This window comes from Sminthopsis crassicaudata, chromosome 1, assembly GCF_048593235.1.
Source record: "Sminthopsis crassicaudata isolate SCR6 chromosome 1, ASM4859323v1, whole genome shotgun sequence".
Taxonomy (NCBI): domain Eukaryota; kingdom Metazoa; phylum Chordata; class Mammalia; order Dasyuromorphia; family Dasyuridae; genus Sminthopsis; species Sminthopsis crassicaudata.
The window spans coordinates 196,492,093-196,780,450 of record NC_133617.1 but is presented as its reverse complement, the minus strand read 5'-3'; the positions used below and the strand labels follow the sequence as shown (position 1 = coordinate 196,780,450).

At 33.7% G+C, this 288,358-nt stretch overlaps 1 protein-coding gene across 7 annotated transcripts; it reads right to left on the bottom strand.

Moving 5' to 3' along the window:
* Positions 1-97,741: 97,741 nt before the first annotated feature.
* ZNF516 (zinc finger protein 516) lies at positions 97,742-239,285 on the bottom strand. 7 transcript variants are annotated; one of them, XM_074273668.1, is made up of 6 exons: positions 239,134-239,285; positions 225,413-225,545; positions 182,093-184,130; positions 115,702-117,192; positions 107,971-108,038; positions 97,742-100,693 (listed from the first exon to the last, which is right to left on the bottom strand). In XM_074273668.1, the coding sequence occupies exons 3-6, from the start codon at positions 183,993-183,995 to the stop codon at positions 100,634-100,636; spliced, it is 3,522 nt and encodes a 1,173-aa protein (XP_074129769.1). In that variant the 5' UTR covers positions 183,996-184,130; positions 225,413-225,545; positions 239,134-239,285; the 3' UTR covers positions 97,742-100,633. The 7 variants fall into 7 exon arrangements, with proteins under 7 accessions (XP_074129769.1, XP_074129787.1, XP_074129780.1 ...); XM_074273686.1 differs by lacking the exon at positions 239,134-239,285 and adding an exon at positions 238,658-238,772; XM_074273679.1 differs by lacking the exon at positions 239,134-239,285 and adding an exon at positions 234,777-234,959.
* Between the last annotated feature and the right edge of the window lie 49,073 nt (positions 239,286-288,358).

Genomic DNA, 288,358 nt, shown 5'->3' with positions numbered 1-288,358 from the left:
TTTGAGGGGCAGCTAGGTGGCGCAGTTAGATAGAGCACCAGCCCTGAATTCAGGAGGACCAGAGTTCAAATCTGGTCTCAGACACTTAATACTTCCTAGCTGTGTGACCCTGGGCAAGTCACTTAATCCCAGCCTCAAAAAAAAAAAAAAAAAAAAAAAGTGTGTATATATATATATATATATATATATATATATATATATGGAGTTGAAGAGATGGACAGTAAAGAAAGTCAAATAACAGGAAGCAGTCAGACTCTTTTCCCCTCTGGCCTCAAGGAAGAGTATAATACCAATTAGAGTAATACATTATGATGAGAACCTAATGGGTCCTTTCCTGATTCCCCTACCTACTACTGCCTTCCTCCTTATCCCACCCTTTTCCTTAGATGTAATTACTTTGGATTTATTTTATATATTTTAGGTTACATATATTTGTACATGTATAACAGAAACTGCTTGAGATCAGGGATGATTTCATTTTATCTCTGTATTCTAAGCACCTGGCACAGTGTCTGACATCTAATTGCTTAATATATATAATCAATAATTGATAAATGTTGCATTGGAAAGAATGCAAGATCTGGAGTCCAACAAGTTTGGTAAGAAAATCAAATCTTCCACCTAATACCTTTGTGACTTTGAACAAATTACTTAGCTTCTATGAGTATCAATTCCCACTTCTGCAAAATGAAAGAGTTGTGTTCAATGACTTCCATTGTCTATAAATTTGAGGTCCTTTGTTAGTATCTTAGAGCAAGGTCCTGTGAGTCCTGTGCTGTTTATGTCTCTAAACTACATCATGATCACAAACACCCAAAATCCTCCATCATAAACATATTCAGTCTTCACATTTCTATTTATGCATCATTGATAATCAGTATAGGGAATAAATGAAACAATTTATTTTATACAGCATATGCCAAAAATCAGTCTTTCAATTTAATTTGTAGTACACTCTACTAAGTAAACTGATGTTTTTAATATTATATAAGTCAAATCAAGTCATATTCAGCCCCAAAAGAAATTCCAATAAATTTAGCAAAGGTTGAACTAAAAGCCTAAAGTGACAGTCTCTCTTCAGAACAGATTCAGCAGCCCTGAAGGTGGTACAATATATAAAAGCACATGGTTTTGATGTACAATGATCTGTAATTCATTAAGGGCAAAATCAGTAGCTTAGCAGCTTCAAATCTATTTGCTTTAGCATTTAGTTGAGAGTCTATACTCTGCAATATAAATCTGCTAATGAAATGCAGTGAATTTTGTGAACCTTTCTGGATAGGAATCTAAAAAAAATAATTAAATTTTGTGAAAGACTTTCCCTAAACAATTTTTGCTTAATTTTTTAAAACTTTGAATAAAGACCATAGTGCTGCACAGTGTAACATTTTCCCCACGTATCATTAGTATAGATTGTACAATTAAAAATCAGATGACTAGCCAAAAATTATCAAAAGAAAGTCTATCAAGAAAAGTGTAGCAATCATGGATTATTTATCCACATTTTGGAAAAGCACATCTTATTTCACTATGTTAAACAGGAAAAGCAGCTTGGTAACAGCAAAAGAACCCTGGTCTTAGAGGCAGAGATTTATATTTGAGTCATAAGTCTGCCAATTACTATCTGTATAACCATAGCAATTATCTTAACTTCCTCATATTTCTGTTTCTTTATCTATAAAATGGGACTACTCACTTTTGTCCTGTGTCACAGGATTATTGCATAGAAAACACTTTATAAACTGCAAGTAAATTCTAGGCTATCCAAGAGGGATATCAGATTGTCATTCCTGCCAACACAATCATTTTTTGATTCATCCAGTCCTTCAGTTTATTTAGATTGTATCAGTAGTATTTATTAAGCACTTTCCATGAAAAAGGGTGTTGTAATAGTCATTAGACCAATGATATAAATAGAGCAAAGCTGAGCTGATCTCTGCTTTCAATATGCTTACAATCCAATAAGAAATGATACAGAGATGAATATTTTAACTACTAGTTTAATACATCATGAGAAGTGAACATATAATAATATATAAATATAACAATAAGGGAAAAGAAAGAATTGTTCAAAACAAAGTGCTTCCCAGTATGTTCCATTTCCAAAGGTTAATTCCTACCATCTCAGGACTTTTTCAAATCAGCAAATACCTTAAAGCTTCTGTCTCTTTTTTGTTTTGAAAATAGCCAGGTTTTTTGCAGGTATAAATATAGATAGAGGAGGAAGGGAAAAATGGAACAAGGAAAGAACACATGCTGGGGGTAGCTGATGGAGGAGGGAGACAGAAATTAACAAACCTTCCAACCTCCTTACTTGTATTTTTAAATTTATTTGCTTCCTTCAATTCAAAGAAAATATGAAGTTAGTAACTTGTACAGCTGTAATCTGACCTTCCTCAACTCATCACCTTTATGTAGCTTCATTGCAGAAAGCATAGCTAAGTGAATGATAGATGGTGAAGTCAGTTGGGCAGTAGCCAGTAGCTATCTCCTTCTGTTCTGAGACCTGCATCCAAATTTGAGCCTGTGAAATGGCTTGGGTGATCTTAATTTGACAGTTGTCAACATTTCAGAATCACTGCCAAGTTCAACCAAATGGAAGTCTTTGTCAGGGTATGCCTGGGCAAATGTGTGTTGTGTATATGAGCACACCCACTCACACATAAACACAACATTCTCTCTTTTCTCATTAATATAATAATGGCTCACATTTATATAGCATATTAAAGTTTGCAAAGCACTTTATTTCAATGGAAACTGGTGCTTTCATTATCCCCATTTTACAGATGAGGAAACTGAGATCAGATAGACAAAATAACTGTCCTAGGATCACAGACATGATAAGTAGTCTGAAATAGAATTCAAATCCATATATCCTTAATACTAAATCCAAAACTCTAGTCATTATGTCAATATGTTTATAGAAAATATTTAATTCATGATAAACATGCTTCTAAAATCCTGTTTGATTAGCATCCATCTCCATGACGAATTCTACTGGAAGATGAAAGTAGTTTGGGATTTTGAGTGATAGGTTGAAGTAGAATTCATAGAAATATCAAATTTTGTATAATAGAAAATAGAAATCTGTGATTTGACTAGGATAAGAACCTCCCAGGACAAGAAAGTCCCTCTACTATTGTTTACCAGCATCTCTTCTGCAACTTACATGTATTCTTAGAGAATTACCTAGAGCACTGATAGAATAAATGGATACATCATATTTTTTAAAAGTTAGGAAAAACTATTGAACATAATACAAACTCACACAAAAGAAATGATGACCTCCTCAAGTCTTTTCATTGAACAAGTATACTCATAATTTATCTAAAAAACATATTTGATAACTCATCACATCAATTTAAATTTAAATTGACCTCACAAAACCAAATGGCTCTTTTCCAACAGGAAGTTAGTCACAATCAAATTGAAACTTTTTAGTTAGAAGGCAATATAAAGAATACCTAATCAATCAATTAACTAGCATTCACCAATTTCCTACTATATGCCAGGCACTGATTTAGTGTAAAGTATGAAAAAAAAAAAAAGAACCAAACCCTAGGAACTTACTTCCATTAGAGAAAACAACATACATATATACATATCACACACACACACACACACACACACACACACACACACACACACACAATGTATACAAAATAAAGAAGGTATACTTTTTAGGGGGAGATACCAGAAGCTGTAGGGTTCAGAAAAGTCTTCTTGACTTGAACTGAGCCTTGGGAAAAATTAGGGATTCTGGGAGTGAAAGCTGAAGAGAGAATGCAATCTAAGCATGAGGAACAGCAAAAACTCAGAGAGAACAAATAGAATTTCATGTTTGAGAATCAGTAGAGAACATTTAGTTGTATTGTAGAATATGTGAAGTGAAGAAATGGACAGTAATATTGGAATGGTAGGTTGGAGACAAGTTGTGAAAGGCTTTAAGTACCATTCAGAGGAGCCCACAATTGACCTTAGTCTAATAATGAGCCACTGACATTAGCTGAGTAGAAGATTAACATGATCAAGTCTGTTCTTTAGAAAAATCACTTTGGTAGTCAATTAGAGGTTAGTTTGAAGAGGAAAGGATTTATAGCAGGAAGATTAATTAGACTATTGTTGAAATAATTCAGGCAAGAGGTAATGAGATCCTAAACTATGACAGTAGATATATAAGAAAAAAGAAGAGAATGGGTACAACATTGCAGGAGTCGAATCAACAACTAATGGGATATGTGAGACAAGGAAGAATGAAAAGTTAAAGATGACTCCACAGTAGCAAATCTGGAAGTCAGAGAAGATGGTAGTATTCTTAAGATAAATAAGGGAGTTTGAAAGAGGTAAAGTCCAAGGTTAAATAAATAAATGTGGAGGTCATCAGCATAGAGATTAAAAACAAACTGAATTAAGTTCTCTGTGGAGGAGAGATGGAGAAAGGAAGGAAGGAAGGAAGGAGCCATACAAGTAAGTAGCAATTAAGAAGAAGCAATATTATGGAAATCCAAAGAGGAAAAAAAAAAAAGAAAGGAAAAAGTGGTCAAGGTCAAATGCTGTTAGGTCAAGAAAATGAGGGTTAAGAAAAAAGTATCAGATTTGATAACTAAGAAATTATTGGTAGCATTGGAGAGGACAATTTCTGTTTGAGAGATGAGATCACAACCCAAATAGATAAGTAATGAGTAAGAAAAAATGTACATAAAGACACATTTACCTCTTTTCTTTGGATTATTGGGAATTGTGGGAATGACTCAACCCATTCTTTTCTTTGATTCTCTGAGACCAAGTAGAATAAATCTAATCCCTCTTTTCCATAATGGCCCTTTAGATACCTGAAGACAGCTATCATCCTTTCCTTATCTTTTCTTCTAGAGGCTGAATACTTCTGGTTCCTTTAATTTATCGTAACCTGACATGAACTCAAGGGTCTTCACTATCCAGGTTGTCTTCCTCTGGATATCTTTCAGTTTCTCAATTTCATTCCCAAAGTGTATTATGAAGCTATGCTTGTCTTAATAAGATTATGTATTTCTTTTTAGTTTTGGATTTTTAACTGCTATTGTCATTATTAACTCCCTGTTGAGTTTTTAATATATTAAACCCAATGTTCAAATTTATAAGTATCTTTTGAGTTCCTTATTTTACCAAACACTATCAACTATTCCATCATAGCTTTTTTAAGCGATTCAAATTCTTTAAACTACTTATGTGGAGAATAATATATTGTTTCCTCCATTAAAAAAGATAAACAGAAATATACGGCAGTTTGATTCAGGGAAGTCACACAGGAAGAAACACTGGAGCCATGGCTAATATCACACCCACCTTCACATTTCCTACTTAGATTATATGGTAAGCCCTTCAGGTGAAAATAATAACAATATTTCATTTTTATAGAGCTTTAAGGCTAAGAAAGCACATTCTTCTTAAAAACCCTATGAAATACTAAAGATATTAAGGATGGGAATTGGACCTATGATTTCCTTGGTATAGAGAACTCTTTGATTAAAGAAACTCTCTACCAAGACAAATCAGCACCTTTTGCACAGCTTATTTTCACAGAGAGCTACAAGGAGAACTGGGTAATTAAATGACTTTCCTAGAGTCACTAGAGGCAGGACTTGAATACAGGTCTTCCACATTCTAAGGCCATCCATTATGCTATTCTACATCTTCACAAGTATTACAAATACCTTTTTATATATATATATGTATGTATATATATCTATATCTATATCTATATATCTATATATATCTATATCCATATCTACATCTATATCCCATTTTTACCAATTTAAAAACTGAGGCTGAAAAAAATTAAATGGTTTTCCCATCTCTTTATACTATAGACATCAAAACTGGGATGTAAATGTAGGGCTCCAGAACCCAAGTCCAGTAAACTTTCCACTATAGCTTTCTTTGTTTCCAAAACAAAACAAAACCCTAAATATTGACCCCCATAAAAACATTCTGAAGGACCTTTTAAAATCTAAAATTTGTGCTAAGTATGTCTGAGTCTACCCTCCTGTCACATCAAAATATAGTATTTAAATTGAAGGAAATTTTCTTTTATTTTAAATTATATGACTGATAGTAGTTAAGAAGCTTAACCAACACAAACCTCCTTCAGGGTTAACCAATCCTCAAACATTGTAATAACCCTAATTCTTCACTTTGTAATTTTAAAGGAAATCCAAACGAAGACAAGTACTCTTTTTAGGCAATGCAAAGAAGGGTACAAAAGACAATAAGAAAAAAGCTTACACTACTTATATTAGACATACCAGGATTTATTTAGTGTAGTTTATTTGAAGATTTTATGATGTAGGGAAAAGCACAAAAATCCACAGGGAGGTTTATGGCAATCCCCTCTTCTGTAATGTTGCCATTGCCACCACTACCCCCAACTGTGACCTCACCTGGTTGATACAAATTAATCCAAATTCTGTATATATAGCTTTTTTACTGTTGACAATGCTCTTTCTCATTTGATGAAATGTTTGAAAATGATAGGACCAACACAAAAATCTGAACTTATAAAACAACAATGAAAAAACAAAATCAGAAAGATTCTAAATGCTAGCAATATGCAATAAAAATCAAAGTTGAGTGCTCTTTTTTCATTAATTGGCATAATGAATGAGCACAAGTGTAGATAACATACCAATCAGGAAGAAATATGAAGAAAACAAGAGGGCAAAAGGGATATTCTTGAAGCAGTTTTTGTCTTCCATATTTTATGAAGCTTGTGTTGAAATTGTTTTTTAAAATAATAAAACCACTTTTGATAACTTCTAGAATAATTGGAGTAGATCTCCAAAGCTCAAAACCCACTAGTAATGAATAGTGAACTAATAGTCCCAATAGATGCAAATCAATTCCATTCCATTCAACCCATTTTAACAAAGAGAGCAAGCAAGGCATTTTTTTTGAGGAGCTAGGGCATCACTTATAGGAAATGCTTTGATATCAGCATTCCTAAAACTATTACTAGGTAAATTACATTGAGTTCATAAGTCATTGAGAGATTGCAAATTGAGTCTTACTTCGTTTAATCAACTCTCTGGAACAATAACTAAGCAAAAGTACATAAAAAGCCTCTCAAATTCTTGATTTAGGCATCTAGTCACATAATCACAATTAGTGCCTCTAAGCAACTCCATCTTCCTAATTACCTGTCTATCTATTCTTTGCTATGGTAGGCTTTTTCACCATAGATATAGTACCTGACATATTAGGGGAGATTAGCTGAAATGAAAGGAAAATTCTGGCTTCTGCCTTTATTCAGTAATATCACAGATGCGATTGTAGAATATGAGAGGTTGAAGATTCATTCAAAGATGGTTTCACATCATTTCCTTGTGCATTCTATTGTTAGATTAAGGCAAATCTCTTGGGGGGGTAAAGAATTCCAAACAATCCCAATTATCTTTGCAGGACAATACAGACTCCTGCTTGATTATAGCTTCAGAGTTTAGACTATTCACGTATGTTGAACTTCTCATTATAATATTGCTTATAATTGTAATTCTTAATGAGGCAACATCCCATAAGAGAGCCTTTATTTTAAATCTAGACACTGCCAACAGGAGAATATTGTCCCCAGATTACAAAAATACTTTGTAATTTCAAAATATCCACATTTTCTTGAAATCTCCATCTAGTCACTAGGTTATAGGCAATATCTGGAAAACAACTGAGAATGTGCTTTTCTTTTTTAGCTCATATGAGTACATATGAGGCTCATACCAACCACTGAAAAGTCTCATATATTAAAAGACAATAATAAGTAATTGCCTGTCTACCACATCTACTTCTTGTCCAATTGGAATCCTCCCTGCTAAAAGTGGAATCACACAATTTAAAAGCAGAAAGGATCTAAGAATTCCAAAAAGCAGAGAGAAAGAAAAAGAGGAGAAAGGGAAGAAAGACAGACACAGACAGATCCAGAGACAGAGACACAGAGACAGAGGCAGAGAGAAATAGAGACAAAGACAGAGAGGTACAGTACTGTAATCGATAATAATCATAAATTTCAATTATTTATGGCTTTAAAGTTAACTACTTCTTTCCTCATTTGATCCTCATAACAATCTGGCATCACATCTAATACCAAGAACAATGTTTTAGTAGGATAAGAACATAATGTCTACTTAATCCAATTGAACTGACTGGTTGATTTTGAGGAGTTCAGGACTCCTTTGCAATATTCTGGATTTTGTTCTAACCAGATACTTTAAAGAGTTCTAATAATCAACAGGAAGGGAAGTTGAAATGGCATACCTAGAAAAGTCAATGATAGACAAAGCTAACTGGTATAATTCTTGAGTAGTCATTTCCCCTCTTCCTCTTTTTCTAGTAGAATTGTTTTAGAAGAATATCACACAAATAAGAATTTAAAATATTTTTAAAGTCCAAAGACAAAGATATTTTGTAATTGCTTCTTGATAGTTCATAGTAGGCACTTAAATGTTGGAGGTTTGTTTGTTGTTTTTTTGTTTTTCACTCACCAGCTCATTCATTCATTCATTAATAGGTCTCAGTCTTCCAGAATGGTGCTTCACCTATTTCCCTATCCATTTGCTTTCCTGAGGGATCTTAGAGAGCTTTTAATCCAACCTGGACCTGAAGTGGAGCTTCCTTTAAAAATTTCTATCAAATATCTGCTTAAGAATTTCCAGTATGTCTAAGAATTAAAATTGAACCCATTCCCAATTGGGAAATGAACTAAACAAGTTATAATATATGATTGTGATGAAATACTATTGTGATAAAGGAAATGACAAGCAAGATGATTTCAGAAAATCTTGGAAATACTTTTATGAACTGATGCAAAGTGAAATGAAGAGAATCAAAATAACATTGTATATACACTAATAAAAGTATTGTAGAATGATGAATTGTGAATGATTTGGCTATTCTCATAAATATAATGACCTAATATGATTCCAAAGGAGAATAATGAAGCATACTATCAACTGCCAGAGAAAGAATTGATATTGTCTGAATACAGACTGAAGCATACTATTTTTCATTTTCTTTCTTTCGTTTTTAGTCATCTTCTCGTACAAAATGACTATTATGTAAATATTTTACTTGATTGTCCATGTATAACCTATATCTTATTGCTTACCATCTTGAGGGGAAAGGGGGAAAAAAGAAGGGTCAGAATTTGGAATTTAAAACTTTAAAAAACCAAAATTTTAATAAATTGTTTTAATGTGTAATTGAGGGAAAATAAAATATATTAAAAGTGCCACAAAAAAGAATTTATACTAATAGGAAGCTCACTATTTTACATGGCAGCTCCTGTCACTTTGGGATAATTTTTTTCCATCAAGTCTAAATCTTCCCCTTTGCAACTTCTACCTATGTTTTCCTAGTTCCCTCAGATTTCTTTATCTCAATGGAATAACACTTTATATGAACTGATGCATATTGAAAGGGATAGAACCAGGAGAGAATTTTTTTTCAATAATAACATTATAAAATAGAAAAACTTTGAAAAATTTAAGAATTTTCACCAATGTGATAACCACCTACAATTCCAAAAGATATACAAGAATGTCACCTACCACCTGACAGGAAAGCAATGGAGTTAGGGTCTAGAGCCATATTTTGGACATGATCATTATCAAAAATTGTTTTACTTTACTAAGTATACTTGTTATCAGTGTTTTGGTCCTTTCCCCCACCTTCTCAAAATGAAGTATAGCGGAGGGAGGAAGAGAGCGAATGGATGAAAGGGGGAAAAAATGCTTGTTAATCAAAAAAAAAATAAAGAAAACCAAATTGTTAGGTTCATCATAATAGTTTTGTTATTATTCAATCATTTCAGTCACGTCCAACTCTTCAGGACCCCATTTGGAGTTTTCTTATCAAAGATACTGCAATAGTTTGACATCTTCATCTCTAGCTCATTTTACAGATGAGGAAACAGAGGCAAAAAAGGGTTAAATGACTCGCCCAGGTCATAAAGCTAATAAGTGTCTCAAGTTAGATTTGAACTCTGGTCTTTTGTCCCCTACAATACCTAATTGCCCCATTATAAAGTTTTCCCAGGACAATTTGCAACATAAATAACCCATCACAGCTTCATATAACTTTCAATTTGAGAGAGACTTATTTAGACGACTAATTCAATTCTCTTCTAAATAGTCTTTTAAAAATCCAACTTTACATTGCATATTTTGGATTGGGCATCAGTTTATGTCCTTATTTTCAATATGGCGAATTAAGAAATTGTTGTCTTCTTAAGTTTGATTATCAATGAAGATGGGGTTTTAATCCATATGCTATCTGGGAACACCTGTTCTTAAAATTCCAAAACTTTAGACATAAACAATTACATATTTGAAAAAAAGGGTCATTTATTCTCCAGCACCTTGATAAAAAGAGGAAAAAGAATTCACCTTTATTGATGAACTACTTAGATAAATTTCCAGAGAACATCACTCAGATGAATTCAATATAATCCATGAAGATATTTGGAAAAAAGAAAAGGCAAATACATATATATATATATATGCATATATATATACACACATACATACATACATAGATACATATAACTTATTTGTGACAATGCTCTTAGCGCAGGAGTGGGGAACCTTTTTTTCTGCCAATGGCCATTCGCAGGTCATACAAAATTATCAACTTATAGAAATCAACCAGTGGGAGGTTGTTGTACCTAGCTTTCAGCTCATCTTCACTGGGCTGCCTTAACAAACAATTTCAAAAGTCTTATACTTCCTGTGGACTGGATATTTCCCCACTCCTGCCTTAGAAAACATCCGAGGAAAGACCTCAAAATGCAAGGTTACAACATACCTTTGTGTGTAAATACTAGCATGAATACATGTTTATATTTATATAAATAAAAGAAAACTTAAGGGGGAAAATGATAGTTCCCTCAAGTATCTGAAGAGCATCAAATGGAAGAAGCTTTTAATTTGTCCTGTTTGACTCCAAAGGTACAACAAAGTTAGATAAGAGATAAAAGTTGCAAAGAACACATTGAAACTTGCTTTAAAGAATATACTGACAATTAGAGCTATCCAAAGCATGGGTGCTTCAGTAGGTCCTAGATCCTTGAAGTGGAGGTCAAAGATTGAATAACTTTTTTCATGGTATAGATTTTTAGAATCCCTACCCTATCAGCAAGATAGTTGAGGCAGTATTGGGCAGAATGTCACAAAAAGTCCATTGATCGTTTAAAAAGACATTCAACAACACTTTTGAATGAAGCAAAATTATATACCCAGACATCCTTTCCATTGGTGGTTAAATGCCATTCTTCCTTCTCCAAAGCCTCCAAAGTCATCTCCCATTCAGATTCTGCCATTTTTCATGGGACATAAATATATGTTACAAAAACATATAAATGCAATATAGTCAATGAAAGAAAAGTTATTGAGCACTTACTATAACAAAAAGAGTCCTGTGTTAAGTGCTATCAACAATAACGTTTAGATTATACATTCTTTCTGTTGCTACAAGGTTATGATCTAGTAAAGGATAAAAAAGTTATAAGTAACTACAAAACACAATATTCCATGATAAATCTAGTAGGGAGAAGCAAAATGGAATGCTCTAACCTCCGAGGGGACAGTTGTTAAGATAAGGATTAGGTTTTTTAAACTTCATGCAGACCTGGCATTTGAGTTAGGTGTAAAGGAAGAATATAAAGGGAGAACCACAAAGCCAGGTATTGAAGTACATTGGTAATAAGCTGTAGAAGACTAAATCAATATAGTGAGACAAAAACTGAAATAGCACAGGTTATGCCAATTTATATAGGTAGTAAATCAATTATGCTCCCACATTCTTTCAAAGAATCAAGAAAATTAGAGGTATATTACATACAACCAGACTGTAAGATAAATTCTGAAAAATAATGTCGAGCTATTTTCTCTTCTTTCTCTCTTTTTAAAAAATTATTATTCAGTAGAAAGGCTTAGAAAACTATAGCATTCCAATTTGGTTTCAAATATGATGATTTCTTTCATCACTGAATATATCCTTACAAAGTAACCAAATGCTACAAAATGCTAATAGTTTAAGCCATGTGACTCTTCAGTGAAGGTGGAACCTAAATCAGAGAGGATTTCATTGAATCTCTGCCATAGTACAATTTTTAGTGGGCAAAGAGCAAATGAGATACAAAATATGGCTTTTGTTGGCAGGGATGGATGAGGCAGTATGGAGAGAATGCCACTAAAAAGTCCATTAGCCATTTAAAAAGCTATTAAACAACATTTTTTTAATGAACCAAAATTATTTACCCAGTCATCCTCCCCACTAGTGGTTAAATCGGTAGCAAAATGAAAAATCGGAAGTCTTTTCTACTCACTAGTTCTAAATTGTTAAATTGTTACCCAATAGAGTAAGTAAGAAAAATAAAATAAAGGACTATTTATGTGATGGCATTAGAATTTCAACAAACAGCATGGTATAGTGGGGGGGTGAAGAGACAGAGAAAGAGAGAGAGAGAGAGAGAGAGAGAGAGAGAGAGAGAGAGAGAGAGAGAGAGAGAGAGAGAGAGAGAGAGAGAGAGAGAGAGAGAGAACCTCAAAATGAAGAAGACAGAAGTTCAAGGTCAGCCTCTGACACTTATTAGATATATAACCCAAAGCAAGTCACTTAGCCTCTGAGTGTTCCGGGAAACTTTCTAAGCCTATAAGTTATAGATTGAATTGCTGATTAGCATTAATAGTTCTCTATATCAGTGAAATCAGAGGTCTGATTAAAAAAATCTCCATTAACAGCTTCTGAGGAAGTTGAAGTAAAGAAGGATTAGAGCTTTAAGGGAAAGAGTATGAATGGAAGAACAAATGTCCCTCCACCTTTTGAAGGGGGTGCTGGCTGCCTAAGCTCGGGCTTCCATCTACTCCATGCCCCCCAGGCTTCCACACATCCCTAACCCCATTCCATGGAGATGGATCATCAATACCAGCCTGCTATGACTAATAGGGACATACAGTGGGGCAAAAGGGATTGTAACAATCCAAATAGGAATTTCCTCTCTGATTTGAGCACAATTGGTATGTCCTCAGAGGGCTAGAATGACCATGCTCCCTTCAGTTTCTCTAATATAAACCTCACAGACCCTAATAGTCATAAGTCATACAGAACCAGGGTATTATCTAAAGCTAATTCCCTGGATGTAGATATGTATGTGGGTCAACATTTTTCCAAATCTGGTAAAAATAAGGATGCAGTGGCAGTGAGGCAAGCAGGTACATCTTATGTGAGTAATGTTCCACTAGTTGGTTACATTCTATTAGTAAATATTATAATTAGATCAGCCAAATATGAGATTTTGTTTCTGTTTCTTACTTAACTAGCATAGACTCACATCTAATTTGTAAACAACAGAACTCAGATTCTAAAGTACTGCATAGAAATTGCATTGGTATTTTTGGTTTTTTTAAGTACAAAATGTAATAAATAAGAACAAGCAAAATGTTTGAATTTAGGTTCACTAGCCCATTAGATCATAGAGTTTAGATTGGAAAGGGCCATGGGAATCATCATTTTACAGATGAGAAATACATTTTTAAAAACCAGCAAAATCAAGATTTAAAATTGAGTTCTCTAATTAGTCTTCTTTCCACTCTACCATATTCACCAATTAATAATCAAAACCCACAAAATTAGTAGGCACTACTTTGAAAAGCTCTTCCTACATTTAAATCAGCTTGAAGTCACACAGATTTCCCATAGAGGCTTTGACCGGAATTTCCCTTTGTGTACAATTAAGACAGCCTTTGAAATTGGAAACGGGTGGGCTTTTCTAACACTTTTTCATTGGCTGCCAAATACAAAATAGTCTGGTAGTTTATACATACAGTGATTACTCAATTCCCAAAGTCCTAATCATTAAATAATCAATTGATTAGTAATGAGAATAGTCACAGGGGAAGCTAATAAGTTAATATTCAAAATGGAGTTAAGAATCCTTAAAACAGAATGAGGGATTAAAAATAAATGAAGGCCACCAGTGAAGATGGAAGTGAGAAAAAATTTCCCCCACTTCATACTCAAGTAAAACTTCTTGAACTTTTCTTGGAATGAGCCACCTGAACAAACAAAGTCCCACCTGCAGAGACCTGCAGAGAGAAATTCTGGGAGGCAACTTGTGATTTTGAAAACCTCCTCCCAAATAGGAATAAGGACTCCACTGTCTTGCCAATCCTTGGCATGTTTTCTCCCTTAAAATCCAGGGCAAAGTGAAGGGATCCACATATTTATTATTAATTTGTTTAAGTGTGAAAACTGCCACTAATGTGAGATAAACTAGAATGATTTGAAAAAGAGAGGAAGGAAGACCAGAATTCACTGCATTCCAAAATAAGCCGCTGAGGTACAGGTCAGAAAGTCCTTTTGCTACCTGGTTCCAAGAAAAACTGAATTCTGGGAGTGATGAATGTGGATAAATACATCCCACTTGGACCTGAGATCAGCAGGATAAAATGAAAGTACTTCGCAATGAGTTTCCTATGAGGGATGTTTGTCAGCACAAAAGCCATCTTACCACATCAAAGATACTTTATTTAAGGTTCACCTCTCAGTGGTAGGAAATTCAACTTTGATTTGGGAATCTGGACTGGTAATTGTTAATTCACATATAAACAGTGTTGTGTGGCCCCCTGTATTCTACTTGTCTTTACTTTTATGTGGAAGTGAGTGAACCTTCAGTCTGGGAGCAGGAATTTGAATACTTCTGCTAGACTGAGGCAACTAACTGGCCCTGGGTGAGACTGAAACTGGAGTTAAGAAGATCTGAATTAGAATCCTTCCTTAGACAAATATTAACTGGATGACTTAATCCCTTTATCTCTGAACCTGCTTCCTCCATGTGAAATGGAAACTATAATAGCATCTACCTCATAGGTAAGGATCAAAAGAGATAAGATATACAGTGCTTTGCAAACTTTAACACACTAAATAAGTGCTCATTATTATGATTACTTTGTTATTGTTTAGTCATTTTTCAGTCACAGACAACTCTTCCTAAAAACTTTCAGAATTTTCTTGATAAAGATACTAGTTTGTCATTTCCTTCTCCAACTCATTTAATAGATAAGGAAACTGAGACAAATAGGGTTAAGTGACTTGCTTGAGAAGATACATCTAGTAAGTGTCTGAGAGCAGATTTTAACTCAGGAAGATGACTGAACATTGTCCTAGATTTTATATCAAAACAAACCAGCAAACATCATTCTGGGGCTATTTTTTTGCTCAACAAATATAAATCTCTCAAAAATGACAAGTCAGTGAGAATATACATGTGTTTATGTATGTTCTTAATGTCTAATTTTATATATGTATGTACATGTATATGTATTTATGTGTATATTCTATGAAAATATATGTATGTATATATGTATTTATATATGGATGTCTATGTATGTTATATATATATATATATACACATATATATATATATTAAATCATCTAAAGAGGCAGACACATACATATTCCTTTAAAAGAGAATGGCAAAGAACCAGAAAGATGCCTAAAATTGCCATTATCATCATCATCATCATCATTCTCATAACAGCAATAGTATTTATGTAGCTTTTTACATACATTATTTCATTTGATTCTCATGACAAGACTGTAAAGTAATGGCTATTTTTTATTAAAACTTTTTATTTTTAAAACATCCATCGATAATTTTCAACATTCACCCTTGCAGAACCTTGAGTTCGAAAAAATTTTTCCCTTCCTTCCCCACATTCTCTCCCCTAGATGGCAAGTAATCCAATAGATGTTAAAGTGCAATTCTTCTATACGTATTTCCACAATTATCATATAGCACAAAAAAAATCAGATCAAAAATGAAAAAATGATAAAGAAAACAAAATGTAAACAAACAACAACAAAAAGAGTGAAAATACTATGTTGTGATCCATACTCAGTCCCCATAGCCCCCTCTCTGGGTGCAGATGGCTCTCTGGATCATAAGACCATTGGAACCAGACTGAATCATCTCACTGTTGAAAAGAGACATGTCATCAGAATTGATCATCCTATAATCTTGCTGTTGGCTTGTACAATGAACTCCTGGTTCTGCTCACTTCACTTAGCATCAGTTCATGTAAATTTCTCCAGGCCTCTCTGAAATCATCCTGCTGATCATATATAGAATAATAATATTCCATAACATTCATATGCCAAAATTTATTCAACCATAATGGCTTTTTTTAATCCTCACTTTATAGATGAAGAAACTGAGGCACATAGAGTTTGAGAGACTTGGGCAATACAGGTAATAAGCATCTGAAATTAAATGATAACTAAGTTCAACATTCTATCCACTGAGTCATCTATCAGTCTTATACTCTTCTCATTATTTCTTGTATCATTCTGTAAAGTCCTGTCCTGCTGCTCCATAAAGGAATGTTGGTATCCTTAATTTATGCCAGCAATGCCCAAATTTTGATGAGTTTGATAAAGCTGGAAAGTCTTCAAATAGAGATCTAGTTAATAAGCTATCTGTCTGTTCTAGGAAGACCAACCTACGTAAATTTGAGAGGCTCAGCATCAGCCCATTGGCTATCAAGCAATCCTTATTCTCACATGAAGAATACAAGAAGACAGGGTGAGCTGGGGATTGGGCTCTACTTTGGTGCAAAAAGTGGCCCTTTCTACAGAATCAGAACTTTCCAAACTATTTCTGATCAAGTCAATTCACACATACAAGAAGTGAAGGAAAAATTTGGAACCAGGAGGAGCAAAGAGTAAGTAAGAAATTAAGTAAGTAAGTAAAGTAAGAAATTAAGTAAGTAAGTAAAGTAAGAAATTAAAATTAATGTGAGCCCCAGATAATACAAGAATAAAACTGATCAATCATAAAAAGAAATTTTAAATGCCCACACTTAAAAAGAATTTACCAACCCAGGTATATACATATATTTTATTTATAGCTCTCAATTATCCATGGGCTTAATACCAGGATAAGTTGAAAACCACAAAAATTTAGATTCTGACTATGTTATGTTGTTTTCACAGAAAATTAACTTTTAAAAGTGTTTTTAATGAGTTAACATTCCCTGAACACACACAATAGAAACATGGTAAGTGGCTAGATAACAGCTTAGAAACAAGCATTTAATAATGATAGCTCACAAGTATATTGTTCTTTAAGTTCTATAAAGCACTTTACTTATAACTCACAACAACCCTATGAGGGAGGTGAAAATATTATGACAATAGTAGAAATGAAGAAATTGAGTCTTAGAGAAATTGGGACAAACCCAAGCTAACACACTCATATACATCTGAGTTGGAATTCAAACATAGGCTTCCTAAGTCTAAGGCTAATGTTTGACCTACAAGAGGCCAGAGTGCTTCTCATTTCACATTGATTAGTCGATTTGATCTTTGGGGTTTTTTTCAAAGTAGAGAACTTCAGATTGAAACACTTTATTTTCATAAATATATAGACTTTAAATATTACTTACTTTGTTGTTTCTCCAAAAAATGTAGATGGATAAAAAGACTAAGTGTGAATCAGTGTATAAATTCTTCCTTAAGACTATTTATGTGAAAGAATCTTTTCTAAAATCACAAGAGGAATCAGGAAGCTGTGGCCAGCTAGGTTATAAGTTTCTTGAGAACAAGCAACTTATTTTTATACTCATCCCAGAGTACCTGGTAAAATGCCAGGCATACTATGGGTACTCAATAAATGTTCATTGAATTGTAAATACAGCCTGAGACAGGGTGTCCTAAACATACATATTGAGCTAAATAGTTTCTTGAGCCTGTAGGCACAACTTATGAATGATTAAAGCAGATTGGCTGTCAAATGCCCTTCCAGATTTCTAACAGAGAAATATGAAGACTGAAATCATGAAGCAATAACCTAGTGAATATGCTCTGAGACAAGGCATGTCTGTATCATACGGATGAATACAAGTACCAGATAAGTGCTCAGACTTATCTAAAGGCCTCAAAATAAATTTTGCTATTTTGTCTTTCAATTCTAAAGGTTGTATTTTCAAAGTAAAATTTAAATTTATTTATTTTAATTCATTTTAGTTATGTGTACATACTTATGTATTAATGCCAATGATTTTTTTTAAGTTTTTGTGAATAAAAATAATGTCCTTTTTGATTGTTCAGTCATGTCCAACTTTTTGTCAACTCCATTTGGGGTTTTCTTGGCAAAGACACTGCAGTGGTCTTTCCTTTTCAAGCTTATTTTATAGATAAGAAAACTAAGGCAAACAGGGTTAAGCGACTTCCAGGGTCTCATAGATAAAAAGTGTCTAAGGCCAGTTTTGAACTTATGAACTTGACTCCGCCCCCTTCAATTTATGCAGTGCTCTACCTCATTGTCCTTTTTGATTAAGCATTCAATAAATGTTTACTAGAAAAGAAAAGAAAAGAAAAGAAAAGAAAAGAAAAGAAAAGAAAAGAAAAGAAAAGAAAAGAAAAGAAAAGAAAAGAAAAGAAAAAAAAGAAAAGAAAAGAAAAGAAAAGAAAAGAAAAAAGAAAAGAAAAAGAAAAGAAAAGAAAAGAAAAGAAAAGAAAAGAAAAGAAAAGAAAAAGAAAAGAAAAGAAAAGAAAAGAAAAGAAAAGAAAAGAAAAGAAAAAAAAGAAAAGAAAAGAAAAGAAAAGAAAAGAAAAAAGAAAAGAAAAAGAAAAGAAAAGAAAAGAAAAGAAAGAAAAGAAAAGAAAAGAAAGAAATGAGTTTTCCTCAGTATACAATCTAATCAGCTTCTCCCAATGCTAGTGGACTGCATGCTTGCTTTCCTTTCATCTGATTAAGACATTTCTTTCTTTTGATTTCTTTCATCTCAGTCTTCTCCTTCTCCTCTTTGCTTTTTTTTTTTTTAAATCAAGAGGTCAAAAAGGGTAAAATCTAAGCTCTTGGGATTTTAAGAGCTGATTTTAGCCAAAGATACTAAATATCTCTACTCTATATAAAAGACAAAAGGACATTGCCAGCAAATTTTTTAAGTTCTTTTTGAGGTTTCCTTGCTGCCATAGAGTTGGGGAATGTTTCAGAAATCCCAAAAATAAGACAGTAAAACCAAAACATACCCCAAAAACCACAGCTAGGTTTTAGATTATATATTTAGAATTATCATTTCAGTGTTAACCAATGCTTGAGAAAGTAGCTAAAAAGAATAGCAGTGCCAAAGAAACTCAGATTATCACAATACTAATATCCTTCCATCCCCCCATTGGCAACTTATTTAACCTGTCTGAGCCTCATTTTAATTATCCATAAAATAGGGTCAATAGAACCAGACCTGCTCATCTCATAGGGTTTGGCAAAAGAATTAATGGGATGATATAAAAATATATTACAAAACTATAAAATGTTAGACAAATAGAAGCTATAACTACTTACCCATCTATTTATATGAAAATTATTTTTCTCATAGACTTGGATACCTAAGAATCTATCTAATGCAGATGCAGTCGGATATTTATGGATATTATATAACTATCATTCCAGAGATAGAAGGGACACATCTTGCTTGGAGATTGTCTAGTCTAGCACCATTATTTTACATATGGGGAAAACTAAGGAACAGACAAATTACTCAAGATAACACAAAAAAGAAGAGGCGGATCCAGTTGAGATTTGAATCAAAATTACTAAATTCAGTACTTTCTACTATACTACATTTAGCCTGGCATTCTGGCGAGGAAGAAATGTCCAGAAGAAGTATGCAATCAGGATAGTGAATATCAATGTAGGGATAGTAGGCAGAATAAAATTCCTAAGGGCTAGTAATTATTAAAAGCTGTTTGCCGAATTATGGAGTATGATAAGAGTGCAATCTAGAGGTAAATATTCAGAGGCTTCATCACATATCCCTATAAGTCTTCTCTTTGTATATGTTCCAGCCACTGTCTAGAAGCCTTACTGGAAATCTCTTCCAGAGTCCCTGAGGCTGAAAGGACTGCCCTCCTCCTCACTATCCCCTAGGATGAGAGTCATATGAATTGAAAGCACTTCTTTAAATCCAAAAGGCTTCATCTATATAGCATTGCCCATAAGCACAAACCACCTCCCTCCTTACTGCCACTTCTGATATATTCACAAATCACATGACTGGAAGAAAGGTTTAAGGCAGGAAAACTATCCCTGTTATTTTGTGTTTTTTTTTTATTTTACAAATATGTAAAACAAGAAGGCCATTTCATTCCTAACTGTAACATTTTAACAAGTACAAGGTCAGCTCAAAAAAAAAAAGGACAAGCAGCTTGTAAGTGAAAATCGTACTGATGAACCTCAACGTCAGAAAGAGGTCAACAACGAAGTGAATTCAGAGGAATATAGCAAATAGGATCTGAGGGCCGAGGGACTGAGCTATGGGGCAAACATGAAAACCCATGGACAACGAAGTGAGGCTTATAATAATCAGCTAAAGTATCTGAGGAGCGGATGAGGGAGATGAGGCAGACCCAGCGAGACCTAAATAGAAATAGCAGGATTACAATGTTCAAAGGGGAAAAGAAAGGCGAAACATTCCAAGATATTTCCCTGAAATCCTCTAAAACTGCAGAATGGCCTCCCAAAGGAAAAGAAGGAGCCTCAGGGACTTGAAATCTTTTAAAGTCAAATCTGACAAAACCCCAACAAAAATGCTTCCAGGGCACAAATAGGAGGAAGGTCTGGACTGCATTGTAATAAAATCGTCCCTATCCCTAATTCCTGTGATCTTGAAAAGATGAAAGCAAAAGTATATTTTGTGGGTGGCAAAGGTGCCTGTATATTGAGAGTGAGGAGGGGAGAACTACCATTGTTTTTAGAGCAGATCTGCTTTCTCTGACCCAGCTGAAATCAAGGAGAAACAGCCGTGATTTCTGGGCTTGGGAAAGCAGCTGAAAGGAAAATATCATCTATTGGCAAGGATTTTATGCTACTAAAAACATCCTCAGCCCACTGAAGAGACACAACTCTGACCAGCTAAAGGTCATGGACCAGCTAAAAACATGAAAGGTTTTATCAGCATTCCAAGAGATTTAACATCCAGTCTGTAACTAAAGGAGTCCTTTAGAAAAAAAGAAATGTTAGTTTTAATAACTTTGCATGTGTTTTTATTTCATCCCTTTTATTTGCTGCTCTCAGGGAAGTCCTGGAATGAAAAGATTTCCTTGCAAAGAGAGTCCAAGATCTCCCCCTCCCCTTACTTTCTTCCGTATGTGAAATGGAGTCAGCACACAGGCAAGACTCCATTTTTTGCCATGTTTAGGTGTAAATAACACTTGATGTGTATGAAGCTCCCCCTTCCACATTCATTACTGTCAGGGATTTGAAAAGAAAAAAGCAGAGGTCATTTATTAGAGGTTATTTTTCATGCAAAACACCCTGTGGTAGCTGTCATTCAAAATGACTTAGTCTACGCCCTCAGTCATCTATTAACAGGGCTTCAGGTCATAACCTTTTGTGGCATTTGGAATTCCAGAACCTCTGATTAGTGCAATATTTACATATCCTTCAGTAAAAATGTTCCTCCATAGAAATGCATGAAGTGTTGTAAATTTGTTTGGCCTTTTGTCTGGAATACATATGAACTCTGAATTCAAAGCAGGGTGCATTAAGTCATATTTGTTTATCATGTTATAGCTTTTCTATTAATGTGGCACCAGTTAACCTATTTAAGATGGACTGCCCCCTCAAAACTGACTAATAATTACAGCCCAAATGGAGGGGTGTTTTTTCAATACAACTCATGGATCAACTATCTTTGTTCCTGTGCTCTTTTTTCTGTTTCTCTATCAGAGAAGTATCCCTGTCGATATCAGCTTTGATTTAGTGACTTCAGCAGAATTTCAAATGATAAAAATTTACAGAAAGTTGTAGGAACATTATTAAATTATAGCATCGTCCTATTACAGAAAGGTAGCACCAATCATGTACACTGTGATCTCCAATAAGATGGGAATATCATTCCTTTGCATCATAATTAATGCATGTTATTCTCTTTTTTTGATTAGGAAATTAAACAAAATCTTTATAGCTCCCCTTGTTGAGACTGCTGCCACTGGGTTGTCTTCACCTGCCTGGTGGCTGATTTATTCCTTTGGTAGATCTTAGAGGTAGGTTGACCTCAATATTGACATAACTCTGCCCAAAGGATCAAGCAATTCATTGTTTCTTTTTTTAGTGAGCCCAAGCATTGAAGTTTAAAACCAGAAAAAGAGTCCCTGAAGATATAGAAGAAATTACACAGAACACAGGCAGCTGGTTTCAGAGTGGAATTCTTTCCCTTCTAAAACTGAAGAACACACTGTACTTTTTCAGGAATGGAGCTCACAAACATCCCCTAAATCTCATGCTTTGGCCACATTGTGGTTTTTGAAAAGACAGGCATGTTATTGTTATCTCCTAAAACCTCCTGGGAGGTTGCACTCAGAGATGCTTCAAACAGCAGTTCACTTATACAAAGAATTTCAGAGGGTTACATTGCTCTCCAGTGTAACAGATCCCACCTGAAAAGCGAAAAGAACCCTTTAAAGAAAGTGCAATCGAGGACTGAAACACTGATCCAAGTGGGCAAGTCACTTTCAGGATGAGAATGAAAGCCCCTGTTGATATTAATTGTTTCATTTAAATTCTGCTGTTTCACTTACTCTGGATACAATCTGGAACTGAAGTATTGCTTATGAATATGATTACTATTTAACAGTGACTCACAGGTGTGTTCTAGGGACTTGTCCATGTGTGTCTACATATGGGTATGTTTACATGATGCTCTCCATATACAAAGGAAATATTCCTGACCAATACTTAGAACATCAGCAAAACATTTGTTGTTTTTTTGTTTGGGTTTTTTTTTTCCAAATGAGATAAATGTATTCCTTACTCTTGTGACCAATGGGCAATGAATAAATGCCTTTTTACCATCCCTCAACCCATTCCAATAACTTTCATTTTGGGGATAGCTATAAAAACAGATTTTTCACAAAAAATAAAAGAGAGCTGAATTTAAATTTTGCAAGGTCTTGTTTTCTTCTAGTAGTGTTTTTCATGTTTTCTCTCAAACATATTAAGATATTATAATGCTCCTGCACTTGGTCCCTTCTTTTCAAATGAGACATAATAAATGAAAAGCATGACCTATAAAGCAGTATATATGCCATCATCCAATAATAAATCCAAATAATAAATATTTATTGTGTATATGCTATGTTACTGTATGTGCATTATATATTTACAATTTGGTTAAGCACTCACTACATGCTAAATATGACATTTATTAAGCAGTTAATACATGCAAAGGGTTGTCTTTCAATAGTTTATACTCTAGGTGGAAGGAAACATCATATATACTCAATGATGTATAAGTTCTGGATTCTATATGAAAAAAATATAAAGATATAGCAAATGTAATAACCATGAACCCTGACTAAAAGAAATGTGTCATAAAAACACATAATTATGAATCTTTACATTCTGTGAACACATATACATTCCTGGTTCTCTTATTAGGGATCTTCAAACATTCTGCTTTCTTCAAAAAAAAACTTCCCTTGGTTGTCCTCTGATAATCAAATCTTCTTTTGAGGTGCTCATTAATAAAAGTATCAAATTTATCAAAATTTGATATTAACTTATCAAAAATATCAAATTTAAGCTTTACTGATCTAAAGCTACAGTAAAACTTTTTTTGCACAGTGTTTATAATTAGTTTACTCCTCTTTGGGAGAGACTTAATTTTCTATTTTTGAAAGATTTTCCTTTTAAGGAAAAGGTGTTATAAGTATAGCCACCAAGTGGTGCTAGCTGACAAGGTTGAGAGGGTTAGGTGAGGAAGTACTAGACTTTTGTTTTGTTTTCTTTTTGCTCTAGAGTACAACCACTTTCCACCCAATCCCCCCACTACACTTTATTCCTCTCACCAGGAGACATGCCATTCTTTGATCTCCACATTTATTCTGCCTCACTCCAAAGGTCAGAATATTCACTAAAATACCTGCTGTTCTAAGGCACCTGAATCTTGTCTATTCGTGACTCCATAGCCTGGGATAACAAAGTCTGAGACATTGCTTTATCTATTATTTCTGCTATTTAGAAGCTTATAATTAATAAAATCAAAACCATAATATTTTTCTCTTTCATCTCAGCTTGATTGGTACAGCATGGTGAAACCTCAAAGAGAAAGAAAATTTTTTCTTTTCTGCTAGCTCTAACAGTCAGAAAAGTTTCAGGCTCAATTTATTTACTAGAAATATTTCAGAGGCTTCCTCCATTGCACTTCCTACAGTAGACTATTAATATACAGGCATGCATCACAGAGAAGTTATGGTCTCATAGTTTATATTAAACAAATCAGGGATTAGAAACCACTTAAAGAAATGGAGAAACTTTATAGAAAATGTCCACTGGCTAAAGGAAGAGAAGAAAAGAGAGAAGTTAAAATTTCACCACTCTCTTAATCATTTCAGAGAGTCAACTAACAGCTTTCAACCAATCCCATTAGAATTTTTTTTTTCTAAAGGGTGATAAAGCCAAATTTACATACACAATATCTCTCTCTCTCTCTCTCTCTCTCTCTCTCTCTCTCTCTCTCTCTCTCTCTCTCTCTCCCTCCCTCCCTCCCTCCCTCCCTCCCTCCCTCCCTCCCTCCCTCCCTCCCTCCCTCCCTCCCTCCCTCTCTCTCTCTCTCTCTCTCTCTCTCTCTCTCTCTCTCTCTCTCTCTCTCTCTCTCTCTCTCTCTCTCTCCCTCCCCCCCCACTTCGGTCCCTCTTTTCCATAACCATCCTTCCCTGCCTCACACCTCCATGCACAAACTTCCTCAAAGATCTCATGCCCAATTCAGGGAGAAAACAGTCTGTCCTGGACTACAATCCTCATTATTCAAGCAATTAGATTTCAGAACCTGTAGGAAAAGATTTCTAAGCCTGCAGTTATGTTTCTGTACGTTCAAGGAAGGCCTGTATACCCAGTAACATGAGACTGAGAGTCAAATTTAATTATATATGCTTATAACACTTCAACTATATTCACATTCCCTGCAAAGAGATACCAAATGAAGAAGAAATAAGGAAGAGGAAGAGGAGGAGGAAGAGGAAGAAGAGAAAGAGAAAGAAGAGGAAGAGGAAGAGGAGGAGGAAGAGGAAGAGGAGAAGGAGCTAAAAGGATGAAGAGGAGGAGGAAAAAGAGGAAGAGGAGGAGGAAGAAAAATGGTGATGATGATGATGATGATGATGATGGTGGTGGTGGTGGTGGTGGTGGTGCTGGTAATGGTGATTTGTTTCCTTTGAAGGCAAAAGAACTTTGTGGACTTCAGGAGTGCTCCCTTGGCATCTTTATATGTCAGCAGAAAAGCAAGAAGGTTTTCAGCACTATAGGTGGTTCCCTTTTAGTGTATTTATGGGAGGGCAGTAGACTGAATAGATGATATACCTCCTTGAAGAGAAATCCACACTGATGAGATCACAGATTTCATTTTAATATATGAGTATTTGAGACACACTTAAAGCTATGCCTTTTGATTTCTCCCCCACTTTTTCAACTGAACTTTTTTCACAAAGTCCAAGTTACCAGAAATAATCATAATATATATAATATATATATAAATTTTCCTCAATAAAAACTTGCATTTTTCACTCTTTAATTTCTGCTATGAAAACTTGCAAAGGCACACTATCTTACGCTGTTTATGCTCAATTATAATTAACTGTTCATTCAGAATTATCTGTTCTAGAAATCTATAAAGTTAAATTGTATTTCAGCCTTTAAAAAATACAACTGGTATCATCTTTGCATTTAACTGCCTTTAGTTTTACATGTTCGCAGGCATGTGTGTGTGTGTGTGTGTGTGTGTGTGTGTGTGTGTGTGTAACCTTTGAAGTAAGCCAATCCTCAGGTTACAGATGAAGAGTAGAAAATCAGAGAGAGATATGTGTGTGTGTGTATATATATATACACATATATGTGTGTCTTTTTTTTCTTCCAACTAAAAGTAAATGTGTACATATATGTGTATGTGTGCATGTGTATCTCCAGTCCAAATAGCTAAATTAAAGAAGCAGTTCTGGTCAAAATAGTAAAGATATATATGCAGTTGTGCTGTTGACCTTCAATTAACCCTGAATAGTTTTATTTGTAATTTGTAGTTTGTTCCTTGCAAATGATTGAATTTTTTCAATCAGGACTTAGGGGCTACAGCATGATTGAAGCGAGAAAAAGTAGAAGTTTGAAAATTGTTCTTTCCTTTCCTCCTACTAGAATTTGCTACTTGAGAGTTAGTAATCAGGAATGCCTCCCCCTTCCCCCTTTAAATCAAAACACTTTCTGAATTATCCTCTTTTTGCTCTCCAAAACAAAAAACAAAAACATAATCTAGGAGAAAATATGAATAGAACACTAAAAACCAAGTTTATCCAACACTTGAAGAAGCCAAGGCAGATTTTGACTTCATTCTCAGAATAGTATAAAGGAAAGATTCCAAGATTTGACAATTACATGGATATAGAATTGGAAGGAGTCTCTGAAGTGATCCAGTTCTCATTTTATAGTTGATAAACAGAGGCCCAAAGAGGTAGTGACAAATCCAAGGTCATATTGATAATAAATGACAGTGATAAGATTCCAACCTTAGTCTTCTGCTCTTTCTCTTGTACCATGTTGCCTCTCAAATGCAAGTACCTTTTCACTCTGTTCTGATTTAGATTTTAATTGAGAGAACTGTGGCAGAGGGCTAATTGCTATACCATCATTTCTCAGGTCTTAAATGCCTTCTCAAATCAGGAAAGGCTTTGTTTCAAGTTTGGATTCTGATTTCTAACTGTATTAAAAAACATTTTCAGTCTAAATTTCCTAATTTTAAAAATAAGGATAATATTTGTACTACCTACATCACAAAGATCTTATAAAGGAACTCAGAGGTCTCAGGCCAAACCTGTGAATACCTAAATCTTTCTTATAGCAGAGTTATCATACATGCACTCTATACAGGCCAGCTATGATCCACAATACTCCTTGAGTACATTCCAAACCAAAATAAAATGTGATTGGGAAATATTTGACAAAAAAAAAAAAAAGAAATACAATAAAATATAGAAAATAATACATTTTTAAAACTAAGTCAATATACAGTCCATGGTGACCATACTTCTATTTGAATTTTGATACCAACATCTTATTTCATCACCATCAAGCCTTCCTTCTACCGCTGCTTGAACATTTCTAGAGTTCAGAGACTCTTAAGGCAGATTAGATTTTTTTGGAACTCTAAAAGTTTTGAGCAAATTTTCTGAGTATGATTTCATTAATTGGTCTGAGATATTGTCAGACAAATTAATTATCTATATATACATGTATACATAAATATGTAATAAAAGATACATACACATGTGTATTGTAAACTTGTTTATACATAGTTATTTGCACGTTGTCTCCCCAATTAGATTGTGAGTTCTTTGAAGTCAGGGATTGTCTTACACTCTTTTCTGTATCCCCAGTATTTAGTACAGTTTTTGATACATAGCAGGAATTAATAAATGCTTATTAACTGAAAAATATAGTTAAATTAATAATTTTATAATACTCTACAAATTAAATTAACATATACTTTGATGCTTAGCAACTTCAAAGCTGTTTGAATAGATTTCAAGGATATTCATATGTATATGTATGTATAATATAGATATACACGCGTGTATGAGTATGTATAATATATATATATATATCATTCCATAGCTTTAAAAAATTAGTTTGAATAAAACTTGAAAAATGAGATTCAATGTAATTGTTTAATAAGTGATTCTAAACACATTTAAGAATATAAATGAAGACAACTAATAGGGAAAACTGAAAAAGAAATCTTCAAAGATTAATATAACAGTGTTTTTTCACAAGCAATGACATAGATTTTTTACATTTGAATTCTAACATCTCAGTTTTAGATTTGCTTATAGAAAAGATACACCCCCCCAAAAAAATAGCTAAAGTATCTATAGAGAAGATCCTTGCTTACAGTCATACAAGCATGAGACATTAAAAGATGTATTCACAAGGTATGTGAAAGAGGGGAAAATAACAAAGCTGATTTCCTGTAGAGACATTATTAACTTGCTATGTCTATGAAGGAAATCCACCATAGTTCAAGAGTGGATAGAGCCCCAGGCTTCGAGTAGGAAAGATTCATCTTCCTGAGTTCAAATCTGGCCTCACACATATATTAGCTAAGAAAATCACTTAAACCTGTTTGCCTCAGTTTCCTCATCTATAAAATAAGCTGGAAAAGGAAATGGCAAACCTCTCCAAGAAAACCTCAAAAAGTGTCCCAAAGAGTCAGATATGACTGAAAACAACTGAAGAATAACAGAGTATAGTTTAAGGTATGTATATACACATATATATCATTTTTACGTAAATGGCTCATATTCAATAAGAGATAAATAGTACAAGCATTCTACTGGTATCTCTCTCATGTCAGAAAAAAAAGGTCATCAATGTGTTAGATACATGCTCTGAGATAAATTTATGAGAAGACACAAAGAAAAGTCACATAAATTGGTAGTCATGAAAAAATGTAATTTGCATCATATCAAGATTCAAATAGTTGAGATCATAGATCTATTTAAATATCTTAATTATACAAAAAAAAATATCCTCATTATTTGGAGGCTATCCATTGTTTTGTATTATTTATACCATGGCCCTATTCTGTGGGAGGAAATGGATTCTAACTTTCCCCAGTTATAGTCCTATTATATTTCTTTGAAATTTTTCATCATTCCTTCCTCTCCCAAGAAATTCATTTTATTTTCGGCAAGATTACTCACATATCATCAGTATCTTTTCCCTCTGATTAGTTCTCTGGATGGGGGAAAAGACATGATCTCCATAATCACTATCCAAGAATAGTACTCTGCACATTCTTTGTTCCATTTCCTACCAGCTACACTGCTTTTGAACTTCCCCATCTTATAATATTTTCCTCTCACTCCCTACCTTTTTCAGCTTCCTTTTGTAGGTTTTCTTCCTTCATCGGATCGTAAGCTCCTTGAGGTCAGGAATCATTTCTCTTTTTTTAAGAAAAAAAAAGTGTACTTGTTTAAAAAAATGAAAAGTGTGTTTGTATCCCCAACACCTAACAAATTTGTATAGCACAAAGTAGATGTTTGATGAATGTTTATTGACTGAATGATTATTACTGCAGTTAATCTTATTGAATTTTTAATTTGATAAAGCAAAACAGAATAATACCATCTGGAATGATAGAAGTAATACTTAATGAAATAAACAAAATTCACTGAATCAAATAATATCTGAATCAAAAGGAAACCCCAACAAATTATCTAGTCAAACCTATATCTGAAAAAAAGAATTCTTCTTTACAGGAATGGACAAGAAGTCGTCCATCCAGTTTCTTCTTGGTGATAAAAAATAAATGGAATCCTTTCAGAGTAGTCTCTTCTACTTTTTGATAGCTCTGTTGAAAAGCTCCCCAACTTTCTCTTCTGAAATCAATCTTAAATTGCCTCTTTACATCTACTTAGTTTTCTGGTCTCTGCTCTCTAGAGTCAAACAGAATAAGTCTAATTCCTCTTATACAGAACAGCTCTTGACACTACTAAAAATAATCATGCCCCTCCACTAAATCTTTTCTTCCTTAGGCTAAAGATCCTCAGTTCCATAAACCACTGGTACACATATGACATGATAAGATGATTGAGAGGTGGGTAAAAAAAAGAATATTATTGTCTTCACTTACTAGCTATGAATATTTTTCTTTTGTTTTTCAGTTTTTCCCACAAATGCTAACCTCTAAAACAAGAAGGCAGCTAGAGTGGGCAACTAGATGGCACAGTGAACAAAATAGCAGCCCTGAAGTCAAGAGGACCTGACTCCAAATCAGGTTCAGATCCAGCCACAGACACTTAACATTTACTATATGTATAATCCTAGACAAGCTACTTAACCACAATTGTCTCGCACACCCCTCCAAAAAAAAGTACCAAAAAAGCAGAATATTCTGCCTGGAAAAGGAACACCCCCAGAAATACTGAGATCATGCTATTATCTCTACTTAAATAGGTAAATGAGATGAACTTTGCTAGCTCTGTAACTCATTAGAGCTCTGTGCAAGTGTCTAAACATGACATCAGAAGTCACAGGCTAAAATTTTCACATCAATTTCAAACCCCCCACCGCTGACTGTATATGAGCAAATGCACATAGTTGGGTTGTTTTGTTTCATTATCCAGAAAAGTGAAATGCTCACCCTTTGTCTAAGAGAAAGCAAGCCTTTATTATAATTTCTAGAGAACTCTTTTACCTCTCGATCATACCAGTTAAAATCCACATGATTTGGAGGAGGGGGAGACAAGGGGAAGAGGAGAAAAGATGCAGATGTTTTCAAATTAGCAAGCCAGGCTCCATGGAAGGTGTTTGACATGTGGGAGGGAGGACATTCATGGATGGAGTACAGTAATTATTTATACCAACAGAAATTTGAAGTGGAACATAGAGATTCAAGGCATTTATACACACTTTATAGGCAGCCCCCGTTCTGGCTTCTCAACAATCAGTTCTAGTTGATGTGGGCCATTTCCCTTCCTCCTTTAAGAGTGAAGGGGGAAGGTGTGGACCTGGAAACCATTCAAATAGTTTCCTTTGACCTGTAAATATAGTTCTTTCTAGTCTTGCTTTCAAATAAAAAGGGTCTCATTCTGTGTAACATATGGATTTGATAAAGGTGACTAGGCAATAGTGCAAAAGAATGGGGTAGAGAGAGTTATTTATTTGATACATTATTTGGGATTCTTTCAATGGGTAACTAAAAAGTTAAATTCAGTAAAATAGCATTGTCTTGAATGCTGTCTTTTCACCATGGAAGGAAATAACCCAATGTGAATTATATAGACATATACTTTTTCCCTTTTCACTGAAATATTTGCTTGACTGATTCCTGATAGTTTCAGAGACAAATACGAATGGATTTCCTTAAAAAAATAAAACCACACACAATACTTAACTCATTAAGATGATTTAGCAATAGCTCAGTATTTCTTTTGGCTGAGTGCTCTGGATGCAATCCCATGTATACAGTCTTACATTTTATACAAATACTTTTTCTCCCGGTTATAAAGTAATCCCTGTCAGAGACTGTGCTCTAAGTTCTATAAAGAGCTTGCCTATACAGGGAATGTTCCTGTCAAGGAGACATGTGCAAAGGAGATTTTGAAAATTAAATGCAAATAAATATGATTTTATGTATGTTATTGCAAAAAATTAAGCAGAACAGTAAAATAAAAAAAAAAAAACAAAAAACCAACCCCCATCTCCTTTCAGATGAACTCAGGCATTTGCTAGACCAGGGTAACCATAGGAATAACAATTACAACACTGTTGTACCCACATGTGTCTATATTCCCATCATTTTTCTCTCCCTCCCCCAAATCATAACTATGCCTAAAAGATAATTTATCGTAAAGCATGATTTCAAACATCTTATGTAAATACACTATTTCTGTGAATATTTTTCTTTTCCAGACTTTCATTGATTCCTTGTGTATAGAAGATCCTAAATGGCTCTTTGTGAACCCACCTAAAAACACTACTTTCCATAAATGTGGCTCAAAGCAGACACATTGAGAATCATTCTTATTATAACTTCTTCTCTCCAAATGAAACCATGTCTAAGTCTCACCCATCAAAGAATTGGACACTGATAGCCATTTTACTTATTTTTTTTAATTTTTGTTTTGTTTTGTTTAGAGAACAGTATTCATAGGGTGAAGAACAATTGCTCCATCCTCGTGTGAGAATGTTAGCTTTGCTTTGTTCTGTGGACATAGACTTCTCTCCTAATATAAACTATTTTTTATTGTTTTTTGAGTTGAAGAATGGAAAGACATCTCAAAAGCTCTCTGATCAAGTTCCCTCCCTATATCAGATTCTTAATAGCTCTATGACCATAAGCAAATCATATCATCTATCTGAGCTTGAGTTTCTTTATCTGCACTACCTGGTGCACACAGTTATTTTGAGTATCAAATGAGATTTGATAGAATGTATGTAAAATGCTTTCCAAGTCTTAAAGTACTATATAAATGTCAACTATTATTATTCTCACAAATGGATGCCATTAGTCAAGAGAGTGTCTGCACAATGTGTCCTATAGGACATTCTGTTCTGTTCAAAACTGAATAAAGATTGATGACCTGGAGTGTGTACACAGGAGGGCAACTAGGACTGTGAGAGAACTACCAAGCCATATGAGGATCAGTTGGAAGAATTAAGAATGTTTAGTCTAAAGAAGAGAAAAGATGGAGATGGGGGATGAGGGTACATGATAGTCATCTTCAAGTATTTAAAGGGATGTCATATGGAAGATAAATTAGACTTGCTCTGTTTGATCCCAAAGAAAAGAACTAGGAACAATGGGTGAAAGGTGCAGAAAAGCAGATTTTGGCTCAGTTTAAGGAAAAACTCCCTAACAGTTAGAATAGCCAAAATTAGAATGACCTGCTTCATCAGGTAGTTATTTCTCCAAAACTGGAGGACCTTGAACAGAGAATGCAAGACAATTTATTGGGGATATTATAGAAAAGCCTTGTTCAAGTTTAGTTTGGACTTCCACTATCCCATTGAGCTCTAAATGTCTATGACTTGACTTGTTTTCATCTCTCAGTAGTATTACCATAAACATAGTCACTCATGCTTCAAAACTACATAATATTTCTATACTCTAACTTCTCCCTTCGGTTTCCAGAAAATTATAGGGAGCATTACCCCAATTTGGTCTACCTACAACAGCCACCTGTCTGCCTCAGAAAGTCACTCTTTAACTCTTCTGTTCCATTTGACTACTGGATGAATTCCCTTCTCCTTTTCACTGTGAAATTTAGTGGAAGTTTTTGGAAAGTGGCAATATCTTCTCATTCATTCTTCAATGCTGGAAATGAGAGACTTTTAATCCCACCATCCTACTAAAACTGCCATCTCAAAGGTCACCTCTTAATTGCAAATCCATTGGCTTTTTTTAGGCTTCATATTCCTTGATATTTCACAGCAGCTGGTACCATTCAGCACCTGCTCTAACTGCTACATTCTTCCCCATGAGTTTCAGAGACAATGCCCTTTCACAGTCCTCCTTTATTGGCTCTTCATCTTCTTTCTGATTGCCTAAGACTGATATTCCTCAAAGATATGGCCTTGATCATATTCTCTCTCTCTCTTTCTCTTTCTCTCTCAATCTCTCTCTTTCTCTCTCTCTCTTTCTTTTTGTCTCTGTCTCTCTTTTTCTGTTTCTGTCTCTCACTGTCTCTGTCTCTGTGTGTGTCTATCTCCTCTCTGTGTATATGTCTGTCTCTGTCTATGTGTGTCTCTGTCTCTCTGACACTCTGTCTCTCTCTCTCTTTCTCTATGTGTCTGTCTCTGTCTCTGTTTCTGTGTGTGTCTATCTTTGTTTCCCTCTCTCTGTCTCTGTCAGTGTGTGTGTCTGTGTGTCTCTGTGTGTCTGTTTCTAGATCTCTCCTCACACACACACACACACAAACACACACATACACTGGACAATCACTCATTACCATAGCAACCATCATTGCTATATAACTCCCAAATCTATTTTTCCAGTTCTGACTTTTCTTCTTAGCTCTTCTCTTCTTCTCTTATGAATGCCATCATTTTAAACTGACTATAAAACATCTCTATCTAGGTGGTCTATTAATAAAACAAACTCAACAATGAAGTAGTTATCAACATCATATGTAAAACCATAGATCTATAACCATAAGGGACTTTAAATTCTACCTTGAGCAAATCTCTCATCTTATTGATTAATGGATTGAGACCCAGATAGATTAAATAGAATTACTGAAGTCCACAAAAATAGCTAAGTGATAAAAGTAGAATTTCTAACTTAGATTCTCTAAATCGAAAGCCACTGTTTTTCCACTAAAATATGCTTTCTGTCATGGGTATGTATCTAAAAGGAGATGAACAACCTTCCAAGACATTTAAAGGAAAATAACTACTACCTACTTCATATGATTCATGTAACAGGAATGATATATCCAGAATTAATGTAAAAGCACTGCTAAGAGTTATGAAAAAATCCCTCCTTAATGGGAAGGATTCTAAGAAGATGGCAGGTGTCCCCCACAAATAGAACAAATTTGTACCGCAGGGCAAACATAGACTGGTGAAAAATTAAGAAGATATATATATATACATATATATATATATTTATGTTATATTATATTATACACACACATATACACACATGCATATATATGAGATTCACATCAACAATAGGGTAGCTCAAAAGAAAGACTGGCAGAGTTAAGGTAAAAGATAATAATCAAGTTACACAAATTAGATGAAGAGGAGGAACAGACACAGAGGCATTAGAGGGGGAAGGAGAGCTCCTAGTTCTGTAAACCTACTCACATTGGGAACAGGTTTAATAGGTAATAATATATATACATATATATATATATATATATATATATATATACATATACACCATGAAGGGTATAGCATCCTCCAAAATCCATAATGAAGTATGGGGGCAGGAATGGGAAGATGGTGAAGCAAAAGGAAAAGACAAAGGATGTAGATACTTGAGTGGGGAGAAGCTAAGTAATAGCAAGGCAAGTTATGGAGCAGAGTTTAATTAAAGAAGCAGCAAGGATATTAAAGACGTGTGCGGATATGGGGTGGGTGTGGGCATGAGTGTGTATGTATCTATATATCCATATATGTATACATAAATATATCTTTTCTTAAATGTAGCTTGCTTGGGAGTGGCAGGTAGAATGAAAGGGGGAATAAAGAATAAAGTAAATAAGGTGAGCAGCAGAGAACCAAAGAACAATTTACAAGGGAGTAAAGAAAAATGGTCATTCACTAATATAATTTCTTCTACTAATATATATATATACTTTCTTGATCTGGTAATTTGTTGTTATATATTTTGAATCTTCCCTGATGTTCTGCTGCACATGACAATGTTCTCTATTTATTTCTTGCTTTGTTTTGTTTTTCTTTTTTGTTTTCTTTCTTTTCTTAATCTTTTTTTAAATAAAGTAAAAGAAAAAATCTTAAGGGAATAGACTGATTTTAATTAAGAAATTTAAAGCAAAGTCAGCAAGGAAGTGCCCAGTAAGTTCCTCATCATCTCATATCTGGAATTATCACAATAGCCTTTTGTTTTATCTCCCTACCTCAAGCTTCGCCCCATTATTCACAATGTTCCATTCAAACTGATATTCCTAAAATACAAGTCTGTGCCACCCTCTATTAAATATACTACAAATTCTCTCTTGCCTAAGAGATCAAATATAAAATCAGTTTCTTAGCTTTTAGAGACCTTTATAAGCCCTGTGTTAACTTTCTAGCCTTCTTATAACGTTTACTTCACACACACACACACACACACACACACACACACACACACACACACACATACACAAAGAGAGAGAGAATGAGACAAAGAGAAGGAGAGAGATAGACAGAGGGGGGAGGGGGAGGGTATTCAGTGACATTGGTCTTCTTGCTATTCCTCCTACAAAACACTATGTCCCAATTAGACATTTTCACTGTTGGCTCTGCCTAAAGTTCTTTTCCTCCTCATCTACACCTTTTAGCTTCTTTCAAGTAACAGTTAAAATCTTACTTTATGTAAGAAGGCTTTTCAAACCCACCTTAATGCTAGTACCTTCTCCCTGAGATTATCTCTAATGTATATAAATAGATGGAAAATATTTATATCTAGATCTACAGATAGGTCTGCTCCATTCTGTCTTTTTTCCCTTTTAGGGCCATTTCTGTTTTCTATCTTTGTAAATCTAGGCATTTATCTATATAAATCTATCTTGTTGTTTTTCAGATGTTTCAGTCCTGTCCCACTCTTTGTGACTCCATTTGGGGTTTTCTTGGCAAAAATATTGGAGTGGTTTACTATTTCTTTCTCTAGCTCATTTTACAAATGAAGAAACTGGAGCAAAAAAATAGTTATTACTATTTCAGGGTCCAGGGTCACACGTCTAATAAGTATCTGAAGTTGGACTTGAATTCAAGAAGATGAATATTCCTGACTTTAGGTTGACACTCTATCCATTTTGCCATTTGGTTATCCCTGGAGAGCTATCAAGATTTATTTGTTTACTAGATCTATATACATACTGATACACACACACACACACACACACACACACACACACACACACACACACACATATATATATTATTTATTAGGTCTAGATTTATCAGACTCTAGAGCTAGATAAATACATGCCTATCTATATAGATCTAAATATTTATCTCTCTCTAGATTTATCTATCTAGATCTACATATTTATTTATATATAGATAGTTCTATATATTTATCTATCTAAATCTATTTCTATTAAAATGTTTATCTTATACTTACATAAAGATGTACTTATAGGCACATGAGTGTCTATTTGTATACATAAGTATCTTTATAGATCTATATAAATTCATAAGTATCCATATATATCTAGATATCTATTTCTCCATTGCTAGATCTATTTACATAGATTTAGATTTGTGTGTCTGTATAGAACTAGATATTTATCTATCTACATAAATCTATCTACATCTAGATTCTAGTTGTATATAGTTATTTGCATGCTCTCTCCCCTCTCACAGTGAAGTCATTGAAAGTATTTTTGTTTCTTTGTTTTGTCTTTTTTCATATATTTATTAGTTATCACAATGCTAAGCATATAGGAGAAGCTTAATAAATGCTTACTGACTTGGGACAGAAGTTGTTGATGATACAAAACCTTGATGTAACATTAATGAGTATGCCTTGAATGAAGATCCAGAAAAGGAGATGAAAAATGAACAGTCAGTAAGGAAAGAACCAAGAAAGTAGTATCAGCTAAACCTAGAGATGAGGGAGTACTCAGCAGAAAATGGTAATACAATCACAAAGACTACACAGGTTTTAAAAAAAGTTGAGGATTGAGAAGTCATTAGATTGGGAAATTAAGATATTTGTCTCAGTGCCTTGTACATCTATAGTGCTTTTCTAACATGTATGAAATAATAGATTATTATTATTATTATTATTATTATTATTATAGATTGTTAATAATACACATAAGGTTCTAAACAAAAGGCATTCTTCATGTGTTTGGTTTTTTGCATTTGGTTAGTTAGCTTAAACTTTTCAGTAATTACAAATCTTATTTGGCAAGTTCTATATTATTCCTGGACCTGAAGTAACCAATGACACCCAAAAATATAAGTATTTGGAGAACTTGACCATCTTTAGGGAAACCTTTTTAATTTAGAATTCTTCCTAGATCTCCTCCAAAACCAAGGCAAACATCTTTGGCAAGCATATGTCTATTTTATGGCTACTCTAGAGGTCATTGAACAAAGTTAATTCTGACATTAGATCTTTCTAAGATGCTTATATGATTTTTTGACATCCATAGTTGATATTTTGTTGGAAAGCTTTTAAGGTGACTTTATTTTAACTGAATCAAATGAGTTTTTATGGTCAATAAACAATAAGTACAATGGAATGTGATATTTTTATAGCATGCAATGAATTGTGCACTTATAAAGATGTGTCCTCATATAAAAGTTTCTGTAGAAATCTTTCTCAAACTTTCAATCAAAATATGTTCAAGTTGTGTCCTGAACTGGAAAAGTAGTCAATAATAATTGCTGATATTTTCTTAGTTGACTTTTTTGGTGATGTAATAGTAAGATCTATCATTTTTTCTCAAACAGTTGATATTTACCTTTCTTTGAGATATCTTCAGACGTGGTCTTTTAAAGACCTCAAATTGGGATTGCCTGTTTTATGGGCCACCTTTGTGTAAATTTTGGTCTGCTCCATCCTGGCTTTTTTTTTTTCTGTAGTGTCATTTCTACTTCTTCATGTGGTATTTGAGGACTATGGTACTAGCTAATAAATGTGGTTGCACCAGCAATACTGGTGAAAAAGAAACAATATAGAAATCTTACTAGACCCTTTCTATTTTTTCTACTTGTTTTTCTTCCTTTGGAATTTCCTTCTCCAGATATGATTTTACTTAGTTGAGTTTCTCATTAAGCTATTTCTATGAGATTATTTTTCCATACATTTCTTCCTTTTTTATTAACTACTTTTCATATTTTTCATCTTATTCCTCCATAATATTTTACAAAGCAGTTAATATCCTAAAATAGCACTGTACTTGGAGAGCACATATTTCTGCTTGGCAAGTAATTAATCTACTGCTGGATGAGGTGGTTTCTAGATTCTTTTAGTCACATAATAAGTAACGTACAATTTATGTTTTTAAGTAACACTAGTCCATATCAATATCTCTTATTTTGTCCATTTCTGAATTTCAACATCAACAGCTTATTCAAATCAGTCAGATTGGAAATGGCACAACCATGTGCCATATCTTCTCAATTTTACTCTTTCTTTTTAATTTGGTATTGATTTTTATCCTTCTCTAACAAGTTGATAGACTGAACAGAACCAATTGATTCAGAAATGATTGCTACCTATAACATTTGTATAGTCTGCTAACATAAAGGTTTTTTTAGTGATAAAAGGTTTTTTTCATCATCCAGACCCTCATCTCTTTTAAAAAATTTATTTTATTCTAAAAGAATTAAAACAACCATTTCTATAACATAGTAGGACAGAAAAATGATTACTAATGAAACTGCATGTACAATTTGCTATTCATTTTAAATATATACTAAAGTTATCATGTAACTTTTTTTCTTTTTTCTCTTCCCTCCCTTCCATATTTTAGATATGGGATCTAATTTTATCATTAGATACAAATATATGTGTGCGTAAAATCATTCTATCCATGCTTTTATTTACCAGTTCTTTCTCTGGATGTAGATAGAATCTTCTTTCATAGACCCTTTGTGGTTAATTTAGATATTTAAAATAATCAAAGTTGTTCTTAAAGCAATAGTGTTGTTACTGTAAATAATGTTCTCTTTGTTATCTTATTTCATTCTTCATTATTTAGTACAAGCCCATCTGTATTTTTCTAAGATCATTGGGTTCATCATTTCTAATAGCACACTAATATTTCATCATGACCATACATCATATCTTGATCAGCCATTCTCCAAATGATGGGCAATCCTGAAATCTCCAGTTTTTTGACACCAAAAAGCTGCTATAGTTACTTTAGATTAGATTGATTCTTTCTCTTTTCCCTAACCATCTTGGAAACAGACCTAGTAGTTGTGTTGCTGGATCAAAGGATATAGGCAGCTTAAAAACTTTTTGAGCCTAATTCCTGATTGCTTTCCAAAAAGGTTAGAAGAGTTCATAGTTCACCAATAGTGACTGTGCCCATTTTTTCCCGCATTCCCTCCAACACTTGATTATTTTTCTCTTCAGTTGTTTTAACTAATCTAATAGGTATAAAATGATATTTTAAGGTTATTTTAATCTGTATTTCTTTAATCAATAATGATTTAGAGCATTTTTATCAGTATAAATTGCTTTGACTTCATCAAAAAACTTCATCAAAAAATCAGAGCCATGTGAAATGGCTCATACTCTTATAGATTTGACAAAAGTTCTTTATATTTTTTGAGATATGGGACCTTTATCTAAGAAACCACTTATAAATTTTTTTCAATCTACTTTCCCTTTGATTTTGGCTTCATTTTTATTTGTACAAAACATTTTTAATTTAATGTAATGAAAATTATTTATTTTGCCCTCTCATACTGCTATCTTTTATTTATTCATAGATTGTTTGCCTATCTATAAGTCTGATAGGTAATATGTTCCATGTTCTTCAAATTTTTCTGTAATATCGCCTTTTACATCTGGATCATGTATCCATTGTGACCTAATCTTCACAAATGGTATAAGATACTGGTCTCTGCCCAATTCTGCCAAACTGTTTTACAGTTTTCCCATTAATAAATAATAAATTTGTATTCCCCCAAATTTAAATATTTACACTTGTCAAACACAAGGTTACTATAGTCATTTGCTGCTGTAAATTATATGTCTACTCTATTCCAATGATTTACCTTTCTACTTCTTAGCCAGTATCACATACTTTTTTCTTAATTATTGCCTTGTAATATAGTTTAAGAACTAGAGTTTAAAATCCTTTCCTTTTTCATGAGCTTATTTGATATTTTTAATTTTTTTCTTCCAAATTAATTTTTGTTATTATTTTTTCTAATTTTAAAAATAGTTTTGGTAATTTAATTGGGATGCTTTCAATAGGTGCATTAATTTATGAAAAACTGTCATTGTCATTAAATTAGCCTCAAATCCTTTTTTTTAATCTTTTTTTTTTTTTATGAGGCAATTGGGGTTAAGTGACTTTACCAGAATCACTTAATTAGAAAGTGTTACATATCTAAGACTGGATTTAAACTCAGGTCCTCCTTACTCCAGGGCCAGTACCCTATCTATTGCACTATCTAGTTGCCTCCCCCAATCCCTTTTTTTTAAGTTTTCTTGATATAGAGATAATAAGCTTCTATACATTTAATCCGTCTATTTTTGTTTGTCGATCATTTTGTTGGACTCCATGTGGAATTTTCTTGGCAAAAATACTAGAGTGGTTTGCATTTCCTTCTCCAGGTCATTTTATGGATGAGGAAACTGAGGCAAACAGAGCTAAGGGTCACATAGCTAATGAGTGCCTGAAGACAGATTTGAATAAATCTGCTTGACCCACTGCTCTATCCACTGTACCATCTAGCTACCCTCAAAGATATCCATAGGTTGTCTCATTTCTTATTTCTGAACCACATTTTCTCATCTTTTTTTCATCTTTCCCTATTCCAAAATTTTTATTGAAATCTCACTATTAGGCTATATGTTGATTTAATTCATAGAATTTATCTAGTTCTGCAACCAATAATAATGCATAAATTGCAACTAGCTTCTCAGCAGTCTTTTTACATATGTTCTTCATGAGTGTCTAATTACAGGTGGCCAAATAACCCATGAGATAATGTTTTTCATTGCTTTTGGAAAAATAATAAAACAAATTGCTTTATTTTCCTCTCCAAGAAAAAGGAAAGCCTATAAGACATCTTTTTATTTAACTGTAACTTTCTTTTGGCTCATATATAGCAATTATATGAAGATTGATATGATCCTACTCTTCCAGTAGTATATTTACTCATTGGTCCTAAGACAGACATTTCACATTCAAAGTACCAACAGCTAAGTTAATAGATAGCTTAAATCTATGTGATTCTTAACTCCCTCTACCATTCTATTATCATCACTGCAGAAGTATAAAGGGGCCACACAGGAATGAGCTTCTGCCCTAGTTTCCTTGGGACTGGCAGATTTTCACAAAGAAACTGACAGGCCAGTAGTGTATAAAGTAATGGGCCATTACTACAGCTCATTTAACTTGCATGAGGGGAGGCTTAAAGCCTAAATGAAACCAGCATGGGGGAAGAGTGCCAAAGAGTGAAAAGGGATTTAGGGCAAAATAAAACACTGGGCCTCATCTCTGAAAAAGATTGAACACAACCAGATCTGAATCATCAGAGATACTGCTAGAGACCATGTCTGGAGAGTTTTTAGGTCATAGCAGGAGAATAACTGGGGCCTGTGATGCTCCCTTGAAGAGGCCATATAGCTTTGTCAAACTTTTGTTCTTAATCAATGTATGAAATTTCTGTGTTCTCCATAATCTATTTCTCATTTTTCTATAGTGAGCATTGTTTTTGGTTTGTTTGGGTTTTTTTGTTTGTCTTTTTTTGTTGTTGTTGTTGTTGTTTTTTAAGAAAAATAGGAAGTCTACCCTAGTTTCTCCCTCACATAAGTAAGAGAACTAGCCAAAGTCCAGTAATTGGCTCCTACTTCTGACTTCATGAGAACATATTTCCAATAGATTAAAGTAAATCACTAATTAATGTGAATTTCAAAAGAAATCCCTCTATATTAATTCACTTGGTAATCTCATCAAAAATCCCATGGATTTAAATACTTTTTTTATGTTGATAATTCCCAGATCTACTTTTTCTACTTCAATCTCTGCTAATTCCCAATCTTCCATTCCCAGCTGACTTTCAGACATTCTGAGCTGGATTCCAGTACACATCTTAAACTCAGTAACATCCAAAACACGTAATTCTCTTTTGCCCTAACCCCTGCCCTCTCCAAATCTAACACACACCTTTTTTATTGCATTCTAGAGAAAATTCAAGGTTTTCAAAAAAGTGGCAAAGGGATTGCTGGAGTGGAAACAAGATGGCAAAGTAGAGGAAGAAGCCAAACTTTCCCAATATTTCGCTCTAAACAAATTTAAAATTATGCTTCAAGTTGAATTCTGGAGCAACAGAACCCCAAAAGAGTCAGGGTGAGACATTTTTCTAGTCCAAGGAATGTTAAAAGGTTGAAAGTTCTATGACATTAGGATTAAGGCAGTAGCAACAGTTGCAGTGGGTCTTGGAGGTGAAGACAGCAGCAATAGAAGCTTCAGGAACTATCAAACCAGATGTAGTAAGTAGATCTGGCAAACTTGTCATAATGATACTATAAAGACTTCGGTGTTACAACTGTGTGGCAATACCTTTTCCTCTATAGTCTTCCTGGATAGTCTTCCAGGTATAGAGTAATAGTTGCTATCCCAAGGGAGCAGGGGTCCTGAAGTGCAGTATTAATTTCAGTCTGGGAATGGAGGGGACTTAGTCACAAGGAACCATGACCACATCTCTCCCTGGATTATATCTTAGAAGAACTGAAAACTTAAAAACTCCCAGAACTAACTCTGAATATAGCAATGTGAAAAAGGTGGGACAGCACCCTTTCCTGCTGGAACCTAAGAACAGAAATTAAGAAATAGGGCTATGAGAAAAAATTTAAAAAACATGAAAAGCTACTATGGTTACTGGGAAAATCAGCATACAAATTCAGAAGATGTTAAAAGACCAACAAGCACAGCCTTTTAAAAAAAAAGTTAATTGACAAAAATCCAACAAAAATTTCTGGAACAACTAAAATAATTACTTTGAACATCAAATTGGAGTGTTAGAAAAAATAGGGAAAGAAATGAAAGTAATGCAAGAAATTTGTGAAAAGGCAGCTTGGTAAAAGAGAACAAAAATACTGAATGAAGAAAATAATACCTTAAAAATAGATACAAAACAACAATGATGAAAAATAACTCCTTTAAACGAAGAATTAGTCAAATGGGGGAAAAAAGATATAAAAGTTCACTAAGAAAATAAAAGGAAAATTGAAAATTAGAAATTGGCCAAATAAAAAGTTATAAATATGTGGAAAAATCAAGAAACAATAAAACAAAGTCAAAAGAATGAAAAAATAGAAGAAAATGTGACATCAAACATGAGGGAAAACAATTTATCTGGAAAATAGATCAAGGAGAAATAATTTAAGAATTATTGGACTATCTAAAGTCACGATCAAAGAAAGAACCTAGACATCATATTTAAAAAAAAAAACTGGAGAATACTATTCTGATATCCTAAAACAATAAAGTAAAGTAGAAATATAAGAAATCCACTGATCAATTCCTGAAAGAGATCCCAAAACTAAAACACGCAGTAATGTTATTGCTAAATTCCAGACCCAAGACAAAGAGAAAATACTTCAATCAGTAAGAAAGAAATCATTCAAATACTTTGAAGCCACAATCAAGATCACACAAGATTTTTCAGCTATCATGTTAAGAGGAAGGGTCCTGAAATATGATATTCTGGAAGGCCAAGAAGCTGGGATTACAACCAAGAATAATCTACCCAGCAAAATTGAATATGATCTTCAGGAGCTCATAAAGAATTATAGGAGAATTTCAAGCATTTCTGATGAAAAGACCAGAGCTGGATAAAGAACTTGAAAAGTAAAGACAAGATTCAAGAGAAGCATAAAAAAGGTAAATATAAAAGAGAAATCATTGGGAATTCAAAAAGGTTAAACTCTTTATATTCCTATATAGAAAGATGATATATCAAAGGAGAGATGAATAAAATAAAAAGTTCAAAAAATTTAACTAATTTTTAAACAATAAATACACTGAACTAATAAACAAATTAGAAACTAGTTTTATATATAAAAAGCAATAAAATAATTAGATTAACCCTTCATTAATTTGATTGTTAAAAAATTTTAAAAAGAACCAAATTGTCAATATCACAAAATGAAAAGGATAAATGCACTACCAATGTAGGTGAAATGAAAAATTATTAGGAAATATTTTGTCCAGTTATATGCCAATAAAACTGACAATCTGCATGAAATGAATGAATATTTATAAAAATATAAATTGCCCAGATTAAGAAAAGAGGAAATATTTTAGAAAAATAAAGTATAAATGAGCTAAGAAAAAATTCCCAGAATCCCAGAGGTAAATCCCCATATGAATTTAAAAGTGAATTCTTATTTGTTTTTACACACATATATTGTATCTAGGATATACAGTAACACATTTAACATGTATGGGATTGCCTGTCATTTAGGGGAGGGAGAAGAGGGAGGGAGGGAGGGGAAAATTTGGAAACGAAGTGAATACAAGGGATAATGTTGTCAAAAAAAATTACCCATGCATATGTACTGTCAAAAAATTATAATTATAAAATTAATTTTAAAAATTTTTAAAAAGTGAATTCTACCAAACACTTAAGGAACAATTAATTCCAGTAGTATATAAATTATTTTTAAAATAGTTAAAGAAAGAGATCAACCAATTTTCTTTTATAACATAAATAAATTTGATAATTAAACCAGAGAGAACAAAATAGAGAAAAACTTTAGGCCAATCTCCCTAATCAATATTGATGCAAAAACTTTAAATGAAATACTAGCAAGGAAATTATAATGATATATTCATAAGGATCACATACTATGACCAGGGAGGATTTAAAACAAAAATGCAAAGCTGGTTTAGTATTAGGAAAACTATAAGCATAATTGATCACATCAATAACAAAAAGAACAAAAATCACATATGATTATACCAGTAGATGAAAAAAGCTCTTGACAAAATACACCACCAATTCCTATTAAAAAAAAAAAAATTAGAAAGCACTGGAATAAATGTTTTCTTAAAATGATAAGTAGACTCTATTTAACACCAAGAATAAGCAATATTTGAAATGGGGATAAGCTAGAAGCCTTCCCAATAAGAACAAGGGTAAAGCAAGGATGCCCATTATCATCACTATTATTCAACATTATACTAGAAATGCTAGTTATACAAGTTAAGCTAAGAAAAGCAAATTGAAGGAATAAAAATATATAGAGCAAACAAAACCATTCCTCTTAATAGAGAATATGATGATATACTTAAAGAACCCTAGAAAAATTGAAACAATTAACTTCAGCAATAAGATATAAACCAACATAAATCAAGAGTATTTCCATATGCTACCAACAAAACCCAGCAGAAAGAAAGAGTAAGTAAAATTCCATTTAAAATAACTGTAGACATTATAAAATATTGGGGACTCTACCTGCCAAGACAAACTCAGAGTAAGTAAAATTCCATTTAAAATAACTGTAGACATTATAAAATATTGGGGACTCTACCTGCCAAGACAAACTCACAGCCTAGATGAAGACAATTACAAAACAGTTTTCACACAAATAAAGATAAATTTAAAGAATTAGAGAAATATTAATGTAACTGAGGATGCTAAGCCAATATATTAAAAATTACAATTCTACTTATTAGTTTACTTATTCTGTGCCATACTAATCAAATTACCAAAGAATTATTTAGTAGTCTTGGAAAAAATCATCTGGAAGAGCAAAAGGTCATGAATATCAAAGAAATCAATAAAACATGTGAAATATGGTTTCTCAGTACCAAATTTCAAACTATATTACAAAATAATAACCATCAAAGTAATCTGGTACTAGAAAAGAAATAGAGTAGTGCATTAGTGGGATAGATTGAATAGCCAAAACATAGTAATAAAAGATCATAAAAATATGTTTGATAAACCTGAACATCTAAAATTTGGGGGCAAGAACTCACCATTTTACAAAAATTGGTAAGAAAACTGTAGAGCAATTTGGAAGAAATCAAATATAGACCAGCATCCATATCATATACCAAAATCAGATCAAAATGGTTACACGATTTAGACATAAAGGGTGATTTCATAGATAAATTAGGGGATAATGGAACTGTTATCTTTCATATTTAAGGATAAGAGACAAGAGAATAGAGAAGATAATGGGAGGCAAAAATGGATAATTCTGATTACATGATATTAAAAGAGTTTTGCAAAACAAAACCAATGCATCCAAGATTAGAAGGAAACTAAGGAAAAATTTACATACAGCAAGTTTCTCTGATTTCAGTTCTCAAATATATAAGAAATCATGTGGAATTTATAAAAATAAGAGATATTTCACAATAAATAAATAGCTAAAGACTATGAACAGTCAGTTTTCAGAAGAAGAAATAAAAGTTATCAATAGTCATATAAGAATGCTGTAAATCATGATTGCTGTCAATCACATCCCCTAATATCTTTTCTAAGAGCTTGCCCCTTTGATCATTCTCTTGCTCTCATCTTCAATTTTTCTTCATCTACTTGTTCCTGCCATGAAGAGTATTAACATATTTAAGTCTCTCCCATAGTTAAAAACCTTTACTTTCCATAGCCTCAAGTTTTCATCCTTTATATTTTTATTTCACAGGAAAAGTCATCAATGCTTATTACCTCCCTGTCCTCACACCCTACTGACTTTTCAGTCTTTAGTACTTTGGCTTCTACCTCCACTATAATTGTTCTCTTCAAGAATATCACGTAATAACTCTAAAGTCAGGAAGATTTGAATTCAAATCTGATCTCAGACACTTAATACTTCCTAGCTGTGTGATCTTGGGCAAGTCACTTAACCCCAATTGCCTCAGATATATATATATATTGCAATTATCTTTTCTCAGTCTTCATTTCATTTTTTTAAATTGTTGACCATCTTCTAATGATTCTCACTTACCTTGCTTTCTATGACACTGTTTCCTTCTAGTTTTCTTCCTAGAGATAAGATAATACACCACAATTTCCTCCCATTCCTCTTATCTCTTCCCAAGATTCTAAACTTAATTCAAGTCCACAACAGTTACAAAAGAACTGTAACAAAAGTGTTTTTTTTTTAATTTGCTTTCCCATCCTCTAGTTTCTTCCCTCTGATGTAATAGCCACACTGCTGTTAAAGATTTTTTTCCTAAAAGATGTGTCTGCCTATATCATTGTCCTGCTAAAAAGAAAATCACCAATAATTCCCTACTGAATATATGATAAAAAATGATAAATTCCTCCATTCAGAATCAAGGGCTCTCCATAATTTCTCTCTATTTTTCCAGCCTGATTTCACATTATTTTTTTCTTTCAAAGTTAAATTCCTAGTAAGATTGCCAACAGTCATTTTCTCCATTTCTGTACCTCTTCCTCATTTTTCAATCTCTTGCAATTTGACTTCAGAACTTACCACTACTTGTCTGAAACTTTTCTTTTTAAGTTATCAATGATTTTCTAAATCAGAGATCTTTAACCTGGAGCTATCTTTTTTTTAAAATATATTTTGATAGCTATATTTCAATTGACTTCTTTGTTATCCTACATTTTATGCACTTAGAAGTATTACTCTGAAATGAAAGTCTATAGACTTTACCAGAATGCCAAAGGGGTCCAAAAAGATTAGAATTCTATTCTTTATATTTTATTTTTAATTTATGGAATAAAAACAAGCATTTCTATAACAGTATAAAAAAGATGATTGTATATGAAACTTTCTATCAATCTACTATGAACAACTTTCTATTCCTTTCAAATATACAACAAAATTATTATGTAAATTTATGCATTTTTTATTTTTTCTCCCCCCTTTAGATATGGCTAACGTTAGACACAAATATATATAAAGATATAAAATTATTCTATACATACTTCTTCTTCTACATCCTTTCCAACAGCAGTTTCTTTCCCCTTCTATCATTTTAGTCAAACGAGAAGGTAGATATCTCGAAGTTGTATATAAACCTCTATCCTAAATCCACCCTTCTTTTCCTAAATCTCATTTTGACTTCTCTTTAGCTTTTTACAGTGTAGACATACCTCCCTCCTGAATATTCTCTCCTAAATCAGTTTTCATAATACTTTCCCTTTGCTTATACTCTTATACATCTAACCATTCCTGAGTCTCCTTTGCTAAATTCTCCTCCTCTTCCTCCGACCACTGAATATAAGAATCATCCAAGGTTCTGATCTGGGCCTTTTTGTATTCTCTATATGTACTCTCACTCTTGGTGATATTATGAGCACTCAGGGAATCTTACTAGTGGTTTCCAAATCTATATATTCACTCCAAATCCTTCTCTGGCTCTCCAGTCTTACTTTATAAATCACTTGCTCTTCATTTCTATCTGGATGTCTCATTGTTATACAGTCATTTCAGTTGTGTCCAACACTTTGTAACCTCATTTGGGATTTTCTTGGCAAAAGTACTAGAGTGGTTTGTCATTTCCTTCTCTAGCTCATAAGAAAACTGAAGCAAAAAGGATTAAGTGACTTACCTAAAATCACACAGCTAGTAAGTATCTGAGATCACATTTGAACTCAGCTCTTCCTGATTCCAGGATTACTATTCTATTTACTGTGCTACCTACCTGCTCCAGATGCCCAATAGGCACATCAATTTAACTACTCCAACTTCCCTGAGCATTCCTATTTCTTCTGATCATAGCATCTAAGTTTGAGATTTTGGACTATTTCTCAACTCCTCATACTCCCTCAACAACTATATCTAATTAGTTAACTAAGTTTTATCACTCCTATCTCCATAAGCTCTCTTGTATTCATCCCCATTACTCCATTCACAGAGCCTTTATTTCAAGCCTTCAGGTAATAATCTGTACTTTAATAACATGCTTCTTATTCATCTCATTGCTCTCAGTCTTTTACCTCTCTCATCCATTCTCCATATTGTGAAATCGTTAGTCCTAAAATGCAGCTCTTATCATGGCATCATTACACCCCAAAATCTTCAATGGCTCCCTATGGCCACTACAATAAAATAGAAATTTCTCAGTCTGACATTAAAGCCCTCAACACTCTGAATATGAGCTAGTTTTTCATTATTAATTCCCCTTTCTATGCTTTCTTTTTTTAGTTAAACTGGTTTGCTACTTATCTCCTATACATGATGTTCTATTTTCTTTTTCCATGGCTTTGAACAAATGATCTTCCATATCTAGAAGGTATTCTGTTATTGCATCTGCTTAAAGAATTCTCAATTTCCTACAAAATATAGTTATTCTTTGGATGAAGTCTTTTTTGATCCCCTCCCTTTGAAAATAATATCTCATATTTTGCACACATTTATTATTATATTCTTGTCCTATATGTGTGCTCAATCCTACCTGTAGTTCTTGTGAGCAGAGATAACTTCATTTTTGTTTTTGTGGCATTGGGGTGAGAGGCAGCTGCTATGCATGCATACTGCATTTAGCACGTGCAATCTCTAACATAGAAGCCTGCTTCTGGAAAGGCTTCCTGAGAAATATCCAGGTTCCTGGTTTGAAGCATGCATAGGCATTCAGAAACTAGTCCCAGTATAGTAACCAAGTGATAAAGAGATTTTTTTATCTGCTACATAGCCAGAACTTGGGCATAGTTTCCTTAAAGGACCAAATGAATAGTCCAAATGAAACTGGTCTTCAATAATGTTTTGGTGTATTCCAGTGAAGAAACAAGACCTGCAGAGAGCCTTTAGTGAGAAGACAGGTTTCAGTTCTTTAATTCCTCATTGGAATTGTCACATACAGTGAATGCATGGCCTTGCTGTTGCTTTTTTTGTCTCAATTGTGTCTATTTCTTATTTCAGGTGACGTTTTGTTTTTTTTTTCTTTTCTCCTTTTTTTTAAATAATGGAAGAGAAATAATGAGGCAACATAACAATTTAGTCCATATTTCTGTTTCCTCACCATAAAAATTCTTTTAAAAAATGCAAAACACCAATGAAGATTTCAAAGATGAATCTGAGAATATGGCTGTGCAGTCAAGATATGCTGATATATTCAAGACTTTTAGGAGAGGAAGGATAGGAAAAGCCCCCGAAAGGAGGAAAATAACTCACTATATAAAATACGATACATATAACTTTATTATTAAGCAGACCAGGTATTCATTTCACCCACTGAATAAACTAGGAGCCACACCAGGCCCCTGAGGATAGCAAGTACAATAAATCTATCCATTTCTTCAGGGAAACTGATTTCTTGAGAAGCAAAAATTATGTGGTGTAAATGATGCTAAGGCTGATGTGCTGAATTTCAAAAACTGGTTGAGAAGTTTGACAAAGTGAATTAGATTATGTTATAGAAAGCATTCCTAAGTAACTGTTATGTACATTATGTGAAAGAGAAAGCCCAGCTAACTCAACTTTAACTTTTGTTTTTCTCTATTTTGTAACAGCCATCAATTCATTCCCTTATTTCGAAAAGAAATTTAACCAAATTTTTTTAAAAAGATAAATTTTTTATATTTTTTAAGAAGTGGATCAATGAGCAAGTATTTGGGAATATTTTAAAGCATTTAAACAAATATTTTTGCCATTTTAAATTTTTGTAGGTTTCTAATAGGGGGTTAGAAAACCAGTCTAACAATAATTCCAGTGATGACATGTTTCTCTGTCTTTCCAGGCAGTTGGTGGCATAATGATTATAGAAGGCTGGGTCTGGAGTCAGGAAGACCAGAATTCAAAACTAACCTCAGACACTTAGTAGGTAAATCACTTGACCTCTGTTAGCCCTTACTTTCCTCAAGTGAAATGGAGGTTATAATAGCACCAACCTTCTAAAGTTGTTGTAAGAGATCAACTGAGCATGCTTAGTGTATTGTAAGTGCTTCATAAATGCTTATTCCCTTCTCTTCTCCACTTAAAGAAATGACAAAAACAATAATAGCTATCATTTATATCATGCTTTAAGATTTGCAATGCTATCTCATTCAATCCTTAACAATAACCTTATGAAGTAGCTATCATTATCGCTGTTTTCCAAATGAGGAAAGTCTGGGAAGAAAGGTTTAAATGACTTGTCCAAGTTCACACAGCTTGTGTCTAATGCAGTGGTCCTCAAACTTTTTAAACAGGGGGCCAGTTCACTGTCCCACAGACTGTGGGAGGGTCGGACTATAGTAAAAACAAAACCTCACACTCTGTCTCTGCCCCTCAGCCCATTTGCCATAACCTGACGGCCGCATAAACGTCCTCAGTGGGCCACATCTGGCCCTCGGGCCGTAGTTTTAGAACCCCTAATCTAATGTATGATAGAATTCACATTTTCCAAATTCATCTCCAGTGCTTTATTCAATGTACCACCCTCTGTTTTCAGACAAAGCATGGTACCGGGGGGAAAACACTGGCTCTTGAATCAAAAGTTCTGATTTCAGAACCTGCCTTTGACACATTGCCTAAGTGACCTTGGGCAAATTGCTTTCCTTCTCATGTCTGAGCTTCCTCATCTATTAAAAAATTGAGGGGGGGTTTGAGCAAGATCGTCTCCAATACCCCTTCTAACTCAAAACTTATATTATGATTCTTTTTTCTCCTATACTATTCTTCTTTCTTTGATAAAAAGCCACTGCAAGAAAACTAAGTCCTTCAAAAAGGAATATCTTTAGTTTACCAAATAGAATGAAATTTACTTCAAGCCTTTTTGTAATGATCTTCATTTATCCTGAATGGAATAAAACCATACCCCTAGTAATTACTGCTGAGCCTGCACTGATCCAGCACTGATTGCAGTGCAAGGTCTTAAATCTCAGTAATCTTTTGGAAATGTTATTAAATATTAGATTTTCATGTGATTTGTTTTCTTATCACTTGACAAGGCAACTTGACTGGCATTTGCTGCCAAGAGATCTTGAACATGAGCCTGCTGCTTTCATCTCAATTTGTTACACTAAAAATGCAAAATTAAAGAAAAATGAGGAAAGTTTAATATTACCAGAGAATGTGATTGATAGCATCATGTCAGATTGGGGAGTTTTAATATTATAAACTGAGTTTTATGTTCTTCTCCTTTAATAGTGACATATTTAACATGTTAAGACTGGATGGAATAATTTTATGGGGCAAAATGAGTATTATTAGAAGATTAGGCTGTAGTACTTTGTCAAATCCTTGTATATTAAATACAAAGAACTACAATAAAATAATACAGAGATTCTGACTTCAGCCAAGCGAATCAATTCTTGATTCCCGCACTGTATTTTAGAAAATGCAGAAGTCTCCATGAAATACAGAAAGTCAGGAAATTCAAAGTATATTGATTCTCAGTGATATCTAGATACAAGGAGTCAGAGGAGAAAGTAAATATAAAGCTAGAATTTTATTTATTCTTCACAATAAGTAAATATCTATTATTTATAGAGTGCCAAATCTTTTTAGGCACTATCCAAAAGATCTCATTGGTCCTTTGCTTGTATTACATTCTCAGAGAACTGTGATTCAGATTGATTCAGACTTTCTGTCATCAGCTTCTGTTTAGCTGCTGTAGATTACCTGTGAGCAGAACATATAAAGAGAAAGGAATACGGAAAATTCAATGAAAAATTTTAATCAGTGTGACATAGACATGGAAATTGTAGCAACAACCAAAGCATCTGTTAAGGTCCCAGCCAGAGATGGAGCAAGGCTTTATTTTTATTCAATCACCCCACACCATTTATGAGATGGAATGGTGAGTATCCAAAAGGTAAACAGATTGCAATAAAAATGAATTGACTATGAATTGATGCATAATCAGAATTTCTGATTCAAGAGCCAGTGCTTTTCCTCTGGTATCATACTTTATCTAGAAACAGAAGCATTTAACACATGCTTCTGCACAAAGAGAGAGAGTATCTTCTGCAGCAATACCGTTCCAATATGTAGAATAACATAATTAACCTATCAGTTTCAGGAATAAGGTTTCTGAGATGCCAGTGCTATCTCTATGTTACTTTAAGAAAGTCATCTCACTATCCTGTATCTATTTACTCATCTGTAGAACTAGGAAATTTGACTAGCTAACTAGAAGTTTATTTTGACCCCTGGCACTAAGATCACTTGATGAAAGGATATTCTTTCCACATTATTCCCTTGCTCAATACTGCCTCAGTGATTTCCTGTTATCTGTAGAATAAACCGCACCCTTTTTTCTGTATTTTAAAGCCCTTTATAATCAGACTTTTTCCAGGATGCTTATAGCTTGTTCTACTTCACACTCTCTAGATTTTAGCCATGCTGGTCTGTTTGCTGTTCGGGATTTGGATTCTCTTCAGAAGGTCCAATTTCATAGAATTGAACTCATTGAGGTTGTAATATGCTCTCCAAAAATATTCTTTACTTTGGAATTTTGGCTTCCTGTTCACTGTTGTTTTTTCCTTGCAATCTAAAGGTTTTTCTGGGGGTAAAGAAAATAAAATTAAAATCTATCTCTTATCTCAGGAGCTATCTCATCTGCCAATGCCTTCATCTCCAAAATCTTCTGACTGATGAATTCATTTCTGGATTTTTCTTATCATTTGAGAAAGTCCTCTTGTCTACTCATTCCCAATGCAATTCAGCCTATGACATTTGATCTGTGCAGAGTGGTGACTTCTCCCATTTGTTTTTCAATTCTCTTTTATATATTTTCTTCTCTTATTAGAGTGTAAGTTCCTTGAAAAAATCTGAGATACAAGGTTTCACAAAGGTCAATGTTGAAAACTATCTTTGCATAGATTTGAGGGAAAATAGCATTAAAATGTGAAAATGTCTAAAATAAAAATCAGAAGCATATAATGGAATATGTTTTTTAAAAGAATGTAAGTTCTTTGAAGACAGGGATTTTTATTTTATGTTTATAATTCTAAATTCCAGTGTTTAGCACAGTACCTTACACAGCACTTAATAAATGTTTTTTTAAAATCTTCTTCCACCACAGCTTCCTTCTCACTCTGCTACACTGATTATAGAAAAGCTGTCAAGCCAAGATTTTGGATAGAACCAACAAATTACTCTGAGAAGAAAAAGAAATTAGTTGAGTAGGTTTTTCTCTTTATTTTTCTTTTTTTAAGAAGGCTGCTGTTTGTCTTATAGATAAAACAAAGGTGAGCTGCTTTTTAAAAAACAAAGAAAAATGCTTTAATCTTTGAACTAAAAGAGTGTGGCAGAGTCCACTTTCCTCAATAAGATGAAAGAATACTAACCAAGAACTTCTGATGAAGCCAGTCAGCTACAAACAGTCTCCATAGCTATGTGCTCATGCTTTGCCTAAGGAAGCTACAGAGTTCATACATTGTCCATGTACTATTTATATGTCCCATTTTCTCAATCCATTAAGAAGCAAACATAGAAAGAGATCGTAAGGTTCTACAATATAAGTTGGAAGGGATCTTGAGGCGTCATAGAGATCAGCAGACTCATTTTACACATGAGAATATGGAGACCCAGAAAGGTAAAATAACTTGCTGAAAGTAAATCAGATGATAAGTATCACAGCTTGAATTCAAACCAAAGTCCTACAACTCCAAATCCTGTAGTCTTTCTACCATAATGTACTATTTCCCTAACCGTGAAAATTTAGTTTCAATTCCAAAGAGACTGAAGAACAATCTTATTCATCCATTCCTAAATACACTATAATTTTAAAAGTCTTCATTTAGTTTAGATAAGATCCATTTGTGACTCAGTAGGGGATCTTCAAAAGTTGCTGAGGTCAAAAAATTCATCAACCTCTGACCAGTCTAGGGAAGGGGCAGTTAGGTGATACAGTGAATAGACCACTGGGCTTATAATCAAAAAGAATTATCTTCCTAAGTTCAAACCCAGACTCAGACACTTATTGTGCGACCATAGGCAAGTCCTATTTGCCTCAGTTTCCTCATCTGGAAAATGAGCTAGAAAGGGAAATGGCAAACACTCAAGTATCTTTACCAAGAGTATTCCCAAATGGGATCAACAAAGCCTCAGATACTATTTAAATGACTCAACAAGAAGTCTGGTTAAGGGTCTTTAAAGATAGTTCTGGTTTCTAGACTATATTGCATAATTCTTTCTCTTGTTTGTTTCTCCATTTCTTGTGTTCCTCAGAAGGAAAAGCCCTATCGTCAGACTCATCAGAGTTTGATGACTTTTTTGACCTTAGTAACTCTTGAAGGTTCCTACTGAGTTACAAATGGATCCTATATACATTGATAGAGACCTTTAAAATTATAGTACACTTAATGTATGGATGAATAAGATTGTTCTTCCATCTTCAATCACATTTTATTAAATAACCAATTATATTAAATAATATATATTATATAACAATATAAATAAATAATAATCATGGGCTCCTAAATCCAGAGGAGACCTCAAAAGTCATCTGGACCAACCACTTCATGTTGTTTTTGTTGCTGTTGTTTGTCCTTTAGTATAGAGGAGGACTAATGACATCAGGAGGGTGATGTCTTAGCTTGTAAGTGAATTAGATTTAAGTGGGGCAGAGCTATGCAAAGTCATCATCTTCACCTTTTCCTCCAGGATCATCAGAGTCCAATGGCAAGAATTAAGTCAAGATGACTGGTGATGGCCCAGGATGCAATGGATAACCCTTTCATTTTGCAAATGAGGAAACCAAAACCAAGAGAGATTGACTGCAAAAATCAAAGAAACAAATGATAGAGTTTGGATTTGAATCCCAGATCCTCTGATTCCAGAGTCAGAATACTCCCTTTCTCCTATATCATGCTGCCTCCCTCTAATAACAGGCTATAGTTTATTTGTTTTTAACACATTGTATTATCCATGGTCCTTTTAATGGGCATTGTTACAAGTTGTTGTGGAAGCTTACTACAAGTGATCCTTGGGCATCCAATATAAAGGTTGTGTTACTTAGAACATAATCATCCATATTTTACATTCTGTTCAATCTTGGTAATTTTTCTTGCCTGTATGAGAGCTCAATCTTGTCTTCACTATGTACCACCATCATCATGATGCCCAAATTGCATGTAATACAGGGAGATGTGCTCATGTTTTCTCTTTATTCTGATTGTAATTCATAACATAGAAATGCAGCACAAGGTCAATTTATGTGGAAAAAATCTATATTAGCAGAAGCACATACTGATTCTCCTTTCAAGAACAAATGATGGGATTTCTAATGGAATTTACAATTCCAAAAAAATTAAGTGCTCTGATTAAAAAGGTGTTGTAGAGCAAAATGTTACCCCATTTCCCACCCCACAAAAATGGTGTAGATACTTTTGATATTTAGTTATTTTAGTCATACCTATTTCTTTGTGACTCCTTTGGGATTTTCTTGTCAAAGCTATCTAAGTGGTTTGACATTTCCTTCTCCAGAAATGAAGATTAAGTAATACCCAGTCACACAGCTAGTGTCTGGGGCAAAATTTGAACTCACATCTTCCTGACTTTATATCCAGCATCTTATGCTACCTAAGTAAATAGAATTATGTAATTCTTATTTTGATTTTGTTTCTAACAAGAAAGGCATCTTCAGATGTTCACAACATAAAAGAAATTATACTCTCTAGTGTCAAGAGAAAAAACTTAATGAAAATCAGGTATTTGTGTCAAAGTAAAAAGGGGCAGCTAAGTGATAGAGCACTGAGATAGGAGTCAGGAAGACCAGTCTCAAATACTTACTAGTTATGACCCTGGGCAAGTCACTTAACCTTCATTGCCTCAGTTTTCTCATCTTTAAAATGAACTGAAGGAGGAAATGACAATCACTCTAGTAGGTTTACAAGAAGTCACGACTGAACAATACTCTTTGGTGAATCCCAAATTAATTTAACTATGTTATGTTATTTTATATATGTGTGTGTATGTATATATATATATAACATATGTTATATGTGTATTTATTACATATATGTATATCTTATACATACAGGACTATATATAATACTAAACACAATAGCATGTTATAATACTATAATCTAGGACATATCTTTACATCTCAGCCACAATAACAACATGAAACTTTGTCAAATACTTTGCTAAAATCTGGTTAAATTATATCCCTGGCAGACCCTTAATCTTGGGTTTGGGGCTTCTCTGATTCATGGAAAACTACAGAAGCCCAATGAGCTCCATACTCTTTAGCTGAGGGTTCTTAATCTTTTTATGTGCCATAGGTCCCTCTAGTAAATTTGTCAAGATTATAGACTCTTCATAATAATGCTTTTTAATTGCATAAAATAAAAATTAGGTTTCAAATAGAATAAATTCTATTGAATAAATCATAATTATCATTTTTTTAAAAAGAAGTTTACAGAGCCTAGGTTAAGAACTGTGGCTTTAAACTTTTACAAAAAGGGAGGGTGGGGAAAAGGGAAGAAAAGAGTATTCAAAAATTCACTGAAAGCTGATTTGAGTCATTCACATGTCATTGTACTTTTTAATTTTATTGATATCTTTTTATCATCACCTTGATTTTCCAACATATTCCTTATACTTCTTCCTCAGTAAAAAATAAAAAAATAAAGTAGAATAAGAGAGCAGTTCAACAAAATTAATAATGTATTAATTAAGTCTGACAGTAACTGCATTTCCATACCCATAGTTCCCCACTTTTTACATTTTCCCTCTTTTTCTTTGAAGATAATTTGGTTGTTACAATCCTACAGAACTGTTTCCACTTTTTTGTTCTTTTCATTTACATTATTTTATTATTTCATTAAGCTTATTTTATGGATTGAATAAATATCATGCAGAAAGCAATGGAAAGGCCCATAGCACATGTCAGCAAACTGTAACATATGACCTGTGAGGATCTTTGAAGAACACAAGTAAAATAGATCACCAAGAAAATGTAGGAGAGAAGGAGAAGATGGGTTGATCGTATCAGATAAACATCAAAATGCTTATTTTGGCATCTTCTCTTTATAAGAATGAGAGGAGGGAAAGCCTCTAGTACTTTGGATGGTCACGTCCATGATGAGCTTAGCAGAAAACATACTCATGAGGCACTTGGTAGCAGCAGAAATGGATATCTTGTGATATGTACTGTTGGAGGGAACTGTGAAATCAATGTGCAAAGTACAATCAATGAGTATTGAGTCAGTACATATATTTTTCCTATGATTCTACTTACTCTGCCATGCATCCTATGCTGTTCTTAATTCTTCATGTTCACCATTTCTTGTGGCATAATAATATTATATTAAATAAATGACTAGAAGTTGGATATCTGGGTCAAAAAGTATAATGTTTTAGTCACATTTTAAGAATGATTTTAATTGCTTCCCAGAATGGTTGAATCAATTCATAATTCTAGCAACGTATATAAGTGTGCCTGTCTTCTCTCCACACCCTGCAATATGGATTTTCCCATCTTCCATCATCATTACCAATTTGCTAATTACAAGGTAAATGCTCAAAGTTATTTTGATTTGCATTCTTCTTATGATTTGTGATTTGGAGAAATCTTTCACATGGATCTTATTAGTTTGTGATCCTTTGGGGGGAATTGTTCTTTGTCCACTAAGCCTTTGAGAAATGGCTCTTGATCAGATCTATGTATTAATTTCTCATTTATCTTGAATATTGGAGACGTATCAGAGATTTTTAGAGTTTTTCTCTGATTGAGTTATATTGAGTTACATTACATTATCCTAAATTTTAAAAAATAACTATCTAACAAGAGAAATATTTTGAGTGCTTCAACATGAATATAAAGAAACCTGTGCATACTGTGCTCAAAATCAAAATCCCATAACGAATACAAAATAGAAGAATTATGTAATGAAAACATTTAAATACATTTTTTATATTTTTTATATTTAAAGAACTCAAACTTATGCTGGGACCAGGATTACCATACTGAAAGTCAGAGATAAAAATGAGCAAGGAGAGCAGAGAAGAAAAAGTCAGCTTTTAACATGGTGAGAAAAAACTCAGAAAGCATTCTGTGATTTGGCAGCACTGTTATTAGTTATTATTTGTAAAGCAATGTAAGATAATAAAATATTTTTGCAAAACACAGACAATGTCACGTTCTCTGTTTATAGTGAACAATGCTAAGGAAATAGAACGAGTCACCTAAATACCCTGACAAAGTCAGATATTCCTGAGTTGTTTTTCAAGTAAAGGAAGTAAATCATATTATTACTATAATTATTGCTCTGTGCTCATTGTAGATTATGGTTACAAAGCTTTGTAATATTAGTTGTGTACTATACTTTCTTCATCATATTTACCTTGTGAAATTGATTAGTTAAACTGAGAAGAGTAATTATGGAATGAAATTATGGAAGGGAACGTTTATTAAGTGCCTAACTATATACCAAGTACTGTGTTAAGTATTGAGGATACAAACAGAAAAACAAGATAGTTGCTAATATCTGGAAGCCATATTCTAATTACAATGAACAATACATGGAGGAATGTTCAGCTCCAGGCCAAAGGGAAATTTCAGTGACCCTTTGGTTCTAACAGGATGGATCATAAAGACCCGGGGTCTTTAGAGTGCAGTAGTATATCACATAGCAATACTCACTGAGAATTGGGGCTTATTTTTTGTCTTTCTTTGTATTCCCCTCATTGGTTAGCTAAACAATTAGTAGTTATTAATAAATATTTATTGGCTGATATAGGAAGTAGCCTTAGGAAGTAGACCTTAAGGTGTAATGCCAAAGCTGATTGAACAGCCCAGAGGGCTACCAGCTGACTAGAAGTCATTTAGCTGGAAGAATCCCTTCTAACCAAGGCAATCTGAGCTGCTATATCCCAATCAGCAACTATTGAGAAAATCAAGGCTTTTTATCTTTCACTTTTGTTTTCTGCCTCAGAGGGGGAAAGTGGTGAGAAGCCAGGAAGGGAGGAGAATGAAATATTAATTTAAAAAACAATGCACTTTATTTACCTTTTCCATTTACTCTGATCAGAAATATCAATTAATATGCAAAATAATTTGTTTTTTTATAACAAATCATTCAAAATATTAGCAAATAAATAATTTTGGTCAAAGTGCTGGACTAAGGAGAAAATAATATGGGAGAAAAAAAACTATAGGAGCAGCATTTCAGAGGTTTGCTACATTTTCATGCAAGCAGTCATATTGGGGTACTTGTCCTGACCCATGAAATAGGGTTGAGGGTGGTTGGATATAATATTGCCTAGGAGGGCTGGAGATACTGCCCCTCAATTCCACTGGCTTTTTAGTAAAATGGCACCAGAGCACTTATTATACCTCAGCTCTGGGGCTTTCTTTTCAAAATCAGAAATCCATTTATGTACATTGAAACTTGCCCCTAACAAATCCTAATATATATATATATGTGTGTGTGTGTGTGTGTGTGTGTGTGTGTATAATATGCATATGTATAATATGTATGTGTATTATATGTACATATATATGTATGTGTCCATACATATATGAGAATATTTTGTCAAAGTCCTTTCATTTAGCTTCAAAGTGTCAAAAATTATAAAACAGATATTTTTAAAATCATAGTATAACCAACACATACTGCTAGCTAATTGAAAGGGCTATTTTATATTATGACATGTACATGGCATAATACAGTGGTAGCACTTGGGCTTGTCAAAACAAATAAATCTCCTTCACCCCCAAACTCTTTTAAAAAATGAAATCTGCTGTACAAAGGAACTAAACAAATTACTAAACAGAGGCAAATGCCTACCACACTATCAATATTCAGTACCTGAAGAGAACAGTAGAAACTTTCAGGGACTGAAAGCAGGCCTGGCTGAGAGAACTAATTGAGCACAAATGAAAGGATCTATTCCGGATGGAAGGGTAAGTCAGAGCATGAGCAGGACAATATGCTCATTTATGATTTCAGATAGCCATGGTTTGTGCAGTACAATTTTAAATGCAATTTACAGCCTTGATGACAAAATGGCCCTGTGCAGGAACTCGGAAGAAATGCATAGGCTATGAGGGTTTCTGACGAAGGGGAGGAAAAGGGAGATAATTCACACGCTACTGAGGCAGATTCTTCATGGTCACTGAAACACAGTGATTCTGTTAACAAACCAAACCGATATTCTTTCCCTCTTAAAAAATGAAATAAGATAATCTGTGGTCTAAACCAAGTGACATAGTCTTAAAAAAAATAAAAAATAAAATAAAATAAAATAAAAAAAAAGCTTCCAAAATAAGAAAGACCGGACGTAGAAAAGATGGCTGCCCTTCGCTCAGTCCCAAAGGTGCTACAAGTAAAATAGAGCTCTTATTGCTTTTACAGAGTGATCTTGTAAAATGTGCCTTCTTTAAAAAGGAGGAAAGGGAAGAAGTCTCTAAGGAAAAAAACATTTATTTCTTCCATTACCATAAAAGAGGTTTGTGATATTATATTAAAAAAACACCATCTCTGGAGTTGGAGGAATCCAGTTCAAATCCCAGATTTACTAATTACTATCTGTGGGGGTCCAAGTCTCCTTACCTTTTTGATCTAATTTTTCTCTTCAGGAAAAAATAAAGAAATTAGACAAGATAGCCTCAAAAGTTCCTTCTATTTCAAAATATATGTGCTTCAAATTTTCATAGACAAAATTTTCTCTATGAATTTCTTACACACATTCTCTGATTCAAAATATATGAACATACATACATACTTAATCATACAAGAACACTGACTGGTTAGTGGTAGTTGGTCCTTTATCACACGAATAGAGTTTAATAGTTTGTCATTAGCTGGTTATACAACATAAATAATAAATACTATATTATTTGATTTTCTCCTGTGCCAACCCCCCCAATACACATACCCCACCTAAGTAATTTTAAAAGATAGTGTTCTTAAATCTAAAATGGGATTAAACTACATGGATAACAATAATTCTTTAGTCAGGAGAGCATTCACTCCTATGAGTCTTAAAAATAAACATGGGTATGAGAAAAGAAAATGGCCACACACAGCTATATAATTAGACCTGCCTTTGGCAGGATTAGCTCATTGTTTTGTTAAGAAATGCCCAATGCTTTGTTACAAAATTCTTGGTAATTGGAAAGCGCTCAGAAATAGTTGTTCCTTTCCAAAGTGAAATGGTATGCCTGAGCTGAATAAGAAAAATTAAATAATGAAGCAATCAGGTCTGGCCCAGTAAAAGCAGCTCCATTTTGGAGACCTCAAGAGTAGTTTAAGGATCTTCTCATCACTTTTGCACCTTATCAATATTAAGGCTATTTCAATGACATTCCTCCATGTGAAAGGTATTTTTTTCCAATAATTTCATCTCTAGAATGAAGCCAAGTTAATTAAAAGCAGGCTAAGTGTAATATTACTTTCTGCAAACCAAATTTCTAGATCGTTTTTTACCTTTTTGTCTCTACTCCTTATTTAAGTTTTGTTTGACTTAGTTTCCAAGACAGACTTGCAAAAGCATCAAAAAAGAAGAGGTATAGGAAAAATGTAGTACCTGGCACATAGTAGTTACTTAATAAGTATTAGGTGAATTGAATTGAAATGAATACAATAAAATATTCCTGTTTGTTCAAATAAGAGAAATGGTCTCGTAGAGAGCAAGTGAAATGTCATCTATAACTTTGTTAACTTTTTCAGAAGCCTGGAATATCATTACAGACAATGAAATAGTCATTTACATAATCACAACCATATGTCATATTTGTTCTTTTTATCAAGAAGCACAGAGTTTAAATTGGAAAGAGCTTTGAACATCATTAGTCTAATCCCATCTGTTTTGCAGAAAAGGAAACTGAGATCTGGAGATCACATGCTAATTTTTGAGTCATACAGCTTCTTAGTTGTTAGCATGGCTTAGTTTTTAGGCTAAAACCTAGGTCTCAAAAGTTACAACATAATGATCTTTTCACTTGATTTTCCTAAAGGGCAGGTCAGCCCATATTACTCTCCTACTTATAAAATTCCAGTGGGTTCCTATTATCTGTGAGACCAAATATAAACTCCTCTGTTTACCTTTTCAAAGTGCTTCATAACCTGGCCTATTTTTCCAAGATGATTATATATTATTATATTATATATTACTCTCACTTCTCCACTTTAAAGTCCAGTCAAATTGGGTTTTTCTCTGTTCTTCAGAGATTTCATTTCAATATCAGTGCCATACCACCACTGAATAGTACTCCTTTCTCACCGCCACCTCACATTATTTTCTATTTCTTCCCAGCATCACTTAAGCACCACCTTCTACAGAGGCCCTTGCTAATCCATTCAAATTATCTCCTATTCAACTTCTTTGTATTAATTCTCCTTATATTTATTGTGTAATATGTGTAACATATGCATACTTGTCTTCCCCATTAAAAAGTAAGGACATTACAGTAGGAATTTTTTTTATTCATTGTATTTATACTACAGTGTCTGCTATGTACTTAGTGCCTGTCACATAGAAAGTACTTAATACATGAGTGTTGATTCACTTGATTTGCTCTGCCCACCATCCATGACTGGCATGCACTCTCTTTTCACATCTATTTGAGAGTCCCTTACAAAGTTTTGCAAGCTTTAATTTTTAAAAAAAATCCTGCTTTCCTTGAGATCTCTGTGACTGTAGACTCTACTCAAGCACATCTTTTTACACAATGTTTTCCTGCTAATGCCTTCCCTCTATAAATAATAAAAAATCATTTAAACTTGATTGTGTTTATTTTGTTGTATAATATTTATCTTATATAGTTATATAGTTACATGTGATCTTATGGAACATAAGTTCTTTGTGGACAGGTCAATTTGGTCTTTGAATCTCTAGTATCCATCTCAATGCCTAGAATCTATTAGGTATTTAATTAACTAAGAATAAGTAATTTCCAAAGAGTAGAAGGACTGCAACAATTATGTCTTCCCTATAGGAAATTTCTCTCTTCAAGTGTTTTAAATTACATGAATTCTTGTTCAGGTGACTTTTTCATACTTGTTCAAAACAAGAGCTTTTATTACTTGCCTATCTTTCCTGTCAAAGTCCTGAACTTTTCCAAGTTTAACAACCTTAAAGTCAGCTCTCCCCTCTCCTCAACTTCATAATTCAGCCTATGGACTTACCAGATGAAATTTTCCCTAAATTTCCCTTAACTTTCACAAACTGCCAGTGTCTCCTTCTGAAAATTACTTCCTATCTCCTTTTAATTTTCTGGTATAATATAAACTATTTGAGCAAATAAAGTTTGAATTTTTATCCCTGGAATTTAGCACAGTTCCTAACATGTAGCAGACCTTAATAAATCCTGGTTGGTTAATTGTTTAATTGATTTGGATAAACTTGAGAAGGTTCATATTGGCTATGATGACAGGAAAAGATAATGATGAATTTTGGTGGAGTTGTGAACTGATCAAACCATTCTGGAGAGCAATTTAGAACTATGTCTAAAGAGCTATTAAACTGTGCATACCCTTTGATCCAAAATTGTCTCTACTAAACCTCTCAAAGAGATCATAAAGGAGGAAAAAAGGACCCACATCTGCAAAACTGCTTGTGGCAGGCCTTTTTGTAGTTGCAAGAAACTGGAAACTGAGAGGATGCCCATTAAGTTGGAGAATGGCTGAAAAAACTGTGGTATATGAATGTTATGAAATATTATTGTTCCATAAGAAACGATCAGCAGGATGATTTCAGAGACTCCTGGAGAGACTTATATGAAATTATGCTAAGTGAACAATATACATAACAACAGGAAGATTATATGATCAATTCTGATGGATGTGAGTTTTCAATATTGAGGTTTTCAATATAAAGGTCAGTTCCAATAATCTTATGATAAAGAGAGCCATCTGCATCCAGAGAGAAGACTATGTAGTACTGAATGTATATCACAACATATTATTTTCACATTTTTATTGTTGTTTGCTTGCATGTTGTTTTCTTTCTCATTTTTTTCCTTTTTGATGGGATTTTTCTTGTGCAGCACGATAATTGTGGAAATATGCATACAATAATTGCACATGTTTAACATATATTGGATTACTTGCTGTCTACAGAAAGGGATGGGGAGAAGGGAGGAAAAAAATTTTGGAAAACAAAGTCCTGCAAAGGTCAATTATCTATGCATATGTTTGGAAAAGAAAAAAAGAAAAAAAATAAACTTGAGACGGTTGTCTATAATAGGTGCCTCTACTTCCGTTCCTCTCACTCTCTTAACTTTTTTAGTATGGCTTCTGACCTCAAAATTCAACCATAACTATTCTCTCCAAAGTCTCTTAATAACCAAATCAAATATTCTCTTCTCAGTGCTTATCATTTTTAGCCTATACCTCTGCAGACACTGACACTATCAATTACCCTCTTCTCTTTGATATTATCTTTTCTCTAGGTTTTCATGCCATTTCTATCTATATTTCCTTCTATTTATATGACTATACTTTCTGTCCCTGACTCCTATCTATCTTCTGTCTAGTTTCCTACATCTTCATTTATTATGCCTGGAATTTTTCCTTCTTTCTTTCCTTTCTTCCATCTTTCTTCTTTTTCTCTCTTCTCTCTTTTCCCTCTCCCTCTCCACTCCTCTTCCTCCTTCCCCCCTCCCTCATTCTCTCTCCTCCCCTCTCCTTTCTCCTGTCTCTGTCCCTTCCATGAATTCAATTATCATCTCTAGGTGGATGACTCTACTTGTCCACACGTCCCCAGTCTCCACTTGCAACTCAAAGTGTCTTTTAGATGTCTCAAACCCATTGTCCTATAAACAATGAAGGCCAGCTATCTGAATGATCTTCTTAAAATGCAGTTCTGACCATTCCAACCTCATATTCTATAACTTCCACTTACTCCCTATTACCACTAACATCAAATATAAAATCATATGATTTTCATAACCTAGCTCTTTCCTATCTTTTTAATCTTCTCATATCTTAATTCCTTTCAAATAGTCTGTTATCTAGTGATACTACATCTTTTGTATACATCACACAAGGCATTACATCTCCCAGATGGTGACTTTTTTTTCTGGATATACTTCATACCTGGAATGGTCTTCTCTTCTCTATCTCCAGCCTTCCTTCCAGCCATAGCTAAAGTCATGTTTTTTTTAACAAGAATCATTTTCCAGTCTTCTATAATCTTAGTGCCTTCTCTTTCAGATTACATCCAATTTAATCTATATATGCCATGTTTTTATACAAAGATTTTTGGATGTTGTTTGCCCCATTAGATTATGAGCTCCTTGAAGGCAGAGATCTTTGCTTATTTTTGCCTTTCTTTGTGTCCCCACTGCTCAGTATGCTTCCTGGAGCTTAATAAATAAATACTAGTTGACTAACTGAAGTGATAGGTTCTATAATACAATAAAAGCATTTTATGCTCTTATTGATAACAACACAAGGAAAAAATATTGAATCAGGCATTACATTGCTGAAATGTAAGCCACTGCCGTTTATTGAACAGGGAAGACATGATTGGACCTACACTTTAGGAAAACCACTTTAGTAGATAAATGGAAGATTGATTAGAATAGAGAGAGACTTGATGCAGGCATTTTCCTATTGGCAGGCTATCACAATAATCTAGCTGTGAGGTGAGAAAGACCTGATCTAGCATGGTGGCAGTGTCAGAGGAGAGAAGAGGGCATTCAAAAGATGTTGCAAAAGTGAAAAAGGCAAGTCTTGCTAACAGATTGGAGGGGGTTGAGAAGGAAGAGGTTATTAAGAGTAAGGAATCCAGGATGACTTCTAGGTTGTAGACTTGAGGATCTGGGATAATTTGTGTTGCCCTATATTGTAATAGAGAAGATTGGATTTTTTTGTTTTTTTTGTTTTTTTCTTGAGGGAGAATTTAGAGGGAAAGATAATGACTACTCGACATCCAGTGTGAGATAGCTGAAAGACAATTAAAGATATAAAATTGTGGGTCAATGAAGAGATTGGGATAAGATAAGTAGATCTGAGAATCAGCATAGATGTATTAATTAAATTCATGAGAGCTGATGAAATCAGCAAGTGAAGTTGTGAAGAAAGAGCAGAAAAGAAGAATCAGGATAGAGTCCTAAGGAATACATTTGACTAGAGGACACGATTTGGAAGAGGATCCAACAAAGGAGACAGAGGCAGGGTGGTCAGATAAGTAGAGAGGAAAGGAGAGAGCAGGGTCCCAAAAAGGTAGAATACAGGAAAGAGAGTGATTGAAAGTGTCAAAGAATGCAGAGAGGTCAAGAGAATGAGATTGAGAAAAGGCTTTTGGCAATTAAAAGATAATTAGAAACTTTAGAAAGACAGAATAATCCTGGACTCCTTCCCTTTAATCCCCCTTCATATTCTGTCCTCCAACAGTTGAATGTTTTCTTATGATTTTTATTTTACTTTTATTGCCCTCCTTCTTAGTCACATTTCTTTTTTTTTCTCCTTTTCCCTGTCCTATCCCTTTTTGAATTTAATATGTTTCTTATACCAAAGCTCTATGTGTGTGTTTATGCATATTTGTATAATTGTATTCAGTCATCCTTTATTCAGTTCAAATGAAAGTAAGATTCATGGGATTCTTGTTCCCTCCAACCATTTCTTCCACAATTATATATTCCTCTTATATACCTTTATTATATGATGGAAATTTTCATCCCTCTTCCTCTTACTTTCTTCTTCCATTATAGTCCCTCCCATTTTTGCTTTCTCCTAAGAGAATCATCCATAGTCTTTCTATCACTTGTATCTTTCTCTATGATCTTTAAGGGCAGCTAGGTATGCTGGATAGAGTGCTGAGCCTGGAGTCAGGAAGACCTGAATTCAATCTAGTCTGAGACACATAATAATTTGCCCAGTGACCCTGGGTAAGTCACTTCAATCTGTTTAATTCAATTTCTATAAAATAAGCTAGAGAAGGACATGACACATCACTCCAGCGTCTTTACCATGAAAATCCCAAAAAAGGGTCAGGAAGATTTGGACACAACTGAAAGCAGCTACACAATAACTATAATCCTTCAAGATATAAAGGTCCTAAGAAAGCATTTGCTTCATAAACGCCATTAGCATTTATGCAATTCATCCTCACATAGATGGTTCTAATTTATCTGTGTGCCTTTCTATGTTTTTTGTTGTTTGCATTTCTATTTCAAATGGCTACTTGCTTCTGGCCTTTTCATCATTAATATTTTGAAATTCTTTATTCCAATAATGTCAAACTTAATAAGCAACAAAGGTCACTATACTCTCCATAAGGATTGCTCAAAGTTGCCTGTTGACTTTCAAATATAATATTATCTATAGGGGGGAGGGGTGTTTATTTTGTGTGCTTTTTTATTTGTATTTTACTTATCAAATATTTCCCAGTTACATTTTAATCTGATTTGGGCCATACTCAAGAGGGTTGTGGCCCAAATGCAGCCCACAGGTTGTATGTTTGACATCTCTTTTCTATTCTACCCAAGATTCACTTTTTCTCCCTGGAAATTATACTTAGTTTTTTTTTTCAGATAAGTTATTCTTGATTGTAAGATTTTATCTTTAGCCTCTTGAAATAATGTATTTCAAGCTTTCCCCTCTATTTTAGTAGTAGATGGTATGTCTTTTATGATGCTCATTGCAGCTCTTTGGTACTTGAACTCTTCCATTTTGGTTGTATATAATATTTTTTATTTTACCTGGAAGTTCTGGATTGGGGGAATTTTTGTTTGGAGGTGACTTGAACATTCTTTCTATTTTCATTTTGTTTTCATTTATTAGTCCTTGAAATAGAATTGTTTGATAATCATTTTTAACATAACCCAATAATTCTTAAATTATCTTTTCTTAACTTCTATTCCATGTCAGTTGCTTTTGATATCATATTTCTTGCATTTTCATCACTTTAAAAAAGTGGTTTTTTATTATTATTTATTGTTTTATTGTCATATTTTCTACTTGGCCATTCTAATTCTCAGAGTATTCAGTTCTCACATAAGAATTCCCACCATTAGTTATAAAGTATCAATTTTCATTTCCATTCTTTTCTTCTTGACTATTGCATTTTGTATCTCTTGTTTCATTATTCTACCTAATCTTGTAACCTTTGTAACTGGGCAAATATTTTCCTTCAAGATTCTATTGGATTCTATTACAATGTCACTCTCTTCCTCAAAGTTTACCCTAGAGGGTTCTCTCATCCCAAAGAATTTCTTCATAATAGTGTCTTGATTTTTTTAGATTTGAGTTGTTGTTGTTTTTTTTAATCTCAGCATCTTCAGTATCTAGATTAGGGCTGGAAGGTAGAGATGAGGGAAGGAAAGTTGTGTTTAAATCAAGATTACCCCCTGTAATCTGGAACTGCACAGGCAGATCCTGTTTGGTCCTGAGTGTGTTTGCCAAGATTAGGCTACTCATTTTATAGGAATCATTTGCTCTTCTCTACTGATATGGTTCAGCCCGAAGCTTCATGAATATTAATTTGGGCTGGAATTGACTTGTTATTTCTCAAGAGTCTCTCTTTCATGACCAAGACTCATGTCTGTCCTGATGTTGAGACTTTTCTCCCCTGCTATTAAGACTCTGGGGTCAACCTCTCACTAATCATACGTGGGCATCCTCACCAATTATCACAGAATTGCTTTGCACTGAAGCTTTTAGATCCTCTGACTTTTCTACTTCAGAGTTTCTACAAGATTTCAGGGCTCCTTTTGTACAGTTTTGTGCTTGATGAAGGAGTCTATAAATGATTTTCTTAATTTTGCTCTAAATTGATGCATTCTTTTTTTTTCCCCTGAGGCTGGGGTTAAGTGACTTGCCCACGGTCACACAGCTAGGAAGTGTTAAGTGTCTGAGACCGGATTTGAACTCGGGTCCTCCTGAATTCAAGGCTGGTGCTCTATCACTGCGCCACCTAACTGCCCCTAAATTGATGCATTCTTAAGTTTTACTGGGATGTTTTTTAATTATTTGAGCTCACATAAGTCCTAACACGCCATCCCATATCCCTAAAACACCTAGTTTTAAAATCACTGGGAGAAGATGGCAGAGAAGATACATGCGATCCTGTGAGCTCCTTTCTTCCCTCACTACCAATTAAATAAATCAGCCTCAGAAATAGTGCTGGACTGATAGAATCCACAAGGACTGGAAGCACGACTTACCAGCTGAAGAGAATCTGGAGTTCCAACAGGAAAGGTCAGCTCTCAGGGGAGGAAGAAGAAAGGCCAGCACAGACGGCTGGGTGCTGACACGCTGCGCTGATTGCGCTGGGGAGGGCTCTGGGATCAGAGAAGCCACTGAGATAGAGGAATCTGGCACAGGCTGTTAGCTCTTCTCTGATTATAAAACAGCAGCTCAGAAGAGAAATCAAGCCACTTTAAAATATAAGCTAGATACTAGAACCACCCCAACCTGGAGGTGACTCAGCAGATCTCGGCACTGCGGGTGTGGCCGACTTAGGCTGTCTGGGGCCTCACCTGGGGGTAGTTAAGAGATTGAAAAGTGGGCGGTAACTCATAGTGCCTGGCTCGGCTGGAGGCTGTGCAACTCAGCCCCGGAAGTCCCAGAGAAGCAGAACCTTTGAACTAGGGACCGCGGTTTCAGGGCAGACACTTCCAATTTGAGCGCAGGGGCTTTTCATGTCACCTGCTGCTGACATCCATGCCCCACCGGGACGCATAGGCTGGGCTTTGTGTTGCCTTTACTGTTCAGTCTTAAACCTCAGGGAAGTCGCTAAGACATACAGCACCCTCACAGTGCAGTCCTGCTAATCACCTCCTAGGCACTTCCAGGGAGGGGGTGGAGAACTCTCTCCCAGAGCTCTCTCTTAGCTCAGGCGCAAGGAGCCGCTGAATCCACCCGGTCTGGGAGGAATCTGGTAAAGAAATAAATAAATAATTTCCTACCCCAGGGACAGACCCCAAAAGATTTTTAAAATATGAGTAAAAAGCCAAGAAAAACTATCGATTCCTTCTACACAGAGAAAGAGCGGGTATCCAATCCCGAGGAAGTTAACAGCAGAGAGTCAGCAGATAACAACCTAAAAGGGAACGATACCTGCCCCCCATCACATAACTCTCTCCTAGAAGAGACTATTAAGTTAAGAGAGTTTGAAGAAAAATGGGGAAAGGAAAGAGAAGCTATGAGATTGGAGTTGGAAAAAATAAAGAATTCACAGGAGATGCAGGGAAACAAAATTTGTGAATTAGAAAAGGTTAAAAAATCACAGGAAAGTAGGATTTCTGAATTGGAAAAGATAAAAAAAGTCTCAAGAAAATAGGATTTCTGAATTGGAAAAAGAAAATAATTCTCAAAAAAAATTAGGGAAATGGAAAAAATTCAATAGAGCAAAATAATTCATTAAAAAATGAAATTGGGCATTTACAAAAAGAACTAAAAACTGTGAATAAGAAAATAACTCCTTAAAATTCAGGATGGAACAAAGAGAAATGAATGATTCATTGAGAACCCAAGAACCAGTCAAACAAAACCAAAAAAAAAAAAAAAAAAAAAAAAGAAAAAAGAAAAGCTGGAGAATAACGTCAAATACTTACTGGGAAAATCTATAGACCTGGAAAATAGATCTAGGAGAGATAATCTGAGGATCATTGGACTTCCTGAAAACTACGACCAAAAAAAGAGCCTAGATTCTATTTTACAGGAAATTATCAAAGAGAACTGTCCAGAGATAATAGAAACAGAAAGGAAAGTAGATGTCGAAAGAATTCATCGAACTCCTTCTGAAATAGACCCTAAAAAAAGAACACCACGCAATATTGTGGCTAAGCTGCAGAATTACCACACAAAGGAGAAAATCTTGCAAGCAGCTAGAAAAAAACAATTTAAATACCAAGGTGCCACAATAAGGTTCACACAAGATCTGGCTGCCTCCACATTAAAAGATAGAAGGGCCTGGAACCTGATATTCCGTAAGACAAAAGATCAAGGATTGCAACCAAGAATAAACTACCCAGCTAAGTTTACCATCTTTTTCCATGGAAGAAGATGGTCATTCAATGAAATAGAGGAATTCCATATGTTTCTAAGAAAAAAAACTAGACTTAAATAAAATCACTGGGAAACTTATTTTAGGATATTCTGCCAAATCTTTGTCCAGTGACCATGTGTGCCTTGTACTAGAGGAATTAATAAAAACAAATTGAGATATAAAAAAAAAAACAAATGAAGAGACATTTATATTCTTCTTTGTTCCCTCATCTGTTGTTGTTGACCCATTCTCCATGAGAAGCATATTTATTTTACTTGATGATTTTTTTCAATACATAAAGAAGCACTTTTCAATGGAAATTAACATTTGCCTGCCTCCATTCATTTAGACATTTAGTTCTCCACTATGATTAAATAATAGTGTTGTACTTGTATGTTCATCTTCTAAGCTTGATTTTGTCTTGTCTACATTATCATCTTTTTAAAAAATATACTGTAATTTTTTATCTTTTGTCTTTACAGATCTACAGTTCCCCCCATATGACTTCTCTTTTCTTCTCCCAGAGAACCATCTCTTATAGTAGAAAATATACATATCTCAAAATCTGTGTTGATGAATTCCTCATATCTCTATTCTTTAGAAATCTCTATTTATTCTCACTCAAATTACTTACTTTCAACCTGAGAAGTTTATTCCCTTTTGGTATGGCTCCCCTTATAGAATTTTAGACCATGAAATGTTATCTATCACTTATCTGAACTCTTTAACATCAACTCTCTCAATATTTTGTATACTAATCATACTATGACTGTTATTGCTTACTTCTCTCTCATCAGTACCAAAATGGGAACTCATCCCATTATCTTCACTTCAGAAACTGTACTTGTTTGACAGAATCATATCCAGAACAGTAGTTTTCCTTTTATCACTCCATCCATTTGTGGAATAATTAAACTATCATTATAGAAACTCAAGAATTAATTAGTTACTCTACTTTTGCCAAAGAAAGAGGACTCAAGTAGATCTTCAGGTAAATTAAGTACCCTATCACTACTATATCAGGACTCTTTTCCAGATTTGTAATCTTTTCCCCAACTCTTCATCTCTTTCTTCTTTCTATGCTGGTGATCTGTCCCATAATAATATCATTTCTCTTTGTAATTCTGTTTATCTTCACCCAAATGCGTTCCCCAGTTCTTGCTCCTGGCAATTATCTGCTTAACATATGATACAATTCCTTTCCCTTCTTTTTATATATTTTGGTCCATTTGAATAAAATAGGCTATTAACAATTATCAAATCCAAGTAAAATTTAGCTCTTTGCATCAGAATCTCTATTTCATCTTGCACTTAAATTGGAATATTTGTGTAGAGACATTTGAGACTGGATGGTTTAATGCTGGTCCTTGCTTGGTTTTATCTCCCATGTACTGCTAGATAAATATTTATTGACTGACTGACTACATGGAATCTGAATTGCTATTTTTCACATATTGCATTTACTTCTATCTCTGTATCTACCATTGTAGATACATATAGGCAATTTTCTTCTTTTCTCGCCCTTTTAAATTTAAAGCACTCTTTAAAACCAAATTTAAAGAATTTTCCTTCAAGGAATTTTAAAAATTTTATCTTAATATTCTCACATTTCCCATTTGCTTTAAACAATATAGAAAGACATTATAAATTAGAGTATTCTGTGAAGCTCACCTTAGTAAAGCACAGGATGCAAGTTTTCACCTAACAAACCATTAAGAGTTTGGCTGGCAAGAATAAGATAGTTTGTATTGATGCCAGGTCCTTTAAATCAGACAGAACTCTATTTTCTTCCCTTGAGATTACTTTGTTATCGAAATGCCACAAAGCAATTTTAGCACAATAAAAACTGTATATATTTACTACCATAATTGTAAGTACATCATAATCATTTCTTCATTGAGTTTTGCTGAAATATTTTGCCTTTGCCATCTTACGTCATCACAGAAGCTTCCTAATCTTTCCCTGGAAACATTGTCATTATAAACACAAAACAGGCTGGGAAACTACTAATGACATTTTTATTCCAATGGTACACTTAAAAACCATAGAAGTGATCGATGGTGGTTACTAAATGCTTTCTAGTAATGGTTTAAGTTTAAATTCTAGGTCTCTAAGCAGAAATTTCAGAAAAGGCTCCCCTGCTTTTTGTTAATTGCAAAATAAACAGATAACCAGCAAGAGCCCCCTATGTTCTTGAGCTCTCCTGCAGGGAAAGGGCTGCTTCTGTCATATTTATGCCTATCTTTTGAAAGTTGGGAACACATAGAATCTGCAATCTGGTTTGCATCTCCTCTAATATACTAAAACTATTCTCTCAAAGATAGCCAAAGATCTCCTTTACTTCAAATTCATTGAACTTTTCTCAGTTCTGATTCTTCTTGATCACTCTGCAGCACTTAACATTACTGTTACTTTCTCCAATCTAGAAAATTTTGTTACTTGGGTTTCCATTTCCCCCCTCAATCTCCAGATGCAAACAGATATTCTCCAAGGATTAGGATTCAGATTTTTTTCTATACATTCTTCTTTTGAAAGCTTATATGCCCTCATAGTTTCAATGATCATATCAGTATTAATTACTTCAACATAGATCTCTCAACCAGTTTCCTTCTCCATATTTTCATCTGCCTACTGATGAAAATGCCATTTAGCCAAGTCAAACTTGACATATCCCATATTGAATTTATTGTTCATCTCAAGAGCTAAATGTCTTAGTAAAATGATAGGTACTGTTGTTTCATTGGTTAGTGTTTTGAATCCAGCTTCAAAACACTTGGTAGCTGTTTAACTATGGATAAATCATTTAATCCTTCTGAGTTTCAGTTTATTCATCTATTGAATGAGGATTATGATACTCTCAGTCCCTTTCCCAGAGGATTACTTTGAGGTAAGAGTTTTCTATACATTAAAAGGACCATAGCTTTCCTTTTTAATTACTCCAGGAGTTAACTCCCATTTTTCATGAATTTCCAATTTATGTCTATCCATTAGCTCTTCTCCACCTACCTACAAACCTGCTAGTTTACCTTTTTTTTAATGTGTATATTCTATTGACCTTTGGCTTGATTTACAAAGTAGAGAGAAAATATATAAAATAAATCAATTTCTTCCTGTTCTCTTTGGTGACCCCAGTTGGAAGTGATCTTAAAAAAGCTGGCGTTCTATTAGGACCAAGGAGCAGAGGAAGAATAGATAAGATGATTCTTAGATATTTTGTTAGGCTCTCTCAAAGATCATTTATTAATAAGTCCCCATTGTACCTTAAGTTATCTCAATGAAGGAAAAATTCTCCATTGTTTTATATGACTGCTACATCTTATTTACTGTTTAACATGCCATTCTTAACTCTCCACCTGCCATATTCCTATATCCTCAAATCTTGCAACTTGACTGCTGGCCCCATACCTGTAACTAAAATTGTTCTTTGAAAGGTTTCTACTCACCAAATCAGGTTTTTTTTCCAGGTCCTATAAAATGGAGTTCTTAAGTCTAAATCCTTTTGAGTTCTTAAATGCTCACTTAAAGTACAACTAATGCAATTCTTCCCTATGGAAGAAGCTGGAAAACCTGCTTCCAGAAGAATCATAATGATGCATAATAGAAGTATCTTGGATATACCTAGCCTTAATCACTGAATTGATGCAGTCTCAGTCAATCTGAGACCTGTTGAAATCCTTAGTTTAAAAAGGCCAAAATCTTCCATTTCATCCAGGACCATATTCAGTTGTTTCAATCTATATCTTGCCATGGACCAAGAAGGCTCTGGTGGGAAAAGGCAGGTGACCTTGCACAGTCCTCCCTCATTTATATCCAATTCATTTGCATATCATGGTATTCTTTGAGAATGAAAGACAGTCTCTGTTACAGTCTCTTTACAGATCTGTATGTAGCTTGAGAAATCTCATTTACATGATTTTTAAAAGTACAGTTTTCAGACCTGCCTTCTGAACTCTAAAGGCTCTAAAGCTCATTTCCTTCAGGATATCTCCTGAATGTCCCTCCAGTACTTCAATTTCAACTTGATCAAAATTGAATTTCTTTTCTTTCTCTAAAACTTATTCCTCCCTCTGACTTTACTTGTAGCACAGAGTCTGAGTTCATTTGCCCAGTTTCCACTAAAACTGGCAAACCAGGCTCCTAGGCTGTGATTGACTATTTTTCCCTTCAGCCTGAGGAGCTGGAGGAGAATCTAGTAGTATTGCTTATGAGTTTCTATCTGATTTGCCCCAATATTGATTAACCAGTTAACTCCTTCCCAGTTTTAATTAATCTATACCGTGAAATAACTTTTATAATTATTAACATCAAATAGCTATTAAATAACTTTTAAGAAGATAATTTGCTGAAAAGAAATATTAAATACTAAATCCTCCCAAAAGTACCACAAGTACACATAGAGTCCCACAAGTCTTATACATATTCTCCCACAACCATCCACAGAGTCCAGAAGAGAGCATATTTAAGCATAGAAAATAGACATTTTACAGGAGTTATTCAAAGCTCTGGGTTAGATGGAAGATGTTTCTTCCTTTTATAGAGTCTTCATGAAGTGTCTTCCCAATGGACTCCCCAGGGCTCCTTGGATTGGGGCCCAAATAGATTACTAAGATTTCACTTCTTTCCAAAGGTGTTTAATTTGTCATATTTTGACTCAATGACATAGTCAATAGGGATCAAGAAAAGTTGTGATATTCTCTCTAGGTTCATAATCTTGATGTTTGCAAGTGTTCTGATTCAGATGAGCAAATGCAATGCTTTACACCAAATCTCTTAAAGTTGCCCACTTATATCTGCTCCATTGTTGCCAAATGTGTCTTCGCTCAACTCATCCTCCAAGTTGGCAAAAAACTGTTCCCTCTCAGAGAAATATTCTAATCTATTACATTAATTCTTCTAGCAGTCTTTTTGCCTTGATATCCTTGCTTTTGTGGAATGCCAATACTCTGATGGAGAGGACAAGAATGTGAAATGTACCCTTGCCAAAAAGATTATTTTATGGAGAACTCACCCAAAGCAAGTGCTCACAAAATGATCAGGAAAAAGCCATACAAGGTCACTCTCAAATGTCTCTTAAGAAACTTAGAACTGATTGATGATATGGAAGAAACTAGAAGACTACCACCCAGCATGGCATGCCCATATCACAGAAAGTGCTGTGTTCTATGAACAGAGCAAAATTGAATTAGCTCAGAGAAAACACGAGATGCAGTTAGAGAAGCCACCTGAAATGTTCATAAGTACTATTTGTGTCTGACCTATGGCAGAGCATTCTGAGCTCATATTGGTCCCTAGGCAAAAAAGAAGAGCATATACTTTCAAATAACATCAATAAATGATGTGGTCATCTGATTTCATTCAGTGGCTTGAGGCATTTCACTCCTTCACACTTTGATTAACTAGATTGTTCATAATAAGTAGTTAATGGTCTTGATTGTTTGATTCAACAGAGATGTCTAGGAATTTTTCAAACCTAATTTTTACATTTGATTGATTGGTTCTCTAATTCCAAGAGGCATTCTCACTTGATAAATGTATCAGAGCTTAGAGCATCTTGTTAGACACATTAATTGGCATTAGGGGATGAGACAAATTCCTCTTACACATTTTATATTTTAGTAAAACAAGATAAATTCCTTGAGAGTAGGGACACTTTTATTGCTCTTTGCATCCCCAGCGCCTAGCCCAATGTGTTGCATGTAGTAGATGCTTAAAAGTACTTGTCAAATTAATGAAATTTAGTCATCTGTGTCTTGTGTCTTATGTCTTTAACCTAGTACAGTGTTTTGCACATAGGAACTGTATACATTTGGTTTGGTTTGGTTAATTTTGACATATTGTTGTCATTCAGTCATCTTCAATTGTATCCAACTTTTTGTGACCTCCATTTACAATTTTCCTAACAAAGACACTGGAGTGGTTTAACATTTCCTTCTCCAGCTAACTTTACAGATGAAAAACTGAGCAAACAGGGTTAAATGAGTTATCCAGGGTCGCACACCTAATAAACTTGTGAGGCCAGATTTAGCTTCAGGAAGATTAATCATCCCTATCTCAAGGCATGGCACTCTCCACTTCATCACCTAGCTACGGAAATATATAGTGGGCACTTAAAAACATCTTTTGAATGGAAATTATTTCAATTGCATATCCAATGTACCAATTCAATTCAATGTATCCAATTCCCATCCCTTAAGAACCTCTATCATCTGTTCAGACCCATTTTCTCATTGTCTCTCATACCATCAGCAAACCCCAATGTCCATAAAACTACAAAAATGAATTATTGTGTTGTTTTGTCATTTCAGATTCTTCATGACCCCATTTCAGGATTTCTTGGCTAAAATACTGTAATGGTTTTCTTCCCAAGCTCATTTCACCAATTAGGAAACTGTTAAGGGTTAGGTGTTAAGATTAAATGACTTGCCAAAGTCAAACGACTAGAAAGGACTTGAAATCAAATTGGAATTTAGGAAAAGAAGTCATTCTAACTGCAGATCCTGCATTCTATCCATTATGCCACCTAGTTGTGCTTGCTCTTAAAAAGTGGGGGAGAAGGGTTGACTACAATGTAAGATTAAAGTCTAATCCCCTAGGTCAAAAAAAAAAAAAAAAAAAAGACAAAAAAGGCTTTAACAAATCTTATCTATGCTTAGGATCCCACTTCTTCCTTGAAGTCTTCCCCCCCACCCTTCTGCCCTCAACTCATCTTTCTTATTCTTTAATTCTTATTGCATTTACCTTCTGTGCCACATTAGCAATATTGTCTGGTGATGTTATCTATGTGTCTACATATAGAAGTCTTCACTACCTAACAAGATTGAAGATAGTTGCCGTGTTAAATATTGTTCTTGGATACTTACAACTTTGAATTCTGTGTTTGGGAAACAGAAGACTTGTTCAACTGAAATTGGATAAATTTTTTATAAGAAAGAATGTTGTTTAAAACTTGAATTAAAAATATAGTCTGTGTGGGCATAGAGAGAAATGGTATACCTCTCAATGTCACATAAAAAAGTTTTTATCAAAGCCTAATCTGAGCCCTGTGTGCTAAATTGATGTAAAGATACAAAAATGTGTAAAATGGGTTTGTTAATATCTAAAGAACACTATATCTCTTGCCCTTTTTTTATATTAACTATCACTGTGCCATGCACATAGTATTCTCTCTTCAAACACTGATTTACAGTGAAAGCAACTTTTTATCTCTCCTAAACATTGTTTTTAAATTTTTCATTATATATTTATTCTTATAATTTTATTATTTGGGTATGTGCCATATATACACCATGAAATAAAGAGACTCTATCTTATAGATTGCTTTTTTTTTTTGTTTTCCCAATCTTTATCCAGCATACTGCTCTAACAAAGCAGGTGCTTAATAGATTTTTGTTTAATTAAACTGATGAAGTCTGAATCTCCTCTCTAACCCTGGCCACCAGAGCATGAATAATGGAAGGAAGGAAAATATTCTCTCCTCATTTTCCCCCACCAATTATGACCAGTCTGCCAGATTTCTAAAGAATATAGATATTTCTGTGACATCTAAAGATAGACCAGAAGACATAGCTCTATCTCTCAACAGACTCAGAGCTTTTTTTGGGGGGAGGGGATGAAGGTGGCTTTATGGCCTCATGAGTTCTAAGACTTAACATGAAAAGGACTATCTCTTTTTCACAAGTAGGGATTTTCAGGGAGAATATAGACTGAATCAAAAGCTGATTTCGAACTGAGAGCACCTGAATTAATATCCCAGCTCTTCCACTTACTATCTGTATGACCTTGAGAAAGTAAATTAGCCTCTCAAGATTTGAGTTTCCTCTCCTATAAAACAAAGTTAAACTGAATGACCCTGGAAGCTCTTTTTAGTTCTGATTTTATGATAATGTCCAAAATAACTGAATCCTAGTTTTAGTGAAGGACCAAATTAACTGCCTTTATATCTGGTTTCCCCTTGCAATTCTGACAATGTATTTATCTTTTGGAGATTCTACTTGAACTTATTTTTTTTTGTAATTCCCAGAAGTATTTAGAGATCCCTTTTTGTCCTCCTGTTCTTCTTTTCATGTATATCAACCCAAAATAGAATACTCTCAAATTTCCATGAAAGCTCTCCTCCATGAAACTTTTTCAAATGATCTGAGTTACATATAATTATTCCCTTAAATAGAGAAATTTCTGCTCTGTGACTTAAAATACAGAAATGATGAGATTTTTGCCAGGGATGGAATATACCTATGAAGAGTCAGTAAAAATCCAATTTATCATTGTCTTACAAACTGAATCAAAACAAGTTTTCTATTGTAAAGGAATGATAGAAAATCACTATAATATCTATCAATTTAAATACAGAGAGTAGCTACAGAGTAAGAAGAATAGCAATAGAAATGACCAGTAATTCACAAGAACAAACAAAAATATCAACGTACAAAAATTTCGTAAGCATATATTATGTATCAGAAACTATGGTAGATACTGGGGATATAAATAGAAAAGTGAGACAATTCTGCCCTGAATGACCTTATAGTCTACTGGAGAGTGAAAAGATTATTTTATGGATAACTCATATAGGACAAGTGTTCACAAGGTAATCAGAAAAAGTGATAAGGACAACTCTCAAAGTCTCTTTTAAGAACTTTAGAATTGATTATATGACATGAGAGATACTGACACAATATAGCCCAGCATAACATGCACTCATCAGAGAAGTTGCTGTGCTTTATGAGCAAAGCAGAATTGAATTTGCTCAGAGGAAATGGTAGATGTGCAAAGTTAGAGAAGCTATGCTAAGTGTTCATAGGAACTATCTGTGTCCATCTTGTGGCAGAGCATTCTGAGGTCGTATTGGTCTGCCACAGTCAGATACAACTATAACTTGATTCTAATATGGTGATGTCATTTTGGCCCTCTTTGAGAACAAAGAACAATCAACCAACTATATGTTCACAAATAAATTCAGTATATATAAAATAAATATATGGTGATTTGAGGAAGGAGACATAGAAAATCAGGAAAATGGGGAAATCAGGAAAGACGTCTTGAAGAGGGCAGAACTCGAGTTGAGTCTTGAACAGAGTTAAAGGATTCAAGGGGCAAAAGTGAGTAAGAGAGCTAAGCTAGTTGTAGAAATAGAAAGGAGAGCCCAGTTGAAGTTCAAGTAAAATAAAATTGTAATGGACCTAGTCAGAATGGTTATGTGATTTCTTCCCATCATATTCAGCACTCTAACAGAAGTGAAAAAAAGAAGATCTAGTGCTTTGATTTGGAAAGGGATACGCAGGAATAGGACAATGGAGTAGAAGATGCAAGAACTAAAGACAGTGTGAAGTTGAGATTATAAACTAAAGGGTTAAGATTTTTGAAGGAAGAAAACAGGACAGAACAAGGGTGTCAGGAGCAAGGACACAGGATAAGTTTGGGAAAGGTGAGGTACAAGGAAAGTTGGAAGAATGAGAAGTTTTGGTCACAAAGAGGGATTTAAGTGTTATAGATATGTGATGTGGTGAAGATTGTTACCATCCTTCTATCCTAGCTAAAATATTTTGTACATATTGATCTCTATTCTTTGATACCACAAGAATAATTTATTATGGATTAGATAGAAACATAGATGGAAAAATAGATAAGAAATTTAATAATAAGCTAATAGAGCCTAAAGAACTTTATGCAAAAATACTACAATAGAAATTAAAACATTTAAAAATGAACTGAACTCTGAGGACCTCAATGAAATGGTCTTAGAGAAAATATCTCACAATCTAATGAAAATTTATTTGGAAAAACAAATGAATGCACAAAACTATCAATAGGCATACTGAAAAAGAAGTGGCAAAAGTGGACCTACAATACCAGATTTCAAGACATTTTAAAGACTACTATCATCAAATTATCTGTTATTACATAAAAATTAGATAAATGAACCAATGAAACCAAAAAACATACCAGATACAATCAAATACATACAAAATATTCATGCTTGAAAAAATAAATTAAAAATCAGAACTGGAAAAAGCATTCATTATTTAACAAACACACTTGGGAAAACTTTTTTTCCAATGTGACAAGAAATGGATTAAGACTTTCATTTCACACCAAGTATCTCAGGGAATTCCAGCTAAGTGTTAGACAATCATTTCTTTTTTAAGTAAGTTATTTAAAAATAGAAGAAAATAGAATAATCTGAAATATGAAGGGAAAACAACTTTGTTCCTATTAAACAAATAAATAAAATTTTCAAGAGTAAAATATTAAAATCTGCATAATAAAAATCAAAATAATAGAAAATAACAGATTGAAAAAATGATTATGGCAAATGTGACATAAAAACTTGATACCTAAAAATAAAAGGAATTGTGAAAAATGTTTGAACACAACTCCTCCTCTCAGAATGGATAAATGGTTGAGAGACATGAATAGACTATTTACAAAAGGAAAACAAAAGAAAAAATTATCAGTTTAAAAATGCTCACTCTCACTAGCAATAACATATAAATTAGACTCTAAGATACCATTTTGTAGTCACCAAATTGACAAAAGTAACTAAAAGCAATGAAATGCAATGCTTTTGAAATTATGGAGAAATAGCAAAGCTACAAATAATTATCTGTGCCTAGAGGGCAAAAGTGATGGGGAGAGAGGCTGATGTCTGCTGGGGGAAGGGAATAGGACAGAGACAGGTTTGGGAAGAACTCAATTGGAATATGGGATATCTGGAAAATATGGGCCTTCATGTTCAATGCACTTTGCATTTGTTGCATTTAAGCAGACTATCTTGTGAATTGTACATAATTGGGTACACTTCAACAGGGCATAAAGTCCCCAGAGAATCTCCCTTACTTACAGAGAATTCCAACCAAAGATCCTCAACACTTTAATCCCAATCCTTTCTCCTATAAGCAGTGAGAAAGAAGAAATGATAGTCCTCTCTGTCTATTGCAGTATACAGGGGGAGAATATGACAGATGGACAGGATGGGTGTAGACCACCAGCCCCAAATCGCCCAACTCTCCAGAGTAGTATTCTAGAAAGTAATTGCTATTGATGGAGGAGGAGAAAACAATTAATGTGGTAATTGGAGGACAGGTCTATCAGTTTGGAGCCAAGGCATTGTCGGTTCCATCTTCTCAAGCACAAATTGTGCCAGACTATTTCTTTTTCAGATAAAGTGGTAAATCAAGTACTTGGTAGCCCAAGAATTAACTTAAACATAGCAACAGCTGATTATCAGCTATTTAGATCATCAGATGGCTGATAATCAGCCATCATCCATCAGCTATCTGGAAGGAAGGGACTTCTCCAAGGAATATAGAGTGGTTATCTCACCTGCCTTTCAGAACTATTCAGACCTAACTTATACTCCTGTGCTGCCCACTTCTACCTGGGATTACTGAGTTCACCTTTGCAGAAAAGGAGAGTCCTAGAAAGCCAAGCTAACTTTATTTTTTGAGCTTAAGTAAAGCAACCACTTTTACTGCATACTAAGAAACTAAGCCATTTACTGCATCAAAACATAAAAACAAATGTAGCCCAAGATATAATCTTAGCAAAAGCTGAGATATAATCTATCCAGTTTTTTTAAGAAAGCTTTGGACAAATTCTCTCATATAATTCAGTTGGCCAACATGGAAAAGATGTGGTCTAGACAGAAGTATTGTTGGATGAATTCAGGACTGGTTAAATGACTGAACTTCAAAGTAAATCTATATGGGACAATATCAGCTTGGAAGACAGTATCTGGTATGGGACTCAAGAATCTGTTCTTGGCTCTGGATTTTTACCAATGATTTGTGTAAAGGCATAAATGATATGCTTTCAACTATGAAGATGCCAAAAAACCCATGGAGATAGCTACTATGTTGAAAGTTAGAGTTTGTATCCCTAGAGATCTCCATAGGCTTGAATATTGATATTTTATATACTGAATATCATATATTTATATTCCATAGAGGCTAAATATAAATATATGAATTTTAATGGGCATAAATATAAATTATTTTTCAATCATCATTATAAGTCAAATTAAAAAAAGTTAGACATAAGTTAGTCTGAAAAAGATCATAGGATTAAAGTATATAATTCAATAGGAATCAATAGTGTGACAAGACAACCCAAAACCTGTTTTTAAGGGGCAGAGGCAGGGAAAAACAGGTGGGTTTTTTTTTAATCTTGTGTAGGCTGGAAAGGCAGCAGCTACTCAGGACCAGTACCACCACTGATTGTACCCAAAGCTATTTTAAGCTAGAACAGATAGTCCTTTCTTATCCAACTTATTGCCAACCCTCCACCCTCATCCTCATTTTATCAGTCCTGTATTTAGTATGAACATCTGATAAGTTTTAGTCCTATGCTGGTGTAGAACTCCTGAAATCAAGAGAACCAGCCTTGGACTCTCAAAAAAAGACGCCTCCACACCAGGTTCTGTGGTGGCTGTTGTTGTTCAATCATGCCCAAATCTTTGCTATCTCATTTGGGATTTTCTTGGAAAATATATTTAAGTAGTTTGCCATTTCCTTCTCCAGTTCATTTTATAGCTCAGGAAACTGAGGAAAATAGTATAAAATGTCACACTGCGAGTGTCTGAGGCCAGTTTTCAACTCAAGAAAGCTGAGTCTTCCTGACTCCAGATTCTGTACTTTATCCACTGTGCCACTTTGTTGCCCAAGATATCTTAAACTTCATTTAGAGACGCAGTAAACAGGGACTATCCACTATGCTGTATCCAGTCCAAGGTTACCAAGAAGATGAAAGCTTAGATATGAGGTTATAGAGGATTAGATGAAGAATTGAGCATGTTTAGCTTGGAAAAGAGAAGACCTAGATTAGGGGTTTTCAAGTATTTGAAAGTCTTTTGCATGGAAGATGAATGTGATCTTTTCTGTTTGGCCCTAGAAGGCAGAACTGAGAGCAATGAGTGAACGTTGCAAAGAGTTAAATTTAGGCTTAAGATAATTAGAAACTTCCTAAAAATGGTAAGTGAAACCAGATCCCCCGAGGTAGGTGTTGCTGGCTTATTGGAAGTTTTCAAAGAAGGCAGGATGACTTCTTTATGGGAATGTCTTAAGGGGGATGGATTCTTCTTCAATTGGGGTTGGAATAGATGGCCTGAGGCTCCATGCAAAGCCAAGGGTGGTGGTGTTAAATATTGCACTTCCTCTCACTCTCAAATATAACATAAAAATCATACCCAGCCAAATGTACTTACCCCATCCTTATGCATTTATTCATGTTCTGCTCATTTCTCTGCATGAAGGTAGTAAGTCTGTATACCGCAAGATTAAGGAGTATATGCTCAGAGAAGGCAAGGATCATGTCTATTTGAATTCTCCAGTGCAGCATTTAACACAATACTATACCAAATCAATCTAAACAAAATTGTGAAGTGATACGTTTGGCCACCTCCATCTCTTTTTAAAGATCTGACAGTAATCAGAGACTCCTTCCTAAAGTATCAAGATGCTTTCCGTTTTCCATTCCTTTCTTCTTTTCCTCTTTTCTCCTTTCCCTACTTCTTTCCTTCTATTTTGCTTTTTTCCTGTCTTTCCCTCCATTCTTCCCTCTCTCCTTCCTCCTTCCTTTCTTTCCTCCTTATTTCCTCTCTCCCTCCCTACCTCCCTTCCTTCCTTCTTGTATTTTTTCCCAGAATCAGACTTTTGTTTCTCTTAACTCTAAATAATTCAAATTTGAGGAAAATAAAAATATCTTAAATGAAGGTATGAGTGCCATCTATAGTGACGAAAATGTGAAACTGCAAATAAAAACCTTTTTTAACAGCCAAGAGATAAGGCAGGAGGCAGAGAATGACCCCCAATCACTGCTGATTTTCTCACTCGCTTGCAAAATATTGTGGCATATTGTTCTTTGGAGAATACTGGTACTATTTTTGGCAGATTTGTGAGATTTCCCAAATTATCTAAGTGGATTGTAAAGCAGCAGACCCTGCAGAGATGAGAGGTGTGAGTGCAAAGGGGAAATGAAGCACAAGGTCTAAGGAGAAGTTGCCATGCACATTTTACACTAGCAATAGCAGAGGCTGCAGAGGATCATGCTGGAACTCCTGCAGGGAAAATAAAGAAGCCTAGTATAACACTGCTTTATCACCGGATTAAGACAGCATGAGATCAGATAAACCCAGAAGCCATAGCTAAAGGGTTTATAGGAAATACTGTATTTCAAATTGCATAAATAGAGCTGGAGACGGTATTTTTGAGTTTGAAGAATTTGAAAATAGAAAAGACAATAAAGGTGAGGAAGAAGTAGATGGTACAATAGTGGGTTGTGATGGAAATGGGGAAAAGATGCCATGTGTCAAAACTAAAAGATCCTAGTAGTAAAAGCAATAAGTAGTATAAAGGGTAACAAGAAAAGCAATTTAAAAGACTAATTTTAGGCAAAATCAAAAGTGTATCCCTTACATGTTTAAAATATATATATTTTTCACATATTACATTTTGTGGAGGGAAGGGGCCGTCTTAATTTAAGGTCATCTTTTTCATTAATATAATAATCCTTGAAATAAAATGTCATCTGTGAATAGATTAAGATGTGAATCTTCCCTAGAGGTATTCATCTGCTTCGATAGATATTCAAAGGCCACAGCCTACCTTAGGACTTTCTTGATGCCCTCAGTTACTCGTGCCTCCTGACCAAATTACCTTAAAATTTACTTTTTATATATTCTGTATATACTTATATGTGTATTGTTATTTCAACCCATGGAATGTAAGGTCCTTGAGGATACAGGTTGTCATTTGTCTCAATACAATATTGGCACATTGTTATCCCTTATTCAGTTCTTATAAATTGACTGAAATAAGGTTTTCAATAATTTTCAGTCTTTTAAGATCTAAGGGACTGAATAACTAAATGAAATTTGAGGCACTTGATAGGAATTTGAAATGTAGGTGCCAATGTATTTCTAGTCACAATTGCAAAGCTACCACCAATTTTCCCTATCCATCAGGCTAGCTGTAGTTGCATAGTGAGGTATTAAATAAATGCTTTCAGAGATTATGAGTCTTTCCCTTTTTAGTAGACCCAGCCTTCATGTCCCCCAATGACAAAGATACAAGTGAGGAAAAAAGCCAGTCATATGCTCAGAGTAGGCTCTCTGATATTATCTGTGCTTGTGTTCCCAAGTTTTATATTCCACATACATTAGGTAATTGCCCCCATATGACTGTAGCGTGGGAGACTACAAAGTAGACATGGACATCTAGGGGATTCCTGAATGGCCCATTCTAGTAAGGTACTAAAACTTTTAAAAGACAATATAAGAAATGGAGCATCCCATAAACACAACACTGTGGGAGTAAATCACAGACCTTTCTGGCAGCCACTGAAAAGCTTTTGTCATTTGCCGACAGTTACTCACTGTCTGTCCCTCCCCTGCCCACAGAACAGTAACTGGTAAATTGCTTTTGTCTAACATTTCCTACAACAATAAGCAAGGGCAAAATCTGTAAAAATCATCTATCACATCATCAAAAATGGCCAAATTTCTCTCCACCCACCACAAAGAGCAAAAAATATTTTTTTAAACCCCACTCCCTTTCCAAACTAATGTTTACAGCAACTTTGGGGAACTTTAGCTAACATCTGCCAAGCCCCAAACAGGACGAGGTTACCATATCCGTGAAAATAGCCCCGTTAAATTCTTAAAAGAATTCCAGCCACAAGTCCACAACAAAATAATAAATCTAATCATAGAAACTAATACTACTCAAACAATGATGTTCATCTATTCAGTGAATTAAATTAATTCCAAGATTTCTATCTTTTTAAAAAAAGTTATGTCTCCTTACAATCATAGATAAAGCTAGGAGAGATTTCAGGAAAATGAACCACAGAACAGTTGTCACTTGCCCATGGTCACACAGTAAATGTCTCAGGTATAATTCCATATTCCTCTCCAAAATGATTGAATCAGTTTATAATTCCACCAACAATGAATTGGCGTACCAATTTCTCCATATATCCTCCTACATTTGTCACTTTCAACTCTGATACTTTTAATCAATGTGGTAGGTACTGAATTCAGGCTTTCTTAATTCATGATTCCAGTGTCTAGCCACTATACCAGGCTGCCTCTAATTTAGAAAACTCTTCATTAAAAAATAAACAAGAGCCATCACCGTAATTGAATTTGTTTTCCTTATATTCACTACTCAACAGATATTTTAAAAGTTATATTTTCAATAAAATTATCATAAGCATATGTTATTGATGAAGAATCCTGCAACAACTATTTGTTTCACATAGTTTTGAGCATGGGGTGAAGAGTACTGGGCTTGAAGTCACAGTTTGAATCTGACTCCAACATAAACTATGGTTAAAGTGATTCAAGTGTATGTGGCAACTTAAGAGAAACCATCTACAAAGTGTAGATAATTTAATGATCTACCATACCAAGAAATTTGCTCACTAATTATATCTTTTTCAATGAGGAAAACCTATATAACTCATCATAAAATAATTTCAAAGTAAATAAGATCTTGCTTCTAGCACATATGGAAGGAAGGCCTAAAGTATTTTTTCTTTAACCTGCAGAACCTGTTTTATTTCTAAAAAGCGATAAATAACAGTTCTATATGGACAAAATTTGGGTTGATCTGCCTCCTATAGGAGAAAAAAGAAACTTCTCTCTCCAAACTATGGGGGAGAATGAAGTGCTCCTTAAAAGATTGAAATTACATCTACATGAAAATAAGAAAAAAGAATTTAAAGAAGCCAAGGGAAATCCTGACCTGGGTCAAGAAATTAAAGGGGAAAATAGAGATTGGTGAGGGATACTTAGGCAACTAATGATGTCAAATATTGAAGTTGGTCATGAGAGAATTGGGGATAATAAAGTAGATAGAGTTCTGGTTCTAGAGACAGGAAGATGTAAGTTCAAATTCAGCCTTAACCACTAACTGTGTGACCTTAAACAAGTCACTCCCCCCAATATTTGCACCCCATCCCCCCAAAAAAGATTGTTATTTTGTCCTTCCTTCTCTAAGAGGATCATGAGACAGGGAGATGATACCAGTGAATTGGATTTAAGTGAGGGAGGACTGGGCAAGGTCACCTGTCTCACTTTCCCCTCCAGAGCCATCTGCTCCAGAGCAACATACATGCACATTAAGCAAAATGAATTCAAGCCAGAAGTTCTTATGCTTTTTGTTTTTAGACTCCTTTGGCTGTCTGGTGGTCTACAGATGGGTGGTCTACCCATTATCCAAGATATATAAGTCATACAAAAATGGTGACCCAATAAAGAAGGAAACAGAAAACCATTCTAATATCTTTGCCAAGAAAAGGCTATGAAAATATTCTCCATGGACTCGAAATCTTTCAAAAATGAATTTGAAAATTATCTTTACATGTAGTTGGAAAAATAAAATACTATTGAATAATAAAAAGAAGAAAGAAAAATAGTACGTGGGGTCACAAAGTTAGACATGATTGAATAACTGAACAACAAAACATAGAATGATAAAATCATTGAACTTATTCATATCTTGTTCATAGTTGTTAGTGTGTTGTTTCCTCTATCAGAATGTGAACCCCTTGAGGACAGGCATTTTACTTGTCTTTCTTTTCTCAGAACTAACAGTATCTGGCACACAGTATATATTTGATAAACACTTGCTGACAATTATTGACTTTAGGAGCACAAATCTGCTACAGATTGAAGTTTCAGAAAAAAGAAAGGAAGAGTTGAAATGAAGAGTTAATTAAGGAGCTCATGTCTAATAAAGGGATTTACAGTTTAAAATAGATGCCTAGTGATTAAGTCCATTCAACAGAAGCTAGTAAAACATACATATATAGTTATTTGGTCAAAAAAATTTAAATGAAAAGGAATGGTAAATGGGGAAATCACTATATATAAATAATAAATCAGATATTATAGATTCAGAGAAAAAATAATTAGGCTTTCATGCACCATAATTCTGTATGTATGGAATAATATGTATGGAAACTATCAAGAATGAAATTATAAAGACAAAATAAAAAGAAATAGTTGTGATGAAAAAGAAAAGGATAACTCTTGATAGATCAGTTTGAATACATAAGGATTCCACCAACAAGACTCAATTATAAAAGATAAGTATAGAAGATGAATACACAAATAGATAATGGAGAAGAAAAAAGAAAGTTTACAATGATGGAAAGATATTGTAAAAAGTATTGAAGCCAAAGTGAATAAGTGATGAATGCAAAGGACAACAAAAAAAGTTTGTTAAGAGCAAGACAAAAATAAAAATGGATATAACCACTTCTTCAACAGATAAGATAAAGGATAAGAAAAAGAATGTTTTTTGGTTGTTTGAGGGTTTGTTTGCTCCTTTTTTTTCCTGCCAAGAACAAATGATAGACTAAACATCATAAAATAAAAGGAAAGACAGAACAAAAATTTAATAGGCATTTGAAGATCAGGAGAATCTGTCATAGTCAGAATGCACCAAATTGCCCTCAGTAAATTCAAACAACCATGCTGAGGAATATCTAAGTATCTGAAATTCTAAAAGAGCAAGCAAATGTGGGTTATTGAGCTATTATTAATGGAAGAGCTCCATAACAACCACAGGAAGCAAAACTTAATCTGATTTTCAAAGAAAAGTAAGAAAATAATCTGCAAGTTATAGGTGGATTAATTTGACTGATTTTGGGGAAAATGTTGAACTGTATTAGGATTGACAAGAACACTTAGAGAAAAGCAATAATCATTGAGATATAGCATGGGTTTCTTGAGAAGTCATGTAGCTTTAACCTCATTTTTTTCTTTTCTTTTTTTTGTTGTTAAAGTCACAAGAGTGTTGAGATAATGTAGCATAGTGGATAACTGATGCACTTGGGATCATAAAGGCCTGCATTCCAGACTTGGCAATTTACTAGCTAAGTGCTCATTAAGTAGGCAAGTCACTTAATCTCATTTAGCCATAACACATTTTTTGAAACTCTAAATTTCAGGCAGATTGTGATGCTCATCAATTCAATTCAAATCAATAAACAATTATTAAGGACCTACTATGTTCCAGGCAGGGTACTAAGCACTGAGGATGCAAATAAGAAAGACAGTTTCTGCCCTGGAAGAACTTACAGTCTAATGGGGAAAAGACCTCCCAAATCAATGAAATCACTGATCCTATAGCTGATGACTGATAATGAAGGGAATGCTAAAGGCATAGAGGGCTTTGGTTCCAACAAATCATTTAACCATATGCCTCATATTATGCTTATGGGCAATATAGAGAGATGTAAGTTCATTTATAGAATAGTCACATGGATTTGTCATTGATTATATGATTGCAAGCAAAAAGCCATTACTTTTAAATGTGGCCCCATAAACAAACTTATTCTGAAATATCTAGAAATATCTTTGGCCCTATGCTGTTCAACATTTTATCAATGATTTAAAGACATGAGAGTCTTGATTATCAGATTTGCCGATGACATGAAGTTGAAAGAGATCTTACACACAATATAACAGAAACAGGACACAAAAAATTTCAGTAGGCAAAAACTTTTCCCTTAATCTCATAAAATGAAATTTGATACAGCTCAGTATAAATTTCTACTCTTGAATTTTTAAAAATCATTTTGACAAAAAGGGAAATGTATACAAAAGAGAGGTCATTTGAAACTATAGAGGAGTTTTAATGGACTACCCATTCAATTTGAGCCAATCAAGTGGCATGACATACCCAGATAATGATGACAGCTTGTGAGCCAAACTGCACAGTTTGAGGAAAGTGAGAATTCAGCCATGTTCTATCATGTCATACCATATTTGGAATGTGTTTATTTTGAGCACATTTTAGGAAGAGCAGTAACAAACTAGAGGGACTGTCTGGAGCAGAGACTCCTAACCTCTTTTGGTATTATGATGGATCCCTTTGGCAGTCTAGGGTGCATCTCTTTTCAGGAAAAAAAATAGATTTAAAAAAAATATTAAATTTCAGTTTTTAAAAATAAAATTGTATTTTTCCCATTAAATTCTGAGGTCCTCTGAAAACTATCCCCCAAGAACCCCTGGTCTAAACAAAGGCAATCAGAAAATCAAGATCAATCCATGCTGGAATCAGTGGAATGAACTGAGGTTATTTGGTCTGGAAATGAGAAGACAGTAACAATATGATAGGTGACTTTAAATATCTGCAAGTTATTATGTAAAAGGAAAATCAGAAACTTTTTGGCCCTGATGACCCAATTCAGTGCTAAAAACTAAAACTTGTAGAAAGGGAGATTACCAATGGTATAAGGAAAAAGTTCTTAATACATAGTGTTGTACCAAAAAAGAAATGTGTTTGCTGCTTCAGGAAGGTAATAAATATATGTTAGCAGAGATCATCAAGTAGAGGCTGATTATCACTTTTTAGGAATAATATAGAGGTAACTCTGATTTGGGGGTCAATTCTTCTAGTTAACCTCTAAAATTCCTCCTGACTCAGAGGTGCTGAAACCACACGATTTTCTTTCAAAAATCAAAACTTGGGAATTTATTTCAAGGTCTTCATTTTTATTAACTCATTATAGGTTTCTACCTTTTAATTAATTATTTTAATTTCCAACTCCTTTTGATACATTATGCTTCACGTGAAAATTATTGTTCGCTTTTTTACTTTTAAGTGTATCATGTAGACCTATAATGGACGTTCCTTGGAGCCAGAAACTAGAATTTAATTGATGTCAACGCATCTATACCTTCATTCTAACTATTTTTCATAGAAACTTTCCTCTTTGTCAAGATCTCCTTGACCTTTTCTTTGTCACTTGCTTCCACTTAATGTGTTTGCTCCACCTACTATTTCCTCCCTCTTGAATTTTTTCTCCAAGGGACTAATGTCACCTTTCCCTCTGTCCTCATATATCTATATCTATATCTATATCTATATCTATATCTATATATGTCTATATATGTCTATATATGTCTATATAGATATATATATAGATATAGATATAGATATTTATATATATATATATATATATATATAGAGAGAGAGAGAGAGAGAGAGAGAGAGAGAGAGAGAGATATTTGAGGATAAGACACTGCTAGATATTGGGGGAATATAAACAACATGAGCAAAAATTACTGCTTCAGTATTTGATAACCCTTCATTTCTAAGTCTATGATCTCATGACCTCCTGAATAGTCTGGCTTCAATCCCCACCATTTTTTTCTGAATCTTCTCTAAAATATAACTTCCTTGAAGAAAGGAATGCTGCCATTTTAAAAAAAATATATATTTGTGTCACTAGAACCTGGAATGTTGTTTTGCACGTATTAGCTGCTTAGTGTTTTTTCACTGAATTCTTATGACCACAATGACAATATTTTCATTCAATTTCAATCATCCATAGATTTTTCTATCACTTGATACTATTGATTACCCCTTTTTGACTAACTCTCCTTGCTTGGCTTTTATGATACTTTACATTAAGAGGTTGCCATCTGCTATTTCCTTCACTATCTTTTCTTGCCCCCTTTTGCTCCCAAATGTAAACATCTTTTTTGGTTTCTGGCTAAACCATTTTCTCTCTATACAGCCTCTTCCCTCTTTATCTTCTCCAGTTGCTACTACTTTAATTTAGACACTTCAATTCACTTCTATTCTCAGATCAAGATCTGCATTCAATAAAGACAAAACAATTTTTCTTCCACAAAGCTGCTTTTCTATTTCTGTTCATGTCATTCCTAGTATTTTGGTTACCCTGATTTGAAAACCTTACATTATCTTGAACTTCTCTCTCCACTCTCCAAATAAAATACCACTAAATCCAGCATATCATATCTCAAATATACCCCTTTAATCTGTTCCTTCCTTTCCATTCCATTTCTAGCTCAAACCCTCCTGAATGCATTATTTCAGTGGTCTAACTAGTCTCACTGCCTCTAATTCACCCCCCCTTCTATTCTGCTAACATTGCCAGAATTATCATCCTAAAAGATATCTGAGATCATATCAATCCACTGTTCTGAAACTTTCAATGCCCTCTAAATCACACCCTACATCTCCAATTTGCCTATTGGATTAAATATAAACTTTTTCAGCTTGACCACCAAGGCCTTTTACAATAGGGTCCCAATTTTATCTTTCCAGCATTATCTCTCAACAGTGCCTTAACTATGTACTTTAAACTGCAGATACACTGGACTGTACACTTTTCACTAAAAAGCATCTCAAACTTTACTGCTTCACTATTTCTGCTCATGTTGTTTATATCCCCCAACATCTAGCAGTGCTTTGTATACAGTTCTCTAGTGAGTGTTTCTTAAACTCAAATGAATTGCTTAGCATTCCCACCTAATCCATAAATCAAAACTATCTTTTTAGGATATATAACAATCCCTATCCCCTTTAAGAAGTCTTTCTTGATTCCCCTCAAATGAATTGTGGTCTCCCATCACTGAGCCCCCAAAGCAAATCTTTATATCACTTTAAATACATCGATCACATATTATTGCCTATTATAACTTTGCACTTCTCTTATCCTTCTGTCCCCCAGAAGGATATTCTATCCTGGCTCCCTATACATACTTCAGGACTCCATGCAATTTCTCAGTCCCATTATGTCACGAAATACCCTCTTTCTTTCCCTTCTACTCCCCCCTTTCTAGTTTCAACTCATACATTTATGCTTTGTCTCATTATTAGAATGTAAACTCCTTGAAGGCAAGGATTTTCTTGCTTGCTTATATTTCTATGTCTGAGCTTAGCGTAATGCTCAGTAAATCATTAGTCAATGTTTTACCTGTCACTGCTGAAATAAATTGAATTGAAATAAATTCAATAACAAGTCCTTTTTAAGAGACCAATCAGAAATAGGAACTCCCATAATCATCTTAATAGAGTGATACAAAGACGAATCTTTTCTCTTGTCATTCTATGTAAGGAGAGGAAGTGGGAAATCTAGGATGAATACAGGATGTATTTACAGGATTTTCTTTCCCCAAAAACTTGGCTATTTCATTGCATCGCCTGGCTAATGAAGTCCAACAGACCAAGGGATTGTTGCATAGAAAAATAACATCAGCACTTCACATTTTCTTTAGAAACTTTACAAAGCCCTTGAAGAATAACTCACCTTTAAAAGTAAGAGGGGACATCACAAGAGTGAGGATTTGGAGCACCTTCACGAGGACTAACCACCCACTTTCATGGTGCACAATAAGTTGAGGAAAAAGAGATCCAGGTACCATAAATATACAAACTCATATGAATATTGGATGTACTTTTTTTGAGGCTCGGAAAATGCCCATTTCTTGCTCCCAATATACTATGCTACAAATTTCCATGTGTTATAGACCGTCAAATCCCCAACTTTCTTCCAGTAGATTCCAACAATTTCTTCTTATAGCATGTTCTGGAAAAGGCACACTGAATGGTTCACCCTTGGAAAAAATAACCAACTACTTTCTTCCAGAAAAGTAATAAGATTATTTGGAGAGTGCTGTGAACACTGTGGAAACTGGGAAAAAAACAGAACGTTGGCCTAGGAACAAGGTCATTGCCTGTCAGCTATCCCAACAAATTGACAGTTTAAAAGGTTTCTTTGGTCAGATGTCAGCTGCCTTAAGAATCGGGTGGTTGGGTTTTTTTTGGTGGTTTTTTTTTTGGGGGGGGGAGGTTGGCCATTTTCTTTCTTTGGGGGGAGGAAGGAAGGAAAGCTAGGAGGAGATAAATATAATTTTTTCATTTGAGAGTAGGCAGTACACTATGCTTTATTCATTTTCAGCTATGCTGAAATCCTGGCTAATTAGAAAATTCTAATTGAAGAATAATTAAAATCTATTCCAATTATATCCTTTGATCAACAAGTGCAAACAATGTATTTGGGGAACCTAGGTATACTACAAAAATAAAGCTGCTCAAGCTATGCTGCCACAGCAGAGGTAAATTCAGGTATGCAAACGGATGTGTCCCAGAGGTTTAAAAAAAAAAAAAATCACACTATTCCAGTGTTTTGCAGTATAGCTTGGGACAGAAGTCACCTACCAAGACTTGTGACTATTTGAATTAAAGCTATTAGAAGTAAGACTTGCATAAGAAGAGTCAATGATTTAAATATACAAAGGTAGCAAGGTAAACTTTTTTAAAAACAGCTCAAGAGACCCTGGTAGTGACTTTGGACCAACTTCTGAGGCTAGTGATTTTTAAAAATTCTAATAACACAGAAAAAAATATTTGTATTTCTTCAAATTGTAGGAGGTGTTATCTAAACATATTGATCATATATACAACTTAACCAATACATTAGTTTTGTGAAAAACAGAAATTAAAAAAAAAACTGCAATTCACTAATCTTAGTCACATGTTCTAATATGAATCATAGAATGAGAATCTCACATTTGGATAGGACTTAGCCTCATACCTATTTGAATCACAAATTCCTTCCACAATATCTTAAAAACTGAAGAATAAAACAATGTAAATTGTAATTATAAGTAGTGCAAAAATAATTGCATAGAAATTTTACAGTATTCTGTATTTTACTGATCTAGGTTTGTTCAGCAAGGGTAGTAGAAAAAATGGTCATTTTTCATTGGAAAAGTGATCTTTTAATCTTTTTTCCTCCTATGGAGTTCTCCAGCATCAGTTAAACTAAAATGAGAACTGTGACTTAACTGGAAGTTCATTGTTCAATGGAAGGTCATCCACTTAAAGCCAGCTTGTGATTTTTACCAGTGAATGTGCCCTTCTGGGCATAGAACTCAGTAATCTGAAAACATCATAGAGAACTCACACTCTCAGTGACAAGAGAAACTGGGGAAAGTACTCCTGTTTTAGTCCATCTTCACTTACTACAACCCAACTGCCCTACTTCAGTTTTTATTATGGAGAATGTTACAAAAAAGAAGAATCTGACCAAGATATTCAAGAGGTAAATTGTCCTCCCAGGAGAATGAGAACCTTGTTCAAGGATACTCTCATTATCTAAACTGAATTAATATAGTAGAATTTAGTCAAGATACTGAAAAGTCATCAGAGAAAAAAGAACTTCCTATTAAAAGTACCAAAAGCTACAAATCCATTTAAAGAATATATCTTAAGGTACATGTGTAGCCTTTACCTCCTGAGTAGCTATAATTTTCAATAAACATCCTTTCTCCCCTACCCCAAAAAAGTTCTGAGCACTTCAGTCCTTTGCATTGTCAAATTGTTCAGCATTGAAAACAGAGTGTCAATGGAATTAACATGAAAGAGGTCTCATCACTGTCTTGTTTTGCTCTTACACACCCTTTTGCTCATTAGGCTTTTTAATCCTGACTTATAGCTAAAATGTCCAGTTTGTGATGTCTTCTTTCTATTCAAATGACAGCAAGGGTTATCTTGCTTTTTAATTTGTATCCCTAGCAAACTATATAGTATTTGTTACACAGGAAACAAATGATTTTTATTCATTCATTAAATCTTTAGATACCTACACAAATCAGGAAAACTGGACACATAATTTATTGCTATTAAAGAATGGCCTACTGGCCAAATCAGAAAATGAGTTCTATGACAATAAAATTTTAAAAGGTTTTTTTCCCAATAGTTACTTTTGGGTAATCTTAATTGTTCATTTCCTGCCACTATATCCTGGAAAATCAGTGGTTTCTCGGCTTTTAAACAGTGAGACATCCTATTTGTGGATTGCTTTCACCAATAAGTAATTTTCAAAGCATTTGGCTCAGTAATTTGTCTTCTGTTTTGGCCATCCTGGAACTTATTCATCTGCCCTTGACATAAAGACTTCCAGGAAATGCAAACAGAAACATGAAAATGGAAATTATTTATAAAAAATATACTTTGCATCTATCTGACTTTCATTCACTCACCTTATATATTCTTTATAAAGACTAAGAAATAGCACCAAGTATGAGCATCCTGAAAGGTCTTTGGAAGATAATTTTTTTCAAATGTTCTTTAAGTTAGTTAAAGAAAGAGAAAAGAAAGAGAGAAAGAAAAAGAGAATGGAGAATGAGTGAGAAGTGGAGGAGGGCAGATACACAGAGAATCTGCAGCATAGATAATCAAACCCTTTATTGTCTAAGTTACATTAGGCTGCAACACTGTAAAAAATCCTGTTAAATAGCAAGGAAAGGTAGATTCTGGTAGAGGTAGTAGGAAGTCTGTAACAGTCAGAAGATGGTTTACAGAAGTATATCATGCTAAAATTGCAGTTTTTTAAAATGCTGATCATTTGCTAAATAAATATGGAACACAAATCATTTTAAATACTATGGTCAAACTCAGAGAAATGAATTAATGAAGCGATACAACAACATTGATAATTTTTTTTAAATGGAAAAGTATAAACCAGAGTTTCATTCCTGAAAACAGCTTGTCTTTGAGGTTGGCATTCTTGGAGGGTTCCTCAACCCCCACACATTTGTTTAATTAAGTGAAAATCTGATTTCTGCACCAAACACAGCATATAATTATTTAAACTGATTTCCCCCTACTGTTGTTCTCTATGTAACTAAATTCTGATTGTAAACTTTGTTGATTAGTACCCTGGTAATGGAAGTGACAGCATTTTCCTCTTCTTTCTGTCAGACACTCTAGAAAGGAAGATTCACCCAGCATCTTTCATTTCCAAATATTAATTAGGATTTTCCATATCACTTTTGAAAAATCACAAATGTACACTACACTTTTGTGTCACTTTGGGTACAGAATAAATTTTTTAATAGCTAAAAACATAGAGAAGCAAACAGGGCTAAGCAGCTAGCTTTGATGCATTCCTGAATTGTCACCATTTACTTTAAGCCAAGGAAACAGGACCCAGAAAGGCAAAAATTATCGCTAGTGTGAACCCCAAAGGATGATCAAACATAAATCAACAGAACAGGTGAACAGTGGAATGTGTCTATGCAATTTCACTCAAAATAATTTTACAAAACAGTCAATTACAGTCACTTCTAAGTATTTGCACAGACATTCCTAATTATACCAGTACTACAGAGAATTCTGGTACACATCTGGTGTAGGGATATGAGGGAAAATAAGTAAAAAAAAATACGCTAGCAAGTTACATTGCATTGTTGCAAGCATTGCAAAGTAAGATGAACTGTCAAGTAATCCAAAACCAATAACAAGTAGAATCCAGAACCAAACCTTGTCTAATAAAAATAATAATTATAATTATAATAATTATAAAAACTCAACAAATCATTAGAACAGAAAAACCACACCTTAGGGTTTTTGTTGCTGTTTGTGTTTTTTTTTTTAAACAAATCTTTGTATCAGAAGCCCATTTACTACAAAAAAACTGCACTAGTCCATTACTGTATTAAGTAAACTTGCTCTCACCAGTATTAAAGGTTAGGATAATTTCTGTACATGTAAAATTATTGCTTTTTTTGAAAAATATATTTAGCATGCTAATTTTAATCCATTTCCTGCCTTTACAAAATGTCACAATTTAAAAAAAACCTAGTAAAGCTTTTGCAAAAAATTTCACAGAACATTTTCTTTCAAGGCAGCAGTAACTTTTGATAATGCATAAAATCATATGTGCAAAAATCTGAAACTCTCAGAAATATTACCATCACACATAGTGTCACAGCAATAAGGAAAGAAAATATTTATATCTGTGGAATACATTTTTTAATTGCTTACACTGCATGGTTTAAGATCCTTTGTTATGTGCCTTAATCCCCACCGCGAAAACTTGCATTTGAAAGAGTTACTGAGGAAGAGGTATATAAAGCATTTTCCCCCCTAACACTACCAGTGACCACCAAGTACAATACATGACATATTATAAAGAACATTATTAACCTGCCACCATGAAAAAGGTAAGTCATCTTTTTTTTTTTTTTTTGAAAGGGGGGGATGTCACTAGGCCCAAGAAGAAAGGGGGTAACTGACTTGCTGGGGGGAAAAAAAAAAACAAAAAGACAGAAGCATACAGAGCAATCTAGATTTCCTACATTTGCTCAGAGACTCTTCTGCTATTATTAAAAACATGTACACATTAGGAGCATTCAGTGGCTGTTAAAACGTGCAGTCTTCTTTTGTGAGCAGTTTGCCAAATGTAGCCCTGTTACAAAAAGGTCCTGAGAGTAAAATACAGAAGCCTGCTTTTCTTAGTGTTCAACTAGCTTTCTTGTCCAAAGCAGAGTATAAGCATATCCATAGAAGTGTTTCCATTTCCATATTCATGTAGAACTCTTGGTGAACGAAAAGTCTAGAACAATCACATGGGAAATGCAAGTGGCCCCCAGATTTTAATGAAATAGAACCATTGGAGAAATATGGTCTTCTCCCCATCAGTCCCTGTTTGATCAAGCATGGTTTTTCACAGCACCAAATACCACTTCCTTCCGATCTTTTATGGACTATTTTCAGTTTGCTTTTCCACTATAACAAGGAGTGGTAAGTATTAACACTTCATCATCCCTCAAATCCACCACTATTTGTTGCAATGCAGTTAAATAGGAGTCCTCAGGAGCATCAGGGAGAGTCTTGTTACAGTGCTTAACTTCATGACGTTCTCCAAAATGCGCAGTTTTGTTCTGCTTGGTTTTCCAGTGTCTCAAACTCATCTTGAATGATGTAGGAACCTTGTGTTGTCACAGCGCTTGCTAGTCCCACTGTTAATTATAAAGGAAATATGGAACCATGGAACCGATTAGCATGTGTACACAAGGTATATGTATAACATATACATACATACATATTATATATATTAGGTATGTAAGATCTTCATTTATTTTTAAATGGTTATGAATATTGAGGCATCTCCCTTGAGTTTCCACTTTAGCACAGCGGCACCAAGGATTTGAGGGTCTGTAGGGAAGTCATCCAGGCAGGGTTATCTAGGTCACTGTTTGGAGGCTGCTGTAACCATCAGTCAGGGTACTGTTAACTCCTGGATAAATGGTTCTCGGTGCACACATTGGCTCTGTGTGTTTAGGTTCCCTTTCTGAGAGGCACTGTATGGGCAATGTCTGAATTAGAATGGTCTCTCCCCTGGATGAGAAAAAAAAAGAAAAAAAAATTTAAAACCTCATAATTTTGTATTTTTCAATTCATATTGTATTTTTTCTTTAATCTAGACAATCTACATGCAACAAAATGGTCAAGCAGGCAAAACCTCCCCCCAACTTCAGCTGCTTTTTATTTTAAATCAATGTGACCCAAAATAAAATTGACCAACTATATTACAATTATTTTAATCATTTCCATGGGAAGGTTAAAAAAAATCAAGTTCCTATAAACTTTTCCATATATATGAATAGAAAAATAACAATAACTGGATGTTTTAAGGAAGAAAAGTTTAAAAAAAAAAAAAAAAGGAAAAGACTGAGGGGGGGGATTAAATGATGTATCTTAATTGCAAAATTTTACAGTACAAAGAATATCTACAACAATGATAGTTCCCAAAAAGGTTGAATTTAAGACCATAAAAACAAAAAGAAAAGTACAGCTCTCATATAGGTCTGTCAAAACCTGAGAAGGTTTTTACCAATTTCCATAAATAATTACCATGTTGGAAAAAATAAAAGGGACATTCTAAAGTCAAGTGAACTGCAAGATAAAAATGTGAATAAATGTGAGCCTGAAGCTCCTAGAGAATGCTTTAAAATGTTAAAATGACATTTGGAACATCACTGTTTGAACAATGAGGTTTAGAATTCTGATGACTAAAACAACATGGCATGGTTAATCTTACATAAAAGTGTTAACCTTAAGCTAAAATTCTGATGAACTGAAACAGACCATTGAAAATGAACACACCACAACAATGACAACAACAAAATACAGTGCCCATGTAAAATTCTAAATAGTTTCAAGCTGTGCCTACAGCAGTCCCAGAAATCAGGCAAAGAAATCCAGCTCTGAATGACATAATGAATTAAGTGTCTCTTTTCTGCTAATAGATTTAGAAAATTTCTAATTAATGCTGGCCCTAGATTCATGACATCTACCAGTCAAAGTGTGGTAGAAGTCAGAGAAATTTGCAACAAAATTAGAAGGAGGGAGCCAGGGGGATATGGTAGCATATAATGTGGTATCTTGAAATGTAGGAAACAGTAACTGAATAGGGGATGTGATAAAACTTCCTTAGTTGGATGTTGAATTTCTTGCAATAAACTGAGAGGGATGTTTTACATTTTTGCCCAACTACATCATGCCTTAGAGAGAAGAACCCAGCAGTTCCAAGAGGAGGTACTCATCATTAACAAGGCTTATTCTGAACAAGCTACGGATACACCAGGGAACAAGGAAAATTTCCATTGAGTTTCTAAATAAAAAGGAGATGGGGAAGCACTTTTGCTTTAAGTTCATCTATGTAGTAACTGCCAATGTCAAATTTGATCTCTGATTTGGAGGAGTTTATCCAGAGCAAATATTCTCCCTAAATGTCCTGAAAAATAAAAGGAGATATACTAGACTATCAAAAGAACAGAAAATGGCATGAACTCTACAAAGAACACAAGAGACAGAGATAACAGAGGTGGTTCATATAAAGAGAAGAAACTTTTCATAAGAATTACAAAATTCCTAGAATCCAATTTTATTGTTGCTGTTCAATCGTTTTTCAGTTTTATAAACTTTTGGTGACCTCATTTGGGATTTTCTTGGCAAAGATACTAAAATGGTTTGCCATTTCCTTCTCCAGATTATTTTACAAATGAGGAAACTAAGGCAAACAGAGTTAAATGACTTGTCCAATAGTTATACATTTTAGTAAGTACCTGAGGCTGGATTTGAACTCAGGGGGCTAAGTGTTCCTAACTTCAGGTCTGGCACTTCTATCCATTGTGTCACCTAGCTGCAGAATTCAACTCCTCCTTGATAGCAATAACTACAACCTAATTACAATTCAATGTGAAATATGATTTTTAGTCCCTGCCTTATTTTTAAAAAGAAACATTCTAAACAGCTAGTTCATGAGAACTACCATTTTATTATTCAACATGGTCATTCTGATTTCCTAAAACAATAAAAAAAAGTTATAGTTGAAAAAATAAGGTAGAGAAAAAAATGCAACAGGACAGGATGACCCAAAAAAAAAAAAAAAAAAAAAAAAGCACTGATATTTGATGAAGTAGATAAATTGTGAACAGCTGCTATTTCATTTTTTTTATAAACATCAGATATATATCTCTAAAAAATTTTGTCTTCCCAACTGTAGGTATATATGGATTTGGTCATAGTGGAAGGAATACTACCTTAAGTCAATGTTTCTAGGAATTGATATTGACTCACCTAGTACTTTATGAGATGCATTTTTTTCCTCATTTCTTTGATAAAGCTAGTAGCTTCATCCTATATCAGCCCCCTGAGTATGTACTTAAGGGTGTATAGATATGTACATAAAAAAATCTTAGCTCACTCTAGATATCAATCTCCCTTCCTACAAAATAATCAGAGAAAAGTCTGAGTAGTGAGAAAACTTCCACTTGAACTAAAATAATTGGCTTTTATTAGGCAGACATGTAATAGTCAAGTAAAATTTTGACAATACTTTCAGTTTTAAAATATAATATAATATAATATAATATAATATAATATAATATAATATAATATAATATAATATAATATAATATAATATAATATAATATAATATAATATAATATAATATAATATAATATAATAATAAATATTGTGCTAGGTGGCACAACAGATTGAACATCATCCCTAGAGACATGAAGATCTGAGTTCAAATCCAATCTCAGACATTTGATACTAACCCTAACTGACTCATTCATTCAACTCTCTCTCTTCTCTCTCTCTCTCTCTCTCTCTCTCTCTCACACACACACACACACACACACACACACACACAAATAAAATGTTAATATAATTTAAATAGTCAATAGACATGCAAACTGTTATATCAAAAGGGAGAATACAGAACAAGAGCTGAATTTATGGAGAAAGTCCAAAAATATGGCAAAATATATATGACACTCTCATGTTCATAATTTGCCATCTATCTCATAGCTACAAAATATTTAAGTTTTTATTTATTTATTCATTATCAATCACTCTGATTAATGAAATTCTTATTCTCAGCAACACTACTTAAAAACAAGAAGACATTTTTTTACAATAATGGGAAATGAATTACTAATCATGGATTTTTGTTAAGTGCCAAAAAATCAGAATAAATCAGGATATACATGTCAGCAAAATCTCACTCCTTGGTTCTTTTAAAACTGTTTTTTTTTTTTTTATTAAAACTTTTTTGTTGTGGTGGTTTAATGATTTAACTAATAACTCTAACTAAATGTAAATGCAAATGGGACCAAAGTTATCAAGATACTATCACTCAAACAACTTTAAAAAACTAATTACTTAATTTTCACTATAAATTTCCCAGTCATTTATAAGAAACACGAAAGATTTTATTATGTTACTTGCCCAAGGTCATACAACTAGTAAGTATCTGAGGAGGATTTGACTTCAGAAAAAAATTAGTTTTCCCAACTCTAAGCCCAGCACGCTATCCACTGCACTACCTATTATCCACAAGGTTAGAATGTATACTCATAAATAAAGGATTATTCTACTTTAATCAAACAAGTGTAGTCACAATATCAATACATAGTTTTAAAATATGTAAAGGGACTCTATCAAATAACATGTGCATGAAAATACTGTCACAATCTAGCATGCTAATGGAGACATAAATTCCCATTTTTCTCCATTTCCTCTCAGATAGCTTTAGCAAGAATGGCAAAAACATTCAGAAAAACACATATATTTTTCCTACAGCTATTATTTTCTAAATATGTATATACACTCATAAATGCAACCATTCTGTATTTTTTTATCTTTTCATCTGTGACTTTAAAAAAAAAAAAATATATATATATATAATTCCATAAGAGCCCCTATGAGACAAAGGGTTAATGTGTTAATGACTGACAAACATCCATCAACCACATGATAAATCTGGGACTACATATGTATATATGTATACTAAAAGACCAGGGGACTTAGATAATTTACAATGAATATGGAATAGTTACTTTTAATTTGAATCTCCAAAGCTTCTAAGCATATGACCTGGAATATAGTAAATGCTTAATAATGCCTGTTGATTAATACAAATATTACTTTAACAAAGTAATTTGGTACATAATAGCATATGTTAGGAGATGAAGATGCATGGGAAGGAAGCATATCGAATAGAAAAAGTCAGAAGGAACAGAAGCTCATTCCAGCCCCCAAATTTTGTAGCTGTATGACAACAATGCCTCTCCCTTGAATTTCACATTCCTTAGTTATAAAGGAGGGCAATAATATTTGCACTATCTACTTAATAGATTGTTTTAGGGAAATTCTTGGGAAATCTTACAAGATTATATAAAGCACTGTGACTAATAGTAATAAGAAATTATTATTGTGAGCATAAAGAAAGAATTAGGATAATCAAAAAGCTAAATACGGAAGATCAATTTCTGCACAAATATAAACAGATGTTTTTTGTATATGATGCTATTGCTGATATACACATTTGTGTGTACATGTGTATGTATGCATGTCTGTGTATGTATGTGTATGTCTGTGTGTAAACCAAGCCTTTTAGCCATTAAAACCTCATCGGAAATTTGTCTGATTTGAATATCAATATTAGTACAGCATGAAAATTATTAAAAGAACAATATGTCAAAAAAAATGAGCCAGACTAGTTATAAATAACTACAAGATTAGAAAAACTGGAAAATATACTTCTGTGCATGAAAAAGAAGGAATTTTCAATTTTGATGATACTCAATTTAAGAGATCCCAGAAAAATCAGAGAATAACTCTAAAACTTAGTTTATTCTTTCATGATGGTTGATTTGACTATCTCTGGGGAGAATAAATTACAAACCCCTGGTCATGGTCATGGGGACATTTAAGGGAAAAGCCAGAGAAATTTACACTAAACTGGGGCTAAATACTAGATAAAATGCAACTGTACTAAAGAATCATGACTTTTCATGTTAAATCAACAATAGCTCTAATTAGCCTATATGTGATTAAAGGTAAAGACTACCATCAGAGGGGATGGCTATGACTAAGAAAGGAAAATAACCATGTCTTCTTAATGGCAAAGCTTTGGAGCCAGGATGTGAGCTACAACATCTGAAATCTGGATAACCACTGTCATTAGACTGAAAAATTACACAGCTCCCTCTGTCCCCCTGGGGCCTGTTGAATTGAGAGATAATATAAATCTGTTATGTCGGTGACTAGCAGAACCTAAGACTATAGCACTGCACCACAGTAAATTTGTTAGGGAAAACATTTGTAACAACTACCTAATAACAGGATATTAGTTCACAGTGACAAGGACAAAAATATAAGTATAGTTTGTCTCTGTGATTGTCAAGAAAGAATCATTGATTGTTAGGACATCCCTAACATAAATATTCAGTGTTTTAAAAACAATTTTAACATAAAATCTTAATTCCAAGATTTCTTTCTTTTTTTTTTTTTTTAAATCTCATAATTCTGAAGACAGAAGCATTAAAGGTGCTTAGATAAAAAGAGTTACTTTCTTTTTTTGGGGGGGAGATATGAGAGGAAAAACTCCCTATATTTACCAAAGTATATATTACCTGCACTGAGTTATTCATAACACTGCTTAGTGTTTCACCCCAACAACTGATTTTATCATGGAGCCATATCTTTGGAGAGTTTTTAATGGATCACTGGTGTAAGCAGGAATACTTTGGAATGATTCCAATTGTAATTTCAATGTGTAATTCTCCAATTAGGGCATGACCTTGCAGTTACTACATTTCATAGAAGCAGTTCAATGACTTTTCCATGGTACAGGAGTTCCATTTAGTCAGAAAGGTCAATACTACCTAATGCAAGTAAATTCCACACAAGTTGGATGCTCACTGAAATGTTTCTATACCTAGTTCATTTAGTTCATCCTCACCAAACTGTTAGTCTTTATCCCACTAAGCTTTAAGAATGGCAAAAAAGTCAATTTATTAAAATCTGCAATATCATAATAGCAGGTCCTATTGCCTCAGCATTTCAGCAATAGATATTTCTGAACAGTAGAACTTCCTAAAAATAAAGTCAAAGGACTGCACTTTGAAAAAGAGGTCCTGACTGGGTTCTGGCTTTAACTTTATGTGACCATGGCTTAAGTCATTAGACATTCATAGGCCTGTCTATTCACTTATAAACACAAACTGAGTCTGGGGAACATACTTTGGACTCTGGTTTTTCATGTTCTTTTACAAGTCTTTTCTAGCTCTAAAAAAAAATCTCTGAATCTATGAGTAGAACAGATTGGCTAATGGCCCAGCACATCAACATAATCCAACTTCGTATCTGAATACAGACTTATTCTTGAGGACAAAATTTCCAAGGACTCTTTAGTAGAAACCCTTTCTTGAGTGACAAAGAAAGCAGTATGTTGATATATCTTCTCAGGCAGCTGGTTAGCAGCTTAGTTTAGCACATATAGAATGCTTTATGTGAATGAATAAGACAACTGATTAAAAAAAAGTAATCAACAATGGGGGAAAGAATGAGCGAAAATAATTCATGCCCTCAAGTCCTATATGAGAGATGACCTATGGGTTGCTCATTATACAGAGAAATTAATGTTTAAGACAGTGACAATACCAATCACCAATACCAAAATGCTTCTCTGCCTTTCTGTCATAAATAAATTGTTCAAAATATGGCCTATTATAAAACATGTGGTTTATGCTATTATGAATATCTATACTAGATCCATAGTTATGTGCGTATATAACTATTTCATATCAATAATATGATATTAAACTGTATAATGAAAAATAAGAAATTATGAATGTTAAACTAGATCTGGAATGCAAAGCACTACAGAGTCAAACTGAAGGCCAAGACTACAACGGCAAAGTGTTAGGAAAGAAGATAAATGGTTTCTATAAAGTACTTTGAATTTTAAAGGAAGCTTTATCCAAAAAAATTTCTTTTATAAAACCTCACTTTGAAAATACCTAATATTTTAAAAATTGTTATACACTGCCTCTCTTACCTCACCTCCCTTATATAATTAATAATATTTAACCATATATGTCAAGGCTAAAGCTACTTTTAGTGTACAGTAAAACTACCTTCAGTGTTCATGTGCAAAAGAATATTTACCTTCTCAAATCAGGACAATGCAAATTTGTTTATACACTTGGACTTAAACAGGGCTTTAGTGATGAATACACAGCACATCTTTTCCCAGTGACCACATTAAAAACACACAAACACACACACACAAATACCCAATTAATTGTAAGACATACTTGTTTGGGGGCATCTGTAGAGGTGGTGTGAACTTCAGTCTCTCGGAGTCCATTAGATTCAAATACCACTGTGGGAACAAGGGCGTTCGTTAACAGAGGAACATTCAAGCTTTGTTCATTTCTGCATATTATTTGAAACCATTACAAATTAGCCACACTCACTCATTCATAGATATATAGTCAAATAGATGGATAGATAGATAAATGAATGGACAGATAAATAAGGCACCAGCTCCTAGCCTGTAGCTGGAAAATACCAATTTACGGTAACACTTACTGTAAGAGAGGCTGATAATGGCAGCCTAGGGCCACTGCCCTTTTTAATTCAGACTTCTCTGCTGAAGAAAGCAATCACTGACAGCATTAATTATCAGTGTATGTGTAAAGGGTCCCTCTCCTTGCATTACTTACCATTTGGCCTCTGTCATTTTGCATCAGCCTGGCTTATGTATGCCTCATTCACACTTCTGATAAGAACCTGCTAGTCTACCAGTGTCCCTATACTGTCTCTAGCTCATGTGGTGGGTACCTGACACAGAGCAGTTTATGTACCACTATGATTAAAGAAAAAAAAAAAAAAAAAAAACTGTGGGATTTTATAGCACAAAACTGACCAGTCTGAAGGGGATCAGGTTTCCTGTAACATGGTTCTAGTCAAAATCAATGAGGAGATAAAACAAAGCCTTATGTTAAGACTTAAAGGAGGCACTTTGATTTCAATTTGTGCTAGTGGCAACAGAATTCATTAGCATATTCATTTCTGAGTAGCCTACTCTCTAATTAAAATGGAACATTTGCAAACAGGCTTATCTCAAATTAAGCCACAAGGCACTTGGAAGAGAGTGGGTGGGGGGAATCAGGTGAGGAGCAGAAAGAACAAGTTTAATAGTCATATTAATGCAAGAGAAACAACCTTGAAGTAGGGTAAAAAATTCATACATATATACGCAGGCATGTGTGTACATTTATATCACATGTGTGTATAGACATGCACACACATATTCAATAAGTAAGGGAGCTAGTTAGAACAGAATTTGTGCCATAGGTGAGATCACTTCTGTTTCAGTTGCATGGACAAAATGACTGGTGAGGGGGAATATGATTCCTGCGTGAGACCACCGATGGGTCCGTAAGTGATTGGCTGGGGAAAGCTTTCCTCTCCTAGGCGGCCTTGTGTCCACAGCACGGTGGTGGTGATGGTGGCCGAGGTGGCAGTAAGGAAAAGGAAAAGGGAGGGGAGCGAGGAATGGGTGGAGGAAAACATTATGCCAGAAGAAAACATCATTAGTATGTCTAATGTGTCATTATGTGAGGCTACCTTCAGGCCCTGGATGACAACTGTCAGCCTTCATCTAGGCACTGGCTGACAGACCAGGCACACACAGGACTGCAAGAATGCATAAATTACATTGAATTAAAAAACGTTCCCCATGATGTGCCCGCACCAGGACTGGCATGTCAGGTGTGTGCTTTTCAGAGCAGCTGGATCCACTTCTCAGCCATCACCCAGCTTTGTCAAGCAGTACATCAGGCAAATCAAAGTGACTCCAGCGTGGCGGAGACAAGTCACATGGATAATAGGAAGTGAGTAGAACCAGAGCCTGACTGTCCCCCCTGGGCTGCAATACCTGGGAGACAAATGCAGAGTGAGTGCAGCCATCACAAACTGATCAAACCTTTAGCCCTTGCTTACCTGTCTGCCTGGGCTGCTCTGACCTCAGACCTCTGAGGCGCAGAAGAAAGACATCTGTGAATGAAAGTGTCATTCCAGACATTTGGAGCTAGTGGCAGCCCAAGCAGTCTCCTACCCACTTTGGTAAACATGTTTTCTAGGCCATTAGCATTCGTGGAAAGATACTCGAACCTCTTCTTTCTCTCCAAAGGTCAGTTTACAATATCTGACTTAAAGGACTGGTCTTTGTCTTTTTTCTGCTGATCAAAAAAGACACATCTGACTTTTATGGGAGATTGGGTTCAGGCTTTCAGTGGTTTCTCTTGTTTGCTGGCATATCTTTTTCTATTTGGGTAAGAAGTACCTCTGAAGTAAAACAAAAAGTCTAGTGTTTTTATAGGATATTGCCTTCAGAGGAATTTCTTAGCATTTGCCTTTTTCTGCAATGCTACAACAGCTGATAGAAAAGGACAAGATGCTAATTGGAAAAGTTATGCTTCTACTCTTAAACAATAACTTTAGGAATCAAATCTAACTTCAGGAATCATATAACCTTCTACATTTTCTAGCCTGTCTTCTTATTTCTGTGAAAAACAGGAAACAGAAGGAAATGATTTTGTATCTTACTGGTTAACAGTTCATTTAAAAGGCTAATGCTGTTATTTTATCCCTCTTTTTTCTAATTTAGATATGCTTCCTCCAAGTATTGCTAAGACACAATGTATAAAAAGTTATATCTTATTCTTAATGTTTTTTTAAAGTTTCAAATTTTCATCATTTGGTTAAGAAATAAAATTTAAACAATGTTATTTGGCAATGTAACAAAAAGAGCACTAAATTTAAAAACCCAATTAAAGATTAATGAAATTTATCATGGTGCTTAGAATTTCATTCTCTGAACATAAGAATCATATTTATTTTGTAGTAAACATTCATCACATAAAATTATTGTATGATAACATATTATATGGTAATTTATATGATAATATTTGTTTGCATAGAATATATTATTACTGATATATTTATTAACAATATTTATTTTTATTCTAAGGATCTTATGGCTAGAAACTACTTTGTCTTTAAGGAAAACATTTTATCCCTATTCCATTTGTTCTGAATCAATCCCAGTGATTGAAAATCTTGTGTATCTTTTCTCCTAGCCATTGCCATATAATGTCTAATTAACCTCAAATAGAAACAACTTCTAAAAATAATTTTTCTTAATGTTTAGATGACAAAGAACATGGAACACTTCACTAATCTTGGTGGATGAATACATGCCAAGGAAATGTTTATGATCACTGTTATGACACCAAGACTAGCATGCACAGCTTTTTAAATACACACTAGAACATAGGCATTCTAACCTTCCCCTGAAGATCTATCTACTTAGATACTTCACAGCTTGAAGATGATCCTGAATTTTTAAAGTGCAAACTTTGGCAAGTCCTACCAAACCAAAAAAAATCTTCAATCTATCAAGCAATCAGAGTAAAAGAGCACCCACAGCAATAACACAGATATTTCAAATACTGATGTAAAAATGCTTCATTTGATGAAATCAGATCAGTTATAGAAACAGTTTTGCGAACTTTAAAGCATGACAAATGAAAAGTATTATTAAGTTGTGTTTTTTTTTTATTGTTGTTTACTAGGTCTCTACAAATATACAAAAAAGTTCTACATAATCTTACTGGCATTCATTTCTTCTTTCTTTTATTCACATGCACATTACAATGCTGACTTGCCTTTGGTAATATTTTTTAAACAATGATATTCTTTTTTTTCCCTTAAAAAAAAAAGGGGGAGGGAGGCACTAGGAGACTTTTCAGCTGTCATCTTGCCCTTTTTAGTCAAGGCTGCTCCAAAATTCTGAGTTTATCAAAAAAAGGTTATAAACTTGTTTTGCATTGAAGACTACCTGGTGAGCAAAAAGCTCACACAGTGACCCGGAAATTTTAATTATGTGAGAAAATTATTATTAAAAGTAAAAGGTAAAATATTATGTACACATTATGAAGTATAAAATTAAGAATCACTAACAAGTAATACACAAAGTAGCATTTTGAACCTCTTATACTCGATATTTTTACATCTGAAAGACACACTGCTTGAATATTTACATATTAACTTATATGCTTTAAACAGCAAAAATAAATATATCTCTAAACCTTTTGAAAAAGGCAGAGCAAATGTACAAGGAAAATGTTCCAAACTACATTGTGTCAAGTACTATGATCAAAATTATCTGTCTTCCTTTAATACTCACCAAAAATAATAACTTACAATAACTCATCTTTGTTATGGCATTTTAAGGTTTACCAAATGTTTTCCTCACTACTGTACCTTTTTAAATTAAAAAGAATATCTTCCAAAGTTAAATAAATAAATCCTATGTAGTAGCATCATGGGCCCAATAATAATGAATGATACAATTCTTTCATGCCAATAGTGTAAATATTTTTTTCAAAAAAAGAAATTAAATCAATTTAAATGTAAAACATCAAATAACTTTCTCTATTGATGTGATTTCCCATTAGGTGGAATATCCTCTATATAGAGAGACTAGGATAAGTTAATGCTTCTATTTATATATGTGACTTATATAGTATTAGTATTGCTTCAGCTGATGCAGATTCTATATCCTCCAGGACATAATACATGGACTCTGAGTACTTTTGTGGTCAACAAATCTATCAACCTGATGATGAAGTTCACCAAACTCATCAAAGCTACTCCTCATATAAAATATATATTAATCACAAACCCAGACATGAAATCTTTCTAGTCTGACAGGATCTGACGAAGCTTGCATTCAATTATCATACCCTTTAAGAAAGTAATATCAACTTCAGTCCACAATGAAGTTTCTACTTATCATAAAAAACAATCATTTAGTTTTAGTTTGTTTTTTTTTTTTTTTTTTTAATCTAAACTGCATTCATAGGATTTGGTACTATAAGAAAACTTAGAACCCACGTGATCTAATATTTTGCAAATAAGGAAACTGAGATCCTTCATCACAAAGGTAGTAAAAACACGTAAAGAAAAAAAGTTCTTTTGTGAGTGGGCATATATACAAAAGTCACATTATTACAATTTTGGTTAGGTTTTTAAAAATTCAATTTAACAAAAAAATTTTTTAAATGTTTTAAAAGCACTAAGTTATTGTCCAGTCTTAACACATACCAGTTTTGGATTGAATTAGGAACACCTGTGTTTTGAGGAAGGGAATGATAGAAAAATCTATTGGATTTAGGAGAAGAGAATTTTTTTTTTAACTAAATTAGGTGGTATAATGGAAAGAGCATAAAATGAGGCAAAGGGCTTGGGATCAAATCCTAGTCCTGTCACTTCATAGCCTGGTTCAAACCTATCTTTAGAACCTTATTACGCATCATTCTATTCACCTTCACACACTCAGTAATCAAGCCAAACAGTCCTTCTTGCAACTCGTGGTCAATGACACCATGTCTCATGTCCACAGTCTGTCCTATGCATATGTTCCTTATCTAGTTTCCTTCAAAACTCAGTTTTCTTTGAGAGCAGGCGCTGTCTTTTACCTTTCTTTGTATTCCCAGCACTTAGCACAAGGCTCACCACACAGCAGATGCTTAATAAATGTTTACTGACTGATCCTCATGAGGCCTCTTAATGTCAATATCTGTGTGACTGATGGCCAGTCACTTCACTGAGTCTCAGTTTCCTCTCTAAGAAATGAGGCAGTTGGAAGAAATGATCTGTAAGCTTTTTCCAACTCTAAATCTATGATTGTAGGATTCCATGAACAGATAATGAAATACAATTCTCTCCTATTAAAACCGGGGGGGGTGGGGTGCTATGGACACTGTTACATATCTTTATGTATGTATGCATGCTATGTAACATATCTGTTACATGTCACTTGGTTCTGTTTAATAATTTTTCTTTGTTACAAGAGACACTCCTATGAGCAGGATGGTATGTTAGAAAATTGCTATATTGTCAGAAACAAAAGGCATCAAATTAAACTTAAAAATAAATCTGTCATGGTTCCTCACTGCTGAAAAATAAATTAAAATCTAGGCGGAGAAGTGGCTGGTCCGGTAACCATTATTTCACATCACTCTGTGGTCTAAGACAACATTTTAATTGTAGAAAACTTAAAAAGATCTCCTAATTATGAGAAGTAGTAACAGAAACACTACATTATTCAACAACATGGCAATAACACAAGAACAGAATGGACTTTACTGACATTTGTAAGACAGAGAAATCCCAAAATCTAAATGCAGTCTATATACTTTAATGCAAATAAATACTTTTACTTTTTTATTCTTATGCATGCTCTTTTCAATTTCAACCAAAATAGCTAAAAAATAACAATGAAAAGAAGTTCTTACTAATATCCAACCTGCATCCCTTCTTATACAATCTACTAAGAAATAAATAAAATGACTTCTTTAGCTCAGGGAGCTCCCAAGTAAGGAAATTCTTTCTATTATGCAGGTCAGCACCTCTCTGCAACCTGTATCATTAAGAGAGCTGCCTACAGAACTGAACATTTAAATAACTTGCCCAGTAACAGTCATTATCTAATAACAGGTAGGATTTGGGTTTGAGGACATTTCTCTATCCCCTATATCATGCGGTTCTTCATACATGACTCTAAATCAATGTCACCATTAAGTTCTACATTCTATTCTTTAACAATAAGGACTCTGCTTATCCTATTTCCCAAAACCAGGAATTATTTCCTTCCCTTGAGAAGTCTGGCTCTATTTTCAGAAAACAAATATTCAATGATCTATCATCTGCATTACTAAAAGAGTTCATTCACTAACCCATTCACTCTTTTGAAGAAATATTTATTTTGCATTCACTTTGTACTTTATGTGGCCTTGTTTTTACTCACATCAAGGTTAATATTACCAAGAGTAAAATAATAAATCCTTAGAGCAGTGGTTTCAAGTGTGGTCCAAAAATCTCTGGGGCTCCCCTGATACCTTCTCCAGGATTACATGAGGTCAAAGCTATTTTCGTAGTAATACCAAGACATTTTCATTTCTAATATGATAAAAATCTATAAACAACAATATAGTCCCCATAAGCAACAGTTCTTGAGGGAATAGATCTGAAACAATTTTTAAGAATGAAAAAGAGTCTTGAGAAGTTATATAACTACTGCCTTAGAGAAAAATTTCAAAGATAGAGCTTTTGTTTTCTTTCTTTCTTTCTTTTTTAAATAATAAATCCTTAGTGTTCAGGAACCTAACTGCAGTTTGTGTTCCAGAAGATCCCTTAAAAAACCAGAAACAACATATTTTATAAGCTCTGCATACCATGTGGAAAGTTGTAAGCAGGTTTATTAAATGTAATAAAAAAAAAAAAGCTGAAAAGGATCCGACAATCTGTTTTTAAAACACTTTTTTTTTCAAGTTTATTATTTCCAGGAATTTTTAATGGAATACTCATATGATGTAAAACCCTGTTTACTTGTTTCTGAACATAGAGTGTATATATTTTAAAAATAAGGCACATATAAAAAAAAAAAAAAACTTAAAATAGTAACTCAAAATGATAATTCTCGTCTTTTGAGAAATGAGGACAATGGATAGTCAAGGATTCTTTGTCTAGGATGACAAAGGAAGTAAATCACAATCAAGTCTGCCTATTCTTGGCACATTTCTGCACAGAGGAAATTTAAATGGGTTCCCAAATTCACATCATACAGGAGCCTAGAGAGACCTTATTTTTCCCTCAAGCAGGAAACTTTATGATGTGTACTAACACCAGCATATCGCTAGGGTATTAATGTTACAGGGGAACTGAAACATCTGTGTAACTCTACCTTCACTCAAAGTAGTGGGTGAGGGAATATAATATAAATGCTCTGCAATGAAACAGATACATCTGACCTGCATTTGAAAAGTCACGCAGCAGGTGGGAGCAGCATCCATGAGCCTCCAAGAGGGAGAAAGTACTCAAACTGTCTCAGAAAAGGCATTGCTTCTAGGGGGTCTGGTTACCTAAATGATGAAGAAGTCACAGAGAGGAAAGAAAAGTACTAGAGCTCTTACCTCTATGTTCTAAGGCAGGGCCATTAGCACCCCAGCTCTGGTAGAGCGTAGCAAGGTCCTTTGGAATGTATGTCTTGAAAATGTTTAGAATGTCCAGCCTTTTGTCATGGCCCTCGGGTGCTGGCTCTTGTTTGAGGGAGTGTAAGACTGAGGGAGCTCCCGTCACAGTGGCCTGAGCTTGCATCACCGGGCTTCCCCTGGATCCCACACTGCAGTTGGCCAGTGTCCTCAGCTCCTGTGCAGCCTTGTTGTGGGGTTCCCGGGGAGACAGGGAGGGACCTTCAGGTTTCAAATAATGCTCGGGTTTACAGAGAGGTGGGTATTGAGGCTGAAGGTTGAATTTGGCCTTCATGGAGTCGGATGTACAGTGTTTATTCGGAGTGGTAAAGCTGGCGGCCACTGGAGAAATCAAGTACTTCTCTGCTGGCTTACTGTTGGGGAGCTGCGGGGTGGCCCTTGATATGACTGTCTGGGTAGGCGTTACACTTCGGCTATAGCTGCCTGCATGCACCAGTTTGGAGTTGGTTTCATACTTAGGTTTCAGCTGCGGTGAGTGCTGTGAAGCTGGACTGTATTGCTCTTGGGTGTGGGTCATTTTGGTTTGCCGATACCCATCAGGACCTGATGCCCATGGCTCAGAGCTGCCACTCAAAGGGCTGTCCTTATTCTTAGGCATACTAGCTGGTTTCACTGTGACTCCCAGAGGGGAGCTGCTTTTGGATGCTGACAGCCCAGTGGGGCCCTGGGTGCGTGTGAATCGGGCAATGGGCAAGGGCTGGCAGTCTTTCCCCCCAAGAACAGGTGGAGGTCCGGTGCGTCCGCTTCTGGCGAGAAACACCACGGTATTCTTTATACCTCTATAACCGTTTTGCTGAATCCACTGAGGAGCCATAGAGTTGCAGCTCACTTTGTGCCAGATTCTTTTGTGCATCCACAAAACTTCTGGATAGTAAGTCTTGTGGTTACAGTAAGGGCATGGGTGGACAATCAAAGCAGCCTGCAGGGATGAAGCAATATCCTTATTCCTGGAATCATCTCTTGTGGATTTCTCACTTAAATCTAGTGGAATCAGGTCTGGTGTCATCATCACTTTTTTTCCTCCCCCAGGATACTCCTTGTTGTGCAAATCATACAGCTTTTCTTTAGGATGACTAGCTTGGTTTTCTAACGAGACCTGAAGATCTACCGCCATTTCTGAGTACGTTTGATCCATACCTGAAACAAAATCCACATTGTTGCCAGACCCTGGAATCTCTTGCTTACGGTGAAACCCTGGCATTTTTAAGTCAAGTGAACATCTGTGTTGTTCGGCATTTTTAGAAGCTTCTTGGATGTTATTTTCAAGTATTGGAACAGAAATGGCTACTCCTAATTTTGATTCACTGGCCTTATTTTCTGACATGTTACCATTTCCAAATTGACGATTGTGATCTCCATGAGGCAGCACTGTAGGTACCTCTTCAGAAAAGTTGCAATTGTACGGCTTTCCTCCTAGAGAACCCAAAGTAAAATAAAAGGTTACCACCTCTCATTAAGGCATGGAGGTAATAATAAAGGAAATGTACTAACTTTACAGAAATGGGAATGTACTAGGTACCATAAAAATACACTGAAGTTAATTGATTTGAGCATACTTTATTCTCAAGAAAATAGCAACAGGATCCTGGAACTCAGCTGACTTTGAATAAATCTCCCAAGTTTATGGGTAATCCAAAGAAAAGAACAATATGATGATCACTATTTTGCTTATTAGTACACAAAACATAATAAGAAAACTAAGTGGTCATATAGCTAGTTGATATTTTAATGAAAAGCAAGTGTGCATGTTTCTATTTTAAGTGCCTATTTCCAAGCCATAAAATTTGACTCCAAGCAAGAGTTAAGCGTCTTTCCAGATCCTGGTTTTTATACAGTTTGCAATTCTTTTGTTTGTATTCTCTTTTTAGAGCCCAGCTTAATAAAACATTAAAAAAATACTTTATTACTGCTGATGGCCTTACAAAATGTGTTTAATAAAACCTGTGATGAGCAATTTAAAAAAAATTCAAAAAGGTAATTTTCTGTCAGCCATCGATAATTATTCAAAGGATATGAACAATCTTTAAAAGAGAAGGATAATTGTTAAGTAAATACTTAAAATTCTTAATAATCAAGGAGAAATAAATTAAAATAATTTGGGGAACATGCCTTATAACACTCAAATTGGCAAAAATAATTAAAACAATAAAACAACAATGGTGGGATTACAGAGAAATAGATACACTTCTTTGTTGATGGGAGAATATTTTTTGAATAAGAATATGGCAATACACACTAAAAGTTCCCAAAATAAGCATACCCCTTGACCTAATAATTTTAGTGGTGGAGACAGACCCTAAGTGTTATCAAAAGCAAAGCAAAAGGTGGTTGTTCAAACCATTTTATTTTTAAAAGCTGGAAGAAAATGAAATGTCCAATAATAGGAAATGCTTAAATAAACTCTATTGAATTAGTGACATGGAATACTATAATGTAATTAAGAATGTCAAGAATAAGATAAAAATATGGAAAGACCTTTATGAAATAATTCAAAGGGGAAAAAAGAACCAGTAAAATAGAGATCATACTAACTAAGCTATATAAAAGAAATAGAAATGAAAATAACAAGAAAATGCAACAAAAATAATCTTTAAAAACTCAGAGTGAGTTTAAAAAACTCACTTTTATTTATTTTATTTGTTGAAATATTTTATTCTATTTGTTGGAATTTAGTGTAAAAATTTACTAACAAGTCAAATTAAATGTAATTTTTTTAAATCAAAGAACCAAAAATTACTAAGGGGACCTCATACAGAATCTAGCTCATGAAAATAAAAGTAATATTGTTATGGGGAGACCATATCTATCTGAGTGCAACATACTCAATTATTCCTCTCTTTGTACTCAACTATTATATTACTAGCTGTTCCATAATCTTATTTGGCTCCCGTATAAGTACCTTTCTAGAGGTCATCCATTTGTGGTACCTTATAACTCTGCCTGTTGCATTCCTCCAATTCTTCAAGGCCCACGCCAGGTTCTATCTCTCCAGGAAACCTTTGATACTCTCATCAAAAAATCAATTCTCCTTTCTATTTCTCATATCATTTTGTCTAGACCTTCTACTTTGTCTTTACTGAATTCTATTCTGTATTATATGTGTCTATATTCATGTCTCAATGATCCTATCAATTATAATTTAAGCTTCCTGTTGAGTAGGGGCTATGGTGTGCCTTACCTTCATACTCACAGAACTTAGCCAAGTACCACATAGGGTTTTGTTTTTATGTGTGTTTGTTGTTTTGTTTTGGTTTGGGGGGGGGGGGGATTTGGGACTTGTTATACATTAGTATGTAGAACTCTCAATAAGAAAAAACATTATTCATATAGATCTGCAACTTGTCTATAACTTAAAATCTTAGGGTATTGGAGCACATAAAGGTTAAGTGGCTTGTCTAAGACCAGACAAACCCACAGAGGATATGAAAGAGGCAGAATTTGAACCCAGGATTTTCTGACTCTAAGGCCATCTCTTTATCCACTACAGAGCCTATCATGTAGCTTATAAGAAGTGCTTAAAAGAGTTCTAAGTAATTGAATTAGAAAAAGGGCAAGTCGAGATGTAAAAAATAAGGAGCTTGCCTTATTCACTGTTACTTAACAGTGTTAAAAAAAAATCAGAATTCATTTTTCAAAGTCTTTTCAGAATAAATTCAAAGAAGTAGTTAAAAGTTTTATGGACATAAATGAATATCTCATATTCCTCAAGAAAGAAATAATCAATGTCTGGGCTATACGTGATCATCTGATTTATTTATTCATCAGGAAAAAGTATTGCAGTAGGGCATAGCAAAAAAAAATTCAAGTTAGAAAGGATCTCAGTGATGATTTAATCTTAACCCCCTCACCCCCTGCCCTTTATCTAATGTATAAAGAAACAAGTCTAGATAATTTTAAGTTACTTACCCAAAGTCATTCAGGTAGTAAGAAGCAGAGAAAGAATTATACTCAGGACTATAAATCCATCTATGAATCATATAAAAATGTGATCTCAGATAGAAGAGCTTGGTTGCTCATAGAAAATGGGAAGGAAGAGTCTGCCAGACAAAGAAGAGTAGATAGAAAAAACTGGGAAGAACATTAGAAAGGGAAAGGAAAGGGGGCAGATTTTATATAACTGTCAGCAGGAAAAAGAGAAAATCAATCAGTGAAAGGAAGGAATCATTAAATACATGGCTATATTATATGATCCTAAGAAATGTCAAAGGGAGTCACAAATATGGTGACCAATATTTTCCCCATTATCTTGGGAGGGTTCAGAAACATCTTGTTTTTTCTCTCTTTGACAGCAATCTTAATGATTTTTGTGGTCCCAGTCCATTGCTGATCTAGTGTCCATGGATTTTCTAAAACATTTTTTAAAAAATTTAGCCATACCATATTTGGGGAGTTTAAATACCCTAAGTTTATTTACTACCTATCATATTAAGAGGTATTTAACTTTGTCTTGCTCTTCCAAGGTTCCACTTCTGGTTTCATAAAAGGATTCTGTAACTTAGTCTGTGTTTTCCCTATCCTTATGTGCTATGTGAGGATAATATGGAGACAAGAAGGCCACTATTAGTTTTGAAAGTCCTAGAGAAGCTTCAAGGACAATCTTCAGCTGAATTTAGAAACTAGTATTAACTAACTGATGTTGGAAGAATATCTACAAGCAAAAAGCTTTCTTTTGGTGGATGGGGAACAAAAAATATTATCCCAGATTTTCCTCTGTAGGAAAGTGTTGTAGAAATGTTCCATTATACAGATTTGGGCACTTTGGAAACAAAGCATTTTACCACATAATTAGATTTAGCTAAAATGATACATAGTGGAATGAATCATAACTAAGATCAAGATTGAACTGCATACTATCTAGTATATCTAAATAGGTGGATAGCGCATTTATTAACCGTTTATTATAAGTTAACACTATGCTAAACACTGAGGATACAAAACATAAAAACAAGACAGTCCTTATACTTAAAGCATTTATACTCAATGAGAAGACAAGCATAAAGAGGATCTGGAAAGTGGAGCTAGGAGAGTACTTGTCCAGATTAAAAATTTATGATTTCTCTCAGGAGAAGCCTTGCTTTATTTGTTTGTTTGTTTTATTTTAATTAGGATTTGGGAGATTTCAACATACATGTATAATTGACAGTAGATTATAATTGCATGTATGTATATTATATATGTACACACATATATGACTATCAATTAACTCACAATGTTCTTTGACACTTCTTTTGGAGCAAAAGACAAAAGCCAATGAATCTCTTCAAGTTGGTTAAAAATCAATTCTAAGATGATCTTCATCACAGCAGTAAAGCTTACTTCATAGAATGCATTTACTATGGAGCTAAAGGGAGCAGACTGACAAATGTTTAGTTTCAATTAGTATGTAGTTAATGAGCCACTGTTAGCAAAATTAAAGGGCTATGTCCACATATAAAATGTTATCAATCCAAAGCAATACACAAATTGATGGGGATGGGTTGGATGATGGTAAATTATTACACTCACGTGAGCTCAAAAAACTAACATTTAACTAAAGCCAGAGTTGTAAAGTGCATCTTCCCCCCGGGATTATCCTAAAGCAGTGAAGGGTAGCCATATGTTTGGGGTTGGATTCTCACTACTATAAAAGTGTATTTAACCTCGCCTTCAATTCAGGGGGAAAAAATGTCTCAAGTCTTCGTTTAATTCAAAGCAATTAAGTTAAAAACAACCCCTACATTTGCAATCTCAAGGGATTGAACGCTCATTCTGTTAAGGTCATTTTGAAATTCCCAAAGGGGTTAAAGTCTGAGAAGAAGAAAAAAAAAACCTTGGTTTTTTTTCCTGTATTATAAGGAATAAGAATTTATGAAAACATGCCCCATACTATTGGTAGACTTTATAATTTAAAACAAAGAGACTGAGAGCAATGATGTAACATGACACCACACATCTGTGATATTTTCAAAGAACATCTGTCAAAGCCTAAAACATTTGTGCTCCCAAACTGGACTCTAAAGCTTCACAATCTAAATTCAAGTGGTTGTACCTTTGACCAACATTAAATAACAAACTAAAAGAAAAAAATAATACTTTAAATCAAAAAGGAACACACTGGCTAAATGTCTCCAAAGAATGTGTAAACTTTATACTGGAAACAGAATATCATTTCTTGCAATTGGTAGGTTTAAAAGGCTGATGGTATGGACACCACTAGACGGGGTGAAAAAGGGAGAAAGGAATTAATTTAGTAAAATGAACTGCTGCCAGAAAAAAATTTTAATTACTCCTCCTATAATAGTCCTTTGTAAATTTAAAATATCTATAAAACTTATTTGTATTATTCTTACTGTATTTCTAATAATTAGCCTTGAAAAAAAAAAGTATTGCTGGGGGTACTTTGAGATAATGTGGTTTGACTCATACAAGTAAAAATAAGGATTTTACAGAGGGAAAAAAATCAGTCTTATCAGAACTAGTTATATTTTTTGTCTGGAATACCAGTTATGACTTGGAGGCAGTGACACACAATGTGACTGTGACAATTTAGGAATTTTTTTTTTGTCTTCATTGAACTAGGATCTGATTATTTTAAACATCATAAGTAGCATATTCAAGTTCAACTGAAAATTAGTGAAGAAATAAAACAGTAGAATGGATCTACAGATATATACAAATGTATATGTGTGTATAAACAGACATATATAGCTTTAAATGCTACAAAATGCAAAAAGTAATGCAATGATTTTAATTATCTTTAACCCTTTGTTTTCTCTGCTCATTTACACAATTTTTAAAAAATCATGGGCAATTAAAGACACTAAAATAAAATATTCTAAGTCCCATGCATTACAGACATTACCATTATTTCTTACCATTATCAGGTTTCATTAAAGCTAGGTCAAAGCAAAATTCAATAATGGGATACCTTTGATAATTTTATGATCATAATAATTCACATTCCCAGTTAAAACACTTTTAATGAAGCCATCTCTAATTTGTTATTTTTTATTTTTCTACCCCTTTTTGTGCTGAGCATAAGATAAATTTTCATAATACAGCATATCCCAGTGACTCTATTTTAAAATTTCTTCTATGGCAGTTAAGTGAGGCTTCTGCTACCAAGTCATGCTTCCATCTTAATACAAAGTTTGAATTTAGATAACATCACAATTCAATTGGGGATGCTATTGTTCTTTTCCTCCCAGGCAGTGCTTAAGGAGAGAAACAATGTTGTAAATGAAGAAGCCTTTGACCCTTTCCATCTAAGGCTGACATGTGGCTCATGAATATGGGCTTTTCTTCTTTGCCTCTTTGCATTTTGTTCTACCCAGCTTTTTGGTGAAAAAGTATTGGAGATAGCTATGACCTAGTGAACTTCAAAAGCCCATACTGATTAACTACCAGAGGCTCAGGAGTCATAGTCCATGCAAAGTTTTATGGCCAGGCAGTCCAACATTCAGGCCTTGTAGCTATACTACATTTTAAAAGCAAATCTGGAGAGGCAAATACTATATAGAAACTAGTTAAGTATGAGCCCTCTCTCCCCAAGGCCTAAAAAGATATAATGGAGAAGGTACCCTGCAGCATTGGGGGAAATATCCATACTTTTGTTCTCAATGTATATTCTTTTTTTTTTTTTTAATTTAAAGCTTGCTCAATGTATTTTCTAAGTATCTATGATATTAAATTATACTGATTGGTTCACTAGACTGGAGTGATAATCTCTGGAAGCTAACAATGGAAGGAACATATCAGAAAACAGACTTAAACTGATAACATTAAGGAGGAATTAGTTCATTAAGAGGTAATCCAGAACTTCACCTCATTCTGAAGAATAAAATGCACAACTTTGCTACAACAGCACCACCAACAGTGTATTTAGTGTGTCTGGGTTCCCACAGCTCTTCCAACCTTTTCCATTTCCTCTCAGGTCTGTACTTCCTAGAATTATGGATCTTCATCTTCATTTCACCATTTTCTCTACTGGTGAACTGAGAGATTTACTGACTTGATCCAAATCCATGTTAGAAGCATACTTGAATGAAGGTTCTCATGATTTTGGAGCTGGTTCTCCATCCATTATACCACTCATAATTCCCATTGCCATGGAGAGTGATGTAGTAGAAATTGCACAGTAAATGAAGGTATAATAGATATACCTGGTTTAAAACCTTTACACAAGTTAAAAGTATGTCTACATGCAAGTGTATTAATTACACCAAGCCTTTAGTTTCCTCATACGTAATAAAAGCTATAAACCTTTGTACTTCAAAGTGACTATATCAAAAGAGATAATATATGTAAGATTGTTTATAAATTTTAATGATATATAAAAATTTATTTTCTGGATCTTCTCTCTTGTATAAGTTTAACATAGAAATGATCCTAGGATAGAGCCCCTGTGTGGCTGTCATTCTCTTATATTAGACAGTCTATGGATTATTACATAATTGGCTAAAATAACTGTTTGTGGCCAAATAAAAGTTTTAGGATGTAAGCTCATAGATTCAATGAAAACATTGTTGATAAAACTCCAATAGTAATCAGGACAAGGGGGAGTCTATATATCTCACCCCATTCCCTCATAATTCTGAGTATTCTAAATTTCAAAAATGTTTTATTCTGTATAGCTTAGAGAATATTAGTATTTTGTATGTTAGTTTTAATATCATTTTTGATGAGATTCAAACATAAATAATACTTATAACAATATCTGAAACAGACCAAATAGCACCTAAATATACCTCTCATCCCCCCCAGAATGCTAAGCAAGATGCAAAAATGTAGAGATTTGATGTTTTAATTTTTAAATATTCTTCCAAATATATATTAAAGTAAAAATTCTTAATCTGTGGTTAAGCTTTGACAAACCAGACTTCAGTTGAAGCAATATATATCCAGACGGGTAAGTGAGAATGGCTCATTTTGCACATAAACATAACAAACACACTAACTATGGCTTCTAATAGTACCAGAAGTTCACTGTTCAGAATTATTACCTTTAATTGTTTTTAACCCCAGAGGCAACATCCTCAACAACAACAAAAAACCTACTACCCTTTAAAATGCACAGAGATACAGTAAATGCACTTTGATGGATACATTATTCCCCTTTCACTTTAATGACTGATTTGGGTTCCACCGTTCACTCTTAGTTTAGTTTTTACATTCATTTTAAGGCACTTAATTCTTAGCACATATTAGTGCCTCAGTTCTTTTCCCCTCTCAATTAAAAACACACAACCAAAAACAACTTTATTTTCCCTTACTCCTTAGAGAGATGAAATGAGATATGGGAAATGGAGCATTGTACTGGGTGTGCCAGGAGTCCTAGGTCCTATTCTTGGCTCCAAATATGGGTAGATCTTGTGACTTTGGGAAGCTAATTGAAGCTCTCTGTATTTTGGCTTCTTCAAATAGGTATAAGCTTTCTTATCATCTATCTACCCTGTGGCACTTTTGCATTCATTAAAGAAATAATATTTACAGTGGACTCTCTGATCCCTAAATTTGATCCTTTTAGGTAATTTGTGTATGCAACAAAAAAAAAAAAAAAAAAAAAAAAAAAATCTCCCCTTCCTTAGCTCCTTGTTCCCTGAATTCTGGCTATGCAACTAAAGATTTTGAATAGTGCTGTTAAATAATTAATTTCATCCTAAAATGCTCAAACTATGTTTTCTAAGCACTCTGTGTAGTTAGAGGACTAAAATTTTTCACATGTTCTCAAGATAGGAAATTGCCCCCTTTTTACATTTTACCTTTTGCTTTTTGAGAATTACTATCACCCTTTAATTCCATTAAATGAAAGTTCTTCACTATCTCAGTCGCATGATAATAATAATAGATAATAACTAACATCTCTATAGTACTTGAAGGACTATAAAGCACTTTACATATATTTTTTCATTTTATCCTTACAACAACCCTGGGAGGTGATGATGATGATGTCAGTTAACATTTATGTAGTATTTACTATGTGCCAAGCGCTTTGCTAATTATTTTACAATTATATCCCATTTGTTCCTCACAACAACTCAAGAAGGAAGGTGCTATTATTATCTCCATTTAACAGATGAAAAAACTAAGGCAAATAGAGGTTAAGTGACTTTCCCAGGATCACACAGCTAGTAACTGAGGTCAGATTTGAGAGTCTTCCTCAAACAGCCCATTTTGCCTCCCACTCAGTTAACTCTAATGATTTGCTATCACCTACAGGATTAAATATAAAAGTCTGTGTTTGTCATTTAAATCCCTTTATAACTTAGTCCCTACTCTCATCTTTCTAGTCTTCTAAGGCTGGCTTCTTTATTGTTCTTCATAAAAGACATCACATCACACCCAACTCCAGGCACTTAACGCTAGCTAACTATCCATCATGCATGAAATATTATATTTCTTCATCTTATATTCTTATAGGGGTATTTTATGTTGCAGGGGATAGACAGCTATCCAATCTCTGACACTACCTGTGAAACCCTCAGAATAACTTCACTGACTCAGTTTTTTTCATTTGTAAAATGAGAATAATAAATGGCCTACTTCCCAGACTTGTAAGAATCAAATAAGGTAATATTTGTAAAGGGTTTAACATAGTGTTTGGCATATGTGTGTGTGAGTGTGTACAAGTATGTATGCATGTGTGTGTATATATATCTCGTATGTAACAAATGCTATACAAATATTTATTATCATCATCATTATCAATCTCTGTCTCTTGGTTTCTCTGACGTCCCTCAAGTAAAACCCTATTTCCTAAAGAATTTTTTTCTAATTATTCTTAATTCTAATACCTTCCCTCTGTGACTACTTCTTATTTATCCACTATATAGCTAGTTTGTACAATATAGAGCTGTTTGAATTCTATCTGCTCCATTACAGTGGGAACTTCTTTGAGGAACAGGGATTGCCTTTTGCCTTTCTTTATAACCCAGACCACCTTAGACAGCTCTAACACATAGTCAGTGTTTAGTACAATACCTGGCTGTCTTAGGGACTGACTAGTTAATTTTTTTAATTTTATTTTCTTTATTTGGGTTTGTGGGGGGATTTTTCATCTTAAATATTCCTTCTGTGTTTTCTTCGGGTAAGTTTACTATGTCATCTCTGGAAATCTTCAAAATATCTTACATAATCATAATAGTCAGGTTTTCAACAAAGAATATCATGCTTTAAATTCCTGAAAACAACTTTTTCTGTACAAAAAATATAAATAAATAATGTTTTGAGTGATGAACAGATGAGTACAAACAGTGCCGGTCATTACTGATACCTCTTATTAAACTTATTAGTATCAAAGAAGATAGAAATGAAGGAAAATGTCAGGAAAGCACCAATATTTATTTGTTTAAGTTAAAAAAAAATTCACAAACTGTTCAATTTAGCAAGGAAAAGTCTGAGCTTTATAATTCGCAAGGGGAAAAAATGCCAGCTAATTCTAGTCTGACAACTTTCTCTTCCACAATTTAGCTCCCTTTTTTATTCCATTGTCCCAAATACCACGAAGGGTGATGCCTAATAGAATTGAAAAGAATACTGAATTTTTGCTTTTAGGATGATGATAGTCTTAGTTTCTTTTATTTCCAACTTTTCCTCTCTTTTAATCCACCTTCTTTTAAAAATATTTTAAAGCATACAAAAGAAGGATATTTCAAGACTTTGGTTGTGTTCTACAATTTCATGTCCTACAATGGTCAAATCTATCCATGAGTTCCTTTTTATTTGTACTGTTAAACATTTTAAATATTGCATCACATCATTTCTGTAACCCGACCTCTGCTGCACAAAACTGTTCATTGTATTGTTCATTTCATCCTCTCAAAAGAGCTGTGAAATGTTCCTGAGGATGAATGAGAAAAAATGCCCCTGGAATTCACAACTCATAACATTCTTGATTCTGAATTTGACTAATCTCTCTAGTATTGTCCCGTTGGACACCTGCTGCCTGTGAAAACAAAACCCACTGAGCCCTTACAATGTAGGCAGTGAAAACATGAATAGGCAACCAGCAGACTAATTCAATAAAGTTTGTTCAATTTGTAAGTCTTGCTCTTAAGATATTAGATGTGTTTTGGTATGAGGGTTGTAAAAAATCATAAAGACCAACCAAAGATAATTTTTCAGCCATCTTAATAAATGAAGATCAAATATGTTTGAACACAACAGTCCTTTTCCTCAAGCAACTTAAACACAATAATAAAATATGCAAACTCATTAACCATACAGCCATGTGGTATACTAACAGAGTAAAGTATATTTTGTGCATTTAATAATCCTTAAATAATTTTAAAATGTTTTCCATTCTACATAAATTATTGTACCAGTAGCTTATAAATGATAGCTGACAAATAAGGACAGTTAGATAATGCAGATATAGATGCAGGTGTCAATTATAGGTGACATATAAGTACTATCTATAAGCAGAAAAAATAATGTTCACATAATCTAATGAGAAAATTATTCTCTATGACTCATGTTTCTGATAGCACAAAACATTATTTGGTTCCAAAAAGAAAAACAATAACAACAAAAGAGAAACATTAAATAAGTTACATTTAAGATATTAAGTGGATTCTTTTTTAAAATCTCAATTCTTAAATTATTAAAAAATTATTATTTCTATAATAAAATTACCATGTTTTTGTTATGTTTTTATCCTTGTGAAAAGATAAATGGTTCTCTCTTAAAAAAAACACTTAAAAATAAATTTAAGAATGATGATCATTTAATTTATACTTCAAAACTATATGCAAATTCATCAGGATAGGAAAATCTCTATCAATGCAGATCATTACTTTTCTAGGCAACTGATAGTCTAAGAGAATTGCCAGGGCTACTAAGAGTTTAAGTGATTTGCCCAACTTGTCACAGAAGTTCATTTCAGAAGAAGAACATGAACCCATCTTGCTTGCTCTAAGGACAACGCTATATAATCCATGCTGCTTCACACTACATGTAAATGATAAAAGTTTTTGTCCTCTCTTTGCTCAGGACTTCCTCCACAAAGGTCCCTTGAGCCACTGGAACAGAATTTGTAGAGTTTCTTAACGTGTGTTATGTGAATGATAAACTTCAATTATCCCATTAATTTCCATATATTTTAATTCCTATACATCTATGGTTAGAAACTGGCCTTTTAACTTTTTCAGCTAATCCTCAGCATCTCACCAATCACATAAACAAAAACAAAAACAAACAAAAAAAGGAAAGTAAAGGCAACATTCTCACTAATACAACATAAAGTTGTACCCATGGCCCAATGAAAATCTTATTATTATACAAAACATTTTCAATAGAGACACTAAAAGGAAAAAAAGTGATAATCACTATAGTTAACACCTGTTTACTTATGTGAGAATTAACCCCTTTGTGAATTATTTTATGAGGTCAGTTTTAAATCACAGTCAAAGTTCTGGCTCATCAACAGATTTCAGAGCTACCTTCCCCTGTTTCCACTGTCAGTTGTTTTATGCTTCAAGAATTTAAACTAATTTTAATATTAGACTAAGCAAAACATAATTAGGAATATAAATATGCTGCCAAAATATGTAATGCATTCCGAAGTAAAATAATTATTTTCGCATTGTTTGCTATTTGGCATGATCCACATCACTATCTCTCCATTACCACTGATACCATATAAAAAAGGTAATTTAAATCTTTTCTGAATACAGTCTCTTCAAGGAATGTTTTTCAGGAAATAAGTGCCTCATAGTTTTGCCAATTACAAAGGAAATATATTCACTAAGTTCTTTCAATCTGGGCAGTAAAAAACATAAACAGGGAACCAAGAGAATAATTCACAAATTCCATAGGCTAAAGAATCTCTATCATTTCTGGATGGAAATTAGTTTACATCCCAAAGGTGATCATAAACCAAAACATTGGCAGCCTTTCTGGGTGTATGCCAACGGGTGGTCCTCATTGCCACCTTAATACTGAAAGGAAGAAGAGGAAAAACAGAAAGAAAGAACAATGCAGAATTTTATAAAGCACATGACAAAAAAAAGATTTTAGTTAATATCTTGCCCTATTACTCAGAAGAAAAAAAACTGGTATTAGTAAAATTGAATAACATTTTCAAGATTCAATTCAACAAATACAATTAAGCCCAGAATACTTGTTTGTCAATAACAGCTTCCTAAGAACTCTGAAAAGTGACTGCAAATAGTAGATACTGCTCAAAAATGTCTTGTTCATTCAATGGCTCCCAAATGGGCTTACAAGGACTTTGGTTTCTTAGTTATCTTAATTTATAAACTGCTAGTACTACTATTTAGGAGTCCATTCATTATCATTCAATAAGTTATTATTCTAAGCATAGCATAATATGTGCAAGACTCAATTTACTCCTTAAGCAGATAAGTAGGGGAGATAACACATGCAAAAACAACTAAACTAAAAGACAGTGTTCTAAGTGACAAGAGTTATAAGAATATGGAAGAAAAAAAGAGTTAACTTCAATTAGCATAATCAGAGTAGGTTTCCTAAAAATGGCATTTTAACCTGAGCCTTAAAGAATGGACACACAGAGATGGAAAAATGCCAGTGGTAGCAGAACAGAGAGCAATCCTTATGAAAGAAATGGCATAAGGCAAGGCCTATGAGTGGAATGGCAAGTATGTAGTCCAATTTGGTTGGAGTACAGATTATACATGTAGGGAAACAGGTAAACTGGTTCTTTAATATTTACTCCTTTTTCTATTTGCATTTCACCATGGAAATATTTCTAGTTCAAAGGATTAGCAAATATCATGGCCATTCTAAAAAGGAAATGCTTGCCATTTTTTTTTTAAAAGGAAGCTGCTAATAATTTCCCACAACATGTAAGAGTAGCTTTTCCTGTTTTTCTACCTACAAATAAAACATCAAACCAAAGAGACAAAAAATGAATATGGTTTGACATTTTTAATGAAGCTAAGAAGTTCTGATTTTAAGACATTCTGAGACAGTGAAGTAAATAAAAGCCAGTTTTGAGACATAGAATTATTAAAACCCAAAATGACTTAGGAAATCAATCTCCTCATTTTAAAGTTAGAAAGTGAGTCCTAGAGAGCTAAGTGATTGTATAAGGTGACAGAGTTAGCTACATTATAGGTCAATTGATGAATATGGCTCTTAACCTAGTACATACATTGGCTTAAAAATATTAATACCCATGTGAAACAATAACCTAGGAAACAGAATTATAAGGAGATGAAGCCCAAGACAAGAGACAAAAAAAAATTTTAAAAAACAGGAAAGGAAACCTAAAAGTCAAAGAGAAGGAAAAAATGAGAAAATATTAAGACAGAAGAATGTAACCTGAGAACCATTTTCATAGAATAAGCTGTTCACTAATTATATAAACCCCAATGGAAATGAATTTTAAAATATTATATATAGAGAATATTCATATATATTCTATATAATGTTCTTTCTTGTTCTGTTTTCAGATTATTGAAATTTGAATTAGGAAAACAAACCAAACATAGACAAAATAGAAAAGTTCAGTTCTAACTTTCTATTGCGCTCTGTAAGGATTTGTACATACATGTCTGACACCATTCCAGAAAAACAAAGATGTTTCAACTATAACATATTTTACATTCTGGATTCATATGGTAGTTCTTCACGGAATCGTTAAATACATCAATAAGCCTATGGGGATTGTAGATAAATTTAAAACACATGGTATAATCCTCATTTTACAAACCAAGAAATTCAATTCTTGAAACAACCATTTGCATGAAAAAATTCTAAGAGTGCAACCTCAATGAGTCAGCATGGAAGCTGAGAAAAGCTAAAGTAACTTGGGCTCTATTATGTGGCGTAGTGTAGTTCTGATAATGAGGAATGAATTTAACTTGTTTGCCTCTACCTCTCTTACCTGTGTAATTGGAAAAGTCACTTCCCCTATGGGCCTTGGTTTCCCATCTGTAAAGTGCAGGGAAATGGAACAAATATTTATTGAATAAATGCATGTAACTTAAACAAGCTCTTTTTAAGCACACATAAAACTATGCATAAGTGGAATAGACTAGCTCAAATGAAAGTAGGTAGAGCTTACTGCAGTTCTCCAAGAAAAGGTTTAATAACACCTGCTGAAGACAAGGTAAAAAGGATTCTTGTTCCGCTGTAGGTTGAATTTCCATGGCCCACAAGCCATGAGGTCTCCTCAAATTCTGAGGTCTTATCTTTCTATACAACTGTGTTATTTTATTCTTGCATATGAAAAGGGCATCACTGTTATAGTCAAAAATTGTTGAAACTATACAGCTCCTACCTTTTATAAATCACTTAACCTCCCAGAGTCTGTTTCTTCACCTGTTAAATGGGAAAATTCTATTTACTTTAAAGGGTCATTGTCATTTAAATAGAAGTAAAAGTGTTCTTAAAAGTATAAAATGTCATATGAACATGAAGACAATGTGAAGCATTCTCATAATTCAATAATTTGCCCACTGAACTTTGAGAGAAGCAAAAAGAATTTCATCATCCTCCTTCAGCATTTCTACACTGCCACCTGAAAGGCAGCAAGACTTAAATCCTGTCTCTGACATCCACACAGGCTCTGTGACTGACCCCATAGCACAAATCATTTAACCTCGAAAGTGTTCCAGGCAACGTTCTCAACTGCACAAGAGTTGTCATTGTCAGTCAGTAGAGGGAGTTTCCTCATGAGAAGTCTCCTTTAACAACAAAATATCAGGTCCAGACCAATTAATTAAAAGAATTATTATTATTGATAATAATAATAAACGTATTGTGTCATACAACAGAAAATCACTTCATGGTAAAATAAATGGTTGATATTTAAATGTCAGTGTAGTTCAGAGGAAAATGTGTTGGACATGAGGACATTGGGCTAGTTCATCTCTATGGTCCCTTTCACCTCTAAATTCTATCACCCTGTAAAGAAGTCAATAGGAAATTGACTGTTTTCCTCCCCCCACACACACCTGCTAGTCTGAAACTGCAACCTCAATGGCATAGGAGGAGGCTGCCTTTACCAGGGAATATTTGCTTTGTGATTTGCTTGAAGCACAGAACCAAAGAGTCAAGATGCATATCCAGGAGTTGACCCCAGGTGTCTAACTACAAGATCAGCTTCTCTATCCACTGAGTCATAATGTCTCAAACCAAGTGATTAATTTAAATATGATCAAAAGACTGTTTCAGTGGGTTTGACACCACTACTGAGCCACAAGAAGGACCTGATAAATAAATATTCTTTTATCAGGCACTTGTTTTTGAATTATTAAATCATTTCCTGAAACATAAAGTTTTCTTTTCTTTTCTTTTCTTTTTTTTTGAGGTAAGATGTTAAAAGCAACTTTAACATTTATTTTTTAAATTTTTTATAACATTATCCCTTGTATTCATTTTTCCAAATTATCCTCTCCCGCCCTCTACTCCCTCCCCTTGATGACAGGCAATCCCATATATTTTACATGAAACATAAAGTTTTCATAGACCTGGGAACACAATTTAGAATTTTTGGACATCAGTCCATATCATAGGAAAAAAAGATTTAATGTTGTAGAAAACCTTAAAGATCATTTAATTTAATTGGCTCACTTTCAAAATGAGGCCCTGGAAAATAAAAGATTTGTCCAATTACAAAAAATAGTGACGAATTCAAATTCAGTTCTCTAACTCTAAGAGGTCTTTCTTAATATCACAATGTTTCATTGAGGTTGAATACACACACACACACACACACACACACACTCTAGCTAAATTAGCCATTTTGATGAGTTGTCACAGGTAACCAATCACTATATCAATCAGGCCATTGGAAGACACTATATTATAGGGGAAAAAATACTGTACTGAAAATCAGGAGACCTCTAGTGGAATACTTTGGTCTTGTTTTATTTCTCACTTTGTTCTATTTAATCGATCATTAGAAGAAATATATAGATGATAGGCTTAAAAGATTATACAAGATGAAAACTTATAAACTATAACCATTAGCCTGGATGACCAAGCTTCAAATAATTCTCAGCAGATTAGAACTCTGAGACAAAACAAAATGAAATGCAATAAGAAATAAATATGAACTTGAATGTAAAAAATCAATTGCACAAAAACAAGGTAAATGCATGTCAATAGCGGTATATGTAAACACTCTAGTGCATTTAATTCAAATCGAGTCTGAAGTACATTGAGCTGCCCAAAACAGCTAATGTAATCTTGGGCTGCCATGAGTTAAACTGAAGAATGCAGAAAAACAAAGATAATGGTCAAACTGCATCATGTACCTGCCAGACCACATCTGGATAAATTCTACTTAGCTGTTTGCATATTTTAAATAGTAAGATAACAAATTAACATCCTGAGGATGGAAGATGTCTTGAAATCATTTCATGGAAGGAACAGTTCGTGATCTGACCAACTTGATAAATATCTTCCAATATTTAATGGGTTCTCAAATGGAAGTGAGATTACATTTGTATTTTACCCTTTTAAAATGTACACTTTATTCCTCCTCCAAAGAAAATCTGGAACACGATTTTCAAGAACCAGGAAAGTAGAATTTGGCTCATTATAATGGAGACTTTTGACATAATTAGCACTATTTAAAAATTAGGCTCAAAGGTAGTTTGGAGGCCTAGAGAAAAGTGATTGTGGAATCAGGAAGGCTTGTGTGTAATTCCCACTTCTGATATACAATTGCATGACCCCAGGCAAACCACTTAACATTTCAGAACCTCAGAGTAACTTTCTTAAAACAGAGCAGGAGACAACCTCTAAACTTGTAGAAGTTTTTTCTAAAGAGGGCCATAAACCAAAGGTCTGAGTTGTTTCTTCCTTCCAAACAAGGAATGTGCTACCTAATTAACTACTGAATCCCCTACTCCTCATTACAAAGTGTTTAAGAACAGGTGGTTGCCTATTCAAATCAATTCAACAGGCTTTTATTAAGTGCTTACTATGCCCAAGGCACTCTCCACTGGGGCTGGTAACAAATAATGAGAGTTTTTACCCTCTAGGAACTTGAATTCTAGAAATAGGGGGAGGAGAGAGTAGGACTCTACTTTCAGAAAAGCAAATACACAAAAGTAATTTGAGTTTAGTACACTAAAAACCCTGGGAATATGGTAAAGACTTTGGTTGCAGGCAACAAGATAACGGTAGTTTAAAAAGAGAGAGGGATTATGAGAGGTAACAATAAGGAAATAGAGCCTTCCAGACATGAAGATAGGAGAGGAAATGTTATGTTTGAGGTAGAACTGGCAGGCCAGTTTATTTAGAGTGTAGAATACATGAGGAATAGTAATGTGTACCCAGCCAGGAAAAAGGCAGAAGCTAGAATGTCAAGGGCTTTAAATGTCAAAGAGCATGCATTTCATGCTAGAGGCAACAGGAATTTATTTAAGGTCCTCAATCACGTGTTCATGACTGACATGGAATAATCTGTGCATTAGGAGTGTCAATTGGGTTCCTGTAAGGAAGTTGAATTGGAGAGAGGAGAGGCTCAATGAGAGATTCCAGGTAGGAGACTTTTCTAATAGTACATGTGAAATGTAGTTAAGGACCAAAGCAGAATGGTGCACATAGAGATGGAGAGAAGGCTATAGGAGATATACAACTGACAGGATATAGGTAGGATTTGAGAGTAAGGTTAAGGATAACTTCTAAGTTTTCAAGAAACCTTAGTGATGGAAGAATGGTATACCTTGTCAGAAATAGAGAAATTATTCCAAAGGGTTCAGGAGAAAAGATAATTCTGTTATAAACATTCTGAGTTTGACATACCTATTTTTCCAATCAAGAACAGATGTCCCATCAGCAACTGGGAGATGCAAGACTACATACAGCACAGGTGAAAGATAAAGAAGAGATATATAGATATGGAAGTGATTTGCAAAGAAATAATAAATGTATCCATGAGAGCACAAGAGATCAACTGGGAGAATAAGAAGCAGAGAGAGAAAAGAAAAGGAAGCAGGAAATAGGTCTGAAGGATCAAAGGGTTAGGAAGAGAACCACAATAGATTACTGTCACAAATATCCAAAAGGAAAGGAAAGGAGTGAGTTGTCAATAGTGTCAAATCCTTTAGAGCAAAACTTCTGTGGTTCATGACTCCATGTGAATTAGCGTATTGGGGTCATGAAATTACCATTTATTATCAGTAAATGTTTGGTTTGCTTACCTATTTTATAGACATATATACCTGGAGCTGCAAAAAAAAATTCTTGGGTGAAAAGAGGGCATGAGCGGGAAAAGTTTAAGAAGCTTTGCTACAGAGAAGTCAAGAAGGATGGGGACTGAGAAAATGTCAATGGACTGAATAAGAGATCTTTGGTGATCTTGGGAGACCAGTATCAATAAATTGTTGGTTTTGAGACTAAATTGGAAGGGTTGAGAGGTAAATGAGAAATAAAGAAGCAGAAGCATCTAGGGAGGACAGTTTTTCTTATAGAGCACTGCATATTGTAAAAAGGTGAACCAAATGATCTCTGGAATTCTGGCCAATTATGTAATTCTCTGATAGTCCCAGTTTTACCACTAACTGGACTTGGAACAAGCCACAAGACCTCTTAGAACCTCAATTTTCTCATCTATAAAATGGAAATAAAAAATATCTGTCCAATTCACAGGATTATCTGAAGATTCAAAAATTTGAAAAGGTTTTCACAAGTAAAGTCTATTCAGGTTGAGAAACTAATGGAAATAACCAAAATTACTCCCAAATTTTACCCATTTTGTACCATGAATACACACACATATATCAAACCATGAAAAAACAAAGACAATGAATGTTGTGGATATGAAAATTCATCCAATTGTTGGATACATGTGAAATGAACAACTATCTGAATTTAATATTTCAATCCACAGCTGTTGTTTTGACTCTCTATATGCTCTAATACACTTTACAATAAAGTGATTCCAGGGATGAAAAAGGACACTGATCTTATTTTATATACTGTTTGTTATATGTCACTCAAGGCAAAGAACAGGTGTTGACCAAATTAATTTATTCTTATATGGTCTTGAATAATTGAAGGAAAAGTATCTGATGCTATAGAAGGAAATGATGCTTGATCCTGTAAAGGAAATGATGCCTTTTTTTATTAGTCTTGTCTCTATTTGGAGAAGTTGGAGTGGAACTGCACTTGGGAAAGATGGCAAAACAATGAGTTCTTATGTACTTCAGATCTTTCAGAATCTCTCAACTGGAGCTTCAAGAGAATTTAAGGTCATGTTATTGTAGAAAAGGACAAGTTTTACCAAAACAAGATACAAGAATATGTCACTGTAAAAAAAAAAAAATACTCAAGATAATAGAAAGAGAAAGTACTTCAAAGACTGTTTACTGAATCACCATATGGAAAGGTATTTTGAGCATATGACAAAGAAATTGTCATGCATTAGCAAGTTCCAATTCTACCTAGGTAGTCTTGAAAAGAACCAGATGTTTTCAGAAGTTTTAACTAGATGTTTTAACGTTATGATACAAAAATGGCACAACTCAATAGTGATTATTTCCATGATTGCTACAACTTGAATAGTTTTCATTTTTACTAGTTGTTCCTGTCCCCTATAGTACCACCAATATTATAAATATTTAATAACCATACAGTAATATAAGGCTACACAGAAAACTGATAGGAAAAATAGTTATGAGGAAGCTAGGTAATCCTTTATTTTATTTATTTATTTTTGGGGGCCATCTTGCCACTACTTTCAATCCAGAAGTGAAATATGTACAAACTTTAAGTGTGAATAGCATCACTATCTTAATTAAAATCCAAACAATATTTACAAGTGTTAACTTCACTACACACTAGAGTAATTGATTTCTTTCCTTCTAAACAATGTGAATTATAAAAAAAAAATTATTTTCTTTTAATTTTACAGAAAAAAATCTGCAGTAATTTACATTTTCACTACTAATTGGCAGTAAGTTTTGTTTAGTTTTTATTTGCATATCATCACCAAGTTCAATGCCTGCCATATAGTAGGTATTTAATAAATGCATATTAGGTGATTATTTGATAAAAAGAGAATACTAACTTGTGATACAGTATCAAAAAGAGCATAAAGTTGGATAAAGATAAGAAAAATCAGAGCCAAAAAAGGACTAATAATATTTTAGACAAAGCTTACTAGTTTGATTCATTTATTTATAATTATCCATTTAGTTTATTTCATTTTAGAAAAAAAATTGACTGCATATGAAAAATAATACGTGGCAGCATATAAACACTCAGGCAATCTTAATCATAAATGTTCCAAATCAAAATGAAATTTTATGAAATATTTACCTTAGTAAACAAAGTATAATGGAGTTGTCATTGATGTAAAATAATTTGGTGCTGGAATATGAAATAGGACATTTTTCTATATGCAATATGCATGATTGTTGTTAATTTAAAAAAAGAAAGAAAGAAAAAGATCCAAGCTTGACTCAGGAGAGAAGCAAAAGAAATGCTGAAAAACACTGCCACAGGCTGGCTTAATTTGGAAGTTCTGCTGAAAACAAGGAGACTATCAAGATCAGGAAAAAGTGGGCGAAAAAAATCGTGCCATGGTGATAGGTCTATTTAAAAGGTTGTCACAAGTTAAAAGTGGGGTACAGTTGCAAACCCTATGGCTGAAGGCCTCAAAAATATCATAAAACAAGGGGAAAATAACAAAATAAATGGACTAACATTAAAGCATAAAAGGAGTATTGGAGACTTTCAATTTAATTTTTTTAAACCAGCTTTTAATTTCTCATTAAGAAAAAAATTAAATAGCTTGCTACCAGATTGTGCAAAAATATATTTACTGAAGCTAAATTTTATGTTTTTCCACATAGAAAATCAAATAAAAATAAAGTTTTCTAACTTCATATTTTGCATTTGGTAAGAACAAGGAACAATAAAAAATGCCTAAAGAAATAAGAATGGAGACAGAATCAAACATGGAAAACAAAATAATAAAATGTTTAAGATGATTTGTGTATAGTAATATGTACATCAACACATTCCCAATGTATGGATTTGATTAACTGATATAAACAGGAGTGAGTGTGTCCCTCACTACCTCCTGATGATTGTATTTCTCTGCGATAAATTTTTAAAAAGCTTAAGTATTAACTAATTCTTTATAGAATAAATATTTTTGAACAAATAATTTTTAAATGGTTCTGGTAATCCTACTTGTTTGGAAACTATCCAAAAGAAAACAATAAGATTAAATAATTTACCTTTTGTCTCTCTCATTGAACCAGGTTAATTATAGTTTTGTAAGTAGTTAAGGATTTTTTTTAGTATTAAAATTAGTTCTCATTTATCTGATTTTTTTTTAATTTACCTGTTTGTGAGGGAGTTTAAATTTCTATTTAATATTTTAAATTCTTTTAAACTGTAATCTGTCCTGTCAAGAAAACAGCTTCTTATCCAGTGAACTGGGCAAAGAGTAAGAAATAACAGCATAATAACACTCACTCTGCAGTTATCCTTAGTTGAACAATTTACCTATATTTATTCATTTACTAGATTACAGACCTATGCGATTGAAAATTTGTTTTAAGAGAGTAAAAATCTTTAGAATGTGTAGAGAAAACCACCCTTTCAAACTTTTCAATCTTATTAAACACTTTAAAGGGACAATAGCATTCCAAAAGTTTACAGACTTTTTTTTTTCCTGTTGATATGTTTTTTCTTCAAAAATAAAACACAAAACTTTATTTGTGCTTAACTACAGTGGTTCTTTCTAAAACTTAGTGTTATTTATTAGTCTACTCTTAAGCTTTAAAATCAGTCAAATGTTTGATTTGTTGAACAAAGGCTGTTTCATAACATAAAATGGTCTTTGTTTAGAATGTAATACAGTAAGACACTGGCATCCATACAGGGAACAGCTGCCTCTGGCATCAGCTGTTATAAGCCGCACTACATGCCATGTGCCACTAGATGGCACCTGCTCACAGACTATCAACAACAGTTCCCCCTCCCCCCCTCCTCCACTCAGCATCGTGTGTGGTCTCGGTGATTTTTACAAAGTAACTAAGGAGATATCCAGCTCTGAACAACAGGTATTTATTAAGGAAATATGTGCTGCAAGTCATTAAAAAAAATTTTAAAGGTCTGCCGGCCAAAAAATTTTTATTTACTGATTAAGCTTTTAATCAACAGGTCTCAAAGCACATTAGTGAAATTTGATGTTAAGGATTACTTAACACTCATAAAAAATACAATGTTAATATGGTGATGGTTTAAGACTAAAAATGATTTCTAGAGTGGTTTGTTTGCATGACTAGTCATTCTCCCAAAATAGAGTAACAGCAAATAATTCATTTATTTATGTTCATTAGGTCACAGGATCATATTTTAAAAATAAAATCCTGGTTGAAAACTCATTTAAGAATGCCTAAACAGGTGTCTGATAGATGCACTTAAATAGGAGGTTTAAAATATATATATAAATCGTATATTAGATATAATAAATATATATTAATATAATAATTATATATATATGTGTGTATATATATATATTTCCAAGTAGTTCATGTTAGCTTCAAGACAAAAAACATGAATATATAAACATAGAGTCTGAATACATGGGAAAGTTTCAAAAGACTTCGTGATAAGCTCTTTGTCAACTTACTTATTATCTGTTTCAGTCTATGTGCTAAACAGGGACTTCAAGAGTTCTAAATTTATCCAAAATTATCAGCAATAAAAAAATTAATTTCATCAACTGATATAGATGTGGGGTGCGCACATGTGTGTGTGTGAAGAGTGCATTTTTCTGAAAAATCTTGCTATGAAAAATTCTACAACCATTAATATTTTGTCAAAATATTCTTTAAGAAAGTACTAAGTTTTATAGTAGTTTGTATTTACCTCTACAATTTCATTTGTGTTAAATGTCTAATTAGTGTCTAAAAGATCCTGGCAATTTTGTGTGAAAGATACTGGAAAATATTCTGATTCAAACCTTTCATTTTACAGGAAAGAGAACTGAGAGCTAGATGATATGGTAACACTAATGCGACCATAAAGTATCATATTTATACAGGAGCAGCTAGGTGGTGCAGTAGATAGAGTACCAGCCCTGAAGTCAGGAGGACCTGAGTTCAAACAGTTCCTAGCTATGTGAGACCCTGGGCAAGTCATTTAACCCCATTTGCCTCTGGGGGAAAAAAGAGTTAACTTTGTACAGCAATAAATTTTATCCTCAAATAAAATAGAGAGAAATTATATTTTAAACTAATCACTATGGATATAAGTTGATGTCTTCAAGCATTCATTCAACAAATATTTATTTAAGCATATTAGATACTTGTAAGCTATATAGATGAGATACAAATACTATTTTCATTTATTTTGCCAAATACAAGCATGGATAGTTATAATACAAAATATTGCATTGCAATGAGACAGTCAAGTAGAAAGAGGAAGATCATCATGGACCAAAGGTTCGAGGATTGCTTTATAGAGGAGGTTGTGCTTTAAAATGTCCACAAATACAGAAGAGAATCTATTATCGGCACAAAGAATAACGTAAACAAAGTTGGGAAAAAGAAGCAGTTGTTTGGGGTACAGTGAGTAATCCAGTTTGGCTAAAGAGAGTATGGGGCAGTAATATAGGTCAAGCTGGGGGAAGTTCATGTAGCAGACCTTGAAGGCCAGGCAAAGGGAATATTAAACGAACTTTACCCAAAAGCTAACAGTGAGTCATTGAAGGCTTGGAGAGAGAAATAGCATAATAAATTATTCATAAGGAAAATTATTCTGAAAATGACAAAAGGGAAAGACCAAAGGGTAAAGATCATGAAAGTAGGAAGCTACTAGGATAGTATAAGTAGAAATGGAGAGGAGAGGGCAGATAGGAGAGAGATTGTACAAGTGGAATCAATAGGACATAGTAAATGATTGATAATAAAGGAAAGGAGAGAGAAGAGTCAAACACCAAAGTTTCTTATATAGGGGACTAGGTGACTAGTGGAATCACCAGCAGAAATATTGAGATTAAAAGGATGAGTATCCTGAGGAAGACAGATAGTAAACTCATTTTTTAAAAATATATCCTGGTGAAACCATTCTGAAAACAGCTAAAGACAATTCTGGCAGAGGCAGAGGCAGAGGCAGAGGCAGATATTTCGTTAGCTTCTGATAGCTCTGCTGAGGAGAATGAAAAAGAACAAGTGTGGGGAAGAAACAACCACTGTCTAGGAAAGGGAAGAGAATAAGGAGATGGCAAAGCAGCTGCTAAAATGGAGCAAATTATCTCAAACCCAAAGAAGAAATAACGACCAACAAGAAGACATAGCCAGCAATGTCAAAAGTAGAAAGAGACCAAAGTCAATAAAAAGGGACTTGGAAAAGGCTATTTGATTTAGAAATGAAGATACGATGGGTGACCTTTGAGAAAGAAGTTTCAGTACAAAGAATACAGAAGCCAGATTATAAGAGTAAGGTAATGAGGAAGTGAAAGCAATGAGTGGAGATAACTTCTCAGAAAAGCTTAGCAGTGAAGCTATAAGTAAATGAAGTAGAAATAATGAAGGAGGGCTTGACTTGTTTATGGTTTTGTGCATGTGTGAGAGTGTGGGTGTTTAACAGGAGATGTGTTTGGTGGCCCAAAATGAAAATATAAGATTGGGAACATTTAGTGTTCCAAAATCTAAGTTACTGACCACCCACTCTGATTGGACATTCTTACTTTTTTTAGCTTCAGAGAAACCACAGTCTCCTGATTCTTCAAATTTCCTCCATTTGATATAGTGATATAGTCAAAGAATTTCAGTCAAAGACTAGAATAACATATGATTCCCTCAAATTACTTTGGAAACTTTTGAGCATTACCAAAAAATGTGTTGTTTTTTAAATTTCCATTAAGAATACATTATTTTGAAACTAAAATAAATAAATAAGTGGCATGATGGATAGAGCATAAACCAGAGTCCAAAACAACCAAATTTAAATCCTACCTTCCATACAAAGATCTACATGACCCTCAGTGCATCACATCATTTTAAAGGGTCACAATTCTTTAAACTGTAAATTCCAAAACACCTGACATTGTGAATGCATAGAGGTAGTTTTCTCATGGTGAGATACCTATACTAATAAAATCATAGGTTCAATTTTTTTAATGACCTAAAAAAAATTATAATGAATAAAGGAAAAACCTACTCAATATTGGTTAATCAAACATCCTCATTGCTTTAGATAATTGATAACATGACATGAATTAGTAATAAGTTAGTGTGAGTTACAGGGCTATAAATATATAGAAGTGTTCAAGTAAAATATTAACTAATCAAACAATAGCTTAGGTAATTTATAGCTCCTTCTAGGATCACACATATTTCTATCTTTAAAAATATTTTCATGGCAAGAAAATCGATAAAATTAATACATATTATACAAAGTTTTTTTTAAATTATATTATTTCCCTTTAACTTGTGGAGTTTAGCAAGTATTTTATTAATAATTTGAAAGTACCACTGCACATACACATGAAATTATTATTCCCATTTACAGATGAAGAAAATACATAATTTAAATGGTTCTTCAATTTCATGTCATGAAGTCAATCTCAAATTTCAGTCCAGCTTCTCAGGCTTTTATTATTATTATTACTTTTGATCTCCCTTTAAATTGCTTAAACAAACAAAAAGCTTGTCCTATCAATTCAATTCTGAAATTGTGAACTTTCTTGACAGGTCAAAGGGATTACAATTATACTCCTTTGGGGGGAATAATCCTCTTCCCTCTTCTCCTGTGTACTTCTTTTCATTTTCTCCTAATCTGTAGAATCCTCTCTCACTTTGTCTAGTAAAAATAAAAAGAAAAGACAATAGAGGGGGAAAAAACCTATACTTAAATGCCCCATGTAGAAGTGCCACCAACTATTTTCAGGAAATCTTAAAATCTCATTATATTATTTACTCAAATATTTCTTCCTGAATCTTTTCTTTCAGTATTTCCCCAACTTCCTCCATTTTGTGGAAGAAATTACAAGACTGTTTCTTCATATAGTCCACCCCTCAACTCAGCTGGTTAACAACTATAGTTTTCACCTCTGAAAAATAAAAGAATAATTTAAAGAGGTATCATACTGTGAATTGTAGTTGAAAGGGCAATGGACTATCTGTTTGAAAGGGCAATGGACTATCTGTTTGACTGTGAGCAAGCCATTTAACTTCTACAATTACGCATATCCAATCTGTTGGCAAATCTTATTGTAACCTTCACAATATCTTTTCACTATGCTGACTTCATTCACACACTCTCATCCTTCATCATGGTTCAAGCCTTCTTCATTTCATGCTTAAATAATTGCAACACTTACCTCAAAATTTCTCCCTTCTCCAATCCAGCCACCAGCACCAGGTGATTGCCCTAAAAGCGCAGGTCTAACATGTTTTTCCCCCCAATCCCTCATTCTCCCACTCTCTCTCCCTTTCTCTTCCCCTCTCCTTCTTTTTCTCTGTCTGTCTGTCTCCTCCTCTCTCTATTTCTCTTTATGTCTGTCTTTGCTCCCTGTCTCTCTCTGTGTGTCTGTCTATCTCTCTCTCTTCCCCTTTCCCTCTCTCTGTTTCTTTCAACTGCGCATTACTTTCAGGATCAAATAGTACATCCTGTTTAATTTTCAAAGCTCTTCACAATCTGGCCTTTTCCTACCTTTGCAGACCTTATTTACTCTTTAGTCCTCTTCTTGTCTTCTCATCAACACCGTTGAAGCCACTTGTCCCCAGACTCAAAAAACTCTCTCTCCTTGTTTGATTTTCTTCAATACTAAGATTAAATACCACCTTCTATAGGAGGCTTTTCTCAGTACTACACTTCTTATCTCAATACTTAGTGCCTTCCCTCCTTGCTTACTTCCTCCTTCTGTATATATCTTGTATGTAGTTTTGTATATATTTTCTCACCCCCATTAGAATGTGAGCTCCTCGAGATAAAGACCATGTTTCTAACTCTCTTTGTATCCCCATTCCTTAGCAGTGCCTGGGATGTACTTTATTGTCTGACATTTTCCTTATCCATAAAATGGGTATAATATTAAAGGTGCTACCTAATTCAAAGAATTATTGTGAGAAAAAAAAAATCTTTATAAACTTTCAAACATGCTAAAAATCATTGCATTGCTGTAAATTGAAAATAAAAGTTTAAACACTGTTTCTATTTGGTTATCTACTCTTATTCAGCCCTTCACAGGATCCCTCTAGTATCAATCCTCCCACTCCCCTTGCCTCCACTCACAGAAACTCAAAGTAACTTCTGTGGTCTGTGATGCAAATTCCTGGAATAACTTTTTCACTGGGCATATACCCAACCCTCAAGGGAGGTAATACACTCAACACCTAATCCAGGTTTATTAGTGCTAGTGGTATTTTGTATTCCATTCGACATCACACCCAAGTACCATTTATCATTCCTTTTACCAACAACATTCCTCCTACCTATATAGTTATCCTATAACATGCCTGCCCACCTTTGGGTTTTTTTCTCCCTTTATGAGCTTGAAGTCACTAGTTTTTCTCCTTTGTCCTCAATGGTATGGAACCAAGTTTTATTCTTCTTGGCTATTTCTGAGAATAAGTATTCCTGAAGTCATGCAGTTCTTAGTCATTAATTGAATGACTTTAAGTGACTTAAAAGTCAGCTCATACTATATTAACCTGAGCTAGATCAAATGACTTCAGTTTCCTCATCTGTAAAATGAGGGGACTGGGCTAAATAATACCTAAGGCCCTTTAGTTGAGATGTTATTCAAAGTGAATTGTAAAAAATAGGGGGGGAGCAGAGATTTGTGAGACTATTTCTTTTGTGTTCTCCTTGGTCTGCCTGCTAAAATGTTCTAAATATTGTAGACACTGTCATCAGGGACAGACCATCTGAAAAAGTGACCCGGGTATTATCGATGCCACCTGTTAAGCATTTCAGAGGATATCTTCATTAAGATACTAGCAGTATCATTGAGCCATGTGAAATAATTTGAAAAGTTTCAAACTATCTATATTTTTAAAGCTTTATGATAAAATAAAACAATGACCTAATGTAAGTATGACTTTTTAGCTAAAGTATTTCTATTTCTCACTAGCCTAAAAATAACTTAATCAGGCTAGTGGGTTTCTTAATTTTTAAGTCTCTATTTCTCTCAAAACGAAGACAGCTTATAATTTATATTGTACAGAAGAGAACATGATCTATTGTTACTGGTAGCAGACTTCTAGCCATAAAGTTGTTAAGAACCATAAACCAAATTTTAAAACAGACAGATTGTTTTTTTATATAAGTTAATTATCCAGGTTACTATCTGAGTCACCTTGTTACTAGGCTAAAAATTACCCAAATGAAGCTACAAAGCTGTACTTTCTACAGCAATGTTCATTTGTTATTCCCTCTTCCTTTCACACACACACAAAAAACACACATTCGTTCTCTTTCCCTCTCACCTGTTAGAATTAGAATTTTTAGACCTGCAAGGGATCTTCCAGATGAGTAACTCATTCTTATATTTATATGCCAATCAAGGATCTCCATAACCTAATACCATCCTATTTTTCTAGCCTCATTTCATAGCACTCCCCTCTACTACTACTCTACTATTTTTCATTCTAGACAAACATACTACACAATGTCTCTCTATAGGTTCCCAGTATTTTCCTACCTCTCTATATCTCTTTACCCTATTCTCTTTATATTTACTACCTACTCCCTATCTTTCTATTTATTGAATTTTTTTTCCTACCCTTTAAAACCCAACTTGAATGCTGTCTCCTTCAAAAAGTCCTCCTAACTATCCCTATGTCATTCACATAACTGCTCTGGATCTCAGAGAGTATTTTGCTTTGCACTTCTAATGCATTTGTGTAATTATTTGTTATAATAGCTATGTGTACATGTTTCTTTTCCTCCCCTTCCATAAACCCCATAAGGTCAGAAATGTAACTTCTTTTCCTTAGGTCTAACACAGTACATCACAAATGTTGTGACAAATATCTGACAAATGTTGACTGAAATTGTCAGATCTGAAAAAACATGAAGAAACTAGTTCCTCACAAGTTCTATGACTTATCCAAAGTCATGCAAATAGAAGAAGGAAGAACTAGAGGCTCAACAAACACACTATGTTGAATACCAAAAACATTCAAAAGCTTTTAAATACTGAAGGGTTTTAAAATAATGAACCATCAAAACTATATACTCAACTGTTTACAGTTAAAATAATGATAATAATATTCAGAGAACTAAGCAACAGGAATTCATTGACCTATCTTCTTTTAAAAACATGTTAACATAAAAAAGACTTAACAGCAAAAAATCAAATAAATAGATATTAGCTTTTAAGATAGAAATGATAATGTTATGGCTGAGGCAGAATAATAATAATGTGTCTTCAGAAATATATTTCTACCCACCAAATAGTCATACAGACTTAGGCACACTCACCATACAAGTTACACTGCACACAATATTTACAAAAAGGATCTACAATCCTTGTGGTCCTGTGATGTCATCAATTCACATCCCTGAAGCTTGGAACAAGCCTGTAGTGAGCAAGGTTTGAGCAAAGGAAAAGTGACCTGAGGATGTAACTAAGTTGCTGCTAGAACAGTAACCTGTGCAGTGGGGCAACTACAGACACAGCCAGAGAAAAACTCTGAAAAGTTGAATATTATAATGGACAGTTTCAGCTACCATGTCACAGGAATATCCCCCTGTGGGAAAGCAGAAAACATATCAACTTGCCTTGCAAAAAAAGGAGATGGATTTTCAAATGGTCTTATCATTTAGCAAAGATTATGGCAGAAACCATAGGGAACAAAATAATGGGTACTACAAAGAGCAATACAAATCCAAGGCTAACTTCCACACATCAGAAGACAGTATAAACCATCTGACTTAATTAATGTACCTTTTTCCAGAACTACTCTCCCCACTCTCAAAACTCCACCTAGTCAATTGTAAGAGCAATTATAAAGAACAATTTTCATTCATTAACTCATGTACTCCTTCCACAAAGTCCTTCTTACTCCTGTGTCTCATCATGACATCTCTGGAACAAAGTTAAGCACTGAAGCACAAGTTCTGGCAGACTCTACCATCCTAAAAGGCTTCAAGTATGGTGCCAGTAACACAATGAGACTGTTTTCCAAGAAACAGAGGAGCTATCTAATAGTGAGAGCTTCATCACCAGCAGCTGGACCTTTAGAGATGAAATATTTCTGTTATGGATGCTGACAAAAATACAAAGGGGGTTCAGACGTATGTGACTCCCTTCAGCTTCTGTGATATGAGTAGGAGAGTGTCAGAAGAGGCAGTATAGTCTGCTAAGCATCACACAATTTTAAAAACTCTCTCTAAATTTTAATCAAACGGTTGCTACTCTAAATGGGAAACTTTGTCCAATGACCAATAAGTGGACCTACTAATGAAAAAAATTCATCAAATTACAATCGTTCTAATTGTATTAATCTTGGCACCTGAAAGGATAACATGTTGATTATAATTGTTGTTTGTGTACTAACAACTCTTGCACAAGATGAAGAGACAAAGTTAGAAGAATTCTATTAATTTCTAATCCTTCAACTTCCCTCCACACTTCTGACTCTTCACCCATTATAGATCTCACCCAGGACCCCCTTTTGGAAAAGAGTTGAAGGCAACTATCTTTCATTCCCTTCCTGGTTCAGCTTTCGGTTGCCTGAACTTTGCCACTATCCCTTGACCCACCCTACTCCTCTGCTCTCTTTTATCTGTTATATGTTCTATTGGAGTATAAGTTCCTTGAACATTTGTATGTCTTTTTGCTTTTATTTTTATCCCCCATGCTTTGCTCAGAGTCCAGCACATAGTAAGCACTTAATAATTATCTGTCTGCCTAAGAATTTAATCATATATTTCAAATTATGCATTGCAAAGTGACTGCAACACAAAGATTAGATATAGTGAGAAATTGAAAATATGAATCAAGAATAAGGAAGAAAGATAAAAGATTTTCAGACTACATAACCAACAAATAAACTAACAGTCATTTTTTGCCATCTACTATGTGCCCTTGCTATGGAAATCTCATGTCTATGAGAAAGTATTTTTTTTTTAAACAAAAGCATTGTTAACTGCTGGACAAAAATGAGCACAGAGTAACACCAAAAAAAGAACTGATTCTATTTTAACACATGGGGGAAAAACTTGTTACTAATGTGGGAGTCATTTCTGAATCACTCATCTATGTATAGTTGAACTACTGAATGGTTATGGCAAGGATCAAAACTTCAATAAAACTGAGAAAAAGCTATGACATGAGACTGAAACAAATTAGTCCTGACCTTAGGGCTTAGCACTGTGCCTGACACATAGTAGACCTTAATAAATGTTTTCTAATTATTCAAATAAGGTACTGATGATGAAAAAAAGGATATGAAAGAAAGAGCATAGGCTATCCTAAAATAATTTTAAGCAGAAATCTAAATAGTATAAATAGCTGCCATGACAAGGAGAAAAAAAGAGGCTAAAAATTATCTTACACATGAAAGACATGACTTACCAAGTGGAGAGACAAGGTAGTCAACACTAATTTAGAATATGAACTCACTTATAAATCCTTATAATGCTGAATGACTGAAACTATGATCAAAATCAATTCATAAACCAGAATGATTCAGTGAGGAATAAAATCAATTTAAAGAAAGCTTGTTGAGAACCATTACTAAAAAGTCTTCCTAAAACATTTAAGAATGAAAACAGGAGGACAGCAGAAAAAAGAAAAATCAAAATGAATTCAAATGTCAAAAGTTTTACGACAAACTTTTCAAGAACAGGGACAGGAAAGTTATATTGGGACTCTAACATCACCTCCTAGATGTAGTCATATGTAGATATGGTATTATAATTGTTACAAGAATCATCTGTACATGTCAAAGGCATTCTTGAAGGTATTAGAAGAGAACAGGAAGTCTTTTTCAAGCAATAGTCCAAAGCAGATCTCATCATTACCATCACATGATTGACTGAAAGATATAGAGAATACAAGATCCTTTTTATTTACCAATTTCTTATTTTAAAAGCATTTTATTTTACAGAAGAAAGTGTCATCTGAAAGGTTTTTTTTTCAATAAAGACTTTCCTTTTATCTACACATTAAAAGTATCCAATATTCCTTGAGCCTACTTTAATAAAGAATTACAGATAGTTTTAAGTTGAAGAAAAATTCTCTAATAGATGATAAAATCCTGTAGATATTCATATTTGTAGATGACATTGTACTACTTATATCAAGTTCTAAAACATTTTCTTCCCAGAAGTTATCCAACTATCCAATCAAGAAAAAACAAATGGATTAACAACATTTATTATCTAGATTATTACAAACATTTAAATGAAAAATATAGAAAGTTTGTCTATCAGGGTACTAATAACCCAAGATATACGTACATCTATCTCTATCTGTGTACTATCAATCCAAGATATGTAAAGATTACACATTCATATAGGAATATGCACCCACACCCTTAGGATGACTTTAATACCCCCTCAAAAAAAAGTCAAGCAAGAGAACATCATTAACTCCTGACTTAGATGTATGATTTCCTACCTATACAAAACTATTACAAGAATCATTTAAACACACATAAGGGCATCCTTGATGAAGGTTTTAGAAAGAAACAGAAAAACTTTAATAGATGGATATGATGAATATAGATCAATTACATATATGTATATGTGTAAATATGTCTTAAATAGTACATAGTATATCACAATGTGTACATATACACAAATGCATGTATATACATATATGTTTATTCACACAAATATATCATTACATATCTTGAATTGTAATACAAACGGACAATGAATTAGGCCCAGATTTAAACAGGAGAAAGAAAGTAGGTTGTAATACCTTGGAAAATTGCAAAGATGCTTTAATCATGCTAAGCTTCTCTCAGAAACTTAGCTCTGTTTAAAAATATGTCAATATTACCAGTATTGTTTATGGCTACAAGTCATGGAACTCCATTCTCTAAAGAATTAAAATTGAGTTTCATATAGAGGCCAACAGAGAGATAAATAATGGCTGTGAACAGGCTACAAACTAAGAACTCTGAAGATCCAAAGTAAATGATGTCATCAAGGGAAAATTTTTTTTTCAAATGAAAAAGATAGGGTAATCATAAGCAATAGCAGTGGATCCACTGGAATCCTTGGAATGTCAAGAGAAAGTAAGGAAAGCCCCCAGTACACTGGATCGATCTCCTATGTTGAATTTAAGAAAGGAATCACACTGGAAGGGTCTGTGGTTTTCATTTCTAGAGGGAATGGCCACATTGATGTTATCACACATCCATGGGAGCATATTAATAATTTACAGAGTTACAGAATTCTGACAAAAATTTCCCCTCCCCTCATTTTTTCAAATGAGTACAATGAGGATAAGGGAAGTTACAGGACAGCCTTACAATAGAGCTCCTTACTAGTTTAAGGCATTTCTATAGCATTCATGTCATCTGACTTGTTGCTAGTGTGGTGATAATTCTACTACATCGCATATAAAAAGCAAAATGTCACCTGTAGCCTAGGAAGATCTCTTTCCCAGAAAAGGGGTTTTAACTATAAACTCACACAGCACAAACCCCTCCCTCCATAATATTTTTCTTTTTATGGCTCATTATGAAGCATAAGTCCATTATGAACCATAAGTTCTAAAACAAGTTCCAGTGTATGGCTCATGGCTCATGTATTAGATCTCCTCTAGAAAGTACTAACGGGGTTCTTCCCAAAAAAGATACTCAATGCAAAAAGTAAATAGTACATCTATTTATTTCCTTTTGCCACAAAAGTATTGCTTAAAACAAGCTATCCTAAACATAGATTAAAAATTACTTGAAACATAAACAGGTACTAATTATATAAAAAAGCCACGTCTCTTAACTATTATAAACTCCTGGAGGGAAGAGTCTAGATCTTAGCACCTAGCTCAGAGTATAAATTGTAGCAAATGCAGAACGCATTATGGAAATAGCATGGAACTTGGAATCAAAAGATCTGGGTTTCAGTGATAAATTCTTCCTTTTTGACCTTGTATAGCTTCAACCTTCATCTCCTTAACTATAAACTGGAGATCAGGATAACATTTGTCTTTCTTATCTTATCGGGATAGAAAGCATACACAACACAATAAAATGCCATATAATGACTCTAATGATTCTAATAGGCATCTGCTAGTATGTATGTGTGTGTGTACCAACAAGAACAATATATAAAATATAATATCTAACCTGGAGATGTGTTAACTGACAATATCAATGCTATATATGTAGAATTTATCAGGAAGACCACTTCTTAGAAGATGAAATTTGAACTACACTTTAAAGGAAATAATGAACATGAACTAATAGTGAAGAAGGAAAAAGGCATCCTAGCATATGTAATAAACAACAGTCTTAACTTCAAGACAAAAATTTTTTACCACAATTTCCATCGTCTTTTCTATCGTTTCATAAGAAGCAGATAAACTCAAAACTATGTAGAATTGTCTGGGTAACAGGAAGAACTTTGCACAGAAAATTCACTACGATTATCTGTACTCTTTTACACATTTGTTTTTCTCAACCCAATCCATCTCCTACTCATTTGAGTCTTTTTAAAAAATTTCTTATGAAGTTCAAAGAATCATATATGTAAAGTTAGACAGGACTAAGACATCCATCTAATTTAATCCATCTAATTCAACTTCATAGATACAAAACTAAGGTTCAGGGAGAGTGGATAATTAACTTAAGGTCACTCAGGTATCACCATCAAAAGTAAAATTTGAACTTATGTCTTCTGGCTCCAGAAAGCATCAATTGCTCCTATTATGGAGTCAACTACTAATTTCTTTGCTTTTTTAGTTTAACTTTATATTAATTATAAATTGTTACATAGAGAAAGAAGTAGAATAATGAATCCATTACTCCTTTTTGAAATGACCAAATGTTACTTTGTTCCTCCATTAAAGCATGCATGATTAATGCATGTATTGACTTAAATATGCTTCCCAATTCTCCTTTTCCTTATGTATTTGGACAGATAATATAATGATATTTTCCCTGCCTTATTCAAATTTATAAAGGGAACTAGACATGACATGGCAACATGTCTAATAATTTAATGAACTGATTGAAAAGGTAAGTGTTGAAGGTCTGCAAGGAGTTTGATTCCTAGACTCCCATCAAAAGGCTAAATCCTAAAATTCAGTTTCCTCTTCAAGACTAAAAGGTGGTCTTCACCTCCACATGCTATCATCATGAAATTTTCCCTCATCTTCTAAACCAAAAGGAATCTTTCTTTCTTTTTAGTGCCATAGCAATTTTGTTTGTATTTCTTTTATGAGCATACCATAACCTGCCATGTATTGCAGGTAAATGTGTACATGTCTTTCCTCTAAGACTATAACCTCATTAAGGGAAGGGGTCATGCTTAGTCAATTCTGTATTTCCCCAAGATGCCTTGCACAAAGGCACTCAAGTAAATATTGTGAATTAACAAAATGATTGAAAAAAAACATAAAAAAATTATAAGGCATTTCTTGGGTATATTTTATATATCATGGGAGAGTAGAGTGCAGTAAAATTATAGAGGAAAAAGTTCTTAGCCAGGCACATGACCTTAGGTCTGACTTAATCCTTCTAGATTTTAATATTCTTATCTTTATGAGTTACTTAGATCAAAGATTCTTAACCTTAAGGCTTACAAGGGATCTATGGAAATATTTCAGGGAGTCTGTGAACATGGATAGGAATATCTCAATTTCACTATAACTGGTTTCCTTTGAAATTTTTTGTGTTTTACTGTGTGCCTTTGACAACATAATTTTAAACAATTATCCACTAGGTTTACCAGACTGCCTATGGAATCCATGACATACAAAAAAGTTAAGGCCCTCTGGCCAAGATGATCTCCAAAGTTCCTTATTGCTTTGGTTCTCTTGTTCTAACTTATTTAATTCAATATCCACAATACTGAAATATCCATAAAAGGATTAGTGTGAGGCTGTATTGCATTCCCACTGAGCCAATGTACATACTTCTCTAAAGTTTCAGGAGTGGCAAAAATTCCCAGCTTCCCATAAAGTCATTTCCTGTTTCACTAATGCTATTTAGAGAGTAACAATGAGTTCCACTCATAGCCCAGAGAAGGAAGAGGAGTATTATGTCCCTCAAAGTCACCAAGAAATCAATGAACTACTTTGTGGGTGCCATTTAAAGTTTTAAGAATGGTGGATTAATTCATAAACTAGTATCCTGGTGACCCCAAAAATATTCATTTTCCTAATCCTACTAAATAATTTACTTCCAGACAGAAAGGTTTCTTTCTCTCTCTTTCTTTCTCTCTCTCTCTCTCTTTCTCTCTCTCTCTCTCTCTCACCTCAAAACAAAAAAGATTATCGGAAATCATACTCAGGTGCAAGACAAGGGAAAGAAAAAATATGTAACTATTATACATGATATATCCAACCATTACAAAAGTCAATGCCTTGATCACAAAACATACTATACAATTAATTTAGGTACTCAATGATATGATAATCTAAGTCTAAGTTTTAATATTTTTTGTATTTCTGGACTTAATATATTTCCTAGTCAGAAAGTAATAATGATGGTGCAGAGTACTTTTAACTATTTAAAATAATTTATTTATAAACCTATGATACAGTCTAAGTATTATTGTCATCCTTATCCTTATTGTGTTATCCTTATATGTTATCCTATAGCTGAGGAAAAAGAAAGCTCACAAAAGTTAGATGACTGGCCAGTTACAAAGCAAGTTTATATCCAATATAAAAACAAGTCTCTCCCCAACTCTAAACAAAGTATTTCTCTCCACTACACCGTATTTCCTCAAACAATCTTCTGCCAGCCTTCATCAGATCATCCTATTTGACAAAATGATAAAAATTCAAAGAAGGCAAAGCATCTATAACTTAACTCATAAGGAAAATGTAATGTTTAGTTAAATTTGGAAAGAATTTTGAAAGGAAAAACATGAAGATGTAAGCACTAACTGTTCTTGTTTATCAGCAATTGAGGTGGAAATAGTTTAATATTCTTAAGAGAAGTGTTTGGTATCTACATAACTTAAAAAACAGATGGAAGAACTATAGACAGGATGAGAAAACATTTAGTCTTTAAAAATACATATGCACTTTAAAAAACCTTTTCTCATCTTTCATTAATTCACAGATATATAATTTGCCTTCAGTTGTCCTTGAATTGTCAATAACTTACTACTTTTTTCAAACACTTTTCTCTCTCAGTGGAGATTCAGTATCAACATTTAGTCATTTGTGTCTTCAACAGACTCAATTAGTAACAGATGAAATGATAAAAAGCTCAGCCTCACACCTCTGGTACAAATACTCCTCATCTGAGACCCTGCAATCCATTCAAAAGGAGAAAGCCAAATACAGAAGCTATACATCCTTGCCCTTCTAATCCTCAAAAATTAAATAAGAGAAAACTATGAAATGCTGAATTCACAGGCAGCTATTATCAGGGGTAGGGAAGAGGTTAGCCTTTGAGGAAAAGGAAAAGAGCACCAATCTATACCTAGAGTTACAGATCATCGGAAATTGCACAAAAGCAAATCAAAGGTTTCCATAATCTAGCACTCCTATTTTCTCCATTTTATTTGTTTGATTTAAAATTATCTGAGTCTTAGCTCTGTCATTTTGTAATCCTAAAATAGATTATATCCCAATCTGATACTGAGTCCTATTATGAGTCCTATTATTAAGTCTTTATTTAAGTTTTTTTTTTAAGTATTAGTAATATTTTGATTTCTTCAGCCTCAGCTTCAAAATACTAGCAAAAATACTGCAATTGATCTCAAAGTGATCAAATGAAGTGGTAAGCAAAAATTAAAAGGGAGGAATACTATCTAATTCTGACGTGAATGAGGAATTATACTCTTCCTGGCTAAGGATAAAAGGCACTGTTTTTACTTCATTTGAAGAGAAACAAAAGCTTGATTATGGGTCAGAATATTTTTCCCTAGAATGAAGACTGTTGTCATATCAACAATAATAACAAAAACATACTATGAGTTTAAAAAAAAAAAAAAGAACTGCACTAAATTAGGAAGAAAAGAAATATGCCATTGATTGCAAAGTCCTAGGAATATCTGGATCTTAAAAAGCCTTCTTCCATTTTGGAAAAAAAAAATTAGACCATAAAAATTATTTCGTCGGAATTATTAAAAAACTTTCTTTTAAATCCAGATAAGAAGAGAAGACATATCTACTTTAAAGATTCTATAAGTTATGCCAGGCAATATCAAGCCAGTGAAACTTTTACAAAGAGATACTTTTTAAAGGATATATTATTTAAGCTATAAGCCATATGTTCTTCACATGTCCCAATAAGTTTGGTAAAAAAATCAAAATTTTTTTTAAAAAAACACAAAATACAGTCATATTATTGAAAGAATAAATAGCAATTTATTCATTCTTATCTGCCAGGATCTATAAAGAAAGTCAGGGGATTTTGACAATGAGTAAGGCTGACAGGTATTGGGTTTTTTCCTTCAATTTCACAAAAATGGCAAATTCAAGTATCTGCAAACACAGGGAATAACTGAAAAACAAATATAATTCATAGTCCTTTTTTTCCCCTAAGTAATCCCTTAGTTTTGAAGGGTGTTTCTTTCAGAAAATTCAAATTAAACTATTCCAAATGAGTAATGCCAATCTTTTCACATGCCAGAATTAAAACAATCCAGTGTAGGGAAGTCAATAGAAGACTGACTTCAGAGTTAAGAAGGCCTGGGTTCAAATTTCACTTCTGACTCATAATGGTTTTGTGACCCTGGGCAAGTCACAATGTGCTCCCAAGTGACTCTTTATCACTGTATGTTGCAAAGAAAGTGCTGATCTGCATGGTTCAGAAGAATTCTGCAACCAGTATTTACTAAGCTAATAATGTCTTTTAAAAGTACTTTTTAACCATACAATTTGATGGATTTAAAATTTTTAGCTAGCTCTTAGGGAATCTGGAACAAATTCTTTCAAAAGTAGAATAAAAATTCTCAATGAAAAATGAAAACACTTCTCTGCTGGATTTTCTTAGGGAGTAATTAATGTTATAACCATTTTTTCACACACACACCCAAAATAAACCACTCATCCCATCCATCCCATCCAACACTGAAGCTGTCTAAAGATCTATTTATCCATATCCATTTACGCAAGGATCTAAAATACAGAAGTTATAGCTAAATCTGAGGCTTTGGTCTTAAATCTCGAATGAGTTGCAAGGCATAAAAGTGAATTTGCTTTTCATGTTCCTGCTACATAATCTCAATTCAGCATCCAATATATCATTTTCCTTACCAATAAAAAGTGCTGCCAGCCTTCAAATATAAAATCAAATGCCCCATCAGACTGGTCTAAGATGTTGTGAATCAAATTATAGAAAAGAAAATTCTAAAGCTATATGGAATTGTTAAAGAAGAGAAATGTAACAGCATTTCTACCATATGAGTACTTGGAGTGCATTTATTACCTGGTCAACATATCCAGCTGATGGTTATTTAACTTTGATGACAGTAATAGCAAACTTGGCTTTGACACTGGCACCAAACTCACTTCACTAAACATCAATTTTCTAACCACTAAAAGCACTTCTCTGAGCCATCACCTTCTAATATAAGTAAATATATATACAGTTCATGGTTGCTATGCTAAAAAGAGACCGTATCCAGCTTTAAAGAAAAGTAATAGAGTACTATCACAAAGGGGTGTAATTTCATCTAGCATTCACCAAGGCTGATGCTCCTGGGCTTTGCCTTTGTGGTTTATGATGTCAGAATAATGCCTCAATGAAATAAAAAGTCTGAGGGCTGTTCTCAATAGTCTAAAACTCAAAGATTCACTTCTTGTCCTTTTGATCTATCTAATCTTCACCTGACCACAGGAGAGTGCTTCTGTATTCCCTTCTTGGGAAACTTGTTTTATCTCTTTTTGTACTAAGAATAAGCTACATAATTTATTTGACTCTAGGAACACTGTGGTCTTTCTTATGTAAAACAAGTCCTTGCCCTGAATACAAAGTTCATTTCAAAGTTTGTACTTCAAATTCAGAGTTCCAACTGTTAGGTGCTAAAGAGAGTTTGCTTTGCAGCTATGGCATCTTGTTGCAAAAACCTAAAGCATCATGACCAAGATCTTTAATATCTCTTACCTGCAGTGAAATATTGTGTGGTTGCTGCATGCAAATTATGCATTTTGAAAATGATTCAGACTATGTAAAGAAAAATTTAAAAATTTATATTAACAAATGAATTCACCAAGTTAACTGTAATTATATATTTTCAATACTCATAAAGGCTCATTGGTCATGGTGAGTAGAGGATAGACTTCTAGCATAGCATATTTAATCACTAAAAGGGTTTGGAAGGTTTCAGGCAAGAAAAATGTTAACTTGGTAATGAAAAATCACTCAGAAAAATTTATTGTGAAAGTAACAAAAGCTCAATACTTCGGAGACTACTACAATTGTTTTTTTTTTTTTTTTTTTTTTTTTTTTTTTTTTTTTTTTTTTTGCTGTCAAAGGGCTGAGTGCAAAGAGAGACTACTGGTTTGGGAGGGTACAAATGATCTAGCTTGCACTACAAGATAAAAAAAGTTCCCTCTTGCATTTTTTCAGTAGAAGAGCGCTGTGAAACTTAATTTTTATATCTTGTATTTTAAAAATACAATATATTTAGAATCATAACCTGTAGGGTGTTTTTAAACTTACTGTTACAAAGAATGTTTGGGTTGCTTTATTTTCCTCCTGTTGATGCCAAATAAAATGTTTTCAGTCAATCATTTTAACCTGGAGGGATTTATCTAAATTTTAACACATGGACGGACAAGTGTAAGGTGGAAAAAAAAAAGTAACAAATACAACATTTGTACTAACTTCCAAGAAATTCAACACTTTAAAGTAGCATCACACATTATCAATGAACACATTATCAATTAACAAAAAGTAAACTTATTAATATGTATGTATGTATATATTATGCACCTATACTAATCTTCCCACATGATAATCCCATATCTTTTAACTCGTTTAATTTGGGATGCATCAGAAAGTCTTTTTTTGAAATATGATTTTGAAGGAACTTCATTTGTTGCACTATCATGGGAAATCTGAATTTTGAAAATCTTGATGTTTTTCAAAGCTGTACACTGTGTTTGTATATTTTCTCTTTGAAAATGTGGCTTAATCACAAACAGCAGTCATGTGTTAATAAAGAAAAAAAGAAAAAAATACAGAAACATTTAGCTGCTCCTATATTTGGCAAACAGACAATCAACATCCATAAATTAACAAAGAATACATGGTTAAGAAGATCTAAGATACTGAGACATAAACAGATTTTCACAGTAATTCTCAGCTTGCAACCATTTGAGGGGTGCTGTAAAGTTTTGAAATGGAACTTGGCAAATGGTTTCAGTGAGATGCCTTTGAACTTTGAATGCTCTAGCTCTGAAATAACTACTGAATGGTTCATCTACCCCCTTATTCTCAACTTCAAAGCACAATATCTGCCTATCCCAGGAAAAGGCAAGAAGTTTGAGAAAAGTCTTGGTCTTGAATGTTTTAATTCTAGACTGACTGATCATTGATCTTTCAACATTGAACTAACCAATGAAAATTTGGAACTCAAGAATATCTGACACTTCCAAGATACCTTGAGACATTTTAAAATCTAGAAATAATTTTGCTTTTAAGCAAATTTGGAGATTTGATTAACCTTTGTCCTTGTCAAGAATCACTGCATAAAACATATCAATATTTCTAAAAGACATTTTGTGAAATATTTGAAATGCATGAATAATCAAGGTTTAAAAAACATGCTTTCTTTAAATACATCATCCATAATAATCTTTCATAGAAATATGCTAAATCAGCAATTTGTATCTCAGGTTTCTTTGCTAGTAAAGTCTAGAATTACTGAAGCTTGAAAAGATTTTTCTTCCTTTTCTATTGAAATTAATTCTATTAACCTGGTAAGTTTGTTCTTTAGAAAAAAAAATAACTGTATGAAAAAGTCTTTGTTTATAATAACTGTGTTCTGAGTCTCTGTTGTCAATGGAATTCTGTATCAGTTTCAAAATACCATGCATCTCTAACAACAAAACAGTAATATTTAAATATCTAAGTAATATGACAACAGTATACTCTTGTTAGGGAAAAAACACATCTTTGCTGGATATGGGATTACAAGGTTGTCTTAAACTAGCAGGCAGACATCTTTAAACTCAAATTAAAATCAATCCAATTTATTTGATGTAATCTATATGTGCGTGAGTTAAATAATGTATTTTTTAATTCTCTTTCCTAACACTTCCTGAAGCCATAGTTACATTTATTGCTAGACTAAAAGACATGTAAATTTTTCCACAATGTTAACAGAAGATACATACCTATTAATTAATAAGAAGAAAAACTTAGCTCACAATCTTTGGCTGGAATAATTAGAGCCACTTACTTCAATAAACCTGAATTAAGACAGGAAACAATAAGAGTAACACAAGAAAATAGATTCTGTTTACATACAAAGGAATCTGCATTTTTTTAAAAAAGGAAAAGCAAGAAATATGTAAACTAAATACATGTTTAATAACTTAAAGGTATCATTAATGTACATTTTACATTAAAAACTAAAATATCTTTAGAAAAGAACAAAAATAGAGCATTAGAAATTTTAATTATTAATTTTGGAACTAAAACAAGAAAATAACGTAGCATGTTGGCAGAACTGGAAAAGATGATCCTCACTTAAAAGATGATAAAAAATACCAGAATAAAAATATAATTTAAAATAAAAGTATTCACGGAAAAAATGTTACCTAAGATTTTATAGAGAGAGAACATACATGTGCATATATATTTATGTATATGTAAATATACATATCTATGCATGGATAGATGGGTGTATGAATATACATATTTATGAGCATGTATATATGAATATATACATTTGTCTGTGTATATGTATGTGTAATAATAGGATTTAAATCTAAAATCTTACCTGTCGGGAATTTCCCCCCAAAAAAAGACATCTAGAAAGAATACCTAATTTTCAAAATAGCTAAGAATTCTCCCCTTTCAGCCACAAGTCTATTTGTTTTAATCATTTTAATGAAAATATATCTAACATTCTTAAACAAAACATCTTGGTTGAGAAATAAAAGCTACTGAAAATAATTTGGCTTTTTCTCCTTGATTAGGAATCATCTTTATGAACATCACAATATAGCAATTCCCCTTAGGTAGGCTGACCCCAGATTAGCACCTTTCAAGTCATGAGTCAATGACTTTTTGTAGTTTTCCCGTTTCTTCCCTTCTTGTTCCCATTACTCATCTTTTTATTTTCACCTATTACATTTCAATGCAGTCACTATACCTACCTTTAGGAGCCCCTCTCAACTTCTAATTTTTTCCTGTAATGTACTATTAGACTGGAGAACCACATAACTAGGTTGATTCTACTTGTGTGTGAAATTAACAGCCACAAAACTCAGAGTGAGGTTTGAGGAGTTCATGTTAACAAAATACATCAGCTTTTATGGTGTGTTAATATTTAATTTTTGTTTGCTTTCTAAGTCTCAATTATGCTTCAATGAAGTAACTATTATCCATAGCTAACATGTGCAATGCATTAGAAATTTAGACAAAAGTTTAATTTGACCAATTTTTCATCTAGTCTATTGAAATTAATAAAATAGCAATTTTCTTAAGACCTCTAGTATCATTTTCTGTCAGCATTTCTTAGTTGAGGCATACACTGATTCCTTTGGAAAATACCCAAAACTTATCACTTAACTTGACATTCATAACACATGAATAGGCATTCATGACACAAAATTCTCAGTTTCCAAAATAAAATCTTTGGAAGGGAAGAGAGGAGTTTATTTTTCTACTTTGGTTTACATTGAATTATCTTTTTTTTTTTTTCTTTTCTTTTTTTTTTTTTAAATCCACTTTAAAGTATAGGTAGTCTCCAAGTCAGAAATGGGTTATGTTCCAAAAATTCGGTCTTAAATTAGTTTCTTGGCATTCAAACTATACATTCCCGGGGGGGGGGGGGGGGGGGGAGGGAATGGGAGGGGGAAATCATTTCACAAATAGAGTTTAGGTTTCCATGATAGCTCAGAAAAACTATCTTACCTATAGCGATGCTATACATATATATTTGACAAAAATTACAAATATTGTTGCCATTCTTGTGATTAAACAAAAGTAAAAAGCATTAAAATTTTATTTTAATTTTTTTTCTTTATCAGGAATTCTGTTGATTTTTAATTTAAAAAAGAAGAAATTCAAAGGAATTTTTTTGGGAGGGATCCAAAATGTGATATTAGAAAATTGTTTTAAAGGCTTTAAATTATTGATGATTTGAAAAAAAAAATGTATCTAATTTTTACTTCAAAGTTTGGGGTTTTCCTTTCCCTTGACAAAAGTATGTAACAGGATCTTAATTTTTACAAATTATGATTAGTGTTATTTACTGAGTCATGAACAAAAAAAGGAGAAAAATGGAAAGGGAAAATTTCCAATTGAGAAGGGAGAGGGAAAAAACGGTAAGGAAGATGTATATGCAATGATGAGAAAGAGATTTTCTGACATCAAATGTTAACAGGGAATGAGGAAAAGAGACTCCATATTTCCTGAGAGAAAAGAAAGGAAGTAGTTAACCCTATGAGTCTTTTCTTTTTCTCACAGGAAATTACTGCTCTTTATTGGAAATAAATAGAGAAATCTTAGGATGAAATCTCACAGACTGGGGAAAACATTCAAAATCTTATAAAACCAATTCATCTGTAAATGAGGAAATTGAAGTTCAGAATGGTTAAATGACTTGCCTACCCAGGTATTAAGTGGCAGCAAGAATCCAAACTTAGACCTGCAACTTAAGATCATGACTATTTCTGCTTCATAATCTAGTTCAGCCACTTCATTAAACAGCTGAGAATGATGAGGACAAGAGAAGTTAAAGGTAATTAGCGATGAAACAACATTGGAACTATGATCTTGTAACTCCAAATCCTGAGAAGGCTGAACTATTCCATCAACAGAACCAGCAGTGTGCAGGAGCCAACTGGGAGCAAGCTCACTAGAGTAGATCAGTAAATTTGCATTGTGAACATTTATACTTGGAAATTAGCAAATGCTTAAGTATTTATCAGGGCTTGATTTATCATTTTGTTGATTGCTTAGACAAGAAAATGGTGGGAAAATGTTAATAGATAAATATGTTAAAAATGCAGATTACACCTAAAAGTGTAGCATTTACCAGCACACCCCTGTATGCACTCCAAACATAAGAAGGATGGTAATTGGAATATAGGCTAATATAAGCTAACTTAAAATTTTCCAAATTTATTTGTACTGGGCAATCTTTGTCTTAGTCATGTTCTAGTAGCCAGAGTTGACCGGCAGGACTGCCTCCAAATTAGCTCCCAATGGGTGGGGCTCATTTCAACTTGAAAATCTTTTTTGGTATAGTAAGTCCACCTATTCAGAGTTATACTGATTTAGAAAAGGTTTGTTTTCTTATATAATGTTAATCAAAAGATCAATTAGTATATACTAGACTTTAATTTCTTTTTTTTTTTTTTAAATAAGTTTATGCTCAAGGCAATACGTGTGCGTGTGGGGGTGGGGGAGGGTGTGTGTGTGGATGTGGGTGTGTGGGTTTGCTCCATATCTAGTATCAGTATTCTACTTGTGTCAGGGTCCAACTTTGTGAAACTTAATTAAGTTTCTTTGTGCAGCTTGCCATTAAAATGAACTCAAGTACATCTATTAAAATTGATTGCACTCATATTTTGGAATACCTTATATATTTGAACTATGTATGTCAATAATGCATGTGCAAGTACATATGCATTTATGTGTGTATGCATGCAACACATAAATACATGTACATTTATAGTGCAGATGTGGATACAATCACCAAATTTGCCATCTTCATATGAAATCATTAAATTTGCTAATGACTACAAGTTGGGTAGCAGCTTATATGCTATTATCATGACAACTTGGATAATGGGTGGTTATCAACTAAAAGAACCTACCCAAAGGATGGATGACAAGAGAACAATCAAATAACTTAAGATTTAAGAAAACAGTCCTTTTGGAAGAAGATTCCCAAAATAAGGATATTTATTCAGGAGAAAAGAATGCTAAGTGGGATAAGGGATTTAATGACAGTCTTCAGGTAAACATATACGAAAATTATGAGCAGCAATTTTCCATTTCTCCCAAAGCAGGAAAAGCGAAAAATAGACTTGCATTATAATTAGTAGACCAAAGATCAGATATTGGAAAGAAATTCCAGAAGATAAGCCATATAATTCTAATATAAAATATTAGAATGCATAAATAACAAAGGCTACAATGTCCTTTTCTATTTGTTTTGATAATAACTTGATAATAATTCAATTTGATTTAGTGAGCACTTATTTCAGAAGAAGTACTAATCACTGAAGCCAGGCAATAGAGACCAGAACCTTGATGTCATCCATCCCAGTAAAGAACTTCCTCCAACAAAGGTCAACAACTTTTCTGCAGCTCATAGTCACAACTGCCTGGAGCTAGAGAATTGACCAGTTATATAGAAATGAAATGTCAGTGGAAAAACTTGAACTCACTTCATTCCAAAGGTAGCTCTTTTAATCCACTACACCATCTTGCTTGTCTGAAATGATATATAGTTCCTGCTCTCAGTGTGTGGGTGTGTCTTTTTGTCTGTCTTTTCGGGGGAGAGGAGTGCACATTTTATAGAGACAAGAAAGCAGAATATGACCTGAAAAAGGAAAGACCACCAAAAAGTGGGGGAACCAGTGAAAGTTTCTCAAAAGTAAGAGGTGATGCCTGAGATGAGCCTTTAAGGACAAGAGATGTTTCTCTGTCACTAAGTTTAATTTTGCCCCCAAAAAACCACAGAATGTTCTCTCCAAGTACTATGCAGTTCTATAACTCTAAATAATTAATCGTATTACCTAATGTTTCTATAGAGATACTTTTGCTTGCACTTTCTTCACAAAAAAAGTGTATCCCACCAAAATATTTCATTTGCTGAGTATTATATTTGGGGGACTGCACAATTGTACCACTCAGTACCATGCCCGTATTTAGTAAATTCCTTCAAATGGTTCATCAGGACATGTTTCCAAGGACATAATCTACATTCAGTCTTTTCAAATGGCAATAAATATGCTTGCCTCCCAGTCTTTTTTTTCTTCTAAATGCAAATTCAAAGCTTTTTCATAAACTGGGAAAGAGAAAGTTACTTTTTAAACTTTAAGTTCAAGAAGTCCCTCTGAGAATGGAAAAACAGCACAAAGATTTTCTTGCATTTTTCTCACTACTACTTACTTAATTTTCACTGACAGCACCTTGCCTCAAATGCCATTTAAGCAATAACGCATGGTAAGACATATGTTGTTATGAGATAACACACACCTCTGAAATGCAGTCCGGTGGAGTTGGAGCCTTCAGCTGACTCATGAATGCCTTATCTCAAAGTAACACCAGGTTTAGGAAAGTCTTCTATTTCAATTACAGACCCATCTCTTAAAATAAATTTGAAATCTGTGTTTGCATATTCTGTTGGCATGGGGTGGGGGTCGAAGGGAGAATAGGAAGGACTTCAGCTTGGAAGGGATTTTAGAATTGCTCTGTGGCAGCTACAGCTAATGGAGTACATGTCAGTAATTCTTCAGTATTTTGAAAACACAATAAAGAATTCCAGAATAATGATTTCAACAGATTTTTATTTTCAGATCTATTTGTTTAATGTGTTTCATTTTCATTGAGAGTAATGGGAAAAGTTCTATGTATTAAATTAAGTTCAGAATTAGAAGAAAATGTTGGACAAATGTGCCATCTAATGATCATGTCTCATTTCTCTACCCCGAATTAGTTCTGTAGCACTACTCCTAAACTTTAGAACTACTTCATTACCCATCAGGATATAAAAATATACTGAGGGATGAAAATCAATGAATTGTCTGTCCACCTGCATATTAAAATCTGGGGATAAGCAATTTTATCAAGAAAACTAATCTCTTTCTAATTATTATGGATTTCACTTAGGAATCGTTCTACTCCAAGATTTAATCCAATTATTACAATCTCATTTGCTAATAGAAAAGTTTGGAGAAAGACCAGAGGATCCTTCATTCTGGACTCTTGCTGGAAATCATGGCAATTTTAAATACCTTGGGTAAGCATATGATGGGTGAAATAAAACTCAAAAGTCATGGAAGGAGGAGAGGAGAGAGAAAGAGGAAAAGTAAAACTAATATCAAATGAGAAAGTATATGTTAAGTGGTTGGCAAACCTTAAAACGATAGTTATTTAAAGTTTGCCAAGCATTGTACATGCATTATCTTATTTGCTGCTCAACAGCCCTGTGAGGTGGTTATTATATTCCCATTCTACAGATGAAAAAAACTGAAACTTAAAGAGATAAAAAGCAAGCAGAAAGGGGCTCATACAAAAATAAAGCAACTACTTTTGCAGCAGCAAAGAAGAAATTAAGGGAGTGCTCATTAACTGGGGAAAGGCTAAAGAAAGTATGCTATATGAATGCAATAGAATATTATTGTGTTGTAAAAAAAAAAAGAAATGAAATGAATGTTTTCAAAGAAAACTAAAACTTGTATGAAGTGGTCCAGAGTGAAGTGAACAGAGGCAAGAAAACATTTTACACTATAACAACTACGTTTTCAAAGAGATCTCGTTTTAAGCGCATCTTTCTTGACTCTAGAAATACTCTCCTCACTCTATCATACGTATTCCATCTACTACACATATAGAAGATACTTTGTATAAGAAGCCACTGAAAATCCATTCCATTTTCCCGTGAAGCATCTAGGTGATTCAGTGTAGTATACCATAAAGGACATCATCTTTCTGAATTCAAATCTGGCCTCAGATACTAGCTAGGACACTCTGGGCAAATCATTCTGTCTCAGTTTCCTCATCTGTAAAATGAGCTAAAGAAGGAAATGGCAAACCACTCCACAATTTTTGTCAAGAAAAATCTGAATGGAATCACAAAGTATTAGACACAACTGGAAATGACTGAACAATTACTCTCCCAAATAAAATGTCTTTTCCAACAAATATACACAATAGGTTCTCTCAGTGAGTTGCATAATTGTAAACATTATCTGCTTAGAAAATCAACTTAGAAACATATGTAAACACATCTATATATACACATGTGTATAGTCTAATGTAAATTAAGAGTGAAAGATAGGGATGTTTATGTAGAAAGGTGGATGGTTGCATGATGGTCCCAGAGGATAGTGGAAAAAGCATACTTATTCCTCTCACTCTTCAACATGTCTTATAAAATGTGGATCAGACAAAAAAAAATATGAGAAAAATAGATTTAGTCAACTGAATTAAACATCTAAAACAAAAAAAATAAGTAAATAATGACAATATATCCAAGGTTAGATCTATAGATACTTCAGAATTAAGATTCAGATCCAGAAGATATTTACTTACACTCATTAGCATTAATGATCATCCACAAATATAAGGACTTCAACTCATAAATATAAACTAAAAAATTCTGATTCCCAATAGAGAGAATAATAAAGAAAAAATTGTGTATATCATAGTGCTTATCCTTCAAATATTATAAGAAATTTAATATATACACAATGTTGGAGGCAGGCCTATACATTTATAAATATCATGCCTCTTTATTACCAATTTTTAAATCAATCTTTATAATTTATTTCTAAGTATTTTAAGGTCTCTTTTTCAATAGTCCTTCTGCCTCTTCACCCTCCCCCATTTCCCCAAGTGTCTTAGTTACTAAAATTTTAGATATTTTTCCCAAATAATAACATAGCAAAAATAATGACATAAAAATTTGACATTAATAGTTTATTCAAGACCTATGAAATTTTTAAACACATGATCTTTATGCTTGATGACCAGAATCTTTAAAGGAGCATTTTTCACAAAACATATTAAGTTGGCTTTCAAGGTTTTTATTTATTTTTTCAAATTTCACTATAGACCAAGCATACACAATGAATTACTAGAATAGGAAATGGCCTTTAAATTTTATACTTGGCTTTCAAACTTATATTCCTAGAGTACCATATTTCTTAGTTTTGAAAGAGCAATTATAAGTTTCCCATAATAATTCTTCCTTCATCCCAGTATTTCTATCACTGCCTAATATATGTCTTTAAAAATGAAAATATGTAAAGCCAGTAACTATTTCTCTTTTGATATCAAAATATTGACCACAATTCATTTAAAACCAATCATTTGGGAATCATTAAATCATTGTGAATGAAATGTAACTGAGGCTCAGATGTAAAAGACAACCCTAACTTCAATGTCAAACTCAGGCTTTTTAGCTGATCAATTCAAGTTTTTAATCTACACCAAGACAGTTTAAATTTTAAAGCTTTACTACTTTATTAAGGGAAAATTCCACAAATTTATGGCATGGACAAATAAAAAGTTACAATTTATCAATATATTATCTTATGCTCATTTAATCTTTACTAACTGTGACTGACCAACTCACAGCTTCTCTATCCTAAGTCAAGTGAACAAGCATTTCTTGAGTGCCTGATTATGTACCAGGCACTATGCTAGACACTGTGCTAGAAACAGTGAAAACAGAAGTCTCTTCTCCCAAGAAGTTTACAATCTAAGGGAGAAAGCAGCAAGCAAAGAACTACAAGCAAGGTATAAACATAATAGTTTGAAGACATAGGGCCTAGAAAAGTTTTCTTCATCTATAAAATGAGAATAATAGGAGCAATACCTAAGTAAGAGAGTTGCTTTAAGGATGATAATCAATAAGATAATACCTGTAAAGCCTTTAGCCAACCTTTAGCATTGTTTAAATTAGTTATCATTATTATATTGACTTAAACGTTATCATAGACATTATAAGTTATCTTTTCTGATATATTTTGTTAATTTTCATTCACATGTATTTTTTATTAACATTATAAATTATTTTTAACATTTAATGTTTGGTCTTTCCCTTAATTAAATTTTAAAGGCATGGGAACAGGAATTTTGTTTCCTTCCCATATATCCTAATGTAAGGCAAGCATTCTTTTGGTAAAAGAAAAATTACTTTAAAAACAAAGTCCCTCACAGGGCTTGAAGTTTTTTAATGAACAATTAGAACTGCAAAATATTTAACAAATATGAAAAAATGCTTCACGTCACTCGTGAGAAGACAAGTAGAGGCAACAGGATAGTATGGTAAGCACTGGTCTTGGAAGCAAGAAGACTTGGGTTCAAATCCTGCCTCAGACACTGAATACCTGTTAATCCCTCTTAGCCTCAGTTTCCCCCTCTGTAACATGGGAATAATATTCTAGCACCTACCTCACAGAGTAATTTTGAGGATCAAATGAGATTAGCATATAAAGGTTTTTACAAACTTTGAAGCAGTATATAAATTCTAGCTATGATTACTATTACTATCATTTTTCTTATTCTTTATAAATCAAAACAACTCTTGGCTTTACCTTATACCCAGCAAATTGATAAAGATAATAAAGGGGTCAACACTCAAGGAGTTGTGGAAAGTCAGCTCCACTACTGCACTGTTCAAAGATAGTTGAATTTGTCTAAGCATTCTAGAAAACCATTTTAGAATTATATGAGGAAAGTTACTAAAACGTTCTTCTCCTTTGCCCCACAGATTACACTTCTAGGCTTTATTTACTCCAAGGAAATCAATGAAAAAAAAAAAGAAAAGAAAAGAAAAGAAAGAAAGAAAAAGAAAAGTCACATACATACAGCAAAAATATTCACAGCAGCACTTCCTGTAGTGGTGAACCATTTTGAACAAATTATATGCCCATTAATGAAGGAATGGCTAAACAAGTTACTGTCTAAAAATATAATGAAAGAGTATTGTATTATAAGAAATAATGACTACCATGAATACAATGAACCACGGGAAGACTTATTGATGCAAAGTGAATAAGCAGAACCAGGAAAACAACGTGTGTGTGTGTGTGTGTGTGTGTGTGTTCTAACAACAATGTAAAAGGAAGAAACAAGACAAGAACTGAAATGGAATTTGTCAAATAAAAGATATGAGAAGATTATTTTCTTCACAGTAGTGGGTGACTATGGGTATCAAATGTCATAAATAGCATCAAATATTTCCTGATGTGTGTGTTCTGCTGAACTTTGTTTCTCTTTCTTCTTTCTTTTACAGAGGGGTTGTTTCTTTAGGAAGGAAAGGGAGATATCTTTTTTTTTTTTTTTTTTTTTAGGCTGGGGTTAAGTGACTTGCCCTGGGTCACACAGCTAGGAAGTGTTAAGTGTCTGAGACCACATTTGAACTTGGGGGTCCTCCTGACTTCAGGGTTGGTGCTCTATCCACTGTGCCACCTAGCTGCCTCAAGGAGGATATATCTTAAGGAAAATGGATAGCATAAAAGTTATCAATATAAATTTATCTTTTTTTTAAATTTACTCTCTGTGAATGGATATAGAAGAAACGGCAGATTAAAAACCCATGAATCTCTGCCCCCTATTTTCTTACAAGAACTGTAAAATGCAATGCAGAGGCATCTCTAGACAAAAAAGATGGTATGTCTTATCTACAATCTTTGCATTTCACCCAGGATCTACAACAGTGCTCTACCCAGAATAGGTCCTCAATAAATGTTTGCTATCACTTTTTAATTCCTTTCTACTCATCTCCCCTGGGAGAAATGCCATTTCATGATATCCCTTTAACTGTCCCAGGCCCTTCATATCTGTGCCTTATACAGGCCTATCCTAACAAGACATCAAAATTACTTTTTAAATTTCTCCCTGTCTTTCCTATTAGACTGACATAAACTAAGACTTAAGAAAACAATCTGATTATAATAATTTCTGACTATTTTCTGTTCCCAGAAGCATTTTCATTTTGAAATAGTATGATTATCTATACAACTGGCAGAATTTCAGGCTGGCTTTTTTTTTTTTACCCACAGCATACATGATAATAATATTTGAGATTGAATAAGATAGAATTTTTTTTTTAAATATTGGCTATTTTTCTTTGAAAAGCAAAGTCATTTTATCTTCAAAGGCATTACATACTCAGGCAAATGAGGTGTTTCTTTTGTATTCCTTACCCCTCTAATGCAATGTTTAATACATAGTAGGAATTTAATTAACTCACAAAATACCATCCTAGCACTGACAAGGGGCCCAAGTAAGCATACATTTTAAGGACATTAAATTGGTTATTCTCCAAGCTATCGGATACAAATATATCTATAGCCATTGACATCATTATTTAAAACATACTTCTGATACTCAATAAGAAACAGTAACCCTAGAACATTTGGAAGATATCAGCGCATTTTCAGTGCTCAAATAATTATTCTGTATTTGGCAGAAAGAACCAGAATAATATTCAGATCACACATGTTTTTACTGGAATGCATCTGGCACAGAACAGTTAGCCCAAATGTCTTCCTAATCTAGGACAAACCTCTTTCAAATCATTGGTTTTCTTTGCAAACAGAGTAAAGCAGTAGAATGGAAATCATCTAAATGGATAATAGTGCCTTGAACATAGGAGGTCTTAACAAATATTTCTCGATGAATTGGTATAGTAAGAATATACATAAAATAAAATACAAGTCTCAGTAATAAAACTGTATTGTTCTGTATACATTCATCCAGAAACAAACATTACTAGTATTAAGGATAGTAAAAGATAAATCTAAAGAAATAATTGGGAATAATATACCAAGCTTTATGCAAACAAATACGGATGCACTGGATTAGCTCATAAGCATAGAAATTGCTCATATATCTACAGACTTAGATTAATCCCAATACAAATTATCTAGGAATCATCCGAGTAGAAAATATTTAAATTAACAAATGAAAAATTAAGAGCATATTCCAGGGAAGACTGAATAATAAAAGGGCAAACTCACTGAATAAAATGTAAGTGCTTCAAAGCTGAAAGTCTAAGTCTATAAAATAATTCACCATAACAAACTTACTCCCAAGATGAAAATTCATCCCAAAATTATGCAAATCAAATAGCATCCAAGAGATTTCTTTAAAATATCCAATCAACTGACCAAGCCAATCTGATACAAGTTGGAGGAATATGAGATTACTGAAAATCAATAAGTTTTTTCATTTATGCTTAGGATTCACTACTAATGAACATAAATTTTATATAGCAAATGGACTTGGCCAAGAAGACCAGTGGCCAGAGCTAAGACCATAATGTAGAAGTATATGATTTTTAACACCTTTAGACTCTAGATTAGAGATTCTTAGTTTGGGTTCCTTGAAGTTTTGGGTTTTTTTTAATACTTTGTTAACTAAATATATTATAAATTTCCTATTCAATGTATGCAATATTTATAATCTCATATCTTTTATATATATCTTTTAAAAGCATTATTTTGAGAAGAGGTTGATAGATTTCACCGGACTGTCAAATGGGTCCAAAATACAAAAAAGATTAAGAATCCTGGCTCCACAATTTGGAACTATGCCCAAAGGACTATAAAACTGTGCATATCCTTTGATCTAGCAGTATCACTACTGGGTCTATATCCCAAAGAAAACACAAAGAAGCAAAAGGCCCCACATGTGCAAAAATGTTTGTAGCAGTTCTTTTTTTTACAATGTCAAGGAATTGGAAATTGAGTGGATGCCCATAAATCAAGAAATGGCTGAATAAGTTACAGAATATTAATGTAATAGAATTTTATTGTTCTATCAGAATTGATGAGCAAGCTCATTTCAGAAATACCTGGAAAGACTCACATGAAGTGAGTAAAGTAAGCAGAACCAGGAGAACACTGTACACAGTAACAATAATATTATTTTTGATCAACTATGATACTTAGCTTTTCTCAGTAATACAGTGTTCCAAGAAAATTCTAATAGAATTGGAATAGAATATGCCATTCAAATCCAGAAAGAGAACTATGGAAACTGAATGAGCATCCAAGCATACATTTTCACCTTTGGTTTGGTATTTTTTTCTCAAGATTTTTCCCTTTTGTTCTGATTTTTCTTTCACAACATGACTAATAAGGAAATATGTTTTAAATGATTGTACATGTATAGACCATTTGAGATTGCTTGCTCTCTTGGGGAGAAAGGAGGTAAGGGAGAGAAGGTAAAAGAAAATTTGGAACTCAAAATCTTACAAAAAATGTTGAAACCAATCTTTACACGTAATTGGAAAAATAATATACTATTGAAAAAGTTTTTTTAAAAAAACTGACTAGGGCCTGTCGTCGGGGGGAGGGAATAAGGGAGGGGGGGTAATTTGGAAAAATGAATACAAGGGATAATATTATAAAATATATATATATATATAATAAAAAAAAAAAAAAAAAAAAACTGACTAGGATTTAAATAAAAATGATGTTTCTGACAATTTTCTCTGGATATATATTAAGAATATTACTACTATGTGATTCAGAAAGGACACATTATGAATAGTGAAAATTGTAGAGGGTGGGCCTTACCCTGCACAGTAAAATAAATAAATGTTTTATAAGTTGCCTATTTTATAATATACAAATGCCACTCCCCCTCCACCTTTTTACAAATATTCAGAAGTTTGTTCATTCCAACTCATTCATATAATGAATGCAAGCATTATTATATAATGTTTATCACACTCCCCCCAAATTGATACCATGTTTTGTTGCCTAGTGGCTTTCAACACTTTTTTCACTGACTTACAGATGCTTTCCCCCATACAAGAAGAGAAACAAAGGACCTCACTTAAAACATGGTGTTGTATTCCCCTTTGTTTTCTGTACCATACCTAGAATGCTCTCTCTTCAATTCCAACTACTAAATTCTCTGGCTTTCTTTTAAGTCTCATTTAAAATCTCATCTTTTAGAGGAAGTTTTCATCTTCAGAATACTATGTCTTATTTCTCTTATTTCCTATTTATCCTGTCTAAACCTTACTTTGTATATATTTGTTTGCATGTTGTCTTCTCCATTAGATTGCAAGCTCCTAAGGGAAAGGACTTTTTCTTTGCTTCTTTTTGTATTCCAGCACTAAACACAGTAGGCATTTAATAAAAGTTTATCAAATTATTTATTACATAAATTTCTTGTATAAGAACCCATGATGCTTCCCAAAGAATCTTACCTTTGTAGAAAGTAAAGATTTTGAGAACTCATAGGAAGATTATGAGAAAACATTTGAGTGACCTTCTTAGACCATATGATTTTGTATCTTTGGATCAGAGGTTCAAGCTAAATATAAAAATGAATTCAACATAATTTTTGCCCTTTTCCATGGTATCACTATACAGAAAACCCAGAAAACAAATGAATGTTATCATGAATCACAATGGCCATGATACAGAGATGTGCAGAGTCAGTAATAGCAAAAATCACATCTTTTGGGGAATCAGATCTCTAAATGCTGAAACCTGTTCAATAAACTGAGGAGAAGGGAGCTACTGAGGTATACCGTAAATGTACAGTGAAACATTAAAATGGAATGTAAAGGGCAGCTGCAATAGAATTTTGCATAGGTATAGCACTTTTTAAAATACCTTTTAAAAATACCTTATGAATATAAATAATAAGCTATAGGCTGTTTAAGTGTAAAGCTCTCCATATAACATGACTACAGTTTTGTTTTTCCAGACACTGCTATACAAAATTCATCTTCTAGCAAATGTATCATTTCTCATGACCGTCCCTCACTATAATTATAAGAGGAATCCTAATTCAATTTTGTATTCTTATTTACTGTCTCTAGCCTCACATGTACACATATGTGTGGACAAGCACACACATATACATATAGGGAACTGATTACATGGCATCCCAGATATTGAAGAAATGTGTTTAAAAAAAAAAAGCAGATGACCATTTTCTTGAGCAAAGCAATCACACACACACACACAAACCATTTTCTGTGAACTCTAAAAGGCAGTTAACTATGTAATGGTCACATCTCCCAGCCTGTGAATGAAGTATTTCCGTCAGCAGCCTAAATTATGCCGTTCCAGAGCCATTTTCTAACCACACCCTCTGCTGTCAGCTAACTCCCAGCTGACATCAAGCTTCAATACTTAGAGCCCTGTCCCTTAGCAACACCTGCACTCAACAAAACCATTGGTTATTCCCAGCTGCTTTTTGTCTTTCTTCCAGCTGATCAGCTAAGGATGATTTCAAAACAGGATTCAGAATCTTGCTCTCTACAGACTCTTCCTACACCTTACCAACCTTGTCACTCTTTGCAAAGCCCTCGGAATCTCAGGATGTTATCCTTGTTATTCTCAGTCACTATCAATAAATGCTGCTTTCAAAAAAGTGTTCCTCCGCTCAGATGTCATAAACAGTATTTTGAAGCTGAGAGTATTAAGTATAATAACAATTTGCACTTTTAAAACATCTCATATGTCTGTTATCCTACTGGATCTTCACAGCCTATCAAGATGAATAACACATGTTCTAGTATCCTTATATCACAAAAGAGGGAGCTGAAGTTCAGAGCCCTAAGCAACTTGACCAAATATAGCAGGAATACAAGAAAATCAGGACTTGAGCCTGCTTTTTTTTCACCTCTAAGACAAGTGATATTTCCATTACCCCAACTTGCTTCAAGCTTACATCCTCTAAGCTTAGAAATTGGTGGAAAAGGAGCTAAAGTGTCCACTTAAATGGGAAGTTAACTACCAGCATCAATAGAATAGAGCAGGGAGCAATGAGTCAAAGAAACAGGGAAAAGATTATCCTATCAGAAAATAATCTGAAGAATCCAACATCTATTTGGCATCTTTAACCTTACTTCATATTACTTCTACTCTGAAATAACTGTGATCTTTCTAGCTTCCTGAAGAAGATATGAGTAATAGTCATACTGTCAAGACACCAGATTTCCAGTTCTGGCTAGACTGCTCTTTGACTTTAATTTCTTTGGACCCCTGCATAAGTAAACTTCAAAAACATTATGAGATGAGAGAAAACAGGACAATGTAAATTAGTTCTTTTGCTTCGACAAATCCAAGATATTGAAAGAATTTCTCAAATAACTAATTTTTTTGTGCTCTTTCAATAGCTAACAGGCAAACATGAAGAATAGTCAGCAAGGTGACACAATAGATAACGTACCCCAAATTCTGCCTCAGACTCTAACCTGTGGGATCCTATACAAGACACTTAACTTCTGTTTCCCTCAGTTTTCTCATGTGTAAAATGGGGATAACCTCTCAGGTTGCTGTGAAGATCAAATAAGCTAATATTTGTAACACAGTCCCTAGTGCATAGTATGGCTATATAAATGTTAGCTATCATTATGTTTAATTATTAGTAAAGAGTGGCATAATGGCATTTACGGTGAAATGATCTGGTCTCCCTACCTCTAATACCTTGCCTTTTCAATCAATCCATTTTCCGCACTAATGCTAGGATATAGACTCAATTTCTAAATTTGTAAAATGAGAAAAGATGAACTAGATAATTTTAAAGATACTCTCCAGATTTCCTGGCCCAAGAATATCATCTGCATAAGGCATAATTGTGATTATATCACTTCCCTGCCCCAAACTTTCCATACTGCCTGCCAAATACAGTCAAAGTTCTTTCTTCAACCTGGCAGTCAAATATTTTCACATTTCAACTGCAACCTCTCTATTAGAGGAACATGTTTAATTCATTTTCTCATGAACAGAATGAGGAACCAAAAAAAAAGTAAATAATTTGGTCAGAATCATATGGCAAACACCCTGTTGGGGCAAAATTTTGAAGTTAAAGATTTAAAACTGTATCTGTTTCCTCATCTGTAAAAATGGGGTCAGTAACACCCGCCATGGCTATCTCACAGGGCTACTATCTACTGAGATATATTTAACCTTAAAGAGCTAGAGAAGAGCCTTAATAGACTATGAGTACCTTGAAAGTAGCAACTTTTATTTTTATCTTTCGCTATATAACCCCCATAATGTCTGACATAAATCAGAAACTTAATAAATATCTGTTGTACTGAATTGAAATGACATTTTCATTTTGCTTTCAATCCTTTAGAAAGGTAATAAGTTATATATCGATACCTCTTATGTACATTTTTTAACATCACTACTTTTAGTACCTCAATCCTGTAAAGTATCAGTGTTTAGGATTAAATTTTCCCCAGATATATGTGTTTTTCCTTCCTCTGTTAAATTGTCATTTTGTTATTTCCTGCCTATACTTTGAACTTTTCTCAATCTCATTTTAGTAAAATTTTTCCTATCCTCTTCAGCGTTTATAACATTTCCCTTTATAGAATTCTTGTTCTAGCTTCTTCTGTGGAGTCACTGGTAAAGTAATTTAATAAGAATAAAAGATTCTTACAATCCAACATCTGAACACATTTAATAAACAGCAATACACCCAATGTCTAAGATTCTAATAACATTAAAGCTTGAGTCCCAAGTCTCTAAGCTTCCTCTGTGCAGGTGCCTGATGTCATTAAAAGACATGCCTAACAGCACAATGGGGAGAAGATACTTAGACGCATATTTCTTCTCTAAAGTGAAGTAAACTCTAAGGAATATGTAAAAGGAAAACATCTAAGCTTCCTTGTCTCTGTGAGTTCAAGTAAAAAAAAAAGGTAAATAGGCACAACCCCTCCAATCAACACTGGATTGAAAGAGTAAGTTTCTTTCCTTAATAAAGTTAACTTTGGAGAACATAACTGTGTCCTGCAAACTGGATGAGATCAGTAAACTCTATGTGCAGTATAACACAAACTATACTTTCAAACTGAACCAGGTTTATATTCAAAAGATAACCATCAAATTAATGAATAAAACATGAAATACTCTGAGTAACTAGTGAAGTAAAAATAAGAGCCCAGAGAAGAATTTTTGTAAAAATGACTATTTACATGATAATTTTATTATATAATTTTAAAGGAATAAATTGTATATAATAGATTTGCAGTTTCATATGCAATCACCTTTTTATTATGTTATAGAAATACTTTTTTATTTCATAAATTAAAAATAAATTTTTAAAAAGTTCAGAGAACAGTTTTGGTTGATTGGTAGGATGAGAAACTATACTAGAAACAATTAAGAATTTAGATAATCTTAAGGAAATGAGTGTAGATTACTTTTTTTAATTTGTGAAAACAATAAAGTTTGAGGAAATAGTAAAGTAAAAGATTTTTGTTTCTCTTTTTTCATGTAGTTTTTTTTTCTTTTCTTTTTTTTTTTTTTCTTTTTAAAGAAGTTTAGGCATATCTGTAGGTGGCTGGGAAGAACTCAGTAAATAAAGAGATAGAGATCGAAGATTCAGGGGGGAAAAAGTGATTAAATAGGGGAAGCTTCCAGAAAAGTCAGGCTCAAGGACACAGAGAGGAGGGATGGCCTTGCCACAGAAAAGGGTTACCTCTTCCCTAGTTAGAATGGGGAATGATAGGAAAGAAACTAGGGATGGGGAGTAAAGAAACTCACAGATGACCCTGGGATAGTATTTTTGTGCTTTTCCCCTCTTTTATTCTCTTTGCTTGTCACCAAGGCGGGGGAGAGGAGGGGAGAAGCATTCTAATTTTTTAAACTTCCTCAAGTACCAGGCAGTGATATCTGTTATTTTATTAATATCTATTATTTTTTCAATTAACCTAAGACATTGCAAGCTAAAACTTTATGCAAGGAAAAATACCAAATTAAGTACCTAAAAGTCAAGGCATCTTCAGATTGAAAATAAAATTATAAGACAAAAATGGCTTTCTGGGCTATTGTCACAAGATGTGAATAATAATTTCCTCAAGATCACTGCTATCATTTTTCAAAAGTGATTCTTTGGGATTCCATTTCTTTAATGCAAGTTTAATAAATTTTTGTTGACTTGAATTTCTCTATCAAGAAAAGCTCTCATCAGCCAACTCACAGGAATGCTGTGAGTATTAATAAAAGATAACTTTAATGTTAAGTGACATTAGGAGCACTTTCAGAAGTCAGCATATGTTCTTTGAAGAAAAAAAGGCACAAAGAGGGTTTGAGAAACAAACCTAGAAATATTAGGAGCTTCATCTACAAAGTAGTTTCTTCTAAGGATTTGTCCAAATCACACAACCTCTTTTCATAGTAGTTAAATTAGTGTATTAAGTATTCTTTGCTTCAAAGAGGCTTTATGAATCTGTGATCTAATACTCCTCAAGTCTTCTAATTGAGAGCACTAAGACTAGTTCTAGTACCCCTGACCCAAGAAAATTCAATTATTAAGCAAAAATAGTCAACCCTTTAAGTGAGAAAAGGCAACTCAGCAGGCAATAATACTCTTCAGTTTTATAAACAGCTTAATCAGTTTATTTCATGAATGATAGTCTAATCATATTATTTGATTAAAAGGATAAATATCCTATTTCCTCTTATTTCTGTAGTTTACAGTAAATGCATAAGGTACCTATTAAATTACAAAAAAGGCTAAACTGAAATGTATAACTTCTTCAAATGGCAAATAATAGCTCTAACCAGCACTCATATGAGAAACCACTAACAATATAAATCCCAAATTAGAGAGAAAACTATTTGCTTTTTCTAATTTCTAGTATTTAAAATTCCATTGGGCAGACTAATATTAATCCTCTGACTTTTTTAATGGCGTAAAATGGCCAAATGATAATTTTTCTTTTCAAATGATAAATTGAACTCTCAAGTAAAAAACAAAACAATGCTAAGAGATTAGCATTAACCTGACATTTTTATCCAATTCTGCTGTGAAAAATTAGGTTCAACTTTATTGGAAGTAATCCAAGAAAATCTATAGTTGTTGGAGAAAAATGAAAGCTAAGAATTAAACTTCTCAAAAACATTTAAAACTCAGAATTAGTTTCTCACTGTGACTAAACAAAAATTGAAAGATATTAGCAAGCACTTCTTTGTTGTCCTAAACAATTCCAATGAACACAGATCTTAACACATGAAATCACATAATGAAAGCATTTTGCAAACCTCAAAACACTATACAAACTTTAAGCTATTATTTTTTATTGATACAAATGATAATAATTCAATATTCTTAAACAAACCAAATTCTCAATGAAGTATCTAGGAAATTTGTCTTCATGTGAACTCAACTCAGAAAAGAGTTCCTAATAATTTTAATACATTTACAAGACCCAATTCATTTGCTATATTTCTCACTACCTTGAATTTCATTTCTTTTAGTCTTTTTCTCCTTCCACAAAAGTATTACACAAGTAATTTGTATCCCTAAACTAGGAACTTGTGATTTCTACCTAAAGACAGACAAGATCACTCAAGACTAGGATCAGTCCCACAATGACTACAATGACCTCTCTTCAAGCTTTTTTGATTTAGGATTCCCAGAGCTGACAAGTAATTTCTAATTTGACAGCTTAAGCCCTGTGCAAGAATTCCTTGCAAACTATGCTCTTCCCATTAATTATTCCAGTCCTTGAATAGGAAGTTGTGGAATTTTAAGATAGCCATGCCAATCATGGCAACTTCTTTTGTTTTCCAAGATCCTCCTATGTATTCAGCTTGGCTTAATCTGCTGCTTTCTCCAGTTTCAAAGCATGAATGAGGTACTGCCACTGTACCTCCAGAAACCCAGTTTCCTGGTGTTCCTCCTTAAGGGTATTGGTCACGCCTGTTATAATCATGATGAGCAAAACTGCTGTTCAATCTAGAGCTCTAGCTTTTTCATTTTTTCAAACAATTTATAGCTGATAATGATGAGGAGCCAAAGAAAAGAGACAAACCAGTTCTTTTAATAAAAGTACAGTTAGTTTGTCATGAATTGGACTGATCAAAATATTGTCTGGGGATTAAGTGTTTATTCAGGTATGGTACGTTAACTCTTTAAAGGACATAGGGTATCATTTAATGTTCTCAAAATAACAGTTTTATGAATGACAAGTCAATATTCTAGAAAATATGAAAGGTGTCCTAACCTTTTCAAAGTATAGGTCATTAAGATAAAGCTTTAAGAACAGCTTGGTTGGTGCAGTAAAAAGAGAAAATAAAGTTGCAGGGAAGATATTTTCATTGAAGTCAGTGAGAAAAAAAATTGTTCTTAATTTTAAAAATTAAAAATTTGTTTTAAAAAAAATTTTAGGAGTCAAAAAATATGGGGATATTGATGGAGGCTAAACAAAAAACTATGGGAAGAGGAGCACAGTGGCAGCTGACAGCTCCTTGATTAAACAGGTCAAGCTTCAAAGTGCCAATTAACTGGGTGAAAAGCCATGATTTACCTCCTTGAATGAACATTGTATGTCAAAAGGCATTATGCTCACTCTGTTTTGCCACAGAATTTAAGAGTAAGAAATGGACATAGAAAATATAAAATCTATATCAAATATTATCTGCACATGGAATGTATATAAGATTATCACAGTGCAGCACCTGATTTCATGTTTATCTGCATATATAAATCATATGTACGTGTGTGTATATTGCCTTACCTCAGTTTTCCTGGCTTTAAAATGGAGATCATAACCATGATCTTGGCCCTGACAAACTTAATTTCTATAGCTATTTAGGTGTAGAATATGCCTTCATAATAAAGGCATTCATTGCAAAGTCTTATTCTTTGAAAGACTGTATTTCTGCACAGCCAATGCAAACATCATTTCCACATGGAATTTATAACATAACATATAACATAATTTATAACATTCATGTTAATGTGAATGCACCTCAGACTATATAATAATTGTGGTATGTTTAGATTTTTTAAATGGCAAATGTCATTACATATTTTGTTTGAGAACATCATGCAGATGACAAAGTGGGTAAATCCATTTCAATGACTAAAATGCTACTTTCCATTTTTGAAGAATATTTAAATAAAATTGGAAAATGATGGAGAAACAAGTAGGCAAATTAAACCACAGAAGTTTACAATGCTTCTTTAAATATTTAGCTACTACTTGGAAAGTAATCTGTTCCAGTTAACAAGCACTGAACCCAGAGGACTAGTTTAATCCAAGGAGATTAATTATAGCTGCATAAGAGTTTAAAGTTTTTATTTAATGCATCTGTATAAGTTTGAAAGGACAGGGAGAGATGGTGATTATGTGTTGAAAGGGTGGGGAAGGGAAGTAGTAAGGAAGGGTAGAATATCAAGAAGAAAGGAATGAATCTTTCAAGTGTGAAAGAAGCTGCTTCCTGAGCTTAAGAGTTATAGTTGCCCAGGATAGAACATCAGCAGAAAAATGTCACTAAGAGTAATTTATGCAAAAATACAAGAGTTAATTAATCAAAAGGAACGGAGAAATGTGCAACAACAAGAACAAAATACATTTGTGAGGGTATGCATATATTGAGTAGATTTAATTTAAAAATTAAATAAATATGGGGCCTTACCTGGTAAGGATTCTGGGGCTCCTTCCTCAAAGCTGTCATCAGCACCCTCCTCTCCCATCCCAGAGGTCAATGAATCCTCAGGAGCTGAGGCAGACCCAGGACTGCTGGGCTGGCTAGTAGAACCCGAGTCCCCTTCACTGGTGGAGCCATATCGTTCTCGCTGCGCTGTAGCCCCACTCTCACTGCAGGTCCGGCGATCTTTCCGATGTACCCTGGAATGGAGCACCATTTGGTGGTATGTGCGGAAAATCTTTCCACATTCAAAGCATTCAGTTGACTTATTATTCTGGGTTGCCCGGCGACTCTGGCGAGAAGATGGTCTGTAATCTGTATCACCCTGAACTACAAAGCAGTTGTCTCCTAGTTGAACACCTCCAGACTTATCTGAACGCCCTCCTGAAAAAGTCTTCCTCTTGGGATTGCCAGAAGTCTGGGAATCTTGGTCCCGCTTGCGCTTCTCCTGGCTCACAAGGATGTACTCCCTCTTGTCTTTGTCATAAGTGACATCTGCATCTGCCAAGGTTTCATCCCATCCTCCATACTTCAGGTATTCTGAGGGTTCTGCCACTTTTCCTTTGGTGGCCAACTGCCAAGCCTGGTAACTATTGACAGGATCCAGTTCTGCAACTCTTTTTCCAGACTGCCCACTTGTAACTTTATCTCCCCCTCCAGATGGTCTCAAATTCAGGCACTGTAAGAAAAACTGCTGTGTTTCAGATGGGTCGAAGCTTCCAGGCACTAACCCTTGGGTTTTGTCTTGGGTTCGAATCCCCTCCACCTTGCGGTGCACAGCATTATGGACCTTTAAGCTCTCAAGGTTTGTAAACAAGTTCCCACACTTGATGCAAACTTCATAGAGGGACAAGCCAGTCACAATAGTTTCTTCCTGAATCACATTGTTGATAGTAGCTATAGGATCCAAATCACTTTTTGGTTTGTTTTTGTTCCCAGTTTTGGGGCCATGAGATTTCATGTGATTTTTGAGAAACCAAGGCTCTTTAAATCTCCTTCCACAAATATGGCATCCGTGGTCAAATGAGCCCCTGTGCTTCTTCATGTGAGCTTTAAGGAACCAGGTTTGACTAAATGCCTGACCACACACTTCACAAGGAAATTCCCCAGGGCTGAGCTCATTCTTGCCATTCTCCACATAGGTCTCCCCATTTGGAATCTGAGCTGTGATATGGTCCTTTTCAATGTGGTTCAATAGAGTCTCCTCTCTCAAGGTCATATAATTGCACAGCCTGCATTTGTATGGCTTGTGGACCTGATGTATATGCTGTTCAAGGTCTTTCTTTCTCTCAAACTTGGTTTTGCAGAAAGTACATTGGAACATGGAGATCTTATCCTCTTCAGCAGCAGAGGCATCAGTTCCTGCATCTTTCTTGCTGCTTCTCAGCAAGATTTTGCTGTTATCCATCTGGGTAGCCCCATTCAATATCTTGTTGCACGCGGAGGTGCTCTTGGTAGGACTAGTACATCCATCAAGTCCCTCAGACACACCCATCTCTCCAAGCTGTGACTCTCCCATCTCAGGTTCATGTCCTTGACTTAGAGTTCCTGTACGATGGCTCCGAATGTGAATCTTCAAGTTACCTTTTTGGGAAGCTCTGTGGTCACAGTAAGGACATTTGTATGGCTTCTCCCCAGTGTGCTTTCTCATGTGTTGTGAAAGGGAGCTCTGAAAGGGAAAGCTTTTGCCACAGATGCAGCAGCTGTGGCACAAAGACCTATCTCCATCCACTTCATTGCTCTTATTTGCTTTGCTGGGACTAGAGGCTCTTCTCAATTCCATTTCTGCCTCTCTGTGGCGATCCATCTGTACTACTGCACCATTAGCTGTGAAGGAGAAAAGGGGGAACTTCTGTCCAATAGTGGAGGGTGGAGTTGTGCTTTGGATCATGCAGTTTTGAAGAGCAATTGTGTTATCTTTTCTTTTTCAAGTGATATTTTCCCTCTCCAAAGGTAAAAGATGTTCCCAGTACGATTAAGTTCAAGCATGTTCTAAGCGAACCATATATGGGATGGCAATAAGCACCTGAAAAAGGAAAAGCATATGAAAACTAATGTAAATTGAATTTCAAATGTAAATAAGTATGCTTCATATTCAATGGACAGTCCTTTAATTTCCCCTAATTCAAAAGTATTTCTTAATTTCTTAAAAAAAAAAAAAAGCAAACAGGCAAACAAAATCAAATAAATGTCCATTCCAATATTCATTTCCCTTAAAAAATGAATGTACTATTCATAGAGATTACACACAATATTACCATTAAAAATGTGTCACAGTCTAAGCAAGTGCTAATAAGGCAGTAAGGAAATTTGCCTATGTGAGAAAAACCTAGGCTACCAATCAGATGAGTAGAAGAAAAGAAAAAAAGCCAGGTGATGCAGAGGATAAGTGCTGGGCCTAAAATCAGGAAGACCTGAGTTCACAATTGGCTTTAGACCCTTACTAGTTATGTGACCCTGGGCAAGTCACTTAATCCATTTTGTCACAGTTTCCTCTTTTATAAAATGAGCTGAAGAAGAAAATGACAAACCAGTCTAGTATCTTTGCCAAGAAAAGACCATATGAAATTACGAAGAGTCATAACTGAAACAACTGAAACAACTAGACAACAACAAATCACATTTGCTAGTTCTATAATTTTGATCAAGGTACTCATCCTTTTTCTGTTCCTCAAAATCCCAATCTGTAAAATGGACATAACACTTGCACTGCCTACCTCAAAGATTTCTGAGACTTAAGTGAGATAATACATGTAAACTTCAGACCATTAGGTCAGTTGTAACTACTATAATTAAAAGAAAGGAGACAGATGAAAAACATGAACCATCTACAGGATAAAACTGCACAATAAATTTGCCAATGCATTACAAATATAAGGTATAATTATTCTATAGAGTAAGGTACTAAAGTAACCTAGCAAATTAGAACAAATCAATAAAGACCTGAGTTCAAATTCAGCTTCTGACTCTTACTGGAAGTGTAAAAACTGGCAAATCACTTAACCACTCACTTTAAGCTCCAGATTTCTGGCTTGTTGAAAGAGATATAATACCTATAATATTGACTTCACAAAGTTGATATGAGGATCAAAAGAAATGTTTATATGAAAGCATTTTGCAAACCTTTATATGACATGGAAATGTCCAGTTATTATTTAAATAAGGAGATTATTTAACTAAGTAAAGTCATCATGGTATCAATGAATCCATCAATAGAAACTTAATTAAGCACCTATTCTGTGCCTAATAAAGTGCATAGAACTGAGATAGAAAAAGAAACAAAAAAACTGTCTCCTGTCTTCTAGTACTTTACAATCTAATAAAGGAATAGACATATAAACAAGAATACCCAAAGCAAGCTATATGCAGCACAAATAGAAAAATAAAAGAAGGAAGGCATTAAAATTAAGCAGAGTTAGGGAAACTTCTAGCAAGAGTGAATAGAATAAAGTGCTGCCTTTGTGACTAAATGAAAGTATAACCTTGAGGACAAAATACTTTAATTTTTTAAAAAAATTTATTTAGAAGAGAGAAGATCTAGGTCAAAAGGCTGAATCTGCTATTTCTCACTAAGTCATTTCATCTTTCTGGGCCTCAGAATGCTTACCTGTAAACAGAGCTGGCTAGACTAGATAATCCCTAAGGTCACTTTCGATCTTAAGTGTAAATATTATGGATCATATATACAAAATGGCTATTCAAAAATAGATTTTTTTTTTCTGTAAATGATCAAATCACCTCAGTGCAAATGTTTAAAAAAATTGTGATATTCAAAAATCACTACTGAAACATTTGAAAGATGGGTATAAAAAATGAGAATATCAATTTACAATTGAATGGGTGAAAAGCAGAATAAACTAAACTGAGTATAATAAGAAAGTACTTGTAAAATATTCAAATTTTAATAACCTTATTTAGATGCATTTTTCCCCCTGAGGCTGGGGTTAAGTGATTTGCCCAGGGTCACACCTCTAGGAAGTGTTAAGTCTCCTCCTGAATTCAAGGCTGGTGCTCTATCCATTGCGCCACCTAGGTGCCCCCAGATGAATTTTTTTTTTTTTAAGGAAAAAACAGTATAAATTGTTACTATTTGAGCAGGGTGTTTATTCTATATTTCTCAAGTCAGAATTAACATCTGAATAGCTGTTTATAGCCCCTAATGATTCTCTATATTTGGACAAAGCTTTTAAAGATGCAAGCCTACATTTTTAACAACATATTGTTAAAATACATATTTTATTAACAAATGTTTATTTAACTGAATTAAATTGACACCAAGAAAATAATTAACAGAAATGTCTTTGACATAATGTTTGTAAGGTACTTTGCAAACCTTCACGTGCTATATATAAATGTCAACTGTCATTATTATTACATCATGTTAATTTTATTTAAGAGTCAAAGTTTTCTACAGAGCAGATGGCCTGAAACTCACTTTAAGCCTTCAGTATTACTACTTTACTTGATTTAGCACTTCCTGTTCAGAACATGAGAACAACGTGTAATAAGTTTAATATTCTGATTAAAACAGAAATAGTCTGAGAAAATGTACATCATGTCTTAACAAGATGTCCTAATGGTCAGTTATTAAACAACACTAAAATGCTTTTGCAAACATGAGTTTTAAAGTACTATAATAAATTCACCTATTAAAAGAATTGTACCATTATTATGTTTAGTAACCTTTTTAAAAAACAGGCATATGTAACATACAAACATATATACAACATGCACATATGTACTCAATATATACCCTGACAAAAACTGTCACTATATGTGACATTCACTAGCTTTTACCATCTGCCTTCCCTTCCCCCCACTGCCACCACTCTTTAGCCACCAAAATCGGGAGGAGAGACCATATGTCACCCCTGTAACTAATGAGATAAGAGACAGAATAGTGGTTGATAGAAATGGAGGCAACTTGTAACCCACAGTCTTTGGGAGGATAGGCGAGACATTTCCCAGAAGCATCCACTCCCAGCTGAGAATAGTAGTTGATACTCATTGCCTGCTACATTTTTTACAATGTTTTAGTCAGTGGTGAGGATGACAAGAGGTCAGCCACTATTTATCCGAGATTAGTAAACTCTCTCCTATAACAAGAGACAATTCTTCTAAATCTTTGCGATTACACAAGCTATCTAGTCTCTATCTAAAAGAAACACTTTTTAGAATTTTATTGTTCAATTTTTCTAAGCATCAACCTATTATATTAACATCATTCATCTTTAAGTGGCAAACTCAATCCACAGTAAAGACAAAGTAGCTTCATTCAGCATACTATTTACTTTAATATATAATATAAAATTAAGCTAACTCATTACTGTAAACACAAGAGCAAAAAAAGTTACATGACAGAATTTTCTGATATAAAAATCAAGAAAATGATAGAAGAGATTTATTCATCACTTAAGGTTTGTTAAATATGATCTTGAATTCTGTTATCAGTATAAACATAAAGCTGAACATTTCCTAAAAACAGCATTTTAAAATTAAATTTACTTTTTGCAAAAAGTAATTTTCATAATTTGTTTTAATTGCAATTAATCATTTTATACTCATTTTTACTCACAAAAGCATCAGTTTCAGCTGCAACTCTTGTCTCTAGGACTGAGCTTCAAAAAAAAAATTTTTTTTTTCTCCATTAAACAATTTGAATTTAAAATGCTCAACTTTTTAAGTGAAAAATTTTTAATATCTAAATTAGGGACCTAATCTGATAATCTCACACTGTTAAAGGAGAACCATATAACCTCAGGTGGTTGAGGTTGCACATCAACTACACAAAGGAAACACGTAACCAGCTCTCTGACCCCCAAAATTAGTGTCTCAGAACTAATTTGAAAGGACAGAACTACTGGACACATGGCCTTATTCTATTCAGCATGTAGTTTTTGTCCATAAAACCAAGACAATAAAGTAACCTATTAATAAGACAAGAAGCCAAGGCTGAGGAAGAAAACTCACTGAACCAGTTGGTAATAAATAAGAACCAATACAAATCTTCACCTTAAAGTCAAAATGGATTTTTCCAGTTAAAAGGGTTAAAAATAAATTATCTGAAATAAGAGATGTCTGGTTATTCTTTTTTTTCCCCTAACCCCTAAACTAAAAAACAAAACAAAACAAAACTATACACATAAATTAAGACAAATTGAAGAATAAGGAGGAAATACCCAAAAAGACATTCAATGAAAACTTTTTTCTGACCCCCATCTGATGAAGATCTGGGTCAGAACTAATTTCTTTAAATCCTGGTTTCTTTCTCCCACTCACTCCAGCTAAAGAAGTTTCTCCTGCATGCCATGATGATAGTTAATAGCTAGCATTTATAGAGCAGTTTAAATTTTACAAAGCATTTTCTCTCATTTGAGATTTTCAGAACAATTCTGGGAGATAAGTGAAGATAAAAATAGCACCTAACAGATAAGGAAACTGAGTCACATTGAAATGTTAAGTTTCTTCTGCAGGGCCACACAGCTAATATGTTAGTACTTCCTGATTCTAAGTCCAACAGTAAGTGCCACTTACTTGTCCCTAGTATCCCAGGATACTTTATTATGAAAATCACTCGAAATTAAATAATGTGCAAAAATATCAAAGTATTTTAACTTGTATTCTAGTTGTAGTATCATATGCCTCATTTCCTCATCTATCAAAATGAGACTATTCTCTTATCTGAATCAAAGCAAGTTTACATGGCCTTATTCCATGACCAATACAGATCAATTACATAATAAAAAGAGCTAGACTTGCAGGCAAAGGATAGAAGTTCAAATCCCAGCTCTATTCACAACTAACCTATGACCCTAGGAAAGTCATCTGATCACTCTAAGCCTTTTGGACAAACCATTTAAACTTCTGAGGGCTACAGATTTCTCATCTATAAAACAGGAAGGGGCAGAAAGGGGTGAGACGAACTTATACTATCTTTAAGATAGTAGATTCCTCCCAGCTCCAAATCTGTAAGTACTTGCACTATCTATCTAAAATTGTCCTGAAGCTCAAGTAAGCTAATGGAGAAAAGATTGCTTTTTTTATAATGAAGAGTTGCACAAATGTGATATTATAATGGACGTGAAAGTATTTTGAAAACTTTAAAACACAAGCTAGTCATTATTAAATATAATAAATGTAATCACATTTAAATACAATTTGTTATTACATAGATTTTATAAAATTATAAAATATTGGTGTTGGGAAATAACCTTAGAGATTAACTAGTTCAATTCCCTCATTGAACATGAGGAAACTGAGGTCCACACAAGTTAATTTAAATTGGTCTCAGATCAAAACTATGTAAAACATAATTAATTAACAGTTTAAAAGAATGTTAGCATAATTTTCTCTGCCAATATTTTTATTTGCAATCAGGACTAACAAAATCATTTAGATTCTTTACTAAATTTTTAAAAATCAACATTTGACCCACAGCTCTGAAACTTCTCTGAAGCAACCTCTATTCCCTCCATGTGGTATGGGTTAAATTCCTCCAAGAACTCCTAAAAGGTAATTTGATATTTTTCCTTTCAAAAGTCTTCCAATTAGGAAATACAATTTTCATTTTATACTATACCCTGCCAGTTTAAAAATGATGCCTCCAAACTACCCTGTAACTGCATTTTGAAGGGCTGATCAAGAGGATCATGAGGAAGTTAAAACTTATTTATTTATTCTATTTTAAAATATTTTCTTCATATTACTGTTCACCCTCATCTCTTTGACTCTGGCAGAGCTCACTGGTTGTCCTTGATCCCTCATCAGCACTAATAACAATTATTCTAATTAGGAAAAATGTTTTTTGAAGATTAATATTTAGTATACAAAATTATGTAAATGTATAAATGAGAGGGAGTGATAACAGTGACAAAGAAAATGGGCATAATCTGAGGAAAACAGTTTAAATACAAAAGATATTTCCCATTGAAAAAAATACAAAACGATTACCTTTCCAATGGCCACCATTAAAATGACCAAGTTTCTTAGAGGGCTTCCAAAAACAAAAATTAATCTCCTCTAACTGACCTAAATGATTGAATCATCATATCTTAGCAAAAAATAATGGAAATCAGTGAGTGTTTGAGATAGGGCTGAAGCTTTTTCTTTATAAAGGTAAAAAGAAGTGTATTGTTATCAAAGCCTCAAATTTGAGAATGCTCTCCTCATACTTAGACCAACTAAAAGCCTTTATAAAAAGTGATTAGCCTTCCAAGCCCCTACATGGGGTAAAGTTGGCAGAATTCAGCCTCATCTGCAGAGGGCAATGGTTTACAACTCAAAGACAATAAAGAAATACCACAAAACTCAATTCTATTTAAATGAACCCCACCACTTCAGAAAAACTTCCACTTTATCTTATCAGAAATGAAAGAGGTACAAGAAATGCATGTAGTTCTAACTTTTCTTGAAGGTAGTGAACTTCCAAGTCCATTATTCTTATAAAACTCATAAACACAACTTTTTTATACAAACTAGAATGAAAGAAAATAGTATAACAATTCAAGGGGAATAGGCAGTCAAAAGGTAGTATTAATATGTTTTCTAAAAGACAATGACAGTATGACAACCTCTACCCATAAAACAAAGCACAAACTAATTAAAACACATTCTGTCATAATAAATCAGTTTTGTTATTATTATAACTTTTTCCAAAACTAAAATTGAGAACTTGCCAGACAAAACTGTAGTTTAATTGTTTAGATATGAAAATGGCTTGCAGATTACTGTATGAAAATAGATTTCAAATACTTTTATTATTTTTTTAATTTCCCATGAGATCTAATGAACAATTCAGAGTTATTTTTAGAAAACACATTTTTTCCAATTGTGGGAAAAGAAAAAGAAAGGCTGCATTCAGCAAACTGAAAATGAAACTTGAATTGAAATTTCAAATGTAGTACAATAAATTCCCAGGTTCACAGACATAAGTATATAAAGTTTCATTAGATTTCATTAATATTTTTACCTTATTAGGTAATAGACACACACACCTCCCCCCCCCCAAAGGAATTAAGTGAAATTTAAAAGAGCTGTCCTTAACATTTACTTTATTTGAAATGGCTATAATTCATAGTTAGAACCACCTAGCTAATAAATAACTACCTGGATTCAGGTAAGGACCTAAGGATAAGCATTAACTTTAGAACCTAGCACACTACCTAAGACATATACTAAACAGTGCTTCAGTGGTCTAAGGAAATTAATGCAATTTCTTAAACTATCTATAGCAGTTAGGTAGAAAGAGCACAGGATCTGAAGTCAAGAAGATTTAAGTTAAATTTGGTCTCAGACACTACTAGATGTGTGATCCTGGGCAAGTCTGTTTCTTTCTGCTTTATTTCTATTTCCTCTTCTCAAAAATGAACTAGAAAAGAAAATTGCAAACCACTCTAATATATTTGCCAAGATAATCCCAAATAGGACAAAGAGTCAGGACAAAAATAACTAAACAACAGAGTACCCAACTTGAGAATAACCTTAGTCTCTCATATTGAAAGGGAAAAACCTTAATTATGTCAGACTCAAAACATTTCATTGCAAGAAAGAAAATGTAATGTGTAGCCAAAAGAATGTTTACTATTCAGAACAAGAACGTGACCTAGCTGTTAAGAGATATGGAATGTGAAGAAACTCACATTTTAAATATCATGGAAATAAAAGTTATAGGAAGTTAATGTATAGCCCAGGATGGTCCTTCCTATGTCATTCTAATGCTGCACTGAGTTTAAAAAAAAATAGTGAGTATTTAATAAATATTTGGTGGCTAACAAGAAGTGACAAATATCATTTGATTGATTATTTGATCAATTGGCATCATTTATGATAGAAAAATGGCATAACTTGGTATTGTAAGAAGAACAGAAAAAAATATATATCTATATATATTGCCTAGTCGCAGCAATTTGGTCCATATTCCTATAATACTAAAAAAGCCTGAAGCAGGAGGGAGGTAGTCTATGGTACATTAGAGGAAAACTTGAAAGAGAATCACACTAGAAGAGTCCTAGAGAAACTGATTATTTGGGCTACCCAAATCGTACTTTCTAGTGAATATACAAGTAAATTCATTTTAACAAGCATTTATTATGTAATTAGTATTGTACTTGGCACTGGGGATACAAAGACAAATCAAACTTGTCCCTTCCTCCAGAGAGCTTACATTTCCTGGGAGTTGAGGAGATAGGAGATAGTTATAAAAATACAAGTAAACTAGAATGAAATTCCAATGAGGGGAACAGAGAAGGAGAACACTAATTAGAGGAGGAATCAGGAAAGAACTGATATAAAAAAGTTACATTTGAGATGATTTGAAGGGATCTGGGGATCCTCAAGTTCAAGAGGTGGAATTGAGTAGGTCAGAGGATTCCAGGCACCCCAGACAGCCTGGTTTTGTAAAAGCATGGTCAAAGAAGATGAAATGTTGAGTACATGACTGGAATTCAGCATGCAGGTCCTCATGTACAATAGAAACTATATGAAATCAGTCTAAAATAATAAGCTGGAGCCAAATTGTTAAGGGGTTTAAATACCAAATGAAGGAATTTGCATTTTATTCCAAAAACAATAGGGAGCAGGTGAAATTTCTTGAGCAAGGGAGTAACATGGTCAGAATTAAACATCAGGATTATTAATTGGGCATTTCAATAAACCATGGTTCTAAAAGGGGAAAGATTAAAGACAGAGAGACCAATTATAAAGGTATTGCAATATATCATGGAAGAATCAATCAAGGCTTGAATTAGGATATTCCTTAAGTGAGTAGAGGGAAAGGGATGAATAAGAGAAATGAAGAGGTAGAACTGGACAACAGTGACTTGTTTTCTTATCCAGGACTTCATTTTCCAAAGAAATTCCTATCTCTTTACAAATGTAAACTATTAATAATCAAACTGATTGAAGTTAAATGTATTTTGTCACTGGCAACATTCTTTTTTAAAGTGGTATCCTTTCTTAGAAACTACTTTTATTTTCTGTTTTCAGTAGCTAACAGCTTACTAATCAGCAAAATATCATGTACTTGCATAAGAAGAAAGTGAGAGAAGATGTTTTAATAGGAAGAATATTCCTAAATTTGTAGCAAATTTCAACATTGCAGAGTAAATTAGGATTATATAAAAGCTAAATGATTTTATTTATATTCACAGAACCAGCTAAGTTATTAATGCAATCAAAATCCCATTCAGACACTGAACCAGTTTTCATGGAAGGCTAACTTTCAAACATGCTCAATTATTTAGAGTCGTCATTACACATACATAACTATCCAACTCTTAAGATTTGTTTAAACCTGCCCAAATTGGCACCATAGACTGGAGAGAGAAATGAAAGGGGCTGCTAGAAAAATAAATAGCATTTCTAAACTTACTTTAGGATATTTAGGCTTTCCAAACTCTGAAGGGAGCAGTAACAATCTTTTTCCATGGAAGTTTTCAATTTTTGTTTTTATTTCTATAACAATAATTGTTTTCTTTCAGTTCTTGTTTTCATTAATGATATATCATTCTGTTAAACACTTACTTTGGATTTCTAAATTGCCAGCATATCAGAGAGTGTCCTCTGCTTCTTTCTCTGCAGCAGTTACTCAGATAGATATTAAATTCACAAGAGTTCAAAAAGCAAAGATGAGCTGTACACCAGTCTCCAATTCTGAATTGATTGGTCAACTGATTGATTACTTGTGTATATGGCAGGACACAGTGAAACTAGGAAGGAAAATGTACTTTATTTAAAAAAAAAATCATAAAAACAAAAAGTACAGGGACATGTTGCAAAGAGGTAACTAATATGCTTCCTCCCAGGGTTTCTTAAGGGGTTGCTAAAGAGACAGTTCTAAGAAAAGGTTATTCGTATGTCCTGCTGCTATAGGGTATGTTGAGAAATACATGTACTAAGTGGGTGAGAGCCCGATTTTATGTTTCAGTCTACTGGACGTGTTTGTCCTCTTAGAGACAATGAAATGTATTTTAGTTGTTACACTGTAGTATTTATGAGCAATGAATGAAAATATATCATTAACATCCTGAACAAGCTTATCTTACTGCTATGACAAAGAAACTATTCTTTGACAAATGGGAAAAAATTCCATAACAACAATGAAGAGTTCCTCTCCCTAAAAACTGTTCTGTACAAGATTAACAATTGTAGGCTTATATGCTACAGACTGGAATCCCAAAGAGCTACATGAAGTGATGCATTCACTATTGGGAGAGTAAGTACCATTGATGACAAGGCCTTGGGGCTGCTGCTGTTCTCAGACCAATCAATAATACATTATGAACAAACCAAATTTCCACTCTAATATGAAGAAATGAAAAAAAAAAAAAAAAAAGAAAGAAAGAAAGAAATCAGAATCAGCAGCACTCACAAAAAGCCTCACTGCGCAAATTACCATCAAAAAAGTTACCATCCCATATTGCCATCCCATGATGTGATTAGTAACAAATGTGTTAAACTTACAAAATTACTAAGAAGCTCTATTTCAAAACAGTTCCAAAACAGAAATATAGTAGACTATTAAACTAATTTTTTTTTGTTTTAAAGATTAGTTTGGTCTCATTCAGAAAATAAAGTACAATAAATCAGGACAAAACATGACACAATTACCATGTTTTTTTTTTAAAATGCTCTCTTTAAAATACTTGGCAATAGAAAATAAAAGAGATTTTTACTAAGTAAGATGACAGTGCTCAAATGTGACTAACTGGCTGACTAGAAGAAGGGCATAATATTGCAATTATATGGTGACTATATAGACAAAAATTATCCAAACAATTATCAAAAATTATCTACTTTCATTTTAAAAGTCCATTCAAAAACAGTCAATTTAAGCACCTTTCAACAATCACAAAGTCTATTTACTTTTGCCATTTCAGTTATTTTGCTAAATACAAATTATTCATCATTTAATTATTAAGACCTTTTAAAGAGCTAATTATATGAATGGTAAAGAAGAGTAATTGATGAAGATAAAATGAAAATATCATAGATAAAATAGACAAGTAGAACAGAACTTGTCAAAAGTTACTAGTATGGATATTAAGCAGTTTATTACCAAAAGTGAAGCCAAAATTACTAGTACACAAGACTATATCCTTTTTTCTAATATATAAAGACCAACAGTAAAAATCTGACCTCGAGGGAGAATGGGGAGGAAAAAACCCAACTCAGATGACTACACAATGTCATTATTGATTAGGCCTAGAAAAGCCAAGAAATCAAATGGTACTAATAATAGACATGATGTTTTGTGTCGTTTCTTTTTGGGGGGGAGGGAGAGAGAATGTATGTTTTATTTCCATGGTCTTCTAATAATGTGTTCTGGAAAGTCAAAAATTGTTATTCTAGTACAGAGGCTATATGTATATGTATGCATACTGATATGACAAACATACGAAATATGACAAATTCTCATTTGGAAATTAGCAGAAGAAACATTTCTCTTTTGCATTCCCAAATTCATGTACATAAATTTTATTACACTTCCCAAAATCTAAATCAAATAAGTACTTTCACCAAACCATTCTTCTCTAAATAATTAGCCTTCATGAAATTAAATTTCTTGCTGTTCCAGCATTTTATAACAGCTAAACTTTTTTATTCAAATCAACTTCATTGCTACGACCAGTTCACATAACACATTTGGATGTACACATCTAGTATTCCTGTAGCAAGTGCCCAGCAGGGTTACTATAGTTAATGATCTTGTCACTATTTCCATTAAGAACCCCATTTCCAGAGCCTCAGAATTTAGCCATTTTAAATTGCATTTGGTCCAAACTTGGCAGCTTAAATAAAGTTATATAGACATTGAATGGCTGATTCACTTTTTATAAAAATAGTTTACACACCTCTTAAAATGCATGTTGGCAATCAAAAAATTAGAAAGATTTACCTTATTTTCACATCAAATATGAAAATGTCAGTATAGTCATGCAACTTTTCAGAAGTAGTGAATCAAATGGACAATCAATGAAATAACCTTCAAGGTAAAAAAGGGAAAAAACTCAACTCAAATGTCTATTTTTAAGACATTATTAAGAAATTTAGAAATATTTTCATGAAACTACCAAAAAACAGAATTCTAATCTGGCTTCTTAGTCTTTACAAAGCTTTATGAAGTTGGAGTATGAAAAAATTTAAGAATCCATTCACAAAAATAAAACAAACCCCATAATAGATTCCAATTATTTCAGAGATTAATTAGCAGAAAAAGATTCAGTATATCAGAAATGGTCAAAGGAAAAATTTAAGACATACTCCTATTATATAATCCCCTTTTCCTGAGCACACCACTTAAAAATGTGCTAGCAGGCAAGACCATTTGGTTATTACAATTCTAAATTATTTTCCTATTATTTTATTAGTCCTATTATTTTAAACCTGTCCATACAGTATAGTCTATTTTTTTTTGCTACATGCACAAAATAATAAAGGAACAGTTTTGGGCCTCTTCCTTTTTTCTTCATTCCTTTGAATTCCTATGACCATAAAAAAGTGGATTGCAGTTAATTCCTTTTCTAACATTATTATCTTTTTTCAAAGTCCCATTTTGAAAAAAAGAAGAAAAAAAGGCCTAAAAATTCCCATCAAATAAAAAAAAAAAAAAACTGTACCCTAAAATACAAAGAGAGACAATTATGTGCAGCAAGCCAGAAAACATTCTGTTAAACATTACCTTCATAGGTAATGCTGTTTGCACAGAAAGGCAACCAAAAAGCCCTTCTTTAAGGAAGGACACATAAGAAAAAGTATATAAGCAAGTCAATGATCGTTTTTCTTGAATATCATTTAAACACAGGCATGTGAGCATGTTCTCTCTCTCTCTCTCTCCCTCTCTCTCTCTCTCTTTCACACACACACACACACACACACACACACACACACACACACACACAAAATGTTTCTGTAAAAATATCCTGGGTTTTAGTGTACTTTGGTAGGGTTGCTCTAAGGCATATCATGTGAGCTGTCATTTAAGATTTTTTTTGCTTGCCATATCTAAAATTTTAATCAATATTTAATGAAGACCAAAATTCTAAGTGAATAAATCCTTCCAAAATTGTTGCATAGTATATGCTGCATACAATGTGTACAATGTGAGTTCCTACAAGTCTATTTTGTCAATATCTATACTATAATAACATGACCTACTTTATCACTAACATGTGTATATACATACACACACACACAATACCTCTTGAAAGATGCTAGATGCTTCAGCAGCTGAAGAAGAGAGAGTGATATACCAATGAATCTTTACAAAAAACAATTCTTGACAAGTACATTATGTAATATCTCCATGGGCTTTTTCCTGCTTGTATTTGACTGGGGGAGGGTGTGGACAGAGAGAAGCCTAATGACTGTGATTTGACAAATCATTTAAAGTTCTAGGCTTTCAAGGGATCAGATCATCTTCTCTTTCCTAAATTGAACCTTCTTCCCCTCTCCACATATACACAAATTTCAATTCCCTACAACATCAAAATTCTATTATTCCACTGATCAGTAATAAAATAAAATAAAATATCATTTACCAGTCAATTAAGAAAAGCAATAAATATTAGATTATATGATCTTCTATAAGGTAAGTGGAGGGAAAAATTTTCTGAATAAAAAGGATATCTTATAAAGCAAGTGGTTCACATAAAAATAAATCTGAAATTTAAACAGGCAAATTTTGAATTTCAAAGCTCTTAGACTCAGTAATCCCTGGGGAAGTGATATCGAACTTGAAATCGAACCTTTCAGCTGTCAGCTCAGTCTGGCTTATTTGGGAATAAAGTGTTGCACTATTAATGCAGAACATCATTGTACTATGTCAAACAAAGAGACAAACAGGAGTCAAACCAGTTGTTTACAAACGTTTTCAAGAACCTTGTAACTCTGACACTTATTTGGCAGCCATATTTAGTGCATCTTCTTTGGATATAGCTACTACATATTTGGAATTAAATCAGTAACAATTTGGATATGTGTGTATTTATAGCTATATATACAAAGAAATAATTTAAAGCACAGACATAAAACTCGAATAATGTTCCCCTTCCTCCATTTTTAAATTGTTTTACCCCACCTCCCTTGATTTCTTTTTTCTCTTTCATTTGTTCAGTGCAAATGTTGTGACCAGATGTGTAATAAATTGCTAGGAGACAGATAAAGATCCTGAAAGACTGTACCCAGCACAGGTGGTGTTGAAAAAGGCTCTTTATAATAAAAACTATGGAATGAAATATCTACTTAGAATAATTCCATGCCATCCCTGGTGCACAGCAAGAAAAGAAAAAGGAAACTGAGACCTATTCAGATTTTGAATATTTATATATTTTATATACTATTAAGCTCCAAACTTCAACACCACCTTAATTAAGGAAAATTGTCATAAATAGTAAATGTAAATACATATTTGATGAAAGGTCAGAAGATCACGTTATATTCATACTCCACCAGAAAATCTACAAAAGGAGCTAGGCTTGCAAGCAAGAACATGTCACAGATATTCAAATGTGCATAATTCCACACATGTAATGAAAAAAACCTTCATGCCAGCTAGTCCAAATTAAAGGAAATTTGTCCATTCAATGAATTAATATACAAGTATTGAAGAAAGCATGATTCTTATGACTGTATTTTATCAAACTGCTACTAAATCAGGCTTTAAATTAATGAATATGGAGGCCATTGACTAAGAAATCTGTATTTCCTCAGCCTCCATCCTAAAATAATATACAATAAAGCATTCTCCATTTCATTGCCACAACAAAAACACAGACAGGTACCATGATGCTGGACAGCAATGATCAGATGTCATTAAACTCCTTATTTCCTAGAAAAATAAGCTTTGTCACTTCAGATAAAGACAGCATTGCTGCCCTCTTATTCATCTAAGGAACCTTGCTAAAGTGAAACAATAGACACTCACTTTAGCCCCCACGACCAACCAGATTTCTTTGGCAGCTTAAGCTGCTCAAGCAAAACCTTTCTGAACCCTGAGGTTGCAGGCAGTCTCACCTATTCATTGACCTTGTTAGCAGAATCTGGAATTCTGATTAAGAATACTAGACAAGAAAAATGAAACACGTCTAGAATCTAGCACAACTACATGTCAGAATTTGTTCCCCTTTTTTAATCCTTAAAAATAAATGATAATCAGTGGTCAAGCATAACTTTAGAATGAAAGTATAAGATTTCTGCTACTCAACTCTCACACAACAAATGTATTCTTTTTACAGGGATTAGCCCACCACCAAATCTTCCCTAGCAACTGTAGCTTCTACTTAAAACCTATCCAAACTAAAGCTGCCCAAATAACAACACAGCATGGATGATAATTTTAGGCTAGTATAAATAGTCCCATGTTTCTCAGGCTAGCAATGCTTGATCAGCATATTTCTCATTGAAGACCCACACTCTAACTGCTCTGCTCAGAATTAAAGAGCTGGGTTTGATCTACACCATTAAATCCTTAAACCTGTTATACAACAAATAAGCATGGATTATTGCATGACTGATTCATCATGGGGTGTTTTCTGATTCTGCTCCTAAATACACAAATACTGTTGGTTTCTCTATTCAAAAGGCAATACTCAAAGCCGATCACAAAACATGCTCACATCAATAGCCTGATGTTCCACTGTTTCAGCACTCTTCTGCCCCCTCTCTACCTTCCCACATTTGTTCTTTAATGAGTGCACAAAAGTAAATATACTCTCTTTCTACATTTGTGAGTACTCTGAATTTTTCTAAGTCATATTAAGGTAGGGACTCTTATTGTATGAAACTGTAAACCACCAAAAAAGATGGGGACACATGTTAGTCTACCAAATATTAAATTGTTAAGTTAAACTGTTCAGCATCCATGAGGATCCTTATGTAATTTTGCAAGACACAGTATACATTTAAAAGGAATTTTTTTTTTAAATTTTGAACATTGCTAGATAAGGCAAAGCATACCATGAATGGTAGTAAATGAAATGCTTGTGTAAGTAGATGCTTGCAGAAATACCCTTTCAGACAAATTATAAATAAGCAGTTCTAGTATTAATAAATATTATAGAGTTTTTCACCTTTTAACACTATAACCACCTACATTTTAGATAAGCACACCCATATTTACTTTCTTAAGTAATGGTAGTTTTCTCAAAGCAAGTATTTAAATCTCAAAAGAGAAGCAATGCTTGCTAAAGGAAAGTCTACACTGAATGCAAAGGAAATTGAATGAAGGTTAAAAACCTAAAAAAACCCAAAAGAGTGACAAGCAGGCACTATCACCATTGTGAGGGGGTCTCAAATACAGAAAAGCTCAAAAATAATAAACTTTTTTTTTTTTTTTTTTTTTACTCAAGAAGGTTCTTTTCATAAGAACATGTTGATCCAGTCTTGTAATCTAGTAGGATAATTCTTTTTACTGAAAGGACAGTTTCACTTAGGAAACAAATGGAAAATATCATTTTACAAAGATATACTTCATTCCAACCTTCAAATTTTAGTATATTTTCATTTTATTTATTTTTAAATAAGTTTAACCTGACACGGTAAGTGAAATGTAACAGCAAAATCATAAGAGCATTTTTCTTTTTCTCAGTGTTTCATATTAGCATTTTCTTTAGCTGTCTACCACTTAAAGCTGATCCCTGACTGAATATACCTTGCATGAAATTCAGACCTGCAAGTCACCAAAGTGGTGTGTCAAGTGATGCTCTGTATCACACTAGTTCTATTGCATCTATTCATGTACATTTGCTGTGAATGGCACAGTGATTTACCAAACATTCCAGGTTAACCAACCATCTTTATTCTGTTTAAGTACTAATGTATTTTGATGCTGTGCTGCATAGTCAGATGTTATAGATAATGCAGTTGATTTTGCAGGGCATTACAAAGTTCTAAAACGGAAGGAATATACTAAGTTTGAGGTTTCTGATATTCTGTGATTTGTAGTTCAAAAAGACAACCCTTTTCTCTCAGCCCTTAGAGTAAATTGGGACTAGGACAATCTTTGAGACAGAAAATAGATTTGAGTCACAAAGGAGTTCTTAAAGGATCACATACAGTCTGGGAGAGACAAACTTTTAAAAAAAAGATAATGGGAATCTACAAGAAATAGGCAGAAATAGCTGCAGAGGGGACATAGCATCCCCAGGTCACCTGAGAATTAACAAGCTGAGCCAGAAACAATAGGTGGTCCAGGTATAACTAGTGAAAAAAAAAAAAAAAAAATTAAAGATGATACCTAGAGACTATAAGGTAAGCATGTTCTGTGGTTGTCTGTGTCAACTTACCCTTCTCGTTCCTATCTTAGATGTTATATAGAATACTTTTCTTACTTCTTTAAGCTCAATATTTCCTAAACTCTTGAGCTTTCCCTCAAATATAAGAAGCCAAGAATTGGTGACATATTTTATTTAGGGTGAGAGCCAAAAATCTAAGAATTCTCCAGAGCACTTCAAACTAGTGTGACTATGTTAATAACTTTTCATCTGATATAAACTTCCCCTTTTCTCCCAAAAAAGGAAAGGTCCTATAGACCATTATACATTGCCCCAGACTTAAAAAAAAAAAAAAAAAAAAAAAGAAGAAGAAGAAGAAGCAGCAGCTAATTGTTGTAAAAGGGCATTGATGATTAAATCTCCATAGATAAAGGGGTTAAAGAGGAGAGACCAGGGTGAAAAGATCACACCCTAAACCACCCTGCAGGGGAGGAGACCAAAAAAAAAAAAAAAAAGCCTGGGAAAGATTCAGTTCTTTCCCATCCTTAAGGAAAAGAGAACATAAAGGACAATCAGCAAGCCAGTTCTACTCTCCAAGGTGATACCCACCAGTATTACAAAATATAAATCATGCTGAGCTATAATAATTTCTAGTAAAATAAGTTAATTGGATTTTCCTTCCAAGTGATCTTATCCATAATCTGCCTACTACACAATTAGTTGGAGGGGTGAAGAGAAGTAGATATTTCCTCACTGTAAGTAGTTCATGCTACTACTCTTCTTCTTCTTTTTTTTTTTTTTTTTTTTTTTTTAAATATTTAAGGATCAGTCAGAGAAGCAGTACTAAAGATAAACATGACTAAATAAAAGTCATTTCAGGAGAACCTTTCAGAATCAATGACTGAATTGATTATATTGTCAGCCACATAGTTACTCAGCTGCTTTCCATTCCCTACAAGAAACATAAGTCACCACAGAGAATCAGGCACTGTTATCTTCCTTACTATTCTTGGAATATTCTTGATGAAAGTGCATTACTCTTGCCATGAACAAACATACAAAGTTCACAATTTTCCAGTTGTCTAAGATTTTTAGAAAAGCAAGTTTGGAATCTAAACTTCTGAGACCTTCCCTCCATTTATTTTGCATTGTATGCACCAGGCAAACTCGTCCTTTGCTCTCTACTCAAGCATCTGTTCTACCTAGCAGGATTTCATTTAATTTGAATGGATACAAACTGCATTGTTTCCAATGCAATAACCAAAAAAAAAAAAAAAAAAAAAAAAAAAAAATCCAGCTTTCAGAATAGTTCATAGATTGAACTTCTACTTCCCCAAACATTTGTATGATTTGGGTTATAAGCTTCATTCAGTGGCTGAAAACCCAGGCAGATTGAAAACTTATACAGGCGATAGGATATTTTTCTTGGAAACCAGCATTTCTCCTACTATAACATGGGGGTGATCCAGAGGGCAATTATAGTCCCATGGAGTCTATGATTAGGCTGGCTGCAAACATCATATTAAATGTGCTAACAATGAAACCAACAGGCTCAGAAATAAGGAAGAAACATTTTTTTTAAAGGACAGAGAAAAGGACTAACTTGTTAAGAAACTAGGCTACTTCTAGAATCTGCTACAATAATAAAGGGGAAGGGGGGAGTGAATTATACTTCAGAAAAGAATGTGAGTAATGCCAAGCTTGAATGCTTTCTACTTAAATAAGTTAAACACAGTTTAGCTTTGCACCTATCAATATTATAAGAGCCAGGGCTCCACTAAACTAGTAACTTATTTCTAGATGATCTAAATCTTTTGCTTGGCTCTGTGGTCTAAGTAAGATAAATGAAGATATTCAACAATACCCAGATCTTTCACTATTTCTGTACAAAGGAGACAAAAGGGTCAGAACATTCTTAGAAGTTATCCTAAATGGTTAACTAATAGAAAGGGCTGAGAAGTCTTTAATACTACTAGAGGACTAACTCAATCATTATTTTTTCTAATATGTACCCAGAATTAAGTTCCCAGTGCTTCTGTCTTATTTAGGATGTTATATGGACCCACGTCTCTGATCTGCTTTGACCTTCTCATTAAAAAGGATGCTCTTTAAATGCAAAGTACTGTTCAGGGTTACAGCTTGATCCTCAGTGGAAAGTTTCTTTCAATACAGCATTGCATTCTCAAGTTTTCATCCTCTAAGAACCAGAAAAATTTCCCACAAAAGAATTTAGAGGTTGCAGCTCTAATTAACTGAGAAGTTACCAACCGATGGATAAAAGACAAAAATACTTCTGTCTAAAAGACAAAAATGACCACCTTTTTTTTCTCTCCTCCACCACTACATTTCATGAAATAATATTTAAGAAATTTGCTGTATTATTGCCTGGGGTAGGTATCTTCAGTGCAAGATCATAAAACTTGCTATCCAAAAACACTATACCGAAAGTATAAGAATGATATTATCAAAATTATAGAACACAAACCATTAACAACCAAGAAACAAATTCTTTTTCTGTTTTGTTTTGTGGGGGAGGACAGAAGGAGGAACAGGCAGTATGTTATATGGATGGGGTGTATGGGTCTATATGTTTGTGTGAGAAAGAAAAAAGTATGAGTCAAAATAAAATTATGCAAGTTTGTTTTTAATAAAAAATTGAAAAAATTTTAAAAAGTGTTATTAAAGCATCCTGTAAGACAATAATGTTTTTAAAAAAATTCATTAGAAAGTTAAGAAAAAAATACTCTTACTAATTAGTCCAATAAATACCAGTGAATTATTAGCCTTGCTGAACATTCATCTATAACTGATACCAAAGGTATGTTTCTATCCCATTTCTTCTTTAGGAGATGGGGGGAAAAAAAATCACTTGGCATATGTTTGATTCTTCTTTGTTTTTGGTTCCATGACACATTGGATAGGTACTGATATTTACCAAATACTAATCAGGCTGAATCCCTAAAAATTGGAATATTTGATAAGACATTTATCCATCATACTCATCGTATCACAGTAACTATTAAATCAACAAAAGTATAGATCCCTCAAGAGTAGGAATTATCAATAGTTATCAATGGTCATCAGAGCAGCAATTCTTCCCATCACTAGAATGACCATAAAAGTGTACTCCAACTATGCAACAAAACCCATTCACTCTGAATTGTCTCTTATGAAAATTCTTCTATCTTATTTTCCTTTTTGTCAGTCACTCATAAAATAAGAGTTTTACAGTCTCTTTACCTATATATATACAAAGTTTAGGGTTAATAATTTAAAGTCTCTCCCCTCCTTCATAACAAGGTTTTTGTTTTTATTACTAAAGTTGAATAAACAATATGAATTTCTTCTATCTACTATTCTTTTCATAACATCATTTGCTATATGTTACAAATTGATAGAATAATTTAATCTTTTGTTGCAATGTTTTTATGAAACTTAAAAAACTTTTAAGAATGAAAATTCTTGTCGTTTACACCATTGAGCATTTAATTGTCATACTTAATGTTCACAACTAATTAAACCACTGAACTAGGTTATTTCTTTTTGTTGCCATACTAAGCAACAATGTCTGAAAGGAATTGTATGTGATTCCACACAAAATCATGTGAAATTATCTCATAAATGTAAAATGTGCAAAATCATAACAATAAAACAAGTAAGAAAATTGTTTATATCACTTCACATTTCCTTATAAGGTGTTTGCAAACCAAAGATATTTCAGCTACTAGAATATCCCTTGGCCATATAAACAGATATAACTTAAAGGCACAAACCAAAGAATATCTTTTTTATCCTTTATCAGGGTGACTGCATGATAAAATAACAGTTCATCTCTTTAAATGCCTGTAGAATAAAAAAAAAAAAGCTTGGTGCTTTGTCCACAGAGCTACAATTTCTCCTACATCTGTTGTAGAAACAAATGAAACAACATCCATAAGTTTTATAATTAATTGATCTCCATATTATTATTGTATTCACTAGTGGAACTCCCAAAGGAGAAAATGCAGCTGTCATGCATGGAAAGTACTTGTCCTTTAAAGCGCTGTACAGAATAATAAAAAGCAGTACAAATGCCAATGAAAAGTTACATTGTTCAAGCAATATTTTTCTGGATGATCAAAAGAGGGGGGCGGGAAGCAGAAGCAGCAATGAAGGTTCTATATCTGTTTATGATGAAATGAATTATGAAAACAATCTTTTCAGGAAAAAAAATTAGCTAGACAGCAAGGTTGCATTTCTTTCTATATTGTTGTGGCCTTAGTGAAAAGTAAAAAACCACTAACTCTTCACAAAATAAGTATGAGTTTTTTTCATTACTGTTCTTACTCCACACCATTAATTTTGTTTTCTTTTTTTTTTTTCCCAGTGATGCCAAGAAAAACAAACATATGTCAAGGTCATAATTAAAATAGTTCTTTTCAGCATTTATCTTAAGTCCAGGTCTTTGGAACAGAAGTCCAATATTTAAACAGGAAGCTATTCTGATTGAACCAAATTTAATTTTCCTGTTAATATGTCGATGCAAAAGTTAGGCAAATCAGAACTCCTCCCTCTGTTTCCATTTGTTTTACCTTGAAGAAGGAAATCACTCAGCTCTGGGCTTTGTGAACATTATTTTGAAATGCTTAAAAGGCTAGTGCTATCATTTTTCAATAAAATATATGGGATATGTGATACAAATGCATAAGACTGCTCCTTCACTGATGTTACAGCCACAGTAAATATTTTCAGAATAAATAAATGTTCCATAAGTACAGCTGCTAGTGAAACACTATATGATTAATAATTAAGAATAGGCAGTTTCTACATCATACATCTGTTATTCCAATAGTCAGAATAAGATAATTGAACAATTACAATTATGTAATAAGATCAGAGGGATTTAGAGTTATTTGGAAGTGGGATATAGATCGAAATCCCTTACCTTACAGATGAGGATACTGAGACCCAGAGAGAGTGACCTAAATTTATGAGCACCTACCATTATAAAGCATTATGTTAAAGATATTCTTAGAAAGACATATATTACAACAATAGGTAATTTTTTCTAATCATGTTAATGGATTTTTGATGTTACATTTCCAAGTTCTCACTTGTAAAAAACATCTTTAAAAGTTGAAACAAATAGTTTTTTTTACCATATAAATAATCACATTTTAATCCATATCACAGGTGTTCATATAAAATGTTAATATCTACTTCCATAAATGCTCATGTCAATTTTTTAAAAAAAGTTTTGCAACTTGTTTCCACTACTACACTTCTGTAAATATACATTTGCACAATTATTTTAGAGTATGGATTCTGAATTTTTATTATGTATTTCTTTTGGCAGTCTGGTACAACCAATGAACCTATTCTCAATATAATGTATTAAAATGAATAAAACCAATGCATAAGGCTACAAAAGAAATCAATTAAATGAAATAAAGATTTTTAAAAAAAATTCCCCTATACACGTTCATAGAGCTCTTGAAATCTCTGAGGTAGGTGCTATAATTATACCCACTTTATGGATGAAGAAATTAAGGCGCAGGGAAATTAAATGACATAAACTGAAATTATCACTGGAGGAGGAAGAGGTACAGACAAGGAAGGGAGTGTAGATTAAGGTTAGGGAAGAAGAAATGATATGTTTATTTGTTTGTTTTACATAAATGTTCTTTAAAATCAGTTAAGACCAAAAGTCATTCTTTAATTCAGAGTAAACTGAGCCCACATTCCCCTTCATCTAACAGTCTATATTGCATTTAAGCAACTCATAATGCTTAAGGAAAAAGGGAGTGAGAAGACATAGTCACTAAAACACTTCAACAAGACTTTGGGAGCAGAAAGTTAGAATGTGCGATTCTGGGTTATCCATTCTAAGACTTTCAACCTTTCAACCAAGACATTAATACTTTAAAAGAGCAATATTATGCACATTACCCACATACTGGTTAAAACCTCAAATGTTACTTTCTAGCGCAACTGCTAACCCAATGATAAACTGTATTAATTTAAGTGAAGAACTTCACCATCAGAGACAGTATGGGTATATAGCTAAATATAAAAAAGGGAGGGAAAGGAAGATAAGATTGTTGCTTTTTGGCTGTAGAAGTAGCAATTCTTTTTTCAGTTTTTTCAAAATAGGAGGAAAGTCCTTTTTTAAAATCCATTTATCACTCCCCTGAGGCAAAGGTAACCAATCAATAGAAGACAAAAGACACGAATCTCTACATTTCCTAGGGATATGGAAAAACAAATTCCCAATTATAATTGTCACAAAATAAAATGGAGTAGGACAGAATTTCAAATATAATCACTTTTAATTTATATTTGTATATCTTGTTAATCCTTTTAGACTTATTAAAGAGCAGGTATTTTCTGAGTCATGCAAGAATACCATGAAGTCAGTTCATTGTAGAAAGGATTTACGAACACAGCCTGAAATTAGGGTTGGTCAACATATATCACTGATCTCTCAATGGCTGAGAACTTGATTAAAAAAAAAAACAAAAAAAAAAAACCTAGATATTTTCCCCACCCACCCCCATCCCCAATAGAACATAACCATTTGGAGGGCAGCAGCTATTTCCTTTTTTTGCCTTTATATCCACAGGAACTAACTTTCAGTAAGCACTCAAAAAATGTTTGTTGAATAGAATTAATACCTAGTAAGCCTTTCCTAATATCAGGCTCTTCTTAATGTACATACAAGAATTCCACAGAAAATCATATGCAAAAGGACTTTGGTTCTTAGTGTGAGAGTCAAGAGTCAAGATAGCACAAAAGTATGAGATTAGTAAACTAAGATGATTAGTTCTTTTCTTCCATTTTCTCTGCTTAGAGTTACAATTTTAGCCAATCCATAGTATACTTTTCAGAGAACATACTCAACTGATTAAACTGATATTTTATCTTCAACATGTTGTTCTCCAGTGACATACTCAGGTTGTCAGATAAACCCACAGAAGTCTCCTGAGACATTGGGTAAATGGGCCACAAATCTCATAGCACGAGCAGACAAGAAGAATGGGCTGAAAACTTTATTCCTAGAAGAAATACTTAAAGAGATCACAAATCCATTTGAACATAGGTCTTTTGTATATAGCTAATGTGTAGTTTTCAGAGCTTGTTCTAAGGAGGAAAAGTCACAGGTTTAATCCGAGATATTTTGTTCTATTCTAGGATGACATGTCTTAGAGCTAGAAATTTATGCCTTAATATGCCTGGCACCTAAAAGGTATTTAAAAAATATTTATTGATGAACTGACTGAACTAAGGGAGAATAAGTACTTATCAATAAATCTTTCATTGCTATAACAACAACAACAAAAAAAAAAAAAAGGTTGGCAATTTAGATAGAACATTACACACTGTGAATACTAATGTATATTTTAGGTCAAATGAATATAGGTGATTAGTATATTTTTTTCCACAAAAATTAGTAGTTATGGCAAATATGGGCATATTTAGAACCCAATCAACTTCACAAGTTGACCTGACAACAGATTAAACACCTAAGAACTAGATGCTTTCTTGTCAAATAAAATCTGGAAGTAGGCCAAATAGGCAGAAAATATATGTAGGCATCTCTGAACTGCACTTATGAGTCCCATATGTACTTAGCATGTCACAGAAAAACAGAAAATGTAAACCAGGACCACCTATGTAACAAGATTTGGCAGGTTCTTTAAAGCCTACCCTACCCTAAATAGATTCTCTGTCCAAATATAAAAACCTCATAAGAAATCTTTTTAAGGAAAAATAGAGTCACTATCTCCATGAAATCACAGGTAAAATATATTTATTTTACCTTGGAGAAGCTAAAGAACAATCCTGGGCATCTTTTTAGTATTATCCTAGCAACTTGAATTCATCAACTAAACCAACAAAATGTCATCTTGAAAAACTAGGGATCGAGATTTTTAAAAAGGGAGGGAGGGCAACTTGAAGCAGTAAAAAGAATCTACAACTAGGAGTTTGGAGAGGGAATAAAGGGGAAATATGAGGAGGGAATCACAGGGAGAGGGGGTAAAGGGAGAAAAGGAGGAAAGAGGAAGGAAGACAGAGATGTCTTAAGATTTACTATGTGTCAGCCACTATGCTATGCAATAGGAATACAAATATAAGCAAAAACGAAGGCAATCACTTCAAAGAGCTCACATTCTAAAAAAGAAAGATAACATATAAGAGAGAGCCAAAAAGGAAAGAAGTTGTTGCCAAGTGGGCAAAATGTGAGAACTAGTCAGGAGAGTCAGGAATTGAGTCATATTAAAAGAAAGCATGTGTGTGGGGGGTGATAACTGCACCTCAAATGAAGGTTTAAGGAGGAATTCACAAATCACAGGAGGTTATATAGGTAGAGGAGTTAGTGTGAGAAATTTAATGAGATAAAGGTGGAGAGTAGTCTAAATAGCAATGGGAGGAACTGGACTTGAAGAATAAATACACCACTAATATTTATCACGTTTTCAAGTCTAAAAAGTAGTTTATAAACATTATCTCCCTTGAGCCCCACTATTAACTCTGTGAGGTTCCTAAATGGCACTACAGACAGAGTACTGGGCTTTGAGTCCTGCCTCACACTCATTAGTTGTGTGGCCCAGAACAAACCACTTAATCCTATTTGCCTCAGTTTCCTCACCTGTAAAATGAGCAGGAGAAGAAAATGATACACCCCTCTAGCTCTTTTGTCAAGAAGAGTTGGATATGACTGAAATAAATGAATAAAAATTATAATTTCCATTTTACAAATATGGAACGTGAAGCTAATAGAGAGTAAGTTAATTATCCAGGGTCACAGAGCTAAAATCAGAAGCAAAATTTAAAATCAGGACTTTCACACTGCAGGTCTGGCATTTCATCTAATTACCAAGCTGCATCACTTTATTTTTTCTGAACCTTAAATTCTGAAGAATAATATTTTAGTACTAGTGTCTTTGTGCTTTAATATGCTATGACTGTTGATATCTTACAAATAGGCTACAGGTGGCTCAGAAAGATATCTAGTAAGACAGACACTACAGAAATATCACAGTGTCAAAAATAAATTATTCTAATTTTATAATTTTACCCTACCCTGAACCCCATTTTTTTTAAGCAAGAGGCCTACTACTTGGTATTTATGCCAATGCTCACACATGGTCATTACTGGCTGATCTATTTCTCGTTCATTTTTATTTTTATTTCCCAAGTGAGTTATTTAAACCTGGATTGCAAATTATGGACTTACTTAAGAGTAATTCAGTTCCCATTTGATTCCCTGTAGTATATTTTTATTTATAATATTAACTCTGTTTAGAGTATCTATCAAATCATGCAACTTTAAGGAAAGAAAACTAAAGCAAAACTACTACTTTGCTGCCCATTTTGCTGAGTAGAACCACTGAATAAAATCCTAAAAGAAAATTTGAGTCTTACTAATTTCACTTTTTGATACAATTAAGATTCACTTTGCTGCCTATTGATGAATTTAACTCTTGAGTTGGCAAAGACAAGTGAAAGGATTGTGAACATAGTTACATATAAATGGAAAGAGATAAAAAGGACAAAAGAAAAAAAGCCTTTCAGCATAGAAAGGTTACTAGTGTTTAGTAAATTGCTGAGTCAATTTAAAAAGAGAATAAAAAGGAACATGTATTTATATATTTATATATATTTATATATTTATATTAATATAAATTGTATATTTAATGAACAAATACACACAATGAAACACTAAAGAGACTAATTTCATTTGATGAGTCAACAAGTGAATTGCACTGATGTTGATATTTTTTGGGTGTATCTTGTCAAACCTGTTTATTATATAAATGAGGAAACTGAGGACCCTGAAGTAAGGAGCTTAACACTATTTAATGAACTTAAGTGTAGTGATGAGAACACACATTCTTTTCTTGAAAAGTTCCATTTTCTTTACATTAATAATGCTTTTTAATTACCCATTCATCTATTTAAGGACTCAGAAAAATTCAAGAGGTAAAAAAATCAAGGGAATTTCTCCCAAATTGAGATGGAAGGCTTCTCTCCAGGCCGTATACAGTTATGGAACTCAACTAACTCTCAAAAGTAAGGAACAGATGAATGTGGGAGGTTAGAGAAGAGAATCTGCACTAAGCCTGAGAAGGAAGAGTCAAGTCTATCACTCCTCTCTAAGCCTCTCCAACATCTACTCTCAATGAGGTCATTATGAAATTCACAGAACAGGAATAACAACATTTTATGATCACTCTTTCAAAAAGAGATAATACATGATAGTTCACAATGCATTTTTATTTCCACTTCCAACTCCCAGATATAAGAAAAATTCACTATTAGTTGATATGAAAAAGAGATTACACAATGTTTAAGTCTTTTCCAGAAATAAGTTTCAATTAAATATCTAATGAAGAAGAGGTGGTGGCTTAAAATATTTTTCTAGAAATATAAATTCTATTGGGTTTTTTGCTAGCTATACCTCATCATCTGACTCTTTTAACTTGTAGTCTTGCTTCATAAAAATTTCACGTCAACCAATATTTAAATGGATTTACTATTTGTCAGTATAGTTATACCCTTCACCAAATTAGCACCATGTGGCAAGGAACAATACACACATAAAATTATCATGCCAGATCCTACTTCTTTTTGACTTCAGGCTTTTAATTTGATTTTTAAATCCTTCTATGTATAAGAAAAAATAAGCCAAATACATATTTTGCTGAACACAAATCCTGAGAGTATGATTAAAATGGAATACAGTATAAATTATATAATGTAAATTGTATTAAATATTTGTTGAGCTGAATTGAACTTTCATTCACTAAGCCTTCACTGAATATTTTAACTAAGGAAGGAAAAGGGAAAGAGAGAAAAATTATCAATGTTGTTTGAAATCTTACTAGAAGGAAGGAAACATTTATTGAATACCTACTATATGCCAGATATCCTGGTAAGCATTATTTTTTTCAAATATTGTCTCCTTTGATCCTCAGATAAACCAACTTCAAATCTTAGTTCTGATACAACTTTTGTGACTTTAGGCAAGTAAAATCATTTAAATGTTTTCTGGGCCTCATTTTCCTTATCAGTAAAATGTAAAAGGCTGTACTAGCTGATCTCTATTTAATTCTGAGTTTTCATGTTTTCATGACACAGAAATTGTCTTTATAACACAAAAATGAGTATATTCAAAATATGCCTAAAGATTTCATTAGAGGCTCAGAAACTGATAAGCAACATAGAGTAATAAAATGAATACTGGACTTAAGTGTGAGAACACATAAATTTGAATTGTAAAATTTGTAAAATGAAGGCCAAGTTTGAGCACATTCCAGTTTGAGCACATATTGTGACCCTCTATAGGTCTCCAATTTATCATGTTTATGAATGTAATATATGTGGAACTATAAAACAATATGTAAACGCAAAGTAGTATTGTCATTACTGATAAAGATTTCTGAAAACTAAGATGAGCACATAGTTCAAAAACACAACTGAACTTTCTTATAATGTGAAGAAATGTCGAGGTGACTAATTCAGCTCAATTTTACTACTGCTTTCCAAGCACTTCCTACACTCAATAAATTTTTGCTGGTGATGATAACAGTGCCAGGTCAGTTTATAGGGAATATTCAACAGGCAATGGCCTCTGTTCTTTGCCAAGAGGAAGAAAGAAAAATAACACTGAATGGCCTGGGTTCAGCTATGAGTTCTGCTTACTTATTACCCTGGTGATCCAAGGCCATCATCTCTTAAGATCTCCTCCAACTCTATTCTACAATAAATCTCCTTCCTTCAGTCATTTTTAAATTTTCATATATAATTTTAGCTCTTGATTTTCTCCCAGAATAAAAAGCTATATATTTACTTTCTCATCTAAGACAAAAAAAAAAAAAAAAAAAAAAAAAATCAGATTTCCTTTAAGACCACATAAAGTAAATAAACCACTCAACTAATTACCCTCTGCTGAGTTTTTAAACTTCTTATACCATATTGGGCCACCATTTCAACAGCTTTTTGTTTTTGACAGAACAGAATAACTAGGTCACTGGGTCCTAACCAGAGTCAAAAAATCATTAAAAGCCATTCAAAATTAAGTGAAATGTCAACAGTTTTTGAAAGTAGTCTACCAGTTATGCAAATGTGAAGCAAGCTGACCTAGAGATAGGCACAATAAACAAAACAATGAAGCTTATTAGAGAGTACCTGAGACTAGAAGAATCTACTTTAGTGAATCAGAGAGAAATACTGAACTAGTTTGAACTTCCCCCCAAGGGTTTGTGTCTCCCACTTACCCTAAGTTAGAGTCATCAATCCTATTGTTTCTGAATGCTCCCTCAATGTCTATGCATTTAGGCAGACCTACTTTCACTTGAAGAGGGGGAGGGGAGAGACCATTTTAGTTACTTAATACAGATTAGACTCCTATTAAGGGCATGAGATTGATGACCTTTACGGCAGAAATGACAGTACTGAATGGAAAAAAAAAAAAAAAAAAGACTTTTAAACTGACTTTTCATATAAAGTTTTTACTGTTTTATACTTAAAAAGGACATTTCTTCTCAACAAGCAGAATGTAAACCTTAAAAATATACTCCTTATATCATAATACACTGAAGTAGTGGCAAGAGTATATATTAATATTACTTCATGTGTGTACCATCTATTGTCTCATATTTCTGTTCTTATATTTAAAGCTCTTTTATGAATAGTTGAAGATGAAGTCATAAGATTTCCACATGTTTAGCTATATTGCCTGATATAAATAACTGATATCCTTAAATTATGGTGTGCTAAAGTTCACAACATTGGGGGTGGGGGGAGGAACTTATTCTTCTCCTGTCTCCATTTAAATTAGTAAATCATGCAACATGGTGAAGTCAATAGTACAAAATTACAACTCACATTTATTATTAAGAATGTGCTGTTCTATTTTTTTTTACATTACTAAATGACACCCATTACAGTTCTTTATATTTAGATTCTTCTTTGAAATATCTTTTGTAAATCTTTATGAAAGTATGTATTGTATTAAGTAGAAGCTATTTGTTTGGTTTTTTAAAAGTACACTCAAATTTTTACATATTTTTCCTCTACCCTCAACCAAAAAACAACAATCACCACCACCAATCTATTAATATTTATTGCATACTGACTGGTTTTATGAAACCAGTGCTTTCAATTAGTGGGAAGAAGAAATGTAAAGAAATTGCTTAATTAGACACTGTTTAGATTAAAATAAGTAATCTGGTAACTTCAGTCACTTACACACTTTAATTGAGTTTTTTGTTTGTTTGTTTGTTTGTTTTTTAATTTCACGTTGAGACTACGTAGAGAATCTGCTTTCTTACATCAAAAAACCCTAGTGCCTGAATGGACAATATAACAGCTTGACTTGGACAAAAATTACTTCTCTCAACATCTTTAATTATATTTTGTAGAGGTTTCAAATTAAAAGAAGTATTCCTGAAATTCTGGTTGTCAAAATTCATGAGATGATTAAGGCATCATAAAGCAAAAAGTACAAAAGATTCAACTTGGCAAATATCTTCAAGTAAATTAGTAAGACTTTGATCTAGTATCTCCATTAACTCTAGAGATTTACTACTCTAAGCTTGTAATCAAAAAGCTATCATCACCACATAAATGTGACTATCTTGACTGAAAATCAGAAGCATATATATATATATATATATATATATATATATATATATATATATATATATATATATATATATATATATATATATACATACATATATACATATATATATATATATACACACACACACACACACACACACACATAGAAACCTGTGCTAAATAGGGATACCATCAGATGGGATAGTCAATTGAAAGTGATAATGTATCATTTTACCTGGTCAATTTGAACTTTCCCAAGCTTATAAAAAGGAAATCCTTTCTGCTATATTCCAGACTACTAATGGCCCCGATTGATGGTAGTTACCACAAGACTCCTCTTCTCAGTGAAATTACATTTGTGGAGCTAAAAGGGTCTTCAACTTATCTTTTATTTTGTCCCCAATTTTCAACAAGACATGTAACTCTTATTAGAATACATTCTAGGACCCATTCACCAAAGCCTTTAAGCAATCTTTTTTCAGCTAAAATTCCCAAATTGCTAATAGCAACTTCACAAAAGACAGATATGAGCATTACCATAACCTAAAAAATCTCTCTGCATTGGAGGTTTCAAAAGTCTAGGCAAAATTTTTCAAAGAAATAGCACTTGTGATTTAGATGGTACTGCTTTCATCTGATGATTTCTTATATGAATCCAACTTTAAAAAGTACCTATTCAGAAACTATATGCAATTCTTTTCCTTTGAAACTGTATAGCCTGTTGGTCCTGATGACCTCATTGCATTTAGTTTTCTTCTTGGATGTTTTGCAACATCCTTTAGCCAACATTCTGATAACCAGCATTTTTAACTAACAGTCTGACCTAATTTATACAAAGAATTTCTTAGCCACTAGCTTTTCTTTCTTCCACATAAAGGACTATAATGAAAAAATAACTAATTCTTTGGGGAGGGGGTGAGACAGGAGGAGGTTCCTAATAAAGTTTTATGAAACATATCAAAGAAATGCACAGACCTCCACCTGCTGATTCTTATGCTGTCTCTCCAAAGATCAAAGATACCACCACCATTACCATTTTGTCCAGAAAAAGACAGTATAATTGAGTACTACTATTCCTAAGGAATCATTGGGAACAGTGAAGAGATGAGCACTGAACTGCAAGTAAAGAAATCAATATCCTGGAAGCAGTTCTGCTAGTTTTATGAAAATTATTCAGGTTCTAACAAATTTATGAACCCTTTTTCAATTAAGCAAATCATAATAGTCAGTTTGGAGGAAAATGAAGTTATAGATTTAATAAGCAACACCAAAGCCCCAGTCAGTTTTCATGAAGACTATAGCATTAAAAGTTTACTAGAGATGAAGCTACTTCAGTAGCAATCTTACAAGACCAAAAAAGTCAGCACATTCCTTTGAAGGCTAGCAAGAAATATATTATTCCAATTCTTGAGAAAGCTTGAAAACTGTATAAGTAGGTTAAAAAAATGGAAAAATGGCAAATATTTGAAAAAGAAACTCACCATTGGTTATGAAAGTGAAATTTGGGGTGTTCAAGGTATATTTCTAATATTCAGGGGTAAGCATCATGGAAAACCACTACTGTAAGTGTCCCATGAAAGTATCTATTGTCCCTATCATTGATAGATAAGATTGGTCTGGAAGAACCAGAGATGTGACTTATGAAGTACTTACATCTATTCATTAAATATGTGTTGAATTTTTATTATGTGAATAACATAATGCCTCATAATGATGGCATGCCTCAAGTACATAAGCATTTTATTTATGCACACACCATTATTTGGCCCCATATGACTAACTTTCATAAGAATTCTTATGGCCCAAGTCACAAAATTAGAGTACTCTTTTCATTATAACATATACATAATGCTTAATTTAGCTGCTTATTTTGTACATATAGATAGAGGTCTGTATACCTAATGTAATTAGAATTATAAATACACCAAAAAAGTAGATATGTGTGAGCATAAAGCAGGAACTTAGTGAATGTTTACTGACTGACTACGTTCAGTGTATCATTTGAGGGTTTGTTTGATATTTACCTAAACATCCTATCTAAACAGTTAATTACTCAAAGAAAGGGATGAACTTCTTCATTACAACAAAACTTTTTGATGAAGATAATTATTCAAAGAATAAGTTTAATTTAAGTAGGACAAGATAGCTACTCAGTAATTAAATGTAAACATGACTAAATAAATACACAGTTCAAAGATTAAATAGCATTTATCCATAGTTTGGGGGTTTTTTTCCCCTTTTTGGAGTGATAATAGAAGAGTGGTTAAGGGCATTAAATTTTACAAATACTTCATTTCAAACCACTTAATTTCAAAACTAATCCTCCTTGTTCCATATTTTCTTAACATTTCAAAAATTAAACATGTATATGTGTTTATTTTCCTATCTATTAATTTATTTCAGACCCAGACTTGTGACTTCACTAGTATAGATAACTTTTCAAGAGGAAACTGTATCCTTCAATGTAGATGAGTAACCCCTTTTAAATTTACAATCTTAAAGAGTTAGGGGAGAGGATGGGTTGACAGTGGGATTAAGCAACTTACTTATGACCATACAGTCAGTAACTATCAAACGAAACGTCTTCCAGAATCTAGATCTGAGATTTTATATCTATTATATTATCAGTCTCATACCTACATCAGAGAATATTTTTCTCTAATATCAGAAGAAATGCTTAAAAAAAAAAGATATATTGCTACTGTTGACATTCATTAATAAGCTACATAAATTGATATTAATCCCTGCTGTAAATAAATGAAAATTCAACATCAAAGGGTTTAAAGGAAGGAAACTATATTTATTCCAGCAACTACAATTCGTCTTATGTGAAAATAGGCTATATTCCAAATCCAGGCTCCTACTTTCAAGATCTTAGGTAAGTGAAATATCAAAAGAAAAAAAAAAGCCAAATGATTAAATTAAGACCTATACTCTTGTGTCTGTTTTCCCCTAACCTCCAGAACCAGGGTTATAGTTTGTCTAAGAAAAGAGACGTTTTAATCAGAAAGCTTTAATTTATTATGATACAGAAGTGCCATCTGACCAGCAGATCCTAAGGCAATTGAATAAACATAAATTACAAATGACTTTAAAAGAAATAACCTAAGCTCTTAAGCCTCTTCAGATGCATATCCAATAGGGGACTGACCGAGTATAGAGTTTTAAATCATCTTTAAGCTAACAATTCACATATGAAATCTAACACTTTGGTTGATCATGTGGATTTGTGAAACTCTCAAGAGAATTTTTGGGTCCATAAACTAATGAAAGGATTAAGCTGATAACCGAATTTTTGCATTTTATTTGTACCAGGTACATTCATGAATGTAAATGTGTAGTATTTATGCACGTGTGTATTATGTATGCATATATGTACAAGTGTTTATATATACTACGTATATATAAGTATAAGCCACTGGAATATGAAAAGATAAATTGTATTTTTTCTGATAATAAAAATAAAAGATTTGAATGATTTCATATTCATTTCACTTGAATTTCAAAGTCTATTACTACTACAAGTCATCTTATTAAAGCAAATTAAGTTGTTTTGAAATATGATGGCTCCATAGGAAAAATAGTAAAATAAATCTTATATTTCTTTCACAACACATTAAGTTGGGAATGGGAAAAGAACAAGAATTTTTTATTGCATCTATTACGTGTCAGGTATTGTGCTACATGCCTTTCATAAATTGAAAAACATCCATATTTCAAAGGATCTATGATTTCAGGACTGTAGTATAACCCTTTACTTCTTCCATGAGACAGATCTCAAGTCCATCACTGGGAGATTGATTACTATGGGCAAAAAAAAAAAAAAAAAAAAAAAATCTACCATCTGGTGCCCAAACTCCTACAGATCATCTTCACACTCAACTAAGCAGAACTTCAAATGAAAGATACACAATCTATCTCAGGACCTTAAATTGAAGCTTCTCTAGTTTGGTGGGACCTGTCACATTATATTCTCTAAGAGAAGCTGACGAAATCCATGGTCACCTCCAAGTTATGATAAGGTAAAAACTTCTGGGAAGTTTCTTTGAAATAAACTATGTGCCTTACAAAAAGATTTTTGTTCTTTATTTCAGTAAACATTTCTAAAGTAGCTATTCATATTGAAATCTGGTATAAGCAAAGGTGTTGCTCTTCATTTAAAGGAAACTTTCTGGCAGAAAGAATAACTTTTCTGAATAAGGCTTTCCGATCTTTGAAGAACAGACTCCATTGAGAAGAAAGTGATGACAACCACATTTTGTGACAATCTCTAAAACAAAAAATATTAATGATAATGTTTATATCTGCAAATACTGCTTTTCTCTGAAGAAAATCTAAATTTGAACCTGTAAATAAATGCAACAGTTGAAAGCAGCTGCCTTCTGATTTTAAAGACATCTATTCTTTCTAATTCTCTTTCTACCCCTACCCCACCCCCAAAAAAACCATGCTACAAACAAAATAATTAATGAATAAGAAGCAAGTACACAAAATTATAATATTCCCAATTAAGTGGTCTACTTCTCATTAGTAAAATCACTTCAAATGTAAGTCATTTATAAAATGGAAAGTCTTTTCAGAAATGATCACCTAAAAATCTGCTCATTGTTGAATTCAAGATATAATCAAAGTTCACTCAGTTAAAATTTCTTAATTTATAAATTTAAAAATATAAATATACTACTATATAAGTCAGAAACTGGATTAATATATTATATACACAAGGTTCAACTTGTACCACCAATTTAAAGTATGTTTTCTGAAAAAAAATTATAAATTATAAAAACTTCTAAAATAAGAATTTAATATAAAGAATTAATGTTTGTATTCTGATGTGAAATTCTCACTTGCCAGTCTAGAAGGTATAGAATCTACATGGAGATCAGAAAGAACCCAAATCTTTTCTAAAGAAAGAAAACAGAATTCAGTCATTTCAATTGCAAAATAATTAAGAATCATCTTGCTTAGTCTAAACTCCAGATGTCACAAAAAGGTATCAATCAAATTATCATTATTAATTTAACTAAGATCTTAATGTTTATGAGTATGTCTTCATATCCCTTTTGGTAAGGCAACAAAATGTTATTCTCAGGGCAGAGAATTAAAAGCTGAAAGTCTTTATTACTTGTATGATAATATAAAACAAAGTTGTTTTTTTTCTGTCCTAATAAATACCATATCTTCTCATTGAAAAAAAAAAATGAGGTGAAAAGAGACAGTCTAATAATCTACAAAACATTTTCTTTTCCTTACCGGATTAATCAGAGTCTGGTCAAAATTAATTCATATATTGATGGATTCCACTAGATCTCTAGTAAAAAGATGCTTCAAAAACATCTCCTTAATGCCCAGGGCCTGAATTCATTCATTTGAATCCTACCAAAGTTACATTAAAATAATAAATTAAAATCTATTATGTTAATATTTAAATGGCTCCATGATAACAATTTGGCTTCTTCCAACAAAGGAGATTGCAAACTATCCACATCTCATCCAGTGATTCTTGCCCATGTCCTTCCATAAATCCTTAATAGAGTCTATACCCAATACTTTCCTATACCTCTTTTAATACTCATGAATTAAATGCACTTGTTACTTCTCTTACTATAAACCCAGAACACATTTTTTTCTAGTCATACATAGGATCATAGGATTTACATATGAAAGGGAAGTTAGAGATCATTTAGCCCAATCCTATCATTTTACTTATAAAGAAACTATTGGTTCCAAAGGAACTGCAGTTATATGAAACTCATCAAAAGAATTTCATGTAATCTCATGCAAGGGTGAAGAATACCATAGGACTATCCATTTGGTCCCATTAAAGTCCAAATTGTAATGCACAAACAAAAGTAACTTGGGAAATCTGTGAATTTTGAAAAAAAAATTTAATAAATATAATCCTTCTGCAATTGAAAGTATTTGTTATATGAGGAACCTTCCCCAAGATTGGAGTTCTGGCTCTATTAGCAATTGCCTCCTCCGACTTTCTCTTCCCCATTTTATTCTTGAGATGTGCACAGAGATCTCCAATCCTTTTTATAAATAACCATTTCATTTATGTCTTCTTTAAAGTACTTTTATTATTAATCTGCATCTGAATCATTCATGTTCAGCATCATTTGAGCCATTAGTCATTATAGAAAAAGACATATTTGTGTTTAAATGAAAATAGTGCAGGCAATTTAAATTAAAAAGAAAGGAAATGGTAAGAGACTAGCCAAAGATCAAAGTTGAAGTTGGTAATGTTTCTGAATCCTTATGTGTCAAATCCTTACACCCAAATCATTTTACTTTCTCATCTCCCAATTCACAAATCAACTTTTTTTTTGCTCTTCTATTCAAGGCCAATTACTGGACCTACCAGCAGTAGATATGTGACTTTGACAATGGACCCCACTTCTTCCTGGTCTCCCTAAGATTCCCTATCTTCAGTAATCAGAAGCAGCCTTCATGTCCCCACCAATTGCTAAAGTCACATTCTTTTTGTTCTATTCACTAAGTTCTTATTATTACTTGAAGGATATGTCTAGTTCTCAGCCATGTGAAATGCAGAAATGACATATCACATAACCTTTGGTCAAACCCACTTAATTAGTTTCTATTTAACACTTTATTATTTATCAAGTCACAGAATTGAAAAGCTGTAAGGAATTTGAGAGGACATCTAGTTTGACTCATGCCTGAACAAGGATTACCTTTATAAATTACCAACAAGAATTACCTCTATAACATGACCAACAAGTGCTTATTCAGGCTTTGCATTAAGACCTCCAGCAAGGGAAACCTAATAACTGTTTAGGCAGCCCATTCTGCTTTTAGACAGTAAACAAGTTGGAAAATTTTTCATCATGGTTAAATTTGTCTTTTTGCAATTTCCACATAGTTTTCCCCTTTGGGAACAGCCATAATAAGTATAATCACTCTTGTATGTCACCACATACCTCTTAAATCTTCTCTAGATTCTCACATTCTCAGTACCTTTAACTAGCACTCATATAATAATCATTTCAGACTCTTATCTTCCTGCTTCACTTAGGTAATTTCATCTCAAGCTTATCATTTTCCTTCTTCAAATTTAGTGCCCAGAACTAAACAAAATACTTCAGATGTGACCCAGCATATAGAGAAAAAAGAGAGACTATCAAAGGACATGATGACCCCTTCTAATGCAATCTAAGAGTGTGCCAGCATTTTTGGTAGCCGTATTATTAAAAGTCTAAGATCTTTACTGCTATCTAATCATGTCTTCTCTGTCTTATCCTTGAAGTCATTTTTTTTTATCTCAAATATTCATTTTTTTTATCTCAAGTATTAAGAATTTACATTAATCCTTATCAAATGTCATATTTGATTCAGCCCAATATCTTAATCTGTTGAAATCTTTTTGAATGTCAACTGTCAACCAACATGTTAGCTAACCCTCTAGCCTCGTGTCACTTGCATATTTGATGATGTTATCATTTTTTTTCCAAATCACTGATAAAAATGTTAAAGAGCATAAGACAAAGTAAAGATCCCTTAAGCAATCCATTGCAGACTCCCTTCCATCATCCCTGAATCCTCACTGACCTCTAGTATAGTCATACAGAATCCTATAATCAGAATTATAAAATATCAACATGACTTAAACATATAAAAAGCAGAAAGCAAAAGTTTCAACAAAGTGACAAAGAAAGGTCATTTCACAGTACTACCCAAATGCTCTTGACTAAATATCATGGATACTCACAAGTTAATCTTTCAAATTTTAGTTCTAATCCAAAAGTTTTTTTAAAAGATCACTTACTCAAGTATTTATTTAGTAAACCTACTATGATTATTAAACAAATTTGATTCACAATATGCTATTAGCAATATTCTTTTAGTAAGAATAAAAAACAATGTTTAAACAACTCAGTACAGCATAAATTTTGTGTGTGTGTGTGTGTGTTTGTGGTAGATTCCCTTGTCAAGGGTCCATAAAATAAGATATATGCATAGATTACAGAAGAAAAATTATATTAAAATACAGTTGTCAAAATATTTTTAAAATTAGTTTATGGTTTCTAGATTAAGATACCTTGCTGTAGGCCAAAAAAAAAAAAAAAAAAAAAAAAAAAAAAGTGTCAGCCAGCACTTTTTAAAAAATACCACCATAAATAAACTGGCAATAAAATAAGTGAACTCAAAATTCTCATCTAGTATATCAACAAAACTGTTTTTGTTGATAAAACAAAAGGCTAGTTCAACATAGTTAATAATTACATTTAAAGAATTATAATATATTGTATTACAAGAAACTTGAAAAAAATGTTCTTGCACATAGGAACACAGAAAAAAGTCCATAAATTATTTCAATAAGCAAAAGAGAGTTTGTAATGCTTTGTTAATTCTGGTCAAGATATAGGCAGCTGGGAAATAAAAACAATAATGATACTGTCTCTGACATCAGGGAGCTGACCTCAGAAGAAGAAAAAAAAAAATAAGGGAAAGATAAATTTCTCCAAAAAATTACCAAAAATATCCAGAACTCAAATTCTGATAGAAAAGTAATGATTGTGGCTTACTGAAATGAACTGACAACTTTGCTGTAAAAATAAAAACAAAAACAAAAAACTAGCTTGAAAATATGACTGCTATTCCTACAATATGAATTTAGAAAAGATTTGGAATCTCTCTGAACCTCAGTTTCCTAATCTATAAAATACTTGGGCTATCATCCTAAATAGGTTCAAAAGCGATGAGATATATACAAATGTCAGCTATCACTCAGCAAGAAGGAAATATATGCAGATAGTTTATAAAAATAGAAATATGAAGAAAATATATTTAACAGTAACATTACAAGTAAAAATTTACTTTATTGCCAAAATATTCTTCCTCATTTATTCTGCTCTCTTAAGAAAAATATCTAGAATTTGGACTTAAGTTCTCTCATGACAGGAAATTTGTCAAGTTCTCTAGCCACTCATGCTACACAGTAAAAATTAACTATACTATTTGGCACAATTCCAAATTCACTAGAACTAGATGAAGGAACATAGAATTATCCAGGTGTTCTTTAAAAATCTTTGTAAGTTTATATAATAATTGAGAAGAGATAAGACACATCACAGAACATATAATGTTAGAGATGAAAGGGGTTTTAAAAATCAACTCTGCCAACTTCTTTGTTTTAGATCTGAGGAATTTCAGATCCAAAGATTTTAAATGACTTGTCCTATTCATCAATCACAGAAAGTATCATAGGATAATGAAGAAAGTATCAGATTTGCAGACATTAGACCTATATTCAGACTCCATCTCTGCTACTTACCAGCTTTGTGACTTTGGCTAAGTTATTTAATTTATCTAAGCCTAAGTTTCTTTATCTATAAAATTAGGATAATAATACAATATTATTTTAAGAAAATGTTTTATAAACCTTAAGACACTATACAGTAATTACTATATAATATCATAGCTGGCACCAGAAACCCATGACACTGCTCCCCATCCCATGTGCCTTCCATATTCACACACCCTTATGATACAATGGAAATAACATTGTCTTTAGAGTTAGAGAATTGGGTTCATTATCTTCTTCTATGTTTAGTTTCTTGATGCTGGGCAAAACAATTAACCTTCCTGGGTCTGGATTACTCATCTATAAAATGAGCATAGCCTGTGAGATTCCTTCTACTTCTAAATGTATAACTGTGACTTATGACCCTCAGTCATGCTGTTTGTTGACTCTGCCAACTTTTACAGCTGCTTAAAAAGAAACCAAAGCAATTCATGTCATTTTATGGTTCTCATCTAAAGCACTTGGCTTCCATTTTTTTTAGTTCTTGTATACAGTAGCATCACAGAACAACAACAAAAAAAAATGTTGAATAAAGCGTTCATATTTTTTGAAGGCAAAGGACAGAGAGAAAGGAGAATATATATAGAATTCCCAGCAAACACTCATCAAAATCAGATTGCTTGTTTGCTCTGTTCTTTTTGGCAATTCCCTCTCAAAACCAATGGAAAGTTATTTGCCTACCTTTGTGTATTTGCCTGTCATCTGCCCTTTTAAAAGTAGCAGAAGTTACTTTGACACAAAAGAGCAAATTTTTCCTCAAGTTATCTTTCATTTCACTTTTACAGCTGAAGAATAACATTGATTGTAAGACTTGAAGTATAGACTAACTTATCCAGTCACTCACCATTCATTAGATTCCCCCCCCCCTTCACTCCTAAGGTTTTCTGTTATTATTTGGGGGGCTAATTTTTTTAAAGAAAGGATAAGTGGCAACTTCTAAGGAATAGATTATCTTTCCTGCTGTTGTTTTTTATTCTATACTTCCTTAAAGATTAGCAAAAGTTTCCACAAGCATATATTATGTCAAATACATAGATAGATAGATATTATATATATATATATGTGTGTGTGTGTGTGTGTATTAATTATTGATATGTGTTTATATGAATATATATGTATATTCTACTAAGTCAAAGAAAGTGATATTCATATATTGATGATTACCATTTTGTTCACCAGAAGAGAATCTGTTCTGGGAGCCGTTTGTGGTTTCTGGATCTGGAAGTTACTTGGGATTTAGTGACAGGTCCTTTTTGACTCCGTACTTGCCTGGAATCGGTTTTCCATTCTGCTACCTCTAAAGGATTTGAAAATACAATGAGTAGGTCTTCGTATGATATAGCTCTTTATCAGTTATTTCTGAGTAGCTAAATCAGACTTTAACTACCTTTCTTTATTCTTATTTTTTCTTATCCTCAAAAAAGTTAGATCTAATAAAATGAAAGGGATCTACAAGTTGACACAACCTCAATTCAATGGTTATTGGTTAAATATTCACCTCATGCTACAGCTCCATATTAGTAAGTAATCCTAATAGGTTTGGATCTTACAAAGGGCTTTTAGGAAAGTTTCTTATAGTATTTCATGTATTTATCAGCAGGATTTACTAGGAAGAATCCTGAACAAAGAATAAAAAGACAGGAATTCTGCTCCCAGTTTTACCACTAACTGTCTGAGTGATCTTGGAATAATTACTTACCTTTTCTCCAGTTTCCTCATCTACAAAATAAAAGAACTAGAGTAGCCTGATTACTTCTAGTTCTTTAAGACAATTCTTTGTGAAGTTATAGTTTCTATAATTATATCTTAAACATTCAAAGTCTTAAACATTCAAATGTTCTAGAAAATGAGTATACATTTACAAAAATGTCTAAAGAAATGTGAAGATGAAGACTTCTATGGCTTTGATTATAATATATACTATGTGTAATTATAATATGTACTATATATAGCATATACCATATATATAATAACATAACAAACATATGGCTATGATTACAAACACTGTTATGTAAGAATAAGTAAGCTCTATGTGGGAGCTACTTTAACTCCTTGGTGCCAAAAAATAAATGTAAATGTTAACTATTATCTTTAGTGAAATAAATGGCACTTTTCTGATTCCATTTAATTCAACAGCACAAATATTTATTAAATGCCTATTATGTACAAGGTCTTGTGATAGGCATTGGTAATAGAAAAAGAAAAACCAACCAGCCCCTACCCTCAAGGAATTTATAGTCTGTTTAGGAGACATACACAAGCAAATAAACACTGAATGTGTATAAAGTCATGTCAAGGGAAGGGAAATATTATTAACTGGAATGGGGATAGCACAGAAAAGACTTTTCATGAAAGGGTGGTGGCTCTTGGGCTATTCATTGAAAGAAGCTGGGGATTCTATGAGGCAGAAGTAAGGAGGAAGGGCCTTCCAGATACGGGGGGATCCAGTTATAAGAAATCATGGAAGTAGTAGATGGGATATCATGTATGGAGAAGACCAAGCAGGCCAGTTTGACTGGAATGGTAAGTGCCTGAGAAGCAATAATATGAAATAATACTGGAAAGGTAGGTGGGTGCCAGATTGTGAAAGGCTTTAAATGCCAAGCTGAGGCTTTTATATTTTCTCCAAGAGGCAATTGTTCAAGAAAATTAAAGTAGTTTCCAAAATTGCCTAACTCATCCTCCTGGAATATTTGAACACTTAGGGGATCTAATTTATGAATGTCAGAAACATACATTTCTATGTAGAAGAGCTAAACCTTTAGAGCTAAAAATGGACAAATTAAAAGACAAAACAAGAGATTCATGATGTAATGTACATGTATAGACATATCAAATTCCAAACATCAACCTGCAGAAACCTTGTTTCTCTGGGCAAATAACTAAAGCTACTTATTATTAATATTTTTTTTTGGTTTAAACAAAATTATGTGGAATGATATAGCAACCTATGGTCCCTAATTAAACTAAAAAATAACTGATAAGCAAAGTTCCTATAAAACCATTTGAATCTGACTCTCTTATTCACCAGAGCAACTTACTTTGACAATTTTTAATACTCCCACCAAAGTACTAGTCATATGAATTTGATATAGCATTTCTCCCAAGTTTACAATACTTACAATACTTACTACCAAGGGGTTAAGTACATCATCTAAATCTAACTATATGTTAATACTGAAAAACCACTGACCCTTTCTTTTTAAAACTTTTTTTTTTCAGCCATTCTGAAATAAAGTTGCACACAAGGGAAGCCATTTAACACCTGGTGTGCACTGATTATAATGACATTAGCTGCAAGTATGCTTGTTATTACTCAAAAAGAGAAAATTATTTCATCATTATGATTTGGCCATGCTACAGGCATAGATAGCTTTGCTATGATCAGTCTGTATCTGATGGGAATATGATTACCAACATAAATGATATTTTCTCAAACTGGAATAAAAATGTTCTCTTGGTGTCAGTGTTAATGTCGATATAAATTATGCATTACCAAAGGCAGTATTCATTTACATTGCTCAAATTCAATGAGACATATTTCATCCAGGACCACCATTTTGCCCATAGAGAAATTACTTTTCACATGGAAAGTAAGTCCAATTTGTTTCTTTTTCTCCTTAAAACTAGAAAATTTATGCCAGTAATAACAATAGTACCTTGTATATGCCTTATGGTCTCCAAAGGTGAATCCAAATGCTAATTTCTCCACCATACAAAGAAAAGTAGCCTAAGCCAAAACACAAATTCATTGTTTCTAATTCTAAAAACAATATTCTTTCTAGCATATTACACTGTAAGATACTAAGTCTGATGTCAAGATTATATTAGTGTATACAAAAATATCAACTGTGAAGATGACTATAACAAAGAATTGGGCAAATAGGGGGCAAAGGATTAAAATGGGCTTTTCAAAAGTTATCAACATTAACAAATTCCTCTTATATTGAAACCCATGTTTACTATACTTATCCCTACAATACAGAGAATAATGAAATATAAAATCAAGAAATCTCATTTTTCTCTTCAAACACAACTTCAACATAGTATGCCACTCCAGAAACATGAAAATAATGTGATGAGACCTCTAGTACATTCAAGGATTCACACAGAAAATGCAAACTCTCCTAGGGAAGAAAAAGTCTTTCATAAGAACAGCTGACATTTGTACAACCCTTTAAAGTTTGCAAAGCACCTGACACACATTTTCTTTAGAACCACCCTTTGAGACTGCTCTTAGGAATTGATTATCTCCATTTTACAGGTAAGGAAACTAAGGATCAGAAAATTAAGTACACAGCTAGTAAAGATTCAAAAGTGGGTCTTTTTTCAATCTAGCACCAGAATCCTTTCCACAGAATCATGCTACCTTTTACTGTCACTAGAACTTAAGAAATGGAGAGATATCATTGGTATACATTGACATTAAAGACTAGTCTGTTCTACTATCAGCCTTGAAATCTGCTTTATTGTACACAAAAAAGGTTGAAACCATTCAACCTAGATTCCCTAGAAAGCTTTCCTGAAGAAAGCCCCCTTATCTCTCATTTCAAAATTTATACTTAAAACTATATCCAAAGAAAATCATTTTACATATTTTTTTTTAATTGTAAATAGCTGCTTATGACCTTAATGTCAACCTAACAATAAACTGCTAAAGCCACAGATCTGGTGCACAACTCTCAATGCATCATTTACTGTACTAAATTTCAAAGAGCATTCTGAAATGCTGAAATAAATCAATGCTTAAATGCAACTCCTAGTCAGCTCATGCAATATAGGTTAAATACTACCATATGGTAAAGACAGACACATGTTGCCCTTTTCTGAAACAAAGAACATAAATTCTTGAGCAAATTTCTATTCTTTTCACATGACAAAAATTAAGGATTAATTTTTAAAAAAGAAATATACACAGCTTTGCTAATAATTTTTTCAAAGTAAGTCTTCAAACTTAAAGAAAAATCACAATATTAAATAAAGAACCTCAATTGTCATTAATCTTGCTTTAAATATTTCTTGAAAACTAACACCACATGCTAGTCTATGCTCACCAATTTTTTTTTTCAATGAGCAAAAAAATAATAGGACAGCTGTATCCAGGAAGATGATTTGATATCAGCTATTCTTCATGGTACAAGAAATTGTGGCATATCAACTCTACATTCCTCTTTTTACCTGCTTTTGAAGGGGAAAAACCCCAGGTTACATTTACTCAGAAAATAACAAAATACTTTAAGAGCTCATCCTATTTTCAACATGTAATCTGATCAGGAACTGTCTGAAACACAGAAGCATTACGTTTTCTTCCTATCCTTTGAAGTAATTCCTGGGAACATAAGATTTCATTATATTCTTGAGGGGGGAGACAGAGACAGAGACAGAAGAGAAATGGCAATCTACCAGAATGAATCTGTGTGAAATCCAGTGCATCAAAAATGAAATCATTTGATTTAAAAATGATTCCTTTTGAATCATTACCCCTGTATGCTGAGTATTGTTTTCATCATCATAGTATATACCAAACAAGTCTGATTTCTAAAAATAGTTGCAAATTGTAATTACACATGCTTTGTAGCTTCCATTTCACTTTGAAATGAAGATTAAAAGCCAGCTCTTTTTTAGAAAACAGCCTTTTAAAAAAACATTGGAAACCACAAAATTATACTTCTTTACTATTTGGTGTGGGCTGCTGGAAATCATTTCATTCTAGACCTAAATATGACAGCCATGGCTTTGGAGGTGGAAGGAAACTTTCTTTCTCTTTAAATTTCATATAGTCAAATGTAGTGAGGAAGAAATGGATAGGCCAAAACTAATTTATGCCAATTTTTCTTACATATATTTAATTGCTGATATGACTTGGCCAAGACTATAAACTTCAAGAAGTTAAACAATGTTGCTCTTAAGGAAATAAAATGTGAACTATGTGAACCCAATGTTAAAAACACAACATTCTTTTAATAGCAATTTAATTCTGTCCAATAAGTGATCATTTAAAATTAAAAGTACTTTTTTAAATGTTTGGTTGTCTGTTAAGCAAAAGCTTCTGTTCAGTCAACCCAAAAGGTTTAATTTTTTTTTAATTAGTTCAAAATCATATAAGAGGGAGAGAAAAGGTAATTTGTGAGTTTGCCAATATCCCTGAAAAACTAAGAGCATTCATAATTATGTTCTTCATAAAGAACACATTTGACTCTGTTAAGTCTGTTTTCTCCCTTCTTTTAGGAGGGGGATGGGAATGATGTTAACTGGCTCAGGACAGAGGTCCCTAGTCTATCAAAGTCAACTGTCTGCAAGAGCTATCCTACCTCCCCACCACCACCTCCACTTGCCCTGGTAACCAGTCAGAATTGAGACCAGTGGTGGGATTAAGGAACACTCTCGCCCCTGTGGCCTCTGGCTAAATTCAAGGCACTTAATATACTACAGGGACTATGCTCACAGCCACATAGGTCAAAGGGTTGGGTGTAAGAGAGCACTAGGAAGCAAGATGAGAAGGAGGAGGAAGAGGTGAAATGGCCACACTCTTCCAAAAGCCACACCACTTGTTAGGTCACTGAAATGAAGCAACAAACAGCAGTTGAACTGTTGAAGGCTGCTGCTACCAAAAATTCCTTGGTTTAACTAAATAGGTATTAAATGCTGGGGTGGCAGTTTGAGACCTACCTCTATGAGCCTTATTCTAATGAGATTTCAGAACAAATTCAGATTTTAGAATGAACAGTTACTGCTGTCCTTCTAAGGAATGCAAGTCCATTTGACACAAAGAGTGCAATATACAAAGAGGTGCTCTATCAGTTTTAACTTTGTGCGTGGAACATTCCCACTACTACAAGAGCCAAAGAATAGAATTAACACTTTATTCCAGGGGCTGAAACAAATATGACATATGAGACTGGAGACAAGCTCTCTGCTCAAAACAGTTATGCAAAGCTATAAGCACTACAAATACTGAACTAATGAAAGTCATTGCAGCACACATGAAACTCCAGAAATGTAATAAGAACATGGATCCACTCATAAAGTAAATGCAAGATGAAGGCTAATTAAATGATTCTTCCCCCCCCCCCCCCCCCCGGGCAACTGTTAGAACTTTTTTTATTATTATTATTTGTGGCTTAGAAATGGAAGAAGAGGGGTGTTTTTAGAACTAATTGACTGACTCATTTCAGCTTTATCCAAGAACTGAAATGTATAAACATTTACAGCATGCAAAATGTCTGCTTTGAAAAAGCAATGTTCCTTCTAAGTTCAAATATTTATATTTCAGATATCTAATCAAATAAATTTGACATTCTGCTTCTTTCTGCCATCTAGTCATTAATTATATAACTAGGACATGGGGGTGAAGGGGTAAGCACAGAATATTATCACTGAAAATGTTTTTATTATCATTCATTTAGAGTGGTACTCAACAAGTTACTGAGTCTTCACCCATCTAAGCTTCAGTTACTTATCTGTAAAAAGAAGTGGTTGCACTAAATATCTCTAAGTTACTTATTTTAAAATAAAAGTTTATGACTAAGACAAGTTTTATTTTCTATAAATATTTAAAAGAATTCTTCATTCACTAAGAATCCATTTACAGGAAGACTAAAATATCATTTTTCCATAAGTAACATCTCTCTTCATCCTGCATTAAGAAATAAATTTCTAAAAACCATCCTATTCTATGGTCTTACAAATTTGAGCAGGCCCATTCATTATGCAAGTAAAATGTACAGGTTCAGACAAGCCCCTTCCTGTTGTATATAATCAGCTTTTATTTTAGCTTCCTATTTCTATGGAGTAAAAGTATAATGTAGTTAGAAATCTTAAACACAATTTCCAGTCAGCTTTCAGCCACTCCCATCACTATTTTTAAAAGGATGATTCCTCTACACAAACCAAAAAATACATAATAAAATAAGTAAAATCCACAGAAACCCACCAAAATTTACTTGATTTGTAAAGCCTGCTCCAGATGAATAGAAGTCATATTTCATGGTGTTTTAAGGTTTGCAAAGGACTTCACATAGGTATTATCTCCTTGGATTCCTATAACATCCATGTGAAGTAAGAAGTCTAAGTACTTTTAATCTATATTTTACAAATGAGGAAATAAACTCAGTGCCTTGCATACAGTCCTCCAATTAGTGTCAAATTTGGGATTCTAAGCTGTGTCTCTGAGAACTTTTCCACTCTATACTGACTTTACTAAATTAATGTCCATGTGAGAAATGTCCATTAGAACATCATCTAATGCTGCACTAAAGTTATCATTATGTAGATAAACTACTTGAAGACCTACTTCAAAGGTTTCTCATTTTTTTCATAGAATTGTTTCTGAAGATTTTTCTAAATATAACATTTTCAGTAAACTTTCCCAGAAGTATTTAATATCTAAACTCAAATGAAATCTAAAAACTGAACCTGAAGTTTCAAAAAAAAGGGAGAAAGGCAAAGATTTGGAGTGAAGTCACTTTTATCTCTTTACCAAAAGAATTTGATTTCAATGACAATACTCTAAAAGTCATTATGGGGAAAAAATCGATAGAAGAATCATAGATTTAGAGTTGGAAGAAACCGTAAGAGGTCATCTTGTCCAATCTCTACATTTTACAGATTGAGGAAACTGAGTCCCAAAAGGATAAAATGACTTGACTAAAGGCATCCCAGTGACAAAGTTGGAATTTGAACCCAATTCCTATGGTCTCAAATATAACCTTCTTTCCTCTTCACACAACTTCTTCCTAAAGTTAAAAACTAACCTCATTCAAAGTGACTGAAAAACTTTATGAATCTTTGGATTAAATATAAGAGCCAGGTAGTCAGGAATTGAGCTCATTTGTATATGACAGTCAAGATTAACACTTGGTAGATAAAGTATTTCTCATTCATTGGTAATGATTAATAGTTATATTTCCAGGATCAAAAGTTCTTGATCCATAGATTTTAGTAATGTTAAGCAACTTAAAAGGTCACAGATAGGTATGAAATATTTTAAGATGAAAAAAGAACTAAGTCATAAATTAAGCTAGTTTCTTAATACCTAACTAATGGATAAAATACTACCTACCATGCCACCTTCATTGTTTTAAAGACATTTCACTCTGTGAGCCTTATATGCAATACATTTGTCTTAATACTGATTAGTTTCTAGAATATTCATGTTATTTGAATGTTTCACATTCTTTCCAAAACTATCATTTTACGAATTTATACAATTTTCAGCAAGTTTGAGGGGGAAAGGGTTCTATTAAGAAATATAGGTTGGTTTTTCTCCCACATCTGTGGGAAAAAAAATACTCCAAAATGAAATGGCCTAATTAAACACAGAAAAAACTACTTTTCCTGCAAATTTAAACAAACAATACTGGTCGTTTTATTTTAGAAATCATTCAAGATGGCCATGGTGGTTACTCTTGTGAAACTGAAGAGGTCTCCTTGAGTAACCAAACTCCAATACTGATTACACCATAGGTAAAGTTACTGAGCAACTTCATTTTTTAGGGCCTTGGGGGGGGGGGGTGTCTGAGATTCATTCTCAACCTATGACTTAATATATTTGAAATTATATCTTTTATGTACAAATATAAACAAAAAAGGACATTCTTAACACAACTAAGAATGAAACAAAAGCTAAGTAGCATTTAGCAAATGGAGCAGTATACCCGGTAACTGATTTTATAGTATTCCAGTCTATAACTAATATCTAAATTTCTGAGTCAAAACATTTCTACCATATCAACTGCCTGGTTTTATCTTGGTAACTCCGATGAAGTAAAACATACCCTCGGCTCTCATCCTAGACAACTGTTCTAGTAGCATTTGGATATATCCATAACCATATGGAGGCACCAAGATTTCTTTTAATCCTTTTCCCAAGAGTAAAGACTTCCTAATATTCAGGGGGATCCTTCATATGTATATATGTAGAGCATTTAACACATTTACACATGCACATGCACATATAGTCACCCATGTATGTGAGTTGTTCCATTTTGAATTAAGAACCACAATCTTTAATAAAGTTCATTTTGTGGTTCCCAGGTTAAACAGAACAAAAAAGTATAATTCTGTTTTCTATAGTTCTCAGCATTTAAGTGGTTAAATCAGTACAGTGAGTACATGAAAAGCGGCTTCCAACTCCCATTCTTCTGTCCTTTGTTATGCACTGAGTACTGTTTTAATGCTTTATTCCACGCCCAGAAATACATCTGTGTTTCCAGAAACAATTTCAATATTCTACACTTTAGGAAGCTTTATCAGCGAATAACCAATTCTCCTGTTCAACACAAAAACAAACAAAAACCCAGCTTAAGATCTCCGAGGCTTAAAGTGTCAAGAAATAACTCCAGCCCCAGCCCCAGCAGCACCAAAATCCTCGCCGCGGTGCCCCCAGCAGCACCACCCCTGGCTTTTTTTTGGTCCCAGTACCAAATCAGGTTTTAATACTTATGTAATTATTATCCAGGGCCACGCCTTTTTGTGCCACCCCCACCTCAGTAACAGCAAAGTGAAGTTTAAATAGAAAAGCAATTACCTGACCAAACCACTACGCCTCAGTCCCAAGAACCCAACATAATCCAAGAAGGCAAGGGTTTAAAATCTCACCCCACTCCGGTCCCGTAAACCTCCTCCATGAACCATGCTTCACTTTCTATAACGCTACGAGGACTTTCTTCTCCTCCTCGGGTTCCTCTCCTTCCAACCCCTTCTCTCCTCCTCCCTGCTCCCCCCTTCCTCTTTCCCTCCTCCCTCCCCCTTCTTTCTTTCTCTCTCTCACTCTTTCTTTCTCTTTCCAGCCGTTTTGACAGATCCCTGCCTTTGTTAAGGTTAGAAGTTGAGCTGTGTCTGTTTCCTCTGCTCTTTCACTTCTTGTATTACAGTACAAGGCTGCGTGACGTCCTCTCTACATTATAGTGGGGCGGGGGGTGAGTGAGGGCGGACAACTGAGTGTAAGTGCTCAGCCAAATCCCTCCTCCTTCTCCTACTCCTCCCTTTTCCCGCCTCCTTTCTTGTGCCCTCCCTCTGACTAAAAAGCACAGCAACAAGCTGCAGCCGCTGCCCTGAGGCCAGTCAGGTAAAAACCTCTCTCTTGGCCTCCCCCCCCATCCATCTTTTCCCCTATCACAAGCAACTCTCTCCCCCACCCCCACCCACCACATGTATATCACAGGCACATCAATTCTCCCGCATAAGCTCCCGAGATGAAGAAACAGAAATGAGAGAATCTAAGAATACCTACCCACTACTACCCATTTCCCATCACAGAAAGTGAGCTGCTCTGATACCCAGGAATCCAGTCAGGAAAGGAAGAATGGAAGGAAGACAAGGAAGGAGAAATCCAGGAGGGAGCTCAGACTGAGCTCTAGTCTTTTGAGGATGGCTTGAGTAGGCGTCGAAGGGCTTACACACCTAAGAGTATCCCTGCGCTTCATCTTTTAATTAAGTTATGTAGGCTGCTAAAAGGAGGAGGGGGGAGAAGTTAAGTATATGGCTGCCAAATCCAGTTAATGAAAACCCCTCCGATAGTTAACTCATTTAGTCCAACAGCAGGGTACACAATAAAGTGTGTGGCACAAAGCCAAAGGCAGAGGGACACTTCTCCGGACAGACTCAGATCCCTGTAGGTCAAGAAGGCCATGCTCCTTGCTAATCTGCAGCTAATGTGGAATGAGCCTGTTACTTTGTGGCATTTAGTAGTTTAATTAAGCTACATCATCATTCATACAGAAAGGCATAAACACATAGAGATCTGAATATACCACAATGGAACCCCAGAGATAACATGGCAATCCAGTCTCAGAAAAAAAAAAAAAAAAAAAAAAAAGAAGCTAAATTGCAACTGCATCCTTCGATCAACACTTTCAAGCAGCATGTCTTATACACTCAACAAAAAAATCAATTACACTATCAATATTTGGAGTGAAGTTGAGTGTTGGATTAAACTAGCACAAAATGTGGCCTGGTTCATGGCAGGCATTCCTTCAGTGAATGTGCCTATTGTGTTGGGCAGAAATGACCATTATTCATAGCATTCATAGGTCTAGTGGTCAGCAGCACTTTCTTTTTATCCACCAATGAGCTTTTTAAGTTCAAGAATCTGCAACATTGATTTGGGGGGTGGGGCAAGGAAGTTTGTAACTATGATTTTTTCCCTCACCATCTTAATTATTTTTATGCATTTTGGGGGGGCCACAGACTACTAAGATTGATGGCACACCATAACCTTAAACCCCTTAAAACAAGGAAAATACATAATAACATGGGAAGGAAAATGCTTGCTACCACCATATCTATTCCTCATTTTTCTCAAATAAGGCCACAGGACTGCTGTGAAACTTAAGATCATTTATATTTTCTTCCACTTTTAACAGGTTTCATTCAGCTTGAATGTTTAATTATTACATGTTTGAATAGCTAGTGTGTTATTTTACAGTGTTTTGGACATCTATATGCAGTTTATAGATTAAAGTACAGCAATATCTATACACAGTCGTGCACAAATCTGTATAAATACAGAAGCTTGACTGATTAGCAAGAGGCTAGGAAGATTTAACAGTGTTCTCACTCACACACACACATACACACACACACAATTACCTCAGAGCTTGAGAAAGAGGTTCTGGATTGGAGGTCTCAACTGTCATTCACAGCCAGGGGGCAGTCAAATGCAAATTAGGTATACTTTGCATCGGCGTTTCCTATTCTTTGCCACTTTTTTTTTTTTTTTTTTTTTTTTTTTTTAATGATAAAACAGTAGACCTCGAAAACTTAGGCATCTTCATGGAAAGAGTCTGCCTTCCTTATCAAGTAGGGTGTTATTCAATAATTTTTTTTACTTCACAAGGGAGGAAATAGTGACTAGCAATAACTAATGCAGGGCGGGGGGGGGGGGTTGGGGTGGGGTGCGTAGGGACTAAGGGGACCTGAAAAAAGGGGGAGTAGATGAATAGGGTCTCTACCCAAAAGGAGACTTTGACCTTTCATTGATTTCCGAATTAAATATTTTTGTCACAGGTCAGATTATAACACACGCCTCTCTCTAATTTATGAACTCATTAGTCTAATTTCATTATTTAATCATGCGCCAGCAATCGTGTTTCCTTAAGAAAGAACTGACCTATTTTTGGCTGGAGATAAACGATCATGTTAACAGATGTTAATCTTGTAATCTGTTTTTCCTGTAAGCACTTTACATACCCGCGTTTCAGACATTAAAAATAAAATCTTTTCCAAAAGAGTTGACGTCACATTTCGGCTCCTTAAAAAAGCACTCCCCCAATTTTTCCCCTTGCAATGATTTCAAAGACATTAAATCTTTTTCACTTTATAAATGATGATTTGTTCTGCCTCAACTCCCACAGGCTTTTATTTGCATTTCAAATTCCACAGGTTACACCAGTCGCCTTTTCAGAAAATGTAAACCAACAATAAGGCAGCAAATGGGTTTTTGTGCATCTGGATTAAATAAAATGTAGAATGAATGTGTTTAGAAAGAGGTCTAAGCAAGTTGATCTTTGCACATTTGTAGTCCAACTGACTCTTTATCAATATGCGCAATGAAATGAGTAAGATATATACACATACAATACACATTCCCCAGAAGATCCTAGTCTACTGCTGGGAGCTTATTAACGCTCATAATAAATGGTGCTGACTACAGACCCACACTTTTCAGTTAAAATACTGGGTCTCTATGGTCCTTAATTGCAGAGGTTAGCTGGTTTTTCAGAAAACAACGGCTGATTGTCATTCCACCATCACAACCCTCTCATTTTAAATACCCCCACTAGGCTAGCTTTTTACAAAGTTACCCATACAAAGTTTCTTAAAACTTGAAAAAGTGGTTTAATCCAAATGAGGCTCGCGACTATTTAGTATGTTAATTTTCACTTGAAATAAAAAAATAAGGCATTTTTCCCAACATGCACCCAGCTCCCCATTATCTAACAGTATTTTTTTACATATTATCTACCTACAGTATCTATATTAGAAAAAAAAGCTCCCATTCTCACCCCCAAACAGAGCTATTTTCATCTTCTTGTAGTAATTGCCACCCAGACATTGTCCTTCAAGCCCTTTTCAGCATTTCAGAGTCATTACATGAATAATTGTCTCTTCCCACTCCTGACTCACCCCCTCACCTCCCCACCCCCGCCAGTTTGCCCCAACTTCCCTTTAATAATCCGAATACTACTTTAATGTCTGCTTCAGTTGTGTGCTCTCAGCTGATGGGATTGTAACTAGGAAAAAAGGGGTAAAAAAAAAAAAAAAAAAAAAAAAAAAACAGACCCGCACCCACACCCACAAACACATTCACAGGACATCAGGCGATTCAAGCACACACTGAATCAATACTATCAGCAAAGCCCTTAATAATTTAAGTGGTTACTCCAGTCTCGGAGCCCCATTACCCACCTTCATTAGTCCGAGCATTTTACTTTAAAGTCAGGCAATTTGCTCTTTGTTTCTTAATGGACGAATGTAGCATCCAAGCTTTCCCCCCCTTCTTCCCCTGTCGCCTTTGACGAAGTATACAAAGCGAAAGGCTTCTTCAAGCTCGGAGTCCCGTTCCACCCCCCCCCCCTCCGCCCCCCTCCACTGCGGTAAAAAAAAAAAAAAAAAAAAGAAAAAAAAAATCTCCTTTTCGTCAAACAACCCAAAGTTCCATTTTTAAGTACTCAAATTACTCAGCAGATTAATATTAATTGGAAAAACGAAGTTTCCCTCCCCACCTCCCACGTCCCCCCCCTTACATCTTCAGCCCCCCCCCCGGGCGTATCACACCAGGATCCCCATTACCTTGAGTACCCCCCACGACCCCTATTTATCCTCCTCCACCTCTTCCTTCTCCCCAAAGAACAGTAGTGCTGAGATCTCTTCGGGGCCCTTACCTTGCTGAGTTAAGGTAATGTTATTTTTGGAAGGACGCAGACAAACAGAAGAATCTGAAGGTGAAACCATGCGCTGAATGCAAGAAGGAAAGGACTGCACATGATTGACTGCGCCAGCTCCACTCAAGCCGAGGGGGGACGCCGAGTGAGCCAGTCGCTCGCAGTCCCCGTCAAGGGGCCCCTCCCCGCCGAATCTCCCCTCGCCCCGTGATTCGGGGGCACTGCAGTGGCCCCCAAGCGAGCGTGCAAGGGAGGACCTCTCCGAGCCCCGGCGTTTTCTGGAGCCTTTCCCACACGTATAGGTTGGTGTCTTCCCCCAGGATGAGAAATGGTCTGCCCTATATTAAATGCACACACTATCTACTATTGTCTCATCAGCACAAAGTTCTGCTACAATGCGGGGAAAGTCTAGATGCTCCAAATGACTCATAAACAAATAATTGTTCCACTAATGGCATTGAATCATTATCCGATCACGTATCTGTCCCACCTCCATTCTGATGACTGCCCTGCCTCACTTCGGGGTTCAATTGCTGGATGCACCAGACAGACACATGTAGAGACACACACATACACGTATGTGCCCACACAGGTCGCTCACACGTTCGTGGAGAGCTGGGCACTTGGGGAGTGTTACATTCTCCGGAGTTCAGCAGCGTTTGCTTAAACATGGATATAGTTTCAAGCTGTCCCAGATGCATGTAGATTAGATATGGTTTGGTGCGTTTGGTGTGCGGTTCTTTTTTTTTTTTTTTTTTTTTAACTCCCTGGTAAAATATTTATAGATTTATTCAAATGCACAGTAACAACACACTAAAGTCCTCAATCAGGATCAAAGAGTTCACCAGTTACACTGGAATATCTGAAAGATCTCTGAACAGTATTTGTGCCATCTGGCTTTTTAAACTGTAGTGTGTTGTGGTTTGGTGATGATTTTTTTTTTAAACTTTTATCCTTCAAAAGTTCAAATCTTATTTTTCTATCTGTTTTCAGAACTCAATTTACCCAGACTACATCAAGCCAAAGGCAGAGCAGATTATATCTCATTGTACATTATAATTTAACCCCAAGAGCTTTGGTGCTATCAAGGATATGGAAGGAGTCTTTCCCACTCTTCCCCACCCCAACCCCCTTCTGTCTCTGTGTCTCTCTCACCTCGCCACCCCCACTCCTCAACCGAAATGAATGTGTTTTGGAAAGGGCAACATTGTGTTCTTCCTCCAGGTCTTTTAACTCATGATACTTCCGGACCCCAAAAAGTCACTGCCCAATAGAACCCTGAGTAGTTGTTGCTAGACCAGCAAGCCTCCAATTTAAACGGTTACCTAGCGATGTGGTATTTCTACGCCTAACACGCAAGCACGGCTGGAATGCCCTCCAACTTCTGGCACTTGCAACGGGAAGTACTACAGTCAAACTCCAAAGAAAGGTCCTCTTGCCTGTAGAAGAAATAATACTCCCCAAAGATCTGGAGAATGTGTCTGGCGGGGAGTGGAAGGTGGGGAGCAAAGAGAAGAAAAAAAGAGGGAAGAAAGGGTGAGGGAAAGGGGGAGTGAGGAATAGGGAAGGAGAAAGAAGGAGGAAGGAAGAGATAGAGACAGAAACAGAGACGCCATGAAGGATACACGAATCATAAAAAGTAAGCTATGTGTGATTAATGATCTGCACTAATTTGGAAAGCTGGCATGTTAAAGGTCATTGACAATTGTTGCTGGTTTCAGCATGAATGCCTGAGTGGGATGTATTCTTGAACAATCAAATTTCAGTCTAAATCACAGGAAAGTATTGAAGTGCACACAGTCCATTGCAAAGCCCAGTAAAATACACAAAAGTACAACCCACATTCCACTTAGAAGCTCAACTAATTATCCAGATAAGATAATGAATGGACAGTCTCCTTTCCTCGGAATTACATACTTTGGAAGATTTTTAACAACACCAAATGCATGTCTTTATATGCTTTATAGATATTTCTATTTCATATGCCAGAAAAATAAAAGTTGCTTGGGCTTGTTGATTTACTTGCAATTTTAGCATTTCAATAGTAGTAGTAGTAGTAGTTTAAAAAAATCCATTATACATCTGCATTCTTGGGTTCTACTTAAAACTACAGTATCCACTAATCATTTCCACATGTTGAAAATTGACAAGTTAGAACAATGAAAGGTGAATGAAGCTTCCAAGTCCCAACACATCCACACACCATCACCATCATCAATAACAACAATAACTTGGCTCTTTTTTATAGTCAGCATAGGGTCTTTCCTTAAGACAGCTGCATGTGAATTCACCCAGGGCCTGTTGTGGAACAATATTGTGCTTCTAAAATATCCTCCCCTCCATCTCCTCCATTTCCTTGATTAATAAGCAAAATCAGAAAAATTAATGTAACAGACAAACAGAAATTAACTCCAAATCACTGGCTTGCTAAAAATCTAGAAAAAGCAAGAGCTTAGCACTGTTGTGATTTCAGTGAGAATCTCATCCCTGACCACACAACACAGCATGTTTACATTATTTGAACAGAAAGTCAACAGTAGCTGTTTATCGTTCCAGGCTATATTAAAAGGTAGATTGCTGGAGCTCATCCAAATAAATTGCAGAAAATCACTATAAAAATCAAATACTGAATAAAATTTTAGATTTCATTCACATAACCAAATCTAACATTGCCAAAAATTTCAGCTGTTTAATATTTTCATACATTTAAAGTAGCCTATTAAAGATTAAGAGCACCATTACTCCATTATATAAATCCCTGAAATCCAAGAGAGGCACTCCTGTTTTAAAATCCTTTAGTTAAATTACAGTATTTGGTGAGAGAATGTCAGTGATATTAATGGTTCAATACATGTTTGGCTATTTATAGTTTTGTTCATATAATAATTCTGGCTAATGAAATATATGGAGCAGGAAACATTTATTTTCCTTTGCTGTAATCTAATAAATTATTTGTTCAGCATTGGAGACTCTGCTTTCTCAAGCTAAGGAAAATGGCATTTTGATGAAAATCTGTGCAATGGCTTGTCTGCATAACTTAGCTTTAGGAGTGATTGGTGGAAGTTTAGATAAGAAAGGTTCCTGAGAAACACCATAATAGAATAGCTAAGAATAAAAGGTCGTGTCTATCTGAGAGCTGGAGGTAAAATTACATATAGTAAGCTCCTGGACAATCAAACAAACAAGCTCTGAATAAATATTACACCTATGTTCATCTTGACAAAACTATAATAGTATCATCAGGCAATTTGGCATGCTACTGTTTATTTGTGATTTCATTTAAATGATCTTGGTGTTTCAGTTTACCAGAAATTTCTTAGATAGACTAATAAGGGTGACCTTAAGGCCTGAGATCTTGGTACAAATCTTACCTTTATATCTCAGAACTCACTTAAATTGGCAGATTTCCCTAGGGGGTGGAGAGCAAATTTGATTGCAAGTCTGAAGTATTCATGGATGAAGACTTCTCAAGAATATAGCAGAGAGGATATCTATCAAGGATAACTATTTTAAAATAGGAATTAGAATTTAGAGATTCTATCTAAAAATAGTTAACCAGTTCAAAGGATATTGCTGATATTTATGGTTTGACTTTTAAATTTTTTTTTCCTTTTTCACAAAATAAAGACACATAGGGGTTTGTTGCATATAGGATTTAGAGAAAAACACCTAATCTATGGATCAGAATAGAGCCAGCAGAAGATGTTCTATGGAGATGTGGCTGACATTTTAAAAATACAGTTTCAATAGAATGGTTTTGGATTACTTGAGTAAGAAGCCAACAGAATGTTTTTCCCTTTAATCAATGATTTTACTTCATTATAAATTTTATTCCATTGAAGACAAAGAATAATTTGTTAATGAGCACTTTTTAAATCTTATAAATACAAAAGAGGGTTCTGATTTTTGAAAATGTGGGGGGCCAATCATTATCAAAATACTCCCATGTTTATACTAAATTTGTCATGCTACATTTAGGGTCAAACTCTGATATTCTTTTTGCTTAGTCATAGCTAAATCAGACACATTTTTTTTTAAATAATACTTTTGTAATAGACAAACAGTAAAAATTCATGTACCTCTATTTCAGAGTTCAAAGACATCTTCAATATGCAACCACACCAGAATTTAGGGTGAGTCTAATAACAGGCAAGTTATTACTTCAAGATTCTGTGCAAAATATATCCATATGTATGATCCATAGACTGCCTCAATTCATTTTTCTTCATGGCAGAAATAATCTTGCAAACTTTCTCACTGAATCAGCATTTTTAAGAAAAATGCCTCACTTTTTTTTTTTAACATCACAGTGATTGATATTAATCGTTCTTTCTCTACATCTTTTAGTACTTTTTGTGTGAGTTTTAGCATGAGAGTAAAAGATTATATCAACAAATAAACTAAGGCCACTACATGAATTTGTAACTTTCCAGTGGAGGCAAAGGTGCCATAGAAAAACACACCATTGAAATGGCTGTTGCCACTTTTTCTCACCCATGTGCAGTTTTTGGTAACTACATCAGGACTTCACAGTAGGTAGGGGACCCACAAATCTGTTCTTAATTTCAAGTTTAGTGAGAGAACCTCCGTAGCAGCTGGTTTCAGAATAGCTGATACAGAATTCCACAGATGTGGTTCATAATAGTTTTAGAAATAAAAGGAACTAGGCCACAGAGTAGAATTAATTTTAAGATATACAAATTCAATAAGGATGCCTCTTTTGAAAGGGTTCTCATGTTAAATAAGATATATTTAGTGGCCTGTTTTTCATACTAACTTCTCATTATAGAACTATTGTAAATTTATCACCATCCAAATAGATTTTGACCTATTAAACCTACAAATTTTTATAAAAGTAAAACAATTTAATATTTCTCTATGCTACAATCTGATGATTTTAGTCACGTCTAAGTGATTATATTTCATTTTTAGATAAACTTTTCTAACTGAACTGAAAATAAGGGGGAAAAGGAAGTAACAATCTTTATTTGACATATGGATATGTCAAATACACTTGTAATGAAACTCAGCAGGAGAAGAATTGCTAAAGTTCCTTCTGAGAGAATCTCTGTTAGATGACAGATCATGTAATCATCTGCACAAGTACAGGATGTCAGAGATCTAGTTTAAGAGCAGTTCATGTGGAAAAAGACTTGGGGATTTTCATTGACCATATGCTCAATATGAGTCAACAGTGTTACATGGCTACTAGCAAAGCTCATGTGATGTAAAGCTAAACTGAAAAAATATAATGGATACAACAAGCAAGGTAGCAATGCCAGCCACTGTTTTCTTAAGCCAATGATAAATTAGAGTCTATCAAGAAGTAGGCAACCTACAAAAGGGTCTCAAAATGCAGAAGGGTCATTTGTGGATCATTTGAAAGATCTGGCAATGTTGAGTCTAGGAAAGATTGTAGCTGAATGTGATTTCCTATATTTCTCAAGTTTATAACCAGAAGTCATTTTGTATAGGATCAATAGGTCCTACAAGAAAACAGATATTGATTTAACTTAAGAAAGAATTTTCTAATAGTTATCCAAAAAATTGAACAGGTTTCCATGTGAGGTAGAACATTCTCATTTCTGAAACTTTCTGAGCATGGTCTAAATAGCCACCTATTTATTAGAAAGAGAATTTTTACATGGAATGAAAAGTGGATTAGGTGATATCTGTGGGTCCTTCCAGCTCTAACATTGGAAAATGTAGGGAGGGAACTGCTTTATCATACTGACAATTCCCTTTTGAAATAGATCTCCAGATGAAGCTGGATGAGAAAATTCACTATCCAGATGTTGTATTGATTAGATTAGACAATTCCTATTTCTTTTTCCAAATTATAGATTATATGATCATTAGGCATGGCAATGTTTGCCTCCAAGTAAGGCAATGTTTGAGGCATCTAGATGACAGAGTGGACAGAGTCAGAAAGATCTCAGTTGAAATGCAGACTCAGACACTTGCTACCTGTGTGAGCCTAGACAACTCACTTAACTCTGTTGGTCTCGGATTCCTTTTCTATAAAAAGAGCTGGAAAAAGAAATGGCAAATCACTTTGGTCTCTTTATCAAGAAAACCCCAAAAGGGCTCATGTAGAGTTTGATACAAGTTAACATAATAAAGGCAATAGTTATTAGTAGGATGTGTTGACAGCTGGCATTATGAAAGTATTAATCATATTTGTTGTTGTATTAATCTAGTCCATATAAATTTATGTGCGTATTTATTCAATCTTTATAAGTTATGACAAATCAGTTCTCCTCAGTCTTCAGAAATATTCTGCCTAAATTATTTTCATAATTGTATGAATTCTCCTATTTAATTTGCCTTAAAGTCCATCTCACTATCCTGAAAAAAATTGTTACATAAAAATCACAATAGCATGGAAATCCATAACAGTCAACAAAAAGTCATAAAATATCCTCTAGAATAGTGAAAAGAAAACAAAATTACTGGGTTCCAACCTTAATGATCTAAGTATCTGAGGCTGGATTTGAACTCAAACTGCTCTATAAACTGGAGAAAATTAATTCACCTGTCTCAATTTTAGTTTCCTCAACTGTAAAATAAGGCTAGATGATGGTTACTTTTAGATCCTAAATACTATAATTTCATGATAAATTTTCAATTTTTAGGCAAAGGTTTCCCAACCAATTAATGGAGACTGCTTTGGAGGAGGGGAGAATCTTTAATTAATTTTGTGATGTTAAAAGTAGGGATTTGGTTTTAGGGGGATTTAAAATCTTAAGTACCTTCCAAATAAATAAATCCGACTAGTCACAAACTAAATTAATTAGCTAATTAAGTTCTGAATTCCCCAAAATTTCAAGAAAAAATTCACAAAGAGCTCTTGTCCTTGCTTCTTACTAGTTGACAAATATTATTGTAACTAGATTTACCCTTACAACCTTGGAACATTATATCTCTTGGTGTCTATTTCATAACACATAATTACTACTATCATTGGAAGTAGAAATCATGGAAAAGGATGTTGAATCATTTTCATACTGGAAAAAAATTTTTGCAGATCTAAATATTCTAAAAATCTGTCTTCTAGGTTGTGCCAATCCATGTGATATAATGTCAGGATAAAATTTAATGGATTTCAAATTAAACAAAGACTGATTTTATTTATATTTGTATGTGTGTATATGTATGGGGGGCTATATGTATATATCCTAGCTTCTTAAACTGTGGATCATATCCCCATATTGAGTCTCATAACAGAATGTGAGGTTTGCAAAATTATTATTTATTATCAGGAAATATTATTACATATATCTATATATCCAGGGTCATGTAAAAATGTAGGAGCAGAGTAGGAAAAGTTTAAGAAGCTTGAATATATGTGTATATATACACACATATATAGATAAGTACATAAAATTGGTCACAATTGTAATTTATTTCTTTTTTTATTAATTTTATGATATTTTTTTGAAATTTTGTAATTTTTTACAACATTATCCCTTGCACTCACTTCTGTTTTGAATTTTCCTCTGCCTCCCTCTACCCCCTCCCCTAGATGACAGGCAATCCCATACATGTTAAATGTGTTACTGTATATCCTAGATACAATATATGTGTGTAAAACCAAATTTCTTGTTGCATGATAAGAATTGGATTCAGAAGGTAAAAGTAACCTGGGTAGAAAGACAATAGTGCAAACAGTTGTAATTTATTTCTAATGATAATTTGCTGACTATCAGGATAAGATCAGAACTGGTATTGTCTAATATAGAACATGAAATGTTAATAAGACCTAGTTTTTAATACCATGTTTATATGTTGCTGTTACATGCACATTTAAAAAAACATTTTTTTTTTACTAATAAGACACATAATAAAAAATGTTTAGAAAGGTAAGAGGGAAAACAATAATTTATTAGGTGCCTACCACATTCTAAGCACTTTACAAAAACTATTTCATTTGGTCCTCAAAACAACCCTGTGAGATAGGTGCTATTATAATCATTTTACCACTGGGGAAAAGATGGCAGATAGAGGTTAAATGATTTCCCCAGGATCACCTAGTTTCTAAGAGTATGAACTTGGATTTAAGCTTGTCTTCCTTACTCCACGCCTAACAATGCATCAATTAACTGCCAGAGAGCCATGGTCTAACTCTTGTCTAGGTCATTCAGTTTTTCATTTAACATATCTACATATATATGTGTGGACGAATGTATAAGATAACATTATACCTTAGCAGAGGTTAATCTGAAATGTGTGAACAATGTTTTGGTTTTTTTTTTTTTTAAGGTTAAAAATCCCTGCAAGAGTGCATGTTTCTTTTCTTAAACTTCCTCCTTCTTTCTGTATACAGTAGGTACTCACTGCATGTTTGTTTTGATAGATACCTATTCTTAACTCAGCTTTCTTATTTGTAAACTGGGAATGACTCTTGTACCACAATCACATGGGGAATCATGCAGACAACAAAAAAACAGTATGGTAAACTTTTCCCAAGTCAAGTTAATTTTTTCCTCCTTTATGGGGCTGGTGACTTTGCACATCCCTCCCTCACTTAAATCCTATTCACTTTCAAGTCATGGCATTATCTTCCTAGTGTCATGAGTCTCTTTCAGAAAGAAGGACAAACAATAATAAAAGAAAGAAACATTGTATCTCATTGCTGTATCCCCCCTTTCTAGAACACTAACTTCCTAGATAATGGTGTCTATTACACATTTTTTCAGATATAACAGCATTTATTCTTTCAGGATAAAAGCAATTAGGATTATGAGAAATGTCAGCCAAATTCTTATTACTACTGCTCTCAACCTTGAGAAATTTCAAGAATCATTCATTGCTTGTATTTTCCCTATTTTTTTCCTTTCTCCCTCCCTGTTCCTTTCTCTTCCTCTACCTTGCCATACCCCTCCTCCTCCTTAGTCTCTCTCCCTTCTGCTCCCCTCCCCCTCGCTTTTCACTCTCTCCCTTCCATGTTTCCCTCCCTTTCCCCCTTTCCTCTTTTCTCCTTCTCCCCCTCTTCACTCTCTACTATATCTCTTTCGGAATATACTTCTTTTCTTTCGGTATGGTCATGTCAAACGACTAATCTTCTGATTTACACATAAATCACACCAAAAATCATGAATTTTTAAAACTGTTCCAATTCAAGACCTATTTGAGACTCCCCCTGGCTATTAGAAAAGAGACATGGCTTGTAATTCTGAAAGCCCTAAATACCACTGCCTGCTCCTTCCCCTTCTTCCCCTCCAAAAATTATCCTAAAACTAAAAAGCTGTTTTATAGAATTTTTTGAGGTTATAGTTTTGATTTAGCTTTGAAAGGCAGATGTAACAGTCTTTCTGTTACATAATTTGTAAGTAGTTTGCTTTTTTCCCCTGTTAAACTCCAAAGCTAATAAACCCAGAGCATTCTGTAACAAGTGAGGTACTCATGTCAACAAAGGCCTTACTTAGAGACTCCTAGGTTTTCAGAAGCTTCTGTGGTGTAGATTTAAAGATATTTTAGTAATATGCAGTATACTCAGAGTCTGAACATTTACTTTTATTTCTTTATTTCCTACAGCAAGCCCTTTGGCTTCTATGTAACCTTTTTAAAAAATAAAAACAGAAAATATGTGTTATATTCTGAGTCATGCTACAATACAATCACCCATTAAGTACAAAACTGTTCAAATAAGGTTCACTAAGGAACCGACAAATTCACAAAAGCAAGAAAATTCAAGTAGGAGGAGCAATCATTCAATTCATGTGTCTTTCTGCTCTGTGTAGGTACAGTTCTGCCCTTAGACACAGACCAGCAGAAGGATGTTCTATGGGTTTCCTTTTCTCTTTTCTTTCTCCACATTTGAGAAATGAAATACCTTAGCAAAATCAGGTTAAGATTAGAAGGGTGCCTTAACTTTAATATCTTTGTAATCTAATTTTCTGACTGAAAAATAACATTGCATATGCTTATGGAAGATAACATCACATGCCATATATAGCACAAAACTCAACAGTAACATATAACCATTTCTATCTTCCCTTTAAAAAAAATGAAATCATTCTTTATTTGATACTTGTTAATATGTTAGAACTTGATAAGCAGAGAAAAGGAGGTGACTAAATTACTGTGTAGAAGGAACCAACCCTTCCAATCACAAAATATTTATAAGATTAGAGACATCATTTGCTATGTAATTTTACTTTGTTTATCACAAAAGATAGATCCATGCGACTTCACATAAAATGGCAAATGCCATTAGCAAACTTCCTCTATTTCACTGATACCAAGCCCATTCTTTCTTCTCTATTCAATCCCAGGGAACTTAATATTAGTTATAAGGATGAATATGTAAAAATTAAAATGCATTGAATCTGATCTGCAGTGAATGGAAGCACAAAGAATACTGCAGAAAAATCAAATTTATTTCTTTGAGAATATATGCCGATATCACTTTCATCTAGGAATATCTTTTCCCCCATTATATGTCATTGTGTAAGATTACTTCATCCTCTTCTTGCTGTGCAAAATTACCCGGAAGCCAGTGGCACAACATCTCATTTATTTTAATACCACTCTACTTATTAACTAAACAACCTGAAAAGGAAACAGTTTGCATGTTAGAAGGTGTCTATAAAAAGGCTGGAATGAAGTTCTTATGATACTAAAAAGGAGAAATATAAAATAAGAAATTTTAAATAGTCATTTTAAAATATAATACACTGTTTCTTAATAAAATGTTTAGCACATCTATGTTAATTGTCATGATATTGTGAGATCCAATCAGCTATAATTCTAATTTGTACATCCAAATTATTGATTATTTCTAAATTCAAATGCAAAATTTCAAAACTTTCTGTAAATTTGGGGGCATATTCACCATGGATAAAACTGAATGATGTGTAAACACAGTAGACTGGACAGTTAAAAAAACAAAAAAGACTAATGTGTCTGTAAATTACTTAATCTTTTAGAAATATCTAAAATAATTCTGTAACTCATTCAGATGAATTCTACTTGTCATCTTCACAGGCGATCATCATCATCATCACTGTTAGCATATAGCATTTACATAGCAGTTTAAGTTTTGTAAAGTGATTTACAAATATCTCATTAAATCCTTACAACAACCTCGGAGGTAAATGCTATTTTCTGACTTTTTAAATTCTCAAAAGTATTTTATTTTTCCAAATACATGTAAAGATATTTTTCAATATTCCTTTTTGTAAGACTTTTGTGTTCCAAATTTGTCTCCCTCCTTCCTTTGCCTCTCCCCTCCCCAAGACCACAAGCAATATGATACAAATATGTGCAATTCTTTTAAACACATTTCCAAATTTGTCATGTTGTACAAGAAAAATCAGACCAAAAGGGGGAAAACCAAGAGAAAGAAAAAACAAATAAACAAACAATAAAGGGTGAAAATACTAGGCTTCTATCTACATTAAGTCACCATATTTCTCTCTTTGGATGCGGATGACATTTTTCATTCCAAGTTTATTTGAATTGTCTTGAATCACTGCATTGCTGAGAAGAGTCAAGTCCATCACAATTGATCATCACAAAATCTTGTTTTTACTGTGTACAATGTCCTCTTCATTTTGGTCACTTCACTCAATATTAGTTCATGTGAGTCTTTCCAGGCTTTTCTGAAATGAGCAGTAGATCCTATTATTAATCCCAATTTACAGATGAATATACTGAGGCAGAGAGAGGTTAAGTAACTTACCCAGAACCACACAGCTATTCAGTGTCTTAAGATTTCCTAACTCTAGGTCCAGCATTCTATTTACTACTATACCTTGGTCCCTTTGATCTGACCCATCTTGTATGTTTTTTACTATGGAATTATAATTATCCATGTTACTTATACTATATTTTAATATGCTTTCTTTAATTTTTCTTTATGATAACCCAATAAAACAATTCAAAGTTATTAGTCTTGTTGTATTGTAAAAGGCACATAGACTATCTTTTTTGTTTGTTTGTTTGTTTTTCTGAGGCTGGGGTTAAGTGACTTGCCCAGGGTCACACAGCTAGGCAGTATTAAGTGTCTGAGATCAAATTTGAACTCGGAACCTCCTGACTTCAAGGCTGGTGCTCTATCCACTGCGCCACCTAGCTGCCCCCGCACATAGACTATCTAAATGATTTTTTTCCATGCCACCCAGTTAAAAATAGTATAAATTATGTATGGAGAAATGCCTGAATGCTACAGGCAGTTGTATGAGTTTGACATTAGTCCACACAATGAACTCTGTTTTTCTACCATTCTTCTCAAAGCCTGGGTCACAAAATCTATATAATCTCCATATTTAAAATAGCAGTGTTAACACACATTTACATTATTTGACGTGAAATAATTGTATTTAAAGATTTTTTTGCTGTAATGCTTCCTAAACAAATTGGTTTTATTTAAGTTGACAGTTTTTGAATTTTTTTTTTTTAATTTGGCTTCTTTAAAAAAAAAAAGAAGAAGAAGAAGAAGCTAATAGTTTGCCATCCAGTTGTCTTAGTTTCACATTGCTGGGTTATAAATTCTGAAGGCAGAAGAGCCCCAAATATGATATGTACTCAATAAATGTTAATGAGGATGATAATTTCTACTTGACCCTAGATTGAGGGCAAAATATAAATGTGACATTCCCTTGATAGACTTTGATTTTGTCCAGCAAGGGAATCAATTGTAATGATAATTTTGTAACTTTTAAAATCAATTACACATTAAATAATGAATTATATTTTAACTAATGAACAAGAGTTGTAAAGATGAAGAGGAATGATCAAATGGCAGATAAAATCCAAAAGTCAGGAAGATCTCTATTTTCAAGGACTGTCTTTAATGCATACTATATATGTAAACATTAGCATTTAAGCACTTAGCTTCTTGTTGGTATCCAAAAAGAATTATTTCATATTATAAATTAATAAAAGTTGTGTGTGTGTGTGTGTGTATACACATATGGTATTGGAAAGAAGAGAAGAAAGAAGAGAAGGAGGGAAGGAAATGACTGGTGAGGGCCAAGTTCTAAACTTATGCACAGTATCAGTTCACAAAGAGTTTTATTAAACTTGCTTCCAGAAATGTGTGAAGGAGGGACTTTTTCCTTCTCCTCAGATATGGGTATTCCAATTTCTTATTAATTTATACATTGGTTTTAAAAGTTTTTTAGTTGGTTACTGAGGCAGAATTGTATGTGCACACAAAAAGCTAGAATCGATAAAATCTCACTCTTTCCTATTAGTGAGGCAAGTACTCTGCAGGCTTCCAGGTGGAAGAGGGTACCAGCAATGTTAGGAGTGATAACAACTCACTGCTACTGGCTATCTTAGATTCTTCTGGTCACCATGTTACTATGAATGCATTTTTTTGTTTGTTTCTTTCTTGATCTTGAATATATATTGGAGAAAAAACAACAGATTATGAACTTGTCAGCTCTAAAAAGTTAGAAAAGCCATCAAATTTATTCTAAGCCATTGAAAGTAAGGTGATAAAAAGCTAGCCTTGAGGAGGGACTTCCTAGATCTATCCTGGTCTGAATTAACCCAGCAGCTGAGATATATGCTGCAAACAAAGGAAATATTTGTCTATTAGCTATGTCACACCCAAAAATAAATTGGATTGGGGGGGGCAATTAAGTTGGGAATGGATGTGAAAGTGGAATCTTTTATAGTAAACAACTTTAAGTTTGAGCCTACTCTGTAGGGACTGAAGAAAGTATTCTTTCAGTTAATGAAATTGTTAGATTTTTATTATTGTCATACTAAATAATAGTTTATTTATATCAATTGATTATAAATGATATCTGGGAGATATTAATTGGTTAATATTGAAGGGGAACATATTAAATAGGTGATATGAGCCATAAAGGTAAGACTTCTTGATCCAAATTATTTCCTTCAATAGCTTATCATGGCACCTGAAATCCAACCATTAGAAAGCTATCCCCTTGTCTCTTGAAGATTTTTCATTTTTCTAGTCTCCTGTTAAAAAGCAAATATGCCTAAGTTTTATCTCCAGTTTTCATCATCCTGTAGCATCTTGTGGGAAGACTATAGATCATAAATCTTAGAACATAAATGGACACTATACTCATCCTATGACGATAGAATATATAGAATGGGTCCCTAACAGGAGGTGTTTAAAGACAGAAAAGCAATTGTGCCAGGAAACCACTGAATCAATTGTGACTATGTCGATTAAAGGCCATACTGGCTTTGCAGCTCAGTTTGTAGTGGCAAGGAACTGGAAACTAAGTGGATACCCATCAATTGGAGAATGGCTAAATAGTTATGGAATATTATTGTTCTATAAAAAAAGATCAGCAGGGGGCAGAGCCAAGATGGCAGAGAAGATACACGTGAATTTGTAAGCTCCCTTCTTCCCTCAATACCAATTAGTTAAATCAGCCTCAAAAATAACGCTGGACTCATAAAAACCACAAGGATTAGAAGCACAACTTACTAGCTGAAGAGAATCTGGAATTTCAACAGAAAAGGTCGGTACCAAGGGGAGGAAAAAAAAGGCCAGCACAGATAGGGTTAAGTGCTAACACACTGTGCCCAACCGGGCTGGGGAGAACTCTGGGATCAGAGAAGCCACTGAGATAGAGGAATCTGGCACAAGCTGTTAGCTCTTCTCTGCTTATAAAACAGCAGATCAGAAGAGAATTCAAGCCACTTTAAAATATAAAGCCAGATCCTAGAACCACCCCAATCCAGAAGTGACCTAACAGATCTCAGCACGGCTGTGCAGCCACTTTCTGCTGTCCAGGCTTCACCTTGGGGGTAGTTAAGAGCCTGAACAGCAGGGACACAGCCCCAGGCAGCCTCTAATCCACATAGTGTGGGGCTCAGCCTGAGGCAGTGTAATTCTAGAAGCAGCGGAATTCCCAGAGAAGTGGAACTCCCAGAGAAGCAGAACCTTTGAAGTAGGGACCAAAGTTTGCAGGCAGACACTTCTGGTTTGAGCACAGGGGCTTTTCCCATCAGCTGCTGATATCCACGCCCCCCGGGAGGCATTGGCTGGGGTTTGTAACGCTTTCTCTGTTCAGCCTTAAACCTCAGGGCAGTCTCTAGGCCACACAGCAGGGTCCTTCACTGGGCACTCCTCGAAACTGCAGCAGTGCTAAACACCCCTGAGTCATTTCTGGGGAGGGGGGAGGGAAACTCTCTCCCAGTGCTCTCTCTTAACTCAGGCACAGGACTCTGCATCCATCCAGTCTTGGAGGAAGCTAGTAAATAAATAAACTTCTTACCCCAAGGGCAAACCCCAACAGATTTTTAACAATGAGTAAGAAGCTGAAGAGAATGATCGACACCTTCTACACAGAGAAAGAACGGGTATCCAACCCCGAGGAAGCCAACACAACAGTCTCCAGATAACACCCTAAAGGGGAATGATACCTTCCCCCATCACATAACTCTCTCCTAAAAGAGACTATTAAAAAGTTAAAAGAGTTTGAAGAAAAATGGGGAAATGGAAAAAAATACAATAGAGCAAAATAATTCATTTAAAAACTCAATTGGGCATATACAAAAAGAACTAAAAAATGTAAATGAAGAAAATACTCACTAAAAATCAGGACTGAACAAATAAAAATGAATGATTCATTGAGAAACCAAGAATCAGTAAAACAAAACAAAACAAAAAAAAAAAAAAAAAAAAAAAAAAGAAAAGAAAAGCTGGAGAATAATGTCAAATACTTACTGGGAAAATCTATAGACCTGGAAAATAGATCTAAGAGAGATAATCTGAGGATCACTGGACTTCCCAAAAATTATGATCAAAAAAAGAGCCTAGATTCTATTTTACAGGAAATCATCAAAGAGAACTGTCCAGAGATAATAGAAACAGAAGGGAAAATAGGCATTGAAAGAATTCATTGAACACCTTCTGATAAAGACCCTAAAAAAAAAAAAAAAACTCCACAGAACATTGTGGCTAAGCTGCAGAACTACCAAACTAAGGAAAAAATATTGCAAGCAGCTAGGAAAAAACAATTCAAATATCAAGGTGCTACAATAAGGGTCACAAAGCAAGATCTGGCTGCCTCCACATTGAAGGATAGAAGGGCCTGGAACCTGATATTCCGAAAGGCAAAAGAACAAGGATTGCAACCATGAATAAACTACCCAGCTAAATTTAGCATTTTCTTCCATGGAAGAAGGTGGTCATTTAATGAAATAGAGGAATTCCATTTGTTTCTAAGAAAAAAACCAGACTTAAACAAAAAATTTGATCTACATCCACAAGACTGAAGAGAAGCAGAAAAAGGTAAAAAGAACTACTGAGAATTGTATCTCTGTTGTGGATATACAGAAAGTCCACATGGACAATTTGATTTACTGATATAATATAAAAAAAGGGAAGTAGTAAAGGGAAGGGGATAGTATCAGAAAAAGGGGAAGGACAGATCAAATTAGGGAAACTAAATCTCAGGAAGAGGCATAGAAAATCTACCACTTCTGAGGGAATTTAGAGAGGGGGAAAAAACATTGTGTGAATCTTAGTCTCATCAGAGTAGGCTCAAAGAGTAAATAATTGACATATTTGTTTTTCAGAGAATTATCTCACCTCATTAAAAGGGGGGAGAGGAAAAGGGAAAAGGAAAAGGGGAATAAGGGAAGGGTACAAGAAAGGGGAAGGGACTTAAAAGGAGAGGGGAGGGGTACTAAAAAGGGAGGGCTGTGTGTCACAAGTGGGGTCTATAAATTAAATATTGAGGAAGGAGTTCAAGGGGGTCAAGGGATAAAAAAAATCATAATCAGGGGATAATATGATGGCAGAAAATACAGAATTAGTCATTTTAACTGTAAATGTGAATGGGATGAACTCTCCCATTGAACGGAGGCGGATAGCAGACTGGATCAAAAGTCAGAACCCTACAATATATTGTTTACAGGAAACACACTTAAAGCAGGGAGATACATACAGAATAAAGGTAAAAGGTTGGAGCAGAATCTATTATGCTTCAGGTAAAGCCAAAAAAGCAGGAGTAGCCATCCTTATCTCAGAACAAGCAAAAGCAGAAATTGATCTAATTAAAAGAGATAAGGAAGGAAACTATATCCTGCTAAAGGGTAGCATAGACAATGAAGCCATATCAATACTAAACATATATGCACCAAGTGGTATAGCATCTAACTTCCTAAAGGAAAAGTTAAGAGAGTTGCAAGAAGAAATAGACAGCAAAACTATAATAGTGGGAGATCTTAACCGTACACTCTCAGAATTAGATTAATCAAACCACAAAACAAATAAGAAAGAAATTAAAAAGGTAGATAGAACACTAGAAAAACTAGGTATGATAGACTTTTGGAGAAAACTGAATGGTGATAGATAGGAGTATACTTTCTTCTCAGCAGTTCGTGGATACTACACAAAAATTGACCATATATTAGGACATAAAGATCTCAAAATTAAATGCAGGAAGGCAGAAATAGTAAATGCCTTCTTCTCAGATTACAATGCAATAAAAACTACATTCAGTAAGAAGTTAGGGGTAAATAGACCAAAAAGTAATTGGAAACTGAATAATATCATCTTAAAGAATGACTGGATGAAACAGCAAATTATAGAAACAATTAATAATTTCACCCAAGATAATGACAACAATGAGACATCATACCAAAATTTGTGGGATGCAGCTAAAGCGGTAATAAGGGGAAATTTTATATCTTTAGAGGCTTATTTGAACAAAATAGAGAAAGAGAAGATTAATGAATTGGGCCTGCAACTTAAAAAGCTAGAAAAAGACCAAATTAAAACTCCCCAACTAAAAACTAAACTTGAAATACTAAAATTAAAAGGATAAATCAATAATATTGAAAGTAAAAAAAAATTATTGAATTAATAAATAAAACAAGAGTTGGTTTTATGAAAAAGCCAATTAAAATAGATAAACTTTGGTAAATCTGATCAGAAAAAGGAAAGAGGAAAATCAAATTGTTAGTCTTACAAATGAAAAGGGGGATCTTTCCACCAATGAATAGGAAATTAGAGAAATAATGAGGAGTTACTTTGTCCAAATTTATGCCAATAAATTTGATAACTTAAGTGAAATGGATGACTACCTCCAAAAATATAGGCTTCCTAGATTAACAGAGGAGGAGATAAATTGCTTAAATAGTCCCATTTCAGAAAAAAGAAATAGAACAAACTATTAATCAACTCCCCAGGAAAAAATCCCCAAGCCCAGATGGATTTACATGTGAATTCTAATAAACATTTAAAGAACAATTAGCCCCAATGTTATATAAACTATTTGAAAAAATAGGGGATGAAGGAGTCCTCCCAAACTCCTTTTATGACACAGACATGGTACTGATACCTAAACCAGGTAGATCGAAAACTGAGAAAGAAAACTATAGACCAATTTCCTTAATGAATATTGATGCTAAAATCCTAAATAAGATAGTAGCAAAAAGACTTCAGAAAATCATCCCCAGGATAATACACTATGATCAAGTAGGATTTATACCAGGAATGCAGGGCTGGTTTAATATTAGGAAAACTATTAGTATAATTGACCATATTAATAAACAAATTAATAAAAACCATATGACCATCTCAATAGATGCAGAAAAAGCATTTGATAAAATCCAACATCCATTCCTACTAAAAACGCTTGAGAGTATAGGAATAAATGAACTATTCCTTAAAATAGTTAGGAGCATATATTTAAGACCGTCAGTAAGCATAATATGTAATGGAGATAAACTGGAACCTTTCCCAGTAAGATCAGGAGTGAAACAAGTTTGCCTACTATCACCATTACTATTCAATATTATATTAGAAATGCTAGCCTCGGCAATAAAAGTAGAGAAAGAGATTAAAGGAATTAGAGTAGGTAATGAGGAAATCAAACTATCACTCTTTGCAGATGATATGATGGTATATACTTAGAGAACTCCAGAGATTCTAATAAAAATGTATTAGAAATAATTCACAACTTTAGGAATGTTGCTGGATACAAAATAAATCCACATAAATCCTCAGCATTTTTATACATCATCAACAAAGTGCAACAGCAAGAGATACAAAGAGAAATTCCATTCAAAATAGATGTTAAGAGTATAAAATATTTGGGAATCCATCTACCAAAGAAAAGTCAGGAATTATATGAGCAAAATTACAAAACACTTGCCACAAAAATAAAGTCAGATTTAAATAATTGGAAAGACATTCGGTACTCGTGGATATAATATAATAAAGATGCGAATATAATAAAGATGACAATACTCCCCAAACTAATCTATTTATTTAGTGCTATGCCAATCAGACTCCCAAGAAATTATTTTAATGACCTAGAAAAAATAACAACAAAATTCATATGGAAGAATAAAAGGTCGAGAATTTCAAGGGAATTAATGAAAAAAAAAGTCAGATGAAGGTGGTCTAGGTGTACCTGATCTAAAGCTATATTATATAGCAGCAGTCATCAAAACCATTTGGTATTGGCTAAGAAATAGACAAGTTGATCAGTGGAACAGATTAGGTACAAAGGACAAAAAAGGGTACATCTATAGCAATCTAGTGTTTGACAAACCCAAAGATACCAACATTTAGAATAAAAATTCATTATTTGAAAAAAACTGTTGGGAAAACTGGAAATTAGTATAGCAGAAATTACATATGGATCCACACTTAACACCATATACCAAGATAAGATCAAAATGAGTCCATGATTTAGGCATAAAGAATGAGACCATAAATAGATTAGAGGAACAGAGGATAGTCTACTTCTCAGACCTGTGGAGGAGGAAGGAATTTATGAACAAAGGAGAACTAGAGATCATTATTGATCACAAAATAGAAGATTGTGATTATATCAAACTAAAAGGTTTCTGTACAAACAAAACTAATGCAAACAAGATTAGAAGGGAAGTAACAAGCTGGAAAAATATTTTTACAGTTAAAGGTTCTGATAAAGGCCTCCTTTCCAAAATATATAGAGAACTGACCCTAATTTATAAGAAATCAAACCATTCTCCAATTGATAAATGGTCAAAGGATATGAACAGACAATTCTCAGATGATGAAATTGAAACTATATCCACTCATATGAAAGAGTGTTCCAAATCACTACTGATCAGAGAAATGCAAATTAAGACAACTCTGAGGTATCATTACACACCTGTCAGATTGGCTAAGATGACAGGAACAAATAATGCAGAATGTTGGAGGGGATGTGGGAAAACTGGGACACTAATACATTGTTGGTGGAGTTGTGAAAGAATCCGGCCATTCTGGAGAGCAATTTGGAACTATGCCCAAAAAGTTATCAAACTGTGCATACCCTTTGATCCAGCAGTGCTGTTACTGGGCTTATATCCCAAAGAAATACTGAAGAGGGGAAAGGGACTTGTGTGTGCCAAAATGTTGGTGGCAGCTCTTTTTGTAGTGGCTAGAAACTGGAAAATGAATGGATGTCCATCAATTGGAGAATGTTTGGGTAAATTATGGTATATGAAGGTTATGGAATATTATTGCTCTGTAAGAAATGACCAGCAGGATGAATACAGAGAAGTTTGGAGAGACTTACATGAACTGATGCTGAGTGAAATGAGCAGAACCAGAAGATCACTATATACTTCAACAACAATACTGTATGAAGATATATTCTGATGGAAGTGGATATCTTCAACATTAAGAAGATCCAACTCACTTCCAGTTGATCAATGATAGATAGAAACAACTACACCCAGAGAAGGAACAATGGGAATTGAATGTAAAAAAAAAAAAGAAAGAAAAGATCAGCAGGATGATTTCAGAAAAGCTTGGAGAGACCTACATGAACTGATGCTAAATGAAGTAAGTAGAATCAAGAGAACATTGTATATAGCAGCAACAAAATTATACAATGATTAATTCTGATGGACGGTTTTCAACAATGAGTGATTCAGGCCAGTTTCAATAGACGTATGATGGAGAAAGCCATCTGCATCCAGAGAGAGGACTATGGGGACTGAATGTGGATCATAACATAGTATTTTCACCTTTTTTTAGTTATTTGTTTGCTTTTAGTTTTCCTTCTCATTTTTTTTCCTTTTTGATCTGATTCTTCTTGTGCATCATGATAATTGTGAAAATATGTGTAGAGGAATTGCACATGTTTAACATATATTGGATCACTTGCAGTCTAGGGGAGGGAGCAAGGGGAAAGTAGGAAAAAGAATTTGGAACACAGAGTTTTGCAAGGGTGAATGTTGAAATTATCTGTATATATTTTGAAAATAAAAAACTATTATTTTAAAAAAAGATTACACTGACTTCGCAATGCAATGTAATGGTAATTAATATCTATAAAGCACTTTGAAGTTTGCAAAATGCCTTATACATTATCTCACTCAATGCTCACAACAGTTCTTTAAGGTAGCTGCTATTATTTTTCCTGTTTTATAGATGAAGAAACTTAAAACAGAGAGATAATGTGAATGCTTAGGGTTACACAGCAAATACAGAATTAAAATTCAGTAATTCCTCAATTCAAATCCATCTTTCTATCCGTTGTTCTACAATGTTCTGTATCTTTGTCTTTTTTTAAGCATGTCTTTTTAATAGGTAGATATTAGGAGTCCATTTATCAGTTAATAGAAGTTCTAGGAAGCCTTTGGTGATATCAAGATAAAATTATTTCCTAAACTGGGAAGTAGATTTTCATACTTTCAGGTTCTTTGTTTCGATTCTGAACACTGCTATATAATATACAGTCATATATTATATATATAATAGTCCTAGTAGTAAATAGTTTGTTTAGGATACTGTTGACTGTCATTTGGCCAGTTATATAGAGAAACTTTCTTTACATGTCTTTCATATATATATGCTACATCTAGGGATGTGCTGATGCCAGTTTGTGAAGTTGTGAAGTTTTGACTTGTGAATTCTTAAACGGTGTGAATATTTACACCTTGCATATGCTACAAATCAAGGTTTGATTTATTATTTTGTTAATTGCCTAGATTTAAGAAAATTATAGAGATTAGATTTTTAAAATATCCAATACATACATTTTATTTCCTGGAGAAATGCTAACCATTTATTGGCACATTCCTAGCCAAATAATTACAAAACTTCTTGAAAGCCATCAACATAGAAATCTTTGAAGACCTTTTACTTAAAAACATCAAGAAAAGCATGAAGACAATGAGAAAAAAAGAGTTTGCTACTATCATGGCAAATATCTAGTATATAATCCAAAATAAAGAGAGATGCCATATAGAACATGAGATTCTCAAATAGTTATTCCTGTTTGCTAATGATATTGTACTAATTACATCAAGAGCAAGAACTTTGCAAAGTCTGATAAATAAATAACTCAAAAGATATGGGCCTAATTATTCATATACAGAAAACCAGTTTGTTATCTCATATAGGATACATAATTAAATGAATAGTACACAGAGCTGATTCATGAATATATATATATATGTGTGTGTGTGTGTATACATGTGTATATGTTGAAAAGTCACTAAAAATAGAAATAGGAAGGTAGCTCATCAAATTACTTTGAAAACATTTTATAGTATAAAAATTAAATTGCTAAAGTAATATAACAATAATAATTATGATTATAATCCTCTAAAAATTTAACCCACTGTCCATCCTTTGAGGGGGGCAATGACAAGTAAGGGAATGTCAGTCAGGGAGATATACAATTGGGACCTTATGAGCTCTAAAAGAGCATCAGAATAGTTGTAAAAGCCTGGAGGGAACTATGAAACACTGGTGAATTAGGCTCTAGTGTTACCATTGATTGGGTTAGCCCTCAAGTTAGTGGATGCAACTATTTCTAAGAGTCTAAGAAATAAACAGGATAGTAGAGGATTATAATGTGATTATATTTACAGTTGTCATGATAATCCTTGACACAAAATTGATGCAGCAGGTAGCAATGTATTTCTTGCTGCTTTAGGTTCTGTTACTATAAAAAGCCAAGATACACTAAAACAAATGCAAATATCAACATTTTACTTGCTCGAAATGCATTAAAGTTACAAAGAGTGTATATAGGATGAACTGAAAACAAGAATGCTTTCATCATATGCCAATCTATACTGAAATACTTAAATGTTTCTGTGCTCATTTAAGAATTTTCCTTCAGTTATGCACATTGAAATCCATTTATGTCATCCTGTCTTGTTTATGTTCTTCTAAAAGTTTGATTCTGGATTGGACTTCCGACCAAGATGGCGGCGTGGAGGCAGACAGCTGCTTGAGCTCCTTGTTTTCTCTCAGAACTTACTTCATGACAAGCCTCTGACTTAATGCTTGACCCAGAAAGAAATCCACAAATAATCACCAAGAGAAGACATCCTTGAAAGTTGCCAGAAAAGGTCTGTGTTTGCTCGGAGGAGGGTCAATCAGACTGGGCGCAGACTGAGGGCAGGCAAGCCAGAGCTAGACAGGCAGCTCACACAGCTCAGACCTGAGGGGGAGGGGTGTGATCTCTGCCGTTTCTGTGAAAGGGCTTTTGCCCCAGTGTGGATGCTCCGTCTTGGCAGCAAGCCAGGAGCAGCAGAGAGGGTGTAAACACCGGAGGTGAAGATTAAAACCCCAGAAAGCCAGCATCTCTCAGAGCCCGGCCACCCCCAACCCCCACCTGGACTGACTCGGTGCGTTCTCAGAGCCTCAGAGCGTAGACTCAGTACAGTCATTGCTGTTCTGTTAGTGGCTCTCTGCTGCCCTACCCCCAGTCTGTAGAGGAAGCCCATTAATACCATCCAGCCCCATCCCCTGCAAAACAGACCAATTGTTTCTCTTGTCAGTTTGTTTTCTTTGATTCCTGCTCTGACAAAATGAACAAAAAATTCAAAAGGGCTCTAACCATTGACAGCTTCTATGTGGAGAGGGAGCAGACTTCAAATGCTGAGGAGACTAGGAACAGACTGTCCCCAGATGAATCCCCTGGGAGGGATATAAGCTGCTCCTCAATACAAAAAGACCTCATAGAGGAAATCAAAAAGGCTCTCACAAGAGAGCTGGAAGAGAAATGGGAAAAGGAAAGGGAAGCTTGGCAAGAGAGCCTGGAGAAGTCATCCCATGCATTCAAAGACAGAGTGGATAAAGAAATCAAATCATTGAGAAACATGATTAGTGAGCTGGAAAAGGTAAACAACTCCAAGGAAAACAGGATTAGTGAGCTGGAAAAGGTAAACAACTCCAAGGAAAACAGGATTAGTGAGCTGGAAAAAGAAATCAGCTCTCTAAAAAATAAAATGGATAAAATGGAAAAAAATTCCATAGAAGATAAAAATTCAATTGGACAATTACAAAGAGATATAAAAAAAGTGAGTGAAGAAAATACATCATTGAAAATTAGACTTGAACAAGTAGAAATGAATGACTCAAGGAGAAACCAAGAGGGAGTCAAGCAAAACCAGAGAAATGAAACAATTGAAAAGAATGGCAAGTACCTTACCAGAAAGATAACAGACCTGGAAAACAGATCCAGGAGAGACAATTTGAGAATAATCGGACTCCCTGAAAAATGGGAGGAAAAAAAGAGCTTGGACACCATTTTCGAGGAAATTATCAAAGAGAACTGCCCAGACATTCTGGAAACAGAGGGTAAAATAGACATTGAAAAAATTCATCAATCACCTACTGAAAGGGACCCTAAAATCAAAACGCCAAGAAATATAGTGGCCAAGTTCAAGAACCATCAGACAAAGGAAAAGATATTGGAAGCTGCTAGAAAAAATCAATTCAGATATGGAGGATCCACAATAAGGATAACACAGGATCTAGCAGCGTCCACATTAAAAGAACGCAGGGCCTGGAACATGATATTCCCGAAAGGCTAAGGAACTTGGTATGCAGCCAAGAATAACTTACCCAGCAAGAATGAGCATCGTTTTCCAGGGAAGAAGATGGACATTTAACGAAATAAATGAATTCCATCTATTTTCGATGAAAAAACCAGACCTACATAAAAGGTTTGATCTTCAAATACAGAACTCAAGAGATTTCTAAAAAGGTAAAAAGAAATCTTGAGAACTATACTTCTGTCAAAAAAAATATGTAAAGAACATATGTACAATTTGTCTTAGAAACTAGAGGTGGAAAGGAGATTATATCATAAAAAAGTGTAAAGTGGTGGTACTACATCTCATGAAGAGGCAAAGGTAACCTATTATATCTGAGAGAAAGAAAGGAGGGAGATGAACATAGCGTGTATCAATAGACATATTCGATTTATGGTGAAACTTCTTCCACTTCATTGAAAAGTGAAAGGGAAGGAGTAAGCTAAGGGGAAGGGAATACAGTAATTTCGAGGAAAAGGGGTAAAATAAGGGGAGGATCTTTAAGATGGGGGAGGGATCCTAAAAAGGGAGGGCCGTGAAAAGCAAGTGGTGTTCACCAGTTTAATACTGGATAGGAGGGTAAAAGGGAAGGAAAGGGGAAAAACATAAGCAGGGGTTAATAGGATGGCAAGCAATATAGAATTAGTCCTTCTAACCATAAATGTGAATGGGGCAAACTGCCTCATAAAGAGGAAGCAGTTAGCAGACTGGATTAAAAGTCAGAATCCTACTATATGTTGTTTACAAGAAACACACTTGAAACAGGGTGAGACATTCAAACTAAAAGTAAAAGGGTGGAGCAGAATCTATTATGCTTCAAGCAAAACCAAAAAAGCAGGAGTAGCCATCCTCATCTCAGATCAAGCAAAAACAAAAATTGATCTAATTAAAAGAGATAAGGAAGGGCATTATATCCTGCTAAAGGGTAGCATCAATAATGAAGCAGTATCAATATTAAATATATATGCACCAAGTGGTGCAGCGTCTAAATTCTTAAAAGAGAAATTAAGAGAGCTGCAAGAGGAATTAGATAGCAAAACTATAATAGCGGGAAATCTCAACCTTGCACTCTCAGAATTAGATAAATCAAACCACAAAATAAATAAGAAAGAAGTCAAAGAGGTAAATAGAATACTAGAAAAGTTTGATATGATAGATCTTTGGCGAAAGCTAAATGGAGACAGAAAGGAATATACTTTCTTCTCAGCAGTTCATGGAACCTATACAAAAATTGATCATATACTAGGGCATAAAAACCTCAAAATCAAATGCAGTAAGGCAGAAATAGTAAATGCATCCTTTTCAGACCATAATGCAATCAAAATAACATTTAATAAAAAGCCAGGGGGAAATAAACCAAAAAATAATTGGAAACTAAATAATCTTACACTAAAGAATGATTGGGTAAAACAGCAAATCATAGACATAATTAATAACTTCACCCAAGAAAATGACAATAATGAGACATCATACCAAAATGTGTGGGATACAGCCAAAGCAGTAATAAGGGGAAGTTTTCTATCTCTACAGGCCTACTTGCATAAAATAGAGAAAGAGAGGGCCAACGAATTGGGTTTACAACTAAAATTGCTAGAAAAGGAACAAATTAAAAACCCCCAGACAAACACAAAACTTGAAATTCAAAAAATAAAAGGTGAGATTAATAAAATTAAAAGTAAAAAAACTATTGAATTAATTAATAAAACTAAGAGTTGGTTTTATGAAAAAACCAACAAAATAGACAAACCCTTAGTAAACCTGATTTAAAAAAGGACAGAGAAAAAGCAAATTGATAGTCTTGAAAATGAAAAGGGTGAACTCACCACTAATGAAGAGGAAATTAGAACAATAGTTAGGAGATACTTTGCTAAACTTTATGCCTATAAATTCGATAACTTAAATGAAATGGAAGAATACCTTCAAAAATATAGCTTGCCCAGATTAACAGAGGAAGAAGTAAGTAGTCTAAATAGTCCCATCTCAGAAAAAGAAATAGACCAAGCTATTAACCAACTTCCTAAGAAAAAGTCCCCAGGATCAGATGGATTTACAGGTGAATTCTACCAAACATTTAAAGAACAACTAACTCCAATGCTATGTAAACTATTTGAAAAAATAGGGATTGAAGGAGTCCTACCAAATTCCTTTTATGACACAGACATGGTACTGATACCTAAACCAGGTAGATAAAAAACTGAGAAAGAAATCTATAGACCAATTTCCTTAATGAATATTGATGCTAAAATCTTAAATAAGATAGTAGCAAAAAGACTTCAGAAAATCATCCCCAGGATAATACATTATGACCAAGTGGGATTTATACCAGGAATGCAGGGCTGGTTTAATATTAGGAAAACTATTAGTATAATTGACCATATTAATAATCAAATTAATAAAAACCATATGATCATCTCAATAGATGCAGAAAAAGCATTTGATAAAATCCAACATCCATTCCTACTAAAAACGCTTGAGAGTATAGGAATAAATGGACTATTCCTTAAAATAATAAGGAGCATATATTTAAAACTTTCAGTAAACATCATATGTAATGGTGATAAACTAGAACCTTTCCCTGTAAGATCAGGAGTGAAACAAGGTTGCCCACTATCACCATTACTTTTCAATATAGTACTAGAAACTCTAGCCTCGGCAATAAGAGCCGAGAAAGAGATTCAAGGAATTAGAGTAGGAAATGAAGAAATCAAATTGTCACTTTTCGCAGATGACATGATGGTATACTTAGAGAACCCCAAAGACTCTGCTAAAAAGCTATTAGAAATAATTCAGAATTTTAGCAAAGTCGCAGGATACAAAATAAATCCACATAAATCCTCAGGATTTTTATACATTACCAACACAATCCAACAGCAAGAGATACAAAGAGAAATTCCATTCAAAATAACAGTCGATAGTATAAAATATTTGGGAATATATCTACCAAAGGAGAGTCAGGAATTATATGAGCAAAATTACAAAACACTTGCCACAAAAATAAAGTCAGATTTAAATAATTGGAAAGACATTCAGTGTTCTTGGATAGGCCGAGCGAATATAATAAAGATGACAATACTCCCCAAACTAATCTATTTATTTAGTGCTATACCAATCAGACTCCCAAGAAACTATTTTAATGACCTAGAAAAAATAACAACAAAATTCATATGGAAGAATAAAAGGTCGAGAATTGCAAGGGAACTAATGAAAAAAAAGTCAGAGGAAGGTGGTCTAAGTGTACCTGATTTAAAGCTATATTATAAAGCAACAGTCACCAAAATCATTTGGTATTGGCTAAGAAATAGACTAGTTGATCAGTGGCATAGGTTAGGTTCACAGGGCAAGATAGTGAATAAAAATAGCAATCTAATCTTTGACAAACCCAAAGATCCCAAATTTTGGGATAAGAATTCATTATTTGACAAAAACTGCTGGGAAAACTGGAAATTAGTATGGCAGAAACTAGGCATGGACCCACATTTAACACCACATACTAAGATTAGATCAAAATGGGTCCAAGATTTAGGCATAAAGAACGAAATCATAAATAAATTGGAGGAACATGGGATGGTTTACCTCTCAGACTTGTGGAGGAGGAAGGAGTTTGTGTCCAAGGGAGAACTAGAGACCATTATTGATCACAAAATAGAACATTTTGATTACACCAAATTAAAAAGTTTCTGCACAAACAAAACTAATGCAAACAAGATTAGAAGGGAAGTAACAAATTGGGAAAACATTTTTACAGTTAAAGGTTCTGATAAAGGCCTCATCTCCAAAATATACAGAGAATTGACTTTAATTTATAAGAAATCAAGCCATTCTCCAATTGATAAATGGTCAAAGGATATGAACAGACAATTTTCAGATGATGAAATTAAAACTATTTCCACTCATATGAAAGAGTGTTCCAAATCACTATTGATCAGAGAAATGCAAATTAAGACAACTCTGAGGTATCATTACACACCTGTCAGATTGGCTAAGATGACAGGAACAAATAACGATGAATGTTGGAGGGGCTGTGGGAAAACTGGGACACTGATGCATTGTTGGTGGAGTTGTGAAAGAATCCAACCATTCTGGAGAGCAATTTGGAACTATGCCCAAAAAGTTATCAAACTGTGCATACCCTTTGACCCAGCCAAACTACTACTGGGCTTATACCCCAAGGAACTACTAAAGAAGGGAAAGGGACCTGTATGTGCCAAAATGTTTGTGGCAGCCCTTTTCATAGTGGCTAGAAGCTGGAAGATGAATGGATGTCCATCAACTGGAGAATGGTTGGGTAAACTATGGTATATGAATGTTATGGAATATTATTGTTCTATAAGAAATGACCAACAGGAGAAATACAGAGAGGCTTGGAGAGACTTACATCAACTGATGCTGAGTGAAACGAGCAGAACCAGAAGATCATTATGCACTTCAACAATGATACTGTACGAGGATGTATGCTGATGGAAGTGGATTTCTTCAACATAGAGAAGAGCTAATCCAATTCCAGTTGATTAATGATGGACAGAACCAGCTACATCCAGAAAAGGAACACTGGGAAATGAGTGTAAACTGTTATTTTTACCTTCTGAATCCAATTCTTCCTGTGCAACAAAAAATTCGGTTCTACACACATATATTTTATCTAGATATACTGTAATATATTTAACATATATAAGACTGCTTGCCATCTGGGGGAGGGGGTTGGGGGAGGAAGGGAAAAAATCTGAATAGAAGTAAGTGCAAGGGATAATGTTGTAAAAAATTACCCATGCATATGTACTGTCAAAAAAAAATGTTATAATTACAAACTAGAAAAATATAAATTACATGAAAATTTAAAAAAAAAGTTTAATTCTGAAGCCTTCCCAGTAAAATCAGAGGTGAAGCAAGAATGCCCATTATCATCATCATTATTCAGTATTGCACTACAAATGCTAGTTATAGTAATAAAAGAAGAAAAGGAAATTGAAAGAATCAGACAATGAGGAAACAAAGCTATTATTCTTTGCAGAAGATATAATGGCATATTTAGAGAATCTACTAAAAACTAGTTGAAATAACAGCTTTAGTAAAGTTGCAGAATACAAAATAAATCTACATAAATAATCAACATTTCTATATATTATGATCATAGTTCAGCAGCAAGAAACAGAAAGAGAAACTCCATTTTAAATAAGTGTAGATATTATTAAATACTTGGGGATCTACTTGTCAAGACAAACCTCGGAACCTTATAAGCCCAATTATAAAAGACTTTAAACACAAATCAAATCAGATCTAAATAGTTGGAAAAATAGTAATTGTTCATGAATAGGTCATGCCAATATAAATCAATCAATTCTATCTAAATTAATCTACCCTACCAACTAGACCACCATCATAGCTAGAAAAAATAACAAAACTTATCTGAAATAACAAAAAAATAAAGAATAGTAAAAGAATCAATGAAAAAAAATTTGAAGTGGCCTAGCCATACCAAATTTCAAGCTATATAATAAAATGTTAATTGTTAAAAAAATAAAATTAAATTAAAAAAGTCTGGTCCTGGCTAAGAAATAGAATCATGGATCAGTGGAACAAATTAGGTATTCAACATACATTGTAATAAGTGAACATAATAATTTAGTGTGTAATAATCCCAGAGATCTCAGTTTTGGGGACAAGAACTTACTATTTGTCAGAAACTGCTGGGAAAACTGAAAAGCAGCTAAACAGAAACTAATCATAGACAAACTTCTCATACTATATACCAAGATAAGATTAAAATGGGTACATGATCATGGATACGTAAGCTAATTAGGAGAACAAGGAAAAGGTAACCTATCATATCTATGCATAAGAGAAGAATCTATGATCAAACAACATATAGAAATCATTAAGAAATGTAAAATTTATAATTCTGATTATATAAAATTAAAAATTACATAAACAAAACCAATAGCCCAAAACTTGGAAAATATTTTACAGCAACTATATCCCTTAAAAACCTCATTTCTCAAATATATAGAGAACAGAGTCAAATTTGTAAGAACACAAGTCATTTTCCAGTTTATAGTCAAAGGATATGAATAGGCAGTTTTGGAACCACGAAACCAAAGCTATACATAGTCATATGTATTAGTCACTATTGATTAAAGAAGTATAAATTAAAACAACTCTGAGGTACCGTCTTATAACTATCAGATTGGTGATTATGACAGAAAAGGAAAATGATAAATATTGAAAGAATGTGGAAAAACTGGGACACTAATGCACTCTTGCTGGAATTGTATATTTATCCACTCATTTTGGAGAGCAGTTTGGAACTATGCTCAAAGGGCCATCAAACTGTGCATACCCTTCAATCCAGCAAAACTACTCTGAGATCTGTATCCCAGAGATATTAAAAAAAAAAGAAAGAAAGAAAAAGAAAAGAAGAAGCTTTTTATACAAACATATTCATAGCAGTTCTTTTTGTGGTGGCTATGAAAAGGAAATTGAGGGGATGTCCATCAATTAGGAAATGGATGAACAACTATATACAAGTATAGAGAATATTATTATGCTATAAATATGATGAACAGAATAATTTCAGAAAAACCTGAACTTATATGAACTGATACAAAATGAAGTAAGCAGAACCCAGAGAATATTGTACATGGTAATAATATCATATGATGAAGTACTGTGAATGCCTTATCTTTTCTCAGCAATACAATAATCCAAGATAGATCCAAAGTATTCGTGATGAAAAATACTCTCTATTGATAGTTGAACTTATGTCATCTGAATACTGGACAAACAATATTATTTTCCTCCTTCCCTCCCTCCTTTCACTCCCTTACTCCCTCCTTCCCTCTCTTCTTCCCTCTCTTCTTCCCTCCTTCCCTCCCTCCCTCTGTTCCTTCTTTCCTTCCTCCTTGTCTCCCTTCCTTCCTCCTTGTCTCCCTTCCTTCATCCTTGTCTCCCTTCCTCCCTCCCTCCCTCCCTTCCTTCCTTGTCTCCCTTCCTCCCTCCCTTCCTTTCTTCTTCCCTCCCTCCCTTCCTTTCTTCTTCCCTCCCTCCCTTCCTTCCTTTTTCCCTCCTTCCTCCCTCCCTTCCTCCTTCCCTCCCTTCCTCCTTCCCTCCCTCCCTCTTTCCATTTCTTCTTTCTTTCTTTCTTTCTTTCTTTCTTTCTTTCTTTCTTTCTTTCTTTCTTTCTTTCTTTCTTTCTTTCTTTCTTTCTTTCTTTCTTTCTTTCTTTCTTTCTTTCTTTCTTTCTTTCTTTCTTTCTTTCTTCCTTCCTTCCTTCCTTCCTTCCTTCCTTCCTTCCTTCCTTCCTTCCTTCCTTCCTTCCTTCCTTCCTTCCTTCCTCTCTCTCTCTCTCTCTCTCTCTCTCTCTCTCTCTCTCTCTCTCTCTCTCTCTCTCTCTCTCTTCTTTCTTCCTGTCTTAGGGTTCATACACAAAATGACTAATATGGAAACATTATATGACTGCACATAAATAACCCACGTCAGATTGCTTACCATCTTGAGATAGGGTTTAGAAAAGGAGGGAAAGAATTTTGAACTAAAACTTTAAGAAGATGTTTTAAAATGTATTTAAATAATAATAGGGGAAAAATAAAATAAAAAATAAAATATATTTTAAAATTTGCCACAAAGGATTCACTCAATATTCTGGAGCCCTTTCTCTTTTACCCAAACATTGGGAAGGTATCTCTGGAGTATTAAATAGCTGAATAACTTTAATTTCTCAGTCTTTACTAAGAGAGCAATCCATTTTCTCTTCCTTTTATACAATCCCTCGATGATGACATTTACACTTACTATTCTTTGAAGTTCTTCACTGGTTATATATAGAAGCTTTCTCATATCCACCATGTGCCTATCCATTCCCTATATGTGATAGTCATTTTTAATTTTTCAGAGATTCCACAAGGAATCCAGGTCCTGGAGACATTCCCAATGGATGATAGATTCTCCAGATGCTTCTGTTTGTGGATGACATTGTATTAACTGCCTCAAGCTCCAAGACACTGATGAGGCTTCTGGAAGAGATCTGTAATCACTCAAAAGAATTTAGCCTATTAACTCACAGACCAAAGTCTAAATGGTTGAAGAATATTTTCCAGATTTCAGCATGCATTTAGATGAACAAGTTAAAGCATTTGTCCAAAGTGTAAGTAAGGGAGTGTATTGGGTTGCTTTTGGGAAATCACCAGGGTCTTTTACTGATTCCAAGATTCTTTTGAAAACAAAGGTCTATTTTTGAACCCTAACAGTTCACCAATAGTGAAACATGGAACTTCACTACTCCTACATATTGTAACAGCACTGAAATAAATCAGACTTAATCAGTTATTGTTATGGGCCAGAACCCTGAACTTGAAACAAAGGATTCTTACAAGGTACTAAGTCAGTGGAATTGATAGAGACAATGGTTGTTTAGTATGGTGCTTAACAGTTCTCTAGTTCAGTACTATAGTTCCACAAGATTCACACCTATGATAAGAGAGCATATAAGCTCAGACAAACTCAGCCAGAATCAGAACTAGGGAAGATAGAGAAGTGGTGGCAGGCTCTCCTCCATGGCTTTTCCACTGAAACCAAGATCCGGAAGACCTCCAGAAAAGTAGCCGAGCCCCAAGTGAAGGAGACAAGATTTCGAAGGAGACAATAAAGGATTGTGTCGTGGTGATTACTGAACTGAAACAAAGGCTGCCTCCAGAGACCCCAAGAAAACCCTAACAAGAGAATATTACATTTTGGAGAGGAATATTACAAGTTATAACCAACAGTTTCATAAAGCTTTTGTCAATAGTACTGTTAGCTCAAAATCTTATAACAACACATTGCCTACTAGTGTAGGACAATAATTAAAATGTTTTTATTCCTCAGTGGCAGCTAAGTGGCACAGTGAATAGATCATTGGATCCAGAGTCATGAATATCTGAGTTCAAATCTAACCTCAGACACATTAGCCACATCACTCTGATCTGTCTCTCTTCCCCCCCCCCCCTTGAGGCTGGGGTTAAGTGACTTGCCCAGGGTCACACAGCTAGGCATTGTTAAGTGTGTGGGACCAGATTTGAACTCGAGTCCTCCTGAATTCAAGGCTGGTGCTCTATCCACTGCCCCACCTAGCTACCCCTTGATCTGTCTCAATTACAAAATGAATGTTTTATTTATTTTCTTTTCTTTTTAAATTGATGTATCTCCTTCCCTACTATCATCATAAGGCTGAGGGATGAATAACAGGATTGCTTTGGTGTCATCCCCTAGTACCCAATTCCTTTAGTACTCAGCCAATATATATTGTGATCTAGAAGCAGGCAGGGCAGCCCCATGCATTGGGTGCAATTTTTATTACACAAATATTGCCAGATCATTTGGCTCAGTTCCACATAAATTGTTTATTCATGTACTGTATAGATATACAAATCCAAGTAGAGTGGGAATTCTAGAGTATTTGAAATCCACATAGAAAATAATTCTCTGTGAAATATAACAAGATAATGCCAAGAATAATTGATTTTGTATTTCATGGTATTTTTCAGGGAAACCATTTAAGTCCATTGTTGTTCTGACTAGGTTTTAATCCATTATTCTCACTCCTAAGGAAAAGTATGATTTTCAAATTAAAAATGTCCAAAAAATATTACTAACAATTTGGTATATATGTTATATGTGGATGACAAGTTATGTGGATTGACCATATAAAATTTTAATTTAGACTTGATTAGTACTGTATTTTTGATATACCTCAAAGATAGACACCAAATGCTTTTGAGTATAAATCCAAAAGTAACATTGAAGCTGTGGGTTAAAGCCTTGATTGTTTTCAGTCAAGTCAGCTAGATATTTTCATAAAGATATTCAAAGAAATAAGACTGCCAAATGACTCTCTGTTTTAGACCTAAAGAACATCATGAAAAATTTATATGTGCATGGAAGAATTTACCTGGTTGATCTAAGTATAGAGAAGAGTTCATATGATGAAAGAAGGGATAGAGTTTTACAAATGGTAAAAAGGAAAATTTTGATTACAAAAAATCAAAAAGTTTATGTGCAAGAAAGACCAAGTCAGCTACAATTAGAAGAGAAAGAAAATTGGGCAGGAGGGGAATTTTTTCAGCAAATTTCTTTGATGAAGATCTCATTGCTAAGATATATAGAAAATTGAATCAAAATTATAATAATAAGAACCATTCTCTAATTGATCAATGGCTAAAGGATATGAATAAACTGCATTAAATTTCTATAAAGATTTATTACTCCCATGTGTCAGACATTGGGCTAAATGCTCTTGATACAAATAATAAAAAAAAGAAAACCAATCCCTGTTCTCAAGGAGATTATCATAACTCACAAAAAGGAACTTAAATTCTTGAGAGGGAGAGTAGGAAAAGAAGAGATGATGATAGTGGAATCAGTTCAAAGACATGCAACTGGTAGAAATGGTTGGAAAACAGGGCTTGTTAACACTTAATGAATAGAAGCTTTGGGAGAAGTTTATTTTTCCCCTTCCTCCTTTAATTAGCCCTCCAAACAGAGGGGCAGAGGCTAATGAGGTATATAGTATCAAAGTTGATGCAATCTCTGGAATAAAGAATTTCCTGGTGACAAACTTTACCTGGATTACATGTTGATGATAGAGTTGAGTCCAAGAACTACAACTGGTGGTAAATGATTCACAGGAAAAAATCTAAGTTATCAACAACCATAGGGAAAAAAAAATGAGTAATTAATAAAATTCCAGTTAAAACAACTCAGAAGTATCACCTCATACCTATCAGATTGGCAAAAAGAAAATGACAAATACTGCAGAGGCTATAGGAAAACAAATACATCAATGTTTCATTAATGATGCTATTATTACATAATGATGCTATTATTACATAATGATGCTAATAATGCTATTAACTGATCCAGTCATTCTAAAAAGCACTTAGAACTAGGTCCAAAAACCCATCAACTCTGTAAATCCCTTTGACTTAGCACCACCACTATAAGAATCCCAAAGAGATCAAAGAAAGAGGGAGAAAATCCTTAGATTAAAAAAATATTTATAGTAACTTTTCTTTTTGTGCCAAAGAAACTGAGGGAACATGCATAAATTTGGAAACTGAGGAAACACCTATAAATTGGGGAATGAATAAAGTTTTTAAATGTGAATGTGATGGAATATAATTTTGTTGTTAGAAATGATGAGGTAGTTTTTTTTTCAGAGAAACTTGGGGAGATTTGTGTTATCTAATACAAAGTGAACAGATCCAAAAGAGCAATGTAGCATAATAAAGGAAAACAACCTTGAAAGACTTAGAAACTCTGATCAAGACAATAACCAATTAAAATTATAGAGGAGTTACGGTGAATGAAAAGTTCTGCTTACCTCCAGAGAGAAAGGTGATGGTCTCAGAGTCCAAATTGAGGCATTTTTTTTAAATTTGGAAATTTGTTTAGCTTATATATATTTATAATGGGTATTATATCTCTTGCTTTCTCAAATGAAGAGGGGAGTAATGGAAATAGGAGAGAAAAATGTAAATCTGGAGGAAAATTTGGATAAAAAATAAAGATATCAAAGAGAAAACTTATCTAAATACATTAAATCAAAACTGAATGATAAATATAGATCTAAGCTAACTAATATCTATACAATACTAGCCTTAATGTTCATTTTTTAAAATTATAAAAATGGATTATAACAGATTTAGAAAATGCCCTAATAAAAACTTATATACTGTTAGCAGAACATCATGTGAGGTGGGAGCATTATTTTACTCAACTACAGAGAGAATAACACTTTCACTCTAAAAAACAGAAAAAGAATTGATAGACATTCTTAGAAAACATGATTAGCAGATTAGCAAAAAAAAAATCTTACAGAAATTCTATTGAATTAGGAAGAAATCCCTTAGTTGAAGAATAATAATAATTGATAACAGGCACACATTTTATTAAAATGTAACCAAAAATGACTTACAGGGAGCTTATGAAATGCCTAAGATCCTAGAGTGGAATCAACATGCCCTTATGACATCTCCATAAAATCAGGCAACAATATTTTTTGCAAAAGAAGTATCAAACTTTTAAAAATGAAAATAAAGGAAAAGAAAAAGCATTTTTATAACACCTACTATATTCTAGGCACTATATAATCTCATTTGATCCACAATAACCATGTGAGGTGGGAGCTGTTATTATCCTCATATTACAATTGAGGAAAACTGAAGCAAAGAGAGGTTAAGTAACTTGTCTGGGATAATCCAATTAGTACCTGAGGCCAGATTTGAATTCATGTTTTTCTGAGTCTAGGTCTAGCACTATACCTTCCTTTGCCATCTAGCTGCCTAGCTGATGGTGGCCATTTAAGACTAGTTTATTGCCATTACCAATTTGCAAAAGTGTTAATTTTTTTTTTGACGTGTGGAGTTAGTGATCAGTTTAGATTATTTAGATTAATGACAGGGTACTATATAACTGTAGGTGATACAAAATTAGTACTTTCTGAATGATTACACATGTTGGTTAAATCAGTAAATCAGAAGCCTATTATCTTTTATTGACTTATTGATAAGAAGCCTATGAACTGAAACTCAATTACTTTTTTATTTTTTTATTTTATTAAAGCTTTTTATTTTTCAAAACATTAGCCCTTGCAAAACCTGGTGTCCAATTTTCCCTCCTTTTCCTCATTTTTTCCTCTAGATGGCAAGTAGTCCAATATATGTTAAACATGGTAGAAATACATGTTAAACCCAATATATGCATACATATTTATATAATTATCTTGCACCAAAAAATAAGATCCAAAAGAAAAAAATGAGAAAGAAAACAAAATGCAAGCAAACAATAACGAAGTGAAAATGCTATATTGTGGTCCATACTCAGTTCCCACAGTCCTCTCTCTGAATGCAGACATCTCTCTTCATCACTGAACAAGTGGAAGTGATTTGAATCATCTCATTGTTGATGAGAGCCACATCCATCTGAATTGATCATCATATAAGCTTCTTGTTGCTATGTATTATGATTGCCTGGTTCTGGTCATTTACCTTAGCATCAGCTCATGTTAAGTCGCTCCAGGCCTCTCTGAAATCATCCTCCTGATCCTGAAACTCAATTATTAAATTGTACTGTAACTGAACTATTACCACAGAGTGAATTCCCACCTTCAACTTAGTAACAAGCTGAAATGAAAGCACAATGATAATATTGTTAGAGCAAATAACTATACATTACCAGTCATATTATGTAGTTTTGGAGCAGTAAAATGGACAATAGTAATGAAATGGACAAACTAAAATCCACAAAATAAAATAAATAATAAAATAAAGGTCCACCATCACAAAGAATCTAGAGGAAGAATAACATTTCTCAGCCAAAAGGAAAAATAGAATTAGATGTTGTTAAAACATATAATAAATAGGTTTAAAAGGTCAAGGAACATTTCTATAACAACAAGATAACTTTGCAGAATAATAATAAAGGCTGAAAATTTGTACACATATCTATGAATTTGTCAAATATAACTGGAAATAGTTTAACTTCCAGATGGAGACTAAAAAAAAGCTAAGAATGAAGAGTGGAATCCAAAGACCTAACATAGGTAATATCTATATGAAGCCAAGAAATAATATGTCTATAAAGAAGTATTGAACAAGTGAATAGGTTATTTATGGAAATAAAGTTTTTGTGAAAGTATATGACCATATAGTCTGGATGTACTAATCGATACAGATTTTCTAAGAAAATGCCAGGAGTTATGCACATATCACAGTAAGTTATTTAAAAAAAATAACTTGTCATGCATATAGATTAGAGATTCTTAAATTTTTGTGTGTGTCATGGAAGCCTTTGGCAAACCAATGAAACTTATGGAGCGTTTCTCAGAAAAATGTTTTTAAATGCATAAAAAACACAGGATTACAAAGGAAATAAATTCTGTTGGAATAAAGATATATATATATTCCCATCCAAATTCAAGAGCAGCCTGAAATATTTTCACTGAATTATATACTAGAAGCTTACTATGCTTTCAAACAAGCAGGTGACAAATCTCCATATCAGAAATATAAACCCCAAAATATCCTTAAAATTCGACAAATAATCTATACTAGAACTGAAGCGTTATCACAGAAAAACTGTTACCCACAATCACCTGAACATAAGATAATCCACAAAAGCTAATAATATGTTTAATAGATGTACTCATGAACAATATTCAAAATCTTCAAACTATGTAGAATGAAACGTTTAAAAAATATAGACCTAGAAGAATAAATTAAAACCATATGAAAAAAATGTAGAAGTACATAATTGTCTACTACATCTCTATACTATCATTTATTTTCAGTACCTTCCTGTCTACTGGTTCATTCCCTTTTGCTCATGTTTCTCCAGTCCTGGTTTAAAAAACCAACCCTCATTCCATCCCTATTATCATCCTATATCTATTCTGCCCTTTGAAGTTAAACTCCTCAAAAAGGCTTTCTGTAATAGGTGCTTCTACTTGCTCTCTTCTCATTCCCTCATTTCCTCTCCTTCTCCCTGTCCCCTCTCCCCCCTCTCTCTCCATTTCAGCTCCTGACTTTAGTAATCCACTGAAAAAGCTCTCTTCTAAAAGTTGCTACTGATCTCTTCATTATCATATTTTATAGCTTTTTTCATAGTCCTCCTTCTCCTTTAACTTCTCTGCAGCCTTTCAAATGGTTGATGATCAGATTATGCTTTCTAACTACAGTTAGCATCAGGGTTCTTTCTTTTGTGGATCCTTTTCTCCCTCTATAAATAAATTAAATATTAAAAAATAGCATGAGAATGATATATTCTGGACCATTTCTATTGAGATTCCATTTAAAAAATTAGAAACTGTAATAATAACCAACATTTATTTAATGCTTTAAAATTTGTGATGTATTATATGTATATTATTTCATTTGAGGCCCTAAAACTGTGGGTCAATGACCTAAAAGTTCTCCATGAAACAAAGACTAACTTAAAAAAAACATCATTCTTCCAAAGATGCTGCACTGCTAATTGTAAAGCAAAGAATGGTAAGTCTTCAAAGAATTAATGATTCAATTCATCCAAAAATTATGGTCATGAACATATTACCAATGAAAAAACAGTAGTGAAATGATATTAAAAAGAAATAAGTATCTAGAGAAAATGATGGCCTACCCCTATAAGGAAAGTTAAAGATAATCAGAAGATAGCCTGTACATATTACTGATGACAACACTATGTCAAGTGACACAGGGCAGTGATTTCTAACATTAATTCATTTCAACAACAGCAAACTATGTGTTGTGAATTCCTAGGGAAATTTAACATACTATTCATAATATCCATTTAGATTTATTCATTAAGGGCTTATAAAAACTATAGTGGGAACTTTTGCCACCAAAAGCTCCAAATTAAAATTTATATTATATAATTACAATGATAAAATATAAAAGTTAATTCTACATGTGATGATTTTAAATGTAAACTTATAAAACTAATTATAAAATAATTATCTTGTGAAATATTGTGAGATTAAAAAAAATCTAGAAAGAACTCATATGCTTACACTTTATTATCTTGAAGAGTGCATATTTAATTTTGTTAAATATAAATCACATTCTTAGTAAAATAAGTTGAAAGTTGGAAAGTATTTAATTTAATATAATAAAATTTATGGGAAGGGAAGGGAAATGAGATCAGCATTTATATAGCACTTACTATATACTAGCAAATATCATATCATTTCAAATACTTCAAGGGAGATGCTGTTATCCTCATTTTACAGTTGAGGAAACTGAGACAAACAGAGGCTAAGTAATTTGCCCAAGCTCACATAGCTGGTAAATCCTTAAGAATGGATTTGAACACAAGGATTCCTGATTCCAAAGCTAGTTCTTTATCCATTCTATCACCAAGCTGGCTGAATGTATAAACTTCACTTGTGGTGAACTGGAAATTCATTTTTTATGTTTAGCTACCTAACCAATTGATGAAAGTAAACACAATATCAAATATTTTTTTCTGGCTAATGACAAGTGCTGGGTCAAATGATAAATGCACTTTATATTTTGTTGCATATGTTGCTTCATATTTAATAATGTTTCTGTATAAACTAATCTTTTACAGAAAGAATATTTTAGGGCTGACTTCCTTCTTTTCTACCACTGGCATCTGATTCTATTCTCACAGAAGCTATACTGAACAACTTATTAGGGTGGCCATCTAATTCATAGAAAAATCTGCTAGATATAAGAATAGTAATCCAAGCAGAATATAAGTTTAAATCAGAAAACAGCCTTACTATAGCAAGAAGAAATGTAAAGTTTGTTTCAGTAAAACTTTTGTTATGGTTTCAATATGGCTTATAATGCACATGTCCAATAATCTTAGTTTTCAAACTACCTAACGTTTTTGATGCAAGAACACAAAGATCTTTGTAATATCTTTATCACATGATTATGCAACTAATAAGATAACAGAGGAAAATAAGGAGCTACAATGGCGTATTATATAGAATACAAATGAGAAAATTCATGTTTGTCTGACCAAACTGAGATAAATTGAATCTTAAAGTTTGGAAACAATTTGATGAGAGGTTGAGAAACTGCAAGAACATGTTGTATATAATAGTTAAATTTTGATGTGATCACTACAAAATTATTTTCCACATTATCATGAGTTTTGAATTATAATATAAACAAAAGTATAATGCTTCAAATATGTACGTGTTTATTTGTAACAGAGGAAAGATACAGTTGTGACATAATTGGATAATTATTTACTGCTTAAGGTGTCATTAAGGAATTTTAACATGAATCTATTAGACAATAATGAGTTCATATGTTACCAAAAGACAACTACTAATATAGAGGAAAAGCCCCAATACACTTAGTAGACTCCCTATAGAATAGTTATAGTTAGTCAGTCAATAAGCATTCATTAAGTTAGCAGAACTATATTGAATATATTAATTAATATAAAATAAGATGAATATATTAAGTTCCGCAAGTGCTTGAAATACAAAGAAAGGGGAAAAATTATAAGAAGGCATAAACAAGATTAGCATAGAATAAAATATTGTGAGGTTATTATTTGTATCTTTGGAGGAAGGAGCCACATGAATAAGACAGTACATTCATCAAATTACTAGAGTTTTAGACTTTGTTACTTAAAAGCTCTCATATGTACTATATAGGATAAATCCTGAGTACTATAGCATGGGCTCATGTATCTATATATTCTTAAAGTTGCAACATAATGTACTTACCATAGTGGGTAGAGCCAAGATGATACATTAGAGGCAGCAATCCAGCTAAACTTTCTCCTCCAAACAACTTTAAAATAACACCTCAAATAAATTTTAGAGTGCCAAAGCCAACAGATAGTTTTCCAGCCTAAAAAAACTTAGGAGTTCCATGGGAGAGAACTGACATCGGGATGGAGATTTATATGGAATGCATTTGCAGCTGCAGCAGCAGTTTTAGGGACTTTCAGCCCTGAGATGTTAAGAGGTTTGGACAACTGGTCAGAAATAGATTTCAAAGATTCTACTGCTGGCACTGGGTACAGCTAGAACTGGTTGGCAACTCTGTTGACTATATGCAGTTTTGGGTTGCAGTTTCAGAGTGGAGAGGAGCACATGTGATTGGTCATAATGGAGTAGGAACCCTGTTAACAGTTGTAGGGACAAATGGAGCACTAGAGCCTGAAGTGACAGGGGAATAAGGGACCTGAACACAGTTTCAGGACCAAGAGCAAAGCTAGTGCTTGAAGTTACCTTCTTAGGTACAGATCAGAACACAGACCAGGAGAACAGTGACCCATATCTCTTCCCAGTTAACACTGCCTTGGAATCACTGAAAAATTGCAAAACTCCAGAGCAAGCTCTGAAAACAGCAGCATGAAAAATCCTGAAACTTGGGACACTGTTTCCCAACCCCAGGTGAACAGAGTCCACCTTAAACATAAAGTAAGGAAATGGATTAAAAAATGGGTAAACAGCAACAACAAAAAAAGAATATAATCATAAAAAGCTAATATTGTAGCAGGGAATACCAAGATACAAACTTGGAAGACAAGGTAAAAATAACTATAACTACAGCCTCAAAGCAAATGCTAATTGAAAGCAACAAAACTTCCTGGAAGAATTAAAGAAAGAGGTAAGAGAGATAAAGAAAAAAATTAAAAAGAAATGAGAATGATATAAGAAAATTATGAAGAGCAATAACATTCTGATAAAAGAGGAACAAAAAAAATGCAAGAAAATAACACCTTAGAAAACAAAAATGGTAAGCAGAGGGACCAAAAAATCACTGAAAAAAAGAACTTAAAAAAATAGAGTTGATCAAATGGAAAAAAGAGGCACAAAAGCTCATTAAAGAAAAATTCCTTTAAAATTAGAATTAAACAGTGGAAATTAGAATTAGGCACATGAAACTAATGACTCCATGAGACATCATGTAACAATTTTTTTTTAAGTCAAAAGAATAAACAAAAATTTGGAGAAAATTTGAAATATCTCATCAGAAAAACAACTGAGCTAGAAAAAATTGGAAAGATAAAATTTAAAAATTATTAAAATAATTGAAAGCTATGAACAAAGAAAGAGCCTAGACATCAATTTTTAAGAAACTATTATGGTAAGGTACTTTGATTATCTTAGATTCAGAGGGTAAAATAAAAATGGAAAGGATGCACTGATCACTTGCTGAGATTCCATAAGGGAAACTCCAAGGAATATTATAGCCAAATTCCAGAGATCCCAGATCAAGGAAAAAATATTGTAAGTAGCTAGACACAATTCAGATATCATGGTACTATAGATAGGATCACAAAAGATTTAGCACATTCTACTTTAAAGGAGTGAAGGGCTTAGAATATGATATTCCAGAAAGCAAAGGAGCTAGTGTTACAACTAAGAATAACCTACCCAGAAAAATTGAGTGTGATCATTCAGAGAGGAAAATAGATATTTAATGAAGTGAGGCATTTCAAACATTCCTGATAAAAGACCAGAGATAAATAGAAAATTTGACATTCAAACTTAAGACTCATGAGAAGCATAAAAAAGTAAATATGAAAGAGAAATCATAATGGCTTCAATAAACTTATTTAACTGTTTATATTACTATATGGGAAGATAATGTAATTCCTAAGAATTTTTTTCCCCCCTGAGGCTGGGGTTAAGTGACTTGCCCAGGGTCACATAGCTAGGAAGTGTTAAGTGTCTGAGACCACATTTGAACTCAGGTCCTCCTGAATTCAAGGCTGGTGCTCTATCCCCTGTGCCACCTAGCTGCCCCCTAATTCCTAAGAATTTTATCATTATTAGGGCAATTAAAATAAGTTCACATAAATAGAGGACATGTGTATGAGTTGATTATGTTAAAATGTTCGCTAAAAAAATAAAGGAGTGAGAAAGTAGGATGCACTAGGAAAAGGGGAAAGAGAAAGGTATAAAGAAAAAAAATTACATATAAAAAGCATGCAGAGAAGAGCTTTTTCACTGGAGGAGAATATGGGGGTAGTGGTGGCAAGCAATGTTTGAACCTCATTCTCATCATAATTTGTTCAAATATATTTTCATTTGTGTACAGAAATCTGTATTACTCAATAAGGAAACAAGAAGAGAAGGACTTAAGAGAAAAGGAAGAGGGTAGTAAAAGGGAGGATGCATTAAGGGATATAGTGATTAGAAGAAAATAGACTTTTGAGGAGAGACAGGATAAAGAGAGAGAAGAATAAACAGAAGAAAATGGGATGTAAAGATATACTGAGTAGTCATAATTTGAATGTGAATGGGATGATACCACCCATCAAATAGAAATTGATAGCAGAATGGATTAGAAAACAAAATCCAATAATGTTATTCACAAGAGACACACTTGAAACAAAAAGATACACAAAGCTAAAATAAAGAGCTTGAGCAAAATTTAATATGCTTCAGTTGAATCATAAAAGGTGATTATGATTTTAAAGCAAAAAGGAAAAAAATAATTAATGGATAATCAGGAAGTCTAAATTTTTCTAAAAGGTGCCATAGAAATTGAAGTAATAGCAAAAAAGTTTTACAGTAAATTTCCCTGATAAAGACTTCATTTCTCAAATATACATAGAACTTAATCAATTTTATAAAAATAAGAACCATTTCCTAATTGATAAGTGGCTTCACACCTCTCAGAAATGACAACTGCTAGGAGGGATGAAGGAAAATAGACACACTAATGGAGGATGGTGAAGGAACAAACTGGTCCAGCCATTCTGGAGAGCAATTTGAAACTCTGCCCCAAAGGGCCATAAAATGTGCTTATTATTTGGCCCAGTAATATTATTACTAGGGTCAGTATCCCAGTATTTACATGTCCAAAAATATTTATAGCAGCTCTTTTTGTTGTGGGAAAGAATTAGAATTCAAGGGGTTGCTCATCAATTAAAGAATGGCTAAACTAGTTGTAGCATATGATTATGACAGAGTACTATTGTTCTAACAGAAATGATGAGGTAGAGAGGTTTCCAAAAAATGGTAAGATTTACATGAATTGATGCAAAATAAAATGAAAAGAGTCAAGAGATTGTTGTGTAGAACAGTAAAGTTGTAATGATTATCAACTGAGAAAGACTTGACTACTCTGATCAATACAGTGCTCCAAGACAATTCCATGATGGAAGTCATGATGAAAAAATACTATGTACCTCCAGAGAGAAGTGATAGACTCTGCAAATTGAAATATAACTTTTCACCTTTTCTCTCTCTTTTTTTTTTATAATATGGATAATATGGAAACATATTTTTTACATTATACATTTCATTTCACATATACAATTGATAACATATTGCTTGTTTTCTCAGTGGATGGAGAGTACTGGGAAGCAAAAAAATTGAAACTCAAAACTTAAGAAAATAATATTTAAAAAGTTAATACTTTTAAAAAATTAAAAAATATATATATACTACATATCTGTTCAAACTCCATCATATTCAGTTTCTTGAACAGTTGTTTTATCACCACCTTACCAATCATGCCTTGACTTGGCTATTGTTTAAAGACTTGATCATTATATGAAAAAATTAGCAAGTGATCAGTCAGCCCCTTATCCACTTTGTTTCAGTAATGTAATGCACTAAAAATCATATCTTTAAGTGACCTGAGTGTGACAGCTACAGAATGACTAAGACACTAGGGAGAACATGGTTCATTCTTATGAGATTTAATACTAGTTATTTAATGATAGAATAAGAAATTCTTAATGGTTTCTTTAAATACCTTATGTTATAGTTTAGGTCCCTATACTGTTTTATTATTAGTAGAAAAACAAAATAATTTCAATCTATTTTCTAATATTTCATCTAAATGCATGTATTAGATGGTCCATATATAGAAAACCCCTGATTACCCATTTTCCTCAATTTCATTTTAGTGTGTGTTGTACCAAAACAGTTTTGAGAAATAGATCAACAACAATTTTTATTCAGACTAATCAACAGTCTCTAAATGGTCAACACAGAATTTCAATTGTTTTGATCCTAAGAGGATATAAATAAATCCTGCTGACTTCTTTGATCAAATGTTGCCATCAAGACAGTCCTTAGAAACAATGATTTGTACAGCTGAAGTTACTGTGATATTTGATGAAAATTCCTAAATCATACCTAAGTTGTATACCTCCACTCTCTTTATTCAACAGATGGTGTAAGAAGACTCTATGATCTGGGTCTGATATGATTCATGATTATGAATAGTTCTATGACTTTTTTCAAATGTCATATAATTTAAGAACTATGAAAATGGTACAAAATGATATGGTAATATTTCTGTAGAAGTAATTATTTTGCTCCTTTTTTTAAGTAAAAGAAAATGTTTTACTGGTGATTTGAGAGTCATCTCTTTGCCCATACCATCCCCCAATTACGTTACCATATTTTTTCTTTCACTGTGTATTAAATCTAGATAATAGGGTCATCAATTTGTAGCTGGAGAGGGACTTTCAGAACTCATATAGTTTAAACCTCCCCATTTTACAGATGAGAAAATTAAGGCCCAAAGATGTTAGCTTCTATGCCCAAGATTACATAGGTAGGAAGTTAGAGGACACCCTATGATTCCAAATTTAGTACTCTTTTCATTATGTTATACTGTTTCTCTAATGGATTGACATTGAAAATCCTATGGTTAACCATTTTCCTCAATTTTATTTTAGTTTGTGTTGTACCAAATACATGCACATCATATTTGGACCCAGTGAATATGGTTATAAAAAATCAAAGTTCTAAAAATTGAAGAAAACTCAGAATTCAAAATCTGTATTTGATAAAAACATTGAGATGAGGCAGCTGGGTTGTGCAGTTGTTAGAGCACAGTCCCTGGAGTCAGGAGAATCTGAGTTCAAATTTATAATCAAATACTTGACACTGACTAGTTGTATTACCCTGAGCAAGTCACTTAACCCCTTTGCCCTTCAATAAATATAAAATAAAATAAAAGACAAAAAGACCAATTGCCAAGGTCACAAAGGTCATTGGGAAGGAAGGTGGATCAATCAGGTGTCTTGGCTCCAGAGCCAGTATTTTTTCCACTGTGTCACATTTCCTCCCTTATGAAACTATATTTTTTTGAACTTTTAAAAACAAAAACATTTTATAATTAAAAAAGTTAGAATTCTAGATTAGAAAGATCATATTATAATAACTAATATCCATAAGCCTAGCTCTCCTTTGAGTCATTTCTTTTGTACATGTGGAGTATCTACTGTCCTCTAATTAAAATAACTGATCCAGTTATATTGAATAGGCATTATAGTTCAGGGCAAAGCTGGGTGTCATAAGATCTGGATTTTAAGTCCAACCAGCTGTGTTTGGAGCAAACCACTAACTGTTGAGGTTCAGTCTAGTTAACTATAAAAAGAAGAACTGGATCTCAAATGAGCTTTAAGTTCCCTTTGAACATTAAGAATTTTGTGATTTTATTACTTTTTCAATATAAAATGTTGAGTTAAAACACAATAATTTGTCTGAAATACTGATAAAGGAAGTCTATAATATGAATCAAACCATTTAGAATCAAACTATTTAGAATATACATGAAGATAAGTGATAAGATGCTATATACATATAGGGAGGAGGGTATATATGTGTGTGTATGTGTGTTTAAATTGGGAACTCTCTTGTAAAGACTTACATCCCCTCAATTTAAAGATTCTCTGTATTTTCAAATTATCAGAAGCAAGAGTCTTTGATTCTCATAATGTGTATTATACATGTGCTACCTGAATTTATATGACATAGGGAAAAGAGAAGTTTCATGTCTCTTTCAGAATAAAAACAAAACCCCCACAAGACAGAGGAACACTTAATCCTGTGGTTTGCTATACAAAACTTCCCCTAAATTTTCCAGTCTTAGGGTAACTACAAATTTAGACTATATAGGAGATCACTAGCTAATATGCTAGCAATAGTCCTAAATTCTCCTAACTAGTAAGTGATAGTGTTTGGGGGTTGTTGGGGTTTTTTAAGTGTTTCTTGTTACTTTACCAGGAAACTTATTTTTCATTCACTAAATTTAATGATACAAATAAGGTTTTCTTTACCTCAAGAAAATTTCTTTTTTTTGTACACATGTGAAATTAGCATTTCATTTTCTGCCATTTAAATGCAACTAGGATAGCAATGGAAATACAGATTAAGTTTTGAGAATGTATTAAATATGATAACTGAAATAGATGGGAACATGAAAAGGTCATACCCTCGAATCTCTAGTTTGATGTATCAATAACACAATAGCTAGAAAATTAGACTTAATCTAGTAAGGCCTCACTAGATCCTTAGCTTTGGTAGGGTTAATAGCTATTAATATCTGTTAGGAAATATAACCAAACCGTATAGCAGTAAGGTTACATGGGTTGGATAACATTAATAACTTTAAGCCTAATCAACACACTCTGTAACAAGGAGTACTTCAGAATTGGAGTAGCAAATCAGCAAATGTCTATTTGATTTCCAGAGAACATTTTATCTGGCTTTGTCATTGTTTTTGTAATTTAAATATCCTGTTGTGTAAGTATAAAGACAGGAAATGAGTTATACAAAACCTTTCAATAACAACAGTATTGAGTTTCAGATAAGCAGATGTACTCAGTCTTTTTAGAGTTAATATCATATATTAAGTTTTGAAAATGCTTGAAGCAACTACATTTGGTCTGAGGAAACCATTTTAAATTTTTCAAAATAAGCTTTGACAGTAAAGAATGCATATTCTCCAGCTAACAATCACCAATTGAGCCTGCCTATAATGCTACTCTTTAATTATTTAGCTTTCAGCTTTATTTGTATTTCTTTCATGAAACTAAAAACTCTTTTTCCATAGTGAGAGAAAGAGTAGTAAAGTCGGTGACCAACTAAACGTAGACTTGTTTATACACTGTTTCTCTACCAGTTCTTTTGGTTGTTTTAATGTTGATCCAAATCTCTTTGCGCATAAAACTGGCAAAGATC

Coding starts and splice junctions, on each gene's coding strand:
- ZNF516 (XM_074273668.1), bottom strand. CDS start 183,995: ATGATCCAAAGCACAACTCCACCCTCCACTATTGGACAGAAGTTCCCC. Junction 108,039..115,701: donor CCCTGCCTTAGAACATAGAG/GTAAGAGCTCTA, acceptor TTGTTCCCACAG/TGGTATTTGAATCTAATGGA. Junction 100,694..107,970: donor CTACAGATGCCCCCAAACAA/GTATGTCTTACA, acceptor TTTCTCATCCAG/GGGAGAGACCATTCTAATTC.